The 225518-nt window shown below is 40.5% G+C and overlaps 2 protein-coding genes, 2 non-coding genes and 1 pseudogene across 4 annotated transcripts; 2 read left to right on the forward strand and 3 right to left on the reverse strand.

Annotated features, from left to right (window-relative positions):
- Nucleotides 1-10978: 10978 nt before the first annotated feature.
- LOC103305319 (protein YIPF5-like) lies at nucleotides 10979-11626 on the forward strand (annotated as a pseudogene).
- Nucleotides 11627-30769: 19143 nt separating this feature from the next.
- Nucleotides 30770-30876, forward strand: LOC114230187 (U6 spliceosomal RNA). Its single transcript, XR_003616049.1, has one exon. It is a non-coding gene; the product is annotated as a U6 spliceosomal RNA (small nuclear RNA).
- A 45753-nt stretch (nucleotides 30877-76629) lies between these two features.
- Nucleotides 76630-220539, reverse strand: IPO11 (importin 11). Its single transcript, XM_008161859.3, has 30 exons — nucleotides 220378-220539; nucleotides 200869-201012; nucleotides 199674-199774; nucleotides 196769-196841; nucleotides 194991-195194; nucleotides 189919-190051; nucleotides 186445-186503; nucleotides 181416-181464; nucleotides 179443-179513; nucleotides 177023-177215; nucleotides 176181-176333; nucleotides 174650-174693; nucleotides 172272-172362; nucleotides 169480-169527; nucleotides 168369-168474; nucleotides 164385-164511; nucleotides 160537-160570; nucleotides 160299-160339; nucleotides 155346-155462; nucleotides 153610-153723; nucleotides 146193-146308; nucleotides 140810-140886; nucleotides 138067-138146; nucleotides 137575-137655; nucleotides 119891-119986; nucleotides 119215-119328; nucleotides 107438-107559; nucleotides 84422-84517; nucleotides 80527-80611; nucleotides 76630-77976 (listed from the first exon to the last, which is right to left on the reverse strand). The coding sequence occupies exons 2-30, from the start codon at nucleotides 201004-201006 to the stop codon at nucleotides 77812-77814; spliced, it is 2928 nt and encodes a 975-aa protein (XP_008160081.1). The 5' UTR covers nucleotides 201007-201012; nucleotides 220378-220539; the 3' UTR covers nucleotides 76630-77811.
- LRRC70 (leucine rich repeat containing 70) lies at nucleotides 96084-98067 on the reverse strand. Its single transcript, XM_008161858.3, is given in 9 exon segments — nucleotides 96084-96964; nucleotides 96966-97192; nucleotides 97195-97257; nucleotides 97260-97360; nucleotides 97362-97461; nucleotides 97464-97547; nucleotides 97550-97639; nucleotides 97642-97863; nucleotides 97866-98067. Coding segments are annotated over 9 exon segments (1842 nt in total). The 3' UTR covers nucleotides 96084-96211.
- On the reverse strand, nucleotides 199460-199566 carry LOC114230201 (U6 spliceosomal RNA). The gene has a single exon (XR_003616063.1). It is a non-coding gene; the product is annotated as a U6 spliceosomal RNA (small nuclear RNA).
- Nucleotides 220540-225518: the final 4979 nt, after the last annotated feature.

Below are 225518 nucleotides of genomic sequence, written 5' to 3' on the forward strand. Positions count from 1 at the left end.
GTGCTGGTCACAAGTGCTGCCCACAAACATTTACCTGAACGTGCTTTCCTACTCTTTTCCTATCCCCCAATTTGGAGATAAAACACGTGCTAAGCCTGGTTATAAAGTAGCTACAGAACCCTTCGGAGTCTGACCACGCCACACCACCTGTCATCGCCCTGTCTGAGCTGCCACATGGCTCTACCCGATTGCTACCATGGCCCCTGACTAGTGTCCCTGCCTCCACCCTGCCCCTTTCATTCTAAAACAGAAGTCATCCTGAAACTCTGCTGCTCAGAACTCTGCAACAGTTCCCCAGTCTCAGAGCGAAGCCCTGGTCTTCACAGCAGCCTGACGTCCCTCCCCCAAATTATTTAGCACATACTTAAATAAGTCACCACCCTCATTACACTATATCTCATACGGAGGCAAAGGCTGAGATGATAATAACTCCAATAACTTTATCACACAAGGGCACTGCTGGCGATCCCCAATGTGCCCTGTCTGGAATTTCTCCCAAGGTTATTATTTTTAAACTCTTTGTTCCCTTTATCTTGCTTGCTGCTTATATTAATAACTAGTAGCAAAAAAAAAGCAACAGTTATCAGGCATAGAATATCAATTTCAACTTGGCTTCATTAATGTCTTTTGAAAGTTAAATACATCCAATTAAAAAGATATACACAAATTGTCCCACCAGAGACTTTAAAATCTGTGAGCATTTTAGACAACAGATAGCAGATACTTAACCAGTGAAGACTGATAAAGCTTAATTTAAAGGCTGATCCAAAAGGGAGAAGTTTTAAGATAATAACTTGATTCTTCTCTTTTTTTCCAGTTATGCTAATTCCATCAGGCTGTCTACATGTTTAGATGCAAACAATTTTAGCAACAAGGCAGGCATACGTTTGTATAGAAGCAGACAGTACCTAGAATAGGTTCAACTACAGATGTTGGCTCCTCTCTTGTTAACCGGGAGCATGCTGAGATGAAACATCACGCATGACTCTGATGGCCAAGAAGAGGTATTTAGATTTAATTTTTCACAAATGCAATGTACCGTGACTGATGCGCTACCAAAATCTAGGATCTAAATAGAGGTCAATAGAGGGTGGGGTTCAATTCAAAATGATTAGTTAAGGCAACAACTTGTTGGAGAACAAAATATACAGATATTGAATTCTCAGGACCTTAGAATAGTGCCCTGGTTAAATAAGTTAAGCAGCAGTCATAGACTAAAACACAAAGCAGGCATTGAATTCATACAAAACATGACATAAGTCAATATTCCACCTTATCACAAAGCTTGACACTGTTTTTTCCAATGGTCACTTAGCATCTGGTGTCATAGACAGCTGACGGCATGAGGCTCTCATGCATTACATGCCCAGACATTACTAATCAAGCAAGATGAGTGTGTTGCCCTCGCTAGCATTCCTAGAACCTACTTCGCCACCAGTCCCAGGAAGTATGTGACATTCATCGCCCTGCTAATTATGACCAGTGTGCCCTGCTTTGCTAAATAACTGATATCATCTTAATTGCGTAGAGCAGTCTTCATGCCTCACATCAGCTAGTTCTGCTTGCTTGTTATTCTGTTGCAGGGCCCTGAAGCAGTGGGTATAATCATTTTTTCGAGAAAGACGCTATATAACATGGTGGCACTTGAGGATCAAATAAACCTGAGTTTTACGGGTCATAGGACCTTGGCAAGGTGCTGAACCTTTCTGAGACTCAGTTTTCCCATCTTTAAAGTGGGACTGGCTTTACATATGGTTTAATGGGTTAAAGAGAATGTAAGATGACTGTAACGTACTTAGCACAGTGTGTGACAGATAGTAAGTGCTCAGCAAATAATGTTCAATTCTAGAGTTTCTGAACTTTCTCCATAGCATGCTTTCTATTGATTTTTTTTGAGAGAGAGAGAGAAAGGGAAAGAGGGAGAGAGAAAGAGAGAAACATCGATGTAAGAGCAAAACATTGATCAGCAGCCCCCTGTACTACCCTCACCAGCGATCAAGCCCACAACCCAGGCAGGTGTCCTGAGTGGCACTCAAACCTGCAACCCTTTGGTGCACAGGATGACATCCATCCAACTGAATCTCACAGGCCAGGGCCATAGCATGCTTTTTACAATTAAAAAACAAACAAACTCAGAATGGTGCTTCCTTTTGCAGGGGGCGCTTAACAGTGACATAGCCACTTTGCACCAGATTTGGTTAAAATTCAAAAAACCTTTAAATTAAATAAAATACACATGATATTGCATCTGGAAAAATTTAATCAAATTAGTTTTCAATTTTCTGTGTTTACAGGGACAGAAAACTGAATAAAGAAAAATCCATAGATCACACAAACAAAAGAAATCTAGTTTACAACAACAACTTTGCCCTCTTCGAAAGCCTTTTGTCTGGGAAGTTTGCAAGTGGTACTGATCTCAGTTTCATCATCAGTTGAAAGTGCAGTTCCCCAAGGAGAGGCAAGGAGTGACGAGGAGAAAACCTATGAAACAATGCACACAGCCCGGTGTCGGAGTGTGGGCAATGCTAGAGGGTGGGTGCCTGGTGGTCAGCCCCTAATAAAGAAGCCTTCCTTGTTTCAGATGATTCTGCAAGAAGAGGGAGGCCCCAAATGCCCACACCTGAGCAGCCCAAACTTCACAGTGGAGCTCCCAGCTTTGCTCAGAACTCCTGGCTTCAGGAAAAGTCAGTATCTATAGTCTGAGTAAACGACTTGCCCTCATTTGTTCACTCCTTCTCTGTATGCACTTTTTTTTTTTTTTGGAATCCCATGTCATAAACTCCCAGTCATGGGCTGAATCTCCCTGAGGGATGTGTTCTGTTTGGCTTCCAGAGTTGGAAAGAAAAAGAACATTTTTAATTTGCCAAATGGAAAGATTTCACATAAAACCTAGATCTCTGGCTCCTCTTAGAAATGTCAGAGACTTGGCAGTGCCAGGCCAGTGAAGACAGGTAAGGGCATTCTCCTTCAAGTGGGGGGTGTGCTCTCTGTTCCGACATCAGCCCACCACGCTCATTCATGTTAGCCCTGGCACTGCGGATATTTGAATGCCCAGGGCCTTACTACAGCATCAAGAACATCAAGCCAGATGTGACCATCACATGTAAGTAGCAACCAATATGCCTGTTAACCAAACTGAAATCATCACAGCAGAGAAACAAATTGTTTTTTAGGGGGGAGGGGGAAACCCTAGAGTAGCTGTTAAAACATATGGATTTCATATATATATCTTACCTTATAATAGACAAATATGCAAATTGACTGCACCTTCACTACACCCAAGCCACGCCCACCAACAAAGCCACGCCCATCAACCACGCCCACCAGGAAACTGTTGCAGGGACGTTGGGGTGTGGCCGAGCCCAAGGCCGGGAGAGCCGCCCGAGGCTTTCCCGGCCTTGGGCGCCAGCGGGGAGCCTGCGCCAATCGCAGGAGACCACTGGGGGTCGGGTCCTGCGATCGGTAGCAGGGACGCTGGGTGCGGCCGAGCCCAAGGCCACCGCCCGGGGCCAAGCCCGGACCCTGAAAGAAAGCAGAAGGCGGTGGCCACAGCCAAGGCCTGGGTCCCCGGTGCCGGCAGAAAACTGGTGCAGGCAGCCAGGTGAATGAAGGTCTATTGCACGAATCTTCATGCAAATGGGCTACTAGTATACACACACACACACACACACACAAATATATATATATATTTCCTTCCTAGATCTATGGCTGTGTAAAATTAGGCAAGTTACTTTCTTTTCTAAATTCAGTGTCCTCCATAACAAGTGGAGAGGATAGTGCCAGTGTCATAGCATCTGTTCTAGAACCTAATTTCTGCTATGTTAAAGCCCTATGTAAAGAAGAACAAGGTAAATATAGAATACAGGAGGGGCAAAAGTAGGGTTACAGTTGTGAGTATGCGAAACAGTTTATTCTTGTATTATTATTCATTAATTATTGTTTTATTTTTATAAAACAACTGTAAACCTACTTTTGCCCCACCCTGTATAACACTAAATTACTCTAAGCAATAGTTCTCACAAGAGTAAATGGAAAGGTTATACTATAGATGTTTTTAAGGTTCTCATGAAAAGATTCTAATACATCAACCTGCTGATGATTTCACATTGTTCTCCACACTTTGCCCATTCAAAATACACATATTTAAGTGCGATAGCCGCCGTTTAAAATTATTCATTAGTAAGAAAAAGAAAAATTAAGGAAAAAAAGAACATGTGCTTGTTTCTCATTATCTTTAGTTTAATTATAGTTTGGCTCATAAATTCTAGTTTTCTAAAGGCTAATGGGAATCAGAGAAGCTTACCCGCCGTTTGGTTAAGGTGTGGATCAGTCACCGTATATCCTGCCTAGAGCATCATTAAGCCATGCCTGGCTCTGATTGCACCCATAAAATGTCTGTGCCCAAATGAATTTCAAATAAAGCTTCCTAAAGGGACCGGAGCCTATTACACCGCTTCCTCCTGAAACCACAGGCAGGGTCTGGGCGATGACACTGACGAAGCTCCTCATACGGGCTTTCCTTACTAAACCAAACAGTTTCAAACCCTGAGAGACAGATAACATTAGCAGAGGCAAGGGGACAGCCAGATTAGAAAACTGAAGTTCTGAAGCAAACAACATGTCTTACCATTTCCCCTCATCCGGCCAAGAATCACAGGGCTAAACAAAGGGAATTGTTTCGATAAATGAAGCCTTCACCATGTCAATCTGTTGTAGGGTTAACCCCTAAGCAATCTGTTGTAGGGTTAACCCCTAAGCAATCTGTTGTAGGGTTAACCCCTAAGCAATCTGTTGTAGGGTTAACCCCTAAGCAATCTGTTGTAGGGTTAACCCCTAAGCAATCTGTTGTAGGGTTAACCCCTAAGCAATCTGTTGTAGGGTTAACCCCTAAGCAATCTGTTGTAGGGTTAACCCCTAAGCAATCTGTTGTAGGGTTAACCCCTAAGCAATCTGTTGTAGGGTTAACCCCTAAGCATGATATCAGAAAATGCTGCCCCCCAACAAATGATAGGACCTGTGACCTAGCACATGGACTGCTCACACTCCCCTCAAAAAACAATGGGAAAGGGGTTCTTCTTCTTTGAGATCAGGAACTAGGAAATACAAGATCAAGGGTATTATTTTATGTCACCTGTAGCACTTAATAAATGCTGCAAAAATGTGATTTCTATACACGTCTGTGTCTTCTAACTAGACCAGGGGTCCTCAAACTTTTTAAACAGGGGGCCAGTTCACTGTCCCTCAGACCGTTGGAGGGCCGGACTATAGTTTAAAAAAAAACTATGAACAAATTCTGATGCACACTGCACATATCTTATTTTGAAGTAAAAAAACAAAATGGCAAAAACACCCGCATGTGGCCCGCGGGCCGTAGTTTGAGGACGCCTGGACTAGACAATAGGACCCAGTGCCTGGTATATAGTGAGTGCCTAACACATGCTCCTTAAGTTGAACTAAACTGTCCTTATTTTCTATCTTCACAGCACAAAAGAGCTACAAACCTCAGGGTACTTCATCTATCTAGGACCTTCTCTCTTTTGACCTTGGAGTGCAGGATTATATTATGCCTACCACACCTGGGAGAAATGATAAATCCATTTGAAATATAAGACTTAGACCAAGGTGTGCAGTGGCATCTCCTAGATCCTATAAAGGCATATTGACAATGTAGTTATGGTATTCCACCTTTGATAGAGCTCAGCCCTCAAGATTCAGTCTCTGAATGGGAGGGGTGTGTTTCTCCAGCTGCACTCCTTGTCCTGCACTCCCACCTCCTCACCTCCAGGGGGCAGCAGAGTCCGCCTTCCCAGGGGGTTGGCGGGGAAACAGCACATTGGAGATCTCAGCAGAGTTTCTGCTTCTGACATTCCCTGACTCAACCAATAACTTAAAATCCTGGTGTCTTGGCTCTCTGGTCTGTAAAATGGGATAATAGTTCCTACTTTATAAGATTCTTGTGAAGATTAAATGAAGTAATGGATGTCAAGGGCTTAACACAGTGCCTGGCTCATGAGAACTGTGTAGATGCAACCACCCTAAAGAATAGGGCAAGAGTAAATATTGGAGTGACCCAGAGTGACCCTGAGGCAGATGATGGTGTGATCATGTTCAAAGTCACTTCCAGGCTCTGCACGTGCAGGTCAGTGTTTCTCAAGCCGTTTTGTAGAAATCACCTTTACTGCTAAGTGAGTGCATGCCCTGGGGCTGTGGGAGGCTGCAAAATTCATTCTTATGTTTTATGCTAGAAATTCATGTCTCTCTCATTTGCTCTCAAGCAAATTTGTCTTTGCTTTCACGTAAAAATAATATTGCCCCTCCTAAATCTCTGAGAAAATGAAATCTCTAAGGAAACGTGCCATGATTAAATTGTGACTTTGCCTACCCTGTTGGCACCTTCCCCAGACACTTCAGGATAAATGTGCCTCAATTTGCTACCCGTGGGGAGTTGTCTTTCCATTAGCACAAATGATAGTGCGGGTCCACGATGAGGTGTTGCAGCATCTCATAAATATATAACCTGTGAGGCCCAGAGAAGCTAAAGGAACGTCTCTAAATCAGTGTGGGAAAGAATGTGCTGAACCAGGGACCAGCCCTTTGGGCTCAGCCACCTTCCTCATAAACATCATAAAACAGACAACAATGCATTTGGGCACAACGTAATTCTTAAAGGAATTGCAAGTGTTGTAGGCATCTTAAGGGGAAAGCCTCTCTTAATGTCACAACATTTAGGAGAAAGGCCTGCATTTCCTAAACAGAATCACTTACAATAAATCAGGTAAGTCTTCTATGGCTCAGCTGGGGAAGAAAGATAAGGAGTTTGCATAAGACTACTTCATAAAAGCTACATTAGCCAAATTTGTGTTTAAATAAAACACAGTATTTACAGATCAGATTGGCCATCTGTACATGATCGCTTCTTCGCCTAAAAAAGATGCAGATTCTAACTGGTCTGTAGCCCTTAGATAGAAAAAGCTATTGCATAAACATGGCCATTGTAAAATAACATCTAAATTCAAAGAAGCACTATATCAAAGGATAAATGCTCTGTTTGCCTTTTGAAATAAAATATTAGAGTGATTCTTATATGAAACGTCAAGTAATATCCATGATATGCAAACCTGAAAGAAAATATTCAAGTTTCCTGCCACAGTAGTGATGACCAGATACTTACCTCTAAGGGGAGCTCCAGGCTTTTCCTCTATTCCATCTCATCATGTCTGACTTCACTGACAGTCCTTGTACCTCTCCACTTAGGGAAAGATACCTTGCTCCACACTCTTCACACTGCTCCCCCGCAGAGAGACAATGAAAATGGGGGCGGGCCTCCAGAGAAAAAGAGGCTCTGGGCAAACCATGGGTCCAACAGTCCTATCCAGGGCACCAGGTGGCTGTTCTTCTCTTTGGGGATAAAGCAGAATTATTATCAAACCCAGTGCTTTCATGGAGAGTCCCCTTGGCAAGTCCCTCAACCAGCAGCAGCAGCAGCAGCAGCAGGTGACGATGGACTAGTCATGCCCCGGCCATGACTGGCTCCTCCTCCAATACATGACTATTGATGAGGGTGTTCAACTCCAGTATTTGTGATTACAGACATATATTGTTATTTTTTAATTTTTTATTTTACATATTTGCACCAGCATTTCCCAAAGTGTATGTCAAAGAACACCAGTTTTATACTAAGTTAACAAATGTTATGTAAATGAAAGGTTCCCTAAGAAAAAGTTTAGGAAACACTGTTAAACTAAGTTCAAAAGTGGACTTTCCATAGTCATTAATGCATGGTCACTTTCCACAGCAAGGGACAAGCAGAAGTGTTTCCTAAATGTATTGGAGCACAGAACCTTTCTTCAGGGCTTCCTCTTGGGACTACCATTAGAACATTCCCTCAGAAATATCACTCAGGTTGCTAAGATTATAGCCAAGAAAATAAACACCGATTTGAGATTTTTTTTAACAACTCACCCCAGTATATTTCAAACAAAAAAGGGGACTTTGGCCTAAATTATCTGGATATTTGCTTCAATCAGCCACCCTGATTGTTGTATAATGAAAGTTTCTGAGTCTCTGGGAATCAGCTCCCTGCTATCACCTGGTATTTTCTATGCTAGAGAACCTCGTTAGGCCAACAGCATACACCCCCAAAAAGCAAATGACTATTTACATCACAAAATGAGATTCCCCCAAAACCCCTCAGTCATAGGTTCCCGCAGCACATTTAAAAACGGTGCCACTTACACAATAAAACAAGTGTACTTCCTCGCAACTTGTCAAGAAAACTGGCTTACAGGACACGATCACATATGGCCTTGCACAGTGACCATTGCTTTGAATTATACAGCTGTGATGTTTATAAAATTCACATGAGGTGTGGTTTTTTTTTCAATATGATACCAAATATTTGCTTTACTGTTCTACCTTGCTGTTTTGCTACCACATTTCTCTAAGAACAAGCTGCATAAAAAAAAAAAAAAAAAAAAAAAAACCTGCAAGTCATGCCATTATGTGCCTGGGTGAGGAATTTGAGGCCATGTTGCGACTCCCAGTCACCATTTTCAGGGGGTGAGGTGGCCCTGGTGGAAAGTGTGGTGGTGCAGGGTGCGTAGCATCAGGGTCACCTCAGGCCTTTTCCAAATCACGGTCCTCATGTATCTCCTCTCAGATCCCCCCTCAGGTGGGAGTCGCTGCTCCAGTGGTAACATAATAGAAGTGAGATGTAGCCCAATGAAATATTAGAGTATAAAAATTAAGAATCACAAGTATACGCTTGTGGTTTCCCAAGTAAGGTTATATACCCCCAGAAAATATGTTTTAAAAATAATAGAATTTCTGTTTATATTTTTATCTCAAAAGTGAGAAATTAGACTTTCTTAATATTTAATATACAGAATGAGAATAGTACGTGTATACAATTCAAAAAAAGAACATGCACACACATTGTAGAGAGACATTTTCGAAATATTTTGCTGATGGGAGGCACAATTTAAAAATTGGGAGACCATTGGCATAGAGAAAATTATGCCTCGGAAAGCATATGTCAGGGTAATTAGAAGATAACTTAGACAGATGTGAGCCTGCGGCCCAATAATGGTCTCCCATTGTCAAATAAATGCCAAGATGAACTAAACTTATTTCTGAACTGGTTCCACACTATTATAAGGACAAATATTCACATTCTGCTAAAACTGTCACTTGAATAGCAAATAACAAACATTTGGACTAGGATAACAGCTAAGAAAGAAACAAAACTAAAAATAAATAAATAAATAAACTTTTAATACTATTAGGATCAAGATCTGGGTTCTCTCGTCAAAAATATCAGCCACATCTGAATTTGGATAGTATTTTTCAGTCAAAACAAATATTTATCAAGAGTAGTCTAAACATATTCACTTTTTACATTTAAAAGATAGTATGAATATGTTGTTTTTGAGTATCTGAACATTATGGACCACATCGCCAAGCTTGGAACTTTCGTAATAATTCTTGTCTTAGTTTTGCCTATTTTGGTATCAAGTATGTGGTCTCCAGAGTCTGAAATGCTGCCAAGCAGTCATTGCCACATCAGGTGATTCAATAGCTCACCCTGCAACTAAGAAAACATGCGGGACTGACTCTGGTTCAACGCAGACAACCTTCTCTGCACGCCCTTCTGATCAGCAGGCTCCGGACAAGGGCACAGCCCCAGGCTGATCATGTCCAAGAGATCATGGCCTCCCCTTCAGCTTACGCTGAAGAAGGACCAGGGGAAAGTAACTGAGAATTGAACAGGACCCTCAGCTCGCAAAACTGTGCCATGACTCACACAAAAAATAAACGAACCAAATTGTGCCTGCAAGACAAACGACCTAAGATCATATCCTCCAAGCTAAAGCCACAGAATCACCTAGTTTATAAATTCTGACCAATCTCCACACCAAGACTACCTGTGGCTAACTCTAGTTCCCCAAACCCTAGGAGCATCCCTCCCTAACTTGCCTTTTGGTGTGCATGCTCCCCTACTAAAAAAAAAAAAACAACAAACAAACAAAAAACTATTAAACCTTTTTTTTTTTTTTTTACTATAGATATGTTTTTGATGGTCTTTGGTCAGTAGGTCTTAACAAAGATCATCAAGTTACCTGGCCACAAGCTGAGTCTTAATAAACGGGGTTTGTGCATAAGGAGTATTTTTTAAGCAAATGAGAAGGACAAAAAAAAAAAAATCAAAAGAAAGATGAAGAAAGAAAATGGGGCTGCTTCTCGGACAATATCCAATTCTTAGGCCCTGGGGTCTCCTGGCCTATGCTGCTTTCAGTGGCCAGAGCGATAGTAAGGTTCTTTGCAAAATGATTTGATGCCTAAATAGCCTCTGCCCACCCCCAGGATCTTTCAAATTTATAAGCAATTAGGAGGTGCTATGCAAATATCGGCAAAAATAGCAATAGCAGTACATATTTGTATATGTACAGTGACTTATATGTTTACTTTTATGGCATTGCCTTATTTGAGATCATTAATGACCCCAGAGTTACTCTTATTTTAGAGACAAAGCCTGAAAGGACCTAGGTAACTAAATCAGTGTCAACCGCTTAAAAAGTGGGACTAGAACACAATCTCAGTTACTAACCACCATGATAAGTCCCTTTCCATTCTTTCCACAGACTTTATAAAACAAGAACCGAGGTCCCTTGGTGTATAGTGCTATAAAAAACGTTAGGAGGTAAGTCATAGTTCTGTGTACAGAAAACTAGAATTGCATTGGAGTTGCCTTTTACAAATTGCTGTGGCGTTCTTTGGCCTGTGACACAGCAACGGTGCCCGTTCGGGGTCTTAGGCTGAGTTCGGCAGCTGCTGGGGCTGCTGTCCCCGCCTCCACATTTGATCATTTGCAGTGTAGGCTTTGATCATTTAAACACAATGTCACAGCATCAATGACCAATGACAGCAGTGCTCTGGCTATGGAGGAAGAAGAGGACCTTCAGCACACAGTAATCTGGCTATGACTACTGGCAGCAAGCCCACCTGTCCCTCCAGCCATGATGCAGCCACAACAGCCCCACACCAGGCAGATTTTCCACCAACTCAGATATTTACTCCGACGACTCCCCGGCCATTCTATGGAAACAACGTTGAGGGTGAGCCACCTTTACTAAAAGAGTTAGAATTAGGAGTGGATTTCCACCACATCTGGCCAAAGACACTAACAGTGTCACATCATTAACAGTGGCAGATGGCAGCATCACGAATGAGACGGCTCTGGCAGGACCCACGGGTTTTTGCCTGGCCCTTGGAGCCACATGGTTACTGGCTGGCAAAATCCAGTTTGGCTTTGTGTATGGGGTCGGTGCAATTGGGCGTCTAGGAGTGTTTTCTTTATTAAACTTAATGAGTATGACAGGTGTTTCATTTGGTTGTGTGGCAAGTGTCCTTGGATACTGTCTTCCTCCCATGATCCTACTTTCCAGCTCTGCAATGAATGGTAAGAACCATCCTCACTCCTGGAATTATTGGGTGGTGTCGTTTTCCTGCTTCCAAAGTTTTTATGTCTGCATTAGCCACGGAAGGACAGCAACTTCTAGTAGCATACCCTTGTGCTTTGTTTTACGAAGTCATTGCCCTAATTTCTGTGTGTTTTTTTTTTAACTGAATTTATCTGGGATGTGGATATCATTGGGCCAAATACACAAAAAGGACTTGGAACTCTTAAACCGGACCAGCAAACTGCTCCAGCGCAACTCTCACGCAGGTCTAATGCTTGACTATTGGAGCGATGGAAGTAAACATGGGTCTTTTGTTCTTTTTTATGGAACTTCCTAATACAGATTTACCTGCCATGTGATTAGCTTTAAGTGTTTGTGCTTATACAGAATAAGAAGTGCTATTTCTTCCCTGTTTCTGCAGCCTTTGATAACCAACATTTTCTTTAAATTAATTGTGATATTTTTGATAGATCTTTTTATCAACTGTGGGAAACTAACCACAGAGCTGATCATCTTTCTTAAAAACAACCAATCATAGTAAAGAAGACACAAGGCTTACTGCAAAAATAGTTTTCCAAGCAATCAGGAAAGAAAATTGCCTGTATTCTCAAGTCAGATGCACTTCAAGCAAAAAAGTGATCCCAATGTAGAGTTTATGAGTTTGCACTTCAAAACTTTAACATTCCTTTAATTTTTTTTTTTTTTTGCTAAAATTCAGTGATACAGAACTTCGCAGTCTGCCTTATTGTAGACGTGAAATGTGAACACCTGTTTAGATGTCAGCATTAACTGAACTATAGTAACCTAGACCAGACGTACTGATGCTCATAGTTGCATCTCCATCTTTCCCAGGAAAAAAAAAAAAATCACTAACCTTTTCTGAAAAAAATATTTAAAACATCACCATTCAGTATTGCAGTTACCAGGGTAAAGTGCATTTGATGCTTATTAAATTTTTCCCAATTAATTTTTTTAAATGTTGTGAGCAGAAATCAAACCTTTTAATCATCCTTTTCATAGGCCATAGCCTTTATGCAGTCAGAAGTGGTTTTAATTAGGCTCTAACCAAAACAAAACAAAAAATTTCATTAGTTTTAACAAACTCTCTCAGTAGTAAACCAAGAGGCCAAATACAATCCAGTGCTTTACAAAGGCCCCACCACACTACCACTTTATCAAAATAATCACCTTTGATATGGTTGGAGGTATTTGAAATGTGTGCAAGGGCTCAGGTAGAAGCAATGGCTCATGGAGAAATTTGGAGCATTTTGTTATCCTGGACTATTAAGCACATTCATAGTTCATAAAATTTAATGGTCTGTCTGCAATGATTTATTTTTTAAGTCAGCCAGAGGCTTTTAGGAGACCAAAATATGACCAAATGGCATCAACTACTCTGTAAAGCTTAATGTTAGCATAAAGTCTTACCACAAACGTGCGAATTAACTACCTTCCCCAGCATGATCTGAAAGTCTCCCCTTAAATAAATGAAAATGCTTCCTGACCTCCCAGGGATTTCTCTGAACTGAAAGGATATATTCTTTCCAGGGGTACTAGGTAAAAAAAAATGCTATGAAGGAAGTCAGAATCGTTAACAGTATTCGCACAAAGGGCTCAACCAAATGAAGGGCAGGTGTAAGATGGGGACCATGAACATCAGGGCAATCATTTTTATTGATGAGAGGATAGATTTTTTTAAAAAAAGGAATATTAATAGGAACTGGGTCTTTCCTACAGAGGCTAATTGTGGGGGTCTAAATCTGATGATTGCCAACCAAGAAAGTGCCTGTGTAGTCTGTCATCACAGGCTTTAGTGCGGCCATGTAAGCTGCTAGCTAAGAGGAAATAGCCCTTTCAACTGCCAGCTCGCTGTCAATCAATAAATCGCCTCATGCACACATACACATTCTTTCCCCAGATGAGCAGCTCTCCTGTCGGGACTCACTGGAATTTCTCTGACGATGCTCCTTGGATCAGTATGTGACTAAATTGATGACTCTTAATTTTAGGTCTGCATCCTTTCACACACCCACACACTTTAGAAAATGGACTAATGAGAAATAAAATGATCAAAAGGGCAAGAGAAAAAAAAAACACAAGAAAAATAAAGCCCTCAGTTAACCACAAACTAGGAGAAATTCCTTGGTAAAATTTGATACAGCATTTAAAGCAGGACTAGGCATAGAGTAGTTACTTGGAAATAGGATTAATAAATGTAGGAAAAGATAATATAAGCATGGAGAATAAATAAAGTAATAAATGAATCTCTGCTTGCAAAGACCTACATCTGCTTTATTGGGAAACATTTTCTCTGAAGTCAATAAATGCTGAGGTTGCATAAAACTATTCTAATTAAAAACTGTTACTTAATTTAAATGTCTTTGACAGAAAACTGTGTGTCCATGTCTCATTTTTCACCCTAATCCTGTTTCTCTCGTCTCTTAATTTTAGTAGTTTTATTGCCCATCTGACTATAAAAGTAATACATGCTCAGTGCAGGGGGGAAAAACAGAATACATGAAAGATTATAAAGAGAAAATAAAGGTTAATACTAATCTCACAACCCAGAGTTAACAGAAGCATATAACACATACCATTTAATAGCTTTTTGCTTTTGTTTTGTTTTGTCTTGGTCTTCGAAAACATTTTTGACCTCGTACTAGGAAATGAGCCTATGGCTCCCAACTGATTCCTGTGGTCAAAACACTTCAGCACAGGTCTGAGGATGCTTCGTATTTTAGTTTATAGGTGTAGCCTATTAACCCACCGTGGTATCCATACAAGATTTACGGTAACATAATTAGTCCAGAACTGGAACTATCAATGGGATTGTGGTTAAATTACAAACCTCCATACAATGGACTTATAGACAGCCATTTAAAAGACTAACTATTTTAATATCTTTCTCAGTAGCTGATAAAATTTTAATCTTCTGATAAGTTAGGCTTAGAAATAGGTTCAAGTTACTGTAAGTGATTTTCACCTTTAAAGAAATGTTTTCTTTCTGCACCCATGACAAAACAAGTTACAGAATAGTATGTATTTCTAGAAAGAGTTCTTGGTAAGAATTTCTGACTTTTTCATCTTTATACCCCTCATTGTATATTACTTTAAAGTTTTAAAAAGCATTGATAAAAATAAGGAAAATTTTAATTAGCAAAGGGTAAGTCAAGAACTGTGAAGAATCTGACATTTTACACTACAAACTAACAAGTCACCATGGCACAGTTTCAGGAATACTGACAGAAGACAGGAGACTCCTGGGTCAGAGATAAAGGACTCTTAGTCACAGAAATGGAAATAGAGTGTCAGCATTTTCTTATACCCATTCCCCAACCCCAACTCCCACAGGGCACCGCAAAGTGGGCTAGATGGTACCCACACACACCCTGGCTTGTATTACAAGAGAATAACCCTGAGCTTTAAGAAGCTGAATCTTTTATCCCAGGCAGTAAGCAGAGCTGTTCTTTGCTCTGGGGGAAGACATCTCTATCTTCCCAGGCTGTTAGGCCACCATGCTTAAAAACAGCCTGGAACAAAGGCAATCAGTGCCTCTGCTTTCAGAACATGCAGAAATGCAAGGGACTCGTGGAAAATCAGTTCCTGGCAAAATATAGTTCACTCTTCTTAGTGGCTACATATTGAATTGTATCAGTGTTCTGTGATACCTTTAACTAATGTCTTAAGAGAACTTTTATTTGTTTCTAAAGCCACCATTACCATTCTTGGACTTGCCCTATTATTTATATGAAAGATTTTTTTTAATAGATTTCTATTGATTTCAGAGAGGGAGTGGGAGGGAAAGAGGGATAGAAACATCAATGATGAGAGAGAGAGTCATTGATTGGCTATCTCCTGCATGCTCCCCACTGGGGATTGAGCCTGCAACCCAGGCATGTGCCCTTGACCAGAATCGAACCCAGGACCCCTCAGTTTGCAGGCTGACACTCCATCCACTGAGCCAAACTGGTTAGGGCCTGAAAGACTTTCTTATGTGTACATTACATTACCCTCAAGAAAGCCTTGTCATACCCTGCTCGTATCATAAATGTTTGGTTTCCCCTTGCTTTCACTATAAATGGTATATTATCGATCTGTTTGATCTCTTCAAATCTAACAGGTATAGTGACATCTTACTTTGTTTTCATTTTTATTTGTTGATTACTGATAAAATTAAATATTTATGTTTATATTTATTAACTATGTATCTTTCATTGTAACATTGACATCCACCAATCCATCATTTTTTAACGGAGCATTCATCTCTGCCTTACTGATTGGTAAGAATTTTTAATGTCCATATTAAGACTATTAGTTCCATGTCTATTATAGGCCACCTCTTTTCATGGTACATTCAATTAATAAGAAGAATTTTTATACAACAGAATGTAGTTCCATATCCACCCAAAGACATTTACCCTATTGTTAAGGACAACCTTCTAGCCTCTCTCTCTCTCTCTCTCTCTCTCTCTCTCTCTCTCTCTCTCTCTCTCTCTTTCAGTGTGGGGGGGGGGGGGGAGCCAGTGTAATTCCACAGTTGTAGCATGACTATAAACCTGTTTATTTCTTCATTTGGGCAACTCTGCCTTAATATATCATCAAAGGTCTGTGTTAAATAGCTGCAAAATAGTCTGATTGCAAATGTGAATTTTCACATAAGTCCTTCTTTCTCTTCCTTGTCAAATTATACAGGATTAAACTTGAAACTAATTATAAAAGCAAAACATTGAGAAACAAGACTAAAAACGCTCTAATGGAAGAGTTTAATCTTAGACTGTTACAGAAATGTCTCATCTCTCTCAATGTTACAATGAAAGTCATTATCCACTAACATCCTAATCTCCCAGGCCAAGTCATACAAAAGGTTAAATCAGCATATTAAACACTCATGTTTTTGCTGTAAATATTATAAAACTTAAAGAAGTTACATAATGTGTTAATCTTGCTAGTGGTCTGTCTGAAGGGTAATTTTAATTACCCTTCAAAATTTTGTTTTCCCCCCCAAAAAAAAATAATTTGCAGATCATAGCCAGAAAGAGAAATATAATAGGGAAAATATATTCAAATTTAAAGTACTTTTTAAAAAGTGATTGCAAGATTAAAATGAAGTTTTTCAACTTTGTAACTAAGTATCTCTCCCCCAAAGAAAGAAAGAAAAAAGAAAGCTGTTAGGCAGCTGCATTCAAACAATTTATGAGAACAAATTTGACAGGTTTTTCTGTGAAATGAAAGGGAATGTGTGAAATCAAAACTCAGTTATGAATGTCAGATCGCAGACTTCTCAAGAAAACCTTCCCAATGACTACTGGTAGCTGATGTGCATTGGGTAGTAGATATTTAAATATAATTTTTCAAAATAATTTCAAGGTCAGAATAAAAACTAAAATAACATAAGAGAGCCAGGTTCCTCCAGGCTGGCGTTGTTTGGGGAGATCAGAGTTGAACTAAAATCCCTACGGTGGAGAAACCAGCAGCCTCTGGAGACCCCAAGCTCATGAGGTGCAAAGAGCACCTTCTCAGCACAGTTAGCGATGCCAGTGGATCCAAATCTACACTGTGCCCACATAGCCTAACTGCTGGTGGCACCAGAAACCAAAAGGTACTTTTACAACGAGATGTTGCCAACATTCTCTCCTCTCAAGGTCATACAGAAAAGACTCCAAGTGGCCAATATCTTGACACTATGTACTTATTTGGGGCCTGTTGATAACTACATATTGTATATATGTGTACATATACTAGTATATATACTAATACATATATACAGGGGGGGCAAAAGTAGGTTTACAGTTGTTCGTATGGGAAATAATACAATAATCCTATCTAATAATAGACAAATAGGCAAATTGACCGCACCTTCGCTACACCTAAGCCATGCCCACCAGCCAAGCCACGCCCACCAGCCAATCAGGACGAGTATTCAAATTACCCCAACAAAGATGGCGGCTAATTTGCATATCAAGACAGCATCGAAAGAAGCCAAGAGCTGCAGAAGGGAGTAAAGCTTCGAAGAAGCAAGCAAGCTGGGGGGAGGAGAAGGGAGGAGCAAAGTCAGGGCCGGGGGCAAAGGGAAAAGCAGGCGAGCTGGCGGAGAAGGCGGGGCGGGCGACAAGGGAGGAGCGGAGGTGGGGCCGGGGGCGAACGGAAAAGCAGGTGGGCTGGTGGAGAAGGCAGGGCGGGCGACAAGGGAGGAGTGGAGGTGGGGCCGGGGGCGAAGGGAAAAGCAGGCGGGCTGGTGGAGAAGGCAGGGCGGGCGACAAGGGAGGAGTGGAGGTGGGGCCGGGGGCGAAGGGAAAAGCAGGTGGGCTGGCGGAGAAGGCGGGGCAGGCGACAAGGGAGGAGCGGAGGCGGGGTAGAGTGCAGCAGGAAATCCTATTGCAGGATTTTTCCTGCAATGGGAACACTAGTCTATATAATAAAAGCCTAAGCGACCGTTACAGTGGAACAACCAGAACGACTGGTTGCTATGATGTGCACTGACCACCCGGGGGCAATGCAGGAGCTGCCCCCTGGTGGTCAGTGCGCTCCTACAGGAGGAGCACCACTCAGCCAGAATCCAGGCTCATGGCTGGCAAGCGCAGTGGTGGTGGCAGGAGCCTCTCCTACCTCCGTGGCAGTGCTAAGGAGCAGCAAGCCAAATGGTAAGGAGCAGAGAGCCAGTGGGTGGTAAGAAGCGAGGGGTCCCGGATTGTGAGAGGGCACAGGCCAGGCTGAGGGATTCCCCACCCCACCCCAGTGCATGAATTTCATGCACTGGGCCTCTAGTGCATCTATACTAATAATAGAGGAATATGCAAATTGTCTGGGACGCCGTCACATAATGACCAACCAGGACAGGGGCGGGGCCACGGCGGAGAGCTCTCAGAATGACTGTGCCAGGGGTCCAAAGGGCATGGAGAGGAAGGGAGAGCAGATAGGCAGTTAGGGGGATCAGGCCAGGAGGGGAGCACAGATAGGCAGTTAGGGGAATCAGGCCAGGAGGGGAGCACAGATAGGCAGTTAGGGGAATCAGGCCAGGAGGAGAGCACAGATAGGCAGTTAGGGCGATCGGGCCAGCAGCAGAGAGCAGATAGGCAGTTAGGGGAATCAGGCCGGCAGGGGAGCAGTTAGGAGCCAGTGGTTCCGGATTGCAAGAAGGATCCCAGATTGGAGAGGGTGCAGGGCCCCCCCACCCCCGTGTATGAATTTCATGCACCAGGCCTCTAGTAGATAATAATATAGGATCAAACTCTGTGAGAAAGGACTGTGAGCAATGCTTCCAGGACTCTCTAACATAGTGGGTGAAAAAATTGACTAGTCTCTTCCACTTTAGAAGAAACTTTCTGTCTTAGTGCTTGGGCTGCCCTAACAAAACACCACAGACAGGATTTCTTTCAAACAACAAACAATTCTTGCTCACAATTCCAGAGGCTGCAAGTCTGAGGTCAGGGTGCTAGCATGTCAGGCAGGAGCTGTCCTCTGGGCTGTGGACTTCTTGCTTCCTCACATGGCAGAAGGGCTAGGGAGCTCTCTAGAGCCTCCTTAAAGGGCACTAATCCCACTCATGAGGGCTCCACCCACAGGACTTGAGCACTGCCCCAAGGCCCCACCTCCTGATGCCATCACCTTTAGAGGTTAGGATTTTAACATATGAATTTTGGGAGAGGGGCCACAAACATTAATACCATAGCACTTTCTGCCACAGAGAGTCATTTGTCTGGAGCAGAAGGGCATGCATGGTAAGATAGAGGCTAAGAAGCTACTGATGGCTCTTCTTAGAGCCCAGACCATGGAAGCCCAGCCAAATGAAGTACCCAGATTGCTGGTACCCCCTCTCCACTGCCACCATGTGCATGTGAGAGAGTAGAAATGTCAGAATGAAAGAAACAAGGAAGAATGAAGAGCCCTGGGAAGAAAATGCCCAAAGATACCAGAAATAATGCCACGCTGTGGCAACCCCAGCACCTCCTGACCAGTGTCCAGAAATCCCAGCTGCCAACTCAGGCCAGCACCCACCCACAGCAGGCTCCCTAGGTCACATCTGCCCAGGAGAAAGACAAACATGTGTTCCTAGCACCTCTTCCTTTCATTTGCAAAACTGGGGTTCTAGTAGCAGGAGTGCCCCAGGTCACTGCCGATGTGTAACATCACATTTGCACTATTGTTCTGTATTGTCAAAAAGTATTTCTTTGAACTCACACCTCTACCAAAAATGAGATAAGGATTGTAGCCAGAGAAAGCCTGGTGCTTTAAATCACTGACATCAGTTATTTAACTTTACACTTGTGATTCCACTGATGCATTAACTAACTGGCTTCTTGTTCAGGAGAAGTTTGTGGGCCGTGGCCTAAGGAAACTTCTAACATGAGAATCTGAATTATGGAACAAACTTCCAGTTGTTCAGGGTGTTTTGAGCTTAGACAATTTAATGAGTTCAAAATAGTACAAATCACAAGCTTGGGATCCCTATTTTTAACAATGGCAAACAAAAAGCCTGCCAAGATCACTGGTACAGAGTTAGAATTAACCTAAATGAATTACATATAAAGTTCCAAAACACATCTGTAGCCAACCCATACAAGGAAGATTTCAGTAACATACTTGGCAAAATGTTCAACACACACACATACACGGTTATCTTGGCAAAATGTGTGTGCATAATGTTCTGCTAGAAGCCTGGTGCATGAATTCGTGCACATTGAAAGGAAATTAATTAGAAAAAATATTTTAATATCACTATTCGCCCTTTTCTCTATAATAGAAATGTCAACCAAATTCACGATTGATAATGACAGATCGAAATACACTCATGCAATTGGCGCCAGTGAGAGCTTTATATATATAGATAAACTTGCTTAATTAGACCTGCTTTCTGATGTAGCTAAACTTTTTCCAGCCCAGTAAAGCACCCCAACTTCTCTTTCAGGTAGTTTCAGCCACACAGCAGTAAATATCAACATGAAGCAGATTATTATTATAGATCACGCAGGGAGAACAAAGGGTAAAATATTTAACTGCAGCAGTGTTTGACTATATTCTGCACAGTGAGAAAATCTGAAGGCATTTTCAAGGTCCACCATTTCTTACTTCTTTTCAATCGGGTCAAGTTTCTAAGCTTTCTAAATCTCCCTTTTCTGGCTAATGAAAAGAAAATAGGATTCTACCGAGTCTCCTATCTACCTACTCCAGGACTTCTGTGAGGATCAAATGAGATGAGGCAGGGGAAAACGCTTCAAAGACATTTGGTTAAAGTGTAAAATGCTTCCATCTGGCTATAAAGCAAGTCATGTTCCTGGACTGAAGAAACTCCAAGGAGGCTAGTTACTAGGGAGAGGAAGCCGGGCGTTGCTATGTGACATCATTACACAGTGCCCACAGCCACCATTTCCAGGCTGGGCTAAGCTGTGGGCCTCAATTTGTGCCATGGGGTCTCGGCAGCGTTGGCTGCGATTTGGTGGGCTTTCACTCTGGGGTGGTGGCGGGGCCTGTGTCCCACTTGGGGGAAGCCGAGTGTTGCTTTGTGGGCACCAGGTCCACGGTGCTGTTTCTCTATAAATGGCCAGTGTGCATCACAGCAGCTCCTGCGTTGAGCATCTGCCCCCTGGTGGTCAGTGCATATCATAGCTACTGGTCAGACTATCAGACACTTAGCATATTAGCCTTTTATATATATAGATTGTGACCCATCTCACTGAAGCACGCTGAGCCCACCCCACGTGGCTGCGCCCATGAAAATAGAGCAGCCCCTCTATGGTTGTTTTGCTAGGCAGAGGGAAGTAGAAATGAGACAACCGAAAACTCTTAAGAGCATTTGCTTCATGCTTCCAACACTGTAACAATAAAATAAGTCATTATAAAATATAAAGAATCAGGTCACCCACAAAAAGTAAATCATTATGAATAATCAACAATCCTCTCATAGGATCCAAGTCACAAAGCAAGAAATGTGTATCATAAATATTTGGCGTGTTCCATTGACTAGTTATCCTCACAAAAACATAACAGGTATTTGCATTAGGAAAAGAAAAACCAACATTAGCCCCAAATTTTTTGTCTTTCGAATATCATTTCTCATTTACGGTGGCTTGATTCTGAAGATTCAGACACTATGCAAACAATTATGAGCTCCCTCATCCGAGGTCATCCAGGGAAGAGGGCTTGAGAAAACAAAGTCTGTGCATGGTGACTGGCAAGCCAATGGTGCGTATAGACTGAAACTCTTAAATCTGAGTTTCTATCCTCCTGCTTCAACTTTCCCACTTAGGGAAAATATGTCCTATTTCCATATTTTTCCAAATACATTCCCCCAAGAATTTTAAACATGAAATAAAAAGCCTCTTGTCTCCAACTAGAAATCCAAGGACACACAAGGACACACAAATATACCAGAATAATAGAGGGATGGATGCCTAATTATCGTTGTGCCTACAGCCTCCACCACAATAACTGGCATATAATAGATATTCAGTAAATGTTTTTAAAAGTAATTAATCCAAACAAATATCCATAAACCAAGCTATTCCTCTCTTATACAAATATATAATTAAATTGACCCAAATCCATAAATCACACACTTGTTTCAGATGAGAAGTTTTAAGGTTTTCTTCTTCTAAGAATATTGAAAGCTTCCCCCCCCACCACCACCACCACCACCTAAAATTGGTGTCAAAACAGATTAGCATCCTACATAAGCTCACAATTCTTCATTAACTCTATAGAATGTGGGCCCTGCACTCTAAGAAACATTGACATATTATTTCACATCAACATCTCTCAAAGACTCTGAGAAGAAAATTGTCACTGAAATGAGTCCAACAAAATCACCTGGTACTTAAAGTGTGAACAGAAAAGTCAGAAGATTTGTTCCCCTAGTTAATTTAGATACTAGAAATTGCCTTTTTAAATAAATAATTCAAATATCACCAGAACATATTCAGAAGAGGAGAAAAGGCAGAATGAAGGGAACGAAAAGAAACTGAATCTTACATAAACTAAAAGAGCATTTCCACCCAGGCCAAGGAGATTGGAGAATTCATTTTCTAGTAAACTAATATCTGATCTTTGATTCTGTTTACAGAATTACATATACATGTTTTATGTCCTGTTTCTCACCTCTGGAAGTATAGAGTCAGGTAAAACTGTCCACTGAGGTTCCCTTTGCCAGACTTTTCCACACCCCCACACCAGTTGCTTCCACCATTGCCCATGTGACAAGGGCTCAGGTCCCCTTGGATTTCTGGCACATTCTGCCCATCAGTCTCTGCCTAAGGAAAACCAGGAGTCTGGGATTCTTGAGCAGGGCTACTGCTCCCTCCACTTTGAGAAGTTGAGGGGTATCCTGTTTAGAAACCACATCCCCCTGCATTCTGTGGAGCAACAGCCCTCCCCATTCTCTCAATGCAGACGTGTGCAAACAAGAGCTAATGGCCAAGTGGCAAGAACCGGGGCCTGCTGAGGACTTCAGATTGAAGGAGTGGGACCCAGCCTGTGAACTGAGGGCCTTTCTAAAAAAAAATTGTTGTTAATAAATTTATTGAGATACAATTGACAATAAATTGCACACATTTTTTGAACCATTTTACATTTCTACCACTAGCATATGAGAGTTCCAGTTCCTCCACATCCATACCAATACATGGTATGTTTTTGCCACTTAATAGGTATGTAGAGGCCCCTAGCTATAGTTTTAATTTGCATTTCTGTAATGACTAATGTTGAACATTTTTTCATTTGTTTATTTGCCATCCACATACCTTCTTTGATGAAGTTCAAATTTTGCAGCCATTTTTAAAAATTGGGTTGGTTGTTTGCTTACCATTGAGTTTTGAGAGTTCCTTATATGTTCTGGATGCAAGCTCTTTATAAGACATACTAGAGGCCCGATGCACGAATATTCATGCAAGAATGGGCCTTCCTTCCTGCCGGCACCGCCTTCGCTCTGGCCGTAGCCGCCTTTCCGCTTTCCCACGCTGCCCAGAGGCCTGGAGTGGCTAGGGCGGCGCAGAATGCCTGCACATGCAAATTAACCCACCATCTTTGTTGGGTTAATTTGCATACTCACTCCTGATTGGCTGGTGGGCATCACAAAGGTATGGTCAATTTGCATCTTACTCTTTTATTAGTGTAGATGCTCTGTGACTATTCATTTCCAGTCTGTAGGTTTTTTTTTGTCTTTTTTATTCTCTTAATAGACATTAAATATACTGATCAGAAGCAGCATCTGGAAGTCACCCACTTCCTGGAGACTTACCCACTGCATAATCACTGGTGGCATAATCTCCAGAATGGAAGCTAGACCTTCAACTCAGCCTCTGAAACCTAAAAGTCCATTCACAATGGGCCACTCTGTGGCTGTGGATTTCTGGGCTCCTGCTATCCAGCTGTGCTTCTTATCATCATAAGTAACTATCGTCCTTATTCACATTCTAGTCATGCTTTACACACAAGTGAGAGATAAAAGAGAAGTCATGGAGACCTATACCCAACTACAAAAAACAGAGGCATCATTTAGCTCCCTGGAAAAGGTACTGACTCTAAGTAGAAGGCCATTTGGGGAAGTACAAAACTGATGGCTGAACTGATGGCATAAACTAACATTTCTTTACATAATATGTCAGACCATAAAAGAAGGAGAAAAGAAAAATGTCTCTCCATAGTCAAGTCCAAAGACCACAGGATGTTGACAGAGAGGTATCCCATCAACCTGCCATTTGTATTCTTTTCAGTCAACCAATGGAATTATTTTCATAATCACTAACAGATAAAACCCTAAAAGGACAGACATCATCTCTAGAAGATCCAAAATAAACGATATATTTCTTAAGACTGATTCCATTCCATTAGTATAGCATATGCTGAGTAAACCTATACATTAGGAAGATGGATAAATGAGTTAACTGAAGGACAAACAAATAAACAGATAACAAACATGTTCAAGTCAGAGCAACCCTAGAGCAATACTGGTCAGGGGTTGGGGCCAAAGGGAAGGCAAAAGAGACACCATAGGGGAAAGAAATCTAGAAACAAAATCTACATCAGAACTTTGTACAAAAATATGCTTTTAAGAATCACTGAAGTACATTTTGGTGTCTTTCCTTCAAAATGAGTACATTTCAACAGTCTATTTGCTTAATGATCAAAGTTTAAGTAGCCCTGGCTTGGCCTTGAAAGGTGACCTAGCCTTGGTCTTCCCATTTAAAACTATGAGACATTTTTTTCCTCAACCCACAGCTGGCAAATTACAGTGTTTCAGTATTTGAACCAGACATGAACAACTTTATACAGAATGAAATTTCAACTAAGCAAGTTCTCTGAACTCAAAGATTTCTTGCAAATTAGGCATATCCTACAAACCCACTCTTGATAAAGTTAATGGTGAGTCGTCTTCAACAGCCAAGCCTGTGCATTTGAGGGCTTTGTCAATGCTGAATGCTGAATTTGTGATTTTAAACACGAGTTCTGGTTATTTTAAGCCATTCCTGTCTTTTTGATGGCACTGTAAGGAAAGAACCTCAGAGAGAGCTTTTATTCTCTCATAAGAGTTTCTAGCAAAAAATTACTCATTTTTATTTGTAGAAAATTTCCATTACCTAATAAATGTATCCACCACTCCCAAAACAATCAACTAATCAGAGTGGAAGCCAACTACCCAACTTAAGTCCTCATTAATCAAAAATTACGTAGGTTTTCCAATATCCTGAGAAGTTAACCTATAATTCATCTGTTGATGGATGTGCAGCCACAAACCATTCAACAAACTCGTGAATCTCTGCAATCAGGTGAGGGGTTCATCAATTTCCAGTGAGGTGCAGCAAATGGGAAAGGCCATTATAACTGGGTGTCTCCAGGCACTGGGGACCCATTTGGATGACTTGACAAATTCCCCCAAAAGCCAGGATCTTAAAATACGTATTCTGCTAGTCTGAAATACTACTTTAAAACCATTCTTTGGGATTAAGTAAAGGCTTTGGAAACAGATACAACTGGAATCTACACAGCTGGGGAAAACTTTTCCTGCAATCTTCACGAGGAGGCATCTCCTTAAAATGGCACACACACCTACCTCACCTCATACCCTCACTCACTCCTCCCAGTGGGAGGGTTTGAAAGAAGGGACCAATCTCATCTCCCATCCTTCTCTATTTGCATTTCAGCAATAAACCTTCTGAAAGATAGAAACAGACCAGCATGGACCCTAGTTATACTTAAGTAAATTTTTGTTGAAATATAATATATATACAGAGACATACATGACAATTATATAGCTCAATAAATTTGTATTGAGTAAACACACTCATGAAACCACCAGCCAGATCAAGAAATTAAACATTACCAACACCCCTAAAGAGTCCTGTGTGTCCTCTCCCAGTTACCTCCCGAAAGTGGCTACATATCAGAGATTAGTTTGCCTGGTCTTGAAATTTATATAACTGGAACCCTGCAGTATTGCACTCCTTTTGTATCTGGTTTCTTTGGTTCCACGTTATGTCTGTGAGAGGATACACGTTGTTGTTTGTGGCTTTAATGTGCTCACTCCCTGCTGTGTAACATTCCCCTGTGTGAATATATCACAATCATCCATCAGACTGTCGAGGGACATCTGAGACACTTCAAGCTTGGAGCTATCACAAATAATGCTACCATAAATGTATTTGTTCAAGGTTTGGGGTACATATACCCTAATTTCTGTTGGCTATATTCCTACTTAATTGCATTTTGACTACTGCTAAAGATGAATCAATGGAGTTCCCTGCCAGGAGACTGTCTAGATCCTATCTATCGAATGATACAACGCAGCATCTTCTGTTCCTATTGATTGGTTCCAACATGGAATGAGGACGCATTACTGCACAGAGAACTTGATTATCACTGTGCTCAGCTGGAAAAGAAATGATATGGCCAGCCCAGTGGGCTCATTTAGCCAAGATGGGATTTTGTGAAAGAGAACAGCACCTATTATGAATAGAAATGAGCTGTGTGATGGGGCTAAATTTGATGGAAGGGACCAGACTTTTCTGAGGGATACCTAGAGCATGAAATGAAAACTTGCCCCCCCACCCCCACCTGCTGTCTGCCCAGCTGAACAAAGAGCCTGGGACAAATGTGAAAGGCCAGAGGCCTACACAAGACAGAAATACCAGCCATGCTGCTTTGTCTGCGTTGTGTTGTTTTATTGCCTTTTTTGTTTCAGCAAGCCAGTGGGGAAAGGGAAAACCACCTCAAGATACCACTCTTGGGACACAGCCACTCTTGGCCAGAGCTGCCTGCCTGTTAGTCGGGGAGGGACCTGGGGAGCTTCACCACCCAGCAAACTAGTTTGAAGACAGACCATCACAGCAGAAGCTTCTGGCCAATGGTAGGTCACAGCAACACTAGGAATGATTTTATTGGACTGCCTTGAGTCCAACCAAATGCATGAAAGAAAGGCCTGGGTCAGCAGTTGTTTTCAAGGATTCACTGGATAGCCTTTGCCTTATTTGTAAATAAGTAAGTCACTTTATGTTCCATAAAACTCAGTTTCCTCACCTGTAAAATGTAGATTACATATTAACATACCTACTTTGAAGAGTCATGTCAATAGAGAAAAAGTAGGTTAAGTTCTGCAAATTAAAAAAAAATAAACAAGGGGATGGGAGGAGAGAACTGTATTCATTATTACTAAATCTACATAAGCTATAGCTTTCCTTCAATTAGTCATAAGAAGTAATTCCCTAGAATAAGGATCCATCATAATGATGTATGTGCTTTTTTCCCAGTTGAGATCATAACCCATAGGTCTACTAGGCGTGAGGGAGATCTTGGCACTCACAGGTAGAACTATTTCCTTGAGAAGAATCACCTTCCTCACTGCCCTTTTTCTTGAATGAAAATGCCCTCCTCACTTTCCAGATGGGCTGTAAAATAAGACTTTATATGGGGATTATATCCCTGAAGGCAGCTGCTAAAATGCAAATACATAATGGATGAGATGGTACAGTAAGACCTTACCAGTGAAGAAAACCTTTGTTCCACTAAATTATCTTCTTGGCAGAGAATAGGGTCAGAAGAGAATGAGACGTAAGACAGGTATATCTTGACGGAAACACCTATCAAGAGTAGGAGAACTTGTCACACAAAAAGGTAGTGCAGTGGGAATGGCTGAACAGCTAGACAAGTGCTGAGGGTTGTGTGTGAGGGTATTTGGGAAACCAAATGCCAAAAGAGAAAAGATAGAAGATTCTGGGGACAATTTTCAAACCACTTTGAAAATATCTTCATATGATTTCATATACTTTTGCTTTGTTCTCTCCACTAACTAGTTAAGGAATCTCCAAATCCTCCTCTCCTTTATTCTCTCATCCCCAACCCTTAACATAGGGCACTACTCTCTTTCAAGCACACCAATTCACAGAGCCATGAAGTGAGGACACTCCCAGAGAATTTAAAACGCATCCTCTGTGTCAGGTGAGACCATAAACTTCAGAGAAGAAAGTGGTTTTAAGTCCCTTAAAACTGTGTGTAGTTCCACCAGAGTTTCAGATTTGAAGGAAAAAGCATCTATCTTTCTTGGGAATTTTGTTGTTTGTTTGTTTTTTTAGTAAGTTACTTTTTATGAATAAAGAGTGATTATGGGCCCTGGCTGGGTGGCTCAGTTGGTTGGAGCACCATCCTGCACACCAAAAGGTTATGGGTTCAATTCCTGGTCAGGACACATACCTAGGTTTCGGGTTCAATCCCTGTTGGGACATGTATAGGAGGCAACCAATCAATGTTTCTCTTACGACTTTGGGAGAGTATCTTTGGAGTTAAAAGTTTCTGTATCAAGCTTTATGGTAATTCTAACCCAATAATTCCAAGATACTGATGTAACTAATTCACTTTTATATTTCTTTGTACAAATGTAAGCAAATGGTCTAGGGAGGAGATGAAGAAGACAGACATATATGTATGTATCAGAGCAATAATCCTGAATTTAAGACTTAAAATAGGCTTTGCATCTATATGTATAAAGGGTACAGAATACATAGATGATTAGGGGAAATGAGGTTTCATCCCACATTACAGCAAAATCTCACATTCAGCTTTTTAAAAAAACTGAAGTCATTTAAAACTCCCTTTCCTTAAAGAATTAAACCCAAGAAACATGCACCACTGAAGCCAAAGCAGCAGAAAACAGTACCTTCAGAATTCAGGCAAATGTTCCAAGTGGCTCCCTCACAGCTGAATATGGGCTAATCAGGGAGCCAGGAGGGTTCTTTTTTTTTTCTTTCTTTTAGGACATGATAAACTTCTCTGAAACCATCCAGCAAATTTCCTTAGAAATCGAGGGATAACCAAAAGAACAACAAAGCTTTCTCAGGCCCCTCCCATTGCACTGGCACTGGGCTAGAAATGCAGGATTGAGCCTTTACGTGGTCACATCAATCTCAAGTAAAAGCTGCATCTCTTCCCACATCCTCTCCAGCATTTGTTGTTTGTTGATTTATGGAGGGTTGAGAAAGGAGTGGAGGGGATCAATGGGGGTGGGGGGAGTGGACATCTGTAATACTTTCAACAATAGAGATAAAAATATTTTTAAAGGCTGCATCTCAAGCCCCTCCCATTGGCCCATTCAATGTTTGGTTCCTGCTCCTTTTCACTGTGTAGATTTATTACATGCAGGTTTCCAAGACACAGAAGCTCAACGTTCCTCTTTCCCTCCTCATCTTGCACCTAGATTTGGTTTGATGAATCACTTTAATATACGAAAGGGTTGAAAAATAAAAATCAATGTATGCCAGTCAATAGAGCTTTAGAAAGAACTCCCGCTGCTCAGCTTTGTTTGAATACAAAGAGAAATTCACTTGTGGTCCAAAAATGTACTAAATAGAAAAACTAATAATGTAGATGTTAAGCTCTGATTGAATCAAAGTCATTGCCAACTGGTCTTATCTCAAAGCAGAGGAAGCCAAGTATCTCGGGGTATTCTGTATTTTTTATTCCATCTTTTAAAGTGCCAGAGAAGAGGCAGCCAGACAGCTGACCCAGCCCAGGAGGATGCTCATGGCTGGAAGACATCTGGAACACAGCTCTCCTGGCTCTAGTCCCTGCCATCTATCTTATTCCTATTCTGGGCTATCCCAGGGGGCATTTATAGATGAAGAAGCATCTTGGAAGGGGTTCCCCATGTTCTGATTTGAGGGGCACAGCTAACAGATGGCCCGAACAGAAACACCTTCCCCTGACTCTGACTACCAGATAGAAACTCCCTATTGGAGCCCCTGAGACGAGTCCTAGAAGACTTCTTTTTGAAAGCAGACAGCGGGTTGTGTTACATGCTATTTGCAGATATTGACAATCAGTATGGCCACAGATTATCTCTATACCTATGAGCATTTGTTAAGAGAAGAATAAAGGTTGACTTGGGTAGGAGAACAAGGAATTCCTACCCATAAAATCCTCAAGCAAACAGAGCTCACCTCAGAGCCTACCTGCATTCATCTGTTAGGAATGACAGTCCAGAATTAAGCCAACGCTGAGTTTACCAGATAGCCACTGTCTCTGACAACCTCCCCCCAGGCATTTGGCTGCATAGGGAGAAAAGGAAACTGACAAATCTTCATTATGTTAATTACGTTAATTATGACAAGTTCTTTTCCACATTCAGAGGGAAGCATTGTTTACAAAAGTTGAAATCTGTGCTCTCTCTAAAGGCTCTCCAAGATAAGAACCACTTCGCGTAGGAGAAACCAAGGAATTCTGTTCCCATTCTTGAGTGAGACATTTTCTAGAGCCAACAAGATATTCCTAGCTCTCATTGCTAACAGACTAGGTTCTCACAATTTGTGTAATTATCTGGCCCACTAACGACTCCCTCTAAACTGGGGTGGCATTGTCTGTCTCTCAAAGTTTGGCATCTTCCGAGAATGGTACAAGGCACTTCCACCCACCTGTACGCACCTGAAGCCCTCACTCTGCTCCTCTCTGCTTCTTCCTTCTTGAGTTGGATCCTCCTTCTTCCCAATTCCCTAAGTCATTTCTTTATTTTTCTTTCCAAGAGTTTTCTAAAATACTTCTCTAGTTAGAAGACGGGTAATTAGTACATGTGAATGTCTCCTATAAACAAAATGCTCATAATTTTTCCTGATTCCAGCCACACATCTGCCACCACATCTGGACTCCATGAAGCCTGAAACACTGCCACCACAGACACTCCCACAACCGTGTGTCTGCTCTCACTTCCTCTTGGTGACGTCAGTGCTCCACTTCATACCTCAAGGCAGGCATTCCCCATCCCTGTCCTCCTTGATTTCAAAACACTGCCCAATAGAAATACAACGTGAGCCACATCTAAGTTTAAATTTTCTAATAGTGTGCTCGCTTTGGCAGCACAAATACTAAAATTGGAACGATACAGAGAAGATTAGCATGGCCCCTGCGCAAGGATGACATGCAAATTCATGAAGCTTTCCATATTTTTTTAAATAACAAATAAATAACTTTCCTAATAGTCACATTAAAAAGGTAAAAAGAAATGGGTGAGGTTAACTTTAATAATATATTTTATTTAACCCAATATATCCAAACATCAACATGTAATCAAGAAAATTATTAATGAGCTACTTTACATTTTTTTCCATTAACTTTTCAGAATCCACTACATATTTTATGTTTATAGTACATCTCAATTTAGATGCTTATATTTCCATTGGAAGTACTTGGTCAATATCTAGGTTTCATAAAATTTACAACAGAAAAGTAGATTCACATACCCAAGCTGTTCCAAACAGACTTAAATGTTTTCCAATAAATCAGTATCCATTTTTTTAATTTAAATTTAAAAATCAATTCTACCTGTATCCATCCTCATGAGAGGCTGTCCTCCTTCTACACTCCCTGTAACTTCAGAATCAAAGGTGGTGTTGCCTTTCTCTTGATTATGAATGATACTCCAATATACTTATCCAATGCCCTGTTCACTGAAACTCATAGCATCTTCTCCCCTTCATCATCGCCTACTGACCTCCTAGTCATTCCCCTACCTCTGTCAGCCCCTGGTGTCTGGTCCCTCTCCTCCTCGTCATTCCAGTCTCTGGATAATCTCAGTGCTGTGCGATGTCCCAACCAACACCTGGCCTCAGAGTTTGCTGACCCCTGAAGGTCAGTGGCCTTCAATTCCTTTCCTTTCCAGCAACCCACATCCAAAGCTACCTTCTAGATTTTGTCATAACCCTAAACTATTCCATGTCTCAAATCAAATGCTCATGCCATTCCACATCCATGCTTCGCTAGCTTCCTGGTCCTTTCATTCCTCTGACCCAGTGGTTGGCAAACTCATTAGTCAACAGAGCCAAATATCAACAGTACAACGATTGAAATTTCTTTTGAGAGCCAAATTTTTTAAACTTAAACTTCTTCTAATGCCAATTCTTCAAAATAGACTCACCCAGGCCGTGGTATTTTGTGGAAGAGCCACACTCAAGGGACCAAAGAGCCGCAGTTTGCCGACCACGGCTCTGACCATATAGAAACACTCAGACCTTGGAGACCTCCCTGTCCTCCCAGTCCACCATCCAAACTCCTGTGCTCACGGCACAAAGAGAGGATGAGGAGTAGAGTCTCAGGCTGCACATAACCTCTGCCACTACCAGCCATGAGGCCTTGGGCCTCTCTTTCCCCCTGTCTAAAATAAGGTTAGCAACCCTGTTGAGTAGGTTCTCTGAGAATAAAAAATAAAGCACTTAGTACTGTGTAGTCATTAAATAAATTTGTGAAATAAACTTTCTTACCCAGCCAGGATAAAACAATACTCTCCCCAGCACACTCTACTCTCCTGTTCCTTTGTCCTTCTGCCCCACCCAGCAGGCAAAGCCATACCCAGATCAAGACTACTGTCTGCCTTCTTATTATCTATACCAGCACTTTCAACTGGTGTTCCGCAAGAGTTTTTAAAACATGCAATACCTGACTATTAAGTCGGGGCACTGACCTCTTTTCCCTTAGATTGTCAAGAGAAAATAAAAATATGACAACAGCCAACAACAATAGGCATCCTGTGTGAATGAATCAAAAGTATACCTTTTTTTTTTGTCAGATCAGCAAAAAATATATTTTTTGGTGTGCCTCAGAATTTTAGTAATTAGTTTGTCCCATGAGATGAAAAAGTTTGAAAATTGCTGATCTATACGCAGGCAACTAAGACCTACTCAAGAAATCTGACAGAGCGTGGCAAACTGGTGTGAACATAAACGCTAGGTCTCCTGTCAGCATTCCTGCGTGAGCAGTTTATTCGCACTCAGTCAGTTCTCTCTGCCATTCCCCTCTCCTAACAGGCTTTTCCCCTGAAGGCTATGAAGGCCAGGGGAAACACTGGCAAATCTCTAATGAGAAATTATTGGAGAACTGGTTTGGGATTTTTGTTTGCTTTTGCTTGATTTCACACTGTAGTAACAGCTGTGCTATAGAAAAATGAAAATGGTCTCTGCTCAGTCTAACTCATCTCTGGGAGGGCAGAGTTGCCCAGACTTGAGGAACTGGGATGCTATTGTCAGAAGAGAGCAGCTGGAGAGCCAGGGGAAATTACAGAAGGCATGGAAATGAAGCTGAAGGAAGAAAGGAATTTCCTTTAGAAGAAACTGAGGCTCTTAGAAACCAGACTGGGCAAACTCAAGAGAGGTGTCGCTATCCCTGCTTTTAAGCATAGTGTGGTGGGCTAAATAATGGCCCAAAGATGTCCAGCATCTGTGACTACACCTTATAGGAAAAGGGGAATTTGCAGATATAATTAGGTTAAGGATCTTGAGGTGGGGAGAATATCCTGCACTATTGGGTGGGCCCCAGAGATAACCACAAGTGTCCATAAGAGAAGGAGGCCCCGGGAGCCTTGATGTTGAAGTCGGAGTTGTCATGCCAGAAACAGGAGATTAGAATGATGTGAGGAAGGGGTTGATCGTGAGCCAAGAAATGTCAAGACAGCCTCCAGAAGCTAGAAAAAGCAAGGAAACAGACTTTCCCCTTGGGAGTATAGCCCTGCTGATACCTTGACTTTAGTAAAACTGATTTTGGAATTCTGAACTGCAGAACTGTAAGAGAATTAAACGTCTGTTGTTTTAAGCCATCAAGTTGGTACAAGTCATTTGTTACAGCAGCAGTAAGAACCTAATACACACAGGTAGTGTGGAAAACCTCAAGTGCTATAGGAGTATTTCCAGGGTACGGGTCTGGCCTGTGCCACGAGGGTGCACACTCAGCCTTGGTCATTAGGGTCTCATCCCGGTCACTAAAGCACGCCCACAAAGGACAGTCATAGGGACAGCACTGGATCAGTGCGAGCTTGGGCTCAACGGTGCTCCTACAGATGGTGCCTCCTAGAAGGAAGCAGCCCGCTCAGAGGAGGAGTAGAAGGACTTACTTGAAAAACAGATGCTTTAGCTCTGGACAGCATGGTTCAATGGTTAGAGCCTTGGTCCTTGCCACCAAAGGATCTCAGGTTCGATTCCCTGTCAAGTGCACTTACCTGGGTTGCAGGTTCCATCCCACGGATGCAACCAATGGATGTGTCTCTCTCCCATCAATGTTTTTCTCTCTCTCGCTCCTCTTCCCACTCCCTTCCACTTTCTCAAAAAAAAAAAAAATCTCTATATAGATTTGTTATGGTTTGAATTGTGTTCCCCCAAAATTCATATGTTGAAGTCCTAATACCCTAAAACATTTGGGTCGTTCAAAAATAGGGTCACTGCAGATATAATCTGTTAAGATGAGTGAACCCCTACTCCAATATGACCAGGGTCCTCCTAAAAGGGGAAATTTTGGGCAAGAGACATAAAGAGAACATCACACAGATTGGAGGTATGCGCCTCAAGCCAAGGAACTGCAGAAGCTCAGAGAGAGGCCAGGAGGAGACCCCCCTGCAGAGAGAGCATGGCCTGACGGCACCCTGACCTCAGCTCTGGCTGTCAGCCTGGGAGACAATACATTTGGTGTTGAAGCCATTCCATTTGCAGTACTTTGTAAATATATATTTTTAAATTGATTTCTGAGAGGAAGAAAGGGAGAGAGATAGAAACATCAATGATAAGAGAGAACCATTGATCGACTGCCCCCTGCACGGCCCCCAACGGGGATCGAGCCCACAACCCGGGGTATGTGCCATTGACCAGAATCAAACCCAGGACCCTTCAGTCCGCAGGCCGACACTCTATCCACTGAGCCAAACCAGCTACAGCCATTTGCAGTACTCTGTTATGGCATCCCTCACAAACAAAATTCTGAGGAAACAATAAAGAGAAGGCATAAAAGCTCCCTGATGCAGTAGACAGTGGAGGAGTGAGAAAGACTTATTTGAAAAACAGAGGCAGGGTAAAGAAAGAAAAAGCCCGTTGCAAAGAGCAGGTTAAAAACATTACAGCTCAGCCTGGCCTGTATTAAATCTAGTTATAATTTGGCCTGACTGTTTGCATGAAGACAATAAAAATAACAATCACATAGGCTTTTTTTTTTTAAAGATATGCTTTGCTGGAATTTCATGATTGAGCTTTAATTAGCCTCACAGAGCATCAGGTTTTCCTGCAATACCTTTAGACTTGGGTGAATTCCTCAAGTTGAGGTCCCCAATGATGTCTTGAGGTTCCTTCTTTGGCATCTTCCAGGAAAGCAACCTTTGTTCCTTTCCTGGAAAGACGACCATGAACCACATGACCAAGCAAGGTACCAGGCTTTCTCCAAGGGGCTCTTACTGGCTTCATCCTTAAAGCTTTCTGGTGAAATCCAGAGCCCAGGCATGTTAGACATGACATTCCAAAGTCTTTGCTAATAGAACCACAATTGGAAACTGGTCTTACTGAATTCATGCAAAGAAACATATTGCCATGACTCACTCATTAAAAACTGCCAAATTCTGGAGGGATAAGGTAGAGCGAAAAATATATATAATTTACCAAATTGCTTTAAAAATGCTTCCTTATATATAAAAAACAAAAAGTTAATATTCAGTGATACTTTCAAAAGTTATAAAAAAAAAACAACTATATAATTATTTTCAATTCATTCAGTCCCATAATCAATTTTTTGTTTTTCCTGATTTTTCCTGTCAGTACTTCTATAAATCCAGATAGTCTATAGAATTCTAATAATTTTTATCCAGCTCAAAGGGAAAATGTCAAAAGGGTATGTCAAATGGGCAGTTTACAGGCAATGGGAGCTGGAGATTTGCAAAGGCCTGCAGGTAAGCAAAGGGCTGGGAGTCTTCAAAGGGCTTAGTGATATGCAAAGGGCTGGGGGTCTTCAAAGGGCTGGCAGCTCTGATTTCTGCAACAAGGTTGTTAATCTTTCCATGATAACATGATGGTGAGGATGGGCTCCATTTCCAGGTGAGCTCCCAGGTCCCACATGCAACTCCCAGCCAGGTTGAATGTGCCTTCTTTTTTTTTTTTTTTTTTTGCCCGCAACCAAGGTACATGCCCTTGACTGGAATCGAACCTGGGACCCTTGAGTCCGCAGGCCGACACTCTATCCACTGAGCCAAACCGGTTTTGGCTGAATGTGCCTTCTTTAATCAGAACAAAACAATCACAGTTAACAGAGCATGATTAATATTTTTTACAATTATAGCTGGTCCCCAATATTCTATTTCTGCCCCTATCACAAGGCCTGAAATCATTTGTTTTGGCCTGGCCAAGGCATTAGGATGAGTTAATTAAATGTTTGACCAAATATGCAGGCTGATATTTAAGTTGATAATTGTGTATGGCCCTTGAATGATATTTTAAATATCCAAATGGCCCTTGGCAGTAAAAAGGTTCCCCACCCCTGCTAGGATCAAACACAGTGAACAACCCTTGATTCAGTCAACTCAAACAAAAGTTTCATTAACCCAATCCTTGATGGGCCACAGGCCAGGGAAGTGGGAAATGCGAGTATGGTGCAGAGAATATGTTAATATTCTGGCTTCGCTTTATTTATTGTGTAGTTTACATGCCAGAAGACATAATCTGGTCCTTTGATATTTTAAACACTAATATTAATTCAGGTCCCCTCTCCCTCAGAATCTGCCCTGTAGGGGGCTGCATTCCCAAGGTCACTACCAGCTCTCAAAGTTCGGTTCCCAGGAGACTCTCCACCTCTTACTGGGCCTCCTCACCGGGCTGTTCTCCTGGAAATTAGTCATTTTCCCTTGAGTGCCCCAGCAACTTGGCCATTGCCAATACTAAAAGCAAAACACCACTCACCCAAGTCATTAGCACATGCAGCCTAAGGTGACAGGAGGGAGTTCAGAGGGGGTTGCAATGGCAGAGCAAACAACAAATAATTTTGAAGAGAATATTAAAAATCCCTGTTCTTAAAGGGCTTGCCCACTGCTCCATGAAGAAGACCTGGTGGTCCATCTCTCCCACAGGCTCCAAGCTCCTCCGCTGCAGTGGGGCCTCGCCCACCTCACACTCAGGTGTGAGTCCCAGGAAGGTCCTCAGGTCCCTGCAGGGCATCACCTTCCCTCCCGAAGTGGCTCCCAAAGGTTTTCCTAAATGGAGACAATGGCCTCCCTAAGATTTCTGGGGCCAATAATTAAGCTGTCCACCCCAATACTACTCAAATCTGGTTTAAACTGGTTCCTTTATTTTGTGGGTTGTTGTGTGTGGGGTTTTTTTAATTCTGCTCACTTCACTTTCCCTTCTTTTTAATAACCAATTAGTGTGATTTGTTCTATTTTTTAGTTTACTGCTGCTTTTGGCTCAAGTTTCTGCTTATAAATAAACCTACTCTGATTCACCTACACTATGCATTTTGCTTTACATCATGTTTTGACAAATCCTGACAAAGTTAAAAAGGAATATGAAGCAACCAACTGCCTCCCACTTCAAACTTATCTTAAGAAGTTAAAATTGCCCTAGCCAGTTTGGCTCAGTGTATAGAGCGTTGGCCTGTGGACTGAAGGGTCCCAGGTTTGATTCTGGCCAAGGGCACATGCCCAGGTTGCAGGCTTGATCCCCAGTGGGGGGGGGGGGGGGGCGGGGGGGGGCATGCAGCAGGCAACCAATCAATGATTCTTTCTCATCATTGATGTTTCTATCTCCTCTTCCTCTCACTTCCTCTCTGAAATCAATAAAAATATATTTTAAAAAAAGAAGTTAAAATTTATTCTTGCTAATAACAACCCAACAAGTGGGTACTTATAAAAATTAGTCAATCTTTTTTCTAAATATGATAAAAAGATTGACTTTCATTCCAAAATAATTGTACAGAATTGAGTCATTAAATTACTAACACATTTCTTTTCTTCAATCCAGGAATAGCATCAGGATGTATAAGTGATTTCACACATATTTGGACATTTGCCCCCTTCCAGTGCCCTTAAATTCATTTCGTCTCATTTAAATGTTAAAAGCAGGGGAGGAGAAAGGAGGCATGTTTTTGCTAATGGTGGACAGTTTGACTACACTGTTGTGTCCTAGGAATTCTAAAATTTTGTCTCTAACTTCCCTGCTCCCTCTCACCTCCTTTAGAGACAAGTTCTTTGTATTGTGTACACTCTAGTTATCTCCTTAAAGAGTGAATTCTATATGAGTGCAGGTAATAGATTCTGTGAAAAGAACACAGACATGAATACTTGAATTCTGGCTCAGCCATTTCTAGCTATATAACATTGTATGAGTTCTTTAGCCTCTTTGAGACACAGATTCCCCATGTATAGCTTGGAGTTATCAGAAAATTTATCCAAAATGTCAAAATAGGCAAGAAGGCTTACCAACTGTTCCGTGTGGTGCTATGTTTGCCTTTCTATTCATCTGGGATGTTTTTTCTCTGTCGGAGCAGAATTTAACTTGCACATTTTTGTCCAGTAGGGGTTGATGGGGTTCAGGACGCACTACCCTAAATATGACATCTTGGCTTACTGAGTATCTTAAACTGAAGGAATTTGAGGGGGGGAAGGGAGCAAAAGCAGAAGGTCACTCTGACCTCCTCCCCTCCTTCCCTGAAACAGGTCCTGCCGCTCCCCTGTGAAAGGCCCCTCCCTGTGCCAGGAGGAAGACATTCTTATCACCAGATGGGGAGTTGGGGGCCCAAAAAAATCTGTACCCACAAACCTTGTTAAATAACCCTAATCTGCCTAGATACTCTTCACCATTCACTACCCCAACCCTAAACCCCTCTGTGTTGTCAATTCTTCACAAATTTCTTGTTTCTTTGTCTAAAGGGTATAAAAACGTCCTGTTCTGGTCACTTCTTGGAGTCTTTGTTCTCTTGTGAAGGCTCCTGTGTACATGTAAAAATTCAATAGAATTTGTATGTTTTTCTCCTGTTAATCTGTCTTTATTAGTTTAATTTTCAGACTCAGCAAGGGACCCATACCAGGGTCAAGGAAAACATTAGAGGATGCAAATAATTTCACTCCAGGGGAAGATACAAACACAAAGAGTATGGATTTTGGTCATGCTGGATGGGACTCAGTTTTATGTCTTACCAGCAATCTTACCCTAGCAATTACTACAGAGTACCTAGCTTCTCAGATGTTCTCTGAACTAGTTTAAACATCTTCATGGTTCTTTCACTAATAAGCTAAATAAATTTTTTGCTATATGTTCTTTTTATATTTGCAAGAAACCCATTATCTTATTTCTGTGACATTATGCCTTAACAGAGGGAATCACTTCTACATCTTTGGGTTATGCGCAGATTCAATGAAGAAAAATAAATAAATAATGAGTTTATATTTTACTAATCACTTAGTCTGTGCCAGCACTGTTTCTAAACCTGCATTTTATATGTACTCATTCATTTAATCCTGACGACCCTCTAGGTGGTGCATAATCCCCATTTTATAGACAAAACTGGGGCATAAAATAGCTGAGAAAGTGACCCAAGGTCACAGGACTAGTAAGTGTCAGAGCTGCTGTACAAAAACCCTGTAAGTCCTTTAAGGAAGGTAAGGGACCTACGTGCCTGGGACTTGCTAGAAGCCCTCGTCTTCCTTTTCTATGACCGGGCGGCACCAGGGCCCAGCTGACCTTAACACGTGGCCTATGATGAGAAAGTGGTAGTTAACAGTTCATTGCCAGCCGCACCCTGGCTTTTCTGTAGCTCTTGATCCCCGGCCTCCTCCCCTGTGCTCAGCATCAAAGGTCTGAGAGACAACCATGACCACAGACTTCTGCACATCACCTGAGGGAGCTCCCAGGGGTAGCCCCCAGGCCCGCAGGGGCCCCTGAGACTTTGTCAGATGGCCCATGAGGTTAAAATCATTTCCATAACAACATTAAGACATCATGTGTCTTCTTCGCCGTTTCTGACTTTTGCAAAAGCAACAGTGGGTAACCTGCTGGTATTTTAACACAAACCAGGGCAGTGGTGCCAAACTGTATTTGTGGTCATTGTATCCTTCACCAGCATGACTCACAGTTAAAAAAAAAAAAAAAAAGCCAGTTTCACTTTAAATCTCCTGGATGCGTCAGTAAAAAAAAATAGCAATTTTAGCAACTCTCAGCCCTGAGTATACATCTTTTTAATAAGCAGTGTGTTGAAGTCGGAAGTGCACATACGGCATTTCTGCTGCCTCGAGGTCGCCAGAAGGAAAAGCACTTGTAGGACCATGTCGAGCTGAACTAGCTGCTTCCTCATGGTACACCGGTCACGCCACTCTTCTCACTGAATAGTTTGTTTTGGCTAACACAGTCATTTTTCATAAACATCCGTTATCTATGTTAATGTATAATGGGTTTATTGCTGTTATCCTTAAAGAAAAAAATATTTTTGAAAAGGTTTTATTTCTAATATGGTAAAGACTGACAGATAAAATAAAAACTCTTCAGAATCCTCAGTCATCTTTAATAGTGTCAAGGGGCTTGAGACCTGCCCCGTGAGGAGGAGGTTTAGGTTCCCAGCAGAGGGCTTTGTTGCCTCTGCAGGGCAGGACCCATGCAGGTCAGAAGGTGTCCCATTGGCGTGGCCTGGAGCCTGCCTCGCTGCAGGCGGGTCTTTAAGTAAGGACACACTGCCCTTCACATTCGTCTCCGAAGATCCCGGCTTCCTCCCTATCACAGGTCCTCCTGTATCTCACCTGTCCTCTGCAGCAGCTATAACATCCCAGTAGAGAAGAGCCTAACCGTAACTTTCATTCTTCTGTGTCCAGTAAGTACCTGACAAATGGTAAATGCTTCATATGCAGGTTGATTTGCATCAGGAAAAGGTGTCTCCTAAGGAGCTATGTTCTGGAGAAGGACTCGGATCTGTTGTTCACAGCAGCCCGACGCAGGCCGCGACGCAGGCTGGGATACAGCTCCTTCTGCCTCTTTCCGAAAGGACCACTCTCTTCAACCACAAGGCCAGGAGGAAAGGGGAGGACTTCCTTCTAGTCAGCCAGACCAACCAAGTTTGACTGTTTCCTTCTAGCGTTGCAACCAGATTCCCCACATAGGGCACTATTTGTCAGCCCACAGCACACTGAAACAACTAACATCTGCACAGCACACAGGGAGGAGGCAGTTGAGTTTAACAATCTTAGACTTACGTGGCACGTCAATCTTTTTATGTCCTGTAGACCTCACATGGGATTCTCACACCACTGCTAATTCTCACAACACTGCTGCTAATTCCCACAACACTGCTAATTCCCACAACACTGCTAATTCTCACAACACTGCTACTAATTCTCAGAACACCACTGCTAATTCTCAGAACACCGCTGCTAATTCCCACAACACTGCTAATTCTCACAACACTGCTAATTCCCACAACACTGCTAATTCTCACAACACTGCTGCTAATTCCCACAACACTGCTAATTCTCACAACACTGCTGCTAATTCTCACAACACTGCTACTAATTCTCACAACACTGCTAATTCTCACAACCCTGCTGCTAATTCTCAGAACACCACTGCTAATTCTTATAACACTGCTGCTAATTTTCACAACACTGCTACTAATTCTCACAACACTGCTAATTCCCACAACACTGCTGCTAATTCTCACAACACTGCTGCTAGAAAGGGAAGCCATTATCACTTCCCATCAAGCAGTGAGCAGATCGGCAAGAGAGATGAAACCACCCACCCACATCCCCACTACAGCTTGGAGCCGTCAGTCCTGGTAGCCAGGTCTCCAGACCCTAGCACAGTGTCCTTTCTCCTTCCCTGCAGGAACTGACTCCTGCTGTCACTCTGCTTTCGAAAGGGGCAAGGAGAAGGCCAGCAGCCATCTTGGCTCTCACATTTTTAAAAAATATATTTTTATTGATTCCAGAGAGGGAGGGAGAAAGAGAGAAATATCAATGATGAGAGAGAATCGTTGATTGGCTGGCTTCTGCACGCTGCCCACTGGGGATCAAACCTGCAACCCAGGCCTATGCCCTGACTGGGAATCGAACTTCTACCTCCTGGTTCCTAAGTTGGTGCTCAACCACTGAGCAATCCCAGCCGGGCTGCTCTCACATTTTTGTTTCTTGCTCAGAGTCTTTGATTCAGAAGCAAGAGTACTTCATTTTTAAATAAATTGCATCCCTACCTGGAATATTTTCATCCTTAAAAATGCCCAGTATGTCTGCGAGATTCCTTATGGATAGCCCCATAAATCACGACTCTGAACAGCTTGTCCAGAACAAGTGAGCCTCACTCTGTGGAATAGTGATATAATTCCCTGCTCTCTCTTATGTCTTGTCTAGTAATATGTGTCCAAGCACTAAAGTTGTAACATATAGAGACACATATATTCAGGCAGTACATGTTCCTTATTTTCCAGGTGGTCAGACACAGATCAAGTCTGAGAGCACTTTCCCCAAATACTTTGCTGTAAAAAGGAAGTAGGAGCTAAAAAGCAAAATACCCCAACATGCTAGGGCTTCCTGCATGGTCCACTCACTGCTTCAGTATCTGGAGTAATGATCTGGGGCAGTGGTCGGCAAACTGCGGCTCGCGAGCCACATGCGGCTCTTTGGCCCCTTGAGTATGGCTCTTCCACAAAATACCACGTGTGGGCGCACACATACAGTGCGATTGAAACTTCGTGGCCCATGCACAGAAGTCGGTTTTCGGCTCTCAAAAGAAATTTCAATCGTTGTACTGTTGATATTTGGCTCTGTTGACTAATGAGTTTGCCGACCACTGATCTGGGGTAAGAACGCTACAGTCCAGACGCAGGCGGGAAGCCATCCGCGGTTCTATGGCTAAGACAGGGGTATTTGTAAACAGGCTCACTTGTTTTTGCTCCCAGGCTATCGTTACACAGGTATATTCTTACGGGACCACAGACAGTCCAGATGCACATCTTCAAAACGTCACGGGGGATTTCAAGCAGGGTCAGATTTGCACTCAGATTTGAGAGGCTACTCTCATGATACTCAAGTTATGACCATTTCACCAGTGCTTTCCTCACCGCCACAAACCTGGGACTGGTGCAGGCAGAGGACACTCACCTGAAATGAACTCCCATTCCAGGACTCCGGCCTCCCGGCGACGCCAGTCTAGCAGAGGTCTTCCTGACTGTTAATGGAAACAAGGAATGCTGGACTTGAGGTAGGGCTGGTTCTTTAAATTCCATGGTGAACAGAGTGCGCAGCGATCAATGGAGCGGTCCCGTCTAGTCTTCACTCCTTACTTCATTTCCCTGCTCTAGGTTTTCTCTTCTGACAGTGCCCAAGGGCCTCAGACAAGGGCCTCCGTGAAGCCAAGGCGACAAAGTCCCGAGCTTCCCTGTGGCTGACTCCCGGCTCTGAGAGGCTGGGATAGGCCTGGGAGGGCCACGTGCCAATTATGCGGCTGATTCTATCACACTCCCCAGCTGCTGGAAGCAGAGGCTGCTTGTTGACTCCTTTTAACATTTCCCAGCAGCTTTGACCTGTTGTTGATGCTAAACTTCACCAAAGCATGAGTAGCGTGTTCTGAGACTAGGCTTTGGAGTCACACAGGCCTAGGTTAAAATCCCAGCTATGTCCTCTCTCTGGCACCTGCACAAGCCACTTACCTCCTCTGAGCTTTCTCGTCTGCAAATGGGAAACAAAAATACCCATTTTTGAATATTACAGGAGATATCGTATGTAAAGTTCCCAGAACAAAGACTGGTACATAAATGTGTTTCCTTGGCCTTCTATATTCCCTTCAAACGTAAGGAAAGAGAGTTGAGTCAATCGATGTGAAAAAGCAACAGCTTTTCCTAATCTATCTCTAGTCCTTTGCTGTGGACTGCCCACGTGGCATCCACTTATCCAGAAGATGCTATTACTCATGGGCTCCTAAGAATCAAGACTTATCGCCCCAGATACACCCCTTTCCTTGGGAAGGGGGAGGATATTGACAGAAGTCTGGAAAGATTCGCTCTCCCAACCACAGGCTACAGCAATGGCTCTTAAGCGGGCTGCACAGTGAAATCACCTGGAGAGCTAGGGCAACATACCAAGGTGCTTCCCACCCTCAGAGATTCTGACTTAATTGGTCTAGACCTGGGCATCTGTACTTTAAAGGCTACACACATGATTCAAGTAAATAAAAGACTGAGAGTCACTGGGGTCCAGTTGAAAAGCACCTAGGCTACCCCAGAGGGGAATTCGGCTTCAGTCTCTTCTCTGGATGCCCGTCACCTGTCAGAGGTTGATTCATGACATTAATATGTCTGTCTCCTTGGGACTGGCAATAACCCTAGCCAGCAACTAGTAGAGGGAGCCTGGCTCTAGTCACTTATTCACAATGTGAATTTTAAATTCGGCCCCAAAGCCTCAACCACCTTCTGATCTTGCGTCAAACAAATACAGCTCCTCACTGTTCGTGGCAGACTGAGGCTGTGATGCCTCTGACTCTTTCTGTTGTGTTTGTCTTGGGACATTTGGGGCTTCTAATATGTGATCTTGCTTTTACCTTCAATTCATTTACCTATCAATCCTAATTCCAACAACAATAAATGGTTAAACTATAAAATATTCAAGCAAAGAAGAAAGCATCTTTTATACTCCTCAATTGAAAATTAGGTTGCTTAAGAAAACGTAAAGAATTTTATTCTCTAGACTCGTGTTCAGCGATCTAAGCCAGGAGGATGGGGAGAAGGGGAGAAGCGGGGCTTGGTGGGAGGGCAGGGACAGCTGAAGGAATAAGAACCCATGAGGGAAAGAGTTTGCAGACAGCCATGGTCTATGGTTTATGTTCCTAGAGCCCTTGCTGGAACACCTCCATCTGGGCAAGAAGTGAGGAAGTCAGGAGAATGTCCTGGCTTCTAGCCGACGTTCCTCAAGGGACCCTGGTTACGTAAAAAATGACTGGTGGCTGTGACTTCTTGTGTGTGCTGCCACCTTCTGGACAAGGCACTCTTCCCTTCCCACATCATCCTTGATAGAGCATGTGTCACAACCCAACTTATAGATGAGGAACACAGAGCCTCTCAGAGGAAGTCACTCACCTTCAACCAAGGTCAAGTTCAAATCCAAGTCTTCTGGTTCAGTGTCTTTTCCATGACCCCAGACATGATTAAGATGGTGCTTTTTTTCTTGGAAGCATAAATGTCATTCACACCCAGTAGGATCCCAGGAAAAGTAAATGAGAACGAACGGCTGCTATGAAATCACAGTGGACAGCTGGCCTAGTACCCCCAGCTGGACTTCCAGGGTCTGGCTGAGTTCTCTGCTCAGCTGACAGCCTAGCTAATCCAAAGGAGCTTTCATGGACTCGATTCCTACCTCAGAGAAATATATTCATTGTTTGCTCTCAGACTTAGTCAACAGACTTGCCGTGTGGGTTTCTTTCTCCTCCGGGCCCAGCTCAGATCTCTTACTCTCAGACTCCAACTCAGGCTCCCCCGCTGGGTCGGGCAGCATGTCAGCCCCTCTTCGCCAGTCTATCCTTGTCTTCTGAATTCTCCTTCGACTGGCCTAGGCCAGACCGAATGATTCTGTGGGCCTTATATGGCCCTCAGGCCGGGCGTTCCCCAACCCTTCTTTAGGTAAAGGTTTCAGACACCAGGTTTTCAAGTTAGCCTAGGGTGTCCAAAGCCCCCCCAACCTTTTATTTCTATGCCTCTCCCCCACACTGGACTACAAATACCTTGAGTTTCCATCCTTTCATTTTTTGGTATTCCTATGCCTAGTGTGTAGGCCCTAACATATGAAAAGAGCTTAACACATGTGGCATACAAAAATAAACAAATGCGTTTCTCCATAGCACCCCAAATTCCAGTTACTCAGCTGGCCCACTTCTTCAGACTTAATACTTGAACAAAGGTTTGCCTTCCTCCAGCCTTTCGCATTCCAACCCTTCCCACATTTTATCTTACCCTCTCAACCTTTCCTTGTGCACCAATCAGATCCTGGCCTCCTGGTAACCCCCAGATATTAATGAAGTCCTTTAGGCAAATTTGTTCCTGGTCCTAAACATTAAATTATAAAATATTGGTCCTTGGTTTATTGTCAAGAGAAATACAAATTGAAAGTAAATAAATAAAAGATGTCCTTGGTACATACAGTTCAGTACTTTGAGCTCTTCAGAGAAGGGCTTCTATAAAAATGTAACAGTCTCCTTCAAAGAAGTGAGCAAGGCCTCTCCATGCTGGGTGACTCTGAGAAGCACTAAAGCGATTCTCTGAATTTTTTCTGAAGTCCTTCTATCCATCTCAAAATCAGGAGAACCTCATTTTCTCTTTGTACGAAAAAGGAGGCTCTGACCATTTCAGAAGTAGAAATAAATACCCCCCTCTGACAGCTGTCTGCTCCCTGTTTCACATAGGTGTCAGTGAGCTAGTATTTACTGAACACGTATTATGTGCATATTGTATTTCTCTTTACCCACAATTCAACACTTAGCTCATCATCTTCCAGAGAAGATTAAATTCTTTGAGGCGTCCTGAGTTTTTCTCATAGCTCTTTCTGACTTTCCAAAACTCAAGACTAGATCTGAATGGTTGTAAGATACATATTGAAGATACATGCTAAGAATTTCACAACAAAAATAGCAAAATCCTAGGGTATTAATTACATATACTTGCATGCATCATTAAACATTTCTGTGGTGCCAGGTTTATCACAAGCAGTCAAATTATGCAAAACCTTTATGAAGTAAATCAGGAAAAACAGAACAACGCCAGCCCCTATTATGTGTCCAATCAGAAATTACCCACTGGGATCTACTAGATGTCAGATACAGTGCTCAAGGTCTTGAGTGGGAGACATAAAAAATAATTTTAAAACATTGTAGAAAGGGCTCTTAAAGAGGTATGTGCAAGGTTTATGAGAGACCCAAAGAGAGAAAGAGGCTCATCAGTCCTGAAAGAGCTGAGGAAGTCTGCATGAGGAACTGACACCTGAGCGTGAGCACCTACTACACAAAATTCAGGGGAGAAGGTGACATGTGACAGGCAGAGGAGTGGGCTCTGCCTGGAACAGATGTTCCAAGCAGCCTGGTAAGAGAGGAGGCCTTCTGAGGTTTGGAATTCATCCTATAACCCAGTGGTCGGCAAACTCATTAGTCAACAGAGCCAAATATCAACAGTACAACGACTGAAATTTCTTTTGAGAGCCAATTTTTTTAAACTTAAACTTCTTCTAACGCCACTTCTTCAAAATAGACTCGCCCAGGCCGTGGTATTTTGTGGAAGAGCCACACTCAAGGGGCCAAAGAGCCGCATGTGGCTTGCGAGCCGCAGTTTGCCGACCATGGCTATAACCAATAGGGAAGGGAACCTGTGGGGGCTTTAGGACAAGATATCATAGAACAAGATTTGGTATCTTGAAAGATATATCTGGCAGAAGTGAGGAGGATGAATTGAAGAGGGAAGAAACTGATGAGGGGAAAGGACAGGCACAGCTCTCTCTCCCCTCCTCCCTCCAGAGCACCTGCAAATCATTTCCGTAGGTGTCATCGTGTCGCCAGGAGGCAGCGCCTGTGCCTCTGAGAAACTCAGACCCCACCTGAAAGTCTGCATTTCAGGCCCCAGCATGTGGACCTTGATTTAGGACAACTGATACTACAGAGGCACCTGTCCCGTTTCCGCCCAGCCATTACTTGTGCATCAAACGTTCTGACACTAAGTGCCGTGGTTCTATTGGCAAATGTCCCGTATCCAGTTCTCCTGTTTCTCAACACCCTGAAGTTCTAATAACCCCTCCACTGTTTTAAAGTGACCATTTCTGTAGCAGCTACTTCCATATTACCTGACAGGGTCAGAATTTCACTCCCTCCAATGACAGAAAAGATACCTAAAGGCACTTGCCTCTGATCCTATAAACGGTGGCCACAGAGTTGGGGTTCGGTTTTTATAGCTCTGGGCATCAAGCCCACACAGCAGTGCGATGAAATACAAGGACCCAAGTTGTTCCCTTGGAATGAATTTCAGAAGAGCTAGCGCTCTGCTCCCTAGTCCCTTCTGGGCTGTGAAATTGCCTCCTTATCTTTCCTCTTGCATTCTTTTTCTTTTCCAGGAAGAATGATTGAATTGATCTGCAGTTTCTCCGTACTCCCTAAAGAAAAACCAATTGCTCAAAGGCATTTTGAACCCTTCTCTATATTAAATAATATCTCCCTGTGAAGCCAAAATAGATCCAACCCTTCTCTAACCCCAAGGGGGGTGGGGTAGTCAGAATCAAGTCTTTTTGGAGAAAGGACTGCTGAGTTTTCTCCTCATGCAGCTGGAAAACAAGAGATGATCTATCTCCTGTCAGACAGTGAGCACACACAGGACAGCAGCATCCCCTGTCTCAGAGCATCAGGGCTCCTCTGTCCTGCGCTGGCTCCTTGTGGGCCCCTCAGGCCTGTCATTCCTGGTTTCTTGTCTGTCTTCCTCCTCCCCCGCCCCCCCACATGCCAAGCAGGGTCTAAGTCTTGCACTGGCTCTGCCCGTCACAGGGGATGGCACACCACCATAAGCCCCCACAGTGGATGGCACACTGTCATAGGCCCCAATTAAATGAGGGTCTACCCCACATTGGGCATGGTGCCAGCTGCTTCAGATACATATAATATTACTTAATTTACTCAACAGCCCATTTGACATATGGAAAGGATAGGATTCCCATTTTACATATGGAAAACTGACGCTCAGAAGGTTTATTCAACATACTCAAAGTGACATACCCAGAAAGTCAGCAGAGATTTGAGCTCAGTCCTTATGACCCCAAACCCACACCTTCCCACTCACCACGCTACCTCCAAAGGGAGAACTGGGCTGAGTCAGGGCTTCCCTCTTGAGCCAGTCCTCCAAAGTCCAAGTCGTGTGTGTGGACTGCTTCGTTCAGTCCAGACGAGGACCCACAGATCCAAGGCCCCAGGGCCCATAATTAGCACCGCCTCGTCTACTCTTACATCATAGGGAAGGCTGGAAACAATCGCCTGCGGGATTGTCAATCAAGTGACCTACCCAGCTGGGATTTTGCTCTCCCTAACTCAATCGTGAAATGAATCCTCTTGTCTCTTACTAGAATATTGTGCATCCAGTGCTGTTTAGAGGCCCCACAGACCAAAAAGTAAAACATGGGTTTCTTTTCTGGGAGGAGAAGAGCTGGAGATATAATACAACTCCACCAAGTAGTGGCCATGGAGTCTAACTCTGCAGGAGGTGCTCCATGAGGGCCTATGTCGAGCAGAACTACATCCAATGGCTTGCTGTGACATTGCGGAGTGGAAGGGCCAGCAGGCCATGGTTTCTGACCTTCCCTATTATGTAAGCGGAGACAAGGCAGCGCTCAGTATGGGCCCCGGTGCCTTGGATGTGAGTCACAGTCTGGACTGAAAGAAGCGGGCCCATGCCGGTGAAGGATGAGGGCAATCATCCACATTTGGAGAAGTCCCAAAGTAGCACCTTACCAAAACCTTTAGGGGGCAGAAACTTTCCACCGTGTGTCTCAACATGCTCTGTGTTAACGTGTCACCACGCTGCCAGGGAGGTATGATACAGCAATCCATCAGGTAACAGGAATCCAAGAAAATGGAACATAGGTGTCCGGGAGTTAGTGTTCACAGAGGGGCTAGAGGGGGAAAGCATGCGAGAGAGAAGGGGTGGGACCACAGAGGAGCCGGGAGGTGAGGGCTGGCCCCTGGAAGGACCCCTCTCTGGAAAGCAGGGGCAGCATGAGAAGGCGGGTGACCTGGGACGGAAGGAGATCCTCAGAATGTTGCAGAGATGAGTGCGCCAAAGTGACAGTGAGAAGTGTCATTTCTCTGACAGTTTCCCGCAGGGCGGCCGTAGGCAAAGCCAAAGGCTGCTCCATCACCTGGAAACCTCTTGTCTTAGACACCATGAGACCAGTGGGCTTTGCAATCTGTACTTATTTTAAATCAGTGGCTGTCAAACTGCGAAATGCTAAAAATATGTCCCTTCCCCCTTCTCCATTTTATAGCCCTGAAAAGACTGAAGCTATGCGGGTGTTTCCACCTTCTCCACCCACTTAGTGTCCATTCAAAGGTGAAACTTAAAATTAGCCCCAATGATCTTAACTTTCTCCTATCTTCTTCCAAGTTCAGGAATGCAGGATCTGTTGAAGGGGAAGTTGCCTCGCTCAAAAAACTTGTCAGCTGATCACATCCTTGAGTTGAGCACATCGGGGTTAGGCTCCATGCATTGAGCTGTGACTTAGCAAAGCCTTCCTGCAGGGCTGCAGCATGAGTGGCCTCCAAAAAGTAAAACAACTATTGTGTCAAACCCTCTGATAAAAGCCCTTCATTCTCGTTCTAAAGAACTTCCCTGAACTTCTTCATTTCAATCAAGAACTGAAGCCCTTTCTAATTGCTTCAGTATTTCTAATTTTTGGAAAATTTTTGTTCTAAATGTTTTCGCATTTGATTTTTTAAATATATTTCCCCATGATCTTCCAAAGGGCTTTCCCCTAGGAACCACACCACGTGGATGTGGCTACGATGCTTTACAGTTGAAAGCACCTTGTGGGGGGGGGGGGCTCTCATAGGGGGGGCTATCTCATAGGGGGCTATCTCATAGGGGGCTCTCATAGGGGGGGCTATCTCATGGGGGGCTATCTCATGGGGGGTCTATTTCATGGGAGGACTATTTCATGGGGGGGGCTATCTCACAGGGGGGCTATCTCATAGGGGGACTATCTCATATGGGGGGCTATCTCATGGGGGGCTATCTCATGGGGGGCTATCTCATGGGGGGCTATCTCATAGGGGGGCTATCTCATGGGGGGCTATTTCATAGGGAGGGTCTATCTCATAGGACACTCAGAAGGCGCAGACCCTCCCCATTGTCACCAAGTTGCAAGTGCAGAATCTACTTCTGGAGGGTTGGTGGCCCGGCCCAGCCCAGCCAGCTGCTTATTTTGCTCTAAGGATAACGTTGTAAAACTTCAACCCTCTTCCTCTCCCCTGAGGAAATCCTGGAATGGCTTTGCCAGAAAGTCCCAAATCAGCGTTTATTTACACTTATTTCTGGGAGCTACAGGCTGAAAAGGAAGAGCTGTGTTCACAATCAGTTTCCCTTTGAAAACTCAAATAAACTTGGTACAAACTCATGACAATAACATGGACTCGAATGGCCAGATATATCCCTATACTTGTTTTCCGGAGATGAATTGGTGGGGTGCAGGGGAGGGAGCATGAGTCAGCAGAACTTGAAATGTTGGTGTGGTGGATTGGTTGTGCCAGCTCTCAATTCAATATTTTACTGACTTTCAACTCACATCTCTCCAAGTACTGGGGCCCCTCCTGTCCACTGAGGCTCCACAAAGGCCTTCCCATATCTCAGCAACATCTGCAAAAGAGCGGCAAGGATCTGCCGTTGCCTCTTGGTGTAAACATGTAGCCCACCTTCTTACCTCTCCTGAATATATTTTATAATTTAAACTTGTTTCTAATATGGAATGAAAGGAAGACTGTTGCTAATAACATTTTAGGCATTAATAACAGCTGGAGTGTTTGGAGCGGTCAGGAGAGGGGGCAAAGAAACTTCCCTGAACCTATGAAGTATCTCTTGCTTAGATTTGTACCTCAGTGCACACACTTGGACTCAGATCCACAGTTGAATGGGCCCCAATTCTGAATGGTACCCAGAAAGAACATGCAGTCATCCCAGTTGCTAAGTTACTGACTAGTGTCCCACTCTCCAAAATGTGTCTTTGTCTGAACTCCTTTGCAAGAATTCTTGGTGTGTGTGTGTGTGTGTGTGTGTGTGTGTGTGTGTGTGTGTGTATATGTGTATGTGTGTGACTGTGTGAGTACATATGTGCATGGAGATGCAGAACTTTGCAATGTATAAAACTTAAGCTAAATTCTTATTGGGGGGTAGTAATTACTTTACGGGTGAAGAAACTAAGAGGCAAGGAAGGCAAAGTGGCATCTTCAAGCCTTGAGAATAAGTCCCTATGAATGAGAGATGGGTCACCATCCACAGCCCCCAAGACTTCTGTGTGTGCCACCCCTCCTGGCCCCTACCTGAATATATGCTCATTGTTTCCCAGAGGCTCACCAACATACGTTAGTTTTTTTCACATGGGTCACACTGGGGTGGATTATTATTCTATTTGCAGATTATTCCGTTAGAAATTACTACTTGACTGGATTAGCTCACTCTCCAGCAGTCCCTAAGGAAGGACAAGGAATACAGTCAGGCCTCTGAGCACCTGCTCAGGGCACTTTTCTCCCCTACACTTCAGTGGAGTCCCTAGTGTGATGGCTTTTATGATGTGTAAGTTGGGTGGGTCACAGTCCCAGTTATTCAATCAAAGATGAATCTAGGTGTTGCTGTGAAGGTATTTTTGCAGATGGAATTTCAGTTGACTTTCGAGAAGGGAGATTATCCTAAAGAATCTGAGCGGGCTTGATGAAGCTATTGAAAGTTCTTCAAAGCAGGGCTGAGGCTTTCCCCACAAAGAAAGAAATCCTGTGTGTAGTAGCCCATGCCTGTGAACAGCAGCTTGTCTGTGACCTTCCAATCCTGGGGTTCTGCCCTATGGATTTCACACTTGCTTTGCCAGCCCCAATTACATAGGCCAACTCATTGTAATCAATAGTGGATGGATGGGTGGATGGATGGGTGGATGGATGGATGGATGGATGGATGTGGATACAGATATATAGATATACTAATATATGAATATACAGAGATAGATCTCCTTCTGGTTCTGCTTCTCTGGCTGAACTCTGACTATCACAGATTTGGGTACCAGGAGTGAGGTTTTTGCACGTGAAGACAGGTTAAACCCCAACTGATACACACAGGTTTCCCTAATGTCCATAATTTGAAACTGGAGCCAAAACAAAAACAAAGATGAGAATAAAGAAAAGGAAAATAGCCTCATTGTCATTCTTCTCTGGGCTTGAAGCAAGGTTAGGAGTGACTTCTATAAAAGCTAAGTAACATTGTCAAGAAAAAGCAACTACAAATCCAATAGCTATTTTTGATAAGTCTCCAAATCCTAAAAATGTAGAGTGCCCTACTCCCAGGGACGGGGGGCGGGGAGGGGGATCTACCTTCATCAAAATGCCAGTGAATCCTGCAATAATACATTGAATCCTAACAAGCTGAAACATTACTCAACTGAAAAAAGAGATATGGTCACAATCCAGACATCTCTACCGTCTGACAGCTGATGAAATCTGATGCCTCAGTTACCCTGGCTTCTAGCGCATGCCTTTCCTACTAGAACTCCATCTCTTGGGCCCTGTCGCCATGCGGTGTCAGGGTAAGAGTTTGGTTTACGTCTTCATGGTTCTCCCCTCCATTCCCATGAAGATGACCAAACCCATTGTCCTAAAGCCACTCGGCTAACAGATTTTTATTGACACTCATGCTATTCAGGGCCTTCTCTGAATAGTTACTTTTCTTAAGAGCTAGCTTCATGGTTGGAGAGATTTTTTGTTTGTTTACTTTTATACATTTTTTTTACTTTATTTCCTTGTTTTACTTAAATATATAAATAAGTAAATAATTTCAGAATCTAGTCAGGATTATGCCACAATGAAACTGGGTCATGGGGTGGGAGTGATGACAGGAGGCAAGAGAGCAGGACTCTCTGAGGAGCCAAGACCTGGAGGATGAGCTGGGGGGGGGGGGGGGGAAGGGGGTTGGGGCGCATGGAAGATCTATGTGTGGATTGTGAAGGTAGCCACAAATGTCTCTCCTCCCTCAAGAGGTGGAGTGCATCGCTCTGCCCTTGAACCTGGGTTGGCCCTATGCCCTGCTTTTGCTAATGGGTGTTAGCAACCCCGGTGCAGGGGCTTGGAAAGAGTGTGCACCCCGGGGCTCACTCTCTTGCTTCTCCTGGAAACCCTGTGGCTGCAGCATGTCAACGCGCCAGGCCAGCCTGCTGGATGCCAAGAGACACTTCGCCAGTGGCCCCTGCTTTCCTGCTCGACAGTCTGACAGCCACCAGAACCACCAGCCCCCGAACACATGGGCCCAACTGAAACTGGCTGAGCCCCCCGGGCCCAGCGGAACCACCCAGGCAATCCACAGACTCGGGAGCTAAATAAGTGGTTGTTGCTTCAAACTGTTCCGTTGTGGAGTGTTTATCAGACAGCAAACACTCACTAATACACAGGGGAGCTGGGTACACTGTATTCACTTGTTACATGTGAGATGGGGTCTAGGGAACTTTATAAATGCCACGGTCTCCCTCAGCGTTCGGCTTTATCCACACCTCCACGTTATTACTGACTTACTCTTGGGAGGCCGTTCTCCGTGGGTGGCTCACGTGTCTGTGTGTCTTGCAGGCAGAGGCACTGACTGTCTTTGGTCCAGGATATCTTCTTAAGGACTTCTCTTTAGTGAACAGCCTTGGGAGATGGAGATAGTGGGGCCCTTCGGAGCGCATGGTAAGCATGCTTACTGCCCACCGTGAAAGAGCCGAGTTCCCTAAGCTCAGAGGTCTTCTGTCACATACCCCACTGCACCTGCAGGTGTCACCTGTGAGAATTGGGGCTTGGAAAATGGGTACAAGAAATCGCTGATAACCCGGCCACGGCTGATGCTGTGAGTAATAAAGTCCTTTCTCCCACTCAAGAGGCTCCTGTCCTCTGCCAACATCCATGACACTGTGGCAGGCTAACTTGTTACATCGCAAGAGGGCACCATCTCCGACCTTTCACAGTTCGGGGCACCAATTAACCAAAACTCCTGCACGTAAAACGACCAGCCACACTCAAGTAGGGGATGCTGCTCAGTGCCTGGAAAGGTCCGCTCCTCTGCAAACTACCCTGGAAAAGGACGCCATGCACCTGTTCCCAGGAACCCCCGGGCAGTGACATCTGCACACAACCTTCTTTGTCCTTTAAAGAACACAGGACACAGGCGTGGAGCCCAATCCAGTTTTTAAATCGTTAAAGAAAAAGGGCTACATATATAGCTATAAGAACACAGAGCTTTAAACGCAGGCCTCTCCACTTTGTGCTCTCCCCGCCTTACCTCCCCCACCCCACCCCCCGCTGCAGCACTGAGCAGAAAGGAAGCTGGCCTGGGCCCTGAGCGGTCCATGACAAACGCCATCACGGGGGCACAGAGGCTCCGACATCAGTGAAGCCAGAGAGCTCTACGTCTTTAGCATGACCATAGCTCTTGCTGCACGAACTACATATGCAGCACTTTTCAGGTATCCCCACGTTTTCACACTGAATTCAAAAACTCCATTTTCATGGCAAGAGAGATGTCTTCAATTCAGCATTTCCACCAGAAGCTGTCCCTGTCATTGAACTTGTCCTCAGGTTCGTCAGATAAGCCATTGGGCTTAGACTAGAACATGGGGAGGAGAAGGCGGACGCAGGAAAGGTACTGAGGCTCTCGGAAAAAACACATAAGAAAGGCTGCTGAGATGCCCTACAGAGGAGCAGTGCCTTAGCCGGAGCACCTAAGCACGCAGAGCCCCTCAGCCGAGCTTCCAGAAAACATCCTTGTCCTCTAACCTTGGGTAAATGTTTTTGGGCCAAAATATCTTTTTCCCACAAGTCTCAGATTCGGCAGGACATGATCCATCCTCATACTATTCGTGAGCCATAAGGCCCTCACTCCTCCAAGTACAGGCAGAAGGTGGTTTTCAACCCTGATTGCACAACAGAAACACCTAGAAAGCAGTATTTTTCTTTTTTATGTAGAATTCCGTAGGCCCACTGCAGGCCAATTAAGTTAGCATCTCAAGGGGAACTAGGAATAAAAACCTTGCTGGAGAATAATATAAAGGCACCCCTTAGGGCATATAAATATCAAATCAAATGGATTTGTTCCCAACTCCATTAATTTCTACAGGGAGGATTATGGAGAGTTTTGAGATATTTACTTATTTAGCCAGAATTGGAGATCAGAACTCATTCATTTGCCCATTTATTCAATCAATGTTTGTTGATCACCTGGTAAATGTCAGGCACTACCCTCCAGGAGTCACAATTCACAGGGGGAAACAGACGAGAGAATCGGTGATTTTAGTGCCTGAGCGGGGAAATACAGAATGCTACCAGGGCACTGTGGAGGGGCACCCACCCCTCACTTGGGGAGCGCTTGTCTTTCTTCTGCCAGCTTCAGTCCTTGGCCTCCTCACCTCAGCCCTGCACCCCAATCACGATGCACTGGTGACTGTGGGGCCCAGGTTCTCAGGGGACCTGCGTCATTTGCAGTCGTTTACCAAAGCCAGATGGTGCTTTTAATAAATCTTGTGAGCACCTGATTGGCTTTTTCCTCTCTAATTTAAAACGGAGATTTCCAGAAAGAACAGGAAAAAACAACTGACATTCCTAAACCCCAAGGTTACACGGAAACTCGGAAGTGACACATTCTGAGTGGGGTTCAAGCTGGAAAACAGGCTGACGAATGGCCCCTGGCACCGTGTACATGGGGAAGCCAGTTCCATAGCAGAACCTTCCATGGAAAATGCCTGCTCGGAGCAGAGCCGCCAAGGAGCTCATGCAAAAGCAGAGCTGGGAAAACAAGACCAGCTCAGACCTCGCCCTGCAAACATGCGGCGAGGGGTTACTTGCTCTTAGGAGAGGGTAACTGTCTTCGGCCACCTTATGAGGGAGTATACTTTGCCTTTTTTATTTTGCTATCAAGCATCCTTGCAAAAGACAGATGTCTTTTCTGGAAATGCTGAATCCTAGAGCGCCTTTTTTATTTTCTGGGATACACACAGCCATGTGAGCCCTTAGTCCTGCGCTGTGATAGGGGCGGAGCACTGGGCTTGAGGATCAGCGTCCGGGCTCGCTGGCCCATGATTTTAGGGAAGTCATACCTCTGGATACCTCCGCCCCTGCTCTGTAAATCGGAGATGATGATCACCGGGCTGTTACAGAGCGTGAATACAGAGCGTGAATAAAACGATGCAGGTAAAGCCTTCAGTTCAGTGTCTGGCACACAGTGGGTCTTCAGGAAGAGCAGCTAACAGTATTCCCACAAAACCCAAGCCCACACTTGGAAGGAGACGTCACAGGCAACGTTGAGTTTCTGGCTTCCTGCAGCCACGTCCTGCATGTTTCTCCTCGTCTTATAAATAACAAAGGAAAACCTTGCATTTAATAATCAGTATCTCCCACATCGGCCTGTGTAGCTGAGACAGAGCAGGGATGGGACAATATCAGGAAGCGGACACACCAAACCCAGCTCTCCAGCTCTCTCACACAATGCCAAGTGTAAAAGGTCTGTAATATCCTGTGGCTGCGGATCCATTTAGATGCTTCACCAGTATCACTTTTAGGACAAGTTTTCTGAAAACTCTGGTAGGTAAATGGAGAAAAATGTGATTTCAAGTTAGACAATATTCTTTTTTATTTCAAAACCTTTTTCTAGAGTCAGGCCCACCAATGTGAACTGAGGGCACTGAGCAGGAGGTAGTGGGAGGAGGTGAAATGATGAGGCTAAGTGTTCTTTAAGAAGCATCAAAGTCAGAGAGGAGTCTGAATCGGGGTACATCTGGGTACCTGAGTCTTCTGGGCTCAGGACAAGCCAGGAGAGCTGCCCCCAAATGCAGGAGTTTTACATGAGCCGTGTTAGACGAGCCCTGGTAGACCTTTGTGGGTTATCACCGCCTTCTGTAAGTCAGGCATTGAGAATAGGTCCTATGTGTAGAGGTGTTTCTCTCTTTTCCGCGTCCAGCACGGAAAAGGAACGGGTCCGGTTGCTGAGTGGAGGAGCTGGGGATTAAGAAATAAAATAAAGAAAGAGAGCAAGATGCAGAAATAGAAGCAAGCTGGGAGCTAGGTGGGACGCCATTCTCTCTGATGGAGAGGCAGCAATGACAACCCCGAGCCACGCAGCACATTTATTTTATACCCCCAAATACCAGGCAGTGTCACCAAAAACTTAGGATCAAAGGAGCTTATTTGCATTCTTAACTAGGCCCTAGCATTACTGGATTTACATATCTAAACCCGCCCCTGCTGACACCTGGACAAAGGTAAGAAGTCAGAACTGACAACACCCCCCCCCCCCCCCGCCTTCTTGGGGGGCGGGGGGCGGGGCGTAACTGAGACGCAGCTCTGCCAGTCACCTCGGGCTCAGCTGACAACAATTTAAAGAATGTCCATGTGCCTTCCCAGGCGGCCCTCTACACCTATGGGCTTGGAATAAGAGGAAAGGGCAGATAAATAAGATCAAGTGCACTTCAGGGTGGGCCATCCCAGGACACATGCCCCAATAGTAAAATCCTTCCCAACACTGAGGAGCTATCCCTGGTCCCACCAGGCTCACAAAGTTTCCCTACCACTCCCAGTCCTTGGTGGTCATTCCTTCCCAGAACTCAGAGGGAGGGAGTCAGCAAATACTTCTTATAAATATACGAACACTGGGACAATAGGCCCTATGAAAATAGAACTTGGTAAAGCATCTATTTAACTGGTTTTGCTCAATCTAGGCAACAGAATCTTTTTGAAAAATAAGCTTTTCTTTTCTGATTATAATAGCAATACATGTTCATTTTAGATAGTTTAAGTGATATAGAAAAATATAAAAAGAATATCTACAGTAGAACGCCTGCTGTAAACCTTATAGTACATATCTGCTGATCTCTTTTCTTTTTTTGTTTTGTTTTGTTTATGATCTCTTTTCCATGCATCTTTGTTTTTGTGTTGTTGTTGTTTTTAACTAATTTCAGGGAGAAAGGGAGAAGGAGAGATAGAAACATCAATGATGAGAGAGAATCATTAATTGGCTGCCTCCTGCACACCCCACACTGGGGATCGAGCCCACAACCCAGGCATGTGCCCTTTGCCAGACTCAAACTTGGAATGCTATAGTCTGCAGACTGACACTCTATCCACTGAGTCAAACCAGCTAGGGCTACATCTTTATATTTTTAACTAGAGGCCCAGTGCAGAAAATTCGTGCATGGGGAGGGTGGCCCTCAGCCTGGCCTACACCCTCTCACAATCCGGGATCCCTCTCGCAATCTGGGACTGCTGGCTCCTAACTGCTTGCCTGCCTGCCTGCCTGATCACCCCTAACCACCCTGCCCGCCTGCCTGCTTGCCCCTAACTGCTTGCCTGCCTGCCTGATTGCCCCTAACCACCTCTGCCTCAGCCCCTGCTATCATGGCTTTGTCCAGAAGGACGTCCATAATGACGTCTGGAAGGTTGTTTGGCTGTCCAGTCTAATTAGCATATTACACTTTTATTATTATAGATGTAAAATTGGGATATTCTTTAATAGGCTGCTTTTTTCACTTAAGAGAGCATCAGCTATAATAGCTATATGGAATGTATATAGGTAGCAGAATAAAAATTAAGATATATTTACATTATCTATATCTATATATCTATATCTATATCTATATCTATATCTATATCTATATCTACTTTATGGGTGATTGGGTTATTAGTGTCAATGCTTCTTTTCCCTTTCCTTTATTTTCCAATGTTTCAATAATGAACATCATTACCTTTATAATCAGAAACAAAGACAAAGTACACACATGCACACGTGTGCACACACGCACACACACACACACACACACACAAAGTACCCATAAGTACCTCTGAGGTTCGACACTGTCTGAATTGAGCACATGGCTGGCCTCATCTCTGGAGGTCAATGCACAGTAGGCAGGCACAGCTAAGCAGCAAGAAGTACAGATTATAATGTCAGTGCTCAACAGCTTCAAAAATGTGCTTGGCTGATTCCAGATGTTTTCAAAATCCGAACTACATTTAGAAACCTTGGTGGAGCACCAGAGGGAACAAAACAGATGGAGTGGCAGTCCTACTGAGCATTGCTTGTTTTAGTTTCATTTCACTTAAAAGAAACTTCTACTAACTCAGTATTTACCCAAACTACTTTATTTTTCACTTTATTACATATATTAGAGGCCCAGTGCACAAATTCGTGCACGGGTGGGGTCCTTCGGCCTGGCTGGCGATTGGGGATGATCAGGGCCAATAGGGGCCAGCTGGCCAGGGGGAGGGGGAAGGTTACCGGCCATGGGAGGTTGGCTGTGGGAGCACACTGACTACCAGGGGGCAGCTCCTGCGTTGAGCGTCTGCCCCCTGGTGGTTAGTGTGTCATTATAGCGACCAGTTGACTGGTCATTCAGTTGACCGGTCATAACAGTCGCTTAGGCTTTTATATATATGACTAGAGACCCGGTACACGAAATTCGTGCACTGGGGGGTAGGGGTCCCTCAGCCCAGCCTGCCCCCTCTCACAGTCCAGGAGCCCTCAGGGGATGTCCTAAGCCACAGTCTGGCCTCCTTCTGTGGGAGGCGACCACCTGATCAGCGGAAGGCACCACCCCCATCACCCCGCTGCTGCTGCCAAAGCCAGCTGCCGCAGCCGCCAAAGTGTTTTCATCAACATGGACTCCAGTCCCTTCACCACGAAAAAATGACAACTTTCTTTTGGCATTTTCAAGATGTCTCTTTCATAGGATATGACCTTTCTTTCTTCCTTTCTTTTTAAATCCTCACCTGAGGATATTTTTCCATTGATTTTTAAAGAGCATGGAAGAGAGAGGGAAAGACAGATAGAAACATCAATGTGAGAGGGACATTTCAATTGGTTGCCTCCTGCATTAGCACTGACCTGGCCCCAGCCAAGGAGGAGCCTGCAACCTAGGTACATGCCCTTGATCAGAATCGAACCCAGACCCTGCGGTGCGCAGGTAGAGGCTCTATCCACCGAGCCAAACCGGCTAGGGCAGGATATGACATTTTTTAGCCCCTCCAGCAGCGGACCTTTGTTTTTTCCTCCAAAAGTGAGGTGGAAAAACCCTAGATCACCTTCTTGGATTCTTATTACCCAAGTTACCAAGAACACTGAGAGTGGCATACGGGGAGCTTAGCCAATGAGTGGTCAGAAAAGGTGTTTCCTCTGCAGCTCACGCACAGAGGCGGGACTGCTGGTGCGTGGCAGCTTGGACCGGCCCCTCGTCTCTGTCTCTGCTCCGGGCCTGCACCAGCTGCACCACGGCGGCTTGGGAAGGCCACCCTGTCCCCGGGCCTGCACCATCCATGGTTTGCCTCACCACGCATGCAGTCCCCTCCCGCCTATCTGTGCGCACAGCCTCCTCCTGAGCTGGTTGTGACTGATATGGCATCCCGGCTAATTTGCATATTATCTCTTTATATATATGATGGTAAGCAGGAATGGTGTCTTCTTGTCTTTGAAGGACAGGCGATTTTCCTCTCAGGTCTGCAAAAGGGAAGTCGGGGGACACTGAGCTGGCACCAGGCACACACACGATCCTCCCATTTAGCTATCCCCCAACATGCCCTTTGTCCCTCCATGGAGCTGCCTCTGTGTGTGCTGTTCTGTTTTTGAATTAAAGTATAGTTGCCATACAATAGTATATAAGCTTCAGGTGTACAACATAGTGATTTGACATTTAGATATCTTACAAAGTTCTCACTACTCTAAGTCTATTAACCATCTGTCATCATGAAGAGCTACCATACAATTAGCTATATTCCCCTGCACCTTTTTCACCATCACTCTACCCACCTCCCCTCTGGTAACCATCAGTTTGTTGTTTCTGAGTCTGTTTTTGTTTTGTTTGTTCATTTGTTTTGATTTTTAAAATTTCCACATATAAGTGAAATCATGTGGTATTTGTCTGTCTCTGTTTGACTTATTTCCCTTGGAATAATACCCTCTAAGTCCATCTGTGTTGTTGCAAATGGAGAATTTCATTCTTTTTTATTGCTGAGTAATATTCCATTGAATATATGTACCACATCTTCTTTATTCGTTCACCTTTCAATAGACACCTAGGTTGCTTTCATATCTTGGCTATTATGCAAAATGCTGCAGTGAACACAGGAGTATGGATATCTTTTTAAATTAGTGATTGGATTTGTTCAGATAAATATCTAGAAGTAGGATTACTGCATCATATAATTGTTCTATTTTTAGCTTCCTGAGAAATCTCCATACTGTTTCTTTTTTTCTTTAAATATATTTTTTATTGATTTTTTACAGAGAGGAAGGGAGAGGGATAGAGAGTTAGAAACATCAATGAGAGAGAAACATTGATCAGCTGTCTCCTACACACCCCCTACTGGGGATGTGCCCACAACCAAGGTACATGCCCTTGACCAGAATTGAACCTGGGACCCTTCAGTCCCCAGGCTGACGCTCTATCCACTGAGCCAAACCGGTTAGGGCTCCATTCTGTTTTCTACAATGGCTGTACCAATTTGCAGTTCCACCAACAGTTCACAAGGGTTCCCTTTTCTCCACAACATCGCCAACACTTGTTATCTGTTGGCTTTTTGATAACAGACATTCTGACTGGTGTTCTTAAGGAACTCTCATGAATCAAAATGTCAGAACAATGTAATACCACCACCAACACAAGAGTAAGAACCAACATTTATCAGCTGACTACTGTGTGCCAGGCTATGCTCTAAATATTTTCCATAATAGCTCATTTAATCTTCACAAGAACCCTGCAAGAGAAATAGTAATGCCATCATATTTATAGTAACAGAGGAAATACAGAGGCATAGAGAAGTAAAGCAACTTTGCCAGAACCACATAGCCAGGACGTGGTGCAGCTAGAGTTTGAATACAAGGAGTCACAAAGGAGAAATAAGATCAAGAACAAAATGCAAGGATGCAGCCAGGAACAGGGCGCTGTCCTTGGCGGAAAGGAAAGTTGGCCAACACTAGATAAGCAGCACAGGAAGAGCAATTCCACTGGGGAGTAAATCATTCAAAACAGACAAGAGGGTATGAACTTTAAAAAAAAATGAGGGGGGGTGGTGTGTGTCAAGCAAAGGCCACTAGATCCCACTGAGAGACAAACAGGTAGGTAAAGTGACACAGACATGCATGAAGTGACTTGGCCGGGGGGCCAGAGTTGAATCAGTCCAAGGAGCCATTCTGTGGTAAAAACAGCCTTGGAGAGGAAGGGAGGTGACCATGGGAAGATCTGATGTACAGGATGGGAAAAGACAGAGAAATCAACAACAGAGAGATGAGATTGTGAGCCAAGAGGAAGGAATGAGGGGGCACATATGTCTCCACTCTGGAAAAGCAGGAGGCCAAGAAGCAGGAAGCAACTAATCTGTGAGGAAATTGCATCGTTTCCTCTTCACTGTTATTTTAACCTTGCATGATGTCTTTCTCAGCTAACTGCCAAACAAATTGAGAAAGATGAACTCCTCCCTCAGGGCTTAACTCTCTGTACGGTGAAATGGCCACATGCCAGCCACCACTGTCCTTGTGCACTGCGTGAGGTTGGATGGTTGGTTTCTGCATGTCCTCTGTGTTTTTAAGGATCCTTGCCAAGAAAGAGGTGTGATTTCAGGGGAGTAGGTGCCATTTGAAAAGGGGATTCTCTTGCAGAATTAATGCGGATGTGAAATAAGGTCACATATGTAAAGGACATGTGTTCAGGGTTTGGCACTTCGTATGTGTTCAATGAATGATGGCCAAGAGGAGGAAGGTGTCTGTCTCTCCTACTCAGAAATAGTCAATGGTTTGCCACCGTCAACAGGTCATAAGTCCAGTCAGCCAGGCCCGGCCCTGAAAGCTCTCCATGAGCTAACCCCCTACTTATATTATTACCTTAGTCATAGAATTGATTCACTATATTTGTATCTTGGCAGCTTTACTCCTACTCAGAAATGTCACGTCTCTGTAAGAGGGTTTAAGAGTTGAATGACCTGGATCCCCTCATCATGGATCATAGAAGCTTATCCACCAGCTAACTCTTTCAGGTCCAGGTGGGCTAAGTGAGGGAACGTCGTCAGCTGCATCCTGAAACATGAGTCACGTTTGGATGAGATAAGAGGACAGCGCTGGGTCCTTGGAGAACAGCTTTCGGTTCCGACAATGCCAGAACAGGAGAGACACTCGTGAATTCAAGATCAAAGGAACCAGAAAAAGCAAATGTCATGATTTCAAAGAAGCTGGAATACTGTGTTTTAAAAACAGATGACCACAGGTCGTCAAGCTTAAAAATAAGCAAACAGCAGTATGTACAGGACCCACTTGGAAAAACCTAGAAAGGAATCCTAGAGCATTAAGAGGGAAACCACTGTAGATGTTGTTTTCCAGTGCAACTAAGACCACAAGTCACGTGGGTCTATGTTCCAGACACACGTCTCATTTGTACCAACCACTCTATTGGTCAACACAAAGAGGCTACTTTATTTTATTTGTGTTTTATGTTGTTGTTTTTGCCCTTCTCCCAGTCTGCTCCCCGGCAATCAGTCCGCAGCCTTCTGATTCTATCCCTAGCTCTGTATGTAGGCATGTGGCTCAGGCCTGCCTAACCAGCAGAACATCACGTTGTGTGGCCACAGCGACTGGCTCAGAGTTGGGTCTGTGGCCCAGGAAGAAGCAATGAGATGCAATAAGCGCTTTGTTGGCGCAGCAGGAGAAAAGGCACTGCTTATTTCTGCTGAAATTTCCATTAAGTGAGATGACATATACCTGGAGCTGAGCCATCACTATGGAAAACAGAGCCAAGAAATTGGATCCTCTCCACACCAGTTAAGCCCTTGGGTCAGAGCGCACCTAAAACCAATCTCTCCCAACAAAGTCAAGTTAAGTGAACCAATGAATTCCTATTTTTCTTAAGCCAGGTTGAATTGGGTTCCATTCTCGTGAATGAGAGTCATAACTAATGGAGAAACAGAAGCTGAAATAAACTTATCTCTGCCAGAGAGGTGGGATGGCCCCTGGGTCGGCAGACACAGCCTGAGTCCCTGCACCCGCCCAGCGTGGGAGAACCATAACTCAAAGCCTGCACCTCTCAGGAGGGGGAGCTGGTGTGGACTCCCACCGACCCCAGCAGCTCTTGGCTCAGACTTGCTGGGAAAATAGCCACCCTCCCTTGGATGCAGAGAGAGCTCAGGCAGTTTTCAACGCAGCTCAATGGACTGCCGTTGCTGTTGTTTTCTGGGGCCAAATCAAGAATGAAGCCCTAGCCGATTTGGCTCAGTGGATAGAGTGTCGGCCTGCTGACCGCAGGGTCCCGGGTTCGATTTCCATCAACGGCACATGCCCAGGTAGCAGACTCGATCCCCAGTAGGGGACATGCAGGAGGCAGCCGATCACTGATTCTCTCTCATCATTGATGTTTCTATCTCTCTCTCCCTCTCCCTTCCTCTCTGAAATCAATAAAAATATATTTAAAAAATAAAAAAAAATGAAGCATGAATTTAGTGCACTGTAAGCAGCCGGAGTTCCATGATCATTTTAAATGGAACAAAATGGTGATGTGGATTTTGTTTATTGCCATTTATTTTGCATCCTCCTCAGGCTCAGTGAAACACGGTCCTTCTGTGCAACTGCAGTGCCTTGGGATAGTGCCAGACATCGAATGTGGCTCCCGGTCACTAGAAAATAAGACTAAAAAAGAAGATGGAAACCAACGGCCATCTGCAAGATGTGGCGATGAATTACTTAGACTTCCAAGCAACCATTTTGAGGCAAGATTAGTAAATGAGCCTGGAACCCCGGGGTCCCTCGCTGGGAGTGTGATGACTCCTGAGGGGCTGTGCTCACCATCCACTCAGACTCCCCGTGGCCACAGTGGCCAGGCTGCCTGCCTGCAGATTTAGCCTCAAATCGAGGCAAAACTCATCCATACTTTGTGAGTACATTCAAACTAGGTTTTATTTTTAGAGCCACAATTCTACCCATAGAGCTGGGACTTACAGCTATTAGACATGTTATCATCAGGGTGATGTGAACAGAGAAATATTAGTGAGGGTTTTTTTAAATCCCTCTGTTACAGGTTGAATTGTGTCCCCACAGAAGATAATTGTTGAAATTCTAACCCACAGTACCTCGGAATATGACCTTACTTGGAAATGAGGTCATTGCAGATGTAATCATTTAAGTGACTGATTCCCTCCTAAGAGGAAGGAGGCACAGGGGGAGCCGAGATTGTGCGAGTGATGCACCCACAAACCTAGGAACCTGAAGGAGTGCAGCAACCCCCCTACAGAACAGGCTTCAGAAGGAGCCAAGCCTGCTGGCCCCTGTTGGGACTTCTGGCCTCCGGGCCTGTTTTAAGCGCCCCAGTGTGTGTGGTGCTTTGTGATGGCAGCCCCAGCACCGTTTCTCAGGGTGTTGCTACAACTCCTATTCCTCGCTTTACAGAACAGATGCTCTTCTGAAATGGTGAGTGAATACAGATCAATGAATAGAACATGACTTGAACACTGGAGATGTAGTCCCAGAGAGTGGTTTTGACTACAAGATGTTCCATAAGCCACGCCACAGAAATCTTGCCCAAACACTATTCATGAACACAGTTGAATTTAGCATAAGGGGCATTTCCTAGTTCAGTTTCAGGAAGAAGTTCACAAATGACATTACAGACAGCACGGGCCCAGGACACAGCTCAGCAGTGGCGGCGACAGTCCAGTGAGGACCTACTCACTTGTAGAGCACCTACTATGTGCCAGACACCTTGCCAGGCGCTTTACAGACATATTTTTCAAGACATTTATTCCTCTCTTTTGAAAAACAAAAGTAATAGCAAACCTTGCCTTGGGCTGTGACCTCCCACAGAGGGCAGGAGAGGACTAATGGTCTCTTCCACAGTCCCACATGGACCTTCCTCTTCACTGAAGCTGCTCCTCCTTCTGCAGCAGTAACCTCAGCATCTCCATGTCTCACCACCGCCACCCGCCAGGCCTGCTACATTGCTTATCAACCACCGTTCTAATGGCATCAGCCCTGCAATCCATCCCACCGCCTGTTCACCACATCCGTGGCCTGCCACGCTCTCTGCTTCCAGGTGTTCTTAGGAAAATGACAAAAACTTAAGTTGGCCACAAGTCCCTACAGAGGCCTGCTGCTTCCCTGTCCTTCCCAGTCGATGAGTCTCTCTCAACACTGATGTTTCTATCTCTCTCTTCCTCTCCCTTCCTCTCTGAAATAAAAAAAATAAAAAGTTTTTTTTTAAAAAAGAATGTTTAAAAGGCTTGAGGAAATGGTTAAACACTCTGAAGAAAAATAAAATACAGCAAAATTTAACTGATTGCCTCTGAGTATTATTATTATTACTGGCAATTTATATTCCCTTCCCTCTTTCTCATTGTATTTTTTAACTGTTTACCATGAAATGTGTTGCTTTTATAATGAGGAAAATGTTATTAAAAAGCAATTGACCATGTAATTTGCTTGAAAGGTTTTACTTGTTTTATCAGTTTTCAATTGCTGTTTCTAAATTATTTCAGAAACAAAACTGCTAATCTCTTAAAGAATTTTTCTTGTCCTTCAGGTTATTCAGATAGTGGAAGGCCAAGTACATTGGACTGTTTCAGCACCAACATATAAAGGGCTAGGAAGTCAACACTCCAGTCTTTACAGGAGTAACAACTGGACAAATGGAAAATCAATGACTGTCCTTGAACTCATCAGAGAATTGAGTTTGCAGGGAGAACTGTCCCCCGAAATGTGGAGAAACAGGCAAATCCAGAGTCACAGCCCAGATCTGCTCACCGGGAGTAGGAGTGCTGCCTTGCAGAACCGGCACCATCTCCATCACCATCTCCGCTGAGCCCAGACCTTGCTTCTGTGAGCGTTACCTCCAGGAGCCCCACCAATTTCTCCTGGTGAAGATTCCCTCGTGGCTCTGGCAGGTGGAGGGAAGAGTGATGTTTGTGAAACATGCCCAGAGCTTTCTCCATAACAGAGGCTTTCTTACTCCTGAGGGGAAAGACTTTACCAGAGCCTGGTCCTGAAGCCATAGGAGAATGGAATAACTCTCACCCCAGCCCCTTCTAGCCTTCCTGTCCCACCTCAGAGGGATGAGGAAGCTATTCAAGGTCATAGGCCAGAGACTCAAGCCAGTGTACTAAGAGACTTGAGATTTAATCATGATTAGAGAACATTCTTCTCCCACACACTTTACCATCAGGACCACAGTGTGCGAGTGGATTGCCCCTGAAAGAGCTATCAGACACAGCCTCTCTTTGAGACTTAGGGAAGGCCAATGTCAAGAGAGGAAACAAACACAGAGCCCAGAAGAATTTGAAAGCTCTTGCACCAATCTCAGCTACCATCAGGACCACAGTGTGCGAGTGGATTGCCCCTGAAAGAGCTATCAGACACAGCCTCTCTTTGAGACTTAGGGAAGGCCAATGTCAAGAGAGGAAACAAACACAGAGCCCAGAAGAATTTGAAAGCTCTTGCACCAATCTCAGCTACAGCAAACATTAAGCACACACAGCCTAAATCCTAACCAGATTAACACAAATGCTCACACCGAACACTATCTCAGTTTCTATTACCCAATGCAGTATGCCCAATGTTTAGCAAAAAATAAAAAAATAAAAATATAAAGCATGCTAAAAAACAAGCAATACATACAGGTCAAGATCTGTGATCAAATAAGAAATCAGAGAAGACTTCAAACAAATAGACCAAGACTCATGTATGATAGATGTTACAATTTTCAGGTAGGAAATTTAAAATAACTATAATTAATATGTCAAGGGCTCTACTAGAAAAAGCAGGCAATATGCAAGAACAGATGGGTGAATATTCTAAGAAAAAATGCTAAAAATAAAAAACACTGTAACAGAAATAAACCCAGAACATGACACCTATGTTTATACTTATTCAACCTCCAGAAAACCAAACACAAAGAGAAATATCTTGAAAGAAGTCAGAACAGTGAGGGAAAATCATTTTTACCTATAAAGGAATAAGGATAAGAATAGTAGTGGGCTTCTCTTCAGAAACCATGAAAGCAAGAAGACAATGAAGTAAAAGATTTAAGGTGTTGAAAGAAAAATGACCCAACTAGAATTCTATATCCAGCAAAAGTATCCTTCAAAAGTGAAGGATAAAGACTTTCTCAGACAAGCAAAAAGGGAGGGAATTCCTGCCCTGCAAAGAAATATTAAGAGGAAAATTATATAGGTCAGAAATTTGGATCTACATAAAATAAAGGATAAGTGTGGGAGAATAAATGAAGGTAAAATAAAATCTTTTGCCTTTTTAAAAGCCTTAGTTGATCTAAAAGGTAACTGTATAAAGTAATAGTAACAGTGTATTGGATGACTATAGCATATGGATAAGTGAAATGAGTGATAGTAACATCATGAGGGACGAGAGGGAGGACTGTTAAAAAGTACCTTCACTACACATAAAGAGGTGTTATTTTGAAGGTGGACTTACATTAGTTTAAAATGTATATTGTAAACCTAGGTAACCATTAACATTTAAAATAAACAAATACAGGAGGAACCAAGATGGCGGCAAGGGTAAACAACTAAACTGCCGCCTCGCACAACAATTTCAAAACAACAACTAAAAGACAAAGCGTCTACCACCCAGAACCACGGGAAAGCTGGTTGAGTGGTAGATTTACAATTAAGAAGGAAAAATAAAGGAGCACAAATGCGGAAAAGCTGAGGTACAGAGGCGTGAATCGGGCTGGTGGTGGGCGACTGGGTACGCGACTTTTTGTCAACCCGAAGGGAGATAAGATCCCAATCACTCTGAAATCCAGTTTCTGGGGACACGCGGGGGACCCAGATGCCTATGGGGAGAAGCTGGACTCTCAGCCATTGGGTCGGAAAGTGAGAGTGACTTTTTTACAGAGGTGTGCCCAGCAATCATTGTTTACTGCACTGGAGCGCGGGACGCGGGGACTTGGAAACCCGGAAAGGCAGAGATGGCTGATGGCTGCCATCGCTGTTTGCCACGCCCTAGCCTAGTGACGCCCTGAGACCCCGCCCTGCCCTGAGACCCCGCCCCGCACATTCTACAAACCCGCCCAGGCTCCACACAGCGGCTTTTGCATATAAATGGTCTGTTCTATGGAAGCTTAACCAAATAAACTGCAACTCCAGTCAGACTGCTCCAAAACCGCCAAAGCCCAAGAAAAGAGGAAAAAACTGTAGTTCTTGCTGTAGCTCCTGCTGGGTGGCCTCAGACAGTAGCTGAACTGCACCCCATTGGAGATCCAGAAACTAGTTCATCTAGTGGTCGGTGTGAGACGACACCAGATTTCAACCACTCTCATAAGGGACACATTCAAGAGGCAGACTCAGTGAGCACCAAAGCCCTACTGGAACAAGTCCTGCCCCATAAACATGTCTCCAGCACAGCAACTCTTCCATTATAGACACAGCGGGTCCTCACAGCCAATTGACCTGAAGGTCAATTCCTCCCAGTGACACCAACAACAATCAAGACTTAACTACAACAAGGCTGTACACACAGTCCACAAAGGGGTACACCAAGAGTGTCCACCTCAGGTAACTGGGAGGCTGACCCGTTGAACCAATAGGACACCTAGTACACAAAGCTACCCTACCAACTCAGGGAAGCAGCGAAAATGAGGAGGCAAGGAAACAGATCGCAAATGAAAGAAATGGAGGAAAACAAACAGTTCAAAACACAGTTATAAGGTTTTTGAAGAATTTCATGGAAAAGGCCGGTAAATTTAATAAGACCCTCGAGGATATGAAAAAGGACCAACTAGAAATTAAACATACACTGACTGAAATAAAAAATATTATACAGAGACCCAACAGCAGACTAGAGGAACGCAAGAATCAAATCAAAGATTTGGAATACAAAGAGGCAAAGGACACTCCTCCAGAGAACCAAGAAGAGAAGAGAATTCAGAAAGTTGAAGATAGTGTAAGAAGCCTCTGGGACAACTTCAAGAGTACCAACATCAGAATTATGGGGGTGCCAGAAGAAGAGAGAGAGCAAGACGCTGAAAACCTATTTGAAGAAATAATGACAGAAAACTTCCCCCACCTGGTGAAAGAAATAGACTTACAAGTCCAGGAAGAGCACAGAACCCCAAACAAAAGGAATCCAAAGAGGACCACACTAAGACACATCATAATTAAAATGCCAAGGACAAAAGACAAAGAGAGAATATCAAAAGCAGCAATAGAAAAACAGTTAGTTACCTACAAGGGAGCACCCATACGATTATCAGCTGATTTCTCGACAGAAACTATGCAGGCCAGATGGGAGTGGCAAGAAATATTCAAAGTGATGAATAGCAAAAACCTACAACCAAGACTACTCTACCCAGCAAAGTTATCATTCAGAATTGAAGGGCAGATAAAGAGCTTCACAGATAAGAAAAAGCTAAAGGAGTTCATCACCACCAAACCAGTATTATATGAAATGCTGAAAGGTATTCTTTAAAAAGAGGAAAAAGAAGAAAAAAGTAAAGATAAAAATTATGAACAACAAATACATATATATCAACAAGTGAATCTAAAAGTCAAGTGAATTAAAAATCTGAGGAACAGAATAAACTGGTGAACATAATAGAATCAGGGGCATAGAATCAGAGTGGGTTGATAATTCTCAGGGGGAAAGGGGTGTCTGTGTGGGGGGTACGGGAAGAGACTGGACAAAAATCATACACCTAAGGATAAGGACAGCGGGGGGGAGGTGAGGGAAGAAGGGAGGGTGGGAACCGTGTAGAGGGGCGATATGGGGGGAAAAAAGGAGAAACAATTGTAATGATCTGAAAAATAAAGATTTATTAAATTATAAAATAAATAAATAAAATAAAATAAACAAATACAATTGAAAGTACATTGAAGGAGGCACTAGAGATTCAAGGTCTTTCGAGCCTGCCTCATTTGTGAAATGGTATGGTTAGATTAGATTACCTCTGTTTCCCTTCCTGCTCTGAACTTATATGACTAAAAAATATAAAATAAATAAAGAGCCTATCTTCTTCCTTTAAGAAAAATCTATAAGAAGTGATATCTATAAGAGTCTTCTGAAAAGTATAGGCTTTTAAAATAACCAATTATCTGATCTATTACTTCAGTAGGTTTAGGTTTCCATATTTCCATACTAGGCTGCCTTTAGCAGGTTTATCTAGTAAGCATAATAAAATATTGGGTTCAGCATTTCTCGATGCGTTGTGCTATAGCAAAGCACAATAAGGCTGAAAAGAAAAGGCCTTGCACAATATTGATCTCACTGCCAGAGGCAGCACAAGACATGTGCCTTTCAACCCAAGAAAGAAATAAACTGAGCTGCCTTCCTGGACTAAATGGAGCTCATAATCAGTTTGTGATTACCTCCAGATCTGTCAATAGACTTTCCTGCCCTGGCTTGCTGTCAATACACTTCTGAGTTCAGTGTGCACATTTATGGGCTATGACTTCCCTGTCAATCACAAAGTTTTGCTCTTCTACATTACTGCTTAAGCTGCACTGTTCGTTAACAAAGAAAAGGCCACTTTGGAGTTAGTCTGGAGAGCACTGTGGAAATGACCTGCCTCTTCTGAAATGAGATACTCATCTTGCCTGAGGTAAAGCTACTGAGAAAATACTCAGTCTCATCTCCAGACTCTGCTGCTCTAAGGTTTTGCAATAAAAATCCTCAACAAGCAGAATTCTACTCATAAAGCCAATTTCCAACTTTAAAACCATCTGCCTAGGGGCAGACATAAATGCTTTAAGCCTCACTGGACTCATACCTACCCGTTCCAGCAGTTACTTGCATTCTCTTTTTGCCCTAGTGGGAAATAAAAGTGGCATGAAAATCAATGCTTCACTCAGAAGGAAAAAAGTGCTGGATGACCAGACATCAATACATTCCTCCCTGAATTGGACAGTTCTTCAAAGCACAGTTGGCTAAACAAATTTCAACAGGCCCAAATGAGTTGGATGCAGGCATCAGCTGGAACAAGGAGCAAATGGTGCTTGTTAAAGATCTGGGGCTAACAGGACACTCTCTACTTGTTAGAGAGTAAGAAAGAAGAAAAAATGTAGTCAAGGACTCTCCATTTTGAATTTTATCCAAGTGTTTCAGGCAATAAGGAGTCCCTCGGGCCAGTTCAACCCCCAGAAGTAAAAACAGAGAGACTCAGATCAACACCTATTGTCCTTTCCAGGGCACTAGGATCTTCACCCCCAGGGCTCTGACACTCAACTTCAGACAGCAGCCGGGGCTGTGGGAAAGTTCCAGCTCTGTAGCCCACAGACTGGCCTGCACCACTTCACGGACATCAGGTTCTGTGTTGCTGACAATTTGGGACAGAATGTAGTCTCTTAAGGAGAGAAAGGTGACTTTAAACTGCTGTTCCTGATGTCACAGGCCAATGGAGGTACCAAGACCAAAGTTTCACATTTAAGGAAATGATTATTTTCTGCTCTCTCCTTGTCTTGCCAGCTGATATGTACTGCTTCTTACCATAAACCACACTAAAAGAACACGCTCTAGAGTCAGGCCTGTCTGCCTGTTAAGTTCAGCCCAAATATGATCAAGTACTTTACAAATCCAAAATGGGTGTTTTGGTAATGCAATGAGAAAGGCAGTGTTTGCCTCCATTTCTTTATATTTAGTGGTGAGTTGAAATATTCACAAAGATAAACATACCTCTTAAACACAGAGGGTGTGAGGAGAGAAAGAGAGGGAGTGGGAGAGAAGCTGATGACTCTTGGCTAAGAGCTGTGCCATAACAATAATGGAGTTTCAGAGACTTAAGATTGATGAAACCATGCCCAGGTTCAATACATTTTTTCCCATCGCTCAAAGGTTTAAAAAAAATAAAATGGCCCCAGCTGGTTTGTCTCAGTGGCCAGAGCATGGCCTGCAGACTGAAGGGTCCCAGGTTCAATTCCAGTCAAGTGCACGTACCTCGGTTACAAGCTTGATCCCCGGCCCTGATGGGAGTGCATCCAGGAGACAATCAATTGATGTGTCTCTTCTCACATCCATATTTCTCTCCCCCTGTCTCTCCCCTTCCTTTCCACTCTGTCTAAAAAAATCAATGAAAAAATGTCCCTGTGTGAAGATTAACTATAAAAAATAAATAAAACAATACTGAAAATTTCTAGGACTGTAAGGTTCTCTTTGACAACTTATCCTTTAATGATGCTACACCTAAATCTTTGTAGCACCATTAACAGAGACACAACCCGGCATTGCACGCCTGCTATGTGATGCCATAGCAAGTACACATGACCAACGGAATCCTGTTGCCAAAAAATATCAATCTGAATCCAATCATGAGGAAACAATAGAACACTGCATGATAATGGACATATAGTAAGACAACTGTTTTGGATTTTTCAAAAAAGGCAATGAAAAAGACACGAAAAAAGGATTATTCTAGATTTCAAAACTAAACAGCTAAATTCAATGTATCAATGTCAATGAATTCTGGATCTTGAAACAACCAAGCATCGTAGAAGAGATATCTGTAGTGCTTTGGGAAAATTGGAATTCAAACTGTTTATTAGATACTAGAGACCTGGTGCACAAATTTGTGCACATCGAAAGTAAATTAGGAGAAATATTTTAATATTGCTATTTGCCCTGTCTCTATAATAGAATTGTCAACCAAATCCACAATTGACAATGACAGATCAAAACACTTGCGTGCGATTGGTGCAAGAGTGTTACATGTAACATGCATGCACGAGTCAACTTAGCCTTTTATATTATAGAATAAACTTGCTTAATTAGACCTGCTTTCTGATTTAGCTAAACTTTTTCCACCCCAGTGAAGCACCCCAACTTCTTTTTCAGGTAATTGTCAGCAACACAGCAGTAAAATCAACACAAAGCAGATTATTATTGTAGATCACGCAGGGAGGAAAAAAGGTAAAATATTTAACTGCAGCAGTGTTTGACTATATTCTGTGCAGTGAGATAACCTGAAGTCATTTTCAAGGTCCACCATCTCTTACTTCTTTTCAGTCGGGTCAAGTTTCTAAGCTTTCTAAATCTCCCTTTTCTGGCTAATGAGACGAAAATAGGATTCCACTGAGTTTCCTATCTACCTACTCCAGGACTTCTGTGAGGATCAAATGAGATGTGGCACGTGAAAACGCTTCACACACATTTGGTTAAAATGTAAAATGTTTCCACCTGGGTATAAAGCAAGTCGTGATCCTGGGTGAAGAAACTCTAAGGAGGCTAGTCGCTAGGGAGAGAAAGCCAGGCATTGCTACGTTAAGTCATTACCTGGCATCCACAGCCACTGTTTCCAGGCTGGGCTGTGGGCCGCATTTTGTGCCATGGGGTCTCGGCAGCGTCGGCTGCAATTTGCTCCGGGGTGGTGGCAGGGCCTGTGTCCCACTTGGAGGAGGCCAAGTGTTGCTTTGTTGGTGCCAGGCCATGGTGCCATTTCTCTATAAATGGCCAGTGCACATCACGGCAGCTCCTGCGTTGAGCGTCTGCCCCCTAGTGCAGAGCACATCACAGCAACAGGTCGGATGGTCGGACACTTAACATATTAGCCCTTTATATATATAGATTAGTGCATTAATATTTTCTTAGGTATAATAATGATTAGTAGATATGTAGTGAATGCCATTCTTAGAGGTATGCTGAAGAATTAGGGAGGTGAAAGGTCTGTACTTTCAAATGATTCAATAAAATTAAGTGCATATACTGTCTGTGTGTGTGTATATATATATATGAAGAGATAAATGTGGCAAAAGAAAACAATTTGGTGAATCTAGACGATGAGCATCCTGGTATTTCTTTCAATGCTCTATAGATTTAAACTTTTCTAAGGTAGGGAGATTAGTTTTGTTTTTCATGGCATGCATCTTAGCCTTTCCTCAGCTTTTGCAATGACTTTTAAATTTAAACTCGGGATTTATAAGGTCTGTAGAAGTAGAATAGAAACCCACTGGCCTTAGTTGGTAAGCCTTGAAGTTATAATTCGTAGAATCAGGAATTAGTTGTGAGGCTACAGAGCTTCTAACATTTTCAAAATCTCACTGATGATTTTGTAAGTCAGAGTAATTTCAAGCAGTTCTGAGTCTGGAATCACAGCTGCCCAGTTTTAGCACAGTGACATTTACTTTGCAATAACCTCACCAAACTGTGCTGTTTGAGGGCAGATTTTAAATGGACATCAAATTAAAATTAAACAGTGCCAGCAGCCTTCTCTTTTGTAAGTAATCTTCTTTCCCTGCTATTCCTGAACATACACTACGGTTAGAACCACAGTTTTCTTATACCCTGGTGGCAAGTGCTTCCATTGAACTGTAAAATTCTGTGAGGTAAGTACCCTGTTCTAACCCCAGAATGTAGCCTAGCACCATGGCACAAAACAGGAACTTGGCATATACCTGCTGAATAAAGGGGTAGGTAAAATACAGATCCAAGGTGAAGACTTTTCAAGGAAAACTGTCTTTTTAACGTGTAGTGATGCGGCTCCTCTAATATGAGAGAGAGAAGGGGAGGAGAAACCATTTACAATAAAAACTTTAACGTTATTGTTCGCTACCTGGGCCTTTGTCAGAGGGTGGGAGAACTCTCTGGAAAGTAAAATAAATAGAAAAGGAGTATGTTTACGGAACAGAAATGATCATCTTACATGTTTGCCAGAAGACTGCATTAATAAACAGAATTCTGTAAATCAATACTTATATTTTATGTCTTAATTAAGCACTTAAAAATTCAAGATACATGGAGTTTTTTCTGAGCTATTTACAAAGCCTATTTTAATCTTTGATTTAAAAAAAAATGAATAATCTCTTTCCCAGAGATAAGTTTTTACCTTTTTCCAAAATGGCTATTTTAGTAATATTTGCTGTAACACTATAATGAAATCTGTCAGGACTGGGAAGACGAGCACGTCACTGCAGCTGGAAAACTGGAGTATGTTTGACAATTTTTTATTAACACTAATAGGAATAGTGCCTCAAATGAAAATGATTAAGACAACAAAAATAAATTATTCTCCGTAGATCAGTCTTGCAAACTGAGGAATGGTGATGAAGAAACAGCTTCGAGAAGCTCTTAGACTTTAAATGAAAAGAGAAACTAAGGGGAACTAGCACCTGCCACACGCAGCACTGCCTCCTACCTGGACAGCGCCAACACCAGAGCATGAAAGAAAACTTCCCTTTAAAATTCACTGGGCAATTTTTATGAACTCTGTTTTTGTGAGTGGGGAAAAAATAACCAGTCAAATCAAATGTAAGGTATCTTTGGAAAATTTAATTTGGACCACATTTTCTTTCTTTTGCTGAAAACACCCAATACTTCTATACATTCTGGGTTCTGCAGCTCAGAGAGGGGCGGTGCTTTCCTGCAGGGACACGCTGTACCAACTCTCCACAGAAAGACCAGGCATTTTCCAACAGTGTTTTTGAGTGCTTCCTTACAAACGCTTTAAAGGTTCCTAATAATAAGTGGCAAGTGAAACAAAGTAAGGCTGTATCTTCTCCCATTTCCCCTTGTGTGGTGCTGCGTGTTGGAGGAACAAGGAAGACTTATCACATCAGTGTGGGCACCCACCTCACTGCAGCCCTGAGGCAGCCCTGCGCCTGCAGAGCCCGGGATGGGTAAGTGGGAACAGCCGCGCTGCAGCACGGGTCTGGCTGCTTGGGTCCTCTTGGTGGCCCTGGGCCTCTGGAGGAACAAAGGAACTAGGACCAAATCCTGACCCGAGGTCTCCCACCTGGTACTGCAGTACCACAGGTTCACTTCTGCAGGCCTTACAATGAGTATTTAAAGACTAAATATAATTACTGAACATCAAATGAGAAAAAAACAAACCTTTACTAATTATGGTAACAAATTACTAGAATGAAAATAAAAGCATTTGTTTGATAAAACACGTTTTCTATGTCAGATGAAAGCAACTCCCTTGCAAGATAATCTAGTAATGTGTATTTGTCACTATTTATATAGTTTTGCCTGGTGCACAAATTTCTTTAATTGCATCTGAACAGCTTTGTCATTTCTCAAACTAGTAGTGTCATTAGCTTAAAAAAGAGGTAAGGCAGCCAATTTTTACTAATTTTGGTTGCAGAAAGACATCTCAGACATTAACTTTCATTTTCTCAAAGATTAAGAGCACATGATTAAAAGGTAATCAAATAGTTTCTTCTCTTATCAGGAAACTAAACAGCTATACCATCAAATCTATCTCTAGTAAACACAGGGCCCCTCATAAATATAAAATTAAATTCTTTTGAGGAATACGTTTGTGGTTTTAGTTATGCGGGATTTACATTCAGTCACTGCATTTTGTAGTAAAAAAGTGTGGTCTTTGCTTGTTTCACACACAGGCTTTCCTCGTGTCTCAGCAGGCGCTCAGATGGCAGGTGGGTTCCCTGGCTGGCTGCGGAGCGGAGGCCGCCAGAGTCCTGTGCTCTCAGAAGCCCTGCAGGAACTCCTGGAGCTGGGTGACGATCTCCGTGTCCACCGTTTCCATGAGGGACTGGAAGCCCTGCTCGCCCAGGAGCTCCTGCTGTGCCTTGAGCTTCTCGTAGGTGAACTGCTGCAAGGACACAGTGTGCACCGGGTCCTTCAGGGCCAGCTGTGGGACAGAGAGGACCACACTGTGACAAAGGGCAAAACAGTCGCTCTTACACGCGCCTGTCTAAAATTCTTCATAACCTCCCCGACAGCGACACACTGCCCCTGCCTCCCTTCTCACAAGAGATTCCCAAACAGCCTCATGGTGTTAATGTTTGTCAAATGAAATTCACTTGGTGTGTCTAACCTCAGGAACTAGGGCCTCTGAGCATGGAGTTCCAAGATTAGTACAATCAACAACTAAGGGTTCATCCATATAAAGACACAAAACCTGGTAGAAAGGACCCTAAAAGGAATAGAACATGCTGAAGACCCTTAAACACAACTGTCCAGGGTTTCTCTTAGGAAAGCCAGGTAGTCTACTGTGGCAGGACCACAGGAAATGCACCCCATCCTGGATTGTATGCTATTCACATTCACTATATGCTTCTGGTTTAAAATGAGAAAAATAATAAACAACATAAATGATACACAAAACAAACACGTACTCTTTCTCTCCCACTGGTATATTTGAAAAACAAAAGAAAAATAATTAAATTAAAAATAGCCCATCATTCCACTCTCTAAAGATAACAATCAACAGAAAACGTTCTGGCCTCGGGTTTCGGGCTCCATCCCCAAGTGTGGAGCATGCAGGAAGCATCCAATCAATGCTTCTCCCTCATCATTGATGTTTCTCTCGCTCCCTCTTTGAAATCAATAAAAATATAATAAAAATAAACCTCTTCAAAATAGGAACTTCCTTATGTAGGACAATGCTTTGCAAGAAGGGAAAAGTGAGAATGAAAGTAGGAAAAACTGCCAAGAAGACAGTCTAAGGGTCACTGGAATGATATCTAAGTTACTGAAAATAAGTTCTCCCAAACTAGGCCACATCTTTCACCTATAACTACGAAGACTATTTACTCTGACTCAATGCCACACTGCTGAAGTTTCCAAGGGAACAGTAGCAAAGTTGCTGAACTCGTCCTGATTAAGGTTTCTGGTAACAATGCAAGTAAATAATGAAGAAATAATGAGGATGCCTGCTTTGTAATACTCAAGAACAATACTGATGTCAGTAGGCAATTAATCTGAAATCTCAACTAAAAACAAAACCCAGAAGCCATCGCTTTAATTAATTCCAAGGGCATTTTCAAGATAATTTTCTTTCCAGTATCTTTTGATTACTATTATGTGGCCACTGTGAAAGATCTTAACCTCTGGATCTCAAACTATATTTTATTAATATTGTAGCCCTACAACAAAAAGAACTGCTAACCCAGGAGGATGCCTGGCTATCAATTTGAGTCTTCATTATACCTCAGCTGGATTATTTAAATTCATTTCTTACTATCCTCTTGGATTGTTTTAATGTCACTTGCAACTCTGCAGGTTGTAAGAGCTAAATTAATCACTGAAACTCTGTATTTCTAAATTTGGGGAAGTTTAACATTGCTTTTGATGGTCTCAGTTGTAAGGAAAGTTATATTAAATCTACCATTTGAAATGTCCACTACTTTTATAAAAGCAGCCTTAGGTAAAGCTGTGTGTCCGATGCCAGCCTTTTGTATGTTTCATCATCACCAGAAGACAGGTTCTGTGAGCAGATATTCAAGCTCACAGAGGAAATACTAATTACAAAGATCAATGCTTTGTACATGGTACTCTATTGCCACTGTGTGCCAATGTACCTCTTTATCACTCTCTCCCCTCCTTCTCCCTTCCTTTCACTCTCTCTAGAAATCAATAGGAAAAATATCCTTGAGTGATCTTTAAAAAAAAATTCAAGATTATAAATAATTTTAAAGGAAAGATATTTTAGCTCTAGCCGGTTTGGCTTAGTAGGTAGAGCGTCGGCCTGAGGACTGGAGGGTCCTGGGTTCAATTCCAGTCAAGGGCACGTACTCGGTTACAGGCTCAATCCCAGCCCTGGTCGGGGCACTTGCAAGGAGGCAACCAATCAATGTGTCTCTGTCACATTGATGTTTCTCTCACATGGATGTTTCTCTCTCTGTCTCTCCCCGTCCCTTCCACTCACTCTAAAAATTAATGGAAAAATACCCTGAGGTGAGGATTTAAAAAAAAAAGAAAAGATAGTTTACATTTCTCATTCTTTATTCTTTTTTCTTATTATATTCCTATAGTAAGAAGTAATAGTTTTCTAAACAATTTAGCAATTCATTCAAAGGCATTTTTATAAATGTCTGTGATGTATATCCAAAAAAATTCATTGCAAAAAATCTAAGAAATAACCTGGAATGAAACAACTTCAGTGAATCTTCTCAAAACAAAAGAATCAGCATTACAACTTAAACACGATTTGAGGGACATGTGTTTTCTGTGAGTAAAAGAACAAACCCACTGCTCTGCTAAGACAATAAACAATTATTTCATATCAAGGAATAAAATTAATCTGTTTCAGGAATAAACTCCCAATTTCAAAGCTCAGCTAGCTTACCTTAATTTTGCAATAAGGGATAGAGGAATGGACTAACAGATATTTTCAAGCCTACAGAATATGATGATATATGGTTCTCCCAAATTTTTAGAAGCTACCTTTGTAACTTACCATTTTTTTCCTCTTATCCTGTTCTGTGGGTGGTTCTTCATCTTCTGTTGCTTTTGGTTCTTCAAGGTGAGACATCAACATACAGCTACAGTTTTTAAGAAATGTTTTTAAGAAATTTTTAAGTTTTTAACACACTAAAAACAAATCCTCAAAATCACTGACAACATTAATGCCTTTATATACCAAAATGTGAGGAATAGCTAGATGAATTAGATTTATAAGTTTAAAAAAATTTAATTACAAAACAATATCTCACTTTAAAAAGGGCTACACCAAAAAAATTTAGAGCATTTTACTTGAGCATTTAAGGTAGTAAACTCTAAGATATTTATTTATAAGCAAAATTTGAACCATATATTACTTGGCAGTCAGGTGTACCCTTTATGTCTTTCTAAAAAAATGATACTTACAAACACTTAAAATTAATACTTCTTTTACCACTAAATTTCACTTGTCTGTAGATTATTATGCATGTTTCATAACAGTAGCAATAATTTAAAACATAACATCATTAAAGCTCTATTGATTATGTAACAATCAACTTCATGCTCCAAATGACATAACCACTAGGCTACAAGGAACTGGTCCCTTATGGCACCTGTACCTGCAGGACAGTTATAAATCATTTTGTTTTGAATATCTGCATCACTGCTCTTCACCATTAGCAGAGATGACAGAAATGCAGTTTCCCACTTAGTCAACACTGGTGCCAAGGAGACCAGAATGAATAGTGTCTTGTGCAGGGGTCCTCAAACTTTTTAAACAGGGGGCCAGTTCACTGTCCCTCAGACCATTGGAGGGCCGGACTATAGTTTAAAAAAAACTATGAACAAATTCCTATGCACACTGCACATATCTTATTTTGAAGTAAAAAAACAAAACGGCAAAAACACCCGCATGTGGCCCGTGGGCCGTAGTTTGAGGACGCCTGGTCTAGTGTATCAAGTTGATGGGAACAAACCTCACTGTTTCCTAGTGTAGAAGAGTGGAATTCAGTAACTACTCAGACTCATAGGTCCCTAACCAATGCAGATGGGTGGATTAGAAAACTATGGTACATCTACATAACTGAATACTGCGCTGCTATAAAAAAGAAGGAACTTTTACCATTTGCAGCAGCATGGATGGACCTGGAGAGCATTATGTTAAGTGAAATAAGCCAGGCAATGAAAGAAAAATACCACATGATCTCACTCATTTATGGAAAATAAAGAACATTATAACCTGATGAACAAAAAGATAGATACAGAGGCAGTAAAGCACTGAACAGACTTTTACAGCAAATTACAGCGGGAAGGCTGGGGAGTGTTGGGGAAGGGGAAAAGAGATCAACCAAAGGACTTGTATGCATGCATATAAGCACACCAATGGACACAAGACACTGGGGGGGCGGGGGAGGAGGATGAGGGCATGCAACAGGGGGTAGGAGAGGCTGGGAGAAAAGTCAATGGGGAAAAAAAGGAGATATATGTACTAATATATGTAATACTTTAAACAATAAAAAGAAAGCTTGGTTTCACTTACATTTTGTAGTAAAGTTACATGCTTGACACATTTTATTTGTATCCTATCTAATAAAAGGATAATATGCAAAATAACTGTCACTCCGTCACAAAGATGGTGGCACCCATAGCCACAAGATGGCGGCGCCCAGTCCTCTCAGCCCCGCAGGAGTCCTCTAGTCCCGGGGGGGCAGCCACTGAGAGCGGGCAGCATGAGCGGCCTGGTGGAATGCTTGCTTAGTCATCACCCCACAGAGACTCTGACAGCAGGGAGGAGGAAGTCCCACCCCCACAGAATCAGCCAGAATCAGCCATTGGTCAGACAGCTCTCAGCGGCCTGACAGCCAGGACTCTCATTCACCTGCATCTCAGACCGTGACAGCAGGGAGGAGGGACTACATCTAAAGAGCAACTATTGATACAACGTAGTTCTGCAGCCAGAAGAAGCCGCTGTTATCGACAGAAAATGTCTGAAGACCAACGTGCATCTCATCTTGAAAGAAGGTGGTGCCTGTGATGGAATGTATCTGAAAAGCTACTATTGGCAAAACGTAGCTCTGAAGCCAAAAAAAGCTGGCATCATCGACAGAAAATGTCTAAAGACCAACGTCCTTTGAAGTTGAAAGAAGGCGGTGGTGACGACAGAATATGTCTAAAGAACAGTCATCAACAAGTACTACCAATACTGGTAGGAACTGCCTTCTCAGCGAAAATGGAGTACGTGAGGATGCAATTCTCGAACATAGTAGTGGTGCAATGACTGTTAGATGTCAATTTTGCCTATCACTAAATTTCTCTGATGAAAAACCATCTGATGGGAAATTTACTCAATGTTGTAGCAAAGGTAAAGTCTGTCCAAATGATATACATTTTCCAGAATACCTGGCATATTTAAAAAGATTAATGACAAACGAAGATTCTGACAGTAAAAATTTCAAGGAAAATATTAGTTCCATAAATAGTTCTTTTGCTTTTGCTTCCATGGATGCAAATATTGCATCGCCATCAGGATATGGGCCATACTGTTTTAGAATACACGGACAAGTTTATCACCATACTGGAACTTTACATCCTTCGGATGGTGTTTCTCAGAAGCAGGGGAGGGACCAGGCCTGCAGGGGAGGGCAGTTGAGGGCGATCAGGCCTGCAGGGGAGGGGAGTTGGGGGGGAACAGGCCTGCAGGCAGGGCAGTTGGAGGTGACCGGGCCGGCAGGGAAGGGCAGTTGGGGGCCATCGGGCCAGCAAGGGAGAGCAGTTGGGGGCAATCAGTCTGGCAGGGGAGCAGTTAGGTGTCGATCAGGCTGACAGGGGGATGGTTAGGGGGTGATCAGGCTGGCAGGCAGAAGTGGTTAAGGGCATTCAGGCAGGCAGGCAGGCAGGCAGGCAGGCGAGCGGTTGGGAGCCAGCAGTCCTGGATTGTGAGAGGGATGTTTGACTTGGATCAGGCCTAAACAGGCAGTCGGACATCCCTCATGGGGTCCCAGATTGGAGAGGATGCAGACTGGGCTGAGGGACACCCTCTCCCCCGCCCCCAGTGCCTGAATTTCGTGCACCGGGCCTCTAGTATGTTTAATAAGATTCAACAACATATATCTGCTTTTCAATATTTCTCAACAAAATATGATTCAAACAGCAATCTTTCCCATTTGCTATAGATGGGAAAATGGGCTCAATACATTACTGAGGAAACCTCAAGGTGGCCTGGAATCTCATAATGCCCTGCTTATCATTATATGAAACGTGTCCTTTATCAACAGTAATAAGAGAAAAGTTGAAGCAATTCTACTAACTACAAAAGGATAAAAATGATTGACTGTTTAAAAGAATTTCAAATTAATAACTATGTAAATATGAGATTATCAGCATTCCTAATAACATGATTTTAACTATTCTCCCAAAGAAAACAATTTTAAATATTCTCTTTGAAAAAAGTCCAGTACCATGTGACCCTCTAGTATCTTAAAAGTGCCAGTGATGCTTACACCAGGCAAATACAACAACAGGATGCTTGTCCATCTCCTTTACCCCATAACTTGCCTAAAAGGGGAAGAAACTTTGTTAGATGGAAAAAAACCAACCTATTAAAAAAAAATCTTTAAAAAGGAATTTATATGCTAATATACACTTGGGTTTTTTTAAGTTAATGTCAAATCATAAAATGATAATTAAGATAAAAAGCCCAATTTAGAATTTCGCTATAACAAGATGAAGCTGATCTTAAAATAAACAATAGTATAAGCAAAATAATTTTTTTTTCTTTATAGAAGACAAAATTAAAACAGTTGCTATTCTGTTTTTATATGATGATAGTGAACAAAACTCATGCAGGATATAATTAATTACCCCTCCCCCCCAAGTATTGTCAAGTGCAATTACTTAAATGATCTACCTACTCTTTATATGTTCTTGTCTCAGGATCTTCCGTCATGACATCATGGAGGCCCTCCACTGAAATGTTTATAATTCCACAGAATTTATCTTGGATAACACTAGAATAAAAAGAGAGCAAAACAGGTTAAACTGAAATATTTCAATAGGTTTTCTTTTTTCTAATTATCCTCTTGAACATGAAGAGAAATTTTAGTTCTAAAATTCAAAGAAAATTTTCAAAATATATTTCTTAAAGCAGAAATTCTACATTGTACATATATTAAGACTTCTCTTTCACTAGATTATTAGTGTGCTTTGATACTAGAAAGGTAGATTAGATAGAAAAGAGATGCTTTATAATATTCTTTAACTTAATATTATAGTCTTGTGTTGACTTTATAACTAAAAAGATAAAAATACAAAAATGTTAAAGATTAAAAATCTCTATTCTCCTAAAGACACTATCAAGAAAAAGAAAAGCCACAGACTAGGAAAAAACATTTGTAAAACATGTATTTGACAAAAGACTTGGAACCAGATGAAAACTCAGTAAGACAAATAACTCAATTTAAAAATGGGTAATATTTGAACAGAGATTCTGCCAAAGAATATATCCTCTATAATAAAACCCTAATATGCTAAGTGTAAGGTCATCCAGTCGGCCATTCAACCAATCAAAGCATAATATGCTAATGATATGCTAAGGCCGCTCAACCACTTGCTATGATGCGCACTGACCACCATGGGGCAGACACTCCAACTGATATGTTAGCTTGCTGCTGGGGTCTGGCCAATTGGGACTGAGCGAGATGGTCTGGACACGCCCTGCAGCACTCCCACGGTCCCTCCCTGGCTGGCCAACCTCCCGCATCTCTCCCTGGCCCCAATCGTGCACCAGTGGGGTCCCTTGGCCTGGCCCATGCCCTCTTGCAATCTGGGACCCCTCGGGGGATGTTGGAGAGCCAGTTTCAGCCTGATCCCACAGGCCAGGCCGAGGGACCCCACTGGTGCACGAATTCGTGCACTGGGCCTCTAGTATGTATATAATATATATAGATGTCATATATCAATAACTAAAAAGATGTTCTATGTCATTAGTTATCTGAGAAATGCAAATTAAAACCACAATGAGAAAAATAATAATAAACCACAATGAGATTTTAATAAAAGTAAAGTTAAGAAGATTGACATAATTTGAGTGCTCGAAAGTCTGAGAAACAACAGGACCTCTCATACATTGCGAGTAAGAATAAAAAATGGCACATTCATTTTGGAAGACACATTGGCAATTTTTATGGAGTTAAGCACACTCCATTATAACCAAGCAATCCTATTCCCAGGTATTTACCCAAGACCAACCCTCAGATCTGTATGTGACTATCTATAGTAGCTTTATTCATAAAATCCAAAACTGCAAATGATCCAAATGTCTATCAACTAGTGAGTGGATAAACAAATTGTGGAACACTAATTCATTGGAATAGTAGTTAGCAATAAAAAGGAACAAACTACAGATATATGAAACAACTTAGATAAATCTCAAAAACATTACACTAAGAAATAAAATAGACTCAAAAGGCTACATATTGTATGATTCCATTTATGTGACTTTCCAGAAAGACCAAATTACTTATTTGGTCAGTGGCTGCCAGGCAAAAACACAGGGGAACTTTTTGACGTGATCAGAATATTCTATACTTTGGTAGTGGTTACATTTACTAAAACTATGCTTAAAAGGTTTTACTACAGGTAAACTATACCTTAATAAACCTGACTTTAAAAAAGTGGGAGTACATACCCATCCACTGGGACACAAAATTATAATATTTGATTTTAAAACCAACTGAATAAATTACAACTTTTGTCTCCAGGGAACTTATAGTATCATTTCTATCAGGGACACAGTGTTCTCATACTGCACTAACATGCATAACTAATTTTTAAAATGTTCAGTAAAGTAGTTCCCAAAGTCATCACACTTTGGGCCACATTCCCACCTTTGTAAAGTCAAAACTCTTTGTCTATACATTCAAATGTGATCTGATTTTAGAAAACGAAATCACCACATGAGCAAATAATAACCAGTTGATATCATTCTAATACATTGTAATCTGCATGTAAAACTCTAGTGTTTGAGTATATATTCTTGATGTTAATATATTTCCTTTATAAAAGACTAAAAAAATCTCTAAAGAAACAAACATATGGTCTACCTTATTAGGACTTATTGAAAAACACTGGAATGAAAATTAAAAAACCAAAACTCTTCACTAAAAGTTCAGCTACTAACTGTGCAATCCTACTGAAGTTAACTTATTTCTCGAGGTATTGGTCTCCCTGTCTGTAAAATGAAGGCTGGAGTCGGGGATGGCAAACACATGGGAGGAAATAAAGCCATTTCCCCCTCTCACTGTGGAGTTCTTCACCACTAATCCATCCCAGCATGCTAAGCAGGCAGGGCCTGAGATTCCTGTTGAACACCCGGCATTCTATCAACCACTGATCTCAATCAGCTGAAAAATACAAAAACCCTCTAACTACAGCTTTCAAGGCTCTCTACAGGGCTGGTGTCAATATTATTTAGGAAGAATTCACTCAGGCAGCTGCCTTTTTACTCACATCACCTCCAAGCACCAAGAAATTTCACAAGAAATCAATGGAATTTCTGAATACTGTATGTTTTCTCAAAGGATTCATCGTGAGTTTTCCTAACACATAGGAAATGATTGTGTTCTGCTACGTGGGTGAATGTGAATTACAAGAAAGTATATTAGAGAGAGATAAAAATGTATAATTTGACAGTCAGCTCATTTGATTATGTCTGTTACATCAAATTATCATATTGATCAATGTTGGTGCTACCACCACGAGCACATGTTTTTGAAGAGAAAGTAAGAAGTTATATCTTTATTATATAACATTATAAAAAAGTAATTAGCAATATGCTGAATTATAAATAATGCAGCAATTCTATAGCATTAGGCTTCAAGTCAGACATGAGCATTTATAAGACTTAGCCTTTAAGTCTAAGAATAGATATTGATAGACTGCAGCATAAAATAAACTTTGACTGCACAATTCTTGCCAAAAGCAGTAACTTCACCCCTTTCTCATAAATGATGAGTCTGTTAGATGACACTGCTGGAACCAGAATAAACCTTGAAAAGTTCTGAGGCAAATCTAATGCATTCAGGAACTTGAGATTTCTAGAAAGCCAAAAGAAAGAAAGAATGATGACAAAAAAAAAAAAAAAAAGGTGTTAAAAAGTTAGAATCAAGAATGGATAATGAGCCCTAACAGGTTTGGCTCAGTGGATAGAGCACCGGCCCATGGACTGAAGGGTTCTGGGTTCAATTCTGATCATGAGCATGTACCTCGGTTGCAGGCTCGATCCATGGCCCTGGTCGGGCGCATGTGGGAGGTAACCACTCCATGTGGCTCTCTCACATTGGTCTTTCTCTGTCTCTCCCCCTCCTTTCCACTCTCTATAAAAATCAATGGAAAAATATCCTCAGGTGAGGATTAACAACAACAACAAAAGAATGGATAATGATATTCAGAGAAGCAGAATGGACACAGGCCAGAGGACAATGGTCTGCTCAGCCTGTCCATGCTCTTCAGAGAGAAAACTATAGCCCTGGCACATGCTTATTCAGACTTAGAGAAGTCAGTCGTGTGATCACTGGAATTTACTCTCTCCCCTCCTCTGCCTCCAACTGGATTTCCAGCTCTCCGAAGTGACAGGCTTGGAAGAAGACTGTCCAGTAGGGATAAAGGAAGGGAGGTAAGGCAGCCTCAGTCAGTTGCTCGGTCAGTCATTCTTTTCATTGGAGTGTGACATGCTGCTCAGAAAAGGTCACAGGAGGCAGAGATCTAGCTGGAGTTTGGGGGTGAAGACCAGTAAATAGGAGACACCATGCTCACCCTGGAGTACCTATTAAGTGCCAGAGGGGAGGAGGCACAGACATCCAGTTCAGAAAGGGGGGAAATGACTATGGCCTGGAGTGGAAAAGCATGGGAACTGGCTTTGAGTGGGAAGAGTTAATTCTAGAAAAGGAGGACTGAAGAAAAAGAGTGGAAAGGGAGAAGCCATATTCTGGGATGAGTAAAAGGAGAAGTTAGACAATGATTATCTTCAAGGCATTCAAGTTCAAAAAACACCGAAAGGATATACCTCAATTACCACTCACTCAGCAGTTTGGGAAAAGTAACCCTCAAAAAGCCACAAGGGGCTTGTACTTTCCTGGCATATAGAACACATACTGAAATAAAATAAGCATTAAGAAATTATATATTCTTGTTCTCCTTTTGTAAGTATTATAAAAGTGTTCCCTCCAAATGTGTAAATGTAACATTTCAAAATGAAGCCTTTAAAAATCTAGTTCTTTTAGGCAGTATTCAATATGAAGTGTTGAATATTAGTCTTTGCTTCACTTATTCACAATACTCTCAACCTTGTCTTCTATAAATTAAGAATCAACTTTTTTTTATAATATACAACTTATCTGAATAAAATGCTTTAATATGTGATCAGACATTTAAAATGAACCAGTCAAAAGAGAGCTATAAACCCTCAGAGGAATGAAATGGAAATAGGTTTGGAGGAAAAGGGGGAAATGATGAAAGGCAAGTACTCAGATAATCTCATATTCACTATCTCTTTAAATACAACAAGATATTACTTTCGGTTGTATTTTCTTTTGAAAAACACTTCAAGTATTTTGTTTCATATGTGTTATTTGAGTTATGAGTAATACTTTATTAGAATTCTTCTCGGTGTATTATCCTCTTATTGTCCTCTCATGCACATTCATTCAAATCCATTGTCAAGTATAATGTGGAAAAGTGAAGGTAGCCAGAGAAACCATGTAATTTTATATTTCACTCAGTTCTTAACACCTCAAATCAGTGCTTAATAAGTGATATTTCACATTAACTAGGACATAGCAATTTAGTCCTGAAAAGATTAGCTAAATTCTATGCTTGTTTCTACAATACAGTAAAAAAAAAAAAAAAAAAAAATGTGATTACTGAATATGCTAGACAAAACTTAATACAGGAGGTGTACTAACACCAAAATACCAATTAATGTATAAAGAAAGATGTGATTAGAAAAAGTGGTCATATTAGCCAGGCCAACCTTTCCTAATGAATAGCTCACCATAGTTAAGTTCATTCATTTTAGTCAACATTTTATGAGTCCACAAAATGTGTCAAGGCGGCCACCCTCAGAGAACTCAGAAACTCAAGGAAGCTTAAAGTCTAGGGCACATAAGTTTGAATGCACATAGGGAAGTGTGTTGCACTTGTGAATGCTACCTGTTGTATGATTTAGAGGTGAGAAACTGAGGAAAGCACTGTGGAAGCTAAGGAGTTGATTATGAACTAACAGTCTGCAAGAAGGACAAAGGAATCAAACAACAAATGAGATTTTCTTTCTTTGTTTTAAATCATTATGATATTTTGAGTAGTTAACTGCCTTTCCTAGTTCTTATAGGTATTTTTGACTCATTAACTGGCACTTATCTGAAGTCAAGGAATCCTGTCACCTGGCTAGTGCTAAAGAAGCACTGGCCAATTATTATTCTCAAACTCTCATCTCTGGCCCCCAGAGACATGGGATCTTAGAATTTTCAAGTTAACTCATCTTTCATTGATTGCATTAGGACAGAAGCTCCTCCTAAAGAACCCCCAATTTTGATATAAACTTTTTTTAATTTCACAATGTTAAATGGGATCCAACTGATTGTTTCCTTATTACTGAGGGCTTCAAGGAGGCAAATGGGTGCTTTCTGCTGCAGTCTCTTAAGTTTCATTCTTTCTCCTTCTTTAAGAACTTTCAAGGGCCACCAAGAACCTCTGCAATCTCTATCAAACCCACCCCTGCAAAGGCACTTTGCATTACCCTTCCTTCCCGCTTTCAACCGGTTAAGTCAGCACCACCTGGATGTAAGCGTTCTGGACTCCATTTGCTTACTCCCCTCCTGCTCCTCCAGTGTTCTCCCTCCATTTCCTCTTCACCTTCATTCACCCTTCCTTCGTGAGGCCTTCCCTGACCACTTTAACCCACTGTAAGTGAGCACTCTGTCCTTTGAATGTCCAGTAACCTGAAACCCCTGCACTATCCATTTGGCATGCAACTAATGTGGCATCTTTTATACTATCTTCTCCTAAAGGGCTTCTCCTAATGCCCTTTAATTTTTCATGCCTGCTCTCCCTAAGATTATAAGTAACATGAGGCAGAGCCTATATGTTATGTCAACATTTTTATGTTTCATAGATTACCATTATGCATAATGTGAACACTCAATAAATAATCATGGGAATTAATGATCCCCGAAGTCCTCGCTCATTTTCTTTTCAGAATGTTTTTACTTATTTCTTTTTTAAATTACAAGCATGGGTAACTGAGTTGCAGATAACATATTACAGCTTATTACTCTACACTAGACATGAGGCAGAAAATGGAACAGAAAGTTAGCTGTGTTAGACTCTATTTCTGAAATAGTCATTTGAGAAAATGCAAGGAAAATTTAACACCACGGATAAGAGAAGAATGAATGTAAAGGAGGAGAATAAAAGTAAAATCGAAAAGGAAAAATATTAGTAACCAGAACATTTTCTTCCTTTTTACTTATCACAAACTCTTTTCCTTTTCTTATTGTACATACTTGGCCGATATATTAATTTATCTGCATAGACACAAGTTACAAAGACACTACAGAAAAAAGACAAGCCTTCTCAAAGATCTGCTAGTTTTGTTTTTTAAGTATGTGGTAAGTGATGTTACACACACACAAACATTAAATAAATAGGTGAGAACATGAAACACTGTGCTCAGTAAGGAAAGACATTTGATCTTTTAAAACAATTTCACGGTTTCAGTAATCTGTCTTTTCAGTCAAATGCACATTAATCTTGACTTAGTATTTCCTAAAGCTATGATATTTTAAGGCATTCTCTGGGTCTATAAAAACATCTATCTGTATATGAATGGCAGAAACTTCATGCAAAATAATTTTTCCTTGTTTTATAAAAAGACGTACTTTAAGAAAATCCAACTTTTTTATGCTTATTTACCTCCCTTAAAAAAAATATATAGGCTTAAAATTATTTCTGTCCTGCTGTATGATTATGATTCCAAACATAGGTGTTCAGAAAACAAAATGCCTTTAGAAAGATAAAGAAAAAATTTTAATCCCCAAGGGCACATATAAATGAAATATTCTAATATTCATTTGGCTACCCTAAACAAACAACTTAGATTGAATGTAAACAGGACTTTAGTTTCTTTCTTCTTGTCCAAGTTTTATTAGTATTTTTCTAGTGAGCATTTTACATTTCCATATTTATATAACTGATCCTTCATCATAAATTATGTGACTTAAATTACTTCTCTGTGATGGATTTACATATTTCTATCACATCTCCATTCCCTTGGAGGTAGAAGGAAAACAGTCATGCAGAAAAAAACAAAATTTTCAGTTACCTTTTCTGAACAGTTTCATAATATAAAATTGCTGATTTACAGTGTTTCATAGTAGCAGGCCCAAGAAAGAAAGAAATCACTTCAGAATTTTCTTTGATCTAACCAGACCATAATTACACTATCTGTACATCACACTTAATATTTGAAGTTACTCTCACATCATTATATCTTAAATATAGATCAGTGCAATTAGGGTAATTTAAGAAAATAAATTTTTAAGCACTAAGAGCCACAATCAAATAAAATATCCTCTTACTCATACTTTTCTACTTATATTGTTTAATAGAATTTAGCAAAAAACAAGTTTATTCAAAGAAAATGGCAACAGAAGAAAGCCTTGATTTATCAGTCCTATTACAAAATTTCTACCATATCAGAGGCTACAAAAGTGGTGACATTTACACTAAAATTAGTTTGCTTTGTTTCCCCCACACACATTAAATATTTTTCCAGGACCAAGACTGCAAATACTTTTGTCATTTAAATGGAAACATATATCCTTTCTACAGGGCAATTCTCTGCATGGTCATGGGAAAGTGCATTAATAAATCTAATACCCCTGACAAATACTGGAAAGGAAATGGAATAAAAAAATTCAGAGTGGAAATTCACTAAGTTATTTTAAAATGAAAACTGAATTTTTTACACTCAACAATGATACTTACAAAGGCTTTTATATTATAAACCATTCCCCTAAAAAACTGTTTTTAATGTACATACACAAGGGAGAAAAGGTGATTATTAAGACAATGAAAAATAACTACAATTAACTATGAAAAGAAACTGCCATATTATGTGATTTTCAAGAGTAAGGCTGCTTTAAGAAAGAAACATTGCCAAATGAAGACATACTAAGGCTCCACTAAAAAAGGAGGTGATCAAAGACTGTATGGAACTATTTGGGAAAAACATTCCATTGAAGAAGCCCAAGAAATGCTTGTTTTGCATGTTTATAGAATTCAATTGACAGATTGGTTCTTGTTTTGTAAAAAGAAAGTAAAAGAATTTATAAGGAATTTGGTAATTATGAGGTTCAGGTATGACCTTACCACTGTATATACTGAGTGGCCAGATTATTATGATCTCTGAACACATAATAACCTGGCCACTCAGTGTATATACTATATAATAAAAAGCTAATATGCAAATTGTCCCATCAACCAGGAGTTCGGCCAACCGCCCATGTCCTCTCACCCTGGCCAGGCTGGCCGGACCCCACCCATGCACAAATTCATGCACCAGGCCTCTAATAGGCCCATTCAGAGGTCATAATAATCTGGCCACTCAGTGTATATTGGACATTGTTGAAAACAAAGCTATGCAATAAATAATTACAGGATAATCATGAATGTATATATACCTTCAGGACAGGTTTTGTAAAGCCGAGTGTACTTATGTTATTAAAGTTATATGAAAAGGTTCTTGTGGCTTGGAGTTAAATTCCTGGGAAGTGCTGTATGTCACAAAGCTCAGACCAAAATGAAAATAATGTGCTCTGGAAAACAGTGTTACATGACCAATCTCAATACCAGATTTCAAGCTGTATTACAAAGCCACTGTTCTCAAAACTGCCTGGACTGGCACAAGAACAGACATATAAAACAATGGAATAGAATATAGAACCCAGATATCGACCCAAACCACTATGCTCAATTAGAATTTGACAAAGGAGGCAAGAACATACAATGGAGTTAAGACAGTCTCGTCAATAAATGGTGTTGGGAAAATTGGACAGATACATACAAAAAAATGAAACTAGACCACCAACTTACACCATACACAAAAATAAACTCAAAATAGATAAAGGACTTAAATGTAAGATGGGAAACCATAAAAATATTAGAGGAATCCACAGGCAGCAAAATCTCAGACATATGCTGAAGCATTATCTTCACCGATACAGATCCTAGGGCAATGGAAACTAAAGAAAAAAAAACAAAAAAAAAAAAAACAAGTGGGACTACATCAAAATACAAAGCTTCTGTACAGCAAAAGAAACCATCAACAAAACAACAAGAAAGCCCACTGCATGGAAGAACATATTTGCCAATGTTATCACCGATAAGGGTTTAATCTCCAACATTTACAGGGAACTCATACAATTTAAGAAAAGGAAGATAAACAACCCAATCAAAAAATGGGCAACGGACCTAAATAGATAGTTTGCAAAAGAGGACATAAGGAAGGCCAAGAGACATATGAAAACATGCTCAAAGTCATTAATCATCAGAGAGATGCAAATCAAAACGACAATGAGGTACCATCCCACACTTGTCAGAATGGCTATCATCAACAAATCGACAAATGACAAGTGCTGACAAGGATGCAGAGAAAAAGGAACCCTTGTGCACTGCTGGTGGGAATGCAGACTGGTGCAGCCACTGTGGAGAACAGTATGGAGTTTCCTCAAAAACTAAAAATGGAACTCCCATTTGACCCAGTGATCCCACTTCTAGGAACATATCCGAAGAAACTAGAAACTCCAATCAGAAAGGAAATATGCACCCCTATGTTGATAGCAGCACAATTTACCATAGCTAAGATTTGGAAACAGCCTAAGTGCCCATCAGCAGATGAATGGTTTAAAAAACTGTGGTAATCTATACAATGGAATACTATGCTGCTGTAAAAAAGGAATTCTTACCATTTGCAACAGCATGGATGGACCTGGAGAGCATTATGCTAAGTAAAATAAGCCAGTCAGAGAAAGATAAATATCACATAATCTCACTCATTTGTGGAATATAATGAACAACATAAACTGATAAAAAACAGACCCTAAGAAAGAAACATCTATCAGACTGTCAAACCTCAGAGGGAAGGTAGGGAAGGCTAGGGGTGAGGGGGAGAGATCAAGCAAAGGACTTGTATGCATGCATATAAGCCTAACCAATGGACACAGACACCAGGGGGGTGAGGGCATGAGTGTAGGGGTGGGGGGACAATGGGGGGATAAAGACACTATACCTGTGCTTCTGATCAACTGTCTATAAATCAGAGGTTCCCACGACACCCTCCTTGAGTTCCATTAATTTGCTAGAGCAGCTCAAAGAAATACTTAGGTTTATCAGTTTATTAAAGAATATTAATGAACATCCAGATAAAGATATACATTGGACAAGGTCTGGGAGGATCATAAGTGCAAAGTATTTTCTATTATTTCACAGGTCCCCATTCTAGAAGACTCGAAAACAGCGCTTAAGGAGGCTTTCGTAGATGAAAAGAGATGAATGAAGATAAGGGGTTTTGAAAGCCAAAACATGAGGAAACTACATTACAACATAAAAATTTTTGCTCCATGAGATCTCAAACAAAATATAAAGAAAATATAAAGAAACCGGTTTGGCTCAGTGGATAGAGCGTCAGACCTGCGGACTGAAGGGTCCCAGGTTCCATTCCGGTCAGGGGCACGTGCCTTGGTTGCGGGCACATCCCCAGTGGGGGGCGTGCAGGAGGCAGCTGATCGATGTTTCTCTCTCATTGATGTTTCTAACTTTCTATCTGTCTCCTTCCTCTCTGTAAAAAATCAATAAAATATATATTTTATATATGTATATATATAGTAAACTGTAAATAAGTATTGTATAGTAACCACGTGTTCCCTCCTCTAGATTTTAAGCTCTAGCAAGAATAGGAATTGTGCTTATGTTTTTCACAATTATAACCTTAGCACCTAAGCAGCAGTGTAGCATGAAATTAAGAGCATGGGCTTTAGAGTCAGACAGACCTAGAAAGTGTCAAAAGCTGTGCGAATGTGGGAGTTTCTCAAACTCACTCTGCCTAGGTTTCCTGATCTGTCAAATGTAGACAGCACTACCTTACAAGTCATTTTTTAAAAAATATGTTTTTACTGATTTCAGAGAGAGGAAGGGAGATGGAGAGAGGGATAGAAACATCAATGATGAGAATCATTGAGCAGCTGCCTCCTGCACGCCCCCTACTGGGGATCAAGCCCGTAACCTGCATGTGCCCTGACAGGGAATTGAACCAGGACCTCCTGGTTCATGGGTCGATACTCAACCACTGAGCCACACCAGCCAGGCCTTACAAGGCTTTTTAAAGATTAAATGTAGTATCTCAAGTATTTAGTAGAGTGCTTGGTACAGAAAAATGTTAGCTATTATTAATACTTAATACAGTGCTTATCAAAGAAAATATTTGCTGAATAAATACGATATTCACAAGTTATTAAAAACATTATTTATTAATGCTAAGCTCATGTAATTCATTATATATCCAAATAAAGCTTATAATTCTACATGGAAGCTTCCGTTTTATTCATGTCCATGGCACTAAAGTTTCTTACAGCCACTATTTAGTTGAATTATAAAGCAGAATGTTCAAAGAGAATGACCTGTGCCTCATTTTCAGGAACAGTTTGTTTGTGAAGTTGAATCTGCTCCAAACCAGGGCTTTCGAGAGAATTTTGGCAAGTGTTACAAACTGAGGCAGTTACATTATACCTTGCAGACTGATAAAAGCTGTAATATTCAAGTCTATTTTCCCCTGAGTTTTCTGGTGTCTTTAGTTTTTGTTTAAATTGAACAACTTTGTAGATCAAAAACACGATTAAAATACAAGCTAAGATAAAAAAAGCTAGCAAAATGTCAAAAGCCTCATTTAACCTTTCAACTTCTTGTGTACAAATTAGAGATGTCTTTCCTGACACTGAAGCAGCATCAATTGGTAGAGCGCTGGTTTTTTCCAAATTCAAGTTAACAGAAGAAGCAAGCTGTAATTTCACAGGTAACACTGCAGTAGCCTCTAGTGGATTAGCAAAGGTATTATTCTCTTGAAAAAATCTACTGGAAGGTGAACTTTGTTCCCCGATAGAAATGTTCTCGGTGTTTTCCAAATGTTTCCCATTTGTGGTTACTTTATGCCAGGCCATCATTAACGCAGTAGTCTTGTGATGAATATGAAGAGATTTTATAGCCCAAACTCTGGTTACATTTGTCGAAGATGTATCGCAATCTGTACAGTCAGTCCACTTAATATAATGCAATGCTCTGCCACGCATGGATGGGGGGTTTCTGACAATAGATGTTTAGGTAATGGCTGAAGATGCTAGCCAGTTAGTTGCGAAGGCCCAATAGTTTGCTGTTATATTTCCAAGGATTAGAATTTGCCTGAAGATGAGTCAATGAAGACAATGGCTTAAGGACCCTTGGATGTAAGTCTGTAAGATTATTAAATGACAGATTAAGGATCTTCAAATATGCTCCCATGTTCTCAACTGTATTGTTATCAATGCTGATTATTCTACTTCTAATTTAGTTAAGGTAAATTAAATTTTTTAACATCTAAATGTGTCAAAATTTAAATTTTCTAAATCATTCTGACTTAAGATCAAATGTTTAAGATTGTTAAGCCATTAAACCCATCCCTAGTAATGTTTTTAATTCTTGAATTTTTCAGAAGCAAATATCCCAAGTTGACAAGTCCTTTAAATGCAAAGGACTGTATTGCTTTTATGAGACAAAGAAAGTCTTTTAAGGCTCTTAAGTACTTCAAAAGCATCTGATGGTACTTGTGCTAAATTATTACCTTCTAGGTACAAATAATACAAGTTCCAAGATGTTGAAAGCCTGTGTCTGATATCCTCAAAATGTTATTGTTAGATAAATCAATTATCCGAAGAGCAATCATGCCAACAAAGTACCACTCCCAAGGAGAGTAAGGTGATTCCTTTGCAGATTTAAGTACTGAACAGAAACTAGATCATTAAATATTCCTCTTGGAACAAAGGATATTGATTACACTGTAAATATAAATTACAAAGACTGGAAAGCCCCTCAAATATTCCAGGATCCAGATGTTTCATAAAATTATTATTTAGATATAGAAAATAGAGGTGCCTCAAATAAACAAAGGCTTCTGGATATACACACACAATGCCAGCATTATTCTAATATAAAGCTACAAGAGAATGAAGCCCTGTTAATTCACTTTTATTTATATGAATTAAGTTATTTCAGCCAGGTACAGAAAAACTGTAATTTCAGAAAAATTCCTAGGAATACTTGAAAGGCCTAAGTCATGGCAGTTAATTTGTCTCCCAGTGCAGAGCTGGCAAACAGACACACAAGCAAGTATCTCCTTATGGATTAATAATGCAAGATTACAGGTAACAAGAAGAAAGGGTCATAGGCAAGGCAGAGAAAAATGTAATCTACACATAGCCCTGTTCTTGCTTTTTCTGTTTCTATCAGAATGGGCTATGAGAAGGTAAAACTTTAAATCATAAAAATGTTCTTAAAATGAAAGTTTTATAATACCAGAAATTCTGTATTCTATTTTATTTTTATTTAGAAGCAACCAATAATACTAAATACACATAAGTTATACTACAATGATAGCATAAAATAATGAATTTGGAATATGTTCTAGGGTTATTAGCACATCAATCCCATTAGCACATTAATCCACTGACAAAATGATAACTCAAATTTAATGAACTGCAAAATAAAATATTTGCTAAGTTCATTTAAAATATTACAATTGACTATAACAAAAGTAACAAATGATGATGCAGGAATAATGGTCTTTGGATATAATATGTCCCTTTATCAACTTAAAGTCTAATATCAACTAAGTAACATTATAAACTATAAAAATACAAATTCATTATAAGACAATTAAACTCTATTGAAACTACCGTTTTTCACAAACCAAATTTTTTTTTTGTTTCAGCTAACAGCTTATATTAAATAAATAGTCTTACCAAGAATAGGACATTCATATCATTAACACTCGGTTGATTCAGGTAAAGTTTTTCTTTCTAAATCTGTAGAGAGAAATTTCTAAACTCCATTTCTTTCTGTGGCACCACTGACCTCCACCCTTCCAACTTTTTTTTCTTTTAAAGTCACAGTTTGCTCAGGAAACACCACTCTTCACATTAGTTCCTCCACAGTCAGTGTGTAAAACAGAGGTTGCCATGGATACAGGAAACTGAGAGACAGGAAGTAAGTTTATCTGTTTCAAAAGTATTGTTGAAAGGAAATCTCAGAAACTTATTTTTCAGAATGCAGTTAATTTGAGTTTTCCTAATGCACACAGCTAAATACTACATAATTTAAAAAATAAGTATTTTTAAAAGAAAAAACTTGAAAATTTAAAATTTTCAGAATGAGCAAATACTGTATACATCAACAACAGATAGCTATTGAGTGGAAAAAGAATGTTAAAAAAAGATGAAATAGAGTAATATAATTTTCGTGAATATTTAAATGCATAAAATATTTATCTTGTTTTGAATACATATTAGAAATTTCAACTTTGTTTTATTCCTTAAAAAACAGGTAGTACCTGGCCAGCATAGCTGAGTGATTGAGCATCAACCTACGAACCAGGAGGTCTTAGTTCAATTCCCCATCCGGGCACATGCCTGGGTTACAGGCTCAATCTCCCATGTGGGGTGTGCAATAGGCAGCAGATCAATGATTCTCTCTCATCACTGTTTCTATCTCTCTCTCCCTCTCCCTTCCTCTCTGAAGTCAATAAAAATATATATTAAAAAAAAAAGGTAGCAAAATAAACAAGCGATTTAGAATAATGAATACAAATGTTACACTATTCTCTGTGTTCTGTTTTAATTTTCCCAAAGAAAACATGGGGATATGATAAATAATGACTACTACTGATTAGTGCCTTAATACAAAGATGTCACAAAATGGGTTTACAGTTGTTAAGTATGCAAAACATAGTTTATTCTTGTATTATTATTTAGAAATTATTGCATGATTTTCCACACAAACAACTGTAAACCTACTTTTGCTCCACCCTATATATTAAAGGTACATGCCGTACAGTGTATAATGATATCAAGTTGCACTCCAAATTACTGACAAAAGTTATCTTTTTGGGGAGAAAAACTGGGGAGAGTGAAAGAAGCCCTTAAATGACATTTTATTTCATATACATCTGAATAAATTTTGAATCTTTTAGGATTAAGTGTGTACATATTTTAATTCTCCCACAAGGATATTTTTTCCGTGACTTTAAAGAGGAAGGGGGAGAGAGAAAGAATGATGTGAGAGAGAAACATCGATCATCCACCTCCCACATGCACCCCTTATGCCCCATCAAGAATCCAATCTGCAACCTTTTGGTGTATGAGACAATGCTCCAACCAACTGAGCCACCTGACAAGGGCTATAATGTAATATTTTAAGGTAAGGATTTAAAGAATTGACTATTAATTTTTTATAATATATATTATTTAGTCATAATTTTCCAAAAAGCTGATTGCTTAGGTTTTCTAATTCTGACTTTTATTAATCTTACCAATATTCTAACAATACACTTAAAATATCAGTGATCCTATATAATAAAAGGCTAATATGCAAATCAACCAAACAGCAGAACAACCAGTTGCTATGATGTGCACTGATCACCAGGGGGCAGACGCTCAATGCAGGTGCTGTCCCCTGGTGGTCAGTGCACTCCCACAGGTGGAGCACTGCTCAGCCAAAAGCCGAGCTCACAGATGGTGAGCGCAGCAGCGGTGGTGGGAGCCTCTCCCACCTCTATGACAGCGCTAAGGATGTCCGACTGGGGGAGCGGGCCTAAGCTGTCAGTCGGACATCCCCAGAGGGCTCCCAGACTGTGAGAGAGTGCAGGCCGGGCTGAGCCCCCGCCCCCCCCCGGGTGCATGAATTTCATGCACCGGGCCTCTAGTAATATATAATTGTACACTAAAATTCCCCTTTCAATATTAAAGCAGCTTTACTTCACATCAAGATAACAATTACTTCAGATAACAATATGAATTATTTCCATATTAAGTACTTAGTATAATACCAAGCACTATCTTTCTATGACAATAAAAAACACACACAGAGGTACGTACTGGGTAACAGGTCTTTATCAAATGATCTACAATTCTCACAAATATCCTTTGTGACTGGCTATTGTTTTTTAATTGTATCATACAACTTAGATATATGGAGTTCAGGACATCCTACCCCAAAATGTAGCAACACAGAATATTTTAAGCTAAAGAATTTTAAGAAAATAGCAGAAACAAAAAGGTCTCTCTCTGACCCTCTAATTCCCAGATAGACCCCCATACCCTCTGCCCTATACCCCTGAAAGAGATTATAAAACTTTCATGTGAGAGGTGCCCGCCCTATATTGGGAAGAAAGGAGCATCTTTATCGCCAAAGATAAAAGGATTCTGGCCAGAACAACAACAACAACAAAAGGTCTTACACAATTTCTTCTACTTTAGTATACTTACTTAGCTCATACCCTTTGCCCTTATATCTTTGCATCCACTCTGCATCAAACCCACAAAAACACAGAGGTTTAACAATTTCTCCTGGTCTTCATTTCCTTATTAAGAAGCTAGTATCATGTAAAGCAAATTAAATTTGTACGCTTTTTTCCCAAATCTGCACAGGTTAATCAATCCATTCCACCAATAGTCAAAAGTCTTTGTGTCAAGTTAAGAGTCCCAAAGGTGAGTAATGGTGCAACAACAATCAGCTAAAAAATGTACCTACCACAATCAGATACCACATCACAACCACTAACATCCAATATAATAAAAAAGTAATATGCAAATTGACCATCACTCCAACACACAAGATGGCTGCCCAGATGTGGACACAAGATGACTGCCATAAGATGGCCAGCAGGGGAGGGCAGTTGTGGGCAATCAGGCCAGCAGGGGAGGGAAGTTGAGAGGGATCAGGCCTGCAAGGGAAGGCAGTTGGGGGCAATCAGGCCTGTAGGGGAGGGCAGTTAGGGTGACTGGGCTGGCAAAGGAGGGCAATTAGGGAAGACCAGGCCTGCACGGGAGAACAGTTGGGGGTGACCAGGCCTGCAGTGGAGGGCAGTTGGGGGCACCAGGCCTTCAGGGGAGGGCAGTTGGAGGTGACCAGGCCTGCAGGAGAGGACAGTTGGAGGGGAACCAGGCCTGCAGGGGAGGGCAGTTGGAGGGGAACCAGGCTGGCAGGGGAGGGCAGTTGGGGGTGACCAGGCCTGCAGGGGAGGGCAGTTGGGGGTGACCAGGCCAGCAGGGGAGGGCAGTTGGGGGGGACCAGGCCAGCAGGGGAGGGCAGTTGGGGATGACCAGGCTTGCAGGGGAGGGCAGTTAGGGGTGACCAGGCTGGCAAGGGAGGGCAGTTGGGGGTGACTGGGCCAGAAGGGGAGGGCAGTTGGGGGTGACCGGGCCTGCAGGGGAGGGCAGTTGGGGGCAACCAGGCCAGCAGGGGAGGGCAGTTGGGGATGACCAGGCTGGCAGGGGAGGGCAGTTAGGGGTGACCAGGCTGGCAAGGGAGGGCAGTTAGGGGTGACTGGGCCAGAAGGGGTGGGCAGTTGGGGGCGACCGGGCCTACAGGGGAGGGCAGTTGGGGACAACCAGGCCGGCAGGGGAGGGCAGTTAGAGGCGACCAGGCTGGCAAGGGAAAACAGTTAGGGGTGACAGGGCCAGCAGGGAAGAGCAGTTGGGGGCGACCAGGCCTGCAGGGGAGGGCAGTTGGGGGCAACCGGGCTGGCAGGGTAGCAGTTAGGCATCGATCAGGTTGGCAAGGGAGTGGTTAGGGGGTGATTAGGCTGGCAGGCAGAAGCAGTTAGGGGCAATCAGGCAGGCAGGCAGGCGAGCTGGTGAGAGCCAGCAGTCCCAGATTGTAGAGGGTGCAGGCTAGGCTGAGGGACAACCGCCCCCCCCCCCACCCCAGTGCACAAATTTCATGCATCGGGCCTCAAGTAGCTATAATAATAAAGAAAAAATACAAGTATTGACAAAGACATAGAGAAATTAGAACCACTATGAAAGACAATCTGGCAGTTCCTCAAGGGGTAAAATACAGTCATCATATGACCCAGCAATACCCAAGAGAAAGGAAAACACACATCTAAATGAAAACTTATACACAAATAATAGCAGCATTAATAATAATAGCCAAAAAGTAGAAACAACTCAAATATCCATCATCTGATGAATGATAAACAAAATGTGGTAGGTATATCTGTACAAGAAAACATTATTCAGCAATAAAAAGATATAAAATGCTGATATATGCTAAAAAATGGATGAACCTTGAAAACATGCTAAATTAGAGACCATATACTGTCTGATTTCATTAGTAGGAAAAGTATGGAATAGGCATGTCTATAGGGACTGAAAGTAGATTAGTGGTAGCCTAGGGCTAGGGGAGTATGAGAGAACAAGGACTATCACAGAGTACATGGTTTATTTTGGGGATAATAAAAATGTTCTAAAACTGATCGTGGTGATAGCTACACAACTCTGTGGATATACTAAAAACTACTGAGTTGTACATTTTAAATGAGTAAATTGTATGGTCTGTGAATTACTATATCTCAATAAGGCTGATAATACACACACAAAAATGTTTCTAAGACATTTTTCTTGTGAGAGACAAAAAATTAAGAACTAATTTTTACTGTAGAAAAGCTACTAAAATATTAGATTAAGGATTTATAGATAAAGAAAATACCATAAAATGTGAAATAAGAAAACATGACCTAGGTGTAAGAGACACATTCTCTTTTAAGAGATGAAAATAAGCCGAAACCGGTTTGGCTCAGTGGATAGAGCATCGGCCTGCGGACTGAAGGGTCCCAGGTTCGATTCCGGTCAGGAGCATGTGCCTTGGTTGCGGGCACATCCCCAGTGGGGGGGTGTGCAGGAGGCAGCTGATCGATGTCTCTCTCTCATCGATGTTTCTAACTCTCTATCCCTCTCCCTTCCTCTCTGTGAAAAATCAATAAAATATATTTTTAAAAAAAGAGATGAAAATAAAATTATATCATCCAATCCTATATAATAAAAGGGTAATATGCAAATTAACCATCACTCCATTGCAAAGATGGTGTCGCCCATAGCCACAAGATGGCAGCGCCCAGTCCTCTCAGCCCCGCCAGAGTCCCCCAGTCCCGGGGGGGGGAGGGGGGTCAAGGGGAAGGGGCCAGCCTCTGAGGGCCTCTGGGCAGTGGCACGGAGCAGAGTGGGGGGACGGAGGACGCTTGCATCGTAGCCCTGGCAACGAGGCAAGCGTTCCACGACCGGCCGTGAATGGGTCTCTGACCAGGCCGGGGCGCGATGGGCCTCTGGGCCACAGAGAGCCTCTGGGCAGCAGGCGTGGAGCGGCCAGACCCCGCAGAGACCTACTGGTGCACAGATTCGTGCACAGGACTACTAGTCCTATATAATAAAATGGTAATATGCAAATCAACTGAACAGCAGAACAACCGGTCGCTATGACGCACACTGACCACCAGGGGACAGATGCTCAAAGCAGGAGCTGCCCCCTGGTGGTCAGTGTACTCCCACAGGGGGAGCGCCGCTCAGCCAGAAGCCCTGAGCTGGGCTCACGGCTGGTGAGCGCAGCGGTGGTGGCGGAAGCCTCTCCCACCTCCATAGCAGCTCTAAGGATGTCCAAATGACATTCCCCGAGGGCTCCTGGACTACGAGAGGGCACAGGTCAGGCTGAGGGGACCTCCCCCACCCCGCCAGTGCACAAATGTCATGCACTCGGCCTCTAGTGTTAAATATTCACTTAGGAACAGCCAATTTAAATCAATCATTATTTAGGTAAAACAACATGTCCATAATTTTAAAGCTCTACACTGCCCTTTATTCAACTATATTTAAACTATACTAAAATACTATTCTTTGAAACTTATCTTGATTCTACTAGTCTAACATTTTTAAAGTTATAAAATAACTTAGAAAATTATCTTAATTCTTAAATAGTGTTTCTAAATAATGATATTATATATGATATTCTTGAGATAAATAAAAATGATGGGGAGGTACTAAGTGTCCAATCCAAGTAGGTTTAGTAAACCTGATACACAAGGGATTTTATTAAAAGGCAATTTCTCTTGGATAGCAAGCCATCATACCATCAAAACCTTTGGTGCTTTGTCAATCTCTTTTTGAATTATTCAACTAGCCTATGTTAAATAACCAACACTGATGTATAACAGAGATCCACACCAGAAACCAATATGATCCTATTAACCAATGTCATCCCAATAAATTTAATTTAAAAATATACTCCACATTGGTGACTTCTTTAATCTAAAAAAAAATAAGTGAAATTTAAAATTCTTAAAACACTTGATCTCAGAGAACACTTATTTACAACTGAAATTCTTAGAACTGCATTATAAAAAAATGTGTTCTTAAAGCTGGAGGATGAATTGCTATTTTAAAGAACAGATCAAAGGAAAGTTTGATTGTTCTCATCTACAATAATTTTTGCTTAATATATACCTATGGAGGAAAACACTTTGGAAAGCATTAAACGAGGAAAGTGTAAATTATGTTATTTTCATATAAAAATTAGCTGAAGAAAACTTTACTCCATATAAGAATACTAGAGGCCCAGTGCATGATTGAATCATGCACGTGTAGGATCCTCTACACGCTTTCGCTTTTCGCGGTGGAGCTGGGTGCCTGTCCGCTGGTGCACCAGGCCTTTCAGAAGCCTCAGAGGCTTCTGAAAGGCCTGGTGCCGGAGCAGACAGGCACCCAGCTCCCCAACTTTTGATGGTCCGCGGCCGCTGAGGGGGGCTACCCTGCTGTTGAGAGGCGCAGGGGGCGGGACTCCCGCCCCCTGCGCCTCTCAACGGCCAGATCCGTGGCTGCTGAGGGGGCCTGCCACGGACACCCAGCTGCACCTCTCAACGGCAGGGTAGCCAGGTGTCCGCGGCAGCCCTCCTCAGTGGCCGTTGAGAGGCACAGGGGGCGCAAAACCCGCCCCCTGCACCTCTCAACAGCAGGGTAGCCCCCCTCAGTGGCAGGGGATCCGTGCCTCTCAATGGCCGGATAGGCCACCCCGAGTCCCGCCCCCCAGCCTCCCGCCGCCCAATCATGGGCGTAGTGGAGTGATGGTAATTTACATGTTACTCTATTATTAGATAGGATTATAGACACTAAAAAGGGAAGAAATTTCAAACTTGAAATTATCACAGGCAAAGAAATACTAAAACAAAAGGACACAAGACAGTTGTACTGCACAATTAAACAACAACCAAAAAAATGATTGCACTATGTTCAGAAAGTGACCAAGAAGATATAATGAGACTGTATAGAGTACACATAAGCAAATTTATCTATCATTAAGTTGGAGACAATGCACAATACTATAAAACTTCATGAAGCAAAAGGTGACATTCCTTAGGACATAGGTGGTTAAAACACATTTTTAAAGTGAATTAATAAACAGATACAGATACTAAAAATGTACTGAATTTAAAAAGAATGCATGTACAGAGACTTAAGCTTTTAGAACTTTGTACTAAGGTAACTGAATGATAGATGGATAAACGAGGAAGAGAAAAAGAAAAGAGTAAAATAAAAACAATTAACCTCATCTATCTAGTTTGACATTACCTATGTAAACTCATTTAACCTTTACAATACCCTCATCAGAAAGATGCTATTAGTATCCCCATTTTAAAAACAAGGAAAGGTAAGCACAGGGAAGTTAAGTTACTTGACCACTGTCATTCAGTTGAGTGTGGTTAAAAAGTCTAAGTCTTTTATCAAACTTCTGAACCAGAAATGATGGATTAGGGTAAAAGAGATTAATAGTTTCTCAATGATCATTCTTTAGAGCAGTGCTTCTAAACTGGAGGTAGGAGGTTCCATTGGCACATCTAGAGGGTTGAGGCCAGGGATGCTGCTAAGTATCCTACAATGCACAATTCTGCCCCTCAACAAATAATCATCTGGCCCCAAATGTCATTAGAACTGTGGTTGAGAAACCCTGCTTTAGAACAATATATTTTTGCACTTGAAAATCCATTAGAATGAAAAGAGAAGAAAATAACATTTCCCAATTTAGCCTGGTTAAGAAAATCATTACCAATGTTATTCTCTACACCTGCTTATTTTAGGCAAGGGAAATGTTATACTGCAAAGTCTAAAAGAAACACAGGAACAGGAAATTACTATTACATGGGAAATTAACCAGGGAACATCACTGGGGATGTGGAAGGGAGAAAACTTTCCCCAAACTCCAACAACTATGTAGTTGTAAGTAGAAGAAAGAGTATAACAGGAAATGATAATACTGCTGACTTCAATATTACCTTCCACTAAAGTATGTGAATATAAATCTCCCTAAATTATGTCATGGGCCAATATATATATTATATATAATTATATATGACATATAATTATATACAATTATATATATTATATGTAATATATATATTGGCCCATGATTCTATTAAGGTCCTCTATATATAAAGATTTTATTAAAGTCTTCTAAATATAAAGAGGACCTTAATAAAATCTGGTTATTATAAAAAATGGAAATTCAGACAAGAATCACATAAATTGGAAAAATGAATATGACCATTAAATTGCAGTGCCCACCACTCCCATTCATATATTTTTAGATCTAGACTAACACTCACTACGTCATTATCTACTAACAAAATTGGCATACATATACATTAAATAACACTGTCCAGAAACACACAGCAATACCAAATGGCCAAAACAGTGCTAATATTTTGATGCTTTAAAGAAACAAATTTTAAGAAAACGTTTCCTCACCTATTATCAGATGGCAGAAGAGAAAGCAAAGCCAAAGCTGAAAGTTTTCTTCTTTCAGGCTGAGTAATGTTATCCATTCGATCAACCCACATTTCAATCATGTTTCCCAAAAGCTGATCCATCTGAAACAAAAGACCAAGAGGCATCTCAAAATATTTGAAATACTATGTACTTGTGGATAGGCTAAAATCTCATAAGGCATGGTTAAAGTTCAATTCCAGCAACCACAGAATTAGAATATAAGGATTTGGGGCAAGCCTTGAACCAGAAAGGAATAATTTAAGCAAACCATAATTCAACTTTAATTAATCTTGAGAGCCAATTAATTCTGAGGACTAAATAGATTTACTTGTTCAACTCAGCTAGGCTAAGGTATCCAATTGTTTCTTCAAACACCAGTCTAGATGCTGTTGTAAAAGCATTTTATAGGTCTGATTAACATTTACAATGTGTTACTTTAAGTACAGGAGATTACCCTATGTAATGTAATTCAATCAGTTTAAAGTCTTCAGAACAAAAATTAAGGTTTTCCAGAAAAGGAGAAATCCTGCTTCAATACTATGCATCAATAGAAGAATACACACAAAAAAGTGACACATGTATAAAACGGAATATTACTCAGACATAAAAAATAATTAAATTTTGCCATTTGCGAGGAGAAAAGATGGCAGCTGGCAGGACAGAGGTGAGGGAGAGGAAGTGAGTGAGTGAGGGTATGAAAGGAGAGTGTGTGGATGTGTGTGGTGTATGTGTGTGTGAGTGAGTAAGGGACAGTTAAATCTCGCAGGAACAGCAGGCTCTCTTGGACAAGGAGAGACCACTACTGCTGTGGGCATGGAGCCCACGCCATCTGGAAGGGGAGAACGGCCTTTTTTAGGAACTCATCAGCACCACCACCTGACAGGGCTTTGACATGTCTGCGCCCCAGCAGCTACTCCAGCCAAAATCCTGCTACCCCAGCTGCAGACCTGCGGACCTTGGGACCTCCACCTCCAAAGATGCACTGTTCCCATAGCAATAAGTGCATCTTCCCCCTCCCCAGCGGCAGAACTCTGGATACCACTTTCTTTTGCGCGTTTCCAGCAGCCCAGGGATCCAGTGCACACCACTCCGGAGGCAGCGCCTGGGAGCCACTGGGAGCCCCTCCTGGTGTGATTCTGTACAGACAAGGGCACGCTGCCCCGCAGTAGAGATTCTGAATTTCCTTTGCCTGAATAACTGCCCACGGACAACCCAGCTGTGTAACTTCAGTGCCAAGGCCCCTCAAGGTGCATCAGAGCTCTGCGCCGGCAAACTCACCACCACAGACGCTCACATTTCCAAAGGGCAGGCATCCTGAGCCCATATATCCACAGGGTCCTCTGGGGAGCTGCTTTGAGCCTCTGCTGGGTGTGATTCTGTACAGACAAGGACGCACTGCCCCGCAGTAGAAATTCTGTACTCCTTCCTCCTAAATAACAGCTCACATATACCCCAGCTGCTTAACTTCAGCGCCAGGGCCCCTCAAAGTGCATCAGTGCTCTGCACAGACAAACGCATCGCCAGTCCGCGCGCGCATTTCCAACGGGCAGGCACCCTGAGCCCATCTATCCACAGGGTGCTTGTGGGAGCTGCTCTGAGTCCTTACTGTGTGTGATCTTGGACAAACATGGACACACTCCCCCTGGCAGTAGAAATTCTGAATTCACTCATCTTGGATAGCTGCACACAGACGCCACAATTACGTGGATTCAGTGCCAGGGCCCGTCAGAGTACTTTAGCGCCCCTTGATGGCAAACACACTGCGGCTGCCCCTGTGATCCTCCACTGGGACCCGTGTGCATACCCACCACAGGTACAGCAGCAAAAGCTGAGTCTGCCCACCCCACAACTACAGAACTCTGGACTCCACAGTCATGCCTTTCCAGAGCACAGGCCTCCTGAACCCCATCACCCCAACAGACGGTTCCTGGGTGCGTACTGTGAGTCCCCGCTGGACACGTGCGATTTTAATAAAGGGCACAAGACAGCAAAAATTGGGATACCCCCCTGCACAGCTGCTGACTTCTAGACACCGCAGTTGTACCTTTCCAGCTCACAGGCCTACATCAAGAGAACCCAAATAGCTCAAGTAGAGAGCTACACTAGATTACCAAGCCCAGGAGACCTGAGAGATCAATCACACTAGTAGCACCATCCCCAAAAGAACCTGAGTATCAAACCAATCAGACCTACAATTAAAACGTTATAGCAAAACATGGGAAGACAAAAAAGCAACCCCCAAAGGAAAAAAAAAAAGGAATCACCAGAAAGAGAGTTTAAATGAAATTGAGGCTAAAAGCATATCAGAGAAAGAATAAAGAGTAATGGTTATAAGGATGTTTAAATGGCTGGATGACAAATATACACAATTCAATGATAACTATAAGGAGCTGAATGAGAATGTCACCAACATGGAAAAAGAACCAAGAGGAGATGAAGAACAACATAGCTGCAATAAAGAACACAATGAAAGGCTTAAACAGTAGACTAGAAGAGGCTGAGGACCGCATCAGCGAATTAGAAGACAAGGTAGGAAAAAACACACAAACTCAGCAGCAACTGGAAAGAAGACTTAAAAAGGAAGAGGAAAGCCTAAGGGAGCTTTGGAACAACACAAAACGAAACAACATTTGCATAATAGGGGTACCAGAAGGAGAGGAACAGAAGCAAGGAATAGAAAACCAGTTTGAAGAAATAATGACAGAAAACTTCAAGGATATTGGCAAGAAAAAAACTATGGAAGTCCAAGAAGTACATAGAGTCCCAAACAAGCTGAACCCCAAAAGACCGACACCAAGACACATCATAATTAAATTGGCAAACACCAATGACAAAGTAAGAATCTTAAAGGCTGCCAGAGAGAGACAGAAAGTTACCTACAAGGGATCTCCAATTAGAATATCAACAGATTTCTCAACAGAAACACACCAGGCCAGAAGGGAATGGAATGAAATATACAAAGTGATGCAAAGCAAGGGACTGAATCCAAGAATACTATGCCCAGCAAGGCTATAATTCAAAATTGAAGGTGGAATCAGGAGTTTCACAGACAAAAAAGGACTAAGGGAGTTTATTACCACCAAACCAGTAATGCAAGAAATGCTGAAGGGTCTGCTGTAAAAAGAAGAAATAGGAAGTGAAGAAGGAACACAGGAGTAAATAAAAATGGCGAAAGGAAAAAATTCAACAAGAAGAAATAACTCTGGTAAACATTTACACACCCAATACAGGAGCATCCAAATACATTAAAAAAAAACTCCTGGAGGATATCAAGGAAGAGATCAACAGCAATACAATCATAGTAGGGGACTTTAATACCCCACTATCACCATTGGACAAATCTTCAAAACAAACAATCATCAAAGAAACATCAATCCTAAATGACTAACTAGACCAGATGGAATTAATTGACATCTTCAGAACATTTCACCCCAAAGCCACAGAATATACACTCTTCTCAAGTGCACATGGGTCATTTTCAAAGATAGACCATATATTGGGTCATAGGCAAAGTCTCTTCAAACTCAAGAAGATAGAAATCATATCAAGCATCTTCTCAGATCACAGTGGCATAAAACTGGAAATCAACTACAATAAAAACAAACCAAAAAAATAAAACACATGGAGACTAAATAGCATGCTATTAAACAATGAATGGATTACCAGAGAGATCAAATAAGAAATAAAAAACATCATGGCAATAAACAACCATGAAAGCACAACAATCCAAATCTATGGAACACAGCGAAAGCAGTCTTAACCCTTTGCACTCGCTTGCTTTTTTCTCAAGCTGCTACCGATGCTAACCGTGTCGAGTCACACTCGACATCCGAGTGCAAAAGGTTAAGAGGGAAGTTCATAGCTCTACAAGCCTACTGCTAAAAACAAGAAACGATGGTAATAAATTACCTAACCCTACAACTCAAAGAGTTAGAAAGAGAACAACAAGAGAAGCCCAGTGTAAGCAGAAGGAAGGAAATAATAAAGATCAGAGCGGAGATAAATGACATAGAGACCAAAAAAACAACACAAAAGATCAACAAAACCAAGAGCTGGTTCTTTGAAAGGATAAGCAAGATTGACGAACCTCTAGCCAGGCTCGCCAAGAAGCAAAGAGAGAGAACCCAAATAAATAAAATCAGAAATGAAAGAGGAGAAATAACAACAGACCCCACCGAAATACAAAGGATTGTTAAAAAATACTATGAACAACTCTATTCCAACAAACTGGACAACCTGGAGGAAATGGACATATTCCTAGAAAAATATAACCTTCCAAAACTCAATCAGGAAGAATCTAAACATCTCAATAGGCCAGTAACTACGGAAGAAATTGAAGCAGTCATCAAAAAGCCTCCGGCAAACAAAAGCCCGGGGCCAGAAGGCTTCACAGGGGAGTTTTACCATACATTCAAGGAAGAACTTAAACCTATCCTCCTCAGACCATTCCAAAAAATTCAAGGGGAAGGAAGACCTCCAAGCTCATTCTATGAAGTCAGCATCACCCTAATAACAAAACCAGTGAAAGACAACACAATGAAAGAGAATTACAGGCCAATATCCCTCATGAACATAGATGACAAAATCCTCAACAAAATCCTAGCAAATCGGATTCAGTAGTACATCAGAAAGATCATACACCATGACCAAGTAGGATTTATCCCAGGGATACAAGGATGGTACAATATCCCAAGTCAATAAATGTGATACATCACATAAACAAACTGAGAGATAAAAACCACACAGTCATATCAATTGATGCAGAAAAAGCATTTGACAAAATCCAACACCCTTTCTTGATAAAAACTCTCAGCAAGGTGGGAATAGAAGGACCATACCTCAACATAATAAAAGCCATATATGATAAACCCACAGCCAACATCATACTCAATGGGCAAAAACTAAAAACCATTTCCCCTAAGAACAGAAACAAGATAGGGATGCCCCCTCTCACCACTCCTGTTCGACAGAGTACTGGAAGTTTTAGCCATTGCAATTAGACAAGAAGAAGAAATAAAAGGCATCCAAATTGGAAAAGAAGAAGTAAAGCTCTCTTTATTTGCAGATGACACGATTGTACATAAAAAAACCCAAAAGACTCCATCAAAAACTATTAGACTTGATAAATGAATTCGGCAATGTAGCAGGATACAAAATTAACGCCAAGAAATCTATGGCATTTCTATACACCAATAGTGAACTTACAGAAAGAGAGACTAAAAAAGCAATCCCATTTACCATCGCACCAAAAAAAATTAAGATGCCTAGGAATAAACTTAACTAAGGAGGTAAAAGTCCTATACGTGGAAAACTACAGGACACTGAAAAAAGAGACAGAGGAAGACGTAAACAGATGGAAGAACATACCATGTTCATGGATTGGTAGAATCAACATCATTAAAATGTCCATACTACCCAAAGCAATCTACAGATTCAATGTACTCCCCATTAAAATACCAATGGCATATTTCATAGACCTAGAAAGAACTCTCCAAAAATTCATCTGGAATAAAAAAAGACCCCCAATAGCCACAGCAATACTGACAAAGAAGAACAAAGTAGGTGGGATCTCAATACCAGATTTGAAGCTGTATTACAAAGCCACTGCTCTCAAATCAGCCTGGTACTGGCACAAGAACAGGCATACAGACCAATGGAATAGAATAGAGAATCCCAATATCGACCCAAACCACTATGCTCAATTAATATTTGACAAAGGAGGCATGAACATACAATGGAGTCAAGACAGTCTCTTCAATAAATGGTGTTGGGAAAATTGGACAGATACATGCAAAAAAATGAAACTAGACCACCAACTTACACCATACACAAAAATAAACTCAAAATGGATACAGGACTTAAACATAAGACGGGAAACCATAAAAATATTAGAGGAATCCACAGGCAGAGAAATCTCAGCCACATGCCGATGCAATTTCTTCACCGATACTGCTTTTAGGGCAATGGAAGCTAAAGAGAAAATAAACAAATGGGACTACATCAAAATAAAAAACTTTTTTACAGCAAAAGAAACCATCAACAAAACAACAAGAAACCCCACTGTATGGGAGAACATATTTGCAAATGTTATCACTGATAAAGGTTTAATCTCCAACATCTACAGGGAACTTATACAACTTAATAAAAGGAAGATAAATGACCCAATAAAAAAATGGGCAACGGACCTAAATAGAAACTTTTGAAAGAAGACAGAAGGAAGGCCAAGAGACATATGAAAACATGCTCAAAGTCACTAATTATCCAAAAGATTCAAATCAAAACAACAATGTGGTACCATCTCACATCTATCAGAATGGTAATCATCAACAAATCAGCAAACGACAAGTGCTGGTGAGGATGCGGAGAAAAAGGAACCCTCGTTCAATGCTGGTGGGAATGCAGACTGGTGCAGCCACTGTGAAGAACAGTATGGAGTTTCCTCAAAAAACTAAAAATGGAACTCCCATTTGACCCAGTAATCCCACTCCTAGGAATATATCCCAAGAAACTAGAAACACCAATCAGAAAGGATATATGCACCCCTATATTCATAGCAACACAATTAATTCACCATAGCTAAGATTTGGAAATAGCCTAAATGCCCATCAAGCAGATGAGTGGATTAGAAAACTATAGTACATCTAAACAATAGAATACTATGCTGCTATAAAAAAGAGGGAATTCTTACCATTTGCAGCAGAATGCTATTATGTTTAGTGACCTGGAGAGCATTATGTTAAGTGAAATAAGCCAGGCAATGAAAGAAAAATACCACATGATCTCACTCATTTATGGAAAATAAAGAACATTATAACCTGATGAACAAAAAGATAGACACAGAGGCAGTAAAGCACTGAACAGACTGTCAAATTACATCGGGAAGGCTGGGGAGTGTTGGGGAGGGAGGGAAATAGATCAACCAAAGGTCTTGTATACATGCATATAAGCACAACAAATGGATACAAGACACTGGGGCGGGGGTGGGATGAGTGCATGTGACAGGGGTTAGGGGAGGCTGGGGGAAGGTCTATGGGGGAAAAAAAGGAGATATATGTACTACTATATGTAATCCTTTAAACAATAAAATTTAAAAAAATTTTGCCATTTGCAACAATATAGATGGCCCTAGAGTATTATGTTAAGTGAAAAGCTGGAGAGAGTAAAACAAACACATTATTTCACTTATATGCAGAATAAAAAACAAAAACAAAAAACAAAATTATCAAAATGAAGCAAACTCATAGATACAAAATGATGATTGCAGAGAGGAGGTGGATGAGGGCTTAGGCAGAAAATGGAAGGGTAATGATTAAAAAGTACAAACTTCCAGTTAAAAAATAAATACAGGGATGTTATGTACAGCCTAGGACAGTGATGGTGAACCTATGACACGAGTGTCAGCACTGACACGTGTAGCCATTTCTGATGACACGCAGCCACATGCCGAGGATGAAACATTTGCTGCTCCTGAGGAAGAAACATTTGCGACTAGAATCTTGGAGTTAGTTTTTTTCCTCAAAGTGACACACTACCCGAGTTATGCTCAGTTTTTTGGCGAAGTTTGACACACCAAGCTCAAAAGGTTACCCATCACTGGCCTAGGGTATATAGTCAATAATCCTATTAATAAAGAGGTGATATGCAAATTAACCCTCACACTTTCACAAGATGGCTGCACCCACAGTGGAGGCGGGGTTCCCATAATGAGCGATCAGCAGGGACCTAAGGCTGCATGGCGCCAGGCCAGGGTGGGGGACCTGAGGCTGCGCCGCCCTCCCGGGCGCCGGGCCATGGGACCTAAGGATGTGTCAGGAGACCTAAAGCTGCACCCCCAACCCAGCGTGCGCCGGGGGACCTGAGCCTGTGTCCACTGCCTGGCAGGGCTTGACGGGGGTGGGACCAGCCGGGTCTGGATCTCGCACAATGGGGTGGGGCCGACTAGGTCTGGGTCTCACACAATTTCGAGGCGCAAACAGGTGGGCAGGGAATTGACTCTGGGTCCCGCAGTGCGCCCCAAACTCTGACAGGAGGAAGATTTTCATACACATTTTACTAATTTTCTTTCATCTCTGACACTTCTATTATAGAGAAAGGGCAAATGGCAATATTAAAATATTTCCTCTAATTAATTCCCTTTTGATGTGCATGAAGTTCGTGCACTGGGCCACTAATGTTGTAATAACTATGTACAGTAACAGATGTTTACTAGACTTATAGTGGTGATTGCTTTGTAAGGTACATAAATGATGAATCACTATATTGTACACTTGAAACTAATATATGTCAACTATAATAAAAACAAAAAAAATTTTTAAGGGCTATAACATAGAAATCCTGTCTGAGTTTTCAGCCTGCCCTAACACACACGCACACAATTCTATTTTTCTAGAGAACCATGACTGATAGAATCTATAAGTAAGATACAACCAAATGTACTGATCATGAAGATTGAAAAAGAATCTCAGGATTTACTTATAATTCCATTCTAGCACCTTTTTAAAAATTGCATTTAACATCAAAATCTCTACTTTATGGATTTGGTAACATAAAATCAATCTTTAGTTCTCACACTTGTCTACTTTTGTGCTTTTACATTTTTTCAGAAAAAAATGCTTCCATATATTTTTAAAAAATAAAAAGTCAAGAAACGCTTATTAGTTCAAGATAATTATTTACACTTGAGTTCCCCAAACTGCTTTACTGTGTCATATGATGCCACAGTGAATCACAGAATATTTAAAATAGAGAGAAAATGAAACATCTGTCAGATATTGTAAGAACTACTAGTTCAGGAGAGTTTCCAGTTTTAACATTATACTCCTTTCAATGACTTCTTATCTTTGCAAAGTACTACCCCCAAATCAAATAGAACAGAAAATTATAGTGGATGTGCCCAATGTGATTCCAAGGTTTGAGAATTTAGGTAATGCCCAGTAGGCATACATATTCCATTAGTCAGCAATTGCAGATATTTAATAATGAAATAGACTCTTTCTTTAGGTTTCTGTGTATTATTTGTCAATAGTTACTAAATTATTAAGATATACATAAATGTTAACTTGTTTGGACCTAACCTCTTAATAAAAGGATAAATGGATCTGTTAGATACTTTTCTTTTGGCCCAGGACCACTTTGAAAATATTACTAACACATTGAAGGCAAAACCAAGGCAGTTTTATAACTTCTGATTTATACCACTGTATTTTCAATTCATATTTAGTTTGGAAACAAATAGTACAGATGCTCTACAGATTTATTGCATGCAATTAATATGTAGAAGGCAAGATTTAAAAAATAAATTATAACCATTATAAAAGTAATTATCAAGTTATTAAAATATGATATATACAACTGAAGCAATAGTAATATTTCTGGTTGAAATAAAGATGCAATCAGCAAAGACAGATATCTCTATAGTCTAATTTTATTTATTTATAACTTACATTTATTTCCTTTATTATAAAAATATTCAGTAGCATATAAAAACGTTGAGTTTGTGTGGACTTAATTAAACAAGAAATTAGAATGCAAGGTTTCAGCAATCTTCTGTAAAGAACCAGATAGTAAATATTTAAGGCTGTGCAGGCCTTAAGGTCTCAGCTGCAATAATTTAACTCCCCAAATCTGTCCTAAAAAATATGTAAGCAAATGGGCATGCACTTGTTCCAATATAAAATTTCACATAACTTTCATATGTCACAAAATATTACTATTATTTCAATTTTTTCTAATCATTAGAAAATGTAAAAACCATTCGAACTCATAGACTTGACAAAAAAAAGCAACAGGCTGAATCTGACCCATAGGCCATAGCCTGTTGACCCTGGAAATACATAAGCAGGACCAGAGCTAGGATGGAGCAAATACCTCCGATGATAAATGCATAGTTCCCAATATTATAAGAATACCTGAAAAAGATCTGGGGGATTGGTGCTAAATTATCCAGGAGTTTATTTTTAAGGTAGAATCAAAAAAAGATTAGGAATCAACTAAAGGAAAGTCAGAGGCTGGGAGGAAGTGGTCTAGGTAGAGGGAATAGCCTGTATATGAGGACTCTGAAGCAAGAAGGAGAAAGGTGTTTACAAGAAATGAAAATGTTCTGAGCACTGAAAGAGTGGATCACGGAGTTCTAAAGGGAGGCTAAGAGATAAGACTAAAGAAGCAGATTATGGTAGGCCTGTGTAGGCAAACCTGCAAGAGAGAGTTTGGGCCTAATCCTGTTAAAGAAAAACACTGAAGAGATGCGAAACAAGGCAATGACAAATTCACATGTATATATTACAAAACTCAACTGGTTTCTCTGAAATAGCAAGGTCGCAAAAACAGAAACAGGACAACTGTAAATGATGACATTTATATCAAATCATGAAGCAACAAAAAATTCTGCATTATTTTCAGAGAACTAATTTCTAAAATCAAAATATTCCTTAAGCATATAATAAAAAGATGTTGGGATTTCTGTACTTTGATAATGTTTGCTGTATTCTACCCAGGAGGTGCAGATACAAACTAATCATGCTGATACTAATTAAATAAAATCACCTACTATAGAAAGAAAGAACTTTATTTCCAACTGGTTCCACCACTTTGAGCACCTTGAAAGAATGAATGTTATAAATACATCTTATATAAAAATAAAGTAATTTTATAGCATTATATCCCCTGCAAAGGAGAATAAAATGTTTAGGCAAATGATGATAATTTCTAAGTGTTATTTTAACTTAGTCTAACCTTCACACCAACTACTATTCAAGAAACAAAATGTCATTTTTACAGAACATTTCATGAAACAGTTGTTCATTGTGCAGAAATTAAAAAGTGCCTTCAATCTAGAATGTGAAAGATGTATGCAGTTTTAAGTCAAACACTTAGGACTGATTACTTTTAAAAAATATCTTATGGTCTAAGTGGCAGGTCTTCAGGACATTTTTCATCTTCTTAGGGTGAAGAATTTGGAAAATTTGGAGTAAGTTACCAAAACGTCTCACTGTCCCCAAATTTCATAAACTCTAAATTAAAGAATATTGCCAGAAAGAATAAGATGACAATGTTTCTAGAAAACAATGACATATTTGTCATAGTTAAATTCAGTCTTAGTTTTGCAGAAAAATAGAAATTACTTAAATTGAGCTGCAAATACCTGATTGCATCTTTTAAAATATATTTTTAATTGAAAAATAAAAATAAATAAAATATATTTTTATTGATTTCAGAGAGGGAGGGAGAAGGAAAGAGAGATAGAAATGTCAATGATGAGAGAGAATCATAATCTGCTGCCTCCTGAATGCCATGCCCCCACCAGGGATCAAGCCCGCAATCTGAGCATGTGCCCTGACCAGGAATCAAACCAGATCTCCTGGTTCATAGGTGGACACTCAACCACTGAGCAACACCAGCTGGGCTGACTGCATCTTTATAATCAAGTTATTCACCCAAGAAGATGCTGACATTGTAAAAACAACTCACTGCACTGCATTAAAAACAAGTTAATTAAAGAAATGAAACAAAAGCTGCACATGATTATACGTATCCCTGTTTCATTTAATGTATTCCTATCACTAAGAATAAAATTCCTATCATTTTGAACAGAAAATATAAGTTTCAACTGTCATTCACAGATTCTTTTTTCTTCTCCCAAATTACAGGTTTGAATACAATAAGACTTTTATAGAATCATTATTTCACCAAATTATTTCCAATCTTTATCTAGATAAAGACTTCCTTCAATTTAAAAAAAACAACAACCTGATTCTTACCTCCTGATTACATTTATGTGCCATCACTGTAAGAAGTGAAGAAAAGAAACTCGTGTTTTGTAGCAGGACTCGACCCATAACTCCGAGATATGTTGACATCACTACAGGATACCTCTGTACAATTAAAAAAGCACATGTAAAATTGTATTAAGCAATTATAAATAATCAAGGACATATTAACATAAAATAATAATATTCTCCTTCATGCTGCTTCTTTAGAATGAACTCAACATTACCTGAATCTAACTTACTAAATGAATATGCCACACAAGGTAATATATATGTACTACATATATATTTATAGAATATATATGTATATATATAATAAAGAGAGAAGAACAGAGAAAGGATATTTACCAATGGTATATTTATATATATTATTTTAAATGTTCTTAACATACATAGTTAAATGGATCAATTTAAAGAGCTGGACTTAGAACATATGAGTGAGAGATGAGATAGCAAAGGAAATCTATCCTTCCCTATGTGGAAAAATAACAAAGCTGTATGAATACCTGAAATTTACTTAATTTACTTCAAAATAATCAAATATTTTAAAAAGCTTTCCTTTTACTTAAGACAACGAAGAAATAATTTTCCAATGAAGAGGGAAAATAATTAAAACTAGAACTCTCAGGGTCTAGTACTGTCCTTAGAAGCTTAATAAAAATCTTACCTCCCCTTCTATAATACCTCTGAAAACACAGGGTAAAATCGGTTGAAACATTTGCGAGCCTAATACTGGGTTCACTTTAAGGGCATTTTCCACAACCTAAAAATCATAAAGACACATTGGTTGCAGGCAATAATGAAAGCCACAGGTAAAGAAAACCATATATTAAATATCACACCAAATCCAAGATACAAATAAGTACATGAGGTAGGTAATTGATACTCTGGCTTTAGACACACTGTTACAAAATAATTCATTAAAAATGTAATTTGACATAAAATATGTAATATCTAGACACAGCTATACACCTACATAGAATTATAATTAATCACATCCCAATACCATTGGTATCATGTTGTTAATGGAATTCTTATCTTTGCATTTTAAACAAAAAAAAATTACAAAACATTAAAATAGAGGTAGCGCCGAAACCGGTTTGGCTCAGTGGATAGAGTTTTGGCCTGAGGACTGAAAGGTCCCAGGTTCAATTCCGGTCAAGGGCACGTACCTTGGTTGTGGGCACATCCCCAGTGGGAGGTGTGCAGGAGGCAGCTGATAGATGTTTCTCTCTCATCGATGTTTCTAACTCTCTATCCCTCTCAATTCCTCTCTGTAAAAAATCAATAAAATATATTTAAAAAAATAAAATAAAGCCGAAACCGGTTTGGCTCAGTGGATAGAGCGTCGGTCTGCGGACTGAAGGGTCCCAGGTTCGATTCCGGTCAAGGGCATGTACATTGGTTGCGGGCACATCCCCGGTGGGGGGTGTGCAGGAGGCAGCTGGTCAATGTTTCTCTCTCATCGATGTTTCTAGCTCTCTATCCCTCTCCCTTCCTCTCTGTAAAAAAATCAATAAAATATATTAAAAATAAATAAAATAAAATAGAGGTAGCAAAAGGCATTTCCAAAGTATTGGCTTTTCATAGTGAAAAGGAAAATTAGTAACAACTGTACACAATAAATCTACATTTAAATTTATCAATAAACAGGACAAAAAAAGGCATGTTGTATATATACTGAACTAGAGGCCCAGTGCATGAAAATTCATGCTCGGGGAGGGGGGGGGGGGCGTCCCTCAGCCCAGCCTGCCCTCTCTCACAGTCCGGGAGCCCTCAGGGGTGGGAGGCGACCCGGTGATCAGGGAAAGGTAACGCCCCATCACTCCTCTGCTGCTGCCACTGCTGGCAGTGCAAGCCTCGGCCGGCCCTTGTTACCTGAGCCTTGGGCAGCTGCCATCTGAGGCTTGCCTGTGCTTCAGGCCGGCCCTGGGTAGCTGGGGGGCTGAGGGACTCCAGAGGCAGGCACGTGGCTGAGGGGACTGGGCGCCGCCATCTTGTGACTGTGGGCGCTGCCATCTTTGAGGGAGGGGCAGTAAATTAGCATATTCCCTCCTTTTTGGCTGTGGGCACCACCATCTTTGAGGGCGGGGCAGTCAATTAGCATATTCCCTCCTTTTGGCTGTGGGTGCCACTATCTTTGAGATGGTGTGAGGGTCAATTAGCATATTCCCTCTTTATTAGATAGGATACCTATTAAATGACAGATGATATTATTTCATTTATAATATGATCATGTATATTATTAACCATGAGTATCGACTGTTATAGGTAAAAATTATAAATGTTACTCTTATATGATTAAGATGGGTTCTGTCCATAACAAAGGTAGCAGAAAACTCAGAGTGGGGTGTGATTTTGTTTGCTTACTTTTGTTTTATTTTTATTTATTTTTTAAATTTCTTTCATTGATTTTTAGAAAGAGAGGAAGGGAGAGAAAGAAACATCAATGTGAGAGAGAAAACAATCGAGTTGCCCCCCACACCCACCCTGCCTGACTAGGGATTGAACCAAAACCTGGCACTTGCCCTGACAAGGAATGGAACCAGCGACCTTTTGGTGCATAGGATGACACTCCAACCAACTGACCAGCCAGGGCTGTTTTACTGTTTAGGGAGTAAGACAGGCAGTGGACAGGAAATATCAGTGAGGAAGAAAATCAGACACCATTTGAGAGGCTTGTGGGCAAACACCAGTCTCAAGGCAGAGCCAGGTTTCCCTTTAAACTTCAAGCAATGTTTCTCAAGACTGACTATTGGCATTCTAAATGAAACAAGTGTTTACTGTGCAGGACTATTCCATGCATTGAGGGGCCTTTAGTATCTTCAGTCTGGACTCATCATGTACCAATAACATGCTCCAAACAGAAGGACAATCAAATACACTTCCGTGCATTTCAAAACACTTTCAAGATAAGCAGAAAGTACCCAGGAATGACTGTTTTCTCTTTTTAATCCTTGGGTAAGGATATGTTTATTGATTTATTTATTTTTTAGTAGAGAGATGAAGGGAAAGAGAAAGAGAAACATTGATGTGAGAGAAAAACATTGGTCAGCTGCCTCCCATACATGCCCCGACAGAGGATCAAACCTACAGCCGACATATGTACCCTATCCAGGAATTGAACCCAAAACCTGCATATTTGCCCTAACTGGGAATCGAACCTGCAAGCTTTGGTGTACAGGATGACTCAACTGAGCCACCTGGATGACAGCATTTTCTAATTTTGAGTAAGAAGTAAAAGGGGATGTCCAAAGACAAGACAAGCTTAAAAATATAAAAACTTTTTTATTATGGACTAAATACTATGCTATCTACTAAAAGACACAGAATAAAAGATATCACAGTTCCTGATTAAAAGCCACAGGAGGTTCAGCACATAATTAAATATGATCTTAATAAGACTTATTTTGTTTAAAAAAATGTGAGTTGGAATAGAGATGAGGAAGGCATTTGGAATAAAGGTGGGGATGTAGATACACTGGAGGACTGAGTCTCAGAGGATGATGTCACTAGACAATCTCCATTTTATCTATGAGTGGAAAGTAAGGCCATCTGCTGAATGTCAGACACTTATTTAACTTCATTCCCTACTGAAGCCCAACTAAAATTATAAGAAAAGATAAAAGGGAAAGGGACACTTTTAAAAGGATAAAGAAAATGAGAGATGAATATTGAAAGCTACAAAGAAGAAATTCAAAAGGCATTTAGAAGAGACTTCTTTGGGAAAATTAAAGTAAAAAAATACCTGCTGGGGTCGATATGTCTGAACATATTGAGCAGAGACACCTGGTATAAGAAAAATTACACCAAAAACATCTGACTAGTTCCAAAGGATTACAAAAGTTTGTGTAGAAAAGAAATTAGATCATTATGACCTTTTAAAATATAAATTCATTTAAATATATCTATCATTTCATACAAGCAAGCTGTTGCTATACATATTCTTTACATATAAAGGTATAGTCACTATTGTGTAAAAGTATTACAATATTTCAGAACTAAAATGGAAGTCTTTGTATTTAAAAAGTAGGAATCATAGCTAGGGAAGATTAAGATTGTTTCTGAAAAATTATGTAGGAAAATGCCATTATCAGACTTGGAGACAGGGATTGTATAACTGAATTAAGATAAATTTCAGCAAGTAGAACTGATAAAAAACAGAAAACAAATTGAACAATTGACTAAAGGTGAAGTCTGGGATTACTCCTAGTTTTCATGTTTGGTCAATGGATACAAATTATGGTGGTGTTAGTTATAATGAGGTTTGATTTTGGACATGTTGAATTTTGAGATGCCTGTGGGAAATCCATATGGAATGGTCCTACATTATTGTCACACACATGACACTCTATAATCCATTTCCCAAGAAATATTTTACAGTTGTGACTTAAAAGCCAGATTTCAAACTATCTCCAAGGTTCTTCCATAATGGTCAAACTCATACCAAACATTCAGACCAGGAGCATGTTTTCACTTCTAAACAAAATTTTGAAAAATGCATCTCTGACTTCAGTGGTAATATACAATTCTGTATATTTTAAGTGACATACATGTGCACCCCTATTGACAAACAGCTCCAAAAAGGAAATAACACTAAACACAACTAATAATAAGTAGTTAAAAGTAAGGTAATTTCCAGATGTTAACAGAACTTAAATGACAACTTACTCCTCTTGGTGGATATCTTATGTTCTCAGGGATTTTAACTTGTTTGATGTGTTTTAATCGACTCAGTTTCCTTTTGTTTTAATGTTCAAACTGTCCATAATTGGCCAGTGGGAGCTCCTTTGAAGTTAATTCCCTACCCTAGCCGGTTTGGCTCAGTGAATATAGCATTGGCCTGCGGACTGAACGGTCCCAGATTCAGTTCCAGTCAAGGGGAGAGGAACCAAAAAGGCGGCAAAGGTAAACAACTAAACTGCCGCCTCGCACAGCAATTTCAAAATTACAACTAAAAGACAAAACGTCTACCACCCAGAACCACGGGAAAGCTGGCTGAGTGGAAGATTTACAACTAAGAAGAGAAGGAGCACAAACGCTGAAAAGCTGAGGTGCGGAGGCGCGCGAATCGGGCTGGTGGAGGGTGACTGGACGCGCGGCTTTTCTTCAACCCGAAGGGAGACAAGCTCCCGATCACTCTGAAATCCAGTTTCCGGGGACCCAGACGCCTACAGGGAGAAGCTGGACTCTCGGCCATCAGGTCGGAAAGTGAGAGTGACTTTTTTACAGAGGTGTGCCCAGCAATCATTGTTTACTGTGCTGGAGTGCGGGACAGGGGGACTTGGAAACGTGGAAAGGCAGAGACGGCTGACGGCCGCCATCGCAGTTTGCAACACCCTAGCCTAGTGTCGCCCTGAGACCCCGCCCCGCACATTCTACAAACCCGCCCAGGCTCCACACAGTAGCTTTTGCATATAAATGGTCTGTTCTGTGGAAGCTTAACCAAATAAACTGCAACTCCAGTCAGACTGCTCTAAAACCGCCAAAGCCCAAGCAAAGAGGAGAAAACTGTAGCTCCTGCTGGGTGGCCTCAGACAGTAGCTGACCTGCACCCCATTGGGGATCCAGACACTAGTGAATCTAGTGGTTGGTGTGAGTTGACACCAGATTTCAACCACTCTCATAAGGGACACATTCAAGAGGCAGACTCAGTGAGCACCAAAGCCCTAATGGAACAAGTCCTGCCCCATAAACGTGTCTCCTGCACAGCAATTCTTCCGTTATAGACACAGCGGGTCCTCACAGTCAATTCCTCCTAGTGACACCAACAACAATCAAGACTTAACTACAACAAGGCTGTACACACAGTCCACAAAGGGGTACACCAAGAGTGTCCACCTCAGGTAACTGGGAGGCTGACCCGTTGAACCAATAGGACACCTAGTACACAAAGCTACCCTACCAACTCAGGGAAGCAGCGAAAATGAGGAGACAAGGAAACAGATCACAAACGAAAGAAATGGAGAACAAATGACTGGACATAGAGTTCAAAACCACGGTTATAAGGTTTTTCAAGAATTTCATGGAAAAGGCGATAAATTTAATGAGACCCTCGAGGATATGAAAAAGGACCAACTAGGAATTAAACATACACTGATTGAAATAAAAAATATTATACAGAGACCCAATAGCAGACTAGAAGAACGCAAGAATCAAGTCAAAGACTTGGAATACATAGAAGCAAAGGACACTTCCTCCAGAGAAGCAAGAAGAGAAGAGAATTCAGAAAGTTGAATATAGTGTAAGAAGCCTCTGGGACAACTTCAAGCGTACCAACATCAGAATTATGGGGGTGCCAGAAGAAGAGAGAGAGCAAGACGCTGAAAACCTATTTGAAGAAATAATGACCGAAAACTTCCCCCACCTGGTGAAAGAAATAGACTTACAAGTCCAGGAAGCACACAGAACCCCAAATAAACAGAATCCAAAGAGGACCACACCAAGACACATCATAATTAAAATGCCAAGGACAAAAGACAAAGAGAGAATCTTACAAGCAACAAGAGAAAAACAGTTAGTTACCTACAAGGGAGCACCCATACAATTATCAGCTGATTTCTCAACAGAAACTATGCAGGCCAGACGGGAGTGGCAAGAAATATTCAAAGTGATGAATAGCAAGAACCTACAGCCAAGACTACTCTACCCAGCAAAGTTATCATTCAGAATTGAAGGGCAGATAAAGAGCTTCACAGATAAGAAAAAGCTAAAGGAGTTCATCACCACCAAACCAGTATTATATGAAATGATGAAAGGTATTCTTTAAAAAGAGGAAAAAAAAGAAAAAAGTAAAGATAAAAATTCTGAACAACAAATACGTATATATCAACAAGTGAATCTAAAAGTCAAGTGAATTAAAAATCTGAGGAACAGAATAAACTGGTGAACATAATAGAATCAGGGGCATAGAATCGGAGTGGATTGATAATTCTCAGGAGGAAAGGGGTGTCTGTGTGGGGGGTACGGGAAGAGACTGGACAAAAATCATACACCTATGGATAAGGACAGCAGGGGGGAGGTAAGGGCAGAGGGGGTGGGTGGGAACCGGGTGGAGGGGAGATATGGGGGGAAAAAGGAGAAACAATTGTAATAATCTTAACAATAAAGATTTATTAAATTAAAAAAAAAATTCCAGTCAAGGGCACATGCCATAGTTGTAGGTTCCATCCCCAGTAGGGGGTGTGCAGGAGGCAGCCAATCAATGATTCCCTCTCATCGTTGATGTTTCTATCTCTTTCTCCCTCTCCCTTCCTCTATTAAATCAATAAAAAATATTTTTTATACAGTTAATTTCTGCATCCTTTTGACCAAATCCCATCTTCCCTTCCTTCAAGCACAAAGAGAGCTCCCCATATTATCTTGTATATCCCTTGCCTGAGCTCTGGAGTTAACCAGTAGGACATAATATGTACAGAGCACAATCTAGGTTCTGGGGTACTTGCTGCCACTGGATTGATACTGATTCTAGACAGAATTGGGAAATCTAGTTTCTCTTCCCAAAAAACATATGCCATAAACTCACTAAATCCAAGATTACATCATTTTACATAACTTCTTTGATTTAATATTTCCATTTTCTAATATACTGAAGAATGCCAGATCAGAATAACCTTATTTCTTTTTACCTACTATATACACTGAGTGGCCAGATTATTATGATCTCTGAATGCGTAATAATCTGGCCACTCAGTGTGTGTATATGTGTGTGTGTCATTCACAGGGGGAAGGGACATGGGCGGTTGGCCGGCCTGCCTGCTGGTCAAACTCCTAGTAGAGGGGACAATTTGCCTATTAGCCTTTTATTATATAGGATAATCACTGAGTGGCCAGATTATTATGTGTTCACAGATCATAATAATCTGGCCACTCAGTGTATACAAATGTCTATGTACATATACATAATATATGGTTTTCAAAATAACAATATCAATGTTATTAATAACAACAACAATGATGTGTAATTTACAATATCCTTGTTTCTTTCTGTTCTAATGCTGTATTCTACCAGTGACATAGCTGTAAAGTACTACGTATTAAAGTTAGTTGAAATATTCTTCGCAGATGTCTCTACCACCAACATAATAGATTCAAATGTTTCATCTTTATCTTTAGAAACTGCTTTTACTTTCATTAATTTAAATCATGTACAATATTTACATGGCTCTAAAGTATAAACCACAAAACAGATATACCATATATCCTAGAAGATCTAGCTTCCATTCTCTCTTCCTCTGCCCCCTACATAACTACTTTTATTAGTTTATTTTTTCATTGTGTCTATGTTGCACTCTTTCATACAAGGAAACTGTAGACATTATTCTTTACTTATAGTCTCAAAAATCATTCTAAAACTGTCTACAGAAGTTGTCTTCATTCCTTTTTAAAGCTGTACTTTTCTGCATGGCAAAATAATCATCACATATTACTTTTTTATAACCATTCGCTATTACAAATTGAACTTCTGCACTTTAGTTTTAAACCAACCCTTTTCTGAACATAACTGGAACGGACTATTTAAAATCTGTCAAGAATGCAAGCTTTTAGTTTGTGCCTTGCACTCAAACAATACTGATTTAGGCTTACAGTGAATTACAAAGAAGTTAGATCATGAATCCTAAAGTCAGTATGCCTAGCTTTACATCACAGCTCCAATACTTACTAACTGTGTGACCCTGGGCAAGACATTTACTGCTTTGTTACTTAATTTCTCATTAAAAACTGGGGGAAAAACAGTACTGTTGTCATAGGTTTATGGGAGCATTACATGAACTCTGCATCTCTATATTATGTGCTCAGAAATGTGCAGCATATAGTAAATGCTAGTATTAGCTATTATTAATATAGAATAGATTATGCCTGAAAAATATTTGTGCCATCTTAAATAAACCATACTATAAAAAATGAAAGTAACTGGCTAATTACTGCTTGATTAGACCACGGGAGGGAGAGGGGGGAAAGGAAAGAGAATTTCTAAATTCAAAGTTGAATGTATACACATAGACAAAATTCAGATTAAAAAATCTTAACTATTAAAATTTGAATATTTTTAGAATATAATTGTATTCATCTAGATAAGCTGTTCCAAGACATAGAAGACATTAAAGCCTATTTTTGCTAACCACTTGCCCTAAAGTAGGCATACTTGTCTCTCTATCCAATATTCATAACATTGTAATTTTCTGTTTCAAAGCACAAAGAAGTTACTTTCATATACTTTCAGAAATTAGTATAACAGTGATGTTTAGTAAAAAATATATTTTAAATGTTACATAGAATGCTATATTAAGAAACAGTATCTTCGAGGTATTAAAAATGAAAATAATGAGCTAATATTAAAAACTATTATTATAGCTTTAATGGAACTCTGAGAATAGAAAAATGCCAAAACTTTCTTCTGCCAAAGAGAGCTCCCCAGATTACAAGATTTCAAGTACAAGAATAAAAGCACCACTGTCCTAAAATATTCCTTATTTAAAAATCCATAAATACCTTATTGATGGTAATTAGTATATTCCTAGTATTTGACATCTATTTAATAAACAATAAAATACTGGTTTGAGATTTCAAATCAAATATACAGGTATGGCAATAGCAATGTTGATATAAAAATAGCCCTAAATCATGTTATCACATTGCCAAATTTTAATTAAAGTATTAATGACTTCCTATTGGCATAGTTAAGAGAAATTGGTTTAATCTGTAACTTATGTTAAATGTTACAAATATTTTAATATATATATGTATGAAAATTGATTTCTGCTGAGTCATTCAATAAAAAATATACTAAGTAAAACTGAAGGACAAATAATGGCATTACCTTCCTTTTACTGCAAAGGAGAAAAGAAGCAAGTCTTTTTTTTTCTACTAAAAGTGTAAAAATAGTGTACATTATGTAAATCTGGAATTTTCCATAAATAAAAAAAAATTTAAATTGTGCTATTCTGAAAAAGAAAGAATTAAATACAATCAATTTTAAAGAGCCAGGTAAGACATGTAGTTCCTGATAAAGAGTAAAGCTCCATCACTGTGTAAATCACCTACTTAACTTTTAAAAAGTTAACTAATGTATTCTTTATTTTAAATAAACATTTATTTAGAAGAAATCGTCAGAGGAATAGGCAGAATAACTTGTTTTGTTTTTCTTACAGCCAAAAATCTTGGCAACCAACCAATTTTGTGACCTACAAGTGTATTAGTGTGTTTTACCCCAAAGGGAGATTATATATAACTAGTGGCCCGTTGCACGAAGATTCATGCAATAGACCTTCCTTCACCTGGCTGCTGGCACCAATTTTCCTCTCAGCAATCGCAATGGGAGCTGCAGTGGCCAGCGGCGCGGGGCAGGCGCTACCGCTGCCCAGCCCCGTGCCGCCAGCCACCCGGGTCCCTCTCAGCAATCACCCCCGCCCAGCGCCGCCAGCCGCCGGGGTCCCTCTCAGCGATCGCCCCACCCCGCGCCGCCAGCCACCGCCTGGGTCCCTCAGTGATTGGGGGAGGGGCAGCGCGTGGGGGCCGCCATCTTTGCTGGGTTAATTTGCACAGCGCCCTGATTGGCTGTGGGTGTAGCGAAGGTATGGTCAATTAGCATATTACTCTTTTATTAGGTAGGATTAGATAACTACATAATGGTATTAAATTAGATAAAAATAGCCAAAACTTAGATTAGCTGATTACATGCTAGACATTGTTATTTAACTCATGTAATCCTCACCTCAACCTAGGAAGTAGGTAAAGTTTTCATCCCCATTCTATAGATGGAAAGTGAGAAACACAGATTAACTTACTCACCTCACAGAGCTGCAAAGAAGCAGAGCCAATACTCTAACCATACAGTTTTGTTGCAGTCCAGAGTGTAACCTGCCTCTAAGTATTTTACATGAATATAAGTTTTTTAAAATAGTAAGAAAGTAACTATTCTCTTTAGGACAGTGGTCGGCAAACTCATTAGTCAACAGAGCCAAATATCAACAGTACGATTGAAATTTCTTTTGAGAGCCAAACGTTTTAAACTTAAACTTCTGATGCCACTTCTTCAAAATAGACTCACCCAGGCCGTGGTATTTTGTGGAAGAGCCACACTCAAGGGGTCAAAGAGCCGTATGTGGCTCACGAGCCGCAGTTTGCCGACCACGGCCTTAGGACATATTCTAAAAACAACTCATTTTTCAAATAAGTTTCACAATGTCCATTCCATGTGACTTAAAACAAACTGTCTTTCAACAATTACTATACTACTAACAATATTGCAAAAAATCGGGAGAAAAAAATGTCAATTCAAATCCTACCTAATAAAAGAGTAATATGCAAATTAACTATCACTCCGCCACGCCCACAAGCCAATCAGGAGCAAATATGCAAATAAACCCAACCAACACGGCTACGGCCACAGAGAGCAGGAGGGAGGCTTGGGTTTCCCCGGCAATGGAGGAAGCCAAGCTTTCCGCCTGCCCTTGCTGGTCTAGGCTTTCACTCAAGGCTACAAAGTTTCAATGATAGTAGATACATAAATCCAAACAGAAATGGTGGCAGCCACGGAGCTGGAAAGAGCAGGAGGAAGTCAAGCTTTTTGCACAGCCTGGCCAGCCCAGGCCTCCACTTAAGGCTACAAAGTTTCAATTATAGAAGATATATAAATCCCAACAGAAATGGCTGCCACCACGGGGTGAGCAGAAGGCTTGGCTCCGCTCCAGGCTACAAAGTTTCAATTGTAGAAGATAAATAAACCCCAGATACCAGGGCCTCCTCTTGGGTCGCCGGGGGCATGGCCAGCCTGCAAACCACCACAGGCCCCTTGCCCAGGATGCCCCAGGCCCCAAGGGAACCCCCATCCTGATCTGGGATATCCTTCAGGGCAAACCAGCTGGCCCCCACCCATGCACCAGGCCTCTATCCTATCTAATAAAAGAGTAACATGCAGATTGACCATCACCCTAATACACAAGATGGCTGCCCCCATGTGGTCACAAGATGGCCACCACAAGATGGCCAGCAGGGGAGGGCAGTTGGGAGGGACCAGGCCTGCAAGGGAGGGCAGTTGGCAGTCAGACATCCCTCAAGGAGTCCCAGATTGGAGAGGGTGCAGGCTGGGCTGAGGGACACACACCCCCTGTGCACGAATTTCGTGCACCGGGCCTGTAGTTTAAACATAAGAAACAACCTCTTTTCTTCATCACTTATAGAATATATAAGTTGTAATTTAACTCAGAGGATTTCAGATATTTCAGTTACAGATTATAAAAAAAATCACATAGTAAAAACCCTTATATAATAACTAATAAATTATATACTTTAAGTCCAGAATGTATTTAAGAACTAATATAAGTAGCAGAACTGGGTGTGCAAACCAAGGCACAGGTCAAGGAGAGAATAACATTCCAAATGCACTGTCAGCATACTTTAGACAGCACTTTAGATAATCACTTGGCAATCCTTAACTTGAGAATTATGGATTCCCAGGCTTCCAAATCACTTATATTCTATGCATTCAGAGAAAACAAAACATATATTTACTAAGTTTATGATCACAAAAAAGCCTACAGGCTAGCAGAGGAGAAAAACTTTAAAAACAAACACATTGAATAATCCATAAAGATAACATCAAAATAACATAGCAATTTTCTCTCAAATTTCTGTCACTCCCACATTGCCAATTAGTTTTCCCTCAAATATTTAGAATTAAGTCCAAAGTGTCAATTCCTTGCTATCTCTTCTACTTCCAGAGAAGAAATTATCACTAAGGCAAAAGATCAAGTTAAGATTATGGTAGACCACTGGTCGGCAAAGTGTGGCTCTCGAGCCACATGCAGCTCTTTGGCCCCTTGAGTTTTTAGCAAAGGCCAGCTTAGGAGTACCCTAATTAAGTTAAGAACAATGTACCTACCTATGTAGTTTAAATTTAAAAAATTTGGCTCTCAAAAGAAATTTTAATCGTTGTACTGTTGATATTTTGCTCTACTGACTAATGAGTTTGCCGACCACTGTGCTAGACTGATGAAGTTCCTCACTATCCTATCTAATAAAAGAGTAATATGCAAATTAACTGTCACTCTGCAACAAAAATGGTGGCACCCATAGCCACAAGATGGCAGCGCCCAGTCCTCTCAGGCCTGCCAGAGTCCCCAAGTCCCAGGAAGGGCTGCTGCTGAGAGCCAGCAGCGTAAGTGGCCTGGCAGAATGCTGCCCAGAGGCCCTCCTGACCCTTTACAAAAAACAAAAACAAATTCACTCCCCAAGGAGCGATCCCTTCCCAGCAGCAGTCTGGGCTGTCAGCCTGGGTGGCGGCCGCACCCACCCCCACAGAGCGATCCCCTCCCAGCTGCAGCCTGGGCTGTCAGGGGAAGGCAGCTGGGGATGACTGGGCCGGCAGGGGCACAGTTAGGCGTAGATCAGGCTGGCAGGGGAGTGGTTAGGGGATGATCAGGCTGGCAGGCAGAAGCAGTTAGGAACAATCAGGCAGGCAGGCAAGCAGCTGGGAGCCAGCAGTCCTGGATTGTGAAAGGGATGTCCGACTGCCTGTTTAGGCCCGATCCCAGGGATATGGCCTAAACAGGCAGTCGGATATCCCCCGAGGGGTCCCAGATTGGAGAGGGTGCAGGTTGGGCTGAGGGACACCCCCCAGTGCACGAATTTCGTGTACCAGGCCTCTAGTCCTATATAATAAAAGGAATATGCTAATTATCCGTTACACCCTGAGGCATAATGACCAACCATCAAAGGAGGGGGCAGGGCAGCAAGCTATAAAGAGGGAAGAAGGGGGGATGGGGGAGCTACAGGAGGGCGGGCCATCAGGCAGAGAGCTCTAGGAGGGCGGGCAGTGAGCTACGAGCAGCGAAGGTGGGCAGGTGGCCAGCTGAGGCAAGTGACTCAATCCATGCGCAGGGCTACTAGTAATTATATATTGCCAGCACATCGGTTGGGTAAGAGCATAAATTCACAAAAAACTTTAGTAAACAAGTCAATGATAATGTTATAAATGTTACAATTTTAACAGAAAATCACAACATTATTTGTAAACTTTGGAGCTAGAATACTTTGAAATTAGTATGGGTGAAGACTGATACGCTTGGATCTCAACAAGCCACACACAGACTCCTGTTATTAACCCTTTGAAGGCCACATGCTCCCTGGTAACAGTGGCATACGTAGATTCTCAGCCTTTATACTTTACTCTAAAAAAGAAACTGAAGAACCTATAAAATTAAAACCAGAGTTCTGCCAAACAGTTTCACTCTATTTGCCCTCTTTTTAGTTTGAAATTTCTGTTATGATTTAAAATGTATGTCAGGAAAACTCAAGAGAGAGTGCTAAAGAGTGTAATGTTTGGTAAATAGACTTTCAAGGGGTTGCGGGGGTCAGAATCAACCAAAGAACTTTTTATCTCAGTTCTTTTAAAAACCTTTCAACATTATAATTACCTTAAAGCCTTAAAGCCTAAGACATTAATATAACGAAATCATGCTTAAAAACCAACTTAAACATCAGTAAGATACAATTAAAGAATGAACACTGAGATGAATAATACTTGCCCCACCCCACCCTGAAATAAGTGCAGAAGTACTGCACTAGTCATTCTGCAGTGTACCTCTGTCTCATACTGACGGGCATCAGGCAGTTCTGACAACCTTGTCTCTTTTGACTGAAGACACCAAGGTCACATGCCAATTAACTATACTCTTCGCCTACCAGTATAACCACAGCTTCAATTACGGCCATCTTTGCCAACTAAGAAAACAAATTCTTGCTCCTTTTTCATTTTAATCCTTCCACATACCCTCTAGTTTGAAATCCCAATATCTTGTATCATTTGGAACTATCTTCTCTTCTACTGAGCCACTGTTATCTACAAAAACCTACTCAGATCAGGTTCTCCTTACTACCTCTCTATACATAAAAGTCATCGATTTACTTTTCAATATTACATTCTTATTATAGATTTAAGTCTGCACACAGAAAGGTATGTTGAAGTCCTAATCCCAGGCACCCGTGAATGTGACCTTACTTGAATACAGGATCTTTACAGATGTGATTAAGATAAAGTAAATCCTTTATGATTGGTGCCCTTATAAGAAAACAGAAATACAAGGAGAATGTCATGTGATAAGGGAAGCATTGTGATGCTTGTACAAGCCAAGGAAGCCAGACTTCCAGCAACGACCAGAAGCTAAGAAAAAGGCATGGAACAGACTGTCCTCTGTAGTCTACAGAGAGAGAGATGGAGAGAGAGAGAGAGAGAATGGCCCTGACCACATCTTGACTTCTAGTTTCCAGAAGCCTGTGAGAGAGATAACCACTATTATAAATTAACTAGTAGCCCATTTGCAGGAAGAATCCTGCAAGCGGCCGCTGCGGCCACGTGCGCTGCTGCTGCCACCACCATTGTGGGCCCCCGTGCCTGCACCCACGCACCGCTGCTGCCGCCCCGCTCCGCCCTGCCCCACCCCGCCTGGGCTTTCCCTCTAGCAGCCACCTTGCTTTCCACTTTTCCTCCCTCTTCCTTCTAAGTTGTCTTCAGTCTTCACTCCTCCCTCCCTCAGCGTATGCAAATTAACCACCATCTTTGTTGGGTAATTTGCATACTCGCCCTGATTGGCTGGTGAGCGTGGCTTTGTCTGGTGGGCGTGGCTTGGGTGTAGCGAAGGTGTGGTTAATTTGCATATTACTATTTATTAGGTAGGATTTCTGTTGTTTTAAGCCACCCAGGTTGTGGTACTTGTTATGGTAGCCTTAGGAAACAAATACAGTCCTTAATAATATTGTCAAGCTCCTTCCTTTTCTCATCACTTCATAATTTTTTAAAATTAATTTTATTGGGGTGGCATTGGTTAATAAGATCATACAGGTTTCAAGTAACAGATTTCTATAATACATGATATGTATATTGCATTGTGTGCCCACCACCCAAAGTTAAAACATCTCCCTCATCATATATTTGGATCCCTTTACCCCTTACTACTCCCCCACCTCTTTTCCTCTGGTAACCACCATACTGTTGTCTGTGCCTTTGAGTTTCAGTTTTATATCCCACATATGAGTGAAATCATATGGTTCTTAGCTTTTTCTGACTGACTTATTTCAGTTAGCATAATATTCTCCAGATTCATCCAGGTTGTCACAAATTGCAGTATTTCTTTACTTATGCCTTAATATTCCATAGTGTATATGAACCACATCTACTTTATCCAATCCTCTATCAAAGGACACTTTGGTTGTCTCCATGTCTTGGCCACTCTGAATAATGCTGCAATGAACATAGGGGTGCTATATCTTTGCCAATAGATGTTTTTAAGTTTTTCTGGTAGATACCCAGAAGAGGGATTGCTGGGTCATATGGTAATTCTAATTCTTTTTTTTTTTTTTTTTTTTTGAGGAACTGCCATACTGTTTTCCATAGTGGCTGTATCAGTTTACATTCCCATCAGCAGTGAATAAAGGCTCTGTTTTCTCCATAACTTCTCCAACATTTGTTATTACCTGTCTTAAGACCAGAAACTGTGGTTTTCCTATTACCTATGCCTAACAGAAGAAAGCTCTGAGTATTACTACCAGGGGCTGGCAAAATTATCCCAATGAGCCAAATCCAACCAACTGCATAATTTTGTAAATAAACTATATAAATAGTTGAGCCAAAGACTATATGGCTCACAAAGATTAAAACACTTACTATGTGGTCCTTTACAGAAAAGGTTTACTGACTCCTTACTTACATGGTAAACAACTATATAATCAGTGATATACTGAATGCAACCAATTTATAAGTGGAATTAACAAGCATGTTAACATGGATCTCTGGAGCTTTACATGTGTATATGTGTGTATAATGTCTGAAGAATGACAAATAAAATACTATCATACTTGAATAAGCTCAAATTGATAATTACTCTTATTAGATGTATAGCTATTATCTGAACAAACTTTTATCCACTTTGTCCCCCAAATATTCTGTGTTTACTGCTACATAATTGTGATTAGTTAAGTACATTTCTTATGATGGACCTTTTTGTGAAAACACTTCTCATTTCACAGGAAGCAACCAAATAGTTTTTAGGACCTAAAGCAATGCCATGGTTTACACAAGATAAATGCTGCTTTGTTATGATAGTAACACTTCACTTAAGCACCTCTCATATTTCACTTAGAACATAGCTAAGAAATAAAAAACAAAAAAGGCAAACATTTAACAGCTACACTCTCTAGCAAAGTCTATATATGAAGAATATGTGTATATACACACACACACACACACAAATATACATCTATAATAATAAAAGCATAATATGCTAATTATAGACCAGATGTCCTTCCAGACAACCTTCCGGACAAAGCCAGGGCTGCGAGGGAAGCCCGGGCCCTGGGTGCATGCCGGCGGCCTGGAGGAAAGCCCAGGTTCCGGGTGCCAGAGGAAAGCCGGTGCCGGCGGCCTGGAAAGGAAGGCCTACTCTTGCATGAATTTCATGCATCGGGCCTCTAGTGTAATAATATCCTAAATAATAATCCTAAATAATAAAGAGGTAATATGCAAATTGACCGTCACTCCAACACACAAGATGGCTGCCCCCATGTGGTCAAAGATGGCCACCCCCATGTGGACACAAGATGGTTGCCACAAGATGGCCGGCAGGGGAGGGCAGTTGGGGCGATCAGGCCAGCAGGGGAGGGCAATTGGGAGGGACCAGGACTGCAAGGGAGGGCAGTTAGAGGTGACCGAGCCGGCAAAGGAGGGCAGTTGGGGGTGACCGAGTTCATTTGTTAAAACTGATAACATTAATCTGTAAAGATATAATGCATAAAGACTAACTCAGAGCTTATTTGGCTGTTTTGGCTTTTTTTTTTTTTAATTGAGGTATAACTGACATATATTAGTTTCAGGTGTACAATACAGTGATTTGATATTGGTTCTTAATTTTACACAATCCATAGAAACCTGGTATTCTGAGAGTCAACCCAAATTAAAAGTAACAACTTATAATGTGAAAAATTTTATCCCAAAACAGGCTAACAAACTAGAGGGGTGAGAAGTATTAAATATCACCAGCCTTTGGATAATTTATAAAGTTTTTAAAGCCTTGCTATACAAAGGGAGGTCTTGGGATGGGGGGGACTTTCTTAAAAATGTGGCATCTGCACTTTCACAACATCCTCAGGTGATCTGCACACATGGGCAAATTTGAGACTTCTGGTCCCTAAGTATTAGACCAACTGAATACTGCTAAAAGAAATTACTGTCTAGAATTACTCTTCTCCTTGCCAATCATCAAACTCAAATAAAGGTCCAATTTCACAAAATATAGATGGAAAACTTGTAACAATAATCTTATAAACTTATAACAATAATTTTTAAAATGACAATACCTTGAGCACTTGAACTTGACCTTCTGTAGTAATGTCACCTAGCAGCTCACAAAAAGACTGACACAGACCTGTTGCATATGTCTGAAATTCAATCAAAGGTCAAAATATACATATGAATGTATCTACAATACTGAAAAACATAATAAAATTCAATTTGGGACTCATTATAATCTATTTGAAATTTATATACTAAAGTTACAATTACAACTCATTAGGAAAGGTTTAGAGAATAAAAGTATAACTTATTCCCTATGCTAATTTTTATAGAAATATGAGGATCTATTTCTTCAAACAGCGTATTTTCTGGGTTTAGAAAACTAATTAATGGAACTGCATCTCATCTGCCCTGCAGTTTTCAATGCTTATAAAATTTTTCCCCCACTTAAAGTAATACACATCAATCAAATTTTATAAAGGTACCTCCTCATTTCAAATGAGAAACAAAATCATAACTGTATAAATTTTTACAATGTAAAAACTACAACAACATACCTGTAAAAATTCTGTTGATGATAAAAAGATGTAACTGTTGATGATCTTAAAGCAGGTTCTGAGATTTTCTGAACTTTGTTCTGCCAAAATAATAAATATTTTTTGAAGGATAAGCTAATTCATTGTCCAGTTAGTTTAAATAAAGTGACTTATGTAAAATTAAGTTATACTTCTTCATAAATCTCTTCTGAGTGTTATTCAGAATACTAATATATAGATGACTATCTAAAAACCGGCATCAAGCTATGGCTTAATGCTTTCTCATATATCTCCCACTAGTCAAATCAATTTAGAAAAGAATATGAAGTTCCTTTTTTTTCCTTTCAGAAAAGAACTTCATAACCAAATGACCCAATCTTTCGACTCAAACTATATTTCTAATGCTTGGATGGCAAACAACATGCAACATAATTGTTTTACCATCACATTTGGACATCTGCTTAAATGGGTTCATGTGATAAGAATTATGTTATTCTACTTATGAAAAGAATTTCCATTACACCCCCCAATATTATATTGTGCTTAAATATTCTCAATCCTTGGACTTTGTTGTTCTTTTCCCATACACATAAAAAACGTTCTTTAAAAAGTAATTACCAGAATAGCATGGGCAAAGGATATTGTTTTTAGTTATTCCTTTTCAAGTGCAAAGTACAAAACTATTTTGTTAAAATTTAGTATGATCAAATGTTCATGTCTTATCACATACAATGATATAACAGAATACAGACTGTATGTATATAATTAAATAGATCAAAAGGACTCCAAAATATTATCTATATTTAAAGCCTGCCATTCTTTGTTGCTAGTACTTAGAAATTCTATTCACTTAAGATAGGACAGACTAAACTATTTTTTTTCTGGCAAAATACTAGCCTAAGGCCAGGGTTCTTAACTAACTCATATTCTAGCAAAGTAAGAAGATATTCAGATAATAACTTCCTATATACTCTCACAAGAAAAGAACAATTCTATTTCTAGCTCAAAATGTATTTTAAAGCCATTCGTTCACAAACTTTACGATTTAACAGATTATTTTAAAATAAGGATGTGGAGGAGACAGGGACTGACCAACTACTATGCTAATGAAAGACATAAAATGAAATAACAAAGGCTGTCATCTAAATTTTTTTTTTTTGCAACAAAAGACAAAATCTCAGGATAAAGAGGTAGACCTTTATAGCGAATAAACTTATCCTTATGAAAAATTCACATTGTCTAGTCTGAACTTGTTCACATTGTCTCACAGACCAAACCTATACAACAGACATGGACAACCCCTGAGAAGGATTCGTATTTCAGTGTGAAGTTAGGATGGTTATATTCCAGGCATGTCAGACAATATAATTTCTAAATCATTGCTACCTAAAATTTTATCAAAATCTATAATGAAGAAAATATTTAAGACAGGATTATTTTTAAAACCATAGAACTCATCTCTTACAGATATTTTAAAAACTATTCCTAGATCAAGCTTAGAAAGAAACAATCTTTCAATATCACCAAAACAAGTATACCTTTTTCCTGGCATTTTCCTATATAAACACTTTCTCCTAACAATATTAAACTAGTCAATTAGTATACCCAAAATCCTAAAGCAGGGATTAAAGATGTTTCATGAATGAGTCTTGAAGAATGAGGACTCTGAATGGAAAACCTTAAATAATTTTTATATTTTACATTTTATAAACAAACAACTTTTAAAGTGATAGTATTTTTTAGATTAAAACAAAACAAAACAAAAATCAAAGGGCCAGTAAATAGCACTGTATAAAATTCTTAAATACTCCATCAGTTTAAATGTCAATCTGCACAGGTAAAATCTCTCATAAAACAACAATTTTAAAAAACAAAATTATTTTTTTAAAATTAAGGTTATTACATACTTGTGAGTGGTGGCTGATATGTAAAAGTAAAGTATTAATTTTCTATTATTATTTACTAGAGGTCCAGTATATAAAATTCGTGCATGGATAGGGCCCCTAGACCTGGCCAGCAATCAGGGTTGATTGGGGCCTCCGGCTGCCATCTGGGGCCTCCCTTCTCTGGCTGCAGGCTGCCCCCTGGTGGTCAGCGCATGTCATAGCAAGCGATCAGTCTCCCAGTCAAACTCCAGTGGGGATAATTTGCATATTAGGCTTTTACATAATCATGTGAATATATGTTCAGATTGGAAAAAAAAAATCTAATTGGATTTCATCCAAGATGGCCTAAATGAGACAAAAAGCCTACTTGTAGAACCCTGTCCAGTTCTATGGTTTCATGTACCAAAAGTGTTGCTTCAGTAACATTAAGCTTCATGATTTCACAGCTCACATATAATACTTCAACAAACAATAATATGATGATTTTCCACTATTTAATAATTTTAATTATATGTGGTTTATATTGAAGTTCCTTAGCTAAATCAGAAATATGTACAGAGTTCATTTGTGAAAAACTGATAACACAAAATCACATTGTAAAAGAAGCTGGATAAAGCCAGGGTATATATAGAAGCAGCCTTACACTATAACCTTTTAAATACCTTATAGAACTGCCATCAAACAAAAACTTTACCAGAGTTCAAACCTAATTTGTAGTTTCCTGAGAACATTTTTATTTTTATTCAGTAATTTAGTAAATTTATTTTTTGAACTTAACATGCAGAAATTATCCTTAAAACTTGCACAGAAAAAAATCTAGAAACTACTAATTATGGCTGCATTCAAAACAGTAGTTAAGTTTATGCTTTAATACCTACCAAGAAGTGGTGGCATGTTCTGAAATATACGAAGCAACTCTGGTGTAATGCATGGGCTGTTTTCCAAAGTCACTAACCTAGGGGGGAAAAGATTAAATCACTTTCTGTAACCATTAAAGCAATTAACAACACAACTTAAATATTTTAAAAACTGCCTCATGTAAAAGAAGAAATAAAAACAAACAATACAAAAAGTCATACAATTATCTCTTTTTAAAAAATCACCAAATTCATCAAAATTAAAAATCTACCTACAAATCATGTAATATTATTCCTATATACATGGCAAAAACAGTAAAGAAAGTGACTACATACTAAAATATGTATAATTATAATGATAAAGCAAAATCATGGTTATTATGAGTGGTCGGGGAAAGATAAAAATTATTTCGTATTTTTATTTTCTTTACATATTCTTGTCATATGTAATTGATGTGCCCCTGCAATTGATGTGACACTGTACTAATCAGTTTAAAAACACTTATTTTAAATGCTTAACCCTTTGCACTTGCTTGCTTTTTTTCTCGATTCCTTTATTCTAATGCTAACCATGTCAAGTCACACTTGACATCCGAGTGCAAAAGGTTAATAAATATGAAATTAGTAAAACTTAATATGAACAAGCCACTCAACTAAAATAATAGCATCTAAAAAAAAATCAATGTATAAAAAATAAGTTATATATGGGTTGTAGTTTATCACAGAAGTGTGCAATTAGTTTACCTCCTCAAACAACCCTCTAGAAAAGAAGTTAAAGAAGACAAAACACAATTGTCACAATATCTGCAAGAAAAGGTAGGAGGACCCTATTCAAAATCATCCTATCTAATAAAGAGGGAATATGCTAATTGACCATCACGCTCTCACATATATGGCAGCACCCACAGCCAATAAGGAGGGAATATGGTAATTGACAGCCATGCCCTCAAAGATGGCAACGCCCAGTCCCCTCAGCTCCGCTGAGGCGACAGGCATGTGGCACAGCCGGGCCTGCCCCCAGGCCTGCCTCATGAGTCCCTCAGTCCCCTCAGCCCCCCAGCTGCTCAGGGCTGGCCCGAGGCGCAGGCAAGCCTCGTATGTTGGCTGCCCAGCTGCCCAGGGCCAGCCCGAGGGACAACCAAACGACTGAACAAGCAGGCTGCATGGGGCAACCAGGACGGTAGAGGGGGGTAGTTGGGGGCAACCAGGGTGGGGAGGGGAGGGGGCAGTTAGAAGCAACCAGGCCGGCAGGGAGGGGGCAGTTGGGGGTGACCAGGCCGGCAGCAAGGGGCAACCAGGCAGATGAGCGATTAGAAGCCAGCAGTCCAGGATTGTGAGAGGGATGTCCGACTACCGGTCTAGATCAGTAGTCAGACATCCCCCAAGGGGTCCCGGACTGGAGAGGGTGTAGGCTGGGTTGAGGGGACCCCTCCCCCTCCGCACGAATTTCGTGCACTGGGCCTCTAGTTCACTATAAAAACTCTCATCCAATTATAAATAGAAAGGAACTTCCTTTACCTCATAAGAGAGTATCTACTAAAACACACCTAGTGATGATATGCTGAATCTATTCTCTGGAAAAGCAGAAACATGCCTCATAGAGCATCCCCTATTAGCTTGTCTAACTTCATTCACATCTATTGAGTATATGTATGGAGGGCCTCTTGGAGACACTCTAGTATGATAAACCAAGTAAGTTAATAAAAGATACCATTACAGGCTTACATTAGAAAAGAAAACTAAAATTTACTGAGCTAAATCTTAGAATGTGGGTTAAATGACAAATACCAACCTAAAGAAAGTAGAAAGAGGAGATAAATATAGGAACAGAAGTTAGTAAGAAACAAACATGCAACAAAGAAAATCCAAGCCAAAGGTTGGTTCTTTGAGAAGACCAATGACAAATCTCTAGCAAGATGGATCAAGAAGGGCAGAGGAAAGCCATTTTTTAAAAAAATCACTTAATAAGTCTGAAGTTTCATTTTATAATATATAACCAAAAACATCAACTGGTACTGGTTATCCCCTAAGTTCAAGTTCCCATTCTCAATATAAAACTTTTATACCTTTGCTTCCCACAAACCTCTCATATCTTTATACACTCCCACTCCAGCCATAACACTCAGCTGATGATTACACTTCATATTTTGTTGAAACAATAGCTTACATAGAAGACCCACCTATCCCATTCAATTACAATACAGAAATCGATCTTCATGCCTCTAATTAAAACAGATAAAGTATTCCTGCTGCTATTAAAAAAAAAATGAACCCCTCTACTTGCTTGGCATCCCATCCCTTCTGCCTTCTTCAATTATATTTTTCTTTTCTTTTTATTGAATTTATTGAGATAACACTGGTTAACAAAATCATATAGGTTTCAGTTCCACAGTTCCACAACTGCCTCCTTCCATTATCTTTCTCTGGAGAATCATCTGTCCCTTTAGAACTTGCATCCCCCACACCAGCCAATGGCTGCCAGATTTCCACACACTTCTTCCTAGTAAAAGTTCTTAAACAAGTTATCAGTGATCACAGTCTGTACTTAACTTCAATTCATGCTTTAGTCTACTCCAATTCTATCTTTTCTTCTTCCTTCTCCACTGAAACCCCTCCTAATATCTCCATATGACCAATTCACTTCTATGTACTGCTCTTACTAGAACAATCAGCACATCTGACATAGCTGACCACTTCCACTTTTAGGAAATAGTCTCTTCTTCACTTGGTATTCCTCCTATATCAGTAGATTGCTCTTCTCTGTCATCTTTGATGACTCCTCATGTGGCCTCTAAATATTATAAATTCTTTAGAATTTTTCCCTGAACTGAATGTTCTCTATCTGCCCTTCTCTTCCTAAGCAATCTCACTAATCTCAGGCTTTAAATATCATATACAAAATACTAACCACTTTACAAACATTATCTCATTCTCACAACAACTGGGTAAAAGATGGATTATTTTTCCTCAATGTATAGATAAGGAAAATGAGGCTCATAGGGGATGATTACAAACCTTATACAGTGGTGTAATTGGGGGTTGGGACCTATATCTGATTACAAATGAGCTGTAACTAAGAAAAATCCTATATAATAAACGCCTAATATGCTAAATGTCCGGTCAACCGGTTGGCTGTTCAACCAATCAAAGCGTAATATGCTAATGATATGCTAAGGTTGCTCAACCACTTGCTATAACATGCACTGACCACCAGGGGGAAGACAGTCGACCAGCTGACCAGTCGCTATGATGTGCACTGACCACCACAGGGCAGACACTCCAACCTGTAGGTTAGCTTGCTGCTGGGGTCCAGCTGATCAGGACTGAGACAGATAGGCCAGACATGCCCTGGAGCCCTCCTGTGCTCCCTCCCTGGCTGGCCAACCTCCTGCGTCCCTCCCCAGCCCTGATTATGCACTGATGGGGTCCCTCGGCCTGGCCTGCGCCCTCTCGCAATCTGGGACATCCTCAGGGGATGTCGGAGAGCCCGATCCTGCAGGCCAGGCCGAGGGACCCCACTGGTGCAGGAATTCGTGCACCAGGCCTCTAGTATATGAAAAAATATGTACCCTGATTCTTTAAAGAATCTTAGCTATTAATAAATTTGGTAAATTTTTTAAAATGTATCATAATGATTTAATTTTGTTTACATATAACTAAAAGCAGGAAAAAAGAAATTGCCATTAATAGAGCAATGCATTTTTATAACTACTTGTTCATGTAATCCTTAAAAAATGTATACACCTTTACTAAGCCACATTAATATACTAAGTCTGCAATACTGATAAGTATCTGAATCTGTCTCTTTACTATAATATTTAAAATTTTTCTACTAGTCATTATCATATAGTATCTACACATTTGTAAGAAAGTACTTATATACCATAGATTGTTTTAATTTGTAATCTAGAGTAGGGGTTGGCAAACTACAGCTAAGGGCCAAATTCAACCCATATCCTATTTTTGTAAATGACGTTTTATTGAAGCACAGCCCTTTCAACTTGTTTACATATTCTCTAAAACAGCAGTATTGAATAATTGGAACAGAAAGTGCATAGCCTGGGAAGCCTAAAATATTTACTGTCTGGTCCTTTACAAAATAAAATTGCCAACCTCTGATCTAAAGTAATCTATTCTGGACAAATAAAAATATATGAACATTGCCCTGGCCAGTTTTACTCGGAGGTTAGAGCACTGGTCCACACACCAAAGGGTTGTGGGTTCAATTTCTGGTTAAGGGGACGCACCTCAGTTGCAGTTTCAATCCCTGGCCCCATTGGATAGTGAGCGAGAAGCAACCAATAGATGTTTCTCACTCTCTCTCTCTCTCACACTCTTACCCTCTCTCTCTCCCTCTTTTTCCCTCCCTAACTCCCTTCTCCTTCCCTTCCTATATATATATATATATATATATATACACATACACAAACACACACACACACACACACACGCACACACGCACACACACATGCCTAAGCGACCAGCCGACCGTCCAACAGCTATGACACGCAATGACGAACAGGGGGCTGACACTCAACGCAAGAGCCACCAAGCAACAGCAACTTTGCAGAGTGCCCTCTCGCACTCTGGGACCCCTTAGGGAATGTCACACTGCTGGTTTTGGCCCAATCCCCGCCAGGGCAAGGGACCCCACCTGCTAGAGCAGTGGTTCTCAACCTTCCTAATGCCACGACCCTTTAATACAGTTCCTCATGTTGTGGTGACCCCCAACCATAAAATTATTTTCGTTGCTACTTCATAACTGTAATTTTGCTACTGTTAATGAATCCTGTGGGTAAGCAGGCACTGGCGAACTCACCTCCATGTGCATACACCGGGCCAGCCGCTGATGGACCGCGCTGCCCACTCGGGGTCGCTCACGCCGCCACCACTGCCGCTGCCGCTGCCGCTGGGACTTGAGACGCTAACGGAAGCTGCGAGGTGCACCCGTGACCTACCCGCCCCACGTGAGCGGCCCCAAGCAGGCAGCACGCTCCATCAGCAACCGGACCGGCGCACACGCATGGAGGTGAAATCGCCAGCGCCTGCTTTCCCGCAGGCCTGAGCCCCCGAGCAACTGGTGATCCCAACGGCCTGACAGCCAGCCCCGTCCTCCCGCCACCTACCCCGATTCCCCCGTTCACCATGACTGATCCATTGGAGCCTGTGGGCCAGGGGCAGGGACCAAGAGGTCAGCCCTTCAGCCCGCTCACCAGTCCCGTCCCACCCCACCCCGCTCCACCCCGCTCGTGGGCCGGTGGTGGTGGGGGGAACGGGAGGTGCTCACGGACACTGGCTTTTTATTGAGTTTTTAAGCCCTGTTACGTGGCCTTTGCTTTATTGAAATGAGAGTAAGGAAGGTCAAGAAAAAAAAAAGGTCCAAGGTATTAGTTTTTCCTCTTACCATAATTCTAAACCATCTTCCAGAAGATAAACATGTGGAGGCTGGGAAACATCTGTACTCAGTTGAATAACTGGGAGCAGGAAAGGGTACAAGTTCTTGCTGTCCGCTCCTAATCCCTATGGGAAGTATAAATAAAACTTAATATAAGACATTCTAAGGTCCCACCACGAGCCCCCTCCCCCCAAAAAAATCATCTATCATATATAAAAACTCTAAAAACAACTTATAAAATAAATTTATCAGATTTTAAAGGATAGCCCTAAATATAAGCATTACTAAAACAAAGTTAGTTCTGTTTACAATTAGAAAGCAAGTAGCAAAAAAATACCATTCAGTTACCTAATGGTAGTAAAGTAATATATACCAAGGCTATACACATCTGTTCATTTAAAGAGTTTCCAAACATAAATATTTATTTCCCCATCTCTGAACACTAAAGAGGTGTTAACACTGAAGTATTAAATTCTATAAATTATCTAACCTAGATAATAAACACTGAACTCAACCTAAACGTTCATCAGTAAGATAATTACCTTATGGTACATTAATATTCTAGAATACTGAGTAGCCCTGAGAAAGGATTAGACATGGAATGTAAACAATTTCAAAATAATTATAAACTGTATTTAAAAAGTACAGAAGTGTGTATAATAATTCTACATGCAAAAATATTTTTTAAATAGCTATAATTCTGAATAAGTGATATATGCATAAAAATGTTTCTTTGGAGAAAATAGAAAAAAATTGTTAACACTAGGTAAATATGGAAAGGGAAAAGAATACTGGAAGAGTATAAAGGAGTTTTTTTTGTGTGTGTGCTTTTCTGTAAGCTTTTAAAAATATATACATAAAAAATATGTACATATTAGTTTAATGAAGATATTTTGCTAATATTTTTAAAGAACCAAAAACAGAAAGAGAGAAGAGAGGGCATTGTATCTAAAAATCTATTTTGCCTAATTACTGTATTATGAAGGTTGACTCAGTATACCACACAAATCTCTAAAAGAAAACAAAAAGGATGGAAAGTTTATTTCTAACCCATTAATAATCTCTATAATCTGATAAACATAGAAAGGAAATAAAATAACCAAACATCACCTCACTTAGAAAATAATTCAAATGTCAATATAATTTATAGCAAATTACAATGCAACAAAACATTTATGTATTTCCCTTTTTTGAATTAGAAATGTTTATTTTTTAAAATATATATTCCCGAAAAAACCAAGATGGCGGCATAGGTTAAACGCCTAACCTACAGCCTGGCACAACAATTTCAAAAATACAACTAAAAGTCAAAACGGACATCATCCAGAACCACAGGAAAGCTGGCTGACTGAAATGCCCACAACTAGAAGGAAAGAGAAAACCACAAGGAAATCAGAGGAGCCGTAAAAGCCTGAGGTATGGAGACACGGGCGGAGACACGAACACGCACGCGTGCGGGGAGGATGGAGCCAGAGAGGAAGGGGCGGCTGACGGCCTGGTCGGCGTTCTCTAGCAGGAAGGAGATAAAAGCTCCAGATTGCGCTGAACCCCAGCTCCGACTGCACTGAACCCCAGTTCCAGGCGAAACCCTGGGAAGCCAGACTCATGCTGGAGGAATCTGGGCTGTGGAGCGGAGGCACAGAGGAGCGGCGAAAGGCAGAGCTCCAGAGGCGCGCACGGGAATGTGCGCAGAGGATGGTCTGTTGACTGTGCCGCTGGATTGCCCTGGTGGGAAGGAGACAAAAGTGCCAGACTGCGCTGAGCCCCAGTTCCGACTACACTGAAACCCAGTTCCGGGCGAGAATCTGGGAATCCAGATTCATTGGGGGAGAGACTAGACTGTTTGGCAGCGGGCGAAACTCCAGGGTGCTTTTCTCTCAGAGGTGTTTGCAGGGAGTACAGAGGGACACTGAGACACAGGAACCTCATAGGGCGGGGCTGACAGGAAGCCAAGGCTGTAGGCTCTACCCTGAAACTCCGCCCCCATCCAAGCTGAGCACAGAGGCTTTTACAATTTTGCAATTCTAGTTGAATAAGGCTGTCTCCCAGCATAGACACAGCTGATCCTCACAGCCAATTGGACTGGAGGTCAAATCCTCCCAGTGTACCAACAGCAATCAAGGCTTAACAACACCAAGACTTTGCACTCAGCCCACAAAGGGGGGTATCGGGAGCAACCACCTAGGGAGATTGGGGAAGCTGAGCGGTGGGGAGGCGGCCAAGGGGTGAAGACACCGAGGCAGGTCACGAGTGGAAGGGATGAAGGAGGGTGGACTGGTGGACGACACACTGTTCAGAACCACATTTATAGGGTTACTTAAGAATCTTCTGGAGGACCAAGATGGCGGCATGGGGCAGACGCCTGGTTGTTGCCTACCACAGCAATTTTGGGACTGCACTGGAAGGCGGGGCGGACACCATCCAGAACAATGGCCAGAGGAATTGCTGTGAAGGAATTGACCGACGGGAGTTGGGATCGGGAAGACGAGGCCCCGCTGAGTCCCGGATCCAGGTGCACTCGCCCAGCGACTGGTCGCCGCTGCAGACCCGAGTGCCGCCGCAGTGACCTCGGACCAGCCTGCCGCCGCACACCGGGCACACTGGAGCTTCGCCGAGCCCGCCACCCAGCGATTTCCGCGCCAGCCGCCCCGGAGCTTTGAGAAAATGGCCGAAGGAATTGCTGAGAGGGAATTGACCGACAGGAATTGGGATCAAGAAGACGAGGCCCCGCTGGGTCCCGGGTCTGGGTGAGGACGCACCCCTGGGTCCGGTCGAGGCCACGCGCCCCTGGGTCAGGGTGTGGCTGGATCCCGGGTCCAGGTGAGGCCGTGCGCCCCTGGATCCGGGTGAGGCTGGGTCCCGGGTCTGGGTGAGGTCACGCCCCTGGGTCCGGGAGAGGCCACGCGCCCCTTCTTGCATTTTCCAACTCACCTGACATAAACTACTATTTTTCTAGTAATAAATTATATTACAACCACCTCCTGCTTCCTCCTTCTCCTCAACTCACATCTAAATACTCCTTAATTATCTCTCTTCTCCTCTCTCTCTCTGTCTCTGTCTCTGTCTCTGTCTCTCTCTCTCTAGTATTTTTTCAAATCTTGCCCCTTTTCCTCATGGATTTAATTCAGGTCATCATTTCCTTCAGGGGTAACAAATGAGGTTCCCAACTACTTTCCTTGACCTTACCATTCCAAACTAGTGTCCACATGGTACTCTGATTACCTTTCTAAAATAAAAATAACATTCTTTCCTCTGAGCTTCAAGATAGGTTCTTTACATTTACCTGACAAGGCCCCTACACCCAAGCTCTATACCAGTGATGGGCAACCTTTTGAACTTGGTGTGTCAAACTTCACCAAAAAACTGAGCATAACTCGGGTAGTGTGTCACTTTGAGGAAAAAACATTATTTCGCAAATGTTTCATCCTGAGGAGCAGCAAATGTTTCATCCTCGGCATGCAGCCGCATGTCATCAGAAATGGCTACACGTGCCGAAACCGGTTTGGCTCAGTGGATAGAGCATCAGCCTGCGGACTCAAGGGTCCCAGGTTCGATTCCGGTCAAGGGCATGTACCTTGGTTGCGGGCACATCCCCAGTGAGGGGTGTGCAAGAGGCAGCTGATCGATGTTTCTCTCTCATTGATGTTTCTAGCTCTCTATCCCTCTCTCTTCCTCTCTGTAAAAAATCAATAAAATATATTTTTAAAAAAAAAAAAGAAATGGCTACACGTGTCAGTGCTGACATGCGTGTCATAGGTTCACCCTCACTGCTCTATACTCTACATTCCAGCTACACCAAACTACTTAGTATTAGAAATAACTATGTTAATATCTAGAGAAAACTGGCAGATTTAACCCTTATATTTATTACTGTTCTCTGCCAACATCCCTAAAAGAATACTGTAGGATGTGTTTTTAAAGACCTATAATCGTAAATATAAAGACAGCATAAGAAAAGATAAAAGCATCTCATTTTTGAAAACTGAAAAGATAAGTAGCTACTGACTTAGCAGCCTCAGAAAGCTGAATCTCAAAGCCAGGAGCAAAAACAAGGGTTAAGAAGCAGCCTATTTACATTATAGAAACTCCAAAAGGTTTGAGGAACTGAAAGCACCAAATATTTTGGCAAGAGGGTGGTTGAAAGGGAGGTGTTAAAAATAAGAGGTCCTGCCAGAACCGGTTTGGCTCAGTGGATAGAGCAGACTGAAAGGTCCCGGGTTCGATTCCGGTCAAGGGTATGTACCTTGGTTGCGGGCACATCCCCAGTGAGGGGGTGTTCAGGAGGCAGCTGATCGATGTTTCTCTCTCATCGATGTTTCTAACTCTCTATCCCTCTCCTTTCCTCTCTGTAAAAAATCAATAAAATATATATATATAAAAAAATAAGAGGTCCTCTAGAAGGTGTTTGAAGAACAGTCTGATGCCAAATCTCATCCATGTGCACAAGCAACTGGCTCTCCCTGGTCCAGAATAAAGCTGGCAGTTTGTTCTCTTGTAAGGTAAAAGAAGTGGTCTCAAGACAGGGAGACATCAGGCAATCAAGAGCAGGGATACTACATTAAACAGGCAGATGTAATATGTAAACAGACATGAGACTGAAGGATCTTTCACTGAAAAAATATCTCAAAAACATGGACCATTCCCCGACAAAACAACTCAGCTAGATCAACCTAAAAGAAAAACCCACAATCAGCAAGTTTCTCATACGCACACAACCCTTCCAATCAGCTTTTAGTTCCCACTACTAAATTTATACAGACAAAATGTTGATATAGTTCTTGAAATTGGGTGATGGTAAGTTACCTGAGGATTCATTAGACTGTTCTTCCTTCTTTTATATATGCTTCAAATTTTTTAAATGCCAACAACCAAGAATCAACAGATATGATTATAATATCTAACATGAGAAGTAGAGAACAAAACAAATACAAAACAGCACCTTGAAGGAAACAGAAACCAAGCACAGAAATGAAAACATAGAAACTGATTATTCAACAAAACAAAAAAGAAGTCAGAGACATTAAAAACATTAAAGAAAATCTTAAAAGAAAGGTTGAAAGATAAAGTTCAGAAAATTCTCCAGAAAGTAGAGCAAAAGAGTATAAAAAAAAAAGGCAGGACAGAACAGTAAGAAAAATAGCAGACTGGGTTACTGATCTATCATCTAAGTAATAAAAAGTTCAGAAGGGATCAAAAGATCAAAACAAGAAGGGGAGGAAAAAATCCTATATAATAAAGAGCTAATATGCAAATGGTCATCACACCCTCAAGCTGAACTGCTCAGCACTCAACACTGGGGAGAGAGGATTGGGACAAGCCAGGCACAAATGAGCTCGCGAGAGAGGAATGGGGACCAGCCAGGCACAAATGAGCATGCGAGAGAGGAAAGGGAACCAGCCAGGCACAAATGAGCTCGAGAGAAAGAAATGGGGACCAGCCAGGCTTCAGCCCGGGAGAGGGACAAGCCGCCCGCCCCGTGGTCCTGGGTGCCAGTAGCTGCAGCCCAGGCGAAGCCAACCCGCCCACCGTCCCCTGCAGCTGCGGCCAGCCTAGGCAAAGCCGGCCCGGGTCCTGGGTGCCTGCGGCTGGCCAGAGGGAGGGAAGCCCAGGTCCCAGGTGCCTGCGACTAGCTGGAGGAGGGAATTCTGGGTCCCGTGTGCAAGGCGAGGCAGAGACGGTTAGGGGCGATCAGGCCAGCAGAGGAGCAGTTAGGGGCAATCAGGCAGGCAGGCAGAGGTGGTTAGGGGCAATCAGGCAAGCAGGCAGAGGGGCTAGGGGCGATTAATCAGGCAGGCAGGCAAGCGGTTAGGAGCCAGCGGTCCCAGATTGCGAGAGGCAGTCGGACATCAACCGAGGGGTCCCGGATTGGAGAGGTTGAAGGCTGGGCTGAGGGACACCCCCCCCCACCGCTCCCGTGCACAAATTTCGTGCACCAGGCCTCTAGTAAAATATAATATCATAACCTAGAACCCAAGAACATGAGTTTCCAATTTGAAATATTCAAGTGTCCAGAACAATGGGATAAAAATATATCCACATCATCAGGAAATTATAAAAAAAAATTTTTATCCTCACTCAAGGATATTTTTTCCCATTGATTTCTTAGAGAGAGTGGAAAGGGGGAGGAAGGGGAGAAAGAGACAGAGAGAGAAAGAAACATCAATGTGAGAGAGATATCAATTGGTTGCCTCCCACTCATGCCCCAACCAGGGCGGGAATAGAACCTGGGACTGAGGTACATATTCTCATCAATAAAAGAGATAATCTTTCAGGATAATTACAAGAATTACAGGGTAGACAGAAAGAGATGCTAGGTCAGACACTTATTAAAGAGAAACTGCATTTTAAAAAATTTGTATCGCCCAGCAGGCATAGCTCAGTGGTTGAGCATTAACTTCTGAACCAGAAGGTCACAGTTTGATTTCTGGTCAGGACACATGCCAGGTTGCAGGCTTGATCCTCAGTAAGGGGCAAGCAGGAGACAGCCAATCAATGATCCTTTCTCATCATTGATGTTTCTATCTCTCTCTCCTTCTCCCTCCCTCTCAGAAATCAATAAAAGTATTTTTTTTCTATTTGTATCACCATTCATCTATATAAAACTGCCTTAGACAAAAATTTGTAACTGTAAAACCCATCCATAAATATTTACTGAACAAATGAGTTTGTTTCAAAAAGTATCAAGGTGCCTGAGAAAGGTTTTTCTAAACTAATAGTAGAAAGGATATTTTTAAAACTTATTAGAACATTTAGAGTAGAAATTCTTAATTTAGAGAGAGATCTCTCATTGGAAAAATCTATCAAACTTTGAAGCAAAGGCAGTAAAAATCACTTCAGCATCCATACACTCAGAGATAGTCTAGGGTTAAGATCTTCTCTCAAAATACTCTCACCATCAGACTCTAAGTCATTTCCAGTTCAAATGAGAACTAGAGTCTCATTCTTTTTCCCTGAAGTTTGGGTTCCTCTCTACTTACTGCACATCCCAACACTTCAAAGTTAAGATGTCTATAATCAAATTCACTCCTTCTCTCAAAAGCAACTCCTGTTCTGCCTTTCCAATTTATAAAAGGTAAAATTTTTTATTTTAAATTAAGGAAAAGGAGTAAAAATGAAGTTTATGCAGAAAATCCCCAAATAACAAGAAAGCAGCCTGCAAGGTACCATGGACTACACAGATTGTGGGTTTACCATCATTGAGGACCACTACGTCTAATGAAAGAAATCATCTTTAAAAAGTAGAGGAAAATTTTCATATGTCAAAAATGTCCAAAGTAAATATACAGTGTTTTAAAAACTGTTTAGATCACACGGGACATAAAATGTGAGGCTTTTCACTAACGTTAACATAAAACACATGCAAACAATGAAAAATTTTAAAGAAGAAAAAAATACTAAACTAAGAAACTGTGGAGAAGTATCTTACCTGAACAAGGTGAATAAGCGTTGTCAGAATAGCACATCTCAACATATTGTGTTCTTCACTCTGCTTCCAAAGAAGAGGCAAATACTGCACCAAACATCCTACATATGGCCGTATCTATCACAACAGAAGTAGGGGAAGTAAAAGAATTCTATCAGTAAAAAAGGCACCTTACTTCAAGAAACACTGAAAGACCTATTTAAGTCCCAGAGAGCAAATATTTAATATATACTACATGTAATATAGTAAGCATATATCCTTTTAAAGATAAATCAGACATTACATAGAGACACAGAGCTCTAAACTACTTGACCTTCTATATCTAACTAATATATATATATATATTAATCTTCACCCGAGGACATGCTTTTATTGATTTCAGAGAGAGAGAAAGGGAGAGAGCAGAGAGAAACATCAATGTGAGAGAAAAACATCAACTGGCTGCCTCCCACACACACCCCAACCAGGGATCAAACCCACAACCTGGGTACGTGCCCTGGCTGGGAATCAAACCTGCAATCTTTCAGTGTACAGGACGACACTCCAACCAACTGAGCCACATTTGCCAGGGCTATAGTAAATATTTTAAAACAATTACCAAATGTATTACATGAAATAAAATTTAGGAATATGAAATAATATATAAAGGCCAGTAATTTCTTTAGGGTTTAATAGAAAGATGCTGTTATAATCTGCTTCTTTCTTAATAAAACAGCTTACTTAACTGGAAATACATTGTTTTAAAAACAGCATTTATTCACTCATTCAACTATTATCTGATAGCATCTTCCAAGTATCAGGCCCCAAGCACAAGGCACCAGAGAGAAAAGGATATAAAGCTACACATACAAACCCTTACAATGAGAAAGGGTAAGTGCAATGGTGAAGGTGTACAGGAGGTACAGTGGAAACACAGGAGAAGAAAAAATACAATTGTCAAGTCCACTATGCATTACGTTAACCAGTTTTAAAAATATACCCTGAAGCACACAGCACAGCTTGACATAAGCCTCATGGAAAATAAAATGGATCTACACTGAAGCTGGACAGTGCTCCAGCTCTAGGCTTACAGTCACAGTATTTGGAAGTGTTCTAATGAGTGTCCTTGATGATAAAACAAATAGTAGACCTTCAGCTTCAGTGCTACCTATTTCAATCCCATGGATTAAAATTAAAAACTGCTACCAGAAAAAAAAATGAGTGTTTCTTTATTCTGCTTATGAAATAGCATACAGTAAAAGGGTAGCAAAAAAATTGTAGAATCTGTGTCCCTCACACCCCACCCCAGAAGGTAATGTACAGAAAAATAAGTTAAATATTTGTTCAACCCTGGTCAGTATGACTCAGTCGGTTAAGCATTGTCCCATGAACCGAAAAGTCGCCAGTTAATTTCTAGTAAGGGCACATACCCAGGTTGCAGGTTCAATCCCCAGTCCAGGTGAGTATGGGAGGCAACCGGGCCTCTAGTTAACTATAAACTAGATCTGACAAGATATATAAAATTCTACTTTCTAAACACCTCTATCTTGCTAACCCAATTTTTTTAATTTTAAAATTTTAAGTCATTTTTTAAAAACTTGAGTATAAACATGTTAAATTTTGAATAACACACAACTATAAGATAGAAGCATTTTAATGTATGTCCTAACTTTTAAACAATGTATGAAAAGCAATTTAAAAACTTGACATATACTCTACTACCCGCTAACATTTATTTTCATGATTTAAAACAAAATTACCTGCATGTTGACTCTTTCAATCACACAAGAAAGGACATGTAAAACATGCATCTTTGTGTCACATTCTGTGACTTGCTGCAGTAACTGAAAAAGTAGCGTGAACATGGTTTCCAAATACTGCAGGTCAAAAGAAAAAGAAGGTTTGAAACAGAAATGTAAGACCTTTAAATACAGACAGACAGAAAAGAAATAATGTCAAAGCAATAAATAAAAGACAAAGACAAAATCTTAGCACTACCTAAACAACTTCAAACTGTTCAAGTTGTCAATTTTAGGAAATTTTTTCTTTATACCTGCTAAATGTTGTGTCTGTTTTAGAATTTCATTCATCCACAATGTTTTCAGAAGAAAACTGTGTCTAAAGATTTTGTATTTAAATTTTATACTGTTAACAGTGTCTTGCATTGCTCTTCCACATATGCCTGCTGTTGTGCAAGGTCTATTCATTAGAGTAAAAGGAATACCAATTATGGCACTTACATATCATATGATATGAACCTTAACGTATGCTGCATGGAGATGAAAATTTTTGTATACATTCTTATAACTCTAAGAATGACAGAATATCTCTTATTCAAAACTAGAAAACTATCCTATGTCTGGCTATTAAAGCCAATATTATAAAAATTATAGCAAGAATTAACAAATCTCAGAACATAAAACAAATACTCGTTCTTTCAGATATTTGGTTCATTTTTATACAAATTTCTTAAATATATGTCTTTCATCAAAAAATATCTAATGATTCTTTGAACAAATAAAAAAATCTGCTCTACAAGTTCCCCCATGAAATATAGAGATTTTACCATATAACTAGTGGTATATAACATGGATACATGCACATTGAAAGGAAATTAATTAGAAGGTGGCCAGTAGGGCAGGACTGGGTGAGGTGGGCCAGACATGCCCTGGAGCCAACCTCCCACCTCAGCTCACAGGGCGCCACAGCTCAAAGGGCATCTGTGGAGTGAGTGGAGTCCCTCTGGCAGGTGGGGTCCCTCAGCCTGGCCTGCGGGGATTGGGCCAAAATTGGCTCTCCGACATCCCCTGAAAGGTCCCGGAGTGCAAGAGGGCACTCTGCAAAGTTGCTGTCATACAGGGTGTGGAACGCAAACGCAAATGTGCAGTAAACCAGATTCAGGGCCAACAGTGCCCTAGCAACAACATAACCCACGGCCAAAGGTGGAATCGCACAGTCCTGCAAAGAATCAAGCGCCCTCCTCTCTGGTTCTGGGGTGCATCACCCGAGAACCACCACTGAGCATCTGCCCCTTGGTGGTCAGTGCGCGACATACCTACCGGCCGGTCAGACAGTCACTTAGTCTTTTCCTATCTAGTAAAAGAGTTATATGCAAATTGACCATCACTCCAACACACAAGATGGCCGCCACAAGATGGCCAGCAGGAGAGGGCAGTTGGGAGGGACCAGGCCTGCAAGAGAGGACAGTTGTGGGCAATCAGGCCAGCAGGGGAGGGCAGTTGGGAGGGACCAGTCCTGAAAGGGAGGGCAGTTGTGGGCAATCAGGCCAGGAGGGGAGAGCAGTTGGGGAGGACCAGGCCTGCAAGGGAGGGTAGTTGGGGGTGATCAAGCCTGTAGGGGAGGGCAGTTAGGGGTGACCAGGCCAGCAGAGGAGGGAAATTGGGGGCGACCGGGTCTGCAAGGGAGGGCAGTTGGGGGGGGGGGAGGACCAGGCCTGCAGGGGAGGGCAGTTAGGGATGACCAGGCTGGCAGGGGAGGGCAGTTTGGCATCAATCAGGCTGGCAGGGGAGTGGTTAGGGGGTGATCAGGCTGGCAGGCAGAAGCAGTTAGGAGCAATCAGGCAGGCAGGCAGGCAGGCGAGCAGTTGGGAGCCAGCAGTCCTGGATTGGAGAGGGTGCAGGCTAGACTGAGGGACACCCCCCCATGCACGAATTTTATGCACTGGGCTTCTGTGCATAAAATTTTCTTTCTTTTTTGGCATAGCCAATATTCATATGAGCTATTTATTGATTTTATTAAATGTATGGGGTGATATCCTAATATAAGGCTAATATGCAAATCAACTGAACAGCAGAACAACCAGTCACTATGGCACACACTGACCACCAGGGGGCACATGCTTAATGCAGGAGACGCTCCCACAGGGGAAGCACCACTAAGCCAGAAGTTGGGCTCACGGCTAGAGAGCACAGCGGTGGTGGCGGGAGCTTCTCACCTGCTGGCTTAGGTCCACTCCCCGTAGAAGTGGGCCTAAGCCATCAGTCAGACATCCCCAAGGGCTCCAGGACTGTGAGAGGGCACAGGCCAGGCTGAGGGATCCCCCCCCAAGTACACAAATTTTGTGCACCAGGCCTCTAGTTTGTTAATAAGATCATATAGGTTTCAAGTATAGATTTCAATGATACATGATTGCTCACTATCCAAAGTCAAATCATCTTATATTTGGCCCCCCTTTCCCTCTGGTAACCACCAGAATGTTGTCTGTCTGTGTCTCCGAGTTTCAATTTTACACCCCATGTATGAGTGAAATCATATGGTTCTTCACTTTTCAGCCTGACTTATTTCACTTAGCATAATATTCTCCAAGGTCTATCCATGTTGTCACAAATGGCAGTATTTCATCTTTTCTTATGGCTGAACACATAGTTTATATGTATCACAACTTTAATCATATATCAAAAGACCCTTAATTTCCATGTCTTGGGCACTGTGAATAATGCTACAATGAACATAGGGGTGCATATATCTTTGAAAATAAGTGTTTTCAAGTTTCTTAGGGTAGATACTCAGAAGAGGGATTGTTGGGTCATTTGGTAACTCTATTCTTAATTTTTTGAGGAACCGCTACAGTGACTGTACCAGACTATAGTCTCACCAGGAGTGAATGAGGGTTCTGATAACAGCCACTCTAATAGGTGTGAGGTGGTATCTCACTGTAGTTTGATTTGCATTTCCCCGAGTAGCTAGTGAAGTTGAGCATCGTTTCATATGTCTGTTGGCCATTTGTATGTCTTCTTGGGAGAAGTGTCCATTCCCATTTTTTAATTGGACTATTTGTTTGGGGTTGAGTTGTATGAGTTCTTTTTTTATTATGGATATTAACCCCTTGTTAGAGTTGTTGTTTGCAAATATCATCTCCCATTTGGTTGGTTGCCTTTTTGTTTTGTTGGCAGTTTATTTTGCTGTGCAGAAGCTTTTTAGTTTGAGATAGTTACATTCATTCATTTTGCCTTCACTTCCTTTGCCTTTGAGGTCAAATTCATAAAATCTTCTCTAAGACCAAGGCCCATGAGTTTAGTACGTTTTCTTCTATAGAAATTATTCTTTCAGATCTTATATTTAGGTCTTTGATCCATTTTTAATTAATTTTTGCATATGGGGACAAACTGTAGTCTATTTTCATTCTTTTGCATGTGGCTTTCCAATTTTCCCAGCACCATTTATTGAAGAGGCTTTCTTTTCTCCATAGTGTGGTTTTGGCTCCTTTGTCAAAAATTATTTGCCCATATACTTGTGATTTTATTTCTGGGCTCTCAATTCTGTTTCATTAGCCTGTGTGTCTATTTTTCTGCCAAGATCATGCTGTTTTGATTATTGCTGTGGAGCCAGATAGTGTGATACCCTGCTTTCTTCTTTTTCTCTGGATTGCTTTGGCTATTCCGGGTTTTTTGTGGTTCCAAATCTGATTTCTTTTGTTCTATTTCTTTAAAAATTGACATTGAGATTTTGATGGGGATTGCATTAAGTGGGAATATTGCTTTGGTTAATATGGCCATTTTAACTATTGATTCTTCCAATCAATGAACACAACATCTTTCCATTTCAAGAGATTTTGTTTTTCACTCTCTTTTAATAATGCTTTGTAGTTTTTAGTATATAGGTATGTCATATCCTTTGTTAAGTGTATTCCTAGGTATTTTATTCTTTTTGTTGCCATTGCAAAAGGAATTGTGTTGTTTATTTTTTCATTTCTTTTTCTGAAATTTTATTGTTAGTATATAGAAAAGCAATGAATTCTTATACATTGATTTTGTACCCTCAACTTTACTGTATTTGTTAATTGTTTCTAATAGCTTTTTGGTGGAGACTTTAGGGTTTTCTATATACAGAATCATTTCATCTGCAAAAAGTGACAGTTTTACTTCTTCATACCCAATTTGGATGCCTTTTATTTCTTTCTCTTGCCTGACTGCTCTGGTTAAGACTTCCAGAAGTATGTTGAATAAGAATGGTGAGAATGGATATCCTTATCTTGTTCCTAATTTTAGAGAAAAAGCTTTCAGTCTTTCACCATTAAGTATGATATTAGCTGAGGGTTTGTCATATACAGACTTTATTATGTTGAGGTACTTTCCTTCTATACCCATTTAATTGAGTGTTTTAATCATAAATAGATGTTGTATCTTATCAAATGCTTTTTCTGTACCTATTGATAAGATCATATGATTTTCTTCTTGCCTATTCCTCTTAGAATAACTACTGCCCCAATTTTACTGATATATTTAACAAGTCTTACTGAACACCAATTATATTAAAACACCACGCTGGGTGCTCAGAGTTGAGTGAAGAATAAAAAGATGAGGAAGACTTAGTATTCTGTTTTTCAAGTAATTTGCAATCTAGTGTAAGACCGACAGATATATACATATATATATATGGCAGAGGGGGATAACCTAAGGAGTAAAAGTAACAGACACATCTGAAACTAAATTACTTGATGTTTTATAACTGTGACAAAAGAAAAAGTTTAGAACTCAGCTCCAAAATAGATGATGAGATAGCTAAACAAACAAAAAAAGGCAGAATAAAAAGCAAACTGTTTGAAATGTAAGTTACCAACTATTTCAAAATAATTAAATATACTTTTAAATTCAGCTTCAATAAATAACCTATATTTAATTCCAGCTACAAAATAACACTTAATATTCAAAACACATAAGCAGAAATTGTTTTAAAACTAGAAATATTCTTACCGGTAGAAACTGATCTGTTCTAAACTCAAAATCATCAACAGGTAAAGAGTAGTTAAGGAATACTGAGAATATATGACATTTATCAGGAATATATATATATATATATAAGCCAACTATAATAAACCAATCAAAAATTACATTTTAAACTACCTCATAAATTGATTTAACAAAATAATTAACAATTTCAAAGTGTTATAATTCTTCACAATGAAGTATTTTAAAATTATTTTAAGGATATTTAACTTCAGGGTTGTAGCTGTTTCAATACGGACCTAAAAGAAAGTATATCATGAATTTTAAGTTATTCTAGAACTATGAAACATCATTTATATTAAACGACAAAAAATTTATTCCAAATAACTTTCTTCACTCCTTTTGTTAATATTTAAGTCAAAGAAAATATTAATATCTAAAAATAAAAGGACACTCTAACTTATTTAATAAGAGCTAAAAATGGAAAGTACATAGAGTATAAGAAAAGAGGAGCATTTAAAATATGACAAGTAAAAATAAGAACAAAAATTAGCTCTTCTTAAACTATTAATAAAACAAACAGAAAGCACTCACATAGAGACAGAATGAATTTCCCAGTGATTCATAAGTAATGGGGAAAAAATCAGAACTTGAATTTATAGAATAACAAGTTGGAGAATGTGACATATAATTGGTAAGAGAGAGTCTAACAATTCTTAGAACACTAGTTGTTCAATAAATAAATGATAAATACATGCAAGAAAAGAGGAAATCCTGTCTTAACAAGACTCTAAACATGACTTTTTCACAGAATAAATTCAGATCTTCTGAAGGAAAATGAAATCCTATGTATCCAGAACTAGATCCAGACCATGAACTCAGCCTATGAGTCTAGGCCATATAACTCCAGCTGAAACCTCAGAAAACTCCTGAAAAGATAAAAAGCTAATTCCATGTTGGGGCAAACAAGTGCCATCAAGATATCAGAAACTGGAAGGATCCTAAAAATCATGAGAGCAACAGAGAAAGGAACAAGAAGAAACTATAGATCAGTATTACTTCCAAAGAACACTACTACAAAGATAAGAGTATTCAGACACTTTTATGGCCCGATTCAGTGAGAATGAGCCCTAGGATAAGAGTCGGGATGGTTGATATGAGTTCTTGACCCTAATAATACCTGACCACTTCTACAGCCTGCCCGTAGCAGTGAAAGTTAATTCCTCACACTAAAACAGTAAGCATGGTACTGAAGCCAGAAAGAAATGGCACTTTTTCAGGGACTTAAGGCCACCAGGAAAATGTAAATAAGGAGGATATAAAATAATACCCTTGAAAGAAAGTAATCTGCTCAAGAGAAAAAGAATAATGATTTCATAATCTTTTGTCCCTATTTCATAATTCTTTCAATAAACATTTTCTAAGACTTGACTCCATGCTAGGCATAAGAAATAGTGATATTATTATCTACACAGTGGTACTATTACTACTTGGAACTACTCGTCGTACTATTTTGTACTCTTCTGCAATAAAAGTCAAGATCACTCAATTACATAACTTGATGTATTTCTTCTGAAATACACAGGTAAGTAAGTTTCCTAAAAGGATAATAGGAACCTTCAATTTATTTATCTCTTTTTAAAACAAGAATTCTCAACTCATTTTCATATAATACAAATATCAGACATATCAGTGCAAACCCAAAACTGACTATAGGAGACTTACTAAATTAAGGTTTCCTTTCTTCCTGGTTTCAGAATGGCCTCATTTTAAAAAAAATGTTCAATAAATATTCATTATTCATTTCAGGGACAGGGAGAAATAGAAACATCAATGATGAGAGAATCATACATAGGCTGCCTCCTGTATGCCCCCTATTGGGGATTTAGCCCTCAACCTGGGCATGTGCCCTGACTGGGAATCCAACCGTGACCTCCTGGATCATGGGTTGACGCTCAACCACACCAGAAGGGCCAGAAGGGCCTGATATTTTGATATCAAACACAGATTTTTTATTTCTTTTGGAAATTACATTCACTGAACGTAAGTAAATGCAGAATTCATTTTGTGAATACACAGACTAGCCCAGAGTTTAAAACCTATAGCAATGTTTTAGAGACAAGGATAAAAACAAAATCAAAGCTTTAAAACAGAAAGATGGACAAAACTGGGAGATCCATAAAAGGCACAGGAGTGGAAAGATAGGAGAATGTCAATGCACCTTGTGTAAAGTAACTATCCAGATTCCAGCTGTACCTCTCACAGTGCATTCAGGATACCCTACATCATGTACATTCCACTGAACATCCCATAGCTGCCTGACCACCTTGAAAATTCGCTATTTCTATGCTGGTGGATAACACAAAGATGACCATTTCTTTGCCTGATAGACAACTGCAGCACACCCTACACCTCCAAACTATAAATTTTCTGGCTGAACCATAGTTTATATTTTAGATAGCCTCTCAAAGAGTTGAAACACTAATGCTATTTTTTTTTTTTTTTAGTAATTTACTGCTTGTTTTATTGAAGGATCCACAAATAACCCAAGTAACTCTTTTCAAAAATTACTTGTAATTTCCAAAATTAAAAACATAATTGGCTGTGAACCTTACAACCTAAAAGAAACCCAACATATATCAAATATACTTATTAAAGAATCACCTGGAACCCTAGGAAAAGAAGGTTCCTCTGGCCTAAAATTAAGTCATTTTTACACTGTGATAATAGGATCCTCAAATATGAAACTTGCCATAAGCATTGCATCTGCTAAGAAACATGTTCTAAGATAGATAGATATAAAAGCGCATGTAGAAGATGTTTTTTAAAATGGATTTTTCAATAAAGCATTGTAGCATTGTCGTCTTATAAAAAACATAATGAAAATGGAAACTTACTTCACATCACATTCAAAAATAAATTCTAAATAGAATAAAGAACCAAGGGGGACGAAAATAGATATATTAAATAAGAAACAAAATAAAAGAAAATCAGTAAATCTGCATTAAAATTAAAAATCTCTGATCAATAAAATGACAACAAAATGAGAGTGGAAAGATATAGGGAACCCAGCCAGCATGGCTCAGTAGTTGAGCGTCACAGTTCGATTCCCAGTCAGGGCACATGCCTGGACTGTGCGCTCAATCCCCCATGTGCAGGAGGCAGCCAACCACCAATCAATGATTCTCTCTCATCACTGATGTTTCTATCTCTCTCTCCTTTCCTCTCTGAAATTAATAAAAATACATTTTAAAAAATAGAGATTCAACTGCACTTTTACTGTTTTATTTCTTGAATAAAATATTTAAATATATATGAAAAATTAGTACAATGAAAATATGTGGGGGAAATATGGAAAACTGGATGGTGAGAATATAGGTGGCTTGTTATATTGGTCACTGAATTTTTCTCTTTTCTTGATATAATTCTTAACTTTTAAAAAGTAAAAAATTAAAAGCCTACTTTTTCTAAAGATGAATCAGCTTAAAATACCTTAAACAATAAAGAATTAAAAAAAAAAAAAGAAAGAAGCTTAAAAGTAAAAAATTTCAAAGTAGCCATTATGCCTAAATCAAATTTTTGTTTACAAAATTTGGGTATTTCATACTAATAAGTCAAATTTCTATTTTTATTAAATATATTTTATTGATTTTTACAGAGAGGAAGAGAGAGGGATAGAGAGTTAGAAACATCAATGAGAGAGAAACATCGATCAGCTGCCTCTTGCACACCCCCTACTGGGGATGTGCCCGCAACCAAGGTACAAGCCCTTGACCGGAATCTAACCTGGGACCTTTCAGTCCGCAGGCCGACGCTCTATCCACTGAGCCAGACCGGTTTCGGCCTAATAAGTCAAATTTCTAAACACTGAGGAAATTTTCAAATAACCAAGAAAGTTCACTCAATTTGCATTATATTCCCTGAAATCAAACAATAATGTTAAATTTTCATGAAACTATCCAGAGATAAAGATGTACTCTGATCAGTGGCCTCTGATGTTATAGAATTTATGGAATCCCAGTCTAAAAATAAATATAAACAATTTCTCAATTTGAAGTTTAACATAGGTTAAACTTACAAAAATAACTCTTTTAAGACATTTAAACAACATACCACTAAGTCTTGGTCTTGAAGTAAGTTACAAATTGCCTCATATAACATGGGTCTTAAGTCAGACTTGAATTTCACAGAAACCCACTGACCGATGAGCCAAATCACCCTGCGTCGCAATGGCTTATACCTAGATTAAAAAAAAAATCATTAAATTAGATTGTTAAATATTTTTAAAAATCTATTTCACTCGGTATATTTCATCGTTCAAATATAAAATATAATATAAAACAACCTACATTCTTATGCAAAAGATTTAAAGCTACTTCTAAATGTACCACAGTACAAATCCTAATAATAAAGCGCTGATCTAAAAATTTAAAACTTCTTAGGCAGATATACTATAAATATGATTATTTTGTTTTAAAGAACTATAAACTAGATATGGACATAAAAAACATGTCCGGGGATTTCAAGATGGCGACAGAGTTGATGGGTCTTTCTTTGTACCTCCTCCCAAAATCAAAGTGGAAATAAAACTAAATTGGGTAACATTTAGTCTGAATTACCAACTGAAGACTAGCTGAAGATGAGACTTTTAACAAGGAAGGACAGAAAGCAACTAGAGACTGGTAGGAAGGGCGGGATCATGAGAGGGGCATGAGTATATGTAACAGACTGAGAAATGTCAGAAGGGAGAGGGGGACTAGATAAAGGAAGGTGAAGATATTAACTAAAGAACATATATGCATAGCCCATGGACACAAACAATAGTGTGGAGAGGGCCAAGGTAAGGGGGATAGGGACTGGGTAGAAGAGGGCAAAGGGGGAAAGATGGGGAGCATCTGCAATAGTGTCAACAATATAAAATTTAAAAAATAAAAATAAAAAACATATAAGGTGTCCCAAAAACAGTATACACACTTTAACAGCTGATAACTCATTTAATTTTGAAAATGAAGTGTATATTAACAATGACTTTATAATCATTCAAAGTGTGTATACCAGCTGATAACTCACTTAATTTTGAAAATGAACCGTATGTTAATAAACACCAACTTTATAAATCATTAAAAATGTGTATACATTTTTGTGGGGACACCAGGTATAATTAAATTAAAAATAAAAAACAAGTCTATTTCTGTTCTCAAGCAACCAAAACCAGTTATTTCAAATAGGCATAACTAGCTAATATCCCAAACCCTAAGGATAGTGAAACCCGATAAGTAATAAAGGCGCTCTTGTATTCAGTTTTTCAATTCCAATTCTGTTAATCACATAAATATTATATTTCTAAAAATGTGAGAGATTTCTAGGCTTACAGGAAATACTATATAAATTTACATTGATTTCAGTTAAACTCTTTAATTTTGTTAGTGGTACTCCACTACAGAATTTGACTCAGATTATCAAAAAATAATGATTTATATTTCAGAAGTTGTAGAACATTTGCAGTAACATGTACATACATTTATTTTCTGTGGTTATCTTTGCCAAAGGATATGGCAGTCTTTAGGCAGTGAGAAAAATCACAAAGCTATAATTATAATCAACTGTATCTAGGAATTCCATCCACAAATCTCTTCTTGGTAGTATAATAAATTTTAGTTACAAAATGATATTTATTTCTGGGTGTAAATGAAAAAGGCTAATGACTACATCACATTTTTAAGAAAATTACAATCTTATAAGATGATCAATTACATAGAATTACTCATTAAAGATGCAAAATGTAAGTATCCCTGCCCTCAAAAAGTCTATCATACACCTAAAAGAATTAAAGAATGCAAAGCTCTATACTAGGATTTCAGAAAAGGAAAAGAGAACACTGGGAAGAGGGAGATGAGATTTGAACAGCTTTTAAAATATAGAGTATTCTGGGCAAAAAATTGAAAAAAATGACAGTTCAATGGATATGGACTATTTGAAGAAAGTCACAGAGGTGGAAGTAAACAACACTTTTATAGAGTTAATGAAGGAACCACAGAACCATCAAATTTGCACTGAGATCTTTAGGATTACCACATTCAACATTCTATTCCAGATAAAAAGAATGAAACTTTGAAAGGTCAAATTGCAACATCATAGTCACTTCTGGGCACAGTTAAGATTAGAGGTCAGCCTGGCCAGTGTTGCTCAGGGGTTGAGCATCAACCAATGAACCAGGAGGTCATGGTTTGATTACTGGTCAAGGCAGGTGCTCGGGTTGCAGGTTCTATCCATAGTGTGAGGTGTGCAGGAGACAGCCAATCAATGATTCTCTCTCATCACTGATGTTTCAATCTCTCTCTCCCTCTCCTGTCCTCTCTCTGAAATCAATAAAAACATACTTAAAATACAAAAAGATCAGGGTCAGTTTGCTCCTCAAAGTGTGGTCCTTAGAGCAGCAGCATCATTATCTTGGAAGCATGACAGAATCACACAAACTGACCCATACCCCAACCCATAAGCTAAACCAAAACCTGGATTTTTAACAAGATCATCAGGTGATCATATACACATTAAAGTTTGAGAAATACTGATCCATATCAGCTCTGTCACAAAAGAAATATAATACAAGCCAAAGTGTAATTTTCGGTACCACACTAAATAAGTAAAAGAAAGAAGTGAAATTTTTATAGTATTTTTATCTCAATACATCTGAAATATTATCATTTCAACATGTAATCAATATATATTTTACATTGGTACAGTATTTAATTTTTAGTTAATTAAAATTAATTACCTCAATTGCACTAAGTACATTTCAAGTCCTCAATAGCCACATATACTAGTTACTGTACTGGACAGCGCAGGTATAGACTAAATAGCCTCTAGGGTTTAAGGATAATCAAATTGCACGCTTGTCTCCCTGCTGAAGGCTTTCTCTCTATCAGAGACTCACCAGATCCCTGAGAGCAGAATAACAATCCAACTTATTCACCACTGGCTCTACAGGAAATGGCAAATTCCAAATGTTGAAAATATTTGTTGCCCTAGTCGGTTTGGCTCAGTGGATAGAGCATCAGCCTGTGGACTGAAGGGTCCTGGGTTCTATCCCGGTCAAGGGCACATGCCCAGGTTGCGGGTTCAATCCACAGTAAAGGATGTGCAGGATCAATGATTCTCTTTCATCATTAATGTTTCTCTCTCTCTCGCCCTCCCCCTTCCTCTCTGAAATCAATAAAAAAATATATATATATATAAAGAAAATATTTGTTGACTGAATAAATGATTAAATAATTGAATGAATAAATAAGTGGCTACTTACTGATCAAAATTACTTTTAAAATATCTCCAGATCTACAATTCTATGGGTGTAAATATTCATAAAATGAGCCATGGATGGCCTTCTATTCACTCATAATGTAGTCAAGAAATGTTAACTGACCTGTAACTATATTCTAGACATTCTGATGGGCACTACATCTACAAAAATAAATAACCAAACTGAACATTTCAAAACAAGAAAAAAAGTCTTTGCAATCTTTTTTTAAGCCTATAATATTAAGCTAAGAAAAAATTATAAAAACTATAAAAGACCGCTTAACCTTCAAATTTTCTCACTCAGTACCCAAAATTAAAATAATTAGGCAAATATTTAAATGTGTCCAAATGCATTTTGCCATTGTATCTTCACATCCTACTGTACCCTCTCCCAAGACTTGTAGCATGCTTTGTGTGATCCCATCCTTTCCTGGATGTTACTTTGGTTTGACTACTTCTGATACTAGGCCTAACCCTTTGCGAGGTCTCCAAATGATTTCCTTTCATACACATTTTCTTTCTATAATTCAGAAACTTCCACTTCCCTAAACTTTGCTTAAAATTTCATCTTTCATATACAAACTACCTTATCTAACATCAAATACTTCATAAATACTGCAATTCACATTTGAAATAAAATAACATAATAACAAACTGTTTTGCTTGTTACAGAAGATTCACAAGTCTGACACTATCAGCTAAGTCATACCATGACTTTTTTTAAGAAAATTTTCTGCTTTATCTTCATGAGAAAATCACTATGGTAAAATAAGTGTATAATAAACACAGTTTTATACTTGCCTATTGTGAGTGACTTGTAATTCTGGAAGAAGCTGGTTTTTAAACCACTGATCAAAATCAACACTGTCAAACAGCTCAAAAGCCGCTAATCCAACAGCATTATACACTAAGAAGAAGATTTAAGAAAAAAATTTAAATATCAGATACTGAGTCAAATGCAAGTGCCCTTAGAAGAAACTTAGTGTTAGGAACTACTTGGAAACAAGTGATGTGTTAATAAAGGGAAATGTAAAATATGTTAATCATAAAAATTATTTAAATAGGCATTTTAGAAACATTAAGCATTAAATTACTTTATTCTATTTTTCCTAAATAGTTCTAGTGCTTTCAAACAGAAAATTACACTTACTTTAAAATATTTAAGTCAAAGTATAAAAATTATAAAAGAGCATCTGCTTCCAAATGGGTACCAATGTTTTATGATCTGATCCCTACTTACTCTCTCTCCAGCCTCATCTCTCACAAACACCTTAACGTCTATGTTTCAATTAACCTGAAATAACTCCCAGTTCAAAACATAACTGTGCTCACTCCTTTTCCCTTTTGTACATGCTCCTGATTCTGCCTGTACAGTCTTCCCACACCACCCTATCCTCTGCTAACTCCCACTTATTCTTGTGTTCTCATATTACACTTCTTTAGGAGTCTTTTGCAATACATACCAAAACTACCTGTGTTTTTTCACAGTACTACCTGAATATCACCTACTTTAGCATTAACCAACTGGCACTATGTTATAATCAGTTGTCTGATTGCTTGGTTATCTCCCCACCAGATAGTTACAATATTTTAGGTACCCTTATATCCTAACTCCCAGCATAACACCTGCCACAAAACAGACATATTATCTACTGAGACAGAGGCCGGCAAACTGCGGCTCACGAGCCACATGCAGCTCTTTGGCCCCTTGAGTGTGGCTCTTCCACAAAATAACACGGCCTGGGCAAGTCTATTTTGAAGAAGTGGCGTTAGAAGTTTAAGTTTAAAAAATTTGGCTCTCAAAAGAAATTTCAATCGTTGTACTGTTGATGTTTGGCTCTGTGGACTAATGAGTTTGCCGACCACTGTAGTGAGGGAATAAATGTTTCTAAATCACTTTAGTTTAACATACCAGCATCTTTGATTAATAGTGCATTCATATCTTCCACATTAGTGGGCCCTGAAAAAATAAGTATCAGTAAAAGTAAATATAATTAGTTATTAATAAATATTTTATTTAAACTCAATTTGTTAGTTTCTTGGTTCAGTTAAGCACAATATATTTTATAATACTGAATATACATACAAGTGTTTAGGGAAAGTCTAAGTTTTGTTATCATCACCATTAGAGAACACAGGTACATGTAAGGCCACATTACAATTTAAAAAACACATAACATATAACATATTTATAAAATTTTATATCAAGCAACAATGCAGAAAAATATATTCCTCACATTGCTGACTATTGTGTTATACCTTGATTATAAAAGAAAATTCTTAAATTTAAAAAATATGAGTCTCCCTCTCCCCAAAAAAGAACAAGAATGGGCAATCTACACAATACACTCTAAACATAAAAAAATAAACCAGGTTATGAAAGTGACAACAAAATTAAAAGTTCAAATGTGAAACTTTAGAATATAAAGTTGGTAGTCATTGCAATACCATCCAGAAAAGAGAATACCGTGGTAAAGACATGAAAACCAGTTTACTTATTAAGTACATTTCTTCAGAATAGCAAGATTTCTAACAAGTTTATCAAAGCACTTTTCTGCTCTTAAATATGAATTCTTAAGCTCACTAGTCTAATAAGATACAATAAGTACTGCCCTAAATAATCAAATTAGTCCAGAACTAGAAAAAGAACTAAACTCTGAAATCACTGAAAACCTTACCAGCACCCAGCAACTTATTAGAGTGTAACTTAAATAGATTATCTACTTCCCTTCAGTGGTTTAAAAAAATAAAATGGATAGGCAAAAACAGAAATAAAATTCCAAACTCAACAGAAAAGGTAACTGAAGTGGTATAAATGTTATCAAATTTAAAAATCTGTAATCCTGCATTAAGAAATTAGTAAATAACTACATTAGATATCAAAATATATTTTCATTTTCATATGAAAACACAATTAACATTCAAATTATATTTAAAAATTACCACAATAAAACTTGGCTGGTAGCTCATTTTTCCCCTTGGTTTATAATTTAAGCAGAAACACTCTTATTAGTTTTTTTGGGATAACAAAAAAAAGTGAGCTATCCTGTAACTACTCCAAACAAGATCAGGAATCTCCTTCCCTACAGAGATTACCTTGTTGTTATTTCCTGACGTCACCATTTACTCAATCCTTGATCCCTTACAATGTGATTCCTAGCCCAATCAATCAAGTAATCTATTGTCTCAGAAGATTCTGCTGCCTTCTTTCCTCTCACAGCACTGGACACTTCTGTCATGCTCTTCTCCAGGATTTACCCTCATACTTCTCTTTTTTATCTCTGCGATAGTTTCTTACCCAGCTTTGATGCAGGGCCTCCGTGTCCTCATATTCCTAAAGATGAAAGCCTCAGGTTCTGTCCTTGAACCTATTTTCTTCTCCCAAGGCTCCTTATATATAGTCCAAAAGTAAAGCTCTATCTCTAACCACTACTAATAGCTGCTTTCCCTGTCATTAAGACTCTAACATTCAGGATCATTTTTGATCACTTTTCTTTGGCTAGTATAGTCAATTAGTTGCCAAAAGTCAATGGATAAACAAATAGTTACTGAGTGTGCCTGGCACTGGGAATAATGTGTGAACAAAACAGTTGTGATCAATGCCCCCTCCCTGAATGTAGAGCATAGCAGAAAAGTCAAAAATGATAAATCCCTGTTAATAGTTAAATAATTAATTTTTCGCCTTAATCGGTTTGGCTCAGTGGATAGAGCATCGGCCTGCGGACTGAAGGGTCCCAGGTTCGTTCCGGTCAAGGGCATGTACCTTGGTTGTGGGCGTATCCCCAGTGGGGAGTGTGCAAGAGGCAGCTGAATTGATGTTTCTCTCTCATCGATGTTTCTAACTCTCTATCCCTCTCCCTTACTCTCTGTAAAAAATCAATAAAATATATTAAAAAAATAATAATAATAATAAAATTTTGTGTACAAAGTATAAAGCTAAAAATTTCATCACTTCATTTATTTATTATTGACACTATTACAGATGTCCCCCATTTCCCTCTCCCATCCCCTTTGCCCACCTCCACCAGCCCCTGCCACCCCTCCCCCAGCCTTTACCACTCTGCTGTCTGTGTCCATGGGCTATGTGTGTTCTTTGGCTACTCTCTTCCCCTTCTTTTATCCAGTGCCCCCAACCCCCACACTCCTTTCTGACTTCTCTCAGACTGTTCCATACATCCATACCTCTGGTTCTATTTTGTTGTCAGTTTTATTTTGTTCATTAGATTCCACATATAAGTGAGATCACATGGCATTTGTCTTTCTCTGGCTGGCTTATTTCACTTAGTATAATCATGTCCAGGTCTCATTATTCTCTCTTAAATCCAATACCTTCTTCCAATTCCCACTGCCACCATTGTGAGGCTAACATTATTTTAACCTTTTCTCACACTACTTGTCACAACATGCTTCAAATGGACTAGTTCCCCAAGCAATAAACTTAATTGCCTGCAATTTTGCTTTTGTTGTTAGGTTTACAATAGTAAAATCATATTCAAGGCCTATCCAAGGCCTTCTTTTGTGAATTGTCCTCACCTGTTCTCTATCCCAGAGACCACCCTTCAGAAAAGAACACATTTGGTTTTTCTCAAGTTCCTATCTTTATATGACTTAGGAAATTAGGCATTGCACATAGTAGGTACTCGCAAACTATTTTAATTAAACATTAACCAATAGATATATCAAAGTATCAAAAATATACCTCACCTTGAAGTCTTTGCATCATTTCTAGAAGTACAGGAGTAAGAGTCTGATTATATTCATGGAATATATCTATAAATAGTACTTCAGTGCAAGGCTGAAGAGGAAAAAATTTTTTAACAAAAACAATGGTATATTAAACTGATTAATTCTAAAATAAAGCAGAGTACTCATTTTTAAGATTTTAAACCTATGAAAGTGTTTCTAATTCTTAGTGTTTTTTAAAAAAGATTAATATTTTAATAATTTATAACATAAATTATAATAATTCATAACATATAGAAAGTTTATTTCACTAATTCAATCATTTAGCATTATGCACTCAAAAATATAAAACTACACAGAGGAAATAATTTACATTTTTAATTAATAATTCTTTAAATTAAAAAATAATCTGGGGCCACATTAATTTAAAGATTCAGTACTATGAATGACTGTACAAGAATTAATGTGTTATAAATTATATATTTTCCTAACAATGCCATAAGTCATCAACAATTCATGAGTTCAATTCACCATAGTATTTCTTTAAATACAAACGTTAGCATAAGTCACAGTGTTAGCTACATAATATGAATGCTTCATTTTGATTCTTAAAGTACTAAATCACTAGATGTTTCATAAGATGAGAAAATTATAATTAAATGTTGACAGAATTGTGCTTTATGTTAAAGAATCATACACATAACACACACACACATATATATATAAACACTAAAATGACAGATGGAATGAGTGTCAGCTCAGATATTTGCTTCAAAATAATCCAACTGGGGAGGGAGGATGTACTTATATAGAACAAGTCTATCCATGAGTTGGATAACTGATAAACTAGGTTTTGGATTCAGAGGGTTCATAGTATTATACTACATTTTAATATAAAATTTTTCTTAAAATAAAGTTTAAGTAATATTAAAGCAGAAAATTATTTAAAATATTTTAAGCTGGGCCTGGCCAGATAGCTCAATTGGTTAGAGCACTGCCCCGAAACGACAAGGTTGTGGGTTCGATCTCCAATCAGGGCTCATACAAGAACTAAAATCAATGAATGCATAAATATGTGGAACAACAAATCGACATTTCTCCCTTCCTCTCTTTAAAATAAGTAAATAAAATTTTTAAAAAATTTAAAGCACTAATAATTTTTCTGATTTACAATCTTTCTGGTTTTCTATGTAAGCTTATGAAACTAATACAATATACATTTTTAGAAAAATAATTGCAAATTATGTAAACATAAGTCTTTATAATAAGAATAGTTCAAAGACCACATTTGATAACTTTTCCTCAAATGCTGGCCTTATCAATAAATTTATGTTTAATTTTTTTAAATTGACTTCAGTGAGGAAGAAGATGGAGAAATAGAAACATCAATGATTAGAGAGAATCATTAATTGGCTGCCTCCTGCACATCCACCAGTGGGGATTGAGCCTAAAACTTGGACATGTGCCCCGACCAGGAATTGAACCATAACCTCCTGGTTAATGGGTTGATGTTCAATCACTGGGCACACTGGCCAGGCAATAAATGCATGTTTAAAAAGCATTCTATAACTAAAAGCAATGGACTGGTCTCTGAAATCAATTACACCAGATGCTAAGAAAAACAACATATCAACAGAAGTTTTACAATTACTGAAATACTTCAGAGGAAATAAAAAAATGATTATAGCCAAAAAGAGATAGCTCTCACTTTATAAAAGACCTCGTAATTCTTCAATGACAATTATTTCCCAATCAATTTTACTGCAAAATGAAGGAAAATTCAGCTTGCAAACTGCCAATTTAACCAAAAATATATTTTTCAGATTAAAGTTCATCACTTTACTAAGTACTTTCCTCTTGTTGTCAGTGAGAAACAGCTCTTCCATGAGAGCTCAAGAAAAGCATTTTAAGGATGCAGATTGTGATGTGGCAAGGTAGTTTATTTATGATGTAATATCAACAGAGTTCTCCTGGCTTCCCAATGTCCCATCTCTCTCCGTCCTGCCATGGAAAAAGTCCAAGCTTGTCTTCAACAAGGCCAAGGCAAAGGCAGTACCCAGAGTTTCTGTTTCATCGTCCGTGGGAGCCCACACAGTCTGCTGTGGGCCCCAGGTGGCTATTAGATCCACATGGTTGAGGCACTCTTTTGATTTTGTACCACAAATAAAGCTTGCCACCAAATCTCCTCCTGTCTGTGGGTCCCTAGAAATGCTTTTCCTTGTGAAACCACAATAACCCCATTTCCACCAGCAACACTCTCAAATATAGATTATTATAATCATGAATAGCTTATCTGTCCCACTAAATGCTTGGGATCGTCAAAAAAGTTTCATTCTCTACTAACAGTTATAGAAGTATTAAGCTTTTCCCTATCAATTTTTCTTTCAATCAACACTTACCCTCAAACTGTATTTCCAAGAATCCCCTCCCGTTTCTTCCACTGCTGCAATTAAAATATGACAAATAATGCTCTCCAGAAATGCAATAATGATGTTTCAAAAATCCCAGTTTGGAAACAAAGATTTTAAATAATATGAGTTCAATAACACTGAAAGCAAACCCTTGGGGACACAAGGTCTAGCAGATTTCTTTACTAGAAGCTACAGATTATATTTGTGTACATTACAGTCACCTATCAAGTGCTTTCATCCATAAGCATTCTCTCACTCTCATTAAACATTCTGGCACTGGCCGGTTTGGCTAAGGGGATAGTGCGTCTGCCTGAGAACTGAAGGGTGCCAGGTTCGATTCTGGTCAAGGGCATGGGCCCGGGTTGTGGGCTCGATCCCCAGTGGGGACTTGCAGGAGGCAGCAGATCAGATCAATGATTCTCTCTCATCATGGATGTTTCTATCTCTCTCTCTCCCTCTTCCTTCCTCTCTGAAATCAATAAAAATATTTCTTTTTAAATTCTGTACAGAGGAAAGCTCAAAGTACTTGTCCCTTCTAGAATATCTAATATCACCTGATAAACTATCACTACAACCCTAAGAATCATTTCATTTGATACAATAATCATGTTTTACAAGTTAAAAGAATTAGTGACATTTTCCATAAATGTCCTACATATAAAGTAAAATACTTCAGGGACTTTTAAAAATATGGGGATTCAGTGTTACATGTTATAATATTATATATTCTACATAAAAAAGGCAATATGAAACATTAAGATTTTAGCTAAAAGGCAAAAACAAAAAAGAACGCACTGTACAGTGTAGTCATATTTTTATGAACTAAAATTGTTTTTAAATTACAAAGAAAGATAATTCTTCCAAAATGTTTAAGACATTCTTAAAACATTAGGAAACATTTGTATAACTACACAAAGGCACTCAGCCAAAGAGATCAGTAGAGGCTAAAATCTAGCCTATGTCTGACCATAACTAAAGTAATTCACACACAGATACTTCATTAAGTACACAATTCCTCAATTTTCTGAGCAAGGACCTTGACAGATTTATTCTCTCGATCTACTACTAAAATCCAAACAGACAAAAAGATCTACAAATTTCACATTATAATAACTTTGATAATTAAAAATATTTTAATCATCAAAAAAACTAATTTTAAATTAAAATTTAAATAGGTAACCTATTCAGCAATTCAGAAATTTTCATCTCCAAATTTCTTTCTGGAGTAAATATTTCTACAAAAAAAAATGGAATGAATCACAAAGGAGAAACTGTCAGGTAGTTAATTTTATGTTTTTGTTTCAAGCTACATGATACATCCATAATAATACCTAAAAATTTTAAATGTCTCTTTCTGGAGAAAAATTCTATATATTTGAACAACTCACTCATTAAAAACCAAGATTCTCAAATAAAAAGCAGTATATTAAACAAACAATCTATACTTATAATTAAATAGATGATATCTACTTATGAAAGGGGAGAAAAGCCATGGGAAAACTAAAGAACTGATTCTTACTAAAGCCTTCTGGGTCTTCTTCCCACATTGTCAATTCTTCTTCAGTTAACAGAAAATAATGAGAGACTAATCTTCTACAAATCTCTGTCAAAGTGGGATATGTGAAGAATGCCATCTTAATCTTATGAGCTTCAAGGGTTTCAGGGCTGCTATCTAGAAAAATAAAATTTCCAAGTTAATTGTACAGACAAAATTCTACCCAAGTGGGATTATGTAACACAAATTTTAAAATACACCCTTAGGGGAAAAAATACAGTGGTATATAAATTTTCATTTTCATTATGGACAAACCACAAAGATACTCTTTCTTTTGTTCACACGTGAGTCTTGCTTCTTTGTTACCACTATAGCTTGTGCGCTATCATGCTATATTATCACACAATACTGAAGTGACTTATTTATCTCTCTCTCTCTCCTCTATAAAGTTTTCTCATCTTGGTACACATACACATGAATGAATTCCAAGTAATATAACAAATAACATAGCCTATCTGGAAGTAACCACTTATAAAATAAAGTCAGAGAAAATTTATAATTATACTAATAAATATAGCCTACAACATGAGCTGCAGTGGTTATTGTAGTAGTACTTTAATCTTAAAGTCCCTGGGCTTCCACTGACCTTCTATTGTACTACAAAAGACACTTTACGAAATGCATTGTATCGTTTTTAAAAGCTGGCATTCACATAAGACTCTAATTCTTATCTCTATTTCATGTCACAGCAACATTTTATTTTTCAGACTTGATAAATTCAAAGAAATTACATAAAAATAGCATTTATTTCACACTTTAATTACAATAAGAAAATGAAAAAAAGTAAAACTACCTGTAAGCATTACCTTCAAAATTTTTGGATGGCTTATAAGCATAATTTTTGACAATCATCTTAATCAGATTCATGCATTGGACAATGAATCGTTCAAATGTAACCCCTTCACCAACTTCTGTAAATACATAGCTTACAGAAAATTCCAGAGATCTCTGAATTAGAGGAGTAAATGAAAAGGGATGCTGATCCAAAAAGTCCAAAAGCTATAAAGAAAAAAATTTAAATGTATTTTCCCCAAATTAATATAGGCATATAATCATCCATAAGTACAACTTATAACTTTGCTAGTAAATATTTGGCAAGTTTTGAACCTTGGTGGGAATCTGTGTACATGCAGTTTCACATGTAATATATATGTCGTACACATAATATACTTCTTGAGTTGCATCATATAATGTGGATTATATCAGATATCTCATAATTAGCACTTTCTGTTATTTCTAGTATAGAGTTCAAAATAGACCTACTTCATACTTAATTTGTTAATAGGCTAAATATAATGCAAAAGGAGTAAGTATATACAAAACAGTCCTTTAAAAAGTACAGTTAGTTCTGACTTAAGATCATCAATACAGGTTCTGAGAAATAACAAATAACAAAACCCATTTTACCATTGGTTAACTGATAAAAACAAAAGTTAAGCTGCAGCATCTCATCATGTATACTAATAAAAGGGTAATATGCAAATTGGTCACAACACCCTCACAGTAACAACCGAACAGCAGGCTGCGTGGGGTGACAAGGCTGTAAGGAGGGTTAGTGAGGGACGACAAAACGACTGACCAGCAGGCTGCGTGGGACAACCAGGCCGGCAGGGGGGTTAGCGAGGGACAACCAAACGACTGACCAGCAGGCTGCGTAGGGTGACCAGGCCATCAGGGTGGGCAGTGAGGGGTGACCAGGCCAGCAGAGGGGAGCAGTGAGGGGTGACCAGGCTGGCAGGGGGGGGGCAGTTAGGGACAATCAGGCTGACAGGCAGAGGTGGTTAACGGTGATCAGGCTGGCGAGGGGGGGGAGGCAGTTAGGGACAATCAGGCAGGCAGGCAGGCAGGTGAGCAGTTAGGAGCCAGTGGTCCCGGATTGTGAGAGGGATATCCTGGATTGGAGAGGGTCCAGGCTGGGCTGAGGGGACCCCCCACCACCACTACCGTGCACAAATTCCATGCACCGGGCCTCTAGTTATAAATAAGACAACACAGAACAAAACAACATTATTCGAAGACCTGCTGTAACAGATAAAAGCAAAAAACAAAAAAATTTTCCTGCGTTTCTTACATGAACTATATTTTGATGCATTAAATAATTGATAAGGGAGATTTCTTCTTTATAGAAGAACTAGAGGCCCAGTGCATGAAATTTGCACACTGTTAAGAAAATGGGTCCTAGCGGCTGCCGGCTGCCAGGTGCTGTCCAGGTACTCCCTCCCTGCCCCCGGCCTGTCCCGTCCCCTGGTCGAACTCCTAGATGAACTCCCAGTCAAGGGGATAATTTGCATACTACGCTTTTATTGTATAGGATTCCAGCTAATAAATGTAAAGGGAATCATAGAATGCCATCATTTTGTAAGCCCTCATCAAACAATGTATCTAGGCCATGATCACCAATGGCTGCAAAAATCAATAGGGGAAAGACTGTTGAGCTTTATAATGGACTAGAGGCCCAGTGCACAAAATTTGTGCACTTGGGGGGGTGGGGGGGGATTCAGCCAGGATTGCGAGAGGGCACAGGCCAGGCTGAGGGACCCCACGGGTGCACGATCGGGGCCAGGGAGATGCGGGAGGTTAGCCAGCCAGAAAGGGACCGCAGGAGGGCTCCAGGGCGTATCCATCCCATCTCACTCAGTCCCAATCAGCCGGATCCCAGCAGCAAGCTAACCTACCGGTCGGAGCATCTGTCCCCTGGTGGTCAGTGCAGTCATAGCAAGCGGTTGAGCTGCCTAGCGTATCATTAGCATATTACGCTTTGATTGGTTGAACGGATTATCAGACACTTAGCATATTAGGCTTTTATTATGTAGGATAGCTCAAAAGATGTTCAATATGATGCTAATCGGTCACTTGACTTCCTAATATTATATTGTCTGCTACATTTTATCTACATCCTGCTCAGCTGCACTATCTTCTTTATCTCTGCTTTTTCCAATGGACCTGAGAATAATGAGCTTTAGAGGAATCAACTTCTCTAATACTTTATTAAGATAGATTTTTTACATCAAGGTGACTCATCCACTATAATTTATGGTATATAAATTTAATTATTATAGGCTTCAAGATAGAAAGGTGTTTTTTTCTTCAATTTTCCTATAAACAGAAAATAAGTTACTATACACTAAAGTCAAAACGTATGCTTATAAAAACATAATTTTCCTTATTAAATGTTCATATGTATATTTTATTTGAAAAACACAATTAAGATAAAAAGAAAACTTACCACTTTAGTAAAAAGAATAATGGTCTTTTCCAGTTTATCTCTAAATACAGTATCTGTATCTACACTTCTACCTGTTAAAAATACATTTCAAATATTAGTACAAGTTTATAATATTCTATAAATTCACAACTAAGACAATGATTAAACTTTTAGTAAAAATATTATCATATATTTCTGCATATTTTGCATTAAGAATTCATTATTGTGCACTCCCGACTCTAAACAAATTAACCATAAAAACAAAGTTTTTACAAAGCAATGCCAGGATTTGCACTTAAGAGACACAGTAATCCTCAGTGCCATATTTCACAAAATTAATCCTAAAATACAAATTGGACCCATTTTAAAGTAAAAGGGTAATAATTTTATCCATGAATCATGAGTCCCAATTTCAAGATCTAAATTAGTCATAGTTGAAATACTTTTCAAGCAGCATTAAGTAAAAACAAAGCATTCAAAAATTAGCACATACTCATTATTTTTCCTATATCTCTAACCATTTTTTTCTGATAATTTCCCTGGCAGATAATAAACTTTTGTATATTCAGAATAATGTCCATCAGCCCATGAACTACTCTGCTCTCGAATAATACTCTTCATATTCTGCCTCATCATTTATTTCTCTTCTGCTTCCCCCATGGAGATGGCCAAAAAAAAGTAACCATTTTTAGAAAAATAAACTATATTATATGAACTGTTTATTTATCTTTGCATGCACAGTACCCAGGGCAGTGACTGGCAACAGACTCAACAATGTTTTTACTAAACTGAAAAGACTGACATGAAAAAAATCAGTAACGTCCTAAAGGTGAGTACACCAAGAAACCTTCCAAAGATAGTAAGTCCTCAAAAATGCACACATACAGCCCTAGCCAGTTTGGCTGAGTGGACAGAGCGTAGGATCATGGACTGAAGGGTCCCAAGTTTGACTCTGGTTAAGGGCACATACCTTGGTTGCAGGCTCAATCCCTGGCCCTGATCGGGGGGCACATGTGGGAGGCAACCAATCAAAGTGTCTTTCTTACACAGATGTTTCTTTCTCTCTGTCTCCCCCTCCCTTCCATTCTCTCTAAAAATCAATGGAAAGTTATCCTCGGATGAGAATTAACAACAACAACAACAACAAAAAAATACACATATAGGATATACATACTTGTGTGTGCATACAAGATATGTATACGTGTGTGTGTGCATGCACATGTGTGTGCATCCTAAGCAAAGATGCTTACAGCTATAGGGAAGAGAAAAGGATAACTAACAGACCATCAGTATAATACAACACAAATATAAATGATAAATTCTTTTTTGTGGGCCCTAACCGGTTTGGCTCAGTGGATGGAGCGTCGGCCTGCGGACTGAAGGGTCCCGGGTTCGATTCCGGTAGAGGGCATGTGCCTTGGTTGCGGGCACATTCCCAGTGGAGGGTGTGCAGGAGGCAGCTGATCAATGTTTCTCTCTCATCGATGTTTCTAACTCTCTGTCCCCCTCCCTTCCTCTCTGTAAAAAAATCAATAAAATAAAAAATTTAAAAAAAAATTCTTTTTTGTGGGGTAGTGCATTAGAAAGGGTCCTTAAGGTCTAAGCCAATGAAGGTAAATGAACAAGGGATTTACAAAATGAAAGTACAATTTAAGGAAATTTATATGTAAAATACACTAAAAGCAACAGAATCTATAAGAAGTCTAAACATTTGCAGAGAATCTACACAATGAGTATCTATTAAATGTATAACTGTTGTGGATGTCTGCAGTAGAAATACAGAAGGAATGAACACAGAATAGAATTTTTAAAAAAAAGGTTTCCTCAATATAAGACAAGAGTTGCATATGAAAACAAAGCTGAAATTTCTATTTAACTTCAGAGAATTATCAAGACACAAGATTTTAGCCTCTCTCCAGATTTGCAAATGCAGAGCAGAAGCTATTAATGAATAAGGATTCTACAGTAAAAAGTACTATCATGAAAGTACTTACTGCATTCCAGAAATTGTTTCAAACGGTCAAATATTCCATGTAAAAAACCCTAGAAAATAATTTTTTAAAGTGTCTTAATTTATTCTGTAATAAACATTTACCTTATGCTTTTTCAGGGATACTAAAACATATCTATCAAATCATCTTAAAAAGTTAAAATTAAGTAAGTAAAAAAATATTCCACTATTAAAAACAAGTCTTATTACAAGAAAATAATTACAGTAAGCCTCCCTTATCAAAAGGGATTAAATCCCTAGACCTGACCCCCAATGGATATCTAAAACCTTGGACAGTACAAAACCAATATGCAAAAAATAAATAAAATAAAATAAAAAGGCTCTGGTTAAATCTTGAGTAGACCCAAAGACCCAATTTTTGCAAAGTTTTGCAAAAATTTCTGTGCACCTGTGCCCCCCAATGCAATCCACAGAAAGCAATAATTTAACTGACTTAAACTCACTGTGAAAACTAATATATATCTGAGTATGTATAATATAATCCCATTTTGTTTTGGGATGAAATAAATGCAGTTATATATTTTTGCATACAGAGAAGTAGATGACACTATAGTAATAACAAATATACATCACAACTTAGGCTTACCAATGGGTTTTCCCCTATTATATACATATTTTTTAATTGAGAATGTATAGATGTTATAAGAAAAAATAATCATTTTAAATATACAAAAACAGACAAAGGAAAATATCAAGAATATAAATATGACACAACTGGTAATGTTATAATAGCAATCAAATTCACAGAAGTTCACTTGAATTCAGATTCAAATGAACACTCTCAATGTATCATGTCATCTTGAGAACTAACTTAGGCCTATTTCCTCTTCTTCACACAATAGCTGCTTTGATGTAGTGAAAACAAACCACAAGTCTAAAAGTATAATTAACACACAAAATGGTTTAAAAAAAACACTACCTTGTCACATAGTAAAAACACTTAAATGAATGCTAAATAAAAAGAACAGGCTTCAGGAAGTTTGAAAAAGATGGCGGCGGAGGTTAAAGGCTGTTCTGTTGCCTCGCACCCAGCGAAATCGGAGGGGATGAGGTGTGGAGGTGCGTGGGTCTGGCTGGTGGCGGGGGAAAGGGGCTTTTGTTCCAAACCTAAGGGAGATTAGCTCTCCATCACCCTGAAACCCATCTTCTGGCGAACCCCGGGAGACCCAGATGCCTGCGGGGAGAGGCGGGACTCTTGCAGAGGTGCGCCCAGCAATCAGTGTTTGCTGCGCTGGAGTGCGGAACGAGGGGACTTAGATACATGGAAGGCAGAAGGACCAGACTCACAGCCATCGAGGCTCGCCGCACCATGGCCTGTTGGCGCCCTGAGACCCCGCCCCGCCCTGGGACCCGCCCCGCACGTCTTGAAGACCTGCACCGCAAGTCTTGCAGGCACACCTGCGCCCCAAGCAACGGCTTATGCATGTGGGTGGACTGCCCTCTGGCAGCGGACCAGATGATCTGCTGTTCTAGTCGGACTGCTCCAGGGCCACTCAGACAGGAGGAAGAAACTACAGTTTTTGCTGTAATCCTTGCTGAGTGCCTAAGGCAGTAGCTGATCTACACCCCATTGGAGACCCAGAAACGAGGGCATCTAGTGGTCTGTGGGAGATGACACCAGATTTCAACCACGTGCATAAGGGACACATTCAACGGGAATATTCAGTGAGCGCCAAAGCTTTGCTGCACCAAAACCCGGCCCATAAACGTATCTCCTGCACAGCAACTCTTCCTTTATAGACAAAGAGAGTCCCCCCAGTGACACCAACACCAATCAAGACTTAACTATACAAAGGAGGACCAAGATGGAGGCATAGGGCGGAAGCCTGATTGTTGCCTACCACAACAACTTTGAGACTACGACAAGAGAGCAGAGCAGACACCATCCAAGACCACCATAGGGCTGGCTGAGTAGATGCTCTACAACTAGAATAAAAGAGGGGGATGTGGGATGATGCTGATGCCGGTGACCCAAAGACCACACTTTAAGAACTACAGCTCAGGAGACACAAAAGAACTATGGCTCAGGCGATACAACAGCGGCCTGGAACGTGCTCGGCGCAGTTCCCCCGGCGGTCTCCGGCTGAGGGGACGGCTCCACTGGCAGCCAAGCACGGACAGACGAGCCCCTATGAGACATGGGGTGGGAGACTCCGCGCTTGCTGACCTCTGAGTCCGTCAAGAATCTCAACGCCCCGGAAGCGGCCAGGTGCGCATGCTCGGCGACCGGCCACCGATGCAGACCCAAGGGCCGACACAGCGACGCCAGACTGGCCCACCGCCATGCACCGGGTGCACCGGAGCTTCGCCGAGCCGCCGCCCGACGAGTTCTGCAGCAGCCATACTGGAGCTCCGGAAGGATGGCCAGGGGAATTGCTGAGGGGGGATTGACCGGCAGGAATTGGGATCGGGAAGACGGGGCCCCACTGAGACCCGGGTGCGGGCGGGGTTGCGCGCCTCTGGGCTCGGGTGTGGTCACACGCCTCTGGGTAGAAGTGAGGCCTCACGTCCCTGGGTCTAGGTGAGGCCACATGCCCCTGGGTCCAGGTGAGGCCGGACTCCGGGTCCGGGTGAGGCCAAGTGCCCCTGGACCCGGATGACGCTGGATCCCGTGCCCGGGCGAGGCCAAGCGCCCCTGGGTCTGGGAGAGCCCACACACCCCTGGGTCCAGGCGAGACCATGTGTCCCTGGATCCGGGTGAGGCCTCGTGCACCTAGGCCCGGGTGAGCCCAAGTGGCCCTGGGTCTGGGAGAGGCCAAGCATCCCTGGGTCCGGGTGAGACCATGTGTCCCTGGATCCGGGTGAGGCCTCGTGCACCTAGGCCCGGGTGAGGCCACGTGCCCCTGGGTCTGGGAGAGGCCAAGCGTCCCTGGGTCCGGGTGAGACCATGTGTCCCTGGATCCGGGTGAGGCCTCGTGCACCTAGGCCCGGGTGAGCCCAAGTGGCCCTGGGTCTGGGAGAGGCCAAGCGTCCCTGGGTCCGGGTGAGACCATGTGTCCCTGGATCCGGGTGAGGCCTCGTGCACCTAGGCCCGGGTGAGCCCAAGTGGCCCTGGGTCTGGGAGAGGCCAAGCGTCCCTGGGTCCGGGTGAGACCATGTGTCCCTGGATCCGGGTGAGGCCTCGTGCACCTAGGCCCGGGTGAGCCCAAGTGGCCCTGGGTCGGGGAGAGGCCAAGCGTCCCTGGGTCCGGGTGAGACCATGTGTCCCTGGATCCGGGTGAGGCCTCGTGCACCTAGGCCCGGGTGAGCCCAAGTGGCCCTGGGTCTGGGAGAGGCCAAGCGTCCCTGGGTCCGGGTGAGACCATGTGTCCCTGGATCCGGGTGAGGCCTCGTGCACCTAGGCCCGGGTGAGCCCAAGTGGCCCTGGGTCTGGGAGAGGCCAAGCGTCCCTGGGTCCGGGTGAGACCATGTGTCCCTGGATCCGGGTGAGGCCTCGTGCACCTAGGCCCGGGTGAGCCCAAGTGGCCCTGGGTCTGGAAGAGGCCAAGCATCCCTGGGTCCGGGTGAGACCATGTGTCCCAGGATCCGGGTGAGGCCTCGTGCACCTAGGCCCGGGTGAGCCCAAGTGGCCCTGGGTCTGGGAGAGGCCAAGCATCCCTGGGTCCGGGTGAGACCATGTGTCCCTGGATCCGGGTGAGGCCTCGTGCACCTAGGCCCGGGTGAGCCCAAGTGGCCCTGGGTCGGGGAGAGGCCAAGCGTCCCTGGGTCCGGGTGAGACCATGTGTCCCTGGATCCGGGTGAGGCCTCGTGCACCTAGGCCCGGGTGAGCCCAAGTGGCCCTGGGTCTGGGAGAGGCCAAGCGTCCCTGGGTCCGGGTGAGACCATATGTCCCTGGATCCGGGTGAGGCCTCGTGCACCTAGGCCCGGGTGAGCCCAAGTGGCCCTGGGTCTGGGAGAGGCCAAGCGTCCCTGGGTCTGGGTGAGACCATGTGTCCCAGGTTCCGGGTGAGGCCTCGTGCACCTAGGCCCGGGTGAGCCCAAGTGGCCCTGGGTCTGGGAGAGGCCAAGCGTCCCTAGGTCCGGGTGAGACCATGCGTCCCTGGATCCGGATGAGGCCTCGTGCACCTAGGCCCGGGTGAGCCCAAGTGGCCCTGGGTCTGGGAGTGGCCAAACGTTCCTGGGTCTGGGTGAGACCATGTGTCCCTGGATCCAGGTGAGGCCTTGTGCAACTAAGCCCGGGTGAGGCCACGTGCCCCTGGGTCTGGGAGAGGCCAAGCGTCCCTGGGTACGGGTGAAGCCAGATCCTGGGTCCGGGTGAGGCCGTGCGCCCCTGGATCCATCCGGGTGAGGCTGGGTCCCAGGCCCGGGTGAGACCACGCGCCCCTTGGGTATGGGTGAGGCCACGTGCCCATTAGTCCAGGTGACGCCGTGCCCCTGGGTTCGGCCGAGACCAAACCAGAGGGAGTCGGACCTCCATTACCACCATTTGTCCACCATCCAGAGCTGAGGGGTCAGTGCTGACATGTACACATAAGGAACTACTGGACATCGAAATTGGGTCTCAAAAGAACTGTTGGTCCAGGGGGAAGCTCGCTACAGATTGATTCATTTGCCTGTCAGCATAAATATTATTGCTCGTCTCACATTCAGTTCTTATTAGTATATATCTAGTGACATTTGATCTCATTCATCTAGAGGAAATGATGAACAACATAGACTGAGGAACAAGAACAGAACCAGAATCAAGGAGGCATCGATCGGACTATCGGGCCTCAGAGGGAGGATAGGGGAGGGTAGGGAGAGGGTGGGGGGAGGGGGAGAGTTCAACCAAAGGACCTGTATGCATGCATATAAGCCTATCCAACGGTTAAGTTCAACAGGGGATTGGGGCATGCGTGGGGAGAGGGGTGGGATGGGAATGGGGGGATGAGGACAAATATGTGACACCTTAATCAATAAAGAAATTAAAAAAAAAAAAAAAAAAAAATAAAAAGAACAGGCTTCAGAGTTTTCAGGAAAATACCAAGCATTTTCCCAAAGTCACAAAAAAATCAATTACTTCTTCCACTTACCATCACCTCCATACTCCTATGAGGTTCCACAAATCCATTAACAGTTAACTTACGCAGAACTGAAAAGTAAAATCAAGCTTTATTTGCATCTTATTTTTTCATATTTTATCCTACTAAAATCATGATCAGAATAAAAACTTAGAATCACAAAACCTCATCAAGCTTGGAGGCTACAGTCTTAATGTTTAACCCTTTGCACTCGCTTGCTTTTTTCTCAATTCCTTTATTCTACTGGGGATTTAATTTTTTAAATACCCCAGGTTTTACAAAGCGCAGCAGTAGAATAAAAAACTGGAATTTCTTTCCATACAAACTTATTTATTTGGATTATTTTATATTTCAAATTATTGATACATTCAAAGAGTATAAAAAGAGCTGCTATCGATGCTAACCGTGTCGAGTCACACTCTCACATCCGAGTGTAAAAGGTTAACAGTTACAGAAAGGTAACTTCTGGTCATTGCTTGCTTTGCTAAGTGGGAAAGATGGAACCAAAGCCAGGTTTTTATGTTGCGAAAGTAGTGTTCTTCTCATCATAACTACTCATGTTTCTAAAACTATATTGCACAATTTAGTTTAATTTCTATAATTGTTAGTGCTTCTCACCTGCAATAACGCCTACAGGTTGAAATTGAGAAGGTTACCTCTAATCTATAAACTTTAAACTATGCCTTACGAGTGAAAAAAAAGTTTCATTGTTTTAGGCTACATTCATGAAAATATAGTATCTCTTAAAAGGGATATAAAATTTACTCTATTTCCTAATATGGAACAGACTATAGTGCTCAATTATAAGCATCACACTTTATGAGTAAACTGGTATACACAGGGAAACTAGAAGGATTAAAGATTTGAAATCAGATCTAGATTTAAATAATAGCTCCAATGTCTATAACTGTATTGTTTTAGGCAAGTTTTCTAGATCTCACATTTCTTATTTGAAAAATGTGGCTAATAAGTCCTACCTCATAGGGTTATTAAAGAATTTAGTAGTATCATGTATGTAGAACACTTGGCTCAATTAGTAACAACTGAATGGCAACATACAAGACTATAAAATTTAAAATCACTTTCAGAAAATAACTTTACAGACAGCACTGCTATCTATGTAACTAAAGAGTTAGTGTTCACGAGGTGAAGTCTAAAGGCAGTATATTAAAAATAGGTTTAGAATGCAGCTGTTTACAAGACCAACAATTTCATACATCATTTATCTACACTCAAAAGTTACTATGCCCTGGCTGGTTAAGGGTCCCGGGTTCTATTCCAGTCGAGGGCACATGCCAGGGTTGTGGACTTGATCCCCAGTCGGGGGGCCTGCAGGAGGCAGCTGATCAATGATTCTCACTCATCATTGATGTTTCTATCTCTCTCTCCCTCTCCCTTCCTCTCTGAAATCAATAAAAAAAATTGTTTTTAAGTTACTATATCACAATAGAAATAAATAGGGTTCAAACTCATCTCTATTCCGGGCATGCTCTTTCCCACCAAGACACCTTGGTCTACACTACCTGGGAGGTTCCTTTCTTTCTGCCTTCACTGCCTAGTGAACTTTGACTTTATGATTTTGATTCAAACATCACTTTCTCACGGAAGTCTTTTCTGACCATATTATCAGTTATCATAACATCAGTAAGGCCCCTGTCACAGATGTCATTTTACATGTATCTGTGTAGTCATTTTATTATGTCTGTCTCCCCAGTGCCAACCACTGACTATAAATCTGTTGAATGAAATAATGTCTGAAAGATACTAAATGCAAATAGGTGTAAACTTTGAGATTACTTGTAAAAAAAAAAAAACTCCAGTCCTAAGACTTTAAGTTGTATCAGGATAGATATTAATAGCTGGAGAGAATAAGTACTTTCAAGGAAAATGCTATGGAATTATTTTTTTCTAGGTCAAATGCTTTAGAAATGCTAATGTGTATCCAAGACCTTTAGATGGGGAGGTAATGAAAAGCTTAAGGCACGCTAATACAGAGTAGAGCTATATCCTTTTTTCAGGAGTTAAGCTCTGAAATCATTAAAGCAAAAAAAAAGTCTACAGTCAAAAAAACTCATGAAAAATCCTTAATCATTAAATTCAGTACTTACACAGTTTTATTATACAACCTTATTATCAGTTTCTTGGACTCTTTCTGAGTATACATCTCTCTCTAAAGCCTTTGAATTTCTTCCTCAAGGATGTTGACAAAACCATCTCCACTCACTTGTAAAATCACCTGTACTGGATTTTACTTGTCAACAGTCCTTTAAAATCATTCACTTTTGCGCACAAGGTTAGGTTTTCTGCATCTTCAGGTACTAGAGTGAGTATGATAAAAGGCCTTGTGAATAAAACAGAAGGATGCTAAATGAGTTCTAATAAGAGAAAACTAAAGGCTGCTTGAGATCAAACTAAGAAACACAAACTAAAAGAGCCTTAGCAATCAGAACAGAAGGAGAGAGACTAGAAGACAAAGAGAACAAGCCAAGTGAGTGTTTTAAAAAGGAAAGGAACCTCACAATACATTCAAGATAAATAACTCAGCTCAGGGAAAGTAAAAATGGAGATTTATGCTAAAATTATCCCGTGTCCTGGCCGGGTGGCTCAGTTGGTTATAGCGTCATCCCCTACACCAAAAGGTTTCAAGTTTGGTTCCTGGTCAGGGCACATAGGGGAGGCAACCAGTTGATGTTTCTCACATTGATGTTTCTCTCCCTCTAAAAAAAAAAAAATCAATGAAAACATATCCTCGAGTGAGAGAATGCCCAGCATACGAAAACACAAGCCACGATGATACCCCATCAGGTACCATCTAAAATCTAAGTGAGCCTGAGGTACAAGTAAAAAAGATAGACCCTGAATTCTCGGGCAAAAGAGCTGGGAAGTAGAGCTGAACTAAGCCTTGAGGACAGGAGAGTTAGCATGACAATAAGGGTAGCAGCCCTTAACACCTCATACATGAGAAATGTAAAGTAGAAGCAAAATTCTAAAAAGAATGTATTCAGAATCAAGAGTGACAGTAATGTAAATATAACATAACACTATTATAGTTCTGGCTGGTGTGGCTAGGTGGTTAGACTGTTGGACTGCACACCAAAGGGTCGCAGGTTCCATTCCCAGTCAAGGACTCGTACCTGGGTTGCAGGTTCAATCCCTGGCCCAGGCCTGGTACATTGGGGAGGCAACCAATTGATGTTTCTCTCTCACATCGATGATTCTCTCTCCCCCTCTTTCTTTCCTTAGGTGAGGATTAACAACAACAAAAACCCCAAAACATAAAACTATTGCACACTTTCATCAATCAGAGTAGAAAGAGCTATTCTCATAAAAGAAAAACAAACTACAAATAATCCCTTGTCTCTGAGGGAGAAATTAACTCTTATTCTCTTGGTGAGACTAGCAATAGAAAATCCATCCAGAAGAACTATTCGGTGACTATTTTGAGGTATGTCATTTCAAAAATGAACATATCAAGTTTAACAGCACCTTTCAATGATAGTAGAGTTCGTTCTAGTGAATTTAGAGCTGCAGCTTCATTGCCAGAAGAAACGTGTTGAAGGAATGTGTCTGTGTGGTGATTCCACAGAGAGCAGGCAAAATTATAAATTCCAGAAGCTAACTGCAAAGAAATATCAACAAATTTGTTCACATTATACAAGTCAGTAATCAATTAGGCCTACATAGTAATACATTTCAGTTTTTAAAATGAGCACACATTTTCAATGAGATTTGAAATAGTCAAGAGTAATTTATCACAAAGTTTCAAACTCTTAAAGCCAAAATGCATAGTAATAAATAGTTTACTTGGCTGCTGCTATGAACACACACACACACACACACACACACACACACACCCTAAAATATTAGTTTCTTGAAACAATACTAAGCCTAATGCCTGCATTGTAGTCTGATATATTCTACTTATACTTTTTATCTTCTGCTTATAGGTTTAAAAAACTGATTTATGGACTATCACTGAGTACATCAGATAAGTCAATATACTAAGAAATACAAAGGAGTCAAATATCTGTGTCCTGCCAGTTTTACCCATCTTGCTTTTGAGCATGTAGAGCCAGGAACATACAAACCACACTGCTTGTCAGGCTGCTTTTCTAACATATACCGCTATTTAAAGCCCACGTCTCACACTGAGAAGCAGTTAGCCTCTGCCTCCCAGGTTGAGGCAGAACCAACTTCAGTGGTATCTTCAGCTTTTCCCCACAAGGTCGAAGACTAATCCAGCGGAGCTTACATGGCCATTTTATTTAAATAAAAATCAGATGAAAGTGCATATGACTAGTTATTATTAGCATACTACATAAAAATGGAGGTTGTTGGTTTGATTCCCAGTCAGGGCACATAGGAATAAATATGTGCATAGAAAAGAATCTAATAAGATAAGTAGGTCAAGAATTTAGCTCTATGCCAAGAAAATATAAAAAGAGAAGGAATAAAACTAAATGTACAAAGGTCTTTAGGAAAAAAGATTAAAAACGCAAACATCTATATTGAAATTATGCTATAAAATTTCCATCTCAAAACTTTAATGGTGCTTATATAGGTTAATCTAAAGTAATAAAAATTATAAATTCTACAACTTTAGAACTGAAAGGAAATTTTAAAGAATCAAAGTTTAAGTGCCTTGTTCAAAATTCCAAAGCTGCTCAGTACAAAGAAACATTCTTCACTGGAAAATAGAGCTTCTCATAATTTTAACCCATATCTCTAAAAACAAGTGAAATATAATGCTCTCCAAAGATCTTTAATGTTTTCTTAGGTTTGGATTACTTTATTTACCACAGCATATACTTTTGTGGGTTACACATCATGTCTACTAGATATTATTTGGTTAATACATTCATAATTACATTATAATTACTATTTGTACCTTAAATTCCCTTGCTTTCATAGACTTTGGATTGTTACTTTAGTTGTATTTAATGTCAACATTTTTAGTTCAGGTTTGTATGAAAGGCATATTATTTTATAGAAAATGAATTCCTTTTTGTGTCAAATTAAGCTCAATTTTGTTATTGCAAAACATTTTTCTCTCAACTATTGATTTTGTAATTTGTCACCCCTGAAAAGAACATGGAAGGGAAACAGGATATAAAAATTGTTGGGACACATTGAGCAGCAGGTAGCCAGTTTTAAGTACAAAGTGTACTACTTTGCAATAGCAACTAGCTTACTTTTTTATGTATGTGTGGGAAACTAATTTAGTAGATGAAAACTATTACAGCAAACATTTTTTTTAAAATATATTTCATTGACTTTCCACAGAGAGGAAGAGAGAGTTAGAAACATCGATGAGAGAGAAACATCGATCAGCTGCCTCCCGCACACCCCCCACTGGGGATGTGCCCACAACCAAGGTACATGCCCTTGACCGGAATCGAACCTGGGACCTTTCAGTCCGCAGGCCGACGCTCTATCCACTGAGCCAAACCGGTTTTGGCAGCAATCATTTTTTAATATATTTTTTTTAGATTTCAGAGAGAGTAAGGGAGAGGGAGAGAGAGACAGAAACATCAATAATGAGAGAGAATCATTGATCGGCGGCTTCCTGTTCACCCCCTCCTTGGAATCGTGCCCACAACCCACGCATGTGCCCTGACTGGGAATCAAACCATGACCTCCTGGTTCAAGGGTCAACACTCAACCACTGAGCCACACCAGACAGGCTAAACATTTATTTAAAGAAAAGTTTTCCTGTATTTCAGATTACCAAAATAACAGAGGCCACTTTATTAACTAGCAAAATTGCTTTTTATAATATTTTCCCACATACACTACCTTCAATTAAACTACACATCTTGTACCCCAAAGGCATCAGACAAGACTGCCCTCCCAAGCTACACTATGCTCCATGTTTCCAGGTTCAACTCCATTCCACAATGAAAGGTTCTAAGCTGAAATATTTTTCCAGGTATATTAAGTTTTGTATATACTTCCCAAACTCCTTTTTTTTTTTTAAGTTTTACACAATATTACACTTTGAAATCTAACTGGTACTAAGAACAAGTATCCCTTCTCTATTGTTTATTCACTTAACAAACAGTTACTAAGAACCACCACTTAGGTACATCCTTCTGGGCTTGAGAGTAGGGTTATAATGAAAGCTACAGTCCTCCCTCATAAAACTCATAATGTAATAGATCTCAGAATGTTAACAATTATAACTCAGCACAACGTAACAAATATTGTGCTGGAAGTAGGTATAAGATGCTCGGTAGACCTATATTTTATTCTATATGGAAAGGAAATAGCCTCTCCATATTAAGCATTTAGAGCCAAGAACATATTAATCACACTGCTTGTCAGGGTCCTACATATTTTAATAACAATAAAATCAAAGGATTAAAGAAAGATGTATTTCACCTGGGGGGGGGGGGGGGACAAACGGAAGGGATAAAAGTGAGCTTCACCCTACAAGGAAACATAGCAAGAAAGCTGAAGTAGTCAGAAAGCTATCCAGAATAAGGTCCCTGATAAGATAAAATCTGTAGAGATTGCCTAGGCCAGTGGTCAGCAAACTGTGGCTCGTGAGCCACATGCGGTTCTTTGGCCCCTTGAGTTTTTAGCAAAGGCCAGTTTAGGAGTATCCTAATTAAGTTAAAAACAATGTACCTACCTATATAGTTTAAGTTTAAAAAATTTGACTATCGAAAAGAAATTTCAATCATTGTACTGTTGATATTTGGCTCTGTTGACTAATGAGTTTGCCGACCACTGGCCTAGGCTAAATATAAATTATACCTGAAAACTAAGGCAACATATTTGGGGCATACAACTTGAGAAAGCCAAACTAAAACTTAAGACTTCCATAGAAGGGTAATAAAGAATAACTATAAGACAGAATATTCTACATATTTGACTTTTATATGAAAAACTTTCAATATAAAAACAAATGCACAGATGTAGATGTGAGGATGAAAATAGAGGTTGAAGTGATGCAATTTAATGGAAGGGGCCACAAGCCAAGGAATGAATGCAGGTGGTTTATAGAAGCTAGAAAGGCAAGGAAACAGATTCACCCTTGGAGGTGCCAGAAGGAACACAGCCATCATGACAGCTTGATTTTAGGACTTCGACTTAAGAAGTGAATAAATCTAATGAAGCTGATGTCTGTCAAAGAGAACTTGAAAAACTGAAGTTTGGGTCCATTATTTTTGGATCAAGGCACACCAGATTACTTAAAGAGGAAGAAAACTTTTTAATGGTTTGTCAACAAATTTATGAAACTGAAGAAAACTTTTTAATGGTTTGTCAACAAATTTATAGAATTGACTGCAAAAGGAAGGCAAAAAGACATAAGAAGAAGAAAATGAACTTGAGATAACCAATACTCTTCTGAATCAGACAAAGGAAGACGTTGTCCTCTAAACAGTGAAACTGGGTTAAAAATAAAGAGGGCAGCATGGCCAGTGTGGCTCACTTGAGCATCAACCCATGAACCAAGAGGTCGTCACCTGTTCAATTCCTGGTCAGGGCACATGCCCGGGTTGCAGACTTGATCCCCAGAAGGGGACATGCAGGAGGCAGCTGTTCATGTTTCTCTCTAGATTTTTCTATTCTCTCTCTCTCCTTCTCCCTCTCCCTTTCTCTCTGAAAAAAAAATCAATAAAAGAATACTAAAAATAAATAAGTAAAAAGTATATAATGTGGTCTGACTTAAACTTAAGTGTATATAAGAATCACCAGAGGTGCCCTGACTGCTTTGGCTCAGTGGATAGAGCGTCAGCCTGCAAACTGAAGGTTCAATTCCAGGCAAGGCATGTACCTTGGTTGTGGGCACATCACCAGCAGGGGGGTGTGCAGGAGGCAGCTGATGGATGTTTCTCTCTCATCGATGTTTCTAGCTCTCTCTCTTCCTTCCTCTCTATAAAAAATCAATTAAAAAATACATTTTTTTAAAAAAGAATCACCTGGGGAGCCAAATGCAGATTCCCAAGCACTATGCTCAAAATGAGGATTCCAAAGAAAAGCAAGAGTACTGTTAAAAATATGTTGAGACTCACCAGTGTTATATGGTACAGTCCAAAAAGTCAGGTTGAACAATAGGAAAATCACTGTTTTGATAGTTCAAGACAAATACCAAAGCAAATGAACGAAGAAAGGAGTCTTTTCAACAAATGGTGCTAAAACATGCAATAAAGGACTACTGCCCCCATTATGTCAGGCTCCTTCCTACATCTGCCCATCCATTAACCAGGCATGTCAATTTTAACTTCCTAAATTTCAACTCTATATGTTCCCTTTACCACTGCTTCATTTAAGAGGTTTATCATCTCATCTGAACTACCCCAACAGCCTCAAACCAGTTGCTTTGCCTTCAGACTGTTCTCTACCAACCAATTCCCCTCACTGTCAGTGAAGTGGTCTTATGGTCAATCACTATTCAGCTTACAATCTTTCAGCTATTACATATTATTCTGAACCTTTTGAGGTCCACTGGAAAAAATTCATAACCTTTCAGTAAAATATTTAGGTAAAATTATAAATGGTTTTATATAAGTAGCATGGTTTTCATAATCAAATTATGTTAAATCACTTACATCATAAAACAGTTTTCTATCAGCAGCCAGACGTTTAGAGGCCAGAGTCTTGGTAACATGATAGAAGGTAAGTAATGCTCTGTGCTGTCGAAGATCATCTTGGACTTTCACAGATTCTATAAGAATGGGAATCAGTTCAGGCCACTGTCTGGGACAGTCCAATCGAGCAACTTTTGCAATGAGTACTGCAATCTGAGTTGCGATCTGGAGGGGAAAATTAATCATCAGAAATAAACATATGAATAAAAGCAATGGATAAGAAATGCATTCATAGTTGAAAGTTACCTTTTTGGTTATTACACATTTGACCAAAATGAATAAAATTTTCACGAAACTGCTTAAAGACAGTAGTTCTCAAAGTCTGGTCTATGGATTTCAGGGTGGAGGGTGGGTGATTTAAAATCCTTTCAGGGTCTGTGAGTTCCTCCCTTCCCCGATAACATATTTCCTATTTCCTTCATATAACTTCTACCAAAATAATATACTGCAACAGAGTAAATAAAGAAGCAGATATGAAAATGTAGACATCTTTTTAAAAAATGTTTTTATTGACTTCAGAGAGGAAGGGAAAAGGAGAAACATCAATAATGAGACTCACTGATCAGCTGCCCCCAACTGGGGATTGAGCCTACAACCCAGGCATGTGCCCTGACTAGGAATCGAACCGTGACCTTCTGGTTCATAGGTTGATGCTAAATCACTGAGCTACTCTTTTAAATAACCAGACACTAAAGAGATATGGAAAAGTACAGAACAATGCAACTCTTCTCATTAATTTATCTATTGCTTTGAGAAACAGCTATCGTTCATCTTTTAAATTTCTATTTACATTAAAAAGTAATGATTTTATTATTTTTATTTAATACATTTTTAAAAATTTTTTCAGTTTTAGTTTCTAATACAATAAATATCAACAAATATAAGCCTTTAGAGTTTTATTTTGGCAGTGTAAGGAACTTCTAAGATTACAAAGTTTGAGAACCACTGACCTAAGAATAGAAATGAACATCAAATATTAGGTATTTACATAATGGTATCTGTTCAGATCAGTGTTTCTCAAATGCTAACTGACAGAACATCTAACCAATGATTTACCTCTAGATCACCCAAATTCTTCCTAATCACCTCCTGACCCAGTAACAGTTACTCCATTCCTCTCCATCTTCCCTCATCTCCTTAAGGAACTTATAAAAGCAAAAACTGAAATCATTTAAATATGTTGAGATAAAACTACATTGGATACATGACCAAATACAGTGTGCTTTGTATCTATAAGCAAAACTTACTTTATTCTTATAAGAAAAATTCCACTATAAAAGAAAAAAAAACTGTATAGTTTACTATCTATCCCCCACATAGTAAGAACTGAAAATGTGATGGATGAAATAGACAAAATCATGAAATCATCCTATAGTTTACAAATAGAAGGAAGGGATCATCTAAATCATTAAATTTAACTTCCCTGCAGTAAGACTACAAATACAGAGACATTTGTTTTCCATGTTAACTAAAGAAACTGAGGAAGTTTAAAATGCATACAAGTATGTCTTAAAATGACTTCTGTGTTTTAAATAATTAAATGCCAAATCTAGCCAAAATTCTTAACAGCTAGAACTGGACCTCAAAATTCAAAAATCAACAGAGAAATGTGTATAAACATCACAAATGGACATTATGTAATAGATTTTCTTTTTAATGCCAAGAAACAAAATTAGTTTGGAAAAAAAGCAAAAACTAAGGAAAGGGAAAGAATAATTAGCATTCATTTTCTCACTAACCTGATTTATTGGTTCATTGAAGTTGGTGATTAGCCCTGCACGCAATGTAGATTTCTCCTCCTCTGAGAGAGCACTGAAAAAAAAGATGTATTTATTATGCAAGAGAATGTTACCTAACAACAAATGCAGGTAAGCACTACTGTGAATTTTAAAAATAAAAAGCTTTTTAAACAAGGTGTTCCTGATTGTTTTGGTAAATAAATAAAATTATTTCCATTGTACGCTGGCACATCAAGTAATTCAAAAGCATAAAATTCCTTCAAAATTGAATAAGCAGCACAAGCCATAGAATATAAGACAAATCCACAGTAATGAATATAATTTTTCTTTATTTTATTTTTTCCATCAATTTATTCCTTTTACTCTCCTTCCCCCACCCCAATCACCACACTGTTGTCCCTGTCCATGAATTCTCCCTTTTTTTCCCCTTTTTTGCTTAACCCCTGAGCCCCCAGCCCCTACCCCGAGCTGTCAGCTTGCTCTCTATCTATGAGTATGTCTCTATTTTGCTAGTTAGTTCAGTTTGTTCATTAGACTGTACATGAGTGAAATATGTATATGGTACTTGTCTTTTTCTGACTAGCATATTTCTCTTAGCATAATGAATGTGATATTTTGATGTTTGTTTTTGATGTAAAAATAATTACAGACAAAAAAATATTAATGGTTTGCTATAAAAAAAAAAGTAAAAAATTAGTTTTCCACTAACTTTCCTTTTAAAATCTGATTGCAGTTGTTCTATGGGGAAAGGATCAGTAATGGAAGAATGTTTGTGATGGAAGACTTATTAGAAATCAACTAGTTTAAAAATCTTTCATTGTACATACCTGGAAAGTATAAACACAATACCAAAATTCTGACTACAAATGAGGAAGGGCACTAGATAGCAAAAGGACAGGGATGGAGAATATTCGCTATATGAGATGTTACGCATTTTGCTTTTTTAACTATATGAATGTATTGTTTATTTAAAATTTAAATTTCAAATCCCTCATTTTAAGTTTTTCCATTTTGGCAGATGAATCGTCCCAATAAAACTAGCCATAAAAGTTGTAGAAAATTAAAAACAAGTTTTAAAGCATCTGTTAAGGTGAACTGTGTCCCCAAAAAAAGACATCTTCAAGTGCTAACTTCAATAACCTGACTGTGACCTTATTTGGAAACTGGGGTTTTGCAGATGTAATCAAGCTAAAATGAGGTCATACTGAATTAGGGTGGCCCTAATCCAAGCACTGGTGCCCTTTATAAGGAGAGGAAATTTGGACAAAGACACAGAGGAGACATGTGAGAAGTCTGTGTGACGATGGAGGCAGACATCGAAGTGATGCACCTTCAAGCCAAGGAACACCAAGTATTGCAGACCACAACCAGAAGCTAAAAATACCCAAGGAAGGATTCTTTCCTAGAGCTTGTATCTTAATATATACCAGAAGAGATAGCTTGGGATTTAGCTTCTTAATACCATACAATAATACTATTAATTTTTAAAATTTAAAATAAATTCCAGTTTCTAATTCTTTATGTGAAAGTACAATCTGAAATATGTAATCATAATTTACTCTCCCTTACAGTCATTTTAAATGACTATTTATACTCATTATAACCATATTCTTCATATAACCAGTACAAAATCAATTTCAGGAAGCATCTAAAATTTAACTGGACACAGCAGTAGAAAAATTTGTGTTGCTGCACTGTTTCCAATAAATCAAAAATACAGTTTCTCATCACCACTGTCTCTCTCAAAATTATGAGTTTATTTTAAAATAAGAAAAGATAAGTTTGCTTTACACTACTATATATTAAGTGCAGCCTTAAAAAATTCTAGTTGCTGCCGAAACCGGTTTGGCTCAGTGGATAGAGCGTCGGCCTGCGGACTCAAGGGTCCCAGGTTCGATTCCGGTCAAGGGCATGTACCTTGGTTGTGGGCACATCCCCAGTAGGGGGTGTGCAAGAGGTAGCTGATCAATGTTTCTAACTCTCTAACCCTCTCTCTTCCTCTCTGTAAAAAATCAATAAAATATATTTTAAAAAATAAAAAATTCTAGTTGCTTCTAATATTATTCAAGGGCATATTTTATAAGTATTTCGAAATACTCAAACAAGTTTTTATTTTGAGGCCTTATAAATATAAGAGCTATGGTGCCATCTACTGGAGAACAAAGGCTATGCTACTTCTTCAGCAAGGTTCACTATTTTCTATCAAATAAATTCCAGGGTCATGTATGCATTGCCTGTCCATCAATTATATAACATGTATTCATTATCAAGAGACATATGTTCACTTAACCACCTACAGAGCAGTTACAACTGAATTTGATGAGATTACAAAGTATACTATCCCATTCCCACTGCAAAGGAAATTATGAAAAAGAAACTGGAATTAACATCTAGCTGGCTCGGAAATGACCTAGGATTTCCTTTTCAATTACTTTTTTTCAAAATCCTAACCTCATACTTCTTTAAAAAAAAAAAAAAATTTTTTTTCCCAACATGAATTATTCAACTCAGCCTTTTGTTTTGTGCCCATAAAACTTGAGATCCTCGAAAGCAGGCCAACAAGAAAGCCACACATACTCCCCATAATAAAAAAAAAGTCATGGAAAAAAGCAATAATATGGATATTGATTTGTAATTAACTATGTAGAACACTTTCCTTCTTTAATAAGTAATACATTTATTTTTCTTTTAAACATAAAAAAACATTTCACAAGTTTGCATGTCATCCTATCACAGGAAACATGCTAATCTTCTCAGCATTGTTCTAATTTTAATATGTGGGCAGCTGAAGTAAGCACAAACTCATTCTTTTACATAAAGAATGAAGATTAACAGATACATTACAATACTTCCCTGAATTTGAAAAGGATTACTACACGGGGAGGGGGAGAGTGATGAAACTTACTGAGGTGCTACACGTCTCCAGTAACGATCAATTCCATTTTTAAAATACAGCACAGCAAGCCACCTTACATTTACATCCAAATCGTGGTTTGTGAAAATATTCTGTAAATAAAAAAAAACATAGTATTAGAATAAACATATAAGCTAAGAGTATAATATACAAGAAAATATGAATAAATTTTTTAAATTTGTTTCATTTAAATTATATCACTACATACATCATATTGTTATTTTCTAAATACCTATAGTTTAATTCATATAAGAAAGTATACCTGCTCAGTGGAATACTAATTGTTTAAGCTCAGTAATGGATACATGGAGATTCATTACGTTATTCTATTCTTAAGTATGTTTATTTGTTAATAAACGTAAAACAAAATAAAGCTCATTATATGTAACAATCTACACACACACACACACACACACACACAAATCATCTAAATAAAAAAATAAAAATAGAGCTATTGACAACATAAATTCAAAGATTCTAAGGAGTGAAAGCCCTTGGGTTATTAATAAATGCTATGAAATAAATTATTTGAAAGTATTCTAAAAAAAAAAAAGAAAAAGAAAGTATTCTCATTAAAACAAGTGTGCTTACAAATTCAGTTTGATAGCAGAACATTTTTAAGTTATATAAAGGCAGATGTGATGTAATTTCAACTCAAAATTAACCAACACTCAAAAAATCTGCTTACTGTGTTAATACAGAAATCCTCACTTTTCAAAGCAGTGGGAGACCTTAATAATGACTGTGCAAGCTAAACCATGCAACATCATTTTAATAATAACGGAGAAAATTACAATGTTCTGTGATCTTTAAATTTTTTCAAAAAATTAAAATTATTATAAAAAAATGTGTAATGATAATTATAAATGTATATGAAAATAAAAAGAACAGTAAAAATACTATTTACACTGTAATTTAAAACATCACAGAACTTCCAGTAAAGATGGCAAGGTAGGTAAATGCAATACCCAAATCCTCCCACACTACATCAGTAGTGTAACCTTCTAAGCAGACCCTACCAATATCCTATTTATTCACTCATAAACAAACATTTTTTAAACACTTTCAAAGAGCCATACCCTGAATTAGTAAATGGCACTGCAATGGTAGCCAACAATTTGGATCAGTTTCACTAATTAATCCACCAATACAAGTGGGTTTTTAAAACAGTTAATATACAACTTACCAGCAACACTGAATAGAAACCTGGCTGTGTTTCCCACTGTTTCAACTGCTCCTCAGCTGGTTTTAAGACAGCAGTATCTTGACTAGTGGCCTGTGTTAAGACCTGAAGAACAACAGTGCTGGCACTATTGAGATCCATGGAAACCTGGCAATGATAAATTAACATACTTGAATGTACATTATACACAAAAAATTAACAAAAACAGAGAAAGAGCTCCAATGTTCTGAATTACTCCTATACTTCAATCATTCACCTACTCCTTCATGTTTCTACTGGATTTCTATCTTTTCTATGTACCACCCATACACTTACTTAAAATTCCCATAATTCAATTCAAGCCAGCTAAAATAAAGTTCAAATTTTAAAATAACGGCCAATATCTGGAGAGAAACCAAGATGGCGGCATAGCTAAACACCTGAAAATGCTGCCTTGCACAACCACTTCAAAACTACAACTAAAAGACAAAATGGCCGAAACCGGTTTAGCTCAGTGGATAGAGCGTCAGCCTGCGGACTGAAGGGTCCCGGGTTCGATTCCAGTCAAGGGCATGTACCTTGGTTGCAGGCACATCCCCAGTGGGGGGCGTGCAGGAGGCAGCTGATCAATGTTTCTCTCTCATCGATGTTTCTAACTCTCTATCCCTCTCCTTTCCTCTCTGTAAAAACTCAATTAAATATATTTTAAAGATAAAAGACAAAATGAACATCATCCAGAACCACAGGAAGGCTGACTGAGTGGAAATTCTACAACGAGAAGGAAAGAGAAAAGCACACTGAGACTCAGAGGAGGTGTGGAAGTTAAGTGCAGAGCTACGGAGGCGCACCAAGAGGGCTGGCAACTGAGTACGCGGCTGGCTTTTTCAATCAGGAGGAAACACAAGCTCCCAAGTGCTCTGAACTCCAGTTCCGAGCGAGACTCTGGGGACCCAGACTCATATGGGGAGAAATTGGACTGTGTGGCTTCCGGCGGAACTCGAGGACGGCTTTCTCCCAGAGGTGCTTGCAGCGATTACCGAGGGACACTGAGACCCAGGGGGCCTCTTAGGGCAGGGCTGATGGTCAGCCATTGCTGTTTGCTCTGCCCTGAGACCCCGCCCACCCAAGCTGTGTGCAGAGGCTTTTGCATATGAATGGCCTGGCCCTTTGCAACCTAAAATTACCTAACAAACTGCAGCTGGGTCAGAGCGCCCCAGAGCCGCCAAAAGAAGGCCCAAGGCCCCACAGCAGCTTGCACTGCTTCACAGCTGGGCCTCATCTGGGCACCTCCAAAACCCAAACAAAGAAGAGGAATCTGCAGATCTCTCTGTAGCTCCTGCTGGACAGCCTCAGGCAGAGGCTAAATTCGTACCTCCTTGGATCTCCCAGTGGTCAGAGTGGGAGCATCCAGATTACAACTCCTCAGATCCATAAGGGACACACTCAAGGGGCAGACTCAGTGAGTACCAAAGCCCCACTGAAGCAAGTCTTGCCCTATAAGGGTGTCTCCAGCACAGAAGTTCTCCCATCGTAGACACAACTGATCCTCACAGCCAACTGGCCTGGAGGTCAATTCCTCCCAGTGATTCCAACAACAATCAAGGCTTAACTACAACAAGACTGTGCACACAGCCCACAAAGGGGTGCACCAAGAGTGTCCACCTCAAGTAACTGGGGAGGCTGAGCCACTGGGCCCTATAGGACACCTAGCACACAAAGCCACTCTAAAAACACAGGGAAGCAGCCAAAATGCGGAGACAAAGAAACAGATCACAAATGACAGAAATGGAGGAAAGCAAACTACTGGATATAGAATTCAAAACCACAGTTATAAGGTTTTTCAAGAATCTTCTAGAAACCGCCGATCAATTTAGTGAGACCCTCGAGGATATGAAAAAGGACCAACTAGAAATTAAGCATATACTGACTGAAATAAAGAATAATATACAGAGATCCAACAGCAGACTAGAGGATCCCAAGAATCAAACCAAAGATTTGAAATGCGAAGAAGCAAAAAACACCCAACCAGAGAGGAGGAAAGAAAGAAGAATCCAAAAGTGTGAAGATAGTATAAGGAGCCTCTGGGAAAACTTCAAGCATACCAACATCCGAATTATGGGGGTGCCAGAAGAAGAGAGAGAGCAAGATACTGAAAACCTATTTGAAGAAATAATGACAGAAAACTTCCCCCACCTGGTGAAAGAAATAAACTTACAAGTCCAGGAAGTGCAGAGAACCCCAAACAAAAGGAATCCAAAGAGGACCACACCAAGACACATCATAATTAAAATGCCAAGGGCAAAAGACAAAGAGAGAATCTTAAAAGCAGCAACAGAAAAACAGTTAGTTACCTACAAGGGAGTATTCATATGACTGTCAGCTGATTTCTCAACAGAAACTATGCAAGCCAGAAGGGTGTGGCAAGAAATATTCAAAGTGATGAATAGCAAGAACCTACAACCAAGATTACTCTACCCTGCAAAGCTATCATTCAGAATTGAAGGTCAGATAAAGAGCTTCACAGATAAGAAAAAGCTAAAGGAGTTCATTACCGTCAAACCAGTATTATATGAAAGCTGAAAGGTATTCTTTAAGAGGAGGAAAAAGAAGAAAAGGTAAAGATAAAAATTATGAACAACAAATACATATCCATCAACAAGTGAATCTAAAAATCAAGTGAATAAAAAAATCTGATGAGCCCTAACCAGTTTGGCTCAGTGGATAGAGTGTCGGCCTGCGGACTCAAGGGTCCCAGGTTCGATTCCGGTCAAGGGCATGTACCTTGGTTGTCGGCACAGCCCCAGTGGGGGGTGTGCAGGAGGCAGCTGATTGATGTTTCTCTCTCATTGATGTTTCTAACTCTCTATCTCTCTCTCTTCCTCTCTGTAAAAAATCAATAAAATATATATATTTTTAAAAATCTGATGAACAGAATAAACTGGTGAATATAATAGAATCAGGGGCATAAAAAGGGAGCGGACTGACAATTCTCAGGGGGAAATGGGTGTGGGGGGTGCGGGAAGAGACTGGACAAAAATCCGTACACCTATGGATGAGGACAGTGGGGGGGTAAGGGCAGAGGGTGGGGTGGGAACCGGGTGGAGGGGAACTATGGGGGGAAAAAAGAGGAACAATTATAATAATCTGAACAATAAATATTTATTTAAAAATAATAGCCAATATCTGAGAATAAATTATATGCCAAATAGTATATTAAGGTTTTATTCATTTATATATTCCTCATACTAATTCTGTGTGGCAGGTAAGGAAGTAAACCTTTACCTTGCCTTTACCTTGCCATGGTCACAATTTTATTTTCTCTTTATTATATTCCTCCATTTATCCCATGTTCTCTTCCAGCTCCACCCACCCACCCACTGTTTCCCCCCACCCCAAGGTCACAATCTATTAAGTGGCAGTGATGGACTTTAATACCAAAGCCACACCAGTCTTTATTAGTATCTAATACTGACTCCCTTGAGCAACAAGACTGCTGTCTAAAGCAGCGGTCGCCAACCGGTGGTCCACAGATGGGCCGTGGACCACTGGTGGTCCGTGAGGTCCGAAAGGTTGGCGACCGCTGGTTTAAAGAAACCTTTGGATACAAAGGAGGACCAAGATGGAGGCATAGGGCGGAAGCCTGATTGTTGCCTACCACAACAACTTTGAGACTACGACAAGAGAGCAGAGCAGACACCATCCAAGACCACCATAGGGCTGGCTGAGTAGATGCTCTACAACTAGAATAAAAGAGGGGGATGTGGGATGATGCTGATGCCGGTGACCCAAAGACCACACTTTAAGAACTACAGCTCAGGCGACACAAAAGAACTATGGCTCAGGCGATACAACAGCGGCCTGGAACGTGCTCGGCGCAGTTCCCCCGGCGGTCTCCGGCTGAGGGGACGGCTCCACTGGCAGCCAAGCACGGACAGACGAGCCCCTATGAGACATGGGGTGGGAGACTCCGCGCTTGCTGACCTCTGAGTCCGTCAAGAATCTCAACGCCCCGGAAGCGGCCAGGTGCGCATGCTCGGCGACCGGCCACCGATGCAGACCCAAGGGCCGACACAGCGACGCCAGACTGGCCCACCGCCATGCACCGGGTGCACCGGAGCTTCGCCGAGCCGCCGCCCGACGAGTTCTGCAGCAGCCATACTGGAGCTCCGGAAGGATGGCCAGGGGAATTGCTGAGGGGGGATTGACCGGCAGGAATTGGGATCGGGAAGACGGGGCCCCACTGAGACCCGGGTGCGGGCGGGGTTGCGCGCCTCTGGGCTCGGGTGTGGTCACACGCCTCTGGGTATAAGTGAGGCCTCACGTCCCTGGGTCTAGGTGAGGCCACATGCCCCTGGGTCCAGGTGAGGCCGGACTCCGGGTCCGGGTGACGCCAAGTGCCCCTGGACCCGGATGACGCTGGATCCCGTGCCCGGGCGAGGCCAAGCGCCCCTGGGTCAGGGAGAGCCCACACACCCCTGGGTCCAGGCGAGACCATGTGTCCCTGGATCCGGGTGAGGCCTCGTGCACCTAGGCCCGGGTGAGCCCAAGTGGCCCTGGGTCTGGGAGAGGCCAAGCGTCCCTGGGTCCGGGTGAGACCATGCGTCCCTGGATCCGGATGAGGCCTCGTGCACCTAGGCCCGGGTGAGACCAAGTGGCCCTGGGTCTGGGAGTGGCCAAACGTTCCTGGGTCTGGGTGAGACCATGTGTCCCTGGATCCAGGTGAGGCCTTGTGCAACTAAGCCCGGGTGAGGCCACGTGCCCCTGGGTCTGGGAGAGGCCAAGCGTCCCTGGGTACGGGTGAAGCCAGATCCTGGGTCCGGGTGAGGCTGTGCGCCCCTGGATCCATCCGGGTGAGGCTGGGTCCCAGGCCCGGGTGAGACCACGCGCCCCTTGGGTATGGGTGAGGCCACGTGCCCCTTAGTCTGGGTGACGCCGTGCCCCTGGGTTCGGCCGAGACCAAACCAGAGGGAGTCGGACCTCCGTTACCACCATTTGTCCACCATCCAGAGCTGAGGGGTCAGTGCTGACATGTACACATAAGGAACTACTGGACATCGAAATTGGGTCTCAAAAGAACTGTTGGTCCAGGGGGAAGCTCGCTACAGATTGATTCATTTGCCTGTCAGCATAAATATTATTGCTCGTCTCACATTCAGTTCTTATTAGTATATATCTAGTGACATTTGATCTCATTCATCTAGAGGAAATGATGAACAACATAGACTGAGGAACAAGAACAGAACCAGAATCAAGGAGGCATCGATCGGACTATCGGGCCTCAGAGGGAGGATAGGGGAGGGTAGGGAGAGGGTGGGGGGAGGGGGAGAGTTCAACCAAAGGACCTGTATGCATGCATATAAGCCTATCCAACGGTTAAGTTCAACAGGGGATTGGGGCATGCGTGGGGAGAGGGGTGGGATGGGAATGGGGGGATGAGGACAAATATGTGACACCTTAATCAATAAAGAAATTAAAAAAAAAAAAAAAGAAAAAAAAAATAAAGAAAGAAACCTTTGAAACAGCGGTCGCCAACTGGTGGTCCGTGGACCACTGGTGGTCCGTGAGGTACGAAAGGTTGGCAACCACTGGTCAAGCATCTCTGTAGTCCCAGGAGCCCAATAAGACACACGATATATGCTTTATAAATATCTGCTGAATAAAGAAAAGTGAACATCAACAAATGACAAGTGCTGGCAAGGATGTGGAGAAAAAGGAACCCTTGTGCACTGTTGGTGGGAATGCAGACTGGTACAGCCACTGTGGAAAACAGTAAGGAGTTTCCTCAAAAAATTAAAAATGGAACTCCAATTTGACCCAGTAATCCCACTTCTAGGAATATATCCAAAAAAAATCAGAAACACCAATCAGAAAAGATATATGCACCCCTATGTTCATAGCAGCGCAATTTACAATAGCTAAGATTTGGAAACAGCCTAAGTGCCCATCAGCAGATGAGTGGATTAGAAAAACTGTGGTACATCTACACCATGGAATACTACGCTGCTATAAAAAAGAAGGAACTCTTACCATTCACAACAGCATGGATGGACATGGGAGAGCATTATGCTACACCAGTGATGGGCAACCTTTTGAGCTTCGTGTATCAAACTTTGCCAAAAAACTGAGCATAACTCGGGTAGTGCGTCACTTTGAGGAAAAAACATTATTTCGCAAATGTTTCATCCTCAGGAGCAGCAAATGTTTCATCCTCGGCATGCGGCCGCCTCAGCGGCCGCGTGTCATCAGAAATGGCTACGCGTGTCAGTGCTGACACGCGTGTCATAGGTTCGCCATCACTGTGCTAAGTAAAATAAACCAGTTGGAGAAAGATAAATATCACTTGATCTCACTCATTTGTGGAATATAATAAACAACATAAACTGATGAACAAAAATAGATCCAGAGAAAGAGAAGCATCAAACAGACCATCAAACTTCAGAGGGAAGGCAAGGGAAGGTGGGGCGGGGGTAAGAGATCAACCAGAGGGTTTGTATGCATGCATATAAGCATAACCAATGGACACAGGGGGTGAGGGCATGTGCTGGAGGATGGGGATGGCCCGGGAGAGGTCAATGGGGGAAAAACATATGTGGTACTTTAAACCAGCGGTCACCAACCGGTGGTCCTGGACCATTGATGATTGGTGAGGTCCGAAAGATTGGCGACCGCTGCTTTAAACAATAAAGAATTAAAAAATTAAATTAAATTAAATTAAAAGAAAAGTGACCATTTTTGAACAATCAAGTATTTCACACTGAACCACATGACAGCTAATTAACTGATTTGTTTCACCCTGGAGGATTGAGGTGGGAAGCAGAGAGAAATATTCTTATCATTAAAACAAACTGTGAAAAATAAGTTCCGAAAATAACAGTTGGAACCCAGAGCACATTTCCCCCCACAGAATCACTACTATGAGTGCTTCAGTTAATAGGGCTGTTAGGTCTGAGAAACAAACCATCTTTCATAACTTCTACTGGAAACATTTCTAAGCACTAATTAACTTACAAGGAAAGCTCTAAGCAGCAATCAGTTCCTAAACTGCAGATTAAATGCATCATCAAAAAGAACTTAATTCAGGAATGACAGACCTATAATGGATTATTAAAAACACCACATAAATAAATCTTAGTAAATGTTTTAAAGATCCCAAACAAACCTGTAAGAGCAAATCTGGCATGTGGACTAACATCACTGTTTTATCAAGGAAGAATGTACAGCTATAAGAGAGCTGCCCAGGTGGTGTAGAAAAGTAGTACATGGCAGAGTGAGGCCCCATAACCAGCTCTCTGGGATCCCAACTCTTTCTACTATCACACGAAATGGCCTCACCACACCATCGACTCCCAAACACCCACAAACCTACCAAGTTCTCCCACAACAGGTTCCTAAAGAAACTGTCAAAAAGATCTCTGAATCCATCAGAAACCTAAAAGGATCACATTCAATATCCATACAGTACTCAACTGTGGAATTCTCTTGAAAGGACAGTGATGGCAACAAAGAACAGGGGGAGCAATGTATAGAGTCATTCAAATGTAACAGTGCAGAAATAAACTTCATTTGGCTTAAAAGATAGATGACTACTAGTGACCATTAGAATTAGCATGCAGAAATGTAATAGGGTTTCTACTGTTATTTGCACCTAGTACTGAAGCAGACATAACCAGTCTCCAAAAGAGAACTGAGAGTGATAAAGAAAGGTGGTGGAGGAAGAAAATAACAGGAGGGAGAGAAGGGAGAAAACAAGGGAGACAGAGTAGAAGAGAGAAGTCAGGCAGACATAAAACTAACTTGTGGGAATGGCTAAATGTATTTCCCAAAGGACTTGCCAGGATCTTCACAGAGATCATCATCAGGTACACCTGAAGGCCAGGGAAGCTAGTCTCTCCCAGTGGAAGCACTGTTATGTCTCCTCTGTGTAGAGGTCTATGTGTAGTAAGAAAAATCTCTACATGTTAAAGGAATGTATCCTTTTCCTTTCAGCATTCCTATCAATTACCAACACCCTTAGGACAACCAAGCAAACAGCAAGATTAAATTTGCCTAAGTTTTTTAATTGATAATGTAAACAATGAGGTTGCTTTGATTTTTCATTCATTTGTACGGTTTCAAAATCATGAGAGAAGAAACACTGCCTCTATTTTATTGGCTACAGAAGAGAATTACTCAAAATCTAAACTCTTCTCTAAGCACAATAGAAAAGGAGGTGAAAAATTAAAAGGGCAGGCATTTTGCCCTTCTCTCTACAGTACTTCACAATTGAATCAGTTCAATTTATTCATTAGTAGGTTTATTCTATTCTTTGATTCTACAGAAGTCTAAACAAACTAGCAATATGTGAAAGAGCCGATACTCATGCCTGTTACTGGACTTCCTAGGCTTGTTTCTGTAAGATACTTCCCCAATTCTAAAATCTAAAGATATACACATGTGCCTCTATTGAGAACTTAATATTTTCATTAAAAGAAACACAGACAAGGAAACTCAGCACCTCTGCCTGCCACCAGCAAAAAGATGTCTTAGACCTGCAGTGATTTTAATTTCAGCCATGATGGTTTTCTTTAGACTACTACATTATCTGAGTTTGACCTTAGTTTTAGGAGATTCCACACAAACAATAACCCCACCCCAATATTATATGTTAAAGCAGTAAGTAAACTGACTTAGAAAAAGGTGTAAGATTACAATAAAAATTGAAGACATATGGCAGTATCTTTAGTCAAAACAATCCTTAGGAAGTGTTATTTACATATAATATACAGGGATGATAAACAACCTATAATGTATACACAGAGAAGAATTTTCTTTTCTAATTTTTTTAAAATATATTTTTTAATTGATTTCAGAGAGGAAGGGAGAGGGAGACTGAGCCGGGAATTGAGCCGGCAACCTGGGCAGGTACCCTTGACCGGAATTGAACTTGGGTCCCTTCAGTCAGCAGGCCGATGCTCTGTTCACTGAGCCAAACCGGCTGGGACCAGAAGAATTTTCTTGTCCAACTGCCAGACTATCTCTGTTGAGAAACTGTAATGAATTCAAAATGTATATTATGGATTTGAATAATACTGGCATCTTTGGAACCCTGGCTGATGTCCAAAGTCTAGGTCTTTAATTTTGATTTAACTTCTTGAACAAATACTCTTCCTTGCTTTGAATTAACATCAATTATTGTTGATGATACTCCAGCCAAATGCTTTTTTGTTTTCTCATTTTTCCTTGTCTCTTGATGACTTTGGCATTTACATAGTCAAAGGATATAAAAAAAAATAACATCTTTATTAAGATATAAAGTACAGATCATACAATTCACTTACTGGAAGTATACAATTCAGTGGTTTTTGTATATCCACAGAGTTGTGCAACCATCACTACAATTAATTTAAGAATATTTTCATTATCCCCAAAAGAAACCACATTCCCATCAGCAGTCACTCCGCATTTTACCTGGCCAGGACAAGAAAGTTTTTATAATCTACATACTTTACCTTTATGATGAAAAAAAAAACAAGGTTTAGAAAAAAATACAAAAACATTTTTTAAAAGACCAAGAATTTTCACTTTAAACTTATTCTAAATTTCCATGGGAAAATTTGCTTCATTTCTCTTCCCTACTCCTCTAAAATATCCCAAATTCTCAATAATTTCAAATCATTACATATTTCTTTTGTCAAGCACATACAAATAAATCATGGCAATATACTAAATATAGCACAGTTAAATAGATAATGTAGTCACTAACTACATACTCATCATAAAAGTTCAGGAGAAAAGGCTTACAAACTTGGTCTTCGGTAACAAGAATTGATAAGACAGTTCTGCCAGATTATCTAGGTTTGTGATAACAATGTTTACCAAAAAACAATTTCCTCACTCAGTGGCCTCAATCTTGTAATCAAACAGCAGTTTTAACTCAGTCATCTCTAAGAAGCACTTAATATTCTACTATTTAGTGTTTATAAAAACAGTAGTTTAAAATATTTAAGTGTGAGAAAAATAAAACCAAACAAAATGTTCTAATTTATTACTTTCCTTTAAGCTTCACATATTATATACAATACACTTTCATTAAAGAAAAATAAGTTTGTATTTGTTAGAATATAGTGTCTTAAATTTCATCTTTTCTTGTTTTAGTGATACATTTTTATTTTTTCTTATCTGATCAATATTATTTTGTATTAGTTTCAAGTGTATAGCCTAGTTTAACTTCATTTCTAAGTCTTCTCCATGACAGTTCCACATCAACTTGTTTCTTTACCAGATAACACATTACTAGATCTACCTACCATTCCTAAGAAAGTAAAAATAAAGTGAGTAATCTGCAGTGCCACCTGATGGTAAGAAGTAAGTGCTACATCCCAAAGAGTATATTCCAAGCATCCTTTTCCCTTCAAGGACAGGGAAAGAGGAGGACAATGGAATTCGCAGTGACCACTTGGCCAGGACAACCATCTAGAAATACAGCAAGGGTTTTCAGGGTTCAAGAAGTTAGGTCATTGCCGAAACTGGTTTGGCTCAGTGGATAGAGCGTCGGCCTGCGGACTCAAGGGTCCCAGATTCGATTCCGGTCAAGGGCATGTACCTTGGTTGCAGGCACATCCCCAGTGGGGGGTGTGCAGGAGGCAGCTGATGGATGTTACTCTCTCATTGATGTTTCTAACTCTCTATCACTCTCCTTCCTCTCTGTAAAAAATCAATAAAATATATATATATATACATATATATATATATATATATATATATATATATATATATATAAAAGAAGTTAGGTCAATAAATTTTGTGAAAGAGCTCCTTTGGAAAAGAAACAAATGGGAACCTAAAGAATAAATTAATAATAAAAAATACGGGATTCAATATATGAAAATGAAAACCTTACCATAAGGCAAAACATGACAAGCAAAAAACTTCCTTACAGCACTGTCTCTACTTCTGTAGTTAAATACTGAATCATTAAAAGTACTTTCTATAAAAAGACAAAGTGAGCTAAAGACCTGAATGTGTTTTGAGCTTTACACAAACTAATTATAACAGAATTTAAGAAAATGTAATAACATAGGCAATGTTTTAGCATAAAGGAGACTGAGAAAATGGAACAAGAACAGGTCAGAGTAATATGAGGAAAGGGATCAAATCACCTGATGAGAAAAGAAGTGCAGTATTCCACTTTAAGAGAAGAATAAATATGGCCAATATAAGCCATTGAGAAAATGGAACATTAATAACTTAAAAGAGCTCCAATTTTCCTCCAGGAAAGAACAGGTATTGGACAAATAAAAACTTGATGAGAAGCCTTTTAGTAAAATGCATAAGCAATGTAATATTTTCCATGTATTACTATAGCACAGAGATTAGAGGAAGATGTCATTTTTTTTTTTTTTCAAGGATAAATTCCTGCAAGTCAATTTGTGATCTACAGCCCAACTCTACAAAAAGATTAGGAAGGCCCGGCTGATGTGGCTCAGTGCTTGAACATCGATCTATGAACCAGGAGGTCAATTCCCGGCCAGGGTACATGCCCTGGTTGCAGGCTCTATCCCCAGTGGGGAGTGTACAGGAGGCGGCCAATCAATGATTCTCTCTATCATTGTTGTTTCCATTTCTTTCTCCCTCCCTTCCTCTCTGAAATCAATAAAAATATATTTGTAAAAAAGAATAGGAGGCCCTAGCTGGTTTGGCTCAGTGGATAGAGTGTTGGCCTGTGGACTGAAGGGTCCTGGGTTCGATTCCGGTCAAGGGCACTTGCTCAGGTTGCGGGCTCGATCCCCAGTGGGGTGTGTGCAGGAGGCAGCTGATCAATGATTCTCTCTCATCATTGATGTTTCTCTCTCTCTCTCCCTCTCTAAAATCAATAAAAATATATGTTAAAAGGGGGGGAGGGTTCGAGAGCAACCAAAGGACTTGTATGCATGCATGTTAGCATAACCAATGGACATAGACACTGGGGCGGTGGGGGCTCGCACAGGGTGGGAATGGCTTGGGGGAGGTGTCAATTGGGGGAAAAGGAGACATATGTAAAACTTTAGACAATAAAAAAAATAAATTAAATTTAAAAATAAGTAAATAAATAAGCATATATATATATATATATACATATATATATATATATATACTTTTTTATTATTTATTTTTTTCTTAAAGAATAGGAGTCAGGAAATATACTGACATCAACTAGATCCTGTCCAAACATACACATCTTTGACTGGTAGTTTCCAATTACTGGCCTCGTTCTGTCTTAGAAGAATCTCATTGATTTGAGAGTTTAGCCTCAGGAGTCACTGCACTCATAAAAATTAATTCATTAAAACATGTATAAGTTGCATGCCCAGTAATGTCCCCACAATTAGATACTATTCTACATTAAAATTTGAATCATTAAAATAATTTTTCTATCACCATGGAGCTAGCCATGACTGTTCTCTTAAGTATATCTAACTTAAGCATTTTGTTTTACTGATCAAGAAACTATGTCCCAGCCGAAGCCGGTTTGGCTCAGTGGATAGAGCGTCAGTCTGCGGACTGAAAGGTCCCAGGTTCGATTCCGGTCAGGGGCATGTACATTGGTTGCGGGCACATCCCCGGTGGGGGGCGTGCAGGAGGCAGCTGGTCGATGTTTCTCTCTCATCGATGTTTCTAGCTCTCTGTCCCTCTCCTTTCCTCTCTGTAAAAAATCAATAAAACATATTTAAAAAAAAAAAAAGAGAAAGAAACTATGTCCCAAATGGTAAGGAGATAAACTGCAACTTCTCTAAGGTCAAAGGCTCATTAGACATTTCTGGGACCTAGAATTCAAGTCTCCTATCCAAATCCAACATTCTCTACTGGCTACAAAATTTTTCTTTTTGAACATAGTACTACTGGTCATTGATAACTCAAGTGAAATTAATTGTTTTGGGGTTGTTTTATTTTAGCTTTAGACCTAAGAACAAAAATACGACATCAAGATTATAGCTTATCTTCCTGAAAAATTATACTACATCAAAAATTGAAAACCACAATTAATAGCCAATGAAAACACCATACACAAAGTTAGCAAGGTGAAGATTAGGAGAAAAAAATTTTATATGACTGCAGCAAAGATTTATTATACAGACTATACATGAAAACCTTGTGAACCAACAATACAAGAAATACAAAAGAAAACTGGACAAAGGATATAGACAATTCATACACGGGAAAAGCTAAATGGTTAATAAATATCAGAAGAAATAATACCTCACTGGTTATCAGAAATTTTTAAAAATTTGAAATATTACTTTATAATCTGATGGACAAAAATTACAAATTCCTGAAATATTCAGTGCTGGCAAGAATGTACAGAAGTAGAAACCCTTATGTCTTGCTGCTAGAAGCATAAATTGGTACAACCACTTTGAAAAACAATTTGCCATTGCTAATGAAATTAAGTGTGTGTGTATGTGTGTTAGGTCCTCTATGACCAGGTTATATCCTATGACCCCGCAGTTCCACACTAGCTGGAAAACTTCTTTCCTCCAGATATCTGCATGTCTTGTTCTTTAACTTCAATCAGTCTCTGCTCAAGTTATCAACTAATCAATCTTCCCTGACTGCCCAATCTAAAATAGCTCATCCTTCAACCCAGACTCTCTCTGGTATAGGTATCTTTTGTAATTTTATAAATAACACATTTAACTATTCGACATTCAAATATATATGTGTTAATTGTCCAGACTCTCCTGATTAGAATTTAAGTTCCAAAGACCAAGGACTTTGATTTCTTCAAAGGTGTATTACTAGAATGTAGAACAGTAACTGGCACATATAAAAAGTGATGAGTAGCCCTAGTCGGTTTGGCTCAGTGAATAGAGTGTTGGCCTGTGGACTGATGGGTCCCAGGTTCAATTCGGATCAAGGGCACATGCCTGAGTTTTGGGCTCAATCCCCAGAAGGGGGCATGCAGGAGGCAGCCAATCAATAATTCTATTTCATCATTGATGTTTCTCTCGCTCTCTCCCTTCTCCTTTCCTCTCTGAAATCAATAAAAATATTTTTTTAAAAAAGAAAAGTGATGAATAGCCCAGCCAGTATGGCTCAATGGTTGAGTGTCAACCTATCAACCAAGAGGTCATTGGCTTGATTCTCAGTCAGGGCACATGTCTGGGTTGTGGGCTCGATCCCCAGGAGGGGGCGTGCAGGAGGCAGCCGATAAATGTTCCTCTCTCATCGATGTTTCTATCTCTCTATCCCTCTCCCTTCCTCTCTCTCTAAAATAATCAATGAAAACATATTTTAAAATTATTTTTTAAAGTGATGAATAAATATTTGTTAAATAAATGAGTTCAGTGACTAAATCCCAATCTCTGCTTCTAGTTATATAAAGGCACAAAAATGAAACCAGGATATAACCTGGTCATAAGGGGCACACACACACACACATGCACAATTTTTTTCTTAAGTTTTTATTGATTTCAGAGAGGAAGGGAGAGGGAGAAAGAGAAACATCAGCGATGAGAGAGAATCATTGATCGGTTGCCTCCTGTACATCCCCCATCCTCCCTACTGGGGATCGAGCCGCGTCCCGAGCACGTGCCCTTGACTAGAATCAAACCCAGGACCCTTCAGTCCACAGGCCAAAGCTCTATCTGCTGAGCCAAACTGGCTAGGGCACACACACACATTTAAAAGTCTCTGATTTTTCAAGCCCACTCTAACCTCCAGAGTCTATAAGTCACAAACTTGCATTCAACAATGAAAGAGCTTCTACTGGCCAGGCATTACTCTGAAAGATAAATAAGAGAGTCTCTGCAGTCAAATCTAGAGAGGAAAAAAGACAATTACAATATATAGTATCCTATCTAATAAAGAGGAAATATGCTAATTGACCCTCACGCCATCGCAAAGATGGCAGCGCCCACAGCCAATAAGGAGGGAATATGCTAATTGACTGTCCCACCCTCAAAGATGGTGAAACCCACAACCAATAAGGAGGGAATATGCTAATTGACTGCCACACCCTCAAAGATGGCAGCACCCACAGCCACAAGATGGAAGCGCCCAGTCCCCTCAGCCCCGCTGGGGCAGCAGGCGTGCGGCAAGGCCTGGCCCGCCCCAGGGTCTCTAGTAAGCACTATAATAAGCTGTTATAAAATAATGTAAAAGTCCTAACTCACATATGGAGGTTGGGGAAGGCTTCCCAGGAGGGAACAAGGCAGCATTTGTGCTGAGTAGGAGTTACCCAGAGGAGTATGGGTGTCTGTCAGACAGGCATATATTCTAGTAGACAAACAGGTAAATGTCTCAATTTTAAAAAGCATCCTAACATTTCTGAAGAATTATAAATAGTTAAAATTGTAAATAGTTAAGCATGACAGAAAAATAAGAGGCAGAAAACAACAGAAGGTGAAAGCAAAAGGAAGCAAGGCCCAAATCACTAAGGTTCTTATTTCCTAGGATTGGTAGTTTGAATTTTAATCTGAAACTCTGCATAGATGGACTGCAGAACAGCACAATCTGCCTACAGAAAAAGGAAGGGTGGAGAGGGAGAGTACGCATCCTTGGAAGCAAGGAAATTATTTAGGGGGTTTATACAAACGTGCAGATAATAATGATAATCTGAATCAAGATAGCAACCACAGGGAAAAGGTAGATGAAAGAGGTACAACAAGATTTGATAAATAATTAGATAGTTGCCCTGACTGGTTTGGCTCAGTGGATAGAGCGTCAGCCTGTGGACTGAAAGGTCCCAGGTTCGATTCCGGTCAAGGGCATGTACCTTGGTTTCGGGTACATCCCCAGTAGGAGGTGTGCAGGAGGCAGCTGATCAATGTTTCTCTCTCATCGATGTTTCTAACTCTCTGTCCCTCTCCCTTCCTCTCTGTAAAAAGTCAATAAAATTATTAAAAAATAATAATAATTAGATAGTTAAGCAGGGGAAGGGTAGCATATACAGGGTAATAAGGCATAAAAAATTAAGATTCTGGGTATCTCCAACTGAGTGGTACATTAAGGATCACAGGAGGAAGAGAAGCAACTTCAGAAAGTTTGAGATATATAATTTTTGACATGAATTTAAGTTTCTTAAGACAACAACATGTCAGAGTTGAAAAGTGGTATGTCCTAAAAAGACAGATTTGGGAGTCATCAAAATATAGATAGCAGTTGAAGTCATTAGGGATGAGACCATTCAAGGAAAGTGGGGAGAGGCAGTAGTGAAACAAATATCCCAGTAGTCAGAGAAGACAGAAAAATAAACCAAGGAAAGAATCGTCAAGACGTAGGAGAAAAATAAGGAGACCACAGTGTTGCAGAAACCTAAGAGCATTTTCAAAGAAGGACAGCTAGTCAAAATGTCAAATGATTTAAAAGATTCTAGTACATTTCAAAACAAAGAGATCAATGGTGACCATCACCCCCATTAAATTCAGTGACTAAAGTGGATTACCAGACTTCAATATACTGAAGGAAAAAAGTAATAAGGAGGTGGAAAAAATGAATATAGACAACTTTCAAGAAACTTAAGGAAATAACTACAGATGAAACTGAAGATGAATCTAGAGTGAGAATTTAAGATGATTGTTTAAATCCTGATAAGTTAGTGCCAATCCACCGCAAAAAAGGGGATTAACCAAGTGTTATGGATTGTGTTCCCCCAAAATTGATATGTTGGAGCCCTCACCCCAGTATATTCAATATTAGAGATAAGATTTTTGAAGAAATGATTAAGTTAAAATTAGGCCATCATCCTCATTAAAATAAAAGACACCAGAGGTTCTAGTGCACAAAGGTATGACCATGAAAAGAGGCAGAAAGAGGGTTGTCATCTGTGAATCAAGCAGAGAGGCCTCAGAGGAAACCAATCCCAATGGACCTTTATCTTAGACTTCCAGGCTCCAAAACTGTAAGAAAATAAATTCCTGTTGTTTAAGTCCCCCAATCCAAAGTATTTTGTTATGGCAGTCCTAGCAAACTGATACACTGAGGAAACACTGTCACTGAGGAGAAAAAACTAAGAGCACAATTAAAGATGGACAGGTAGAGATAGACACGTTTGAGGATGAAACAGGAAAAAAGCAATGAAGTTCCCACCAATGTCTTTCATTTCCTCTGTGAAGTAGAAAGCAACATTATCCAGGAAAGAGTAAGGAAGAGAAGAGATGGTGGGTTAATAACCACCAAAGGAAACCAAAGTAGTTATTAGAGACACACAGGATTATTGGACTGCCTGCCCATTACTCAATAAATGTTGGTTGTTGAGTGAATACCTAGCTGTTATTCATGAATGCTTTGGGTCAGTTTTAATAATCTGTCAAACAAAAAGCATTGGAATGAGTCAGAACCTGGGTTTTAAATCTAGATATGTGTGACCTTATGCAAGTCACTTACCCTTACTAGGCCTTATTTCTTCAACCAGATACATGAGACTCAATAATCAGCAAAAGATCACCTCAAATAAAAATAAATGATGCTATAATTTTAATGCAGGTTTGTGCATGACCTCAGTCTTCTTTACCAAACTAGTGTGTCATATCATGTGGAGCACTTTGTTAAAATGCAAATTCTGATTTAGTAGATCTGGGATTAAGACTAAGATTGTGCATTTCTTTATATATATATATATATTTTTTTTTTTAATTGCTTGCAGAGAGAAAGGGAGAAGGAGAGAGAGAAACATCAATGATGAGAGTCATTGATCAGCTGCCTCCAGCATGCCCCCTACCAGGGACCTAGCCGCAACCCAGGCATGTGCCCTTGACAGGAATCGAACCTGGGACCCTTCAGTCCACAGGCCCACGCTCTATGTACTGAGCCAAACCGGCTAGGGCGAGATTGTGCTTTTCTAACAAATTCTCAGGTGAGGCCATATGCCACACTTTGAGTAGCAAGAGTGGAGAACACTAATCCAGCTCAAACTCTACAAAGCTTGTAATTGTGAGCTTATCTGTCATCAGTCTGGCATTACAAAACCAAACAAAGACACTTCAGACTCACACCTGCACTAAGTGTGTCTTGCTATTCCCTGGAACACCTGATATTAACTGACAATCCCCATTTGGTGCAGACAGAAAAAAGAAAGGAATGAATAATACTGCCAGCAATAACAAGAAATTAAGAGAAGCCCAAGATAAATACAAACACACACACACACACATACACACACACACAACTCAAAGGTTAAAATCTAATCAAACATTGTCTACCAAAACATGAATATTTTTATTTATGGAAAAATACATGTATTTATCTCTGGAAGACTCTTTAGCATCTCATCCTACAAGCATTCTTTTGCATTCTGGTTTAATCTGAATGCATACCCATTCACTATATCACATAATCTAAGGATTTTTACATTAATTATAAAAAAATCTTCACATATTTGTTTAGAACTTCTAATCGTATTACCATAACTAAATTCGGTTTTGGTGAAGAATTCTCGTCTGCTATAGGAAGTCTAATTAGGACAGGGCAGTCCAGCTGCCCTAGAGCTACAACATATTGCCACAATGCATTGCTATAATTAAACTGTTTCTATTATTCCCTGTGCTAGGTTGGGGGCGGGGGCGGGGGGGGGAATTCCACAATCCTATCACAACCAATAAGGAGAGATTTTCATTATAATTTCACAGAAATCTTCCTCAGTGACTAAAGATGTAAGAAAAGACATCATGCAATGAATATCTTATATTGTAGTCACTCTGTCCTTAATTTGAAACCTCTGTACTAAATAGAGGTTTGAAATAATGTGAAAATGGAGGAGTGACCTTCCTTATCCAAGAAGAAAAAAAAAAAGTATGGCTGTAAAACGCTCTTCCTTATTCCCTTCTGAAGAATAACCAAATGTCAAGGGCTTTACCGCACTAGAGCTGAGCTCCTTTAAACTGGGGTGGGGAGAGAATATGTCAAACAGCAATCTTGGCACTAGCAAACAATTTACCGGTCCTAGCTATTTGGTCAAGTCATTTTGAAATAATACTTCCCTCAATCACCATGTCATAAAAAATAAATAAATGCAATGGGCCTCAAATAGATTTGCTGAATCACCCAAGACCCCCAAATATAAAGCTGCAGAAACCTCTGGGCTTGAGCACTGGCGGCCATACTTCAGCAAGCAGGTCCTCGCTGAAAATGTGTAAACTTCCTTCACTTGTTCATTAAAGGCTAGCAAGGGTCTAACGTTTAATTAAAGCTTCCCCAGCATTGCTATTAGCAGTGGTGGTCTTATACTAAAGATGACCACGGTCTCTATCCCTCAAGGGCAAATGCACCACCCTGGCCCGCAACCGCAGCCACAAATGGGCACCCTACGCTCTCCTCTCTCGGCACCCAGTGCCAGCCTTCCCGCACCCCGACTCCTCCGTGACCATGCTTCCCGCTCCGGTCCCACTGGCACAGCCCCGAGCTCCCACGGGTTCCTAGGGTTACGCCAAGAACCGAGCCCGCAGGCCCTCGCCGCGCCACGGCTACCCCTCCTCTCCCGGTAGCCCCACGGTCCTCCCGGGTCTCTCGAGTCTCCGCCGCCCTGCCCACTCCTCCCTTCTACTCCTGCGTCCTGGGGATCTCAGGCGGGAGCCTCACCAGTTGGTTCGGTCCGGAACGGCCCGGCTCTCCCGCTTTCACTCCCCAGCACGAAGCGGCGTCGGTTGGTCCGGCGCCCCACGCTTCCAGTCCCCTCGCCGCCGCCTACTGATGCCAAAAGCCGCTTCTAGGAACGCGCCATGTTCGGCGTCGCAGCTCCACGCGATGTGGACGCCCGAATACTGCGTCACACACCCACGTCGCGGGGAGAAGGCCAACCAAGGAGGCGATAGGACAGCGGAGGGAAGAAAGGGGCGGGGCTTCCTCTTCGAAACCAAAGGCGCCGGTTGGCTGAGTCAGCAGTGTGCGCTTGCGCAGTAGAGAGGGCGGAGAGCCAGGACTCAGCGTGATCTGTAACCATAGAAATCTTAGGTCCGGGTTGCCCGACTCCGGGAAAAATGGTCTCCTAGGTTGACGGAAGTTTAAATACGAACCATTTACCCTTCCCTATTCTAGGTATCAGCTGCTAAACGACATTGTTTTACGGGTCCGTCTCTGCAAAGAAGAGTTATTAAAATAATCCTACTATCATCAGTCAACCCTCTCACGAATATTTATTTTTTAAGGTCCCTATACTCGGGCACTCTATTCCAGAATAATAGCAAGGATGGAAAGATTAAAAAGGAAGTCCAGTTCTCCCTGTCTCTGCTACTACCTAGTTTAGTGACCTAAGTTTTCTTATCTTTAGAATGAAGTTGTGAGGAAATAGTTGTGTTTATAAAGGTTAATAACAGTAGATAACATTTATTGAGCATTTAGTATGTTCCAGAAACAGTATTAACATCTTTACATGAATCATAACTTTTAATCGTCAAGTCAGTCCTATGAGGTGCTTTTTATCAGGCCCATTTTACAGATAAAGAAACTAAAGCACAGAGAAGTCAAGTAACCTGCCTAAGGTCACACAGCTACCAGGATTAAGAGTCTGTGTTAAGATTTGAGCCAGACAATCATAAGTTCTGCATTGTAAGGATGTTCATCATACAGGACTGTTTTTAAAAGCAAATATAAAAAATTTAAATGACCACCAAAAAATAAATGATAAATCATGATGTGTGCATATGTAATAAAATACAAATTGGCCATGAAAAATTATGTGGACGTGTATTTGTTGACATGTTCACACATTCACAATGCATTGAGAAAAGAGTGGATTACATCCAGGATGGTCTCCTTTTTGGGAATAAATATATGATAAAGAGCTAACAGGATTTTATGATCAGTTGGATGATATTGTGGGGTTTCTTTTTTTTTTGGTGGGGGGTTGGTGGTTTGGGGGGCTTAACTATCTTTTGAAAGGTAAAAAAAAGTATTTCTCAAATTTTAAGTATGCATAGAATCACATGGGAATCTTGTTAAAATATACATCCTGACTCAGTTGGTCTGAGGTGGGGCTTGAAATTCTTCATTTATGAGTTTCCAGCTAATGTCAACACTGCTTGTTCATAACAAGGCTATAAGGAATACTATGCTGCCATAAAAAAGAAAGAATTCCTACCATTTGCAGCAAGCTGGATGGAATTGGAGAACATCATGCTAAGTGAAATAAGCCAGTCCATGAAAGAAAAATACCACATGATCTGACTCATCTATGGATAATAAAGAAAATTATAAGCTGTTGAACAAAAAGATAGATACAGAGACAGTAAAGCATCAAACAGAAGGTCAAATTACAATGGAAAGGTTAGAAAGAGGTGGGGGAGATAAGAGATCAACCAAAGGACTTGTATGCAAGCATATAAGCATAACCAATGGACACAAAACTCTGGGGGGTGAGGGCATGTATGGGAGTGGTGTGTGGGGGGGGGCGGGCAATGGTAAGATATGTACACATATAATACCTTAATAAAAAAAAAAAAAAAATGGAGCCGAAACCGGTTTGGCTCAGTGGATAGAGCGTCGGCCTGCGGACTCAAGGGTCCCAGGTTCGATTCCGGTCAAGGGCATGTACCTTGGTTGCGGGCACATCCCCAGTAGGGGGTGTGCAAGAGGCAGCTGATCGATGTTTCTTTCTCATCGATGTTTCTAACTCTCTATCCCTCTCTCTTCCTCTCTGTAAAAAATCAATAAAATATATTTAATAAAAAAAATGGAAAAAAAATTTAAAAAGGCTATAAGGAATATGTGATAAAGAAAGAAAAATAGTCTAATTGGAACTAAAATTAAGAAATTGGCCTAGAACAATAAATTTTTTTCTATTTAGGATAATGGATCCTTTGGAAAGCTGTAATTTAGAAAAATGCACATACACAAAATTTTGCCTACACAAACTTCAGGACCCCAAATTAAGAATCACTTGGAGGTTCTAGCTTCAGCAACTATGAATGTATAATCTAGTCACATACCAAACAAATGTGTACAGCTGCATTTCATTGTTATATTCTCATAATCTTAGGTCCTCTAGGGAAAAGGGCAAAGAAATATTTAATTAATTTAAACTAATTTAAATTAAATCATAATTGGATCTGTTTAGAATATATTTGAAATATAAATGCAGTGCTTCCATTGCCCCCCCCCCAAAAAAAAAAACAACAACAGTTGAGAACTAAAAAGAGAAAGCAGAAAGTTGATGAAGCAAATGCGAAATTAAAGAAACATTGGCTTCCTTCACACAAAAAAACACACACAACATTTTATTTTTATTCATTATATTCCCTGGCACTTTTAAAATGTTATCATTTCAAGCATGCTGTGAATGTAAATAAGCATCTTCTTCTATCAAAGAAAACACTATTTTAATTCTATTTTAAATTAAGATCATTTTATTAACAACAAAAAACTCTAAGAATGGCAATGACTCAATTGTGTACACCCAAATTGAAAAAAAATAATTATTTTAATTAATAAAGGGCATAAACATGAACCAGAGAAGCATGAAATTACTTTTTATAATTGCCAAGCCATTCATAGCTGCAAAGATAACTAATGCATTCCAGCATAAATTTCCAATGCTCATTTCTTTATTACAGTTCATATCCCAGCATCACACAATTCCCTAGGATTCATGACTCCATGGTACATTCAATATTGTTTTATTTCTGAATGCTGTCTTGGCTAAAGATGAAATGCTGTCTTTTCTAAGATGAAAAGAAATGTAAAGATTTTTAAATTGATTTTTAGAGAGAAGAAGGGAGAGGGAGAGAGAGAAGCATCATGGATGTAAGAGAGAAACATCAATAGGCTGCAACACCCAACCTACTGAGCCACACCAGGCAGGGCAAAATGGATGACATTTTACCTGAATAATAAGTGATCCCAATTAATAGAATAATTCCCCTGTGTTGTTGATGGTAGCCCTCCCATCTTTTTTCATTTCTGTAGAAATTCATCAACTATTATCTTAGTGTAAAAAGTAGTGAATTTCCCACCTTCCATGTGTGTCAGAAACTAGAGGGTCTGTTAAAATGCATTTGCCAGGGCCCAATCCTAGTCTGATCCAGAATGTTTTGGGTGGGCTTGGGAATGGGAACTTTCATTACATGCTATATTAGTTTGCTAGAGCTGCCATAACAAAATACCCCAGTCTGGGTGGCTTCAATAAGAGAAATTTATTTTTTCACAGTTCTGGAGGCTGCAAGTCCATGATCAAGATGTCATCAGGATTGGTTTCTCCTGAGCCCTCTCTTCTAGCTTGCAGATGGTTGCCTTCTCCCAGTGCTCTAACATAGTCTTTCCTCTGTGCACACACGCCAGGTATCTCTGTCCAAATTTCCTTCTTTCACACAGACACCAGTCACATTGAATTAGGTCACACCCTGAAGGCCTCGTTTTAATTTTGTCGCCTTTTCAAAGGGCCTATCTCTAAATATAGTCACATTTTGAGGCACTAGAGATTAAGGCTTCAACATATGAATTTTGTGTGTCCTAGTGTTTCTGATATAGGTAGCTTAAGGCTGATAGCCAGACAAACACTAACTTAGTCTCTAGGTAAACTAAATGGGTACATTCACTTCAGTCATTTAGTTTATGTGGATTAAAATATGTGACCTCTTTTAGGAAAGTCTTGCTATTTTACTCCAAAAAGAGAAAAATATCATTTGGTTTCCATCCTTATTGTCAACATAAAATAACTCTCCCGCCCTGACTGGTTTGGCTCAGTGGATAGAGCGTCGGCCTGTGGACTGAAGGGTCCCAGGTTCGATTCCGGTCAAGGGCATGTACCTTGGTTGCGGGCTCATCCCCATTGGGAGGTGTGCAGGGGGCAGCTGATCGATGTTTCTAACTCTCTATCCCTCTCCCTCCTCTCTGCAAAAAAATCAATAAAATATATATTTAAAAAAATAATAATAAAATAACTCTCCCAACCACCCTATTGGTCTCTCCTCTGCATTACATTTTTCTTTACAGTTATCACCACCTGAAAATAATGTCTGTTTTTTAAAATATATTTTATTGATTTTTTTACAGAGATCAAGGGAGAGGGATAGAGAGCTAGAAATATTGATGAGAGAGACATCAATCAGCTGCCTCCTGCACACCCCCTACTGGGGATGTGCCCACAACTAAGGTACATGTCCTTGACCGGAATCGAACCTGGGTCCTTTCAGTCCGCAGGCCGACGCTCTATCCACTGAGCCAAACCAGTTAGGGAAATGTCTGTTTTTTCCTCACTAGAATGCAAGCTCCACTTTATTTTGCTCATCACTGTACCTCCAGTGTGTAGAGCAGTGACCGTGAAGACCAGAATGTCCTTCAGGTGATCTTGCATTCCTTCTATGATGTAAAAGGCAAGGTCTTCTGCTGAGGAGCTGCAGAGGTGATAGGGAAGGAAGACTGAGAAGAATGAAGAAAACTTGGAGATCCAATATGGAGAATGACAGAGGAAGATTGGAGGGAATTCAAGAAGAGGGGTCTGGGCAGGGTTCAGAACCCTGCTAAATGTGGAACCCATGAATGTCTATTTGCACTGCTGTGTGAACTCCAGCAGTTCACGTTTTAGCTCCTTCACAATAAGTTCCTGTTTACCTTACCTACTTATTCCTCGGCTATACCAAGCTCCTTTTTCTTCCTTAAACATCTTTATATCTTGGCGTTGTTAGTACTGTTCCCTTTGAAGTGCCAACCTTCCCTTGGCTAACTTTTGTTTGTCCTTTAAAGACTCAGCTCAAATATTATATTTTGAAAATGTTCCCCAATGTTCT

This window comes from Eptesicus fuscus, chromosome 4 (genome assembly GCF_027574615.1).
Source record: "Eptesicus fuscus isolate TK198812 chromosome 4, DD_ASM_mEF_20220401, whole genome shotgun sequence".
In the NCBI taxonomy this organism is placed as follows: Eukaryota; Metazoa; Chordata; class Mammalia; order Chiroptera; family Vespertilionidae; genus Eptesicus; species Eptesicus fuscus.

What these genes read in the sequence shown, in the direction of transcription:
- IPO11 (XM_008161859.3), bottom strand. Translation starts at nt 201,006, where the DNA reads ATGGATCTCAATAGTGCCAGCACTGTTGTTCTTCAGGTCTTAACACAG. An exon ending in GCCATCCAAAAATTTTGAAG is followed by an intron (nt 176,334 to 177,022) that starts GTAATGCTTACA and finishes TTATTTTTCTAG; the next exon opens with ATAGCAGCCCTGAAACCCTT. An exon ending in CTTGGAAATACAGTTTGAGG is followed by an intron (nt 172,363 to 174,649) that starts GTAAGTGTTGAT and finishes TTTCCTCTTCAG; the next exon opens with CCTTGCACTGAAGTACTATT.